General features: G+C 35.7%; 16 protein-coding genes across 31 annotated transcripts; 9 read left to right on the top strand and 7 right to left on the bottom strand.

Annotated features, from left to right (window-relative positions):
• Positions 1-6392: 6392 nt before the first annotated feature.
• Positions 6393-23855, bottom strand: LOC129246093 (C3 and PZP-like alpha-2-macroglobulin domain-containing protein 8). Its single transcript, XM_054884628.1, has 3 exons — positions 23721-23855; positions 7171-7572; positions 6393-7103 (listed from the first exon to the last, which is right to left on the bottom strand). Exons 1-3 carry the CDS (start codon positions 23725-23727, stop codon positions 6622-6624), a joined length of 891 nt encoding a protein of 296 aa, XP_054740603.1. The 5' UTR covers positions 23728-23855; the 3' UTR covers positions 6393-6621.
• Positions 23856-31442: 7587 nt separating this feature from the next.
• Positions 31443-110260, top strand: LOC129246095 (trehalase). Of its 7 annotated transcripts, none has more exons than XM_054884636.1 (9): positions 31443-31625; positions 50200-50357; positions 85045-85065; positions 101294-101477; positions 101603-102481; positions 103661-104059; positions 104179-104323; positions 109923-110006; positions 110080-110260. In XM_054884636.1, exons 2-8 carry the CDS (start codon positions 50344-50346, stop codon positions 110003-110005), a joined length of 1725 nt encoding a protein of 574 aa, XP_054740611.1. In that variant the 5' UTR covers positions 31443-31625; positions 50200-50343; the 3' UTR covers position 110006; positions 110080-110260. The 7 variants fall into 7 exon arrangements, with proteins under 7 accessions (XP_054740611.1, XP_054740610.1, XP_054740607.1 ...); XM_054884635.1 differs by lacking the exon at positions 31443-31625 and adding an exon at positions 49938-50103; XM_054884632.1 differs by lacking the exons at positions 31443-31625; positions 50200-50357; positions 85045-85065 and adding exons at positions 75068-75089; positions 90358-90763.
• On the bottom strand, positions 110214-116060 carry LOC129246094 (early endosome antigen 1). The gene is made up of 7 exons (XM_054884629.1): positions 115920-116060; positions 115580-115849; positions 115242-115513; positions 114357-115177; positions 113783-113918; positions 113587-113703; positions 110214-111001 (listed from the first exon to the last, which is right to left on the bottom strand). The coding sequence occupies exons 1-7, from the start codon at positions 115978-115980 to the stop codon at positions 110726-110728; spliced, it is 1953 nt and encodes a 650-aa protein (XP_054740604.1). The 5' UTR covers positions 115981-116060; the 3' UTR covers positions 110214-110725.
• Positions 116061-116669: 609 nt separating this feature from the next.
• On the top strand, positions 116670-118445 carry LOC129246097 (protein LTV1 homolog). Its single transcript, XM_054884637.1, has 2 exons — positions 116670-116791; positions 116847-118445. The coding sequence occupies exons 1-2, from the start codon at positions 116789-116791 to the stop codon at positions 118374-118376; spliced, it is 1533 nt and encodes a 510-aa protein (XP_054740612.1). The 5' UTR covers positions 116670-116788; the 3' UTR covers positions 118377-118445.
• An 873-nt stretch (positions 118446-119318) lies between these two features.
• Positions 119319-135097, top strand: LOC129246098 (polycomb protein Asx). 4 transcript variants are annotated; one of them, XM_054884639.1, is made up of 11 exons: positions 119319-119785; positions 119843-120286; positions 121905-122219; positions 122350-123571; positions 123692-124613; positions 124723-124806; positions 126679-127472; positions 127533-129092; positions 129217-129531; positions 129606-129786; positions 131038-135097. In XM_054884639.1, the coding sequence occupies exons 3-11, from the start codon at positions 121966-121968 to the stop codon at positions 131367-131369; spliced, it is 5664 nt and encodes a 1887-aa protein (XP_054740614.1). In that variant the 5' UTR covers positions 119319-119785; positions 119843-120286; positions 121905-121965; the 3' UTR covers positions 131370-135097. The 4 variants fall into 4 exon arrangements, with proteins under 4 accessions (XP_054740614.1, XP_054740615.1, XP_054740616.1 ...); XM_054884640.1 differs by having other exon boundaries at positions 119319-119779; XM_054884641.1 differs by having other exon boundaries at positions 119319-119442.
• A 1319-nt stretch (positions 135098-136416) lies between these two features.
• Positions 136417-137976, bottom strand: LOC129246019 (GDP-fucose protein O-fucosyltransferase 1). Its single transcript, XM_054884511.1, has 2 exons — positions 137818-137976; positions 136417-137738 (listed from the first exon to the last, which is right to left on the bottom strand). Exons 1-2 carry the CDS (start codon positions 137966-137968, stop codon positions 136654-136656), a joined length of 1236 nt encoding a protein of 411 aa, XP_054740486.1. The 5' UTR covers positions 137969-137976; the 3' UTR covers positions 136417-136653.
• Positions 137977-138266: 290 nt separating this feature from the next.
• LOC129246048 (cytochrome c oxidase assembly protein COX19) lies at positions 138267-138606 on the top strand. Its single transcript, XM_054884557.1, has one exon. The coding sequence runs from the start codon at positions 138346-138348 to the stop codon at positions 138604-138606; it is 261 nt and encodes an 86-aa protein (XP_054740532.1). The 5' UTR covers positions 138267-138345.
• A 70-nt stretch (positions 138607-138676) lies between these two features.
• Positions 138677-139620, top strand: LOC129246047 (phosphopantothenoylcysteine decarboxylase). The gene is made up of 3 exons (XM_054884556.1): positions 138677-138787; positions 138852-139055; positions 139147-139620. Exons 1-3 carry the CDS (start codon positions 138677-138679, stop codon positions 139402-139404), a joined length of 573 nt encoding a protein of 190 aa, XP_054740531.1. The 3' UTR covers positions 139405-139620.
• Positions 139621-140070: 450 nt separating this feature from the next.
• LOC129245568 (eukaryotic translation initiation factor 3 subunit M) lies at positions 140071-141626 on the bottom strand. The gene is made up of 3 exons (XM_054883822.1): positions 141482-141626; positions 141166-141345; positions 140071-141106 (listed from the first exon to the last, which is right to left on the bottom strand). Exons 1-3 carry the CDS (start codon positions 141524-141526, stop codon positions 140168-140170), a joined length of 1164 nt encoding a protein of 387 aa, XP_054739797.1. The 5' UTR covers positions 141527-141626; the 3' UTR covers positions 140071-140167.
• A 1650-nt stretch (positions 141627-143276) lies between these two features.
• LOC129244612 (alpha N-terminal protein methyltransferase 1) lies at positions 143277-144346 on the bottom strand. The gene has a single exon (XM_054882337.1). The coding sequence runs from the start codon at positions 144234-144236 to the stop codon at positions 143529-143531; it is 708 nt and encodes a 235-aa protein (XP_054738312.1). The 5' UTR covers positions 144237-144346; the 3' UTR covers positions 143277-143528.
• A 300-nt stretch (positions 144347-144646) lies between these two features.
• On the top strand, positions 144647-162144 carry LOC129243479 (uncharacterized). 2 transcript variants are annotated; one of them, XM_054880523.1, is made up of 13 exons: positions 144647-144801; positions 145560-145755; positions 149575-149700; positions 149864-150040; positions 150916-151323; positions 151395-152250; positions 156538-156937; positions 157040-157217; positions 157868-157976; positions 158052-160495; positions 160563-160680; positions 160733-161167; positions 161253-162144. In XM_054880523.1, exons 2-13 carry the CDS (start codon positions 145573-145575, stop codon positions 162101-162103), a joined length of 6285 nt encoding a protein of 2094 aa, XP_054736498.1. In that variant the 5' UTR covers positions 144647-144801; positions 145560-145572; the 3' UTR covers positions 162104-162144. The 2 variants fall into 2 exon arrangements, with proteins under 2 accessions (XP_054736498.1, XP_054736499.1); XM_054880524.1 differs by having other exon boundaries at positions 156550-156937.
• A 2056-nt stretch (positions 162145-164200) lies between these two features.
• On the top strand, positions 164201-165371 carry LOC129243481 (nucleoporin Nup37). Its single transcript, XM_054880527.1, has 3 exons — positions 164201-164408; positions 164466-164664; positions 164722-165371. Exons 1-3 carry the CDS (start codon positions 164265-164267, stop codon positions 165330-165332), a joined length of 954 nt encoding a protein of 317 aa, XP_054736502.1. The 5' UTR covers positions 164201-164264; the 3' UTR covers positions 165333-165371.
• On the bottom strand, positions 165330-168189 carry LOC129243480 (cysteine--tRNA ligase, cytoplasmic). 2 transcript variants are annotated; one of them, XM_054880525.1, is made up of 7 exons: positions 168089-168189; positions 167820-168028; positions 167241-167730; positions 166499-167185; positions 166292-166436; positions 165633-166219; positions 165330-165558 (listed from the first exon to the last, which is right to left on the bottom strand). In XM_054880525.1, the coding sequence occupies exons 2-7, from the start codon at positions 167996-167998 to the stop codon at positions 165430-165432; spliced, it is 2217 nt and encodes a 738-aa protein (XP_054736500.1). In that variant the 5' UTR covers positions 167999-168028; positions 168089-168189; the 3' UTR covers positions 165330-165429. The 2 variants fall into 2 exon arrangements, with proteins under 2 accessions (XP_054736500.1, XP_054736501.1); XM_054880526.1 differs by having other exon boundaries at positions 168097-168183.
• Positions 168190-170233: 2044 nt separating this feature from the next.
• On the top strand, positions 170234-173068 carry LOC129243482 (uncharacterized). The gene is made up of 4 exons (XM_054880528.1): positions 170234-170577; positions 170753-170838; positions 172144-172294; positions 172674-173068. Exons 1-4 carry the CDS (start codon positions 170388-170390, stop codon positions 172793-172795), a joined length of 549 nt encoding a protein of 182 aa, XP_054736503.1. The 5' UTR covers positions 170234-170387; the 3' UTR covers positions 172796-173068.
• Positions 173069-175002: 1934 nt separating this feature from the next.
• Positions 175003-178799, top strand: LOC129243483 (periodic tryptophan protein 2 homolog). Its single transcript, XM_054880531.1, has 11 exons — positions 175003-175097; positions 175157-175269; positions 175346-176370; positions 176445-176697; positions 176770-177109; positions 177230-177375; positions 177436-177583; positions 177647-177881; positions 177948-178109; positions 178181-178397; positions 178466-178799. The coding sequence occupies exons 1-11, from the start codon at positions 175080-175082 to the stop codon at positions 178695-178697; spliced, it is 2889 nt and encodes a 962-aa protein (XP_054736506.1). The 5' UTR covers positions 175003-175079; the 3' UTR covers positions 178698-178799.
• Positions 178800-187155: 8356 nt separating this feature from the next.
• LOC129244563 (glycine receptor subunit alpha-2) lies at positions 187156-209999 on the bottom strand. Of its 5 annotated transcripts, none has more exons than XM_054882263.1 (10): positions 209862-209999; positions 209305-209456; positions 205846-205922; positions 205684-205783; positions 202874-203028; positions 193079-193234; positions 192643-193013; positions 192447-192575; positions 187949-188053; positions 187156-187880 (listed from the first exon to the last, which is right to left on the bottom strand). In XM_054882263.1, the coding sequence occupies exons 2-10, from the start codon at positions 209361-209363 to the stop codon at positions 187680-187682; spliced, it is 1353 nt and encodes a 450-aa protein (XP_054738238.1). In that variant the 5' UTR covers positions 209364-209456; positions 209862-209999; the 3' UTR covers positions 187156-187679. The 5 variants fall into 5 exon arrangements, with proteins under 5 accessions (XP_054738238.1, XP_054738237.1, XP_054738236.1 ...); XM_054882262.1 differs by having other exon boundaries at positions 209856-209999; XM_054882261.1 differs by having other exon boundaries at positions 209816-209999.
• Between the last annotated feature and the right edge of the window lie 33734 nt (positions 210000-243733).

The following is a 243733-nucleotide window of genomic DNA, read 5'->3' on the forward strand; positions in this document are numbered from 1 at the left end:
CACGCAGTTTTGCAGAGTTTTGCCAAAGCAAATTAAATCGAATTAACATTTTGTTAACTGTTTCTACTGTTAAGCAATAAATTGCTGCACGCAAGAATCCTTTTGGACAAAAATTTAACAAAAATATAAATTTTTTTATGGAAAATCATTTTAATTTTTTTATGGTTTTTGCTATAATTTTTTGTTTAGTAAAATAATAAATTGAAAAAAATGTTCAGTGAAAGATCATGATTTATTAATCTAAAAGCAGCTAAAGTTAAACAAATTGTTTTATAAAAATTTTATAGCATTTTTTACTTGCAGTTATGCGAATTTATTTGCTGGCGCAAAATTAATCAGCCAGTTTTTTTTTTAAATAAATTTTTTACCAAATAAAAATTATTATTTGAAGTTGTGAAAATCTTTATTTTGATCTTTACGCACTCTTTTGTACGTTATACGTCATTTGCTAAAGTAATAAATTTTCCGATAGGGTGACTAATTTTGCGCCACCTTGTATATACAAATGTAAAAACGAATAAATCGAATAAAATTTTATTTTTCACAAAAAAGGGCTTGTTAAAATTTGAGAGAAATATTTGCTTTTTAAATAAGTTGTACTAGCATAAACATCTCCATACTTACATACGGTGGATGCTGCTGAAGCGACAGTCCTTGGCCGGATATAAATCTGGGTCGTTCCGGTAACGTAGAACCGACTATCGTGGGAACGTTAAATAAGTTGTCGTTTAATTCAGTTGAGACTCTTAAAACTAAGCAACATTTTTTTTATAGTTATATTACTTTTTAAGTTAAAAATTTGACATGACTCATAATAATTATAAAAATTATTGTTACTTTACTGTGCAAACTATGCAAATTAAAAAATATATAAATTTTATTGGTCCAAGTGAAGTTTTAACAAAAACATAATCGCATAGACTAATTTAAACAAAGAGCAATGAAGCTGATAATGATATTTGCCTTGAATACTTAAAAAAAATTACAAAAAAATCAAATTATTTTTTCTTATTTACATATATTTATATTTACTTGCCTAAGATATGAGAAAAAAAAATTTTTTTTTTACATATATTTATAACTACTTGCCCAAGATTACTAATTTTTGCTTGTTACATTTAATAGTGAATAATTTATAGTAAAACAAATTAATTGCAAAATATTTTGTCTCTAAAACATTCGAAAACATTTTAAAAAATTAATAAAAAAAATGTTTCCAAATAATAATGTCCACCATTTACAACCAAAATTTGTTTGTAATTTAAAACATCTGCGCAGTTCTCAAACACACACACACACATACATACGTACACGCATGAGTATTATGTAGCTGCAAAGTCTACACAAGTCCAAAAGTGAACAATTTGTACTTAAAACCAAACAGAAATAAATAGGAAGAGTAAAGGGATGTGACGAGTTCAATATTACAATATTTTACGACATAAGATCGTTGAAAAAAAAAAAAATAATAAAAATAAAAAAGAACACTAAAGTTGAAATTTTTAAAAAATGTTATAACTACAAACAAACATACTTATTAAACACATACATAAATGATAATTACAACAAATACATACAAATAACGTGCATATGTACTTATACTTATATACATATATACAGTATATATAGCACACTAATCCAGTTTTACAAAATTAATAAAAATAAAATAATTAATAAATAAATACTGGCATAAATGCAAGGGATACATTTAAAAACTTTGCATTTTTAAGGGAGGGGCGGGTGAAGTTTTCTCTTTTTAGCGAAAAGCGAAGCAGGTGAGTTTAAGGTCATCCAAATTTTATTACATAGTAAAGGGTTTTCCAATAACAGGTGTTATTTTGAATAGCTCGCTATTTCGGTAGATGTCACTTTTGAAGCTGCAATTCTTTGATATTGGACAAGTAGAAACTACGCCACTAATAAAAATGGAACGATACACGCTTAAACAACGCATTGAAATTATTAAAATTCACTATAAAATTGGTGAAAATTTGGCAGAGACGGTTCGTAAAACTCGAACATTTTTGGGTTATCGTGAAGCACCTTGTCGGACCGCAATACAGAAATTGGTGAAAAAAATCGAACTGTTTGGACAAGTTAGTGATGTGAAGAATAAAACCCGTGCAGCCGAAAATATTCCTGTTGTACCCGAAAGTGTTGAATAACACCCAGGTTTGTCCATTACTCGTCGTTCTTTGGAATTAGGCATTCCGCAAACATCATTACATCGTATTTTGCATAAAGATTTGGGTCTGAAGGCCTTTAAAGTCCAGTTAGCGCAAGGATTCAAGCCGGCTGATCATCAACAACGTCGTGTCTTTGCTGATTGGGTCGTTGAAATGCATGAAAATTATCCGGAATTCCGTCGAAAAATCATCTTGAGTGATGGGGCCCATTTCCACCTCGGTGACTTCGTCAATAAGCAAAATTGTCGAATCTGGTGCTCAGAAAATCCAAGAGTTATTGTTGAAAAGCCTCTCTATCCTCAACGTGTGACTGTTTGGTGCGATTTATGGTCCGGCGGAGTCATTGGACATTACTTTTTCGAAAATGAAGCTGGAGCAACAGTTACGGTGAATGGATTGCGGTATCGAGAGATTATTAACGATTTTTTGTGGCCGAAATTGGATGGTATTAATCTGGACAACGTTTATTTGCAACAAGACAGCGCTACGTGCCACACCAGCAACGAAACCATTGATTTTTTATCAAAATAACACCTCTTATTGAAAAACCCTTTAGTACAAAAAAGCGACTAAAACTAAACTAAAAGAACTAAAGAACTTAAAGTCTCGATTTCTTCGCGAGTCAGAAAGCGGCAACCAGTTGGGCTCGCGAACGTAATAAAAGTACCGTACCATATAGGTATAAGTAAGTGGAATAAACTCGCATGCGATTTGATTAAATAAAAGGTTATCGGATTGGAGGTACTTTTTCCAATAATAAAGACAGATCACGCGAGACTACTATCAAACTAAATACATCATTTGTTTCAGTATTTATTGAAATTTTATTATGGAAAGACTTATGTCTCAACAACGCTTACCAATCGCACAATTGTATTACATAAATCGACGCTCTGGTTAATCGAAAGTGTTTTCATCACGCGCTCAACAACTTAAGGCGTTCAGCGAAGAGTCCCATTTTTGGCTTAATGGCTACTTTAATAAGCAAAATTGCTGTATTTGGAGCAACCCGAAGCCCGAAGTCATTCAAGAACAGCCATTACATACATTGAGAATAACCGTTTGGTGCGGCCTATGGGCTGGAGGAATCATCGACCCAAATTTCTTCCAAGACGAGGTTGGCGCCAATATAATAGTGAACGGCGACGCTATAGCGCCATGATAAACGACTGGGCATTGATTTTTAAAATGATTTATATATATATATATATAATATATATATATATAGTACAATAACATTATGGCATTAGTGTCATTGATATTTGAGAGACGCGGCACCTGATGTGCTGGTCATTGATTTTTATATTATATATATATACAGGGTGGCTGATGAATTTTCCTACATTAAGAAACTCAAAAAACTTTTTTTTTAGTGTATGGAATTCATTTATTTTTTTTTCAAGTTGAAGGTCATTAAATTTTATTCAATGTAACTTAACTAGTTTTAAAAATAATTGAATTTAAATGCCCCCCATGCTCGTTGACACAAGTGCGGCATCTTAGTAAAAAGTTGTTCATTGCTGCTTTGAGAGTTGCGACAGGAATAGCCGCAATTGTTGCCCGAATGGATTGTTTTAGTTCATCCAAATTTGTTGGCTTTGTTTTATAAACTTCTTGTTTACATAAACCCCACAAGAAAAAGTCAGGTGCAGTAAGGTCAGGCGACCTGGGGGGCCAACGAAATTCGGAGTTTCTTGAAATCAGTTTATTGGGAAATTTTCGTCGCAACTCTGTCATAACAGTCTGGGCTATATGAGACGTTGCCCCATCTTGTTGAAACCACACAGAGTTGAAAGGAATTCTCTTTCGGCGTAGTTCTGGATAGAAAAATTCTTTCAGCATTTTCAAATAACGGTCTCCAGTAACCGTAACGGTGTGACCATTTTCTTCAAAAAAATAAGGCCCGACAATACAGCGTGAAGAAACCGCACACCACACTGTCACACGAAGAGGATGCAATTCCGTCTCGTGGAGTATCTGTGGGTTAGAAGTACTCTATTGTATATTCGACAATTTTGTTTGTTCACATTGCCGTTTAAATCGAAATGGGCCTCATCAGACATGAAAAGGCAGTTTAACATGTTTTGGTCTTGTTCCACCATTTGCAGGATCTTCTGGCAAAATTCCAAGCGAATCGGCAAGTCTGCTGCATTCAGTTTGTTAACCATTTGAATTTTGTAGGGAAATAAGTCTAAATCTTTGTGCATTATTGTTTGCAAAGACTGTCGGCTGACACCAGGTTGAGCAGATAAGCTTCTTGTTGAGACCCTTGGATTGCTTTGTATAGCTGCAGCTACAGCAGCGATCGTTTCCTCCGTCCGAACTGGTGGGTTTCGATGATAAGGCCAGTCTCATTATGGTCCATCTGCTCGGGGGATCGCCGCCAAACATCCGCCTGTACTCTCTCTGTACCAAAACTACGGACTCCAGTGCGTGATAGCGGCGGACTATCCAAATTCTTGTTTGCGTGTCCCAGTTATCCATTTTAATAAATTTTAAAGATCAATCTGCAAATTAAAACAAAAATGGAACAGATAACTTAAAAAGAAAAAAAGTCATTCAATTTTGTTTTGGTAGCGGCCTTCATCAGCCACCCTGTATTAATTAATATTAATATATAATATATATAAATCGGTTGTTCTCAATGTATGTAATGGCTGTTCTTGAATGACTTCGGGCTTCGGGTTGCTCCAAATACAGCAATTTTGCAGCACATAAGGTGCCGCGTCTCTCAAATATTAATGACACTAATGCCATAATGTTACTCACCTAATTTAATACTATACAACTTTTTCATGCTCTCTAAATTCAAAATTAAAGAAAAAAAAACTATTTGTCGTAAAATAAAAAAATTTAAAAATAAAAAATATTATGCTCACTCTCGATTAACCCCTTGCCGTGCAATTTAGCTCGACGAAACTCGAGCCCAAGTGTTACGCGCAAATGCATGGTAAACAGTTCAGAATAATATAAACTACAGTAGGTTCTGTTTTTATGCGGTAGATACGTTCCGCAAGAAACAGCATAAAGAAAAAACAGCATAAAAAAAGCTACTAGTTCTATAGTAAAACTATAGATACGTTTCAAATGCTAAAACCGCATAAATCTGAAATAATCGCATAAAAAAGGGCACTAGTCCCATATTATTACTATAGATACGTTCCATAGACCGCATGAATCTGAAATAATTAAATAAAATCGCATAAACAAAATATTGTATCTTTGAAAATTATATCTTTATATATCTTCCATACTTGTAGGGTTAGCATTTCTGATGCAATCTGTGATGAGTTTTTGCTTAGCTGGTTTAGAATCTTGTTTATATGTACAATGCCCCATAGGTCGACATGCATTTTGTAATTAAAAAAAAAAACCGCACTATTTCAAAACCGCATAAAAAAAAGCCGCATAAAAACAGAACCTACTGTACTTTGTATCATCAATTATGAGACTCGTGACTAACTCTGGTGGCGTACAGATGGAAACTAATATAACATTCAATCACAACCCAGGCTCGTGATGTTTATGTTTGATCCGACTATCTATTCACGAGTCTGGTTCGTCATATTCATGTATGGGCCAAAATTTTCATCTCGAGTCAGACTCGTTAAAGCACGGTAAGGGGTTAAAGCGAGCAAAATTTGAAAGCTTTTGAAAAATATAATGGAGTCTTAAAATATATATGGTATGTTTTGATTACGAAAAATAATATTTTAAAGCAATAAAGTAAAAAAATTTAATTTAAAAATCTCGAAATTTTTTTTCAAAGAAATATACCATTACGTTTATCCATACAGTTATTATCATAAAAATAGCGAAATTACCTCATTCTACTGTAATTATCTTCGCCAATGAAAATAAGGCTTTTTGTTTTTTTTCATATTTTCAACAATTTATTTGCATTTTATTAATTAACTCTACATAAATTTCATTCGAGTGTGAAAATATCATTTAATTTTTCATTTTATTTTATACATAAATACATTTATAAAAATATAATAATAATTCTCGAAAATGTTAATGAAACTCAGTTGACAAAAAAAATAAATTTTTGTTTTGCAAGTAAATATGTAATTAATTTATGTTTTTAATCGATTAATAGCTTTAACAGTCTGAGAACAATGGAATAAAATATAATAATTGATCGTATAGCTTTCGTGCGGCTAATAAGGCCATTGAGATTCTTTATTTAAATATTTTTCTTACTACTTCTTCAAATACAATTCGACCAATCAACAAAGCCATGCACATATATTCGAGTTTCTTAATAATCATCAACCGCTTAATTGAGTGCAGTTTGTGCGCTTCTACATATGTACTTTACATATTGGATGCAGTTACTTTTTGCTTTCATCTTAATTATATTTTTATGCCTGATTTTTAAACGCGCGTGTTGCCATGGATATCCTAACCGTCGAAGTGTGGTTTACTCCATTTAGGCCGCAACGTAAATTTCAAATTCCTTGTAGGCCACTTCCTCACCGCCATACGGAATGTAGCAGCATCCATGCGTAGGTTGTACTTTGCCCACAGTAATGGTGCCGTCATGTGTGGCGCGGCCAATGAATAAGGGTTCGCCTCCGGCGGTTTCGCCACCAGGGAAGGCGTTTGGTGGAATGTTGCCATCATGTACGGGCACCCATTGGCCGCCACCCGAGCACAAAACTTCGTATTCGGCGTGTCCGTGTTCGCCGCCACCCCAGGCGACGTAACAAACACCATGTGAAGGATGCAATTTGCCGGGAATGAGGTCACCCTCGTGACGGGCGCGCCCAATGTACAATTGTTCGCTGCCATCGAAACCACCCTCCACCGCGCTGGGTGGAATGGTGCCATTGGCAGCTGGTACCCAACAGCCTGGACCGCTGCCGCATGGTGGAGCGAAACCCAAGACGGGAGCGCTGGCTTGTTGAACGTCTGCGGTGATTAAAAACGGTGTAAGTATTTTTTTGCAATAGTTAAAATAAGTAAAAATTCGTCTTACCATCAATCAGCCAAGTGCCACTGGCACCCCAACCGGTGCATACGCCCACGAAGTTGATGGGAAACAAATTTTGTGCATCGTACGACATGAAGGCTGCCGCCTCACCCTCACGACCCACAGTAATGACATTGTCGTACCAACGCACCCAGAAGCCGCGGAATTCACCAGCTTCCAAAATGCCAGGTGTATGCACTTCCACAACATCGGGCTTTTGGCGATCCTTTCTGATCACCGATTTGGTATTCTCCCAGCCACCAATGAACACCTCATACATGGGATCGGATTCCATGGGGGCGGCGGTCAACGCCAAATGGGCATCGTGCGCGGCACGCACCTTAAATGTGAACACACCGCCAGAGACCGGGTGGAATTGGTATTCCAATTTGTCGGGAGTGTTGATTTCTGTAAAGAGATAAATACACTAAAATAAATTAACAACTTAGTTGTATGCAAAAGAAATCTATGGATAACGAGCAGATAATTGGGTTGAAAAATCTTTAATTTTTCTTCATTTTCTAGTACTCGGTGCTAATTGGCGCTTTTTTTGACAGGTGATAATAGCTTGTGAGTACAAAATGGGCTACACACTTGTTGTTGTTGTTGTTGTTGGTATAGTAATATGCATACGTTTGTTAGTAATAAGAAAAGAATAAAAATGCGCTTAACTTTAAAATATTGGGGTCAATGTGTTATTCAACTCTCTCTTAGCTGATGTAGGTATGCAAGATCCGACACGAATTTCTTGTCAGCTGAAAACTGGAAATATTGATTTAAGTCTTGGCATACCATACACGTTGAAATGCATGTAAATTAGAGGCTACCATATTAAATATTATCGAGGTCTCTAGCAGAGATTTTAGTAACTGTATTCATATGAGACGCGATGATGCGCTAGCTGACTTGAAACCAACCTGCCAAGAGAGATTCTAACAACAGAACTGGCGTCTCAGTTCCGTTGATATGGGTTATGGAACAATCAGAATAAATTAAAGTAAATAAACCCTAACTGACTTATAAGACGCTACTAAGTATTGTTTTTAGTTCAATTAGAAGATTACTAAGAATTTAGATACGATAAACTTAGGCTTGAGTTATGTTGAACTGAGCACTTTTGAATGAGTCACGCAACCGAGCTTATCATTTAGCATTGAGCTGTTAAAGAAGATCGATATCTACCGCCGTATGCTTTACTTCACTCTAAGAACGCGATTTACTCTGATCATAGAAGTTCAATCTACAGGGTGGCTGATGAAAGCCGCTACCAAAAAAAATTGAATAACTTTTTTTCTTTTTAAGTTATCTGTTCCATTTTTGTTTTAATTTGCAGATTGATCTTTAAAATTTATTAAAATGGATAACTGGGACACGCAAACAAGAATTTGGATAGTCCGCCGCTATCACGCACTGGAGTCCGTAGTTTTGGTACAGAGAGAGTACAGGCGGATGTTTGGCGGCGATCCCCCGAGCAGATGGACCATAATGAGACTGGTGAATAATTTTGCTGAGCAAGGAACAGTCGCAAGAAGGCCTTATCATCGAAACCCACCAGTTCGGACGGAGGAAACGATCGCTGCTGTAGCTGCAGCTATACAAAGCAATCCAAAGATTTCAACAAGAAGCTTATCTGCTCAACTTGGTGTCAGCCGACACCAATTTGCAAACAATAATGCACAAAGATTTAGACTTATTTCCCTACAAAATTCAAATGATTAACAAACTGAATGCAGCAGACTTGCCGATTCGCTTGGAATTTTGCCAGAAGATCCTGCAAATGGTGGAAGAAGACCAAAACATGTTAAACTGCCTTTTCATGTCTGATGAGGCCCATTTCGATTTAAACGGCAATGTGAACAAACAAAATTGTCGAATATGGAGTACTTCTAACTCACAGATACTCCACGAGACGGAATTGCATCCTCTTCGCGTGACAGTGTGGTGTGCGGTTTCTTCACGCTGTATTGTCGGGCCTTATTTTTTTGAAGAAAATGGTCACACCGTTACGGTTACTGGAGACCGTTATTTGAAAATGCTGAAAGAATTTTTCTATCCAGAACTACGCCGAAAGAGAATTCCTTTCACATAGCCCAGACTGTTATGACAGAGTTGCGACGAAAATTTCCCAATAAACTGATTTCAAAAAACTCCGAATTTCGTTGGCCCCCCAGGTCGCCTGACCTTACTGCACCTGACTTTTTCTTGTGGGGTTTATGTAAACAAGAAGTTTATAAAACAAAGCCAACAAATTTGGATGAACTAAAACAATCCATTCGGGCAACAATTGCGGCTATTCCTGTCGCAACTCTCAAAGCAGCAATGAACAACTTTTTACTAAGATGCCGCACTTGTGTCAACGAGCATGGGGGGCATTTAAATTCAATTATTTTTAAAACTAGTTATAGTCCAGTCAAAAGAGGATTTAACTTCGTAATTTTAGGAGTATGCGAGTTTATGGTTTTATTATGTAAAGCCCATCACTGTGAACTTAAGTTTGAGTTTTCGGGGTCGGTGGTTGTGTCCCGCGGCCGCCATCTTGGAAATAAGGGTGCAACTGGTTTTTTGCGATTATCTCGTGAATTTCGAAAGTTACGAAAATTTTGTAAAATACTTTTTTGTAGATAATAATAATATCTACAACTTTCATTCAAAACTTTTTATTGTAAAATTAATAATAAAAAAGTTATAAACAAAATTACGCGAAAAATTAAGGGATGCATTGTTTTAAAGCGTAATAACTTTTTTTTTATTGATTTTATGGAAAATATACATCAGAGCTTTTTTATAGAGCATTCTTTTGTGAACATTTTTGTCTAAAAGTTTTTTCCGCTATCTTTATGTAGTCGTATGATTTTGAGCTGCTAAGCGGAGCAACCAATACATTAGCGAAGCGCGTACATGATTACACAGGCCGACAAAATGTAACCAACATTCAGACCCAGAAACCAGACTATATATTTCCAAAGGTTTATGATGCGCTAAATCCAAATCTGGCCTCAGAATTGCTCTATCAGCTCTGATTTTTGAGATATCCTAACCTAAAAGTGCAAAAAACACCATTTTTGCCCATATTTGAGGTTATGTAGCCTTGAAGATGTTTTCTAGTATGAATGGACTATCATAATATGTATATTGTTCGGGTCTTTGAATGAGGTATTTAGGCGCCTGATGTCTGTGTTACGTTGCCGCCGCCCTGCTTTATAGTTAATACTAAATTCTATGGATTAAGTGCAGTACTGTTTTTCCTCTAAGCTTTTGCCCCGCTATCGCTGCTAAATATATTAAACTTTGACTCATTTGTAAACAAAACTTTTTGCCGAAGAGCCATTTCATTTTCTTTATATGTTTTGGCGAACTACAAGCGAAGTTTACGGGATTTTTAGGAACCTAGAGGCTTTTTGTGTGATTTTATTGTTCAGAGCTTTTCGAATGGTTCTTAGGTGGATACACTTTTCCGCCTTTGGTTTATAACTGACACTGGCCACATTGGATGGCTCAGGGACCCGCAATATTCCAGCAGGCAGTCATCCATTACTACTTATAATATATTATAACTTAATATTCAAACTTAGTGAATAGTGTAACCAACCAATATTCAAACTTAGTCGTGTTTATACTAAAAAAATCCATATCACGAGTTTGGATGAGAAAAGCGCGCTTTCAGTTTACTACCTGTTTTTGTTAGCAGCTCATGACTTCGAACAATTGATATGAAAAAAAAAAATTGTTTTTGCAATCCAACGTTCGTATGTTTTCCAATGTTTATATATGTAAGTAAAAAATTCCAGCATCACCTAGAATATCTAATTAACAATGTTTTGTTGTCCGTCGAGCAGAAGCGCAATAAATTCGTAATGTAGAAAATATTTGTAGAATAGGTTTAAAAAGAAAATAAAACATGACATCATTTCCAACCGAAGCTTGAAACATACTTATATATGTACTTATGTATGTACATATGTATATAAAAAAATAAAAGAATTTGCTGTTTGGCTAGAATTTTCTAGGTGGTGTACGCTTATTGCGAGACTATTAAGTAGTACAGCGTTTTACTGTTGAAGCGTGATTTTTTCATTGCGATTTACCGTACGTATGTACATATGTATGTACAAACATACTTGTGTGTATGTTGGTAGCTACCGGCTGTGCTAATTGTGCGAATAGAGGGTGTAATAAACAAACTGAAAAATAAAAACAACGCATTTGCGCGAAACTTTGTAGCGGGTATTGTTTTTATTGGTGTACCACTTTTTGTTTGCTTTTAAGGGGTTATATACAGTTAGAAGGCTGAGAAAAAGAGAATTTTCCAGAATTTTTTCTTAGAAAACTTTTAAATTTATTAATCTAAAAATTTCTACACATATTAATATATGTTGTCTTTTAACTGTATTTTACGACTTAGTATTAGTAAAAATATTTATTTGGAAAGGAGTTACAGCTGAAAAGACGTTTTGCGGCGAACACTTTATCTCTGAACTGGATCCCCTGAAATTAAAAAACCGTTAAAGTAATATTAAACCTACTAATTGATCGAAGGAGTAAGGGAAATAAATTTTTTTGATAAAATGGCGGTTTCTCAAAAAAAAAAATCGATTTTTGACCAAAATTTCAGCCTTAAATTGTTTATAAAAAAAAACACATTTTTCAGCGAGAAAAAATCTTCGATTAATTACTACAAAATATATTTAAGAATCTCGTGTTAACCCATTACAGCATAACGTTCGATATATCGGGCATGAGTTAAATTAAATTTGTATCAAGCAAATGTGATGTGGAGGTGGCTTAAAGGTTGTAATCGAAAGAAAACTATTTCTTCAACAATGGCGACCCTTCATTTGTCGACCCATCGCAAAGAGTTCCCGTTATTTTAAATTTTTCAGTATGGCGGATTGCAAGCAGACTTTTTCGCGTAAAAGGTAAAATATTTCTTTATATTTTTTGGGTATATTTTTAGCAAACAATTTTAGTGACAAGTGTTTATTAGTGCATAAGTGTGTTAGTAAGCAAAACATAAAAAATTGTGAAGTTTGCTTCATTATCAAACATTTACTGTAGTATTTAGTTGTCGCGTCCGATATATCGAACCTTATGCATAGCAGGCTCTAAGTGGTTTGGTTTTTTGTGTTTTCCAGATTTACTGTAGATGAAATTTTGAGCCTTTTGGAGAGCGATGATGGAAATATTAACAATGAAAATATTATTTACGTAGAGCCACCAATCGAACTTGAAGGCCAAGCCACAGATGAGGACAGTGATAAATCGGATGAAGAGCACGATGCTAATTTGAACCATTTAGGACCTAAGTTATTGCGAACTAAGTGCGAACTCCGTCGTTTTCACACAAATAGGGGATCTAATCAAGATCAGTCTTTGTACGAGTCCTCTTCGAGTAGCGATAGCGAAGATGATGTACCACTTTCGACTTTAAAGAAAGGGTTACAACCAGCCAAGAACAGAAGAGTTGACTTATGGAAGAAACAAATCCCAAATTTTTCTTGCACAGAATTCAGCCAACAAATACCATCAGAAGAAGCTTTTAACTATAAGACTCCTACAGACTTTTTTAAATTGTTTTTCAATCAGGAATTGATCAAACAAATTGTGGACTAAAGTAATATTTACATTGGGCAGAAGAATAAACAGCTGATGGTTACTGAAGATGAAATTGATGTCATTTTGGGAGGAATAATACTTTCAGGATATGCTAAGTTACCAAATAAACGACTTTATTTTTCCAGAGACAACGATGTTCCAAAACTTCTTTCCGAAAATATAAGGTGTAACAGGTTTGAATCAGTACTCCAAAACTTGCACCTCAATGATAATAGCCAAATAGCTGCATATTCTGATAGACTGTATAAAATCGCCCGTTACTAGATAGTCTCGGGAATTCTTTCCAAAAGCACTACGGCATAGACGTACATTATAGTGTCGATGAAAGCATGATTCCATATTACGGAAAGCACTACGCTAAACAATTTATAAGGGGAAAGCCCATTAGGTTTGGATTTAAAAATTGGGCTTTGCGCGCAAGCACTGAATATATGGTTGCCTTTAGTTTATATACAGGAAAAAGTGCTGAGAAAAAAATCTTTGGGCTAGGTGGAGATGTAGTCCTCACGCTTTTAGACCTTGCAAAGTTACCATCTAATAATGGGATAAAAATGTATTTCGATAATTTCTTTACATCTTTAATTTTGTTGAAGCACCTCCGAGAAATAGGATTTTATGCAACAGGTACTTTACGAGCCAATCGCACAGAAAATTGTCCTCTGAAAGATGTAAAAATGTTTAAGAGTGAAGACCGAGGTTACACCGATTTCAGGATGGCCGACGAAGTATTTTTGTGTCGCTGGAAAGATAACAATAAACATGACAATGACAACTGCCACGCGGTGGTCACACGTGAATAAAGCAAAAATTGCACTCCCCCAACCGTCTTTAATTTCTAACTATAATAAGTATACGGGTGGAGTGGATAAATGCGATCAGGCGTTTGCAAATTTGCGTGCAAGGATGCGGATAAGGAAATGGTGGTGGCCATTTTTTGCCTATTTCGTTGATGTTTCAATTGTAAATGGATGCTTACTTGCGGTTACTTGGCTGTAATAAGGATACTGAGTCCTTGTTTGCATTTAGGAGGCATGTGGCTCGAACTCTGCTTGTAATACAGGGAACACCCCCACATCAAGGACGAAAACCAGCTACACCATTGTCTACTACACGGTTTGATTGCCTCAACCATTGGATTGTTCCAATAAATTCCGAACGCCGTTGTGCAAATAAGTGTGGTGGGAAATCAAAATACAAATGCCAAAAATGTGAAGTAGGCCTCCATCCTAAGTGTTTCATGGAGGATCATGTAGAGCCCAATACTTAAATATGTTTTATATATAATTAATTTACTTGTATTTCTTCATTTTCAGTAATATTTTAAATAAATTTTGCTAGAAGCATTCGGTTGTTTTTATTTCTCATGAGATAGCTTGAGGTGCCGGTATGCATAACGTTCGATTAATCGGACGGCTTGTTTACAACAAACTACAGACAAATGTGTAACTTTTCTTTCACCACTCGATTTATGTGATCTCCATAACCCGAAATTTTCACAGAAATTCAATATAAGTATAAGGACAAACTTTATGCAGTAATGGGTTAAAATTTGAGACTAATCAGTTTAGCCGTTTTCGAGTAATGTTGATCAGCGACTTTGAAAACACCATTTTGAGAAAAACGAGCTGCCGTTCCGGCCTTGTACTTTCAATCACTCTGAAACGCCTTTTCAAATTTGCGTGTTACTTCGAAAATATTCACTGGAACGATATTAAATTTTCTGTGTGTATTCTTAAATATGTATACATATATGTACATTAAGAAACAAAAAAAAAAAAAAAAAATCAATTTTTTGAAAATTCAAACAGTATATAACCCCTTAAATCAATCAAAGAGCTAATATTTTGACTTCCTTAGCTTCCAGACTTTATTTTACAGACACACATTTTTAGTGTTTATAAATAATTCAGTGCATATGGGCCTGTGTCTGAATGAGGACGCAATTTTGCAGCACTCTTTCTAGCACAACTGGCAACCTTTTATAGCTAATAGATACTCGTACCAGGACAAATGTTGGTACTTCCGTGATGCCAATCGATGCTGGTTTATTAGCATGAAAAAGTGACTTGATTGTCAAAAGACAATCTGGCCGCTGGAAAAAAAGTTAGACCCGCCACAGTGTAGTTTTTTTTAATGTTGAAATATAGCCAATGGATGTTATGTTAGATATTAAATAAATAAATAAAATACTTAAATTTTTACCACTTTGTTTCGGTAGCTATGGAGTGTAGGAAACCGCGCTATGTGCTGCACTTAAAATAGCCATACCTCAAAAACTATTTAATTCTCTACAATTTTCTGTTTTTTAAGGACAGGAGAAATTTAAAAAAATAATATATATTAAATTATTGAAAAACTTAGCCAAATCTGTTAAGGTTTTCGTTTCTTTTCAGCCCTAACTTTCCATACTACAGTCTGATTTCCACCCGAAAAGCATACCTTTTTTTCAAAAGTCCGTCATTTTGTTATTTTTCTAAAAACAAAAAAAAAAAATCCCATTGTAGCACCTGCCAGAATGCAAGCCTACAGACTAATAATCAGTTTAACTTTTTCGTTTCGGATGTACTGAAGAGCCAAAATCCTGTTGACAAGCCACCTATCTTTTTTTTTAAGACGCTTACTTTGGTGCCACACTACTACAAAAAAATATGTAAAAAAAAAAATAAAAAAATGTTTGTGTTACTATTTGATACCAATAATAGCATACTATAAAATCAAAACGATCGCATTTTATTTTCTTAAAAAAAATTCCTAAAAAATATCTATAAAAAATGAGTATTTGACCAAACTACTACCTTAAATGTTAAATCGAAAAATGCGTTTGGTATTTTTTAAACAAAGCTTAAATTTTTTTCGTAATAATATTATATTTATTTTATTAAAATCCGTTCGACTACTTAGAAGCTATTAAATTTTGAAAAAAAAAAAAAACACTACCCTGACTTTCAACATGCCACAGTTAGCGCCAATTTGAAAATGTTTTAAAATCCTCTTGGATTTCAAAATTCCTCATATACAGGTATGACTGTTAATTCCCAAAGTCTCAAAAAAATCTAAGCACTAGTTGCACTTATTTTAATTTGTAATATCTTTTTTTCTAAGTTAATCGGTGGAGTAAGCAAAAATTATAATAGAGTGGAAAATATTCGCGATGCCCTCACCCGCCCTACGAAGTGGCCTGAGTAATACTACAGAAAGTAGTTCAGAGAATTCAAATCCAAGAATCTAAGCAGCCTATCTATTAGTACACTTCTTCATATGACTTAGCCCCCAAAATGGCGTAATTGTTGTTGTGATTGTAGCAGCATAAAGGAGTCCGCATAATTTATCCGCGTTTTTTCGGTACTGTCGGACTGTCTTGTCTTGTGGGAATTATTTGGTACCTCGACGATAGGCGTTGGTTAGTGGAACCTAAACGTTCCAAGTCATTTGCTTGCAGTACTCACTGTTAGCGATCACATCGGCTCCATATTTACTTTTGAAAAAGTGTGATCAGCTGTTGCCCGATTCGGCGCGCAAATCACATACTAAAGACAATTTTTTTAGATGCATCACTAGTTGATAGGTTACTTTTATATTAATGATCCTCTAAGGGCGACAATTTCGCTTATTCGCAATGCCACTGAGTCAGATAGGAGATTTGATCATTTTAATAATTTTTTACAGAACATTGATTTTATCAATAAATTTCCAAAATGTTTAAAGGTGTTTAGGTGTAGTCTTTGCTTGCATGATAGTTTACCATAATATCACAATCAATGTTGACTTGGACAGATAGGTAAGCCTTCCAAAAGTTCTATATGCCTAAAAAGTACCCGTTATGTGTTTCTACGCAGTTTTCTTTACATTTAATTTGGACATGAATATATAAATTTTGTGGTTTTTATTACTTTTTTTTGCTTTGCCACAACAGTTATCGTGAATTTGTTTCACATAGTTTGGTTTTGCATAGAAATTTGCCCGCATAAGTTTGAGAATCGAACGCACTCAACATAGGGCGCCGCTAGCCACCTACCTTGCAATATATTTGTATGATATTCGAGTTAGCTTTTGAGGTCAAGTTTGTGCATAGTTTTTGTGCTTGACGAATGTTGTGATGTCATTATTATTTTTAAGCATTCCGCGCATACTTAGCAACCACATAAAAATAGTATACATACAGACATACATTTGTAATCGGTATAAAATAGTTATGACTGCTTTAATGCTTTGAAATGACGTTATCATTTGAAACTCCTGAGTAGATGCATGCTTTGCTCAATAACCATAAAGTGATGCATTACGTATTCATTATGAAGTGATTCATTAGAATGTAAACACAAGCAAAAGAAAATGCAAATTTAATGGAGATTATCACTAATGGATCTCTCCATGTAAAAAATACTTCTGTGTAAAAAAATACCGCCAAAAAGTGGCTGACAAGATTTCTGAATTCTAACCAGTTAAGATGTGCCGGATGCAAAGCTGACACAATACATTTGTAGGCGTATGAAAATCTCACGTACGAGTGATTGAGGATCAAAAATTGTTTACAAATTATTTAATACTAGGGCCCTTTCGCCAGCCTGCGCCATTTAGTGACACCTTTCCTTATTGTTAAAAATGGAGGAAGTAAAAAAATAGTAAAAAGATTTAAAAATATATAAAAAAAAAGTAAAATCCTAGTTCAAATTCCTATTTTCTCCATCACCGATAGCAAAGTAGAAAAACAAGTGGCAGTGCTGGCAAAAAGAATTACGAATGCGCTTTGGAAACTGGGTGATTCGTGAATTATTTAGAGGCCGAATGATGTGCCGTGTAAACATAGCACTGTTCTGTAAAGGCTTAACATTTGTTCGATAATCGAGATTAGCTTGAAGTCCAACGCAAAAGGCGCCCTTCTTGATATGCGTACATATTTTTCTTTGTCTCTCAGCGCACTTAGCCCGACAACAGCGATAGGAGATGAATAATGCTTAAAACTTTTTTTTTACAGATAAGTTGTTTATACAACTTTCTTAATCATATACATATGTACATATATGCAAATGTTTTTTATACATATGCAATGCAATTAAAGAAAATAATTAAAATAGCATTAAGCCAACTGTTATCTTTGGAAGTTGAGTAAAATAATACATAAACCAGTTCATAGTAGACATTCTGGTTATTAGTTTTTGATTATGAAAATAGCTACTTTAAGTTTTAAAATGGGCAAGCCTGGGCTGTGCTGTGATTTCGCAATTTTTTGTTAGAATCGAAATGAAATTATACCCATTTTCCCGATTCTGTAAAAATTATTCAATGCGTTTTAACACAATTTAAAAGGCTAAAAACTGTATAATTTTGCTTTTCAAACAGAATCGGGATGCAGAACGGACATGAATATACATATGTATACATATTTTTAAATTTAATTTAGCTCCAGAACTTCACGAAATCTCAAAAATATTTTACATTTCTTTATGAAAGTCTTATCTGTTGCTCTAGAAAAGAAATATTTCAATGAAAAATATTTGATTACGTCAAAAGTTAGCTGTACATAAAAAACGCTCTACACGGACTGGTAGTAAAAAAATTACGATATTATTCCACATACCTACATATGTACATACATAAATTATTTTCATTTTCTACTAAAACATTTATTACCACAATTGGCGCGGTGGCACTGTGTTTTCACTTTTCACACCCTTTCCTGGGGGTCCCCTGTGAATTCTATACTAACTGTATTCCTCAGTTGAACCATTTTATTCGAGAATTTTCAATATATTTTATTTTGAATTATTGAAAGTATACGCTGAGGCTTATAAGAAATAGAAAATAAAAATGAGCGGAAATATCCGATTTTTTTTAAATCAACACACTCAATCGTATTCATCAAATTCGCCGAATTTGATTGACAGCAATGAAGGGGAAAGAGTCACAGGAGTAAAATTGGCCCAGCGATAGTTTGATGGAATTTGATTGACAGCAATGAAGGGGAAAGAGTCTCCAGAATAAAATTGGTCAACCTACAATTCTTCGTGCATCATTATAAAGGGTGTTTTTTTTAGAGGTTAGGTTTTCAAGATGAAATAAAACACATATAATTTAATGTTATGGCCAAGAATTTAGCTTTATTATAAAGATAAGGGTTTACCATTATGTTTTAAAAATGATTTCGGGCAAGTGGCCGCCGCGACTGGCTCGAATAAATTCCAGCCGAGAGGCCCAATTTTCGACCACTTTTTGCAGCAATTGGGGCCGTATGTCAGCAATAACGCGCCGAATATTCTCTTCCAAGACGTCAATCGTCTCGGGCTTATCTGCGTAGATAAGCGACTTCACTTAGCCCCACAAGAAATGGTCCAGCGGTGTTATATCGCACGATCTTGGAGGCCACGCCACAGGTCCACGGCGCGAGATAACGCGCTCACCAAAAGTTTCCTTCAATAAATCGATTGTTGCGTTGGAACCAAAGGTCGTCCACATCAACATCGTCCAATTCAGGCACGTAAAAGTCATTAATCATGGCTCTATAGCGCTCTCCATTGACTGTAACATTATGGCCGGCTTCATTTTTAAAGAAATATGTACCAATGATTCCCTCTGCCCATAGAGCACACCAAACAGTGACTTTTTGAGGATGTAACGGCGTCTCAGCAATGGCTTGTGGATTATGTTCACTCCAAATGCGACAATTTTGCTTATTGACATACCCATTCAACCAAAAGTGAGCTTCATCGCTGAACAAAATTTTCTTCGATGCGTCGCGCGAACCGGACCATTATTTTCGTAATAAATTTGCACGATTTGCAAACGTTGTTCAGGTGTAAGTCTATTCATTATGAAATGGCAAACCAAACTGAGCATAAATCAAGTGACAGCTGTCAAAAAGACCATCTACGAAAAAAGTAGTGCCAACTTGAAAACCTAACCTCTAAAAAAAACAACCTTTACAACTCTTTGAATTCTGTTTAAAAACACTCATTTTTTATGCAAAACAATGGAAATATATAAGTACATCCATACGTGTAATATTATTAATTAATTTTGGCTCGCTTTCTTTATCACTTGATGATGGGCTGGCTGATATTCTGCACATTAAGTCGGCTACACAAACCAATGTCGATGAATTTTTTGTTTTTTCTTTTCATAAATTGTTCCGTCTTGGTTTATTCTCTCTCATTGCTTCTTAATAGATCTTTGGAAAGGGGTGTGTTTATCGATGCTTGGAAAGCTACCTTCAGTACACATATCTATTTTCAAAAAAATTATTATGATTGACATAACTAACTACCACCACATTTCTAAAAAACGAGTATTTCAATACATAGTCAATCAGAAAGTGTATTTTTTGGTCAAGCGCCTAATCTCTAACAACCAGCATGGCTTCAAGACTGGTAACTCCACTGTCACTAAACTTGCTGCTTCGTGCTGAGTTTTGTACGTTTGCCCATGAGGATAATTTACAAGTTGACACCATCTATACCGACTTTTCTAAGGCAATTGATACTATATAAGTTAGTCACTGACACTTTGTGGCAAACTAACTAGTCTGGCTTTTCATTCAATTTTTGTATCTTTATCACTCATTTCGTAACTGTGTAATCGATAATATTTCTCCTTAAAAGATTTATAGCTTCATCTGGTGTTTCCAATTTAATATTTACGCCCCTTATTTGTTATTTTCATTAATGACATTTGTTGAAATTACTTTTTATATGGGGACGAGTTACAAATATAGTAGTCGATTGCCATAGGAAAGACTTCACATCCAAAAAGCATTTTTTCGCTTCGCTCTACATACGATCTCTGAACCTCAAATCCTTAAACTGCAGAGAACTTTTCTCCCTCTCTCATTTTTCTTAGATAATATTAATGGGAGAATTGATTGTCGCTTTCTTCAAGAACGCATACATTTTCACATCCCTTAACGCTATCTTTGCGGAAATGGCGTGTTTCTTGAAAAAACCAGAAGTAGTTATGCTATCAATAACTTTTTTTTATAAATCTAAATTTATAATATTCTTAAACGGATTTTTCAGTAAACTTGAACCAGATGCATTCCATCTGTAAAAATACATTTATTTATTCACAAAATTGTGAAAGAATAATTTTAGTGTTACATGAATTCTCGAAGCTTAAGCCTAGAATTGCCAATAGGCTGTCAGTCAACAATTCTTACATAAGGCTTGAGAGGCAAAATATTCAAAACTTCAATGCAAAAAGTGCGCCCCTTCGAGGGTGACAGATGTCTTATTTTTTGGCCATACAACAAATCTATGGGCAGCATTAAGAAAAAAAGTTTTTTTTTTGGTTCCTCCTAATGTGCATACTTACATACATACATAAATACGAATTTTATAGAGGAAAAATTGTTTGAAACTATAATTTTATTAGGTTATCCAAGCCTATTCTAATTTTTATAAATTGAAAGTATTTTAAAATTGGAGCACAGCGTCTGTACGCAAAAAGGTTAAATTTTAAATTCAAGTAGCTTGATTTTAATATAACGAGTTTTAGTAATATTTTGAATTTAAAAAACGCACACACATTTTATAAACAGAACAAAGCTTCATTTTTTTAATTTGCTATTTGTTGCATATATTTAGGAGAATAAGCTTCGAAAAATGATTATAATTTCAAGAGCTAGTTTTTCAATGCGCGTCTTCAGCTAAGCTAGGATAAGTTTTAAACTTACATATGCTGTTTCTTTTTCTCGAAAAAATGTCACCTTTCGAAAATGTTGCATATTTCACATGAGAAAAGAACGAGAAAAATTTAACTCGTACTCCAATTATTTATGTACGTATTAAAATACATATACAAGGTGACGCAAAATTAATCATCCAATTTTGTTTTGGAATAACCTCTTTAATAAAGGAAAAATTATTTTAAGTGGTGGAAATCTTTATTTCGACAAGAAAAGAAAACTCTTCGTTTCAAAATTATTCATGGTTTATTGATGTAAAATCAGCTAAATGAGTTGTTTTATAAAAATTTTATAGATTTACCATATTTTACTAATAGTTAAGTCAATTTATTTGGTGGCACAAATCATCAAATTCGATTTTTGAATAACTTTTTTCAAAAACAAAAAAAAAAAAATTATTTTAAGTGATGTAAATGTTTATTTTGACAAGAAAAGAAAACTACTAGTTTCAAAACGTCACACAATTAACCCTTAAATGACCATTTTCTTCTTTTATTACGAAAAACTGTACATGTTCCGGTGGAGCTTTTCATGTCTTAAGCTTATTTTTGCCACAAGCGGTCAGGATTTTAAATTTTCCCTTTCTTATAAAATCATCAAAATGGGAATTATGCGAAGATTTCTATTCAAAATATATTCACTGTTTATTAATGTAAAAGCAGCTAAGGCAAATAAGTTGTTCTGTACAAATTTCATAGAATTTTTTTACTTATACTTAAGCCAATTTATTTGGTGGCGCATAATCATCCAATTTTGTTTTTGAATAAGATTTACTATTTAAATTTGCACTAAAAAAATGATAAGTGATGGAAATTTTTATTTTGAGCTGTACCTGCTTGTATGTTTGTATACTGCAGCTGTCTCGTACACAAGTGTCAAATATGATTGACTTACGACGCCATTTCCAAAAACTATAAATCTTTGGATAGAGTTAGTAATTTTGCGCCACCTTGTATTGTGCATGTATGCATGTAGTTCGACACTTGCGTGGTGGCTATATATCTAATTTATTTTCCATCATTATTGCTATGAAATTATATAGCAGTTGTGTGTATGTTTTTATTTCAATTTACTACTTTTTACTTGTTTTTTAAGCTTGTTTTGTTTTCATAAGCTTATGTATTTCAAAAACAAAAAAATTACACCTGGGGCCTTTCTGCTGTTGTTCTTGCTTTGTTTGTGTTTGTGTCTTGCTGTGTTTCTTGTTTGACTTGATAATTAAATTTTTATTCTAACTTCGCTCAACAAATAAATTTTCGATATACATACATACATATGCACTATATAGTATATGTTAATGTTCATATACATATATACATATGCATCTAATTATACTTGTATGCGTGTATATAGAGGCGCTGCTTCAAAAAATGCACCCACTTAGAATATCATTAAGAATTTAAAAAACAAGGAGAAAGCAGCTGGCCCATATTTTTGTGTGTACTTATATATGCATTGTTATTTTTGGAGCTACGGCATATACAATGTACGTATGTGCATATGTACGTGTATTACTTGGATTTCGTTATAATTTCATTTAATTCTCAACGCTGGCAGCAGCAACGAACAACGCGACGCTATTTTATTGAAAGCTGGGCGGCAGCTGTTTTTGATTTTTGTTTTTTGTTTTCGTATTGACCGGCAGAAGGAAAACAAGTCTCAAACATTTTGTGTAGAAATATGCTAAACATGCACACATACATATACGTTTGCATACATATATGTATTCATATTTACATTCTTCCCAAGTTTGCCTTTGCTAACAATACTTTTTTACTTGGGAATGACATAATGCTCTAAAATTTGCATAAAGCAAATCAATGCTAATTTAGATCGCTTTTATTTAGGCACACATATATATGTATGTACTTATATATGTATGTATATGTAAATCATCTTAGAATATTCCAGCCTGAATTAATTGAATAAAGTGATTGACCCAAGTTCAGTTCCACAACTAATAGAAGGTACAGTCAAATATTATTTGTACATTTCTAAATGCGTAAATATTAATTTGAATTCAAACGCATCAACGTCATCAGCAACAATTTAATGATCATTGGTGAATTTGCGAAAATCTAAATGACGATCAAGAACGTTTAAAGAATTTATATATTTTATAGGCCAACTAGTGCTTTTATTTCTCACCCCCAACAATTTTGGGGTTACTTTTCAAGCATATATGTATGTACATATGTACTCTCTTCTCGTGTTTTTTTTTTTCATACACATTGTACACATTTTAGTTACTAAATTCATCACTTACCAGGCATTTTTTTGTTTTCTTTTCTGTTATTACACTAATAATACAATTGAAATTTTAGTTCAAATATTTGCTTTCTTAGTGCCTCTATAATTCACTTGCGCACTCAACGAGATTCAAGCTAAAACTGAAGCTAACAATTGTTTGGGAGCTTCCAAGTGCTTATTCGCCGATCGTCGTATTCGCATACTCGTAAGCTCGTAAGAAAATTTCATTCGTTGTAGTGGCATAGAATGACTAATGTGTCAAATGGGCACTGGCCATAACAAGATGTTCTGGTATGTTGTTACTGTAAAAATACAATAATATAGGTTTGCCGATTCTGAGGTCGTTGCCGATGCGCGACAAGTATTGGTGTCAATGTTGGAGACGTTGTACATCCAAATGTACGTACATATGTGTGCATGTATGTATGTTGATTAATGCCGGTGGTGTTTGCGGCGGTGTTGTTGCCGGCGATGTTGCTGTTGGTATTACTGTTCCGCTGCCGGTGTTGGTGCTGCTGTTGTTGTTGATGTGGCATATAATTTATTTCATTGTAAGCTTCGTGTACCTATAACGAGTACGAAGGCAAAGTATTGTAGGTAGATAGGTAGGTAGCTCGGTATGAATGCAGAGAAGTTGTTTATGAAAAGCACAACTGATGTCACCGCGTAAGACGACGTTGTTATAGTTTTTTCTCGACACGAGGTATAATGATTTGTCTTTTTCTAACTTTTAATTTCTAAGTAGCTTTGTTTCACAGCAATACTAAGATTTGATCTGGTAACTCTGATAAATAAAAGTACAGTTGGATAAATGGTGGAGAGAAGAGGTTGAGTTTTGAATAGAAAAAATTAACATCCATACAAACAGTGACGAGTTACTATTTTTAAAGTCGACGTATTTTTTTGTTTGAAAAAAAAGAAGGTAAATCTGAGTCATTTTGTGCTCTAAATAAGTACATTGAGTGCCACCCTTGTCAACAAGTGCCGTTTTTAACTAGGTTTTAATATTTGACAACATACGATCGAACGACTTTTGAAGTGTTTGGTGAGAGAAGGGTTATAAGATACATAGTATATTTATGGATCTTTGCGCTTCAGGGAAACGAATGCAATTAAGAAATTTGAGCTTCATGAGATACATTTATGGGTGTTAAGCTAAAAAAAGATTAAATTAGAATATTTTCTTGTTATCAAAACACAACGAAAATATTGGTATATGCCTTGCGAAATTGCTGTGTATGACATTTGAGAATAGAACAAGGAAAATGCAACATTTTCACAAGTTCAATATATTATATAATATAAGCAAATATATGTATATACATGTATGTATATTGAATATAATAAAATAGAATGATTTACACCTATTTTTGTATCTGACGCTCTACTAACACAGATAAATTTAAATTATTTGGTAGCGCTTACCCTAACTTGATGTTTTAGCGTAGAATATCAGAGATTAATTTTGAGAAAAGAACACGCCATTGATTTCTAAAAATGCGATGAGATAATGCCTGGGAATTAATCCGATTTTCCAAACTATTACTGTCATATGTATGTATGCGTATATAGCGAAATGTTTACGAGCCTCGTCATATGAAGCTTCCAAAAGTGATATGGTTTTTGAGTAAAGAAATGAGTTTGTGGGATTTTCATTGGAACATGAAATTGTGTGCATTTTTTCCATAAAAAGCTGCTCATAAAAAACCATGTACGCTTCGAAGGCGGCGGCATAAAAGTGCAGGCCCCTCCATTTGTGTAAAAAACATCAAGACGTAGACCACACATTTGAGGAGGAACCAGACCAAACACCCAATAAAGGGTGTAAGCGCCATTTCCACATACAGCCATGGACAGATAAATAGCACATATGTTAAGTTATGCTTTGATCAAATAAATTTGTTTGTTTACATTTATTACCGTTATTAAGCTTACATTTATGCGAGGAATTTACCGTTTTTTTCGATGGAATTTTTTGCGTTCTATTTTATTTATGCTTATTGCTGTTTTGAAGTGGACACAAAAATAGCACATTTTAATTTGTACAGTAAATTTCATTTTCAGCGATTTTTAGGGTAAATTTTGTTTCTTAAATAAAATGTTAAAGTAATTACTAAAAATGGGACGTGAAAAACATTGCACGCCGGAAAAAATAGCGCTTATATACCTTATAAGTCAAAACGGAAAAATCTATGCAGAACTAGCTGAAATGATGATGTGCTCTCGGAAAATGCTTTATTAAATGCTCTTAATTTATGATAGTTAAGAAAGATTCATCCTATCTAAGCAAAAAAACGCAAAGAAAACCAAAGCCGCGAAAAACTGATGTTAATGTGGATAGAGCTATAATAGGCAAGAGCAAAGCAGATCCCTTTAAGTCGGCACGACAAATGATGCTTGAAATAAACCAATAATCTGGTCTACAGGTGTCCAGAAAGCTTGTAGGAAGGCGACTTAACGAAGCCCAGCTGTTTGGCCGCATAAGCAGAAAAAAATCACTCGTCTCAAAAAGACATATCAAACACCGACTTGCCTTTGCAAAAGCCCACAAAGACAAATCTATTCAGTTTTGGAAAAACGTACTTTGGACCGACGAAACCAAACGGTTAAACATGGCGTTGGAAGCATCATGGTTTGGGGAGCTTTTTCCTGGCATGGTGTTGGGCCGATTGTTCGCGTGATTGGTAAAATGGATAGATTTCAGTATCTGAATATACTCCATAATAAAATGAAGCCATTTGTGTTTGAGTTTATGCCATTAAATTGGACATTTATTTATGCAGGGCAATGATCCAAAGCATACTGCAAAGACAGTGAATCAATGGCTCAGAAGAGAAACAATTAAAGTATTGGATTGGCCGGCGCAGAGCCCTGATCTCAATCCAATAGAAAATTTGTGGAATGAAATTAAGGTCAAAATCGCTAACAAAAATTTTGATGATTTGTGGGCCGCAGTTGAGGAGGCTTGGTACTGGATTCCAAAGGAAAGATGCCACAAGCTTGTAGCAAGGATAAAGCGACGGCTTGAAGAAGTAATCAAAAACGGTAGGTATAGTACAAAATACTAATCTGGTAAAACAATATTATTACTTATCAACGTTCTCGTAAATTAAATCAGAACTGAAATTATTTTTGACCACTTTTTTGTTTCAAAGTGGAGGTAATACGGTTTTTATGTTGCTTTTTTCCCAATAAAAAATAATTATTTAAAAACATATTCAACTCTTTGCTTTCAAAGTCTAAATGTGTTATTTATATGACCATGGCTGTATGTATAAGTAGGTAAGTGTAAGTAGAGTTGGGTATTTCCCGAGAAAATCCCAATCTCGAGAATCGGGATTTCCCGAAATAACGAAAATTTCAATTCTCGAGATGCGGGATTTCCCGAAAATAATATTTGAGATTTCTCGAGAATTCTCGAAAATTCGGGAAAAATTCCAAAAAATTAAAAAAAAAAAATCTAAAACCAGTGTAAGAGCAATGAATTTCATAAAATATTATTTTTATTTATTTTTATTAAAGTATAAATTACAATACATAAAAAAATATTTTCAAATATTACTATTTCAATTATTGCAAACAAAAATAATTACAAAAAAATTCAAAACAAAAATAATTACAAAAAAATTCAAAACAAAAATAATTCAAGATTATACTTATTAAAATAGGGGAAAAAAGTGATTGTAAACATTATTTCCCAAAATGGTGTTTTAAAAAACACAGACTGTCAATGGCTTCGTCTGACAATCGCGTACGCTTTTTGGACACAAACTTACCCGCTGTAGAAAAATTCCTCTCATTTTGAGTCGATGTTGGCTTAACAGTGTTAAAAGCCCCGATCTTGAAAGACTGTCATTTTGTGTTTTCTCTCCAGTTTTTTCATATACAATAGTTTTAGCTCGTTTCTAAGCGACGAAAACATCTGGTTCACCGCATGTTTTGAGCATTGCTGAACGTATTTTTCAAGCTGTTTCGCCATATCTTCTTCATCGACGTTGTTGGTTGCAAATACGTCATCATCGTCAGAACTAGACACTGCTTGGTCTTCTTGAATGCTCGTAGAAAATAGACGAACCAAGTAGTTTTCGGCTTCTTTTATCAATTCTGTTTTAGAACAGCTGTGGAAAAATTCAGATTTGTCACTAGAGCTGTTAACTGGATCGTGTAAATATTTAAAGGCCGATAACAAACGGCTAGATCTACGAGCTGTTAAGTTTTTTTTTAGGCTGGATAAGAATTCATTGCCCAATTCGGTGTGCTGATTCTCCAATTTTGTGAACAAAAATTTGGGAATACAAGTAAGTTCACATTTTGGCGACTAAGTGATTCTACAGCAACACGTATAGGTCTAAGAGCATTTATGATATCCTCGCAATACTTTTCTTCTGCGTCAGTAGTGGCCATAAAATTTAAATTAAGAGTGTCGAGCGCCTTACGAACATGCTTGCTGATGCAAATGTATCTGGCCAGCATAGTTTCCAGGCTATTCCAACGTGTTTTGCAATCCAACATCAAGAAAAGCTCTTTCTTCTCGACCTCTTTAACATAATTCTGCAAGATGGCATTCCGTACAGGCGAGTTCTTGAATTTCAAAACTATCTTGCGAACCTTTTTTACGATTTCAAATGCAGACTTTATAGTGACCGTCTTGTCAGCAACAAATACGATATTGTCGTCCTCGTCATGGCTGCATTGTTTTCATTTTCATCGGAGCCTCTATCATCCGAATCGTCTCCATCGCTTACGTCACTATCGTATATCCTGTTTGCGACTTTTCGTTTCTAGTACATTACCTCCATGACCGCCAAATGTATGCCGTGATTGTAGCAACTCTGTTGATGCGCTGGTGATAGTCTCCCAACTTTGATCATGACACTGGCACCATCACTTGTAATAGCCACGATGTCGGACTGTAGTTTTATATTGAAGTCTGAAAGCTTTGCATTTACGAGCTCATATACTTTTTCAGCGGGACATGATTCCTGAATGCGAACCAGGCCAAGGTTGTCAGATTGTCCATCGTCATAATATATATGGATGTTCATGTAACGTCGGTTTCGCACGCTTGTCCACTCGTCGATGCTCAAGCTGAACTTACGCTGTGCAGATTTAAAATTTTCAATTTTGATCTTCAAATCGCTTTTTATTTTCGTGCAGTACCTCATAACCAAACCCAGAACAGCTTTGTGACACTTTGGAAGATGAAATCCTAAGCGGCTGATACTATTACGAATGAACTCACTTTTTGTTATCGCGTTTATTGGAATTCCATCTTTTGCAGCCAATTTTGCAACAATTTGTTCAAGCGATTCAGGCGAGGAAGAAGTATTGAAAAAGTTGTGATGAGTTCGGGTCTTCTTGGCTGGTGGCTGTTCTTTTGGAGCCTCATGTTCCCTTCGCTTCATGTTGTGTATCCTCTCCATGTGACGGTGAAGTCCAGATGTTGACGATGACTTGCATTTAATGATTTTATTGCATTTCAAACATGTTGCTTCGTCGTCAAATCGCTTGAAAAGCTGCCACACTTTGTCGTATTTGTATTCTGAACTCATGATTTTTAATGCTAAAAATTCAAAATTTGTTTTAAATTTTGTTTTTTAAAGGAAGTACTCACAGTCAACGATACGTCGATTCAAAACTTAAAAATAAGTAATATTTGGACCACAAAATATTTTATAATACGGTGTATAATTTATACTTAAGGGGTTAGGCCACTCTAGGATTTTCAAAATATCGAAATTTTTTTTTTTTGCTTAAAAGATGCTTTAAACTCTTTAGAATATAAAACAAAAAGTCCTATGCGTGAAAAAAATGTTTATCTCTAATATTTCGCACTTTTGCGCGAGCGCCTCTGACGTCTCTGAACCGACTATTCAAATTTAAAGCGTGTTTATCTCAAAACGTGATTTTTCAAAACGGCAAGCAGCATAACACAAACAATTTTTAATATTTTCACTTGTAATTGTACAAGGATCTTTAGAACATTATTCCGCACTGAAATACGTACGGATTTTTTTATTAATTAATTAGAAAAATTTTTATAAACAATTAACGGTTCCATTTTAGACGAAAAATTCTACTTTTGACTTCAAACATCTGCAAAATACACAAATTTCAATATTTCTAAAATCCCGTACGTATTTCTACAGCTATACTCACGTCGATTGAGAAGAATGTTTTTAATTTGGTTTAGGTGGACATTTACGTCAGTTGTACTGCTTGCCGTGAAGTGCCTTTTTCGCAGGGCGCGTTCAGAGATTCACTCCAAAGGCGCCATTTTGTAATATTTTTCAATAAAAATATTTGTAATTACACTTAAATACATGCTTAATAATATACTTAAAAAGTTTTTTCCTGGCACCTTTCTTTCAATGTAAAAAAATCCTTAAAAAACTGCTTTTTTACAGTAGCTAGAGTGGCGTAACCCCTTAATCAGGTACCACAAAATGAAATGCACCCGCTCACCACAAAATATAAATTTACAAACGTCGTCTGTGCAGTCTGCGAACAAATTGAAATTGCTTGACTATTTTAAAAGCATTTCTAATTGCTTAACTGCTGCTACATATAAGAAACACATATATTAAAACTAAACTTCATTAGCTTGATGTTACAGTGCTTTCCCTCGACATAGCATAGCAACGCATCTAGCATTTACTCTGTAGTCACCCTAAAACAAAAAAAAAAAAAAACAAACAAAGGGAACAGTTATACTGTTGTGGTTTTTCGCATAGCAATTGAAACTGTGGTGTGAATTGTATGTGATTCTGCGAAACAGTATGTAGTGTGCGATTCTTTGTAACATAATGGCCGTTACAGTTTGGTGTTTCCAGGTATTAATCATATCGCACTTGTTACGTTAAAGCGTAACAACTCAAAATCTGAACATTTTCAGTAGAGACGAAAAACTGTTTCCGTAAATATTAATAATATATGTAGGTATTACAAGGGAAAAAATATGTAATTGCACGAAAATATCATTAAAAACAATATAACGGTTGTTTCATTCTTATTTGTTTAGTAGTTGCGCTAAAATAATAATAATTTTTGAGTGGTTACTCTTTTCCTTTTCTTTTTGAGTTGTTACGCTTTAACGTAACAAGTGCGATATGTATGTGTATTCTTTTACTTTTGAAAGCATTGTTTTTTCTCTTAATATTTGACAACAAAAATTTAAAAAAAAATGGATTTCTCGAGAAATCTTGAAACATTCTCGAGATTCGGGATTTCCCGAAATGCTAAAAATTTCAATTCTCGAGATTCGGGATGGAAAAATATCGAGAATTTCTCGAGAATTCCCGTCGGGAAATTCCCGAAACCCAACTCTAAGTGTAAGCACATCTATAGTTTCCCTTAATCTCTTAAACCCTCTTCAAGTTAAATTAAATTTAAAATTTTCTGCAAAACACTGCCCAATTCTGATGGTAACTTTAATTCTTAACCCTTCCTTACAAATTCTCCACTCTGACGTTGAAATTGGCGCCTATCAGTACCATACAAATTGTAAACATAAACAATGCATCCTAATATGCGCGCGCACCTACACATACACACAAATGCTGTCATTGCCGAGTGGTGCCAATTTCATGCGAGCCAACAACAAGGACTGCCATTATTCATTGAACTACCACAGCCACGCAATGCATTTGCCACAATCATTCAGTTGTTCTTCTGTTGCAGTTTCGGCTGCAGCAAATTTTTGTGAGCAACTTATTGCGGCGGAATTCAACAGTCACTGTTCAATAAAGTTTATATTAAAACACCTTACTTACAATTAGTGCCCTCCCAAATATGTGTTAATTTCAGTTCAGTGTGTGCTGTGCAAATTTCTACAGTATTTTTTGTTACTTTGCAGTCGCTATTGTCTAAACGGAAGTAAGAAATGCTGGTTTTCTAAGTATTTATTCTCGGCTAATACCACGTAAGTATTGCAATCACCCCACTCGTGTATTTACTCAAATGCATTTTCACTAATTAGCTAAGTGTGATAATTTCCGGTAGTTTAATTAATTAAATATATTTTGTACGAGCAATCAGGCGTCGCCGGCATGTGACAGAGTCGAGTTGCTTTGTGTTGGTATAAAAATTAATGCAAACTCTTGAAAAAAGAGGAAGAGCTTTACTAGTAAGCTTCTTTGTAAAAATAACACAGGGTGACACGAAAGCTTTTGGCGGACTTTAAATGATATGCGGTGGGATACTCATACTTGTAAATACATACATACATACATACATGCATACATATGTGCTTCATTATGACTACATTGAGAGAAAAATTTTGGTTGAGAGTGGAAGACATGTATTTGTGTGTGTTCGTTGGGGGTAAAAGCAGATAGCAGATACCAAAACTGGAAGTTGATTAAATAAAATTATAATTAAAATTTGAGTAAATATGCAAACATAAAAGCGGCGGCCGTAGCCGAATGCGTTGGCGCGTGGCTAGTTAACGGTCTGCTGTAGACCATACCTCTGTATTCTGCACATCGTAGCTTGGACGATTATAACATTAAATGAGGCGCCCTTTAAGTGTTTGAGAGAAAGATTCTGCGGCAGATTTTTGGACATTGCACGTTGGCGACGGCGAGTGTCGGAAGCGATGGAACAATGAGTTGTATGAGATTTACGGCGACATGAAAACAGAGAAGCGAATAAATGCAAAGTGCTCCGGCTCTGAAAGTATTCGATGCGGTACCAGCTGATGGTAGTAGAGTAAGAGGAAGGGCCTTCGCTTGTTAAACTTGGCCAAAATCGCTTAAGCAGTTACGCGCTATTCAAAAAGAAGAAGAATGATTTTTTTCACTAGCATTAGGATTGGAAGTCGGTTCCGATTTTTTTTTGTAAAAAAGAACGACTGTGCTATTATGACCTGCTGAAATCAGGTGAAACTATAAATTGAGATACATATGTACGTATGTAGGTATTTACTGCAACTGGGGCGCTTGAATCGGGCAATTATAGAAGAATTGAAAAAAACCGAAACAAGACACGAATGAGTGATTTCCTAGCATGGCAATGCTGTTACAAATATTGTCAATTTATCTATTGGAAAGCACTTAAATGGACCAACTTTCTTGGCCCGAAGCCCATTCTGCCACTCCCTTCTGCAGCCATCAAAATCACCACGGTTAGCAAATGGGTTACTCTAACCCACAAGCGAGCGTGACAGGCTGAGAGAAGCTGCAGATGGACTAAACTGATGTTACCTGTCATGTAAGCACAAGGGGCTGCAGACAGCTGGTTTGACTGATGACAGGCCTCTCTCTGTGGGCGAAGCACGTGGAAAAGATAGGCATCTCAGACAGTGTACTCTGCCCAGTTTGTGAAGAGGAGGATAACACGGCGGACCACTTCCTGTGCGTCTGCCCCGCTTTCGCTCGAATCAGGCCTGAGGTCTTTGGTACTGATGTGTTAAGAAGCGACCACCTTCAGATTTCTTGGGAGGTCGGGTAGACTTAAAGAAAATTAAAAAGGGAATCCTAGTGCAGTACAATGGACTTAATTGTGTCTTAGTGCTGTACTTGCAAGTCTGTTGCGACAAAAAATCACATTGGACCTCCCGAAATCATTGACACCAGAAATCATTAAGTTTAATTAAGCGTGAAATTCCTCATACCATAGCCCACTCATAGGAAGTTAAAGATGCGATCTCGCACCTCCTATGCCATTGTCCTGCTCCATGCAGACATAGATTTACCATTTTAGGTCGACAATTTTTTAATGAGTTGGAAAATCTCAGTACTGTGAAGATAAGGGACCTTCTAAAAATTTTGAAAGAACACACTGGTTCTGGGAGAGACTAGGACAAGCTCCGCACGTCGCATCACAATGGTGTTTCCCATAGTGGACAACCGCCTCAACCTAACCTAACCTATGAAAAGCGGTCGGGAAAGTAAGTGCCGAATCCGTTAACAATTGAACAAAATCTTAATCGGAAACAAATTTCTCAGCGAAATTTGATGAAATGTAATTGAGTAGATTTTTGTTTAATTAATACTCAAAATAAAAGAATGCGCCTTTTGTGCGCATGTTGTAATAAATATTAATATTAATAATAATAACCTTAAACCCTCCATAAATGAATAATCGCATATCTATGGGCTTATAAAAAGAATTGATAGAGAGAATTATATTTATTTCATACGGCGTAAAATTTGTTTACCAGCTTTAAAAATGTACGAAGTGTCGCATGGCGCACATTTTCTACTGTAAGCACATATTTCTTTGCTTGCTATACGAATACGTACAAAAAAGGTATTACAAATACACATGTCAGATGTTTCGGTATTAGTATATACATGGGAGAGACGAGCCCCCATCTTTGATGATAAGTGTATACATGTGTGTGTGTACACGTCTCCGATTGGAGGTGTGAATGCGTGTATGGTGAGCACACGTGCGCGTGCTTCGTAAGCCCAAAGAGAGATGTTAGTATAATAATTATTCAAATACAAATAAGAGTAATAAGAAATATAATAATAACGTGTAAAAAAAAACAAGAAAACAATAATTGCGGTTATTTTATTGATTTAGCTGTTTCTTGATGCTGAAAAATAAAGTCGCTCACAAACAAATTATTATATGGATATACATAAATATTTATAAAGCAAGCGTATATGCGTAAATGTATATTAGGGCGGGTCAATTTGTTCTTAAAAAATAGGAACGACTTTCTTTCGATGACTGAAGGGTTCTATTGACAATTATAAACAAAAAAGAACATGTAAGCATAGCTGTAAAATGGATTTCGAGCAACATTTGTATTACTAATTTAGTTTTTAATCCCTAATATTTTTTGAAGTGAAACTTCTTTTGCGGCGGTCTGATATTTGCGCGAGAATGGAGAGTGAATTGGAAAAAATGTAACGTTTAGAGATTTCGTTACGCGAGAGAGAAAAAAAGATACAACGTAGAGAGAAGGAGAAAGAGAGCTATACATTTTCTATACCTAAGACATAGGCTTCGTTGTAAGACAGAGTATACAGATATATAATATAACATAGAGAGAAAGAGAAGGAGAGCTATACATCATATACATTTTTACATTTACCATTAGTTCGTGTTTGTGCGACGACCATTCACAAGTCTCAGGGAAGCACGTATTCTGAAGTTGTTTACGAATATGATAAAAAACATTCGCAATCATTAGTTTACGTTGCTTTATCACGAGTCACTTGTATTGAAGGCTTGTGGATTATAACGAACGGAAATGATTTAAGATTCTACCATGGTCGACGAGCATCAGTCAGTATGTCTCATTTACAAGATGAATTCCGGAGACTATCGTTAAATAGACTGGAAACTGTGGATAAACAAATAATCGATTTCATGACTCAGAGAAGAGGGCTATCTGTATATACAGTAGATTCTGTTTTTATGCGGTAGATACGTTCCGCAAGAAACAGCATAAAAAAAACAGCATAAAAAAAGCTAAGCACCGCATAAATCTGAAATAATGTAATAAAATCGCATAAAAAAGGGCACTAGTCCCATATTATTACTATAGATACGTTCCATAGACCGCATGAATCTGAAATAATTAAATTTTGTATTTTTGAAAATTATATCTTTATTTAAGAAACGTCAGAATCGAAAAATAAATTTACGTCAGAAATAGAATCAGACAATACCCACATGTTGCGCATTCGTTTAGGATTTGGCGTAAAATCACTTTCGTCACTTGAGGAAATGTACACGTCTGATCTAGATGGTTATGCAGGCGGTTCCATACTTGTAGGGTTAGCATTTCTGATTTAATCTGTGATGAGTTTTTGCTTAGCTGGTTTAGAATCTTATTTATATGTACAATTCCCGATAGGTCGGCATGCATTTTTTAATTAAAAAAAAACCGCACTATTTCAAAACCACAAAAAAAAAAGCCGCATAAAAACAGAACCGACTGTACTCTTAATTGTCAGAGCCTACGAGCACATTCAGCAGATTTAACAGACTCTGTCATCCGCAAATCGAGTATAGTACTTTTGTCCGAAACTTGGTTAAACGATAACGAGGATATTATTATACCAAATTTCAATTGCGTCATCAAATATAAGCGACTAAATGTTAGAGCTGGCGGTGTGGCAATCTACCACAATCAAGATGATAGCGTAAATCTCGTCACACCGAACATGGAAATGACTGCAAGGCAGTCTCAGTCATATTCATCAACAGTCACACCAGTTGGCGATGTTTGCATTGCAGAATGTCAAACGCTGAATGGAAAAACTATTGTCATAGCCGCCATCTATATCTCACCGAACCAAAATCTTGATGACATAATATATGTATTTCATTCACCGCTCACTACTGGTTTACAGCCACGCAGGTGCAAATGCACTTGGAAGAGGCGAAGACAAAATTCCATTGATTCTCGGGGGAGATTTCAACGTAAATTTCGGATCCAATGATTCTTTGCCGTTGATTCAATTTCTTCGAGAAACATTCGGTTTGCAGATAAACAATAACCCTAAAGAACCAACAACAAAATCGGGATCTACACTAGATGCAATTTTCACACGTTATCTAGAAAATATTGAATCACGTACATATATTTCATATTTCAGCTATCACAAATCAATTATATCAGTATTACCAATTGAACCACCAACAGATGATAGCATAATGCATATATAGTTAATAAAATCGAATTTTGGTTACACAAATTTTATACTGTTGTATTTCTTTTGAAATTATCCCTGTCTCCTTCTCTTCCTCTCTCGCTCTTTCTCTCTCTCTCTCTCTCTCTCTTATTCTCACTCATTCACACACAGAAGTTTCACTTCTACAACGTGTACGATGCTGCACATGTTTTGTTTTTTGCTAAATTTATTTTTCCGGGAAAATATTTGTATTGGGTTTTTTGGGTGCGGGACATACAATTTTTGATTTTTTCATTTGCGTTTGCTCAGAATCCACCTATTGATTATTTTTTAAGGAAGAAACCCGATGTTTTTTACCTTTATTGTAAATATTTTATTAAAATTGCTATACCGCCAAGGGGGTGTGCTATCTCCATTGCTCTGGTGCATGGTAATCGATCCTCTACTCACCACCTTAAATGATGCTGGAGTCTACACACAAGCATATGCGGACGACGTTGCCTGTCTGATAACGGGCCCTTCGCTTATGAACATCTGTAGAAAAGTGCAGAAAACTCTGAATATGATTGACTCTTGGTGCTGTGCGAATGCGCTATCGGCAAACCCCACCAAAACTGGTATTGTCCTCTTTACCAGAAAGAGGAAGCTTGATGGACTCGTTCTGCCTAAGCTAAAAGGAGTCACAATCCAGCTATCCAAAGAAATCAAATATCTTGGAGTAATCCTCGATAGTAAACTTCTTTGGAAGACACACGTCGAAACAAAAACATCCAAAGCACTGACAGCTTTCTGGCAGTGCAAAGGTGTCTTTGTGAAAACGTGGGGTTTTTCTCCTAGCAAGGTCCTATGATGGATTTACACGGCTATGATAAGACCTATTATCACCTATGCATGGATGAGTAGACTCTCTCTCGTGGGAGTCAGGAGGACCTTAACGAGACTACAACGCACTGTGGCCGTCTGTTGCACCGGAGCTTTTCCGACTACTTCAGGCCCGGCATTAGATGCTCTGATTGGTTTACCATCACTTGATGCTTTCATCCAAGGAGAGGCCTTGAAGGCCATCAGCAGGCTAAAACACAATGGGAACTGGTACGGCCCCTGTCCGACATTGGAAAACAGAGACGGCATGGACTTCGATCCAACGATTCTCTCCATGCCCCTTGACTCCATGCCATCAAGAATCGTACTTGAAAGAGAAACAGTGTAGAGCACTGTTTTCGCATTTTCACGGATGGCTCCAAGATCGGGCATGGCTCCGGCTCTGGGGTCTACGTAGAATCCAGCAGGACAAAACTGCACTTTGCTCTTGGAGTGCATGCATCTGTGTTTCAAGCGGAGGTGTATGCAGTTCAAGAAGAGATGAACTTTGTTGTGGAAAACAGATGGAGAGGCAGATCTATATGTGTCTGCAGCGACAGCCCAGCTGCGTTCATGTCCTTAGACAGCCCCCCAACCACATCAGGGGTAGTCGAGTCCTGCAAATCCAGGCTGAACTACGTCGGTAGACATAATAGTCTGATGTTAACATGGTTCTCGGACACGTGGGTATCGTGGGTAACGAGACCTCTGACTCAGAGCCCGTTTTGTCACTCCCTTCTGTAGCCATCAAAGCCACGGTTAACAAATGGGTTACCCACAAGCGAGCTTGGCAGGCTGAGAGAGGCTGCAGATGGACTAACCTCTTGTTACATGTCATGTCCGATCGACTGTCGCAAACCCTCCTATCATTAAGCAGAAGGGAGTGCAGAGAGCTGGTTGGACTGATGATGGGCCACTTTCTGTGGGCGAAGCACATGGAAAGGGTGGGCATCTCAAACAGTGTACTCTGCCCAGCTTGTGAAGAGGAGGATGAGACGGCGGACCACTTTCTGTGCGTCTGTCTGTCCCGCCTTCGCTCGAATCAGGTTTGAGGTATTTGGCACTGATGTGTTAAGAAGCGACCACATTGGCTCCTTGGCACCACAAGATCTACTCAGATTTCTTTGGAGGTCGGGTAGATTTAAAGAAAATTAAAAGGGAATCCAAGTGCAGTACAATGTACTCAATTAATGTCTGAGTGCTGCACTTGCTAGTTGTCCCGACAACAACAAAAATTTAAATTACTAAATTTAATTTAAATTACTAAAAAATATACCATATATAAAAAATATATAAAAGTATTTGGTAATAAAAAAACACTAGCAGCAGAAAGTTTCGGAAAGATTTCTGTTCATTGTAATTCACTTTAATATTACACTGTGTAATAAAAAAAATATTTTTATGCATACTTTTCTTGTATATCATACTTTTTTATTTACTTATTTTCAAACTTAGGCAAATAGAAAAAACAGCATACTCCGAATTTCGAATTATTATTCAATTGCTATTTATAATCTGTGATTTTATCGACATTTCCTTTAACATCAAAAACGCCTGAACGGATTCGAACAAACTAAAATTGCGCAGAATTAGCTGTTACAGGATCGGCACCATAAACACCATTCACAATTTCAGCGGTCTGGCTTGCAATTTCGTCTTTATCAAATAAAAACTGTACAATGTTCCGAATTTTCTCTTTGTTGGCTTCCATTGTTAACACCCTGTAACTCACTAAACTGAATGGAACAAACAAAAAATTGCAAAAGAATTTTTTTTAGTGTGAAGTGTCACCTTGACAACGATTTATTTTTATCGATAAATTTTTTATTTTTTGATCGATACTTTACGAGATATCGATCACTACAGCCCTCTACCGAGAAAATAATGGATTTCTTTTTCCCCCAAACTAATATATCTGGTGAAAATTTTTGTATGACATTCAGATATTGACGAATGTCGAAGACTAATGGCAAAATATAAGACACATTTGAAATTTATGTGTATCTTTTTATTTTGAATAGCGTTTTGAATTAATGCTTTGTTTAACAGTACGACAATACTTTTTTTCTGTTTTCAACCAAAATGAGTTTCTTATACTCAAAAACCATATACTATACATACATATGTTTTCATCCAAGAAATTTAACAAAATAAAAAAAATTATTATGAATTAAAAACCAAAATTTAAAATGAGGAGAATCGAAGTCCAGTTTAGAGCTATGTGTTCATGGATCTTTTTTGTGCCAATAGAATACTGCAGCCGCCGAAACAAAGTGACGGTTGATTTTTTAGCTATTATCTTTTTCAACAGTTGGTTTAAACAGCTGACGCACGTTTCGTGTTTTGTTTCACTGTCAAACATCTTCAGTTTGGTCCATAATTTAACCATGAATCGTCTTACAAACGATCAACGCTTGCAAATCATTGAATTTTATTATAAAAATGCGTGTTCTGTTAAGAAAGTTTATCGCGCGCTTCTTCCATTTTATGGTCAGTTTCAGGGTCGTAGAGAGCATATCCGGGCCCCGGGGGAAAATTGCAAATGCGGGACCTTTCCAATAATGTCTAATTCATATAAATACGTATAATCTCGAGTCCGGGCCCCTCTGAGAACTCCGGGCCCGAGGGAAAAAGTACCCGATCCCCCCCCTCTCGTCGGGCCTGGTCAGTTTAATCGACCCACTGAAGCGGCTATTCGAGCTATTGTGAACCAAATTTACATTATTGGACATCAAACCACCAACACGCTTACGTAGAGTGCGAACTGAAGAAAATATCGCATCTGTATCGGCCAGTGTTAATGATGACCATCAATTATCAATTCGTCGCCGTTCGCAGCAATTGGGCTTCTGTTACTCAACAACGTAGAAAATTTTTCGAAAGGATTTAGGCGTGAAGCCTTTCATAATACAGCTGGTGCAAGAATTGAAGCCGAACGACCTACCGCAACGCAGAATTTTTGGTGAATGGGCTCTTGGAAAGTTGGCCGAAGATCCACTTTTTTATCGAAAAATTGTGGTCAGCGACGAAGCTCATTTTTGGATCAATGGGTACGTAAATAAGCAGAATTTTCGATTTTGGAGTGAAGATCAGCCAGAAGAATTGCAAGAGCTACCAATGTATCCAGAAAAGGTCACAGTTTGGTGCGGTTTATGGGCTGGAGGTATCATTGGACCGTACTTCTTCAAATATGCTGCGAATCGTAACGTAACTGTGAATGGCGAGCGCTACCGTGAAATGATATCCAACTTTTTTTCCCAAAATGCAAGAGCTCGTCCTCCATGACATGTGGTTTCTGCAAGACGGTGCCACATGCCACACAGCACACGTAACAATGGACTTGTTGAGAGGCGAGTTCGGTGAACATTTTATTTCACGTTCAGGACCTGTCAATTGGCCACCCAGATCGTGCGATATAACACCTTTAGATTATTTTTTGTGCGGCTATGTTAAAGCTCATGTCTATTCCGACAAGCCTGCTTCAATTAACGCATTGGAAGACAACATTAAAGCATTTATATGTGAGATACCGGGTGAAACATTGGAAAGAGTATGCCAAAATTGGACTAAGCGGATGGACCATTTGAAGGGCAGTCGCGGTCAACATTTGCATGAAATAATCTTTAAAAATTAAATTATATGGACTATACTATCGATAAATAAAAAAGAATGAATTTTTCTGGATTTTACGTGTGTCTTTTTGAAAAACTTTGCTATAGCTCTTAAAAAATCAGAGATAAAAGCTGTAGCCCGTCCTAATATACAACTTATGCCAATAGTAATATTTTGCTGAAGTAGCATAAAGTTATTTTGACGTTTCGTTTTTTGTTTTTTATCGGGCAACAAATTCATCCTGCCGCTGTTTTGATGCCTTTGAGCTGGCTGAGTACTCACAAAAAGAGGCCACACACCGGGTATACGGCGTTCTTTTTGGTTTTTTTTTTTTGTCTATTTTTCCTCCAATGCGACGTCAAGTTTGCGCGAATAGAAAAGCGATTGTTTATAGGCATCACATGACGTACACAACACAAATCTATATGTAAACATACCTACGATATACGAGTATACAAGGTGGGTACGAGTATATTGTTGATGTGTGCGTATATATGTATATGTATGTATTCATATTTATGAGCATATGTTTATGCGTATTCGAGATAGTGATTAAAGGCACATGCATGCTCATAAATACACAACCACACACACACATCCATATATACACATTTTTGAATTGGGTTCACTTTGTGCCAACATGAGACAACATTTTTGCTTGGATACAGGTTTTTTAAAGGCCAAGCCCGTTTTTTGCTGAATAGTCACTTCGAATCTACTTACATATACATATACAGCTACGCATCTCCAATCTGTTGGCTTGACTTACACTCAAATCCGGTCAAAAATTCGCCGGCATTAAAGCATTACGAATAAATTACAATTTCCGCCAAATATTTACGCGCTTCCATTAACCGCAACACCAGACGTGGAAGTGACAGTTTTATCTCGGCTTAATTTGCGTCAATTTAGATGATTTTATTAAATTAAGTTGTGCGTTTTTTGTGTTTGAAATTTGCATGCTCTAAATACGTACTTGGCAGAGTTCAAGCAGTAACACACACACACATGCATAGAAACATATATGTACACCTGTGTACATAATAACAGCAGCACAACATGCTGAAATGTTTTGAATATTTGTTCCTTTTTTATTTATTTTTTGTTTATAAAAATACAGTTCATACTACAACAAAAACCATACAATTTAAAGTTTGAAGCTTAAAAAATAAAAATTCAACAAATTTTTACTAAAATTTCCAACTTTTTAGCCAGAATATTTAGAAAAAAGAGGTTGTCTGTAAAGTCGGTTTACTGACGATAGTTTAACGTGATAACGTCATAAGAAAATACTGATTGAATGGTTGCATTTTTCAAAAGAAAATTTTAATTTTATTTGTTTGATAGATATTTTGTATGGATATAGAGAATGAGTTAACATTAACATAACATAATATACTTTAACATAACATAACATAACATAACATAACATAACATAACATAACATAACATAACATAACATAACATAACATAACATAACATAACATAACATAACATAACATAACATAACATAACATAACATAACATAACATAACATAACATAATATAACATAACATAAGATAACATGCTGTTCAACGATGCATGAGCAAGATAACGACGCATTTTTTGGTGAGTGCAGCCGGCTACATAGAATTATAAGACGTTATCACGTCAAAAAATAATAATAACATTAAAACAACAGGTATTATTAACAAACTTGGTTTTATTTTAAATTCTTCAAGTAAATCAAATTAATAATAATCAATAAGAAGGCATATGCAAGTACAAATACGTTAATTTATATATGTACATATGCGCATATACAGGGTTGGCCATCTTAAACTGACCCATGTGATTATTAAAAAAATATGGAAAAAGAAACATTTTTTTGTGTTTCATTGTGAAAAACATTTAATTTAGTTCAAGGAGATTCGTTTACATCACTTTTTGAATATGATATCGCGCAAGTGGTCGCCCTTAGCTTGTATAGCGTAATGTGCCCGTTTTTCGGCGTTTTCCATAGTTTTGGCCAGCGTCTCGGCCGATATGGCGGCTATTTCCCGTCGGATATTACCCTTAAGTGTGCCTAGTGTCTTTGGCTTGTTGACGTAAACCTTAGATTTCAAATTACAGTAAAAAGTTATAGGGTTACTCAATGGGTCAGTTTAATATGGCCAACCCTGTACATACATATATACGCTCACTTATATACGCTTTGTCGTCCGTTCCGCGCTTTCGCTTGCAGTTCATTCAAGGTAACGGCAATGAGCAAGGTAACGACAAATGAGCAAGGTAACACTAATGAGCAAGGTAACGACACATTTTTTCGTGCGTGCAGCCTGTTAAATCGAATTATAAGACGTTATCACGTCAAAATTCCGGGTTAGCAGTTTTGTAGCTCTCAAATTTTGGTTTATTATTGATGATATTGTGGCTATCATTCGTTGTTGCCCAGGTCGCAACCCATTGTGAGCATAAAACACCGAATTCTAGAAAGGGGCTTTTCTGATGGCACTCGCCCCTCGGCAGACAATGACAAACCTCCGAGCGGGTTTTTGCCTTGAAAAATCTCCTCATAAAAAACCATTTGCTGTTCTGAGGCGGCGTAGAGCTGTCCCTCAATTTGTAGAAAAACATCAAGACGCACAGCACAAATCGGAGGAGAAGATCGGCGAAGCACCCAAAAAGGGTGTAAGCGGCAATTATAACACATGAGCTGAAAAGTCCCGAGTCTAACAACAACAACAGGTTTTTTTTTTTGTTCAAAATTAGCTTTATTCATCAAAGTAATTTCTATCAAGGCGGCCGCTGTAGCCGAATGGGTTGGTGCGTGACTACCATCGCAATTCACAGAGAGAATCTCGGTGAAACACCAAAAATTAGGAAAAACATTTTTCTAATAGCGGTCGCCCCTCGGCAGGCAATGGCAAACCTCCGAGTGTATTTCTGCCATGAAAAAGCTCCTCATAAAAATATCTGCCGTTCGGAGTCGGCTTGAAACTGTAGGTCCCTCCATTTGTGGAACAACACCAAGACGCACACCACAAATAGGAGGAGGAGCTCGGCCAAACACCTAACAGAAGTGTACGCGCCAATTATTTATTTTTTTTATTTTTATATATATAATTTCTATCAAGAAAAACGCAATCATTCCAGCGCCGCTGGATATCTCAATACCACTTTTGTAAAACGATTTATCTTTTGCCTCGAAATAGGCCTCAGTTTCAGCGAGCAAAATTTCTTACCGGTTAGCATTTTTTTAGATCTGCAACAGCCAGTAGTCGCTGGGAGCCAAATCTGGCGAATACAGTGGATGTGGGAACAGTTCAAAGTTCAATTCATTTACTGACTTGTGTCTCGGTGCGTTGTCTTGAAAGTGAGCAAACGCGGCACCCATTTTGAAAAGAGCTTTCTCATAGTCAAATGCTTATGCAATATATAGCCGACTCGGTCTTTTGATATCTCTACGATGTCAGCTAACTTACGCATCTTCACTTTTCGATTAATCAAAACGATTTTGTGGATTTTTTTGATGTTTTCTGGTGTTACCGGCTCATTTGGACGTCCACTCCTTGTGCATCATCGATGTCTCTGCGATCGCGTTTGAACTCGGCAAACCATCGTTTCACTGTTGTTTCTGATGGAGTGGAGTTCCATAACACTTTTCAAGCCATTGCCTCGCTTGATCGGTATTTTTTCTCATCAAGAAACAGTGTAAAATCAAAACACGAAATTTTTTTTTATCCATTGTTTTGAAAATAACAAAAGTAGTGTCGCTCTTAGCACAATAACTCACGAACTAATGAATAGAATATCATGAAATTTTAACAGCTTAAGGTTGGTATTAACTAAAAAAGAGGTGAATACAATAATACTAGTGTCATCTGTATGTTAGACCCGGGACTTTTCAGCCCATTTCTTATATATATTTTTTTTAATTTTAGTCATCAGCTTGAAGTGACGTTTTCTTAACTTGTTGAAATAAATAAATAAAAAATAATTATATAACGAATGCACGAAATTTTGTTTATGGAGAAAATGCACAAGACTGCCGCAAAAAAAAAAAATTAACTTAAACAATCAGCGCAATTTTTGAGCCACTTAAAACTAGCACTTTATTACATCAAAATTCAATGAGTTATGTACATAAATGCATACACGAAAGTTTTCAAAAAATTTTATTTGAATTTATTGACTATTTTAAAATTTTGTGCAAAGTTTGAAACTTAAAGCTATATAGTTTTTGTTGTAGAACAAAACTATATTTTTATAAAAAAAATATGAATGTAATAATACAAAAAATTAAATATAAATTAAAGAAATATGTATTCAAGACTTTGCTATATGTCGCGCTGTGAAAGCAGGTGTGCATACATTTATACTTATATACATATCTACTGCTGTATAAAGACTTAGTAATTGTTTTAGCTGCGCACTTTCCTTTAGTAAACTACTTAAAGTAAGCCTAACTAAGGCGTAAGTATCTACATACATGCATATGTATAGGCCCATATTTATATGGTATATACGTAGTACCTACATACATAAGTTCTCTTCTCAAAAACAATGACACTTTTCCTTTAACTTGTCAATAGAACTTTTGTTTTTGTCATGGCATCGTTAACAATTTTTCGTTGTTTATGAGGTCCATGCCATTTGCGACATAAATATGTGAATGAGATTTAATAGAACTTTTTAGACGCTGTTTGCAAATTCACTATTTTGCCATCATGCTAAGTGATGTGGCGTGTATCTATGCAGCTACTTTTACTAATGTACATACATGAATGTAGATGTGTATTCTCATATGTATGTGCTACACTCAAACTGTATTCATTAACATGAGCCTGAGCGTGTTGAGGGGCCACATGTTGACGTGTCCTCTTATTACGCTCTCTTTTTCTTGATATTCACTGGCGTTGTGATGTGTCCCCGACAGGAACATTTATAATTAATACCTACTTTTTGAGGGAAATATGTATCTATATATGCCATACAGTCAGTTGCAAAATTAAAAGGTTGGCACATATTGATGAGTTTTAACTGTTTATATAATTATTTTTTATTGTATTTTCAATTATTTTTTTTGCTGGAATATAGGCCGCTTTATAACAAAGGCTATATTAAACCAAGTTTTAAATCTTGCACAAGATTCATAAAAATTCGAAAAATTTTCAGCAAAATTTCAAGCTTTTCGAACAGAATTAAAAATTAAACAATGACTTTTGAATAAAAATAAAAGGAATATTTTTTAATAAAATTCAGATGAATATTTTTATATAAAAATAAAATGAATATTTTTGAATAAGAATAAAGTGAATATTTTTAAATAAAAACAAGATTCATATTTTTGAATACAAATAAATTAATAACAAATTTTTAATAAATAAAACAAGTTCTAAAAAAATTTAAATGAATATTTTGAATAAAAATAACAAACTAACAACAACAAAACTAAAATTTTTTTAATAAATATAAAATGAGTATATTTGCATATAAATAAAATGAGTATAAATATACATAAAATGAATATTTTTGAATATAAATAAAATGCATATTTTTGAATAAAAATAAAATGAATATTTTTGAATAAAAATAAAATGATTTTTTTGAATAAATATTAAATAAATTTTTGAATAAATATTAAAAAAATTTTTGAATAAAAATAAAATAATAACGAATAAAAGAAAGTTCTAAACAATTTAAATTAATTTTTTTAAATAAAGAAAACATTGTTATCTTTAAATAAATCTTAAATAAATATAAAATGAATAAAACTAAAATGAATATTTTTGAATATAAATAAAATGAATATTTTTGAATAAATATAAAATGAAATTTCTGAATAAAAATAAAGTAAAAACAAATTTTTAACAAATAAAAAAAAAGTTCTAAAAATATTGAAATGATTATTTTTAAATAAAAATAAAATTAATATCTTTGAATAAAACTAAACTGTTTTTTTTTTTAATAAATATTAAATGAATATTTTTGAATAAAAATAAAATGAACATTTTTAAATAAAATAAAAAGAATGTTTTGAATAAAACTAAATTGATTTTTTTTTTAATAAATATAAAATGAAATTTTTGAATAAAAATAAAATAATACCAAATTTTTAACGAATAAAAAAAGTTCTAAAAAATTTTAATTCAGTTTTTTGAATAAAAAAAATTTGTATTTTTGAGAAATTTAAATTAATTAAAAAAATTGTATTTTTAAATAAAATTAAAATAAATAAGAAATGATTATTTTTGAGTATAAATAAAATGAATATAAATCAAATGAATATTTTTGAATTAAAATAAAATGAATATTTTTAAATAAAAATAATGTTTTTGAATAAAGCTAAAATGATTTTTTTAATGAATATAAAATGAAATTTTTGAACAAAAATGAAATAATAACAAATTTTTAACGAATAAAAAAAGTTCTAAGAAATTTAAATTAGTTTTCAAATCTTATTTAAATAAAAATAAAATAAATTTAAATAAAACTAAAATAAAATTTTATTTTTAAATAAAACTTAAATATGTTTTTAATAAAAATAAGAAGAACATTTTTGAATAAAAATAAAATTAATTTTGTTCAATAAAACTAAAGTAATAATAACAATTTTTCAATAAATAAAAAGAATTATTTTCGAAAAATTCTGAATCAAAAGTGTGAAATTTAGATGCAATTTGGAAGTATATTCGAAAGTTTCGCAAAATTTTAAAATTAAATTTATGTGGCTTTGGTTTGTTTGATGAAGCCAATTTTTATAAATATTTATATAGACTAATCAAAATTAATTAAAAAATATAATCAAAACTAATAAATAAATGTGTATTTTGTAAAAGAATGAAATACAATATATTTTAATAAAAAATAATTTTAATTAAATTGAAAAAAATATATATGTATATAGTCAAAACTGTATTTTATTTTTAAGTTTGAAACTTGGAGTCAAAGTTAATTTTCAAGTTTGGTGTATGAGGTCACGCGCCAGGGTTTTTTTAAACAAAAACTTTTATTAAACATTAAAAAAATTACTTGGAAGAAAAATGCTCAAGAAAGTCAAAAATTATGCTCCAAAAGAGCGCACCTCATGCGCCAGGTTTTTTTTAAATAAAAACTTTTATAAAAAATAATTTAAATTAATTAAAAAAAAAGTCGAAAATTATGCCACTTTCTTAGGATGTCCCAAAAGAGCGCACTTTGAGTTTGAAATTTGGAGTCAAAAGTTCATCTTCAACTTTGAAGCATGGCGTCGCACGTCAAGTTCTTCAACTAAAGTCACTGTAGTATCAAGTGTTCACAAATACTTCTATAAACATATGCATGTAAAATATTAAATTAGTTTCAATACATTTGTACAATAATTAATTTAAAATTTAAAATATTTTGCAAATTTGTTCGCATTTTATCAAGTCTGTGAAGATTCATCCCTTGGCCTTCCAACGACGCTCCAGTGATTAATTTTTAAAAATGTCTTCTATAACTACGATATAATTTCAAAATTAGATTTTTACTCATTTCGAAACGATTCAGAGAGAAAAATTGGAGAAAGAAGGGCGCTATAAAGTCATAACTCATAAAAATGAAGTGTACAGTTCGGGGACATCATTGCAACTCTTCTACATTTAGAATAAAAAACCTTATTTCTTTGAAATAAACGGTGATAATTTGTCATAAGCTAAATTATGTATGTTTTTCAAAGGCTTTGCTGCTTGCATGCATACATATCGGTAGAATTTTTCAGTTCATACTTAAATAAGTAACAGTTTGCCGAAGAACTCCACTTCAATGCTAAATTGGATAAAACCTATTAAAATATCAGTTGTTCGGGTTTGAGACCAGCATCTGGAAGAATTAAAGATTAATTTAAACATGATTAAATTAACTCTTCATTGAGGCGAAATGAACATTACGCGTTATTGAAAAATACTGCCTCTGGGTAATCCCAATTTTCAATCGATTCAGTCGTCACTCGGTATTGAAAAACCCACACAAAGAGCAGGAGAAAATGTATCGTTCGGCTTTTTTTTTTAATTATTTTTAAACAAAGTATGTGGAAAATACAACGCTTAATGTGAAATAATAAGTACAAGCAGCTATGCACTTTCTCTATTTGTAGGACAACATCAAGGCTCACACCACAGATTGGAGAACAAGCTCCACCAAGCACCTAACAAAGAATGTATGTATTGTAGGGGTGGCGCAAAATATTAATCACTCTATTGGAAGATTTATAATTTTTGAAAATGGTGTCGTACGTGTATTTTATGTTTTTTTTAGGTAACCGCCCTCGAAGTCAATATAATTTTTCCAAAGCTGCTCTACAGTATTTCACAGTATTTAAAATATATCTCATTTCTCGCAATAACTTCTTGAATTGAGCTGAATTCCTCGGAACCAAGTTTTGATGTTAGGTAATAGAAGAGAGTCTCAGATAACCAGGTCGGGCGAGTGCTATAACTCAAAATCGTTTTTTTATTTCGTAAATAAATTCTCAAATAAAAACGGGATGATAATTTTGTGCCACTTTCTATATACATACATATATATAATATTTTCATGCCTAATTATATATAATATTGTATATATTTATTTTCATGTCAAAAATACTATATTTACTATAACTGTTGCTAATACAGTCGATAGTGAACCCAGAGCTGGCATGTCATGCACAACCGCACACGGATATGACATGAGCGCGGGAATAATCTACTCTTATTGTTTTTTTAATAATTTTTCAAACCATTAAAGAAATTCTTTTAAACTCACCTGTTCCTACTGGTGCTCCACAAAAATATATGTACATGTGTATGTATATGTACGTATGTATATTTACGAATGTATGTGAAAATCAACTTGGTGAGGCATTTCTGACTGACTGAAACAACGATAAAAATATTAAATACTCGATACAGGGATTTACTCACCAACACAAACGCACCTGTTGCTGTTGAACACATGCAATTAACCAACCTTCGCTGTTGCTCTCTGGCAATGCGTGCGGCCGAGTATATGGTATTCGCCAGTTGGTGAGAATGGATATAAAACAATATTGGTGCAGATGCATGTGTGTTCGTAAACGTGAAAGAGTTGATAAAGGCTAGCTAAAGACGCGTGTATAAATATATGTTTGTTGCACTTAGATTGTGGCGATCATATTGGATCTACCAGTGGTCAGTTAGTTAAGCAAAGAAGCTACGGAACAACGCGTTTTATCGTTTTAAGAAATTCATTGTGCAAAATTTATTATCTTTGCAAACAAGTAGACGTCACGCTGCTTTTAGCATTATTTGTCCGTTTTTGAATTTGCCAAAAAACAAACGGGAGTGCTTAATATCGTGCAAGGAAAGGTATTGGAGTAAAATTTTTTTTAATGTGCGATATTCATTGGAAGAATTGGGTTTAACTAAAATACGGTCGTTTCTGTTTTTTGCATGGTTTTGCAGTTGGAAAAACTGGTGGGTGCGTGCTTGATTTACAACAAATCAGCGACACCATTTCGTATTTCCCATCTTTGGTGCAAAAGTGGAGTGAACAGCTACTCAAGCTACAGCCGCAAACGTAACCACAACAAGACAACTCGATTGATAATGAAGAACGAAAGGTAAGTGTCATAAGTAGTGTACTTGTAATATTAATTACGAATACGTGCATACAAACAGTGCCACGAATTGTGTTACGGTGCTAAAAGATTAGTAAAAAATTGCATAATTGAAGTATATATTAATCTGTTGCATTAATGAGCTTAGCAATTTGCTTTGTGTAGACAGACATATATAACACATGCCAGTTCGTACAAGTTAGCAACAATTTGCTAAAGCGTTTTTTATGAGAGGTTTTAAAACGTCTGATTTTTTGCAAAAATTGTAAATTGCAATACTTATTAACCTCAAAGTGAAAAGAGACGATGTAAAAGTGTAAAAAGAATGGGATGGGGAAATACGAAAAATATACGAGCAGGCATTATACATACAGACATTTGCACGATTGTACTTGCAAACATACATACATATGTAGATATATAGGTATGTATACAGGTGTGTGTAAAAATGCGCACGTTCACTTGAAAACCAATAACACCGATCAATGCAACAGCTGATGTGTGATATCTCACGCTCTCGCGGCCGATACAAACGAGTTCTTTCGCCTTTTGGCTCTGGGGAATTTTTGTTGTAATTTCTTCTTCTTAGCATGGGAATGCCGCATTGATAGTGTGCACAAGTACAATGCTATGAATCAAACAAACAACTAACTACAACTACAACAACAACCACACAAGGTTCCACTTTCGTTAACACACCTCCAAAATGAGTGGCGAAAACGTAGTACAGTAGGTGCTCGTGTTGATTTTATTGCGAACGCGAATGCCGCTAGACAACAAATATGCATTTCACAATTGAGTAGCAACATTGTGATAGGCTAACATATACATACACGCATACATTTCCATACATATATCTATATGTCGCCACGTTTATTTGTACATATGTATGTATGTATAAAATGTCTTTGATTTTTTTGCTAATGATGACGCATTCGTTGTTTGGCTTTAATGGTGGTAGGGGTCGCTGGTGAGCGAATATGCATTCTCACTCGCACACCGGTACAAAGATCACCTTGGAAGGTCAATACTTGTAGGAAAAATCAGTTGGTTTAGTGGCAATACTAGATTAAGATAAAACAAAATGAAAAATAAAAAAATTTAAAAATAAGTACATAAATATAAGCGGATGTACAAACAGATGAAGCAAGTCATTAATAATGCGTGAACATACATATAATATAAGAAAGTAATTTCTTGAAGTCCTAAAATTGTTTTGCGGTACATTCTATATTATTTGTTGATATTTTTAAATTTATGTATTAAGTCAGTTGTTTACAAGTTCGCAAAATAATAGAATACCAAGAATTAGTGAATAGATTGAGACATAACAAGGTGGAGTAGGAATTTGGTTGAAGTGACACTTAGGGGCGTAGAGTATTGTTAGGTAAGCTGTGTAAACTTGACACGTGCATACATACATACAGATGTATGTATCTAATCACATATTCCAAGTGCCTATTAAACTGGATTTAATAGTGAATGTTAACATATTCGAGAAGCTTTTTCGAGGCTAATGCAAAGTAAACATTCTTTTTAAAAGTAGTGATTTTGCGATAATAACTGTGCCATGAAGGGCACGTTGAAATTGACGAATATGAAGAATTGTGCTGCATACAGTTTTTTTTTTTACTATTAACCTTGAGAGTCTGAATTTGGTATATATGTATGTATGTACAGTATAACCTGGCTCAACGCAACTTTTCGATTATTGAATATCTTACATTGTTGACTTATTAAACACACCTTAAGTAATTGATCTAATTCACGCTGACTTTTGTTCCATATGTTACTGAGATATCTTACAATTAAATCAGTTTACACGTACATTGACTTTGTGCTTATTCAATTTAAATGAATTTAGTTGCGTCCGGTCACTTTCGATGTGGTACAAAATTTCAGTTGCTACAAAATTTGTAAAACTGACTAAAAAAAAAAATGCAAAATTCTCGAAAAAAATTATAAAAAAAAGTCTATTAAATCGATATGTCAAGAATACAAAGTCCAAAAATCCATAATACCATATCTAAAATTAAAAACAAAGAGAAAAATCAATATTAAGAACATTTACTGCGTATGCAGAGTCACGACCAGGATATCGTGTAGCGATAAGAGATTGTAAATCATTAGAAGAAATCGAAAGCGTAGACGAAAATTTGTTGGAAACACTCTGCCTGTGGCGAAAATTATGACTCGAAAAATTGTGTTTCCTTCCAAAAATACAATTTAGTCGGAAATAATATAGCATATCACAAAAGGAGGCTCTAGCATACGTATAATTTAGCATTAAGTTGAAAAGCTTGAATTCTGTAAGCAAAAGCTCTATGCCTGAGAGTATAAAAACAGCGCTCTCGAGCGAAAATACTCGAGAGGTTTTTCATTTTTTGTACTCACTACAAAATATTCCACTAAATACAACCAGAGATTCTTTTGGAAACTTTGAAATTCACCTTTTTTTTTTGGGATTAAACCCCCGTATAAGTCAAAAATTTCTGATTTCTTTGAAAAAAAATTTGTTTGATCAAATTCAAACTAAATTGTCTTTCATTGTTGTTGTTGTAACAGCAAAAGGATTCCGTATAACTAATTGGGGAATGCTGCTGGAGTGACAGCCCTTGGCCGGATATAAATCCGGGACGTTCCGGTAAGGTAGAACCGACTATTTTTTTTTTCCTTGTTCACTCCACTGGGGAGCATAGGGCCTCGACAAGGCTCAGTCTTGCGTTGGTTTTGTTAATCTATTTTGCTCTCTGGCAGGATAGGTGATTAGCCTGCGGGCACCAGTCCTAAATAGTGGGAATGCCCACTTGTCGTTGCTTAGGAACAACACCTTTTAACTGTTTAGCATGCCATCTGTGTTTCACATTTTTCTGTCAGAAGGATGGCACAGATGGTTGAGGACTTCGCTAAATTTTGGTATGTCTGCGCTAGTACCGCGATTGCCCGCTTCCTCTTCCTGGCGGCACTGATGCAATGTGTAACTGTGCCTTTTTCTTTGCTTTTTGCTTGTTTAGCAACCACAATGCAAGTAATGCGCTGACTTTTGTGCGGGAGTAAGGATTAGAAGGATAAGGTTTGAGGAATGAAATTTTTGTACTTTTGTTTTTAGAAACTAGAAACTAGGAAAGTAGGTAAGTTTGGAAAAGTGCGAAGACCGTGCTTTACGTGGGATTCGAATCCACAACCTTTGGGATGGCAGGCTAGTGCACTTACGCTAGACTACCGAGGCCGAGGCCATACTAAATTGTCAATAAAATTTCAAATAAAAGTAATTGATTTCTTTCAATTAAATTATTTAATAAATGCCATGCATTTTTGTTCAAAAACATGCAATTAATTTCTTGACTTGGTTTTAGTAACAACCTCAGCTATTGTAACTGCCCGAATTTCGGTCAGTTAAGTGGGGGTCATACTATATACATATACAAAAATATGGATGTTTAAAGTTATTCAGGAGAATATTTTTTTTCTTCCTTGTTCACTCCTCTCGGGAGCATAGGGCCTCGACAAGACTTGTCTTGCGTAGGTTTCGTTAATCCATTTGACTTCTGACAGGGTAGGTGATTAGCCTGCCGCTATTTAATTATTTAAAAATAATTTTATTAATTTAATTTTTGTTATTGTAATTTTTTATTTAAAAACCACCCATTATTATTATTATTATTGCTACTGCGTACAGCGACCAAAAGAGATATGTTGTTCAAAGCCTGCAACCCTGCCCTATATTTTAATGTTTTTTAAAAATTTTAGCACATTCTGGAGTTCATTATTCCATAATTCGTATGAATGCACGGCAATAACACCAAAGTGGTGTAACCTTTTTCTGCCTAGTGCAGGATATTCACAAAAAATGTGTCCTAAATTTGCGTGTCTATTTCACAGAATCACGGCTGATGGTCTCAGAGAGACCAATTTTGTTGAAGTGATTCTCAGGCACCAGTTGCCTGTAAAGTAACCAGTTAGAAGTCTTAAATCTTCTCTGCCGAGCGAAAGTAGCTTATCAGAAATTCCTCTGTCCGTTGTTAAGAGTTGTTTTGCTGGTATTCCCCAGTGTTCAACGAATTTCTTCTCCTGCCACTTTCTGAAACATTCGTTGCTGTAACCTTTTGTAAGTCTACAGATTGGCTCAGGAGCAATTAGAGGGATGCCCTTTTTTAGCCAGATGATCAGCCCAACCTAATAACAGATTAAGTAAGTTCCGGCAGGCATATAACATTTTTGAGGTGATAACAGTTGATAGAATGGCTTTGAAAGTCGCGATGACCTAGCAAGAACAACTGGTGTGTTTCTGACACCCAATAACCTAGTTCCACAAATGCTTGAGTCGAATGGAAAATGGAGGCCGGTACAATTTTTTGCAACACGAATTTTCGTGGAACTTCGCAACCTTGATTGGAGGCGAAGGAATGCTGCGAGACGCACGCGGCGGCAACAACAACTGTCACATTGATAAAGCAAGGCGAACAGTAGACGAATATAACTGACGATTGAGCTTATTGCTCACGACGGCCTCCAGACGCAATTACCAAAATGGTATCCCTGGAGGACTTGAGGTGCTTTTAGTGGCTTTAAAGTTCCACATTGGCTAAAAAAAACGTCGCTTGACTATCTGAAAGTTATTAAATGTGAGCTCCTCTCATTTTCCACGGAGACATTCCTTTACACATATCTCGATTGCATGCATTTCTACATCGAAGATTGTTGTGTACAAATACATTGGAATCGTTATATAGTTTATAGTTAAACTTTATTCAAAAAATGCTTCGAGAAAATTCTTACAATAATATTTTCGCAAAACAATAAAGCGCAATTAGAAATAGTTAGGTCACTTGATAAGTAATAAATGGAACGTTTGTTTTATGTTTAAATACATATTTTAACGGAGAACCCCATTGCACAACACTCTACTCTACTACACAATTAAACTAATTGCTCTTAATATTTGTATGTACATATAAAGAAAGATTAACGAAGTATGCAACTTAACAGAAAAAAATCTGAATGAATTAAAATAAGGTCCCCAGAAGAAAATAAATTTAAAAAAGTGGTATTACTTTCTTCTTAGTTGGATTCGGTGGTTACAGATGTTTTGAGCAAATGATTACCAAAACTATATCCATGAATTAAGGACAAAAAATATATTCAAGTTTAAAGCTTTGTTTTTTTTGTTAAGTTTTTCTAACAAGGAAATACCTTTTTTGGACTGTTTGAGAGTATTTTAAAATAACAGAGCAGCACTCCGTGGCAGGAATAGGATAAGCAAGTAAGTCAGTTGTCTTGTTCATGAACCAAAAATATTTAATTTAATAAGAAATCTGATACATATTCATATAAAATGTCAATATCTATAAATAACACATACAGTAATACTCCCCTTAACTAAGTATTATGAGGAAATTTATCAGGCCAATATAGAGCGAAATATTTTCGTCAGCTTCAATTAAAGCAAAAACCACGAAATTAACTAAAATAGTTACTATTCTGATTCTGATTCTGCGAACACGAGCAATTATTGTAAACAGAAACCATATTAGTACCGCAAATACATACATACATATATATATACACATACATATGTAAATATTTATTTTCTTTGAATTGTGCACACATACATATGTACCTCTTTTCATAAATCACTATCTATCATCATACTTCCTACTTACATATGAAAATACATACATACATACGTACATACATTCATACTATAGGTATATGACCAGACATGCATAGCTTTCACACTTAACCGATAAATTTTTGCAAAAAAAACCAGCGAACGCTGTCATCCATGTGGGCAGATAACACGCGATCGTTCTATGTGCTTATGCATATAAGTATGTGTGTGGGTTGACAGAAAAGGTATTCTGTGTGTGTATGCGATTTTGCACAAGGCACATTGTAAGTTGGTATATGTTTTAATTTTTTGCAAGCCTAAAATTATGCAACGTTTGTTCAACGATTCGCTACACTTGCACAATTTATTGATATATCGCTCTTGCAGTTAGAGCTACTAGTTCCGAACTACTTACTACTTAATCACCTTACTTTCAGTTTGCTTTGCAGGTGAAGCGCAATTCCCTTTTTAAGTGTTTTCAATGCTTGCAACTGTCATTTTTAACGTGACGAAATTTCAATGCTAATTTCAAGCTATGCATCAGTGCTATGCAAGTTTGTGAATGAACAAAACACAAAAAAACATATGATTGACTCCATCCACATTTATATCCGTTTATTTCTCATTTCGCGCATCCTTAACTTTTGAAGTATTCTTATTTCTCGTACTAGAAGAATATTTGATTTGCATACCCCTCTTTTGCAATTGAAACAATTTTCGTCATTCCCGAACTAGTAAGGCTTCTTCCACCAAATTTCATGCACTCTGATTTTTGCCAATTAGTGGGGCTTTTCACTGCAAGGTTGTGGCTATAGTTCATTGATTGTGTTTGTATGCAGTTATAGGCAACGTAAGATTACTTAAATGTGTAAATTTGGCAAAATTAACTAACTAAAGAAGGAATGACTGCTAAGCTTGCATTGAAAGCGCCACGGGTGTCTATAGAATTTGCATTAAAAAAAATTTTAATAAAACACATTTTTTACATACTTTCGTACTCAGAAATAATTTTTCCCCCCCCTAATTCACTTCTCGCGATAGCATGTGGCCTCGACAAGACTTTTGTCATGCGTTGGCTTCGTTAATCTATTTGATTTCTGGCAGGGTAGATGATTAGCCTGCCGCTACCAGTCCTAAATGGTGGAAATGCCCACCTGTCGTTGCTTAGGAACAACGCCTTCTTACTGCTTGGAGCGCCATCTGTGTTTCACATTTTTCTGGCAGAAGGTGCGCACAGTGGGTTGAGAACTTCGCTAAATTTTGGTGTGTCTGCGCTATTACCGCGATTGCCCCCTTCCTTTTGCTGGCGCCACTGATGCAATGTGTAACTGTGTGTTTTTCTTCATTTTTTGCTTGTTTCAGCAGCCACAGTGCAAGTAATGCGCTGACTATTGTGCGGGAGTAAGGATGGAAAGGATGCGTTTTTGGGTTTGAGAAATGAGATTTTTTTTTAGAAATAGGGAAAATAGGTAAATTTGGAAAAGTGCGAGTACTGCTTTACGTGGGATTTGAACCCACAACCTCTGGCAGGCTAGTGCACTTACGCTAGACTACCGATGCCGTACTCAGAAATAATAAGCTATTATAAAACTCCAGCTTTTATGACAAAAAAGTTTGCTTCTAGCTAAAGAAAATTTAAAGAATATTAAAAAAAACTCCAACAATTAAATCAATACCGTTAAGTGCTCATTACAGTAATTCATTAACAACTGAGATCACCAGACCAAAATTACGTTGTTATTATATGTTTTCCTTCATATGAAACTGATTGTTTTTTTGTGAAAAATGATGAAACTCTGACGCCATCTTCGGTATTTAATTTCACCCTGCAATGTAATATTTAATATTGTACAAGGTGGCGCAAAATTTTGAAAATTTATTTACTTTAGAATTTCTCCTCTCTTCTTCTGAATATTATCTGAAAAAAAATTCGAATACTTATTAATTATAAAAATGAGCAAAATAATCAATGTATTATTTTTGCATTAAATTTTAACACAAATGATTTAAAACTGTTTAATGATCGACCTTTAGCACCTGGGCTACGGTAAGTCTACTAACATGCCGGTCAGCCCCATTTATTTCTGTGATTTTATCGACATTTTCGACTTTATCGCCATTTTATTTAAAATCAAAAACGCCTGAACGGAATCCCATTTTATTTAAAATCAAAAACGCCTGAACGGAATCGAAGAAACCAAAATTGCGCGAAATCAGCTGTTACAGGATCGGCACTTAAGCAAAATTCACAATTTCAGCGGCCTGGCTTGCAATTTCGTCTTTATAAAAAAAATTTAAAATGTAAAATGTTCCGAATTTTCTCTTTGTTGACTTCCATTGTTAACACCCTGTGCCTCAAAACTGAATGAAACAAACAAAAACAGCAAAGGAACGTTTTTTTAGTGTGAAACTTTAAATTGTGCGATTAATACTTTACGAGATATCGATCACTACAGACATCTCCCCAAGCTAATATGAAGAAGGTTCTTTAGTCCGGCGGATATGCTGGTTTGGTATCGTTTGCAGGGCCGACGCATGTAGCGCAAAATTAATCAATAGTTTGTTTTTGAATAACTTTTTTACTAAATAAAAAACAAGAAAATGTTTTGAGTGACAGAAATCTTTATTTTGATCTTTACGCGCTCCATTGCTTGCCTGTTTGAATACTGCAGCTGTCTAGTTCAAAAGTGTCAAATATGATAGGATGATGATTAATTTTGCGCCACTTGTATTTCAATACATTTTTATATATCTACACAAGTCTTCAAAATAATAGCTGTGCAATATATTGGGGCGTTTTGACAATTTATTTAATTTTTAATATTTTTTATAAATATAAAATTTAAAAAACTACAAAAAAATTTTATCAAAATAAAAATTAAAAAAAAAGAAAAAAAAAAATGTTTGTGGACATTAGTAGGTCACTATATGCAGTTTTATATAGCCCATTTATTTTTAGTATTTTTTGTAGACTTTTGAAAGTCACTTTCTTCGCATTACGAATGCAGGAAACCTTTTTACCATCTGAATATGCCTCAAGTTGAGCTGAAGTTGAGTCAAAAAATTGTTTCTAACTTTGATGCTCTACTACAACATTAAACTAATTTTTGAGTCATTCGTGCATAGCATACAGAAATATCCCAAAGTTACAAGCCTGGTAATTTGCTACACACAATTCCCATGGAAGCTGCACTGCTCATTTTACAGCTTTTTGATGACTTTGATCGCCAATTGCCAATACTCAGCCTAAACTTTTAATGTGTTTTTCTAGCTGGCAACCTACACGAAGTGCTTCATTGTCGTTCACGCACGTACGACACCATTACAAAACTTATAAATCTTCGTTAGGGTGATTAATTTTGCGCCACCTTGTACATTTTTTGTTATTATCAACCACTGTGATATGAGTCTCCACCGTTGCTTGGCAAAATCACCCAAAAATTGCCATTTGCAAAAATTATAGATGTCCCGATAGGGTGATTAATTTTGCGCCACCTTGTAAATTATTATTATCAGCCATTGTGAATGAACCTCCAACGCTACTTAGCAAAATCACCCAAAAATCGCCAATTGCAAAAATTATAGATGTACCGATAGTGTGATTAATTTTGCGCCACCTTGTATATTATATTATTATTATCAATTCACCACTGTGATATGAATTCCCACCGTTGCTTGGCAAAATCACCCAAATAATAGATAAAAACGAAGTATTCTAAAATATCACTTTATTAAAACTCATAAGTAGATAAAACATTAATGGCATTATTACAAAAAATACCGATCTAAATATACATAAGTAAAAAATAATAAGTGTACATTTACCTATAAACATTTGTACGTATAAAGTGAATATAATAAATCTTGCATACGTATATACATACATATGTACGTGCACTTTTTTTTATTTTATACTATTTCCCCTATTCTATGTTATTTGCTCCAACAAAAAGTCCCCCAGCTGCACACAACAGTTCACTTCTTTGAAATCAAATAGAACGCAAGTTCATTTGAAACGAGCCCCCTTTCTATTATGGCTGTATAGTAAGTATGTGGCTGTGAAGCGTTGTTTGAATAATGAATAATTAAAGTAGAATGTGCATGTGTATGTCTGCTTATAGAATATGTATGTAGTCATGCATGTATATAAGTACACATAAATCTATGCAAATAACCAAGTAGTTTTTTGCAAGTTCAAAAACGTGTTTGTATGAATATTTATTTATAGTTACATATGCGCATACATACGCGTATTAATTTTAATTCCGTTATTATTGCTAAACAGTGTTTAAATTCAAGTTAAAATTAATTGAAAGAAGTCGTTACTTGTACATTCAAATGTGCATAGTTTAAATATACTTTGCGCGCACAAACATGCATACATACGCCTGGTATATTTATGTAGCATATGTATGTATGTATAATACTTATACACATTTATGTAAATGCATTGGGGTGTTTGAATGAGCTTTGAACTCAAAATTTATTTATTTAATTAATTTATTGCAAAAATTTCCCCTTTTACGAATTTATATTACATCAATAATTTTATTATATTAAAAAATATAATTAATTAAAAGAAATTAAACACATAGCAGCCGCTTCCATGCACCTTCGCAGCTTTATTTGCTATTTCCATATCATACCATGAGGCTTAACATACAAGAGAGCACGTTTTTGTGTAGGGAAATTAGTGACGAAAATACATGGCAACCCTATTTAAAACGCATTTTATTTAAAATCTGGCTAAAAGGGCTTTGGCAACCACATTTCAAAATTTTTTGTTTTTAAATCTTGCATAAATACAAGGTGGCTCAAAATTAAAGTTAATCAAAAACACAAGTGGATGATTAATTTTGCGCCAACTCATATGAGCTCATCCAGCCGTTCAGATTATCTCGCTCACACAAAACATCTCTCTAACCTAAATGAGGAATTAAATGAGGTTTAATTGCTTTGAACTAATTACTACGGTAGACGTCGCAATGAAGTCAATTACCCTACTTCGTCCTTGTGGCAAATTCAGTTCCCAAAAATGAGACTTGAAAATGTATGACAAAGTTCATAAACCCTCACTGTGAGCGTATAAAAACATTAAAACAAAAATAGGTGTGGCTCCGTAACTGCATTTGTTTCTTATTAAATAAGTAGACGTCAACGCCCATATGGATTTTTAAAGGTAAATGTATAAATGGGTGTGTGTATATACTCATATGGTTGCATGCACGTTAAAAGCGTTTCAACACAAAACTTGTCTTTTTTTCGCAATAAATTTTATAGAAAAAGTACAAAAAAGTAGTACGCGAAAGTACAAAATTGAAGTTCAAATTTTGTTACGAGCCGAGGTGCTTCCCAAAAAGTAATTTTTTTTTTTTTACCACCCTAATGTTCACTGATGTACATATGCGCCTACATACTTTGGGTTAGAAGCGCGTACATACATATCACCGTGTTTAATAATTCATAAAATGCCAACCATTGACTTCAAAGCTCAGCTCCAGCTCAAGGTTGTGTGACCATTCTCGCTGTTTATCCTTTGTTGTTGCTATTGTTGTTGATGTGATAAAAGAATACATGTCATTTCGTTTTGAAGTTGTTGATTAATAAAAAGATATAAAAATGCATTTGAAGAACGCGATTATGAGCGACAACACGAGACTTAATTCTATGCAAAATTTTATGTAAACACACACATTCACACACACGCATTAACAGCTATTCACAACATTTCGCGCAGTAAAATAATAAGGCAATCGCACACGTGAGTGCATCTGTATGTAGATGTGTGTGTGGGTGTGTGTGAATTGTAAAACAAGTAGACAAGTGGCAAATAATAGTAATTAGTTAGTGCTAAAAAGTGTCCGGTAGGAAAAACAGATACAACTTTAATATGGAAATGAGGAGTGAGGTTATGTTAATTTTTTTGTATGTAAAAGTATTGAGGGCTTCGTAAATATGTATATTTTCTAGATTTCTCTAAATTATCCTGACCACCTAGCAAAACGTAATGCTTATAATTTAAACGCCCTACGCTTGAAACGGAGTTAAGGGAAATTATATTATAAATAATCATCAACTTCACGCCACTTCCAGCAAGTCACACTTCATTAATAACCATAGATAATTTAATAATAGAGGTGAGGAAAAAATATAGTATGACGCTAAAAGATTTTGAAACGTTTCAGTCCAGCTTCTACTTCAATTTGTGGTGTACGAAGGGTGGCTATTAATCAACGAGACTGGCGTTGCGACACGGTCCAGCACGCGAGGTGTAACCAATTAAAAAGGCCATAAATTTAGTTTGAAAAGTTACTTTTTTTCAATTCAAAGTAAAAAATATGTGAAAATAATATAAAATTAAAAATCCATTTACTTTTGCTCGATACGACCACCTTTTGCCTTGACTATGGCCTTGAGATGGTCCAGAAACGAATCGCAAGCTGCCCGAATGTCATTTGCAGGTATTTTTCCCCACTCGCGGACAATGGCTATTTTCAACGTCACGAGACTGGTGAATCTTTTAGTTCGGACTTTGCTTTCCAAAATGGCTCAAAGAGAATAATCCATCGGATTCGCGTCTGGTGAATTTGAGAGCCATTGTGTGGATGTTATGAAGTTCGGAACGTTGTTTTTTAGCCATTCTTGATTCAAGAAAACTTTGTGAGACGGTGCCGTGCCTTTTGAAACGTCCATGGCCTGCCACCAAAATGTTTATCTGCTCACGGCTTCAAAGCCACCTCCAGAATACTTTTCCGATAATATTTCGCATTTACCTTGACGTCAGGCTCGGTGAAAACGATTGAAGAGCGCCCATCTGCGGTTACAGCGGTCCAAACCATTACCTAAGACGGGTGCAGCCACCTGGTGGCCAATCGATGACTCAAATTATGACTCAAATTATGAAGTATGAATGGTCGGTCAAATAAACCCTATCGTTTTGGGAGTTTACAAATTGCTCAATTTGAAAAATATTCTCGTGAAAAAACACAATGTTCGGAAATTTACCACTTTCACCCAAGCAATGCAACTCCTTCGCTCTCTCAAGTCTGACTTGTTGCTGCTTTGGTATGAAATCATGCGCCATTTGGATCTTATAAGACTTGACTTTGAGATAATTTTACAGTATGCGGCGGAAGCTACGGTCAGATATTTTCAGTTCTTTCGCCATTTGATTGGCACTTCGTCGTGGATTTCGCTTAAGTCGCTTGCACTGAAGAAGAAATGAGCGTAACGTTGACGTGAGGTGTATGAGATTATTAAGAAGAGAATGTCAAACTTAGGAAGATTTACACGATGTACAGAAGCTAAAGGTGGCGCCTTCCGAAAAACGTTACTTTACTTTTCGCGATTTTGACAACCGGCTGGCGTCAAATAAACAAAAGGAAGAGAAATGATCTGTTTATAATATTAAGTGATTACTTGCATATTGTGATTTTAAGATTTAAATCAAACTAACTAATGAAATAAATTGTGACAGCACGAATTATAAAAATACTCCCTGATTAAGTTTTATGCCGATGTAATTTCTTGTGTTTTGCAGTTCCTGTTACTTTCACAAAGAGGTAATTTTCCTTCCTTTTGCTTGTGTATTCTTAAACGATGACCTCGCAGCGAATCCGGAAGACGCAATCTTGTATTTTATCATTCGTGGGGGATTTGTGATTAAAATCGTAAAATTAGGTTAGGTTAATATTTATATCTTAGAATAGAAGAATAAAAAGAGAGACAAAAAATAAATAATTGGCGCGTGCACTTCTGTTAGATGTTTGGCCGGGATCCTCCTCAAATTTGTGCGTCTTGCTGTTGTTCCGCAAATATGGAACAAAAAAGAGAGATAAAGAGAGTAAACAGAAAAAAGTTATTTGTAAAAAAAATATGTAAATAAAAATCTAGAATTATTTCAGCTCAACACATGATACTGTCAAATATGGCTGAGAGCCGAGTAACGATCCCAAGATATGCGCAGAGAGTAGTGAAATTTCGCTAGTAACTTATCTAATGACTTGATAACAGACAGCTATTAAGGGATTATATACATACAGTTAGACGGCCGAAAAAAGCGAAGTTTCCAGAATTTTTTCTGAGAAAACTTTTAAATTTATTGATCTTAAAATTTTTACACTTATTATGTTATCTTTTAACTGTATTTTAAGACTTGAGAAAAACGCTTTTAAAGTGGGAAAAGCACTCTGAAAAGCCTTTTCAAATTTGCGTGGAACTTCGAAAATATTCACTGGAAAGGTGTTACATTTCCTGTGTGTATTCTTAAATATATGTACATTAAGAAACAAAAAAATAAAAATAAAAAAATTAAATAAATCGATTTTTTGAAAATTCTAACTACATACCTATATAACCCCTTAAAACAAAATCTCCCATATGCGGTGAATAAGCACACGTGGCTACGGTTACTGCCATTAGTATTATTTTTACGCAAATTAGTTGCATTTCAAATTTTCACAATTCTCACATACGAACACATTTTCCTCATGACTTTTCATATTATTGATTTATATAACATTAAGTACTTATTGTCCTGTTCATTGTGTCTTAATAGCGACACATGCAATTAGTGGAAAAAACGAAAAATTAATAATAATGACGATAATTTAAAACAAAGAGGAAAATATGTGTGTTCAAACCAAACTAAACCACATTCATTTCGTGCATAGCGTGATTGTTGTATTTGCGTTCTATATACATAGGTATGTCGTGACGTTGTAACCAGAAATGTTAGATGCAAAACGGCGATAGCACTTTTTATCCAGCTGCAAAGAAATATGGAGACCTTGAATTAGTATGTGAAACTCTGACAGTTTTGCAGTTTGTTGATTGTCATTGCATTTGTAATTACTTATTCACACACACACACATACACACACCCACATAGATTCCATTCCATTGTATCAATATTGAATTGCGGGCTTCCCAGTATTTTAAGATACGAAATTTCTTTCTCATAATAACTCAAATTAGCACTGAATTGCTATCTCTCTTGTAGTGAAAAAATAGTGTTTTTTCAAGTATTCATGGAGAGTCTTACAGTTATAGGCTGTCTCTAAATGGTAGATGGCTTTTATGAGAAATCTGCTCTGAGCATTTGTAAATACACTTAAATTGCCTGCCGAGAGCGAGACAAAAGCCTACTTCACTCAATCAAGTTTAGTATGCCGTAAAGCTTCTACAGCCCATCATTAGATCTATTATCAACCTGCAAGTTCCAAAAGGCTTTCGCTGAACGCTCGATTCTCTTATACGTTTTGTCCCTTCGCATTATTTTCACTGCTTTATATAAATTAGAAAAAGCGGACAAGTGTTCCATCGCTTGTATACTGCAGATGTCTAGTTCACAAATGTGAAATATGATTGACGTACGACGCCATTTGCAAAAATTATAAATCTTCTGATATGGTGATTAATTTTGCGCCACCTTGTATTCCCTATACATTTCTGGCGAATTCTGCTGAAATTACAGTCCTTAGCAGGATTTAAGAACGGATCGCCCTGGTGACTTGGAGCTGTCTGTTGCTGAAAAGTTAGGTCTCCGTGATTGCCGGCTGCATATATCGGTATTAGGTCTGTTCATGAAGCAAACAATTTGTCACAACTGTTACAAACCATCGAGTTTTGGTGTTGCAAAGTAGGGGAATGTGAGAGCGCAAATGACATTTCGTTTTGAGCGGAAGTTGCAAGTTTTTACTGGGTAAATTCTTACTTGTAAGAATTTGCAATTGAGAAAAACAGCTGATCGCAAAGTAAAAATGAACGTGAATTAAAATTTGAATTGAGTCACAGTTCTAAGTTTAGATAAAAATGGTAAGTATATATATTTTAGATCAAATTTGAAAAGTTTATTTGATATATATTAAATAGAAATCGGCCAAGGATATAGAGATATGTACTTCTGCCTCCAGCCTCCAGTCAGCGTTGCTGCAGTTTCCGAAATACAAATCGAAAGCATTGAAAGTATCTTTTGTGTTTTATGAAGTTATCTTCTGAGTTGTGTACTTCTACTTCTTGGTTATTGTCTAATTTGGGAACATATACTTACATACATACATTCATGCATAGACGGCGGCAAGGAAAATATGAAGCAAGCTGTGATTGCCACAACATTACAATTGCTAATGGAATATTCTTCATCTGAAGCAATGATGAAATGGAACAAATTATTTTGGACAATTTCGTTATTTTGCATTTTATTTGCTCAACTAAAATTTTTTTTAATTTTTGTGATTTTTCCGGCCAACAATTTAATCAGTAAAACTTGCAAATTGTTACTGGTTTTGCGTTCATGTGCTTTTTGACGTGATAACGTCTTATAATTCGATTTAACAGGCTGCACGCACGAAAAAATGTGTCGTTACCTTGCTCATTAGTGTTACCTTGCTCATTGCCGTTACCTTGCTCATTGCCGTTACCTTGAATGAACTGCAAGCGAAAGCGCGGAGCGAACGACAAAGCAAACAAAGCAAACGAACGGCAACATTCGACATCTTGCTCTCTCCTACTTAAGTGAGCGTATATGTGTATGTATATGCGCATATGTACATATATAAATTCACGTATTTGTATTTGCATATGCCTTCTTATGATTATTATTAATTTGATTTACTTGAAGAATTTAAAATAAGTTTGTTAATAATACCTGTTGTTTTAATGTTATTATTATTTTTTGACATGATAACGTCTTATAATTCTATGTAGCCGGCTGGACGCACCAAAAAATGCGTCGTTATCTTGCTCATGCTCGTTACCTTGCTTGAGCAGCATGTTATGTTATGTTATGTTGTGTTATGTTATGTTATGTTATGTTATGTTATGTTATGTTATGTTATGTTATGTTATGTTATGTTATGTTATGTTATGTTATGTTATGTTATGTTATGTTATGTTATGTTATGTTATGTTATGTTATGTTATGTTATGTTATGTTATGTTATGTTATGTTATGTTATGTTATGTTATGTTATGTTATGTTATGTTATGTTATGTTATGTTATGTTATGTTATGTTATGTTATGTTATGTTATGTTATGTTATGTTATGTTAAAGTTAACTCATTCTCTATATCCATACAAAATATCTATCAAACAAATAAAATTAAAATTTTCTTTTGAAAAATGCAACCATTCAATCAGTATTTTCTTATGACGTTATCACGTTAAACTATCGTCAGTAAACCGACTTTACAGACAACCTCTTTTTTTATGATATTTTTCCCTTTGAGAGCGAATTCTCAGAAATTAAGTTACTAGACAATTTGTAAATGAACAGATCTATTCTTAGATGGATCCATAAATGGATTATGCATTGCGAGATAGCTTATAATTGCAGCCACTGAAGTCCGGACACTTGTATAGCAGTCCATTACAATTGAATTTCGGCGGAATCTATTAGGCTTACATTTTTTTGATTGATAAGTCGTGGAACAAGTGGAAAGTTAACGAAAACTGCAGACTTCATGTACTAAAATCAAACCATAAAAATGAGCGTTATGATAAAGCTAACATTTTAATTTGCATCACGAATACTACGATATTCGAGTACTAAAGCCGAACCATAAAAAATGAGCTTTAATTGGCATCACGAAAACTGAAGACTTCGTGAACTAAAGATGTACTGAAATACATACAATAAAAATTGTTTGGTTTTTTGGGTGTTCGAGTTTCAGTGTCCGCTACTGTATATATAAGTTTATAATTTCAGGCTCTTCTTCGTCCCTGCAGCTTTCACAGAAGTCATTGTAGAAAACTCTGAGCCCTGCCGTGTATCTCTCAATCTTAAAGAAGCTAGTTAACTAATGGCATGAGTAGCTTCTGAGATCTTCTTATATTCCATTTTATCAGATGAAGGAAATGCTAAACTGCACGAAAACCTCTTCAAGGATAGTGAAAAAATTAGCTGTCGCAATTGAATTTTGAACACAAGCCATTTTAAAGGTAAACTGAGAAATTTTAAAATTGGATCTGGACATCGAAATATGTTTATTAAACAGGAAAGTCTGAACTTCTGCCAGGCCAAATATAGCAACAACTCTTTACCGTAGCCGAGTGAGTTTGTGCGTGACTATATCTTAGTTGATCACATTTTCGAGACCCTCTGCGGGCATGAAACATCAAATGATAGAAAACGTTTTTTTCTGACAGCGATCGCTCCACAATAGACAATGGCGAAGCTCCAAGTGTATTATTTTTGCAACGAAAATGGTTTTCACAAAACTGTATGCCATTTGGATGCGTATAAAAAACAGTTCCTCTATTTGGAGGAGGAGGTTAATTAGAGCAGCACCTTGGCCAAAGAGACACAAGGTTTAGAGCCGTCAAAGAGAGGTTTTGTGTCAATCACTTCATTTCTCAAGTATTCTTCAAAATTTGTCGCAAAATATTGTATTGAGCATTGAGTTTTTGGCAAATATTTGTTCAGTTTTCTTTGTTCTTTATTGCATATGATATTTCTGGAAAAAATACTAATACTTTCTTCTTATACTTTTTTATACTACGTTTGTGTACCGAGAAAACAACAAAAAAAGGTAAACAAAACCAAAAAACAAAAAAAAACAATAAGCAATGATAATATACACAAAAAATACATATTTTCATATGTTTGTATGCCGGTATGTAATATTTACGAATTCGAAAAGTCAAAAACAATTCCTTTGGTTCGTGGCAAATAAATATTACATAATTTGCATGATCAACCGTTGTGTGAAAAACAAATCCCATTAATTCCACTAAAGAATTTTCTCATCATTAAAACAAGACACTATGTAGCTGAGGCGGCCGCCGTAGCCGAATGGGTTGGTGCGTGATTACCATTCGCAATTCACAGAGAGAACGTCGGTTCGAATCTCGGTGAAACACCGAAATTAAGAAAAACATTTTTCTAATAGCGGGCGCCCCTCGGCAGGCAATGGCAAACCTCCGAGTGTATTTCTGCCATGGAAAAGCTCCTCATAAAAATATCTGCCGTTCGGAGTCGGCTTAAAACTGTAGGTCCCTCCATTTGTGGAACAACACCAAGACGCACACCACAAATAGTAGGAGGAGCTCGGCCAAACACCCAAAAAGGGTGTACGCGCCAATTATATATATATAATATACTAGCAAACCCGGCCCCCTTCGCTGGGCATACTAAAATAGAATAGATATGGTTTAGAACAGAAAATATATGGTTTTCATATTATTTATTTCTTTATTCTTTATTCAAGCGCTTTGGCATAAACAATATTTTTTGTTTTTCTATTTGTTTTTGAGTAAATATATAATATAAATTGAAAATCAGGAAAAAAGAAGATTGTTTTTAAATTTCAAATCAACGCATATGAATAAACAATCGTCTTTTTTCCTGATCATCCATGAATTTTTCGTTTCAATTTATATGTTTTATTAAACATTGGAGCTTTTTTAACCATTATCCATTTATATTTTTCAAAAAAAAAAACGAAAAAAATTGTTTTTTCCACGAACACATAATTTCATTCGGATTTCACATTAAATTCTCAAATTTCGTAAGAAATTATTCACTGTTCCAAAATCCACTCCAAAAAAATTCACAAACAATTTTTACATGTTGCACTTACGTTTTTTCCTTATGGCATCCAAATCAGAAAGAAATACTGACACATTGTTTGTTGTAAGTTTGGTTTAATTCGGTGCAAAGACACGGCGGATCCACGTTTTGGCATATATTTCGAGACCCTAGTCATCAATAGGTATGAAAATTACCCCGTATTAAAGCACTTATCAACAGCTTTCATTTGATATCCATATTGTACAAACACATTCTAGGGTCCACGTTTTGGTCTCTATCTCGAGACCCTCGTCACGGAGCGGATGGAAATACTCTGAACTAAAGCATTCACCAACAGCTTCCATTTGATACCCATATTGTACATATACATCCGAAGGTTAGCCGGGTCCACGTTTTGACCTATATCTCGAGACCCCAGTCACGTAGCGGCATGAAAAATACTCTGTACTAAGGCATTCACCAACAGCTTCAATTTGATATCCATATTGTACAAACACATTCTAGGCTCCACGTTTTGGTCTCTATCTCGAGACCCTAATCACGGAGCGGCATGAAAAATACTCTGAACTAAAGCATTCACCAACAGCTTCCATTTGATACCCATATTGTACATACACAACCAAAGGTTACCCGGGTCCACGTTTTGACCTATATCTCGAGACCCCAGTCACGTAGCGGCATGAAAAATACTCTGTACTAAGGCATTCACCAACAGCTTCAATTTGATATCCATATTGTACAAACACATTCTAGGCTCCACGTTTTGGTCTCTATCTCGAGACCCTAGTCACGGAGCGGCATGAAAAATACTCTGAACTAAAGCATTCACCAACAGCTTCCATTTGATACCCATATTGTACATACACGTCCGAAGGTTACCCGGGTCCACGTTTTGACCTATATCTCGAGACCCTATCTACCAATAGGTATTCAAACTGTACGGAAATCATCTTCAATACCTACTTAACAATGTGTGTAAGTTTGGTTTAATTCGGTGCAAAGACACGGCGGGTCCACGTTTTGGCATATATTTCGAGACCCTAGTCATCAATAGGTATGAAAATTACCCCGTATTAAAGCACTTATCAACAGCTTTCATTTGATATCCATATTGTACAAACACATTCTAGGGTCCACGTTTTGGTCTCTATCTCGAGACCCTCGTCACGGAGCGGATGGAAATACTCTGAACTAAAGCATTCACCAACAGCTTCCATTTGATACCCATATTGTACATATACATCCGAAGGTTACCCGGGTCCACGTTTTGACCTATATCTCGAGACCCTATCTACCAATAGGTATCCATACTATACGGAAACCATCTTCAATACCTCCTTAACAATGTGTGTAAGTTTGGTTTAATTCGGTGCAAAGACACGGCGGGTCCACGTTTTGGCATATATTTCCAGACCCTAGTCATCAATAGGTATGAAAATTACCCCGTATTAAAGCACTTATCAACAGCTTTCATTTGATATCCATATTGTACATACACAACCAAAGGTTACCCGGGTCCACGTTTTGAACTATATCTCGAGACCCCAGTCACGGAGCGGCATGAAAAATACTCTGTACTAAAGCATTCACCAACAGCTTCAATTTGATACCCATATTGTACATACACATCCGAAGGTTACCCGGGTCCACGTTTTGACCTATATCTCGAGCCCTATCCACCAATAGGTATCCAAACTATACGGAAACCATCTTCAATACCTTCTTAACAATGTGTGTAAGTTTGGTTTAATTCGGTGCAGACACGGCCGGTTAGCGAACACACACAAAAAGTTGACTTTATTTTATATATAAGATTTTTTTCAGTTTGTGTCCGAAAAATCCAAATATCTTACGGAACCCTATTTTTTTCCAAAATAAAATGTAATCCATGTTACTCGTGGATAATGTAGTTTTCGAATGGTGAAAGAATTTTTAAAATCGGTCCAGTAGTTTTTGAGCCTATTCGTTACAAACAAACAAACAAACAAACAAACAAAGTTTTCCTCTTTATAATATTAGTATAGATATATATGTAGCTGCGAATAGGGAAAATTCACATTAGCACAAAAGCTTACACATAAAAAGCTTAGGAAAATTAAAAACGAGAGTCTGGAAAAAACTTCAGGTACATTTGTTTGTATAGGAGAGGGAGTTGTAAGGGAGAGGAGTAAGGTATTTAAAATTTTGGCTTGCATTTTTTCAATACTCTTTTTTTTTAATAAATGCAAAATTATTGTGTCAAAATATCAAGTCAATTGGAGCCGAATTGACAAACTTGTGAGTATTTGAGCGTCCGTTGCTCCGGATCGGGTTTACGTACTTGGTCGGCAGCTGTGTGTTTTTCTGAAGCTTGCTAATTTTGTTTTTGTCCGTGTATGCCATCAGCTAAAATCTACTGCATCAATCGTTGAAATTTTGCTCAGTACTACTTCACATTATTCATCAATTATCCCTAGGAACTACCTCCTAGCCTCCCAGAGATTCCGCGAGAAACATTTTCTTTGGCAAATGCACGCGAATTTTTTTGTTTAGAAGATTCAGTTGCGATTTATGATGTACGCTACAAAATATCATTCGAGGAAACTCCTGAGATTCACTGCCACTCGCTCGAGTTTCAATATTTAAAAAAAAATACTGGGGAATATATTATTCAATATAGAAATTGTCTAAGTAAAGTAGCACTTTCTGTATCGCCAAAAAAACTCTTAAAAGCGCGCCTTTTTTTCTAAATTAACCTTAGCTCAGACATATGTTGCCATTATTGGCCATTTTGCTTTTAGCATTTTTAGTTTTTTTTTTTTTTTGACAGATTTAAAGATTAGATGTTTTTGACAAAATTTTGATCAAAAAACCCGTCACATGAGCATAACTCAAGAGTTTTTGAATGCCGTAAAGGAAAATACTAACTTTGTGATACGGAAATCAAGTCTCAACTTTCCAAATGAAGGTGGCCAGAAGAGCCAAGACCAAAAAATCGGACCAAAATTCATTCAAATGCGACAATTTCGCTCATATTTTCTTGGACTATAATGGTCTGATGCGTTATGAATTTTTGCTATAAGGTAGTACGATGAATGAGTCCTGACACATTTGTGCTAAACAATACGATACGCTCGGAATTCTGGCACAATCAGTGATGAAAATTGCGCCAACTCACATGCCAGTGCTTGTTGATGCATTTGTTTTTTTTTTTTTGTGCAAAAACATATAACATAATCATACCACAGCTACCGTATTCACCGGATTTGGAACGTTTTTCGTGTTCTCAATACAAAAAAGACTCATGAAATGACAGATATTTGCCATAAGAGCTGGACATACCTAGCGCTTGCACAAGTGTAGTGTATCTAAGAGAGAAAGGAATTACTTTGAAAAGGGACAAAATACATAAATATTTATGAATAAGCAAATATTTTTTAAGAAAAGTAAATAATCGCCTTGTTTTTTTTTAATCAAACGTTAATTCTCTATAATCATATAGAAATGGTTGCATTTTAGGAAAGCGAAGGTGCTGCATAAATACGCTCTCTGGAACAGTAAACGAATCACCGTTACAATACAATTCCTTCAATCTCATATATTGTTTTGTTTTTTAATTTGAGAATATTAAAAAATGATTGGTTCACTTTTTTCGCTTTGCTATTATAACAGCCATTTTTAATACATATATGGCGCTCACAGTTTTCCCCTCAATTGAGCTCATTTGAGATTTTGTAAGAATACCGTTGTTGTATCAGTTAAGAGCAAAATTTCAATTGTGACAGAGGGGTATTTTGTGGTTTTGTTAGAACAGAGCGCATTCGTACTCGTATATGTATATTGTGGACATATATTTTGATTTTATTAACTATATCCGTAAATATTCTTCTCTAAAATCTTTCTCCTCTTGGCCTGAAAAAAAAGTTGAAACTTGATGGCCTTCTACAAATAATATCATTTACAAATCTGCATTTTTACTACCATTGTCTTGCTTAAGCTTTTTGGCAGGCCACCACTCAAGTCACTTCCACTCATTGCAGCAAATTGTTAAAAGTGTTGGCTTTTCATTATCTTTTTATTATGTGGTTCTAATGTAACTAGTATTGGAAAAACAATAACTAACTAACTACAATGATGTCATACAATTGACAATTAAACATTTTTATGGATATATCATTAAGTATTTGGATGGAAAAGTAAACGGTGTTAGGTAAACAAATGCTCAGCTCTAATTGAATTACAATTACAATAAGTATTAATAATGAAATAATAAAATCATTTTTGCAATATTCCATAATTTTTCATCCAACTTTGGAAATTGTTCATCGAGCTTCTCCAACAATTCGTGGTCCACATTTTGATTTATTCCTGCTATCTCCGACTGGCAACTACTTAAAAAAAGGGGATTTTCAAGATAGAAATATAGTCTGAGATTTACCGAGTGAGGCTTGGAAACAAAAAATTCCAGAGTATACCTGACTAAAGTGACCAGATTTTCAAGTTCCATTTTAATACAGGAAACGATGTAGAGTTTTGGTTTATCACGAAGTTTACTACATCGACGCTTCACTATTTATATAGCAATAATATAAACTAGGCATACAATACAATAAAATTTTATTTAATGGATGGTTCCAAACCATTTGCGCACAAGTACAAAGTTTGTATAAAAGGCATCGGAAAAAGTTTTGTTTAAATATATTTATTTCAAATGTTGCTACAAACGCTTAAAATTGTTCAAATAATATGGCCCGAAGGCTCGGCTCCCTGTTAGACAGATTCCAGAACATCCTTAAGGGTACGCATGCAAACTTTTTTAACGGTACTAGTATTCCATTGTGACATCTTTGAGAGGGGGAATTTCAGAAAATTTCCAGGAATAGGAGAACAGTCTGCTGTGCCTAGAAGCCTGCGTTAGGTGATCAGCCACAAATTGCCGCTGTCCAATCACTCGCTGCATTTTGAGCTTGCGCCGAGTCTCTCGATAGCTTGCTGCGTCGTACAGCCACGTAACGTTTTTATGCAAACCCTGTAAATTTCAATATGCAGTCACGTCAAACATTTCACATAGTATCTGGAGTGTAAAACGTACCTACGTACGTATGTACTCGAACTTGGACAACACACTTGAGTATTTTCCACTCTCCAAAGTAACTTGAATTGTTTTTAAGTTATCTCAAATTGTCGCGAAAACCCTTAAAATGAAGGCCACCTATAGCAAATATAAAACTAAAAAACATTCACAAGGAAAAAAAATATGAGAAGATAAGATTGAGAGTGTTAAAACAAAAGCAGAGAGCACGTTAATTCACTATCAGAATCTTCGGAGAGTTTTTCAAAACGTACGAAATATTATATGTGTATATGTATGTATGTCCATATGTAAAATGCAGAAACAAATGTTAACAGCTATGGAGCGAATATTTTCAATTTTATGAAATGTAAACAAATATAAGTACTTGCATACACACATACGTACAATATTCCACAAGCGGTCCGATCGGCCGAGCAACATTTGCATTGTATTTTAAAAATGTATACGGTAACTTTCGATCAGTTCGACATTTGATTTCGACCGGTAAACAACAGAGACACAGACAGATTGACACGAAGTGAAAAAATGTCTTATAATAAAAACAATAATTATTCTTGCACATTGTTTTCAATTTATTTACTGATAATTACAATTTTCACAATGAAAATATCGCAATTAAGCATATACATGCATATATTTATATATATCAAAATATTGAATACTCAATTGGCGTAATGCGTGCAATAAATTTTATTCGCGAATCACGGAAAGCAAAAACACAAAATAACGAGATAAAATAAAACAAAGAATTCACGGTGATCGCAAATTTACTCACTATAATTTGTCATTTGATGATCTGAAATTACTCGTGAAAAAGTGATAATCATAGCCGGCATAATTGGGTGACAAGTGAAGCAGCGCAAAAATTTATTAATGAATTTATTAATTATATGTGAACCATCAATTGCATGAAAGGCTCATTGACTACGCGACTTTGAACAAAACAAAACCGTTGGTGGTGTCCTTGAATATCTCTAATGGGCTTTGGTGTGCGCTCAAACCGCAGCTAATCGTTGTTGGGCTCGTTTTTTTTTTCTGATTTAAATAGGGGGTTTTCTCGGCACGCTTTAATTGATTTTTTTCTTAGAAATATTCATTTTATTTTTATCTGCATACATACATACATATCTGTGTACAGAGAATTTTATATGGATCCATATATACATACGTACATACATATATGCGTGTATACATACAAATCCAAATGTACACCCACACTTGCGTAAGTTCGTGGGAACTAGTGCAAAGCATACGCTTTTATGTTGAAAGCTATGGCAAGAAATACGAGAAATACCATACTGCACTCAGTACTCAATTGGAGAGAGAGAGTTATATGAGATGCATCCTTCCAATGCACTCAAGAGTAGGCTTTTCAATACTTTGATTATGAATTTCAATACTTGCAATGAACTAGAGAAACAATGAAGAAATCGAAAGAGGAAAAGCGAAATTCGATAGTTCGTTAAATTCTCGAAATATTAAATTTCGAAAAAAGGAACAAGTTAAGAGTATGCAACGTTTCGCTGAAATAAAATACGAAAAGAGATTTAATAATACTTGCTGATTATAACGGTACTAAAGCTTTTTGCTCTAATTAAAAATTACGGAGATATCGAAGGTCAAAGCTCACTTTTACGTATTTTAAAAACGTGTTTTTCTGCAAAACTACTGCACCGTTTGCAAAACCTCCTTCCCATTTAAATACTTTCTAAGATTTTGAGTGAGTTTTCTGAAAAATTTATTTTTTTTTAAATACGAAAAAAATTACATAAAACGATTTTTATTTCGAAAAATGGCATATTAACATAATGTAAATATATTTTCTCACAGCGATCGCTCCTTATCAGGCAATGGGGAGATTCCGAGTGTATTTCGGCCGCCGTAGCCGAATGGGTTGGTGCGTGATTACCATTCGGAATTCACAGAGAGAACGTTGGTTCGAATTTCGGTGAAATACCAAAAATTAAGAAAAACATTTTTCTGACCGCTATTAGGCAGGCAATGGCAACCTCTGAGTGTATTTCTGCCATGAAAAAACTTCTCATAAAAATATCTGCCGTTCGGAGTCGGCTTGAAACTGTAGGTCCCTCCATTTGTGGAACAACATCAAGACGCACACCACAAATAGGAGAAGGAGCTCGGCCAAACACCCAAATTATACTTAGGTATATATATTTATATGTGCCATTTATACTTATGTATGTATATATATTTCTGCAATGAAAAACCTCCTCTTACAAAATAAAACTGAAACCATTTGCCGTTCACAGGTGAGACACACACCACAAATAGGAGAAGAAGCTCAGACAAGCCCCCAAAAGGACATAAGCGTCAATTGTATATAAATATATATAATATATGTAATTTCATTAAAAAGTATTTTAAATTATATTTCATTTGAAATATAATACCATACGCACATTTTGCTTTCGACCGCTCCAATTAGCACAAACAACTTTTAGTACCGTTATAACCAACATAAAAAGTCCTATCGAACCTAACTTTTTGTTTGGTTTCGAGCGAGGCGATGCGTATTCTTTACTTACGCCAAACAAAATTTCCTAAATATCTCAATTTCATCCCTTTTTTATATATTTTTCAGCAAACACAAGTCGATACGGCAAAACAATAATTAGTATTTATTTTTTATATACATATTTTTCTAGTAACCGCATTATCGACATTCGAAAAAATCAATTGTTCCACTATTTTTAATATATAGTAATAAAAACTAAGTGTCTAGCTCTTATAGAATTCATGTAAAATGGAGAAGTTGCAAGAAATTTTTTCGTTATTCCGCTTAAATTGCAAGTTACTGAAATTAAAATTTGTTTTACTGCTTTTTCGGAAATACGTAAATTTGGAATACGTGCATTCCAATAGAATTCGACGAGGCGAAACAGAAAATGGATTTTAACTACTCCTACTGAAATTTGAAAATTCTTTTATAAGATTTTATACTGCAGCAACTCAATTTGCCTGTTCCCTGAAGCAACTCAATTAGAGAAAGTTTGCTAATGCGTGTAGAACTCAATAATATATATGATATTTGTAATAATTTATTTAGTTAATAATATTTTGCATATTTTGAACTTCAGATTCTGCTAAAATTTTAGGTCTCTGCATTGAGTATAAAACCGTAATCCGTAAAATTCTATTAAAGTATAGATCGCAGCCATTCTCTTCCTTTATGGACGCTAAGTGTTTTCTTTTAAAGGTATACGTAATATTTCATGTATTCAGATATTTTCCATTGCAAATTAAGATGTGTATATGTATACGTATATACATATTTATTTATGTACATACACTAATACCTCTCAGATGCTATGGGCAAATGAGGAAGTATGAAAGTTACATGCCATTTACATTTATCCCAGAGTCTTTGCAAATAAATGCATATGTATGTATATAGCAGAACGCGGAATGTTTGGTAAAACAATTAGGGGAAAATTACAATGTTAACATACATTAACTATACATACTTATGCACATACAAGTAATACGCGCCCAGGTGTTATTGGCCTTACGAATTATAAGTCTCTTATCATCCCTGTACTATTGTACAGCGCAAAATTATGCACGATAACATTCAGCTAGAGAAAGATTCTAGGAAACATTTTTCACTATTTTATTTTTATCAATGCACTTTTCTTGAAGCAAGTACTTCTGCCAGAGAGAAAAATGTACCAACTACATTTTCTAAGCTGTTTCTTGGGACTATTTACCTTTTATCTTATTTATATTTCAAGGTTTGCGTTCGTCCTTATTTATTGTTTAATTAATGAAGGCTTTAAGGTATTGCATAGTGTTAAACCACAGCAGTCAGTGACCCACAGTGCGTATACGTAATTTTTCCTACCTTCTTTTATCTTCGTGGTGAGTGACTTCTTGAATTTTTCGCACTCTTCAAATACGCTTGTGATGCTCAGCGTACTGTGGAGAGCAATGCTTCTACAATAAATTGTTTTTTAGGAACAAGTTTTTAGAATAACCTCAAGCGTTTTGTTTGCCCGATTCTAGTGATACCTTTACAAGCCAGCTCTTTTAGAGATTTTTTAATGCAACTGCATAGATTTGTTTTCGTGCAAGAAGTATGCAGCGTTTATCAAAACGGATTTAATAAGAGATTGATTCACACTCTTTGTTGACTTACCTATTAGACCCACATTTTCTCCCATTAGTTTTCGGTCAGCCCACATGAATGCTCGGATGCTTTGAATAATAGTTATATCCAAATGAATAATCCATGTCGGCTATTCGTAAAGAGAGAGACTCAGATATTTTAGTTGCTTGGAAAAATGTAATTTTTCTTTAAGTAGAACAGCCGTTATTATTTGAAAATTAGCCTATCATCAATGAAACAACTAACAAAAATAATGAAAAGCAAATGAAGCTTACGAACCCTAAGAAGGTTCTTGGTAAAAGTTGAAATAGAATACATATAAATTTTGGCTATGAAAAAATGACTTTTGCGGCCTAAACCCAAAAGCTAACATAAATTGCTTAGCCCAAACTCGACAGATATGCACATATGTATGTACATATATTGAAGTCATAAAAACAAAACGTCGAAAAAATTACTCTCTCAAGTATAGAATTTTCACAATTATAATTTTTAATTAACTAGATGCATAACAGAAGTGAATTGATCGCATATTTGAACTGACACCTCCAATCGCTGCATTCAATTAAATGTGCACAAGTATTCAATCAAATGTGCACAAGTATTCGTACATATTCATATCAAATTATAAACAGGTTTCTGTTATAAATTTCACTTTAGTTAATCTCCATTACAAACTTGTTTTAAACATTTATATGAATTAATACTAAGGCTTGTGAAATTTCTATTGTCATTATATTTACGCCCCTTATTGTAGTTCGAAAGGCATTAATAAATATGCAGGTATGCATAGAATGCCCCTCTATGTCCGCCTATTAAGAGTGTTTATTTCAAAAATTATGATGTTTTTATTGTAATAACGGGAGTAAACATGGACATAACTCGGAATCTGATACACACTTGACTTCTTTCGACAACATTTTTGATAACTTTTTGACAAAGCCTCATTCATTCCCAGTATACAAGACTCGCTGTGTTCCCTGTTGAGAAAAAGACTAAGCAGCTGCTAATAGCAGAGAGAATCCAGAGTATGGCGGGCGCTTTGGTCAACACACAATGAATGAGAAACACAGAATGTTCTGAGGCTCTACAAAACGAATAAACCCCGCTTCTCGAACCGCCAAAAGAACGGAACTTGCAAAGATAAGACTGAGGAAATATTTACAGAGCACTGCAATAAGCCTCTGTGACTACGTACTGAATATCTTTTCTTGTTAAGCTTACATCGCCTTGACAAAGTGTTAGCTCAGTTTCGTCAATGGCACATCGAATATTATCTCTCAGTTCAGGAATGTTTGTGGTATATATGTATGTACCTTTTCTCTCAAAAACCGACAAAAAAAAAGTTAATAGCGCTAAACCGCATAGTCTTGGTGACCAATTCCTGAGACATAAAAAATTTTCGAATTGGTCTGCTAAGCTCTTACTATTATGGTTGTGGATTTTAAAAATTTCTTCATGACTAAAACTTATTATAATATTCACCGTTGGCTATCAAACCGCAACGCTGTACGACCGATACAAAAGCTTGCCACTAAATTTAAAATATGTCTTAATGGGGCATTCATATAAGAGCATTTGTATTTTTTAATGCCACATTAATTATAATTTGCAGTAGTTAGTTAACTTGCTTTCAGGAAGGAATTATTTATAATTGTAGGATGCATCTACATAGTTGCTTTTAAATTACGAGGCTGGCGCTGCTATAAAAGAAGCATGCGCTAAAATTGAGCTCTGAAATCTTCTCTTTCGAATGCAGTACATCGCGCTTCTGTAGACAATTCTGTAAAGTCAGATCAATCGTTCTTTTCCTGTTAAAGAAACAGTAACAGTAACAGTAGAGCAATGGAAGCTATTAACCTGTTATCCAACTGTTAATCAGCATGACTATCTTAACATTCTTCTGTAAAGTGAGATCAATCGTTCTTTTCCTGTTAAAGAAGCAGTAACAGCAGAGTAATGAAATCCAATGGAAGCTATGGACCTGTTATCAAACTGTTAATCAGCATGACTTTCTTAACATTCGTGCGGAAAGAATAAGGAAAAACGAATCGAATTGTGGAAGTACAAATTATAGATTCTCTACCAAGACAAAGTGTCTTTCTTTTATTTATTCCACTAAAAAATTATAATTTTTGTAAATTAAAAAAAAAATTATTTTCTTTGAATACTGTAAAGACAGGTTTGCAAAAATTATAATATAAATCTTCACATAGGGTGATTAATTTTGCATTAACTTGTACATAGTTAGGCATAGTTCTCTAGCGATTTTCAATTTGAATGGAAGTAAGATTGAACTTAGCAAAGACGGGACTTGAAAGCGACCATTGGATATATAGTAAGTTTTAAGAAAAAAATTAAGAATTAAATTTTGTCATTGATTGACTAACTTTTTTCTTAATATTTTGCCTTAACCAACACGCATCCGTTATCTTAATGTGCTATAATAGATCAGCTGTAATTACCTTCAATTTGTTGTCAATGAAATTAAAAAAAATACCTTTGTACATTCGCACTTTGTACTATATATTTACATACATATCAACATTTGTAGGACTTAAGAACATTTTCTAATTAATTTATTATCAACAAGATCTGAGAATAGGAGGTTGTTCAAAACAATTAAGCTCAAAATTTGTGCAAGTAAATTACTTTCAACACCTTTTAAAAAGTCATAAAAATAATTAAGTTTAGTGAGCAACGTTTGGCTCTTCAACAAGTCATACTTCTGTATATGCACTCATACATACATACATGCATAGCTTTGCGCTCGCAAGCCTTTCTGTACAATATTTTTGAACTATGCAGCAGGAGATACGTTATCAGTTTCAGTAAATAAACTCAATTGCTATTTTCATTAAAGAAAATAAGCACTTAAAAGCTTATTATAGCGTCAATGCTTTTATTGGACATGCTTTAAAATGTTTATTTCCTTCAATAACAAAAAAGAAAAAAAAAAGTTTACTTCAATTTAAAAGTTAGTTGTAGGGATTTCAAATCTAGTATTTTTAATGACGTTATCAACTCTCTAATGGAAAAACAACTGAAGTACTGCCACTTACTGTCGAAATAATATTCACTAAGTTTGCCTAGATATATGCAACGAAGGCTATATTCCATAGAGGACAGTCGTATATTGGGTGTTTAAGACATACGAGGTGTGGCTATTCAATAATGAGACTCTGGTGCTCTACAACATTTTATGTGATTTCCACAATTTTACTGCATGTGCTTCCGCCAGTACTGGACATTTTTTCCCCTTAGTTCCGATGCTAGTGTGCCTCTTTCACTTACCGGTCCACTCCAAGTTTGTTTCTTTCAATGCAGATTGCACCTGTATGAAACAGATAGAAGTCGCACGGCACCAAATACGCCGAATAAATCGAATAGTCTAAAATTGGGATTCTGTATTTAGATAGCAACCTTTTAACAGACAATACGTAATAAGCCGATGTGCGTTTTGGTGAAGAGCCCATAATTAATCTTTTAGCAAATCGGGTCGTTTCGGCCTTATCCACTTATCACTAAGTTCGGCAAATACGTAAACGTAGTATTGTATTTTGAAAGTTTTTGGCCTCTTCGTTATTGTCATCTATATCTGATGTGGAAAAGCAACACTGTACTATATTTTTCAAGTATGTTGCTAGAAGCCTAAGGACTATTGTAAAATTCGATAGCAAATTTGAATTAAAAATCAGTTAGAATAGGCTAGATGAGTGCTTGGAAGATAATAATATAAGAAATACAACCTTCACGGCTTTGTTAACGTTACTCAGGTAAAAGATTTTGAAGAAAATTTGGAGCCGGTTTGTCCTTGACTAGGTGCCTTTACAAACAACAAAACTGTATGAGCTACCGAATTTTCGAAGATGCATTTCTCTGTAAATATAATGTAATGAGGCATTTTTCTTAGTCTCGCTTTCATGAGCCACACGATATGTTAACTCTTGATCTTGAAATATAATCTTTCAATATCAACCAATTGTTCCTTATGCGTTCGATAACACTATTAGAAATATTATCAAGTTATTTAACGCTATTAAAGATATTATATTGACATTTTAACGAAAATTTTGATTGAAATCTGATATATTAAGTATTTGAAATTCGGGAGGTTGTTTTAATCTTTTAGTTTGCTGCTGACCATAAAATTTGAACACTTTAGAAATAAATGGCCTTCCAATAAAGAGCTTACAGCAAATCCCCTGTGGTAAAAAATAAATATATAACAATAAATTTGAACACTTCAACAATAAATAGCCTCGCTGATGGTCTCGATAAGCCGTTATCATCAAATCCCCTGCAGGCGTGTGAAGTGTTAGGAATGATAACGATTTTATGGCTGCCAATTTATTTTCCGCAGCAGATTTATTAGCGGCGCATGCTGAATTTGCTTTACACAGGATGTCTGTAAATTTTCGGGTATTTTTATGTTGGAAATAATTGAAAAATATATGCATATAACACAATATATATTATATAAAATATTAATCTCATAATAAATAAAATATAAAATATAAAATAAAATATAAATAATACATAAAACATAAAACAAAATATAAAAATTATAATTAAAAAATTTATTGCAAGTTTCAAATTCCAATTTCATAATAAAGTCTTAAGTTGCAAGCAAACACTTGTATCAAACTGTATTATTTAATTTATAAAGACATTTTTTTAATATTTTTTATCTCGTTCCGTTTTATAAACAAATTTGGGTACCAGAACATTACAACGCTAAAAATAAAAATAAATAATATATTCCCTGAAATACACTCCATGGAATCTTATCAATATTTGCCACACCCCTGTTCTGTTTGTTTGCTTCTTTGCATCATATTTATTGGCATCATATTTTGTGCTTTCTTGTCATGCCATATACATACAAGTTTCTTTCAATTACAAGCAAAAACGGATTAGGCATTAAAATCTAAACAAAACCAGTGCCCGTTCCTAATTAATGTAAAAACTTATGGAGGTACGCCCATGCGCAAACCAGTCTTTAGTCTGCTTTCTCTGCGCAAGTATTTAATTAAGATATTTTATTCCGTGAACTTGCTTTAAAATCAAGAAAGGTCAACTTGATCAATAATGGGATATATTTGGTTATACATATGGGCATACAAAACACAAAATGCAGTCATTTGCAACGCAAAAATTTTTGAATTATTTAATTCACTGCCGCCTCCGAACGGCACATGCTATCAACCAATTGCAATCCATGCACTAATTTCCAACAAATGTAATATGAGACAGCGGACAATATCCTATTTCCGTCGAGCCTTAATGGCATTTACATAAATGCCAAAATTCTCATGCAGTTGTTGTTATATCATAGCTCGCGTACTCTCTTTCAGAACAGAGGGAAATCAAACTTGCTGGCTCAGCACAAAATGTTATGTTAACAGCGATAACTGTATTACGACTGCGAATATACCTGTATTTTACAACATGCTCTCAGGCGCTGTTACTATGCAAACAAAAGTGAGATCGTAAAGTTAATTTTCATTCAGAAAAATACTTCTTATATTTTTAACGTAAATATAAAGTTATATGCATATACTTTCTGTAATAAAGTAAATAGGTAATCCCACTATTCAGAAATACACAAAACAAACCAAAACACGAAACAGATGGTTCTCTTTACCTCGAAATACAACGAATCTTAACTTAACAGAGCTCTTAGCTGCAGTGCAGTTGCTAGAGAATTTGAATGAAGTTCACTCGGAAGTAAATTACACACACACAACCTGCGTGATAATCTTTTGTGAAAAATGCTTGAAGGGAAGATCTCAACTTACACAACTCAGCCAGATTTACTTTGATTGCATTTATTTAGAGCGTCTCGAAAGCAAAACAATATGTACAAGTACATTGATAAACAAACCATGCCGTTTGTTAAATTAGCCTGTTTAATAAAATTATCTGAATAAATACAATTTTTATTATTGCAAATATTTTTTTTTTTATTGTGCCTCTAAACGAGTTAAGCAATTTAAAATTAGCAAACATGTAGCTTTGCATGTATTAAACTTAATGAAGTTATATATGTACATATGCATGTATGTATGTATTTATGTACATATATACAATCGCACATTAATTCATATCTGCGTCTGGATGTTCTGGATTATTAACACAATTTGAGGCAATAATTAATGACGTAAGATCCTTCAAAAATTGTAACTGACTTGTACGAGTGGTATTTTAGGAAGATGAAAAAATACAGCATCGAAACAAAAATAACAAAAGTGTGCACTGTTAATCATATTAATCATACAAAAGGTTAACCGTTTAATTGATGAAAATTTTTCGTTTCTCTGTTTTTCATTTATTTCATACACAGCTCCGTTGATGATGCCCAATAGTAAGTACAAAAATAAAATATTTCAACAATAGGCAATAATTTTATATGAAAAGCGTCGATAAGGTGAACGAATTCGCTGCAGCTGTGGGTAGCAAAAAAGAATCACATTTTAAAGTCAAAAGAAAGGAATTTTATAAGTGTAAACTGCAAATTTATGCGCTGAAATGTATTATCACTTATTTACAGTTAGCTGTTGCCAGCGCCCTGATTACGAATTCCCTGAAACTTAAGTACAACTAAAGACCCGAGCGTTTCATTACCAATTTAAGGCAGAATGGTGTTGTCAAAACGATTTAATGGTGTCAAGTGTTTAGAAATCACAGATAGCACCGTTTTAAAAAACATACATACATACATATGTAATATAAATGTATCTGCTTAGATATGTATGTATGAGGTACTAGTACCCTTATACAAAGAACTTCACCGATCAACGCCTAGCACAGCTGATAAATCAAACCCCCCCTTTTGCATATGTATGTATGCATCCATACATATCTATATGGTATAAACGGCCACCCCGTGCGCGCAAAAAACTTACACATACATACATACAATGTATAAATAAATAAATCGCGCGAATTTATCAAAAAAAGTACCGTTTTCAAGTACATGTACATAACTACTTACACGTGCAAGCCATTTATACATGCACACTGTTTGAAAAAAGTTTTCGTCTAAAGTTGATGTCGAAATTTTTTGAAATTAATGTGCAGTGTGAATAACGGAGATATGTTCTGAGTATTTTCTTAATTTTTTTTTTGTTCTCTTGCTCTAACTACTCGAAATGTTTCATGTGAATTTGTCCACTTTTCCACCCTTTTTTGGTAAATTCATGCTTATTATTGATAAGCACATTTTTATTCTTGCCCTTTTTTAAATTTAATTTTTAAGGAATATTAAAATTAAAAGCAAATTTTTAAAATTTTTATTTAACAAAATATTTACTAAACTGCAAAAAAATTTATTTAAATAAAAAATTTAAATTTTTGAAGTTATTTTGAATTTTAAAATTATATTAAATTATAATATATAAATCCGCCCTCATATTTGATTTCAATTTCAAATGGTTGATAATAAGCTGCAAAGAGTTATTACGCATATCAATTTGTAAAACTTGCCTCTGGTAAAAGTTTATCTAAAATGATTACACATATTCTTACTAGGAACTGCGCAGTGCAGTCTAGCATGCCTTTTTTATTGGGTTTGAACCCTAGTGAAAGTAACTTTACCAAATACCTCTAAAAATATTTCTCTAATCTTAACTTGTTGAACCCATTCATGTACATTCTGTTTAAAAAACGATCCGGATTAAAAAAAAAATATTTCCAAAAAAAAGTTAAGTAATAGCATAAGTCCATTTGAAGTAACTTTGAGAAAAGACAATTGAAAGAAATGTTACCGATTTCCCCCATTCTTCCATCCATCTTTTCCATCTGATACATATTTTCTATCGATTCTTCGCCATAAACGAATCGTCACCAAAAAGTAATTTAAGATTACACTTCTACTGACTCATGTTAACATTGTAGTTTCAACGAAATTTTGACTTATACCTTTTTCCACCGTTGGTATTCAAATATTGAATATTGTGCTTCTCAGTCAATAAATCTTTTTATTAACAAATTTGTTTCATATTTTTTTATTTTTACAAAAAAAAATCAAGTTTTTAATATTTTTGCCAACATTCTATTTTTTGTTTGAAACATTTTTTTTTTATGAAATTGACATTTTTGATTTCAAAGATGGCTTTTGATGTAGTTTTTAGAAAGCAAGTTTTTTTCCAAATTTTTACGCTGAAAGCATATAATTATGTATATCAAAAAAAAGAGTGTTTGCTTATATTTACAATTTTTTTTGTATCGTTAAACAATTTTAAAAAGAAGTTTTCTTAATTTTTCGAAGATCTGATGGTTGGAGCCTAATAGCACCGGTAATTTAATTTAGAGCAAAAAGATGATATGCTATGTAAATAGGTGGAATAAGCGGATCACGACCAATACTTTTATGCTGTTAGTTATTTACACATATTAATTTTAAACAATTTTTTACTAAAGGTCCTATTTCGAACTTCGCAGGCCCATATCTCGATTTCGGAGGCTAACTTCAAAAATCGGAGAAATTACTTTTTACTTTTTACCGAAGCTCTTAAAAATATTACCCAGAATAAAAGTTGTTTCTGTCGTATAGTGGTATTTATTAATCCACAGAAAAAAATTATGTAGATAGCTTAAAGTTGCAAAGTTTTAAAAAACTCAAACAATTTTTTTAATCCAAAATTCAAAATTTCAAACCTTCATCAGAATTTTTAGAGAAATTTTGTGTATGAAAATTTGTTGTCCATTTAATTTTCATAACAAAAAAAATTTCGGTGCTATCTATGCATTTACTTCTCTATAAAAAACTAATGCTTGATTTATTTTATAATAAAAATTTAAATTTTATTTAATTAAAATCATGAACTAAACATTATCTCTTCATTGATTTTCCTTTTTTGATTTTTCTAACACTGATTTTTTTTGTTGTTTTTTTTTTTTTGCATGGGTGCTATGCATTTTCTTCCACATAACTATTGCTTGCTTATAACAAAAACTTAATTAAAATTATAAACTAAATATTATCTCTTCATTGTACGAAGAGTTTTGCTGACTAGTGTACCTACAGACAAACTACCGTGTGCATTTCACCCAACGCTCTGTCATGATCCCGACGCATTGCATAACTACTAATACTCTAAATAAAAACAAGAGCCGTGTGCCTGCGCGCCATTGACAATATTCAAATACCGTTCACTGTTTTATAGTTGTAGTTAAACGAAAATAGTCACCACAATTACTTCCTGAGCCCAAGTAAAATTAAATGTAGTGCCACATATCAGTACAAATATAAAGCAAAGGTATGCACATACATACATATGCATATAAGTATGTGTAAAAATGCACATCTGTCCCATGCTATGCGAAACACTTGTATGACGATTTACGGTACTTTCGCAATTACCGATTAAATTCGCTAGTGATCAGTTTAAAAATAGAAAGAAAAAGTCGAGCCCACCGAGCACAGCTTGCAAACAGGCACAAGCAAACATACATATAGATCGTTTGTACATAAATACTGTATATAGAGCGTATTCTTGATGCATTAGTATCTACTTACATTTGTGCGACAATATACTCGTATGCCCTGCAGGGAAAACGGGAACTAGGGATTTCAATATCTAATCCAAAACGAGAGATATTTCGGCAATTGGGGTCTTTAGCTTAATATTGGTTCAATTATCAAATACCTGTTAATGTGACAATACACATAATAGGCCTCTTCTATTCGCCTCTTCTCCGGTCGACTAACTTGACGAAAAATTTGCTAGTGAAAGCAGCAATAAAGTTATCGAGTAAGAAAGGGATTTACGATACGTTGGTGAGTGTGAGCATCATTAATATAATATAGTTTGCTTATCCTGCGAGGAAAATCCTTAACTAATGATTAAAATATTATTTTTTGAAATATTGCTGTAAAAGAACTGGCATAATGTTGACTAGACTTTTACTAGTGCAAAAGGGATCAGGGTTAGCATTTTACCATTTTTATAAATAATTCCATAATATGTCAAAATATCTAGTTCAAAACTATTTCTCTTTTGATAGTCTTCAATGAAGACTAGTCTGATGTTGACTAGATTTTTACTAGCGGAATGGGGACCAGATTGGATTACATTAACTAAATAGTTTCTTTGTGATAACTAGAAACTAGCATGCGACTGTCAAAAAAAATGAGTAGTGGCACTAGTTATAATATTTTGAAATCAGCACTTCGTCGTGTGGTCTGGGAGAAGCAATGCCGCACCAACCACGATGTACAGAATGCAGAAGTGGGATCAACATTAGACCTTTAATCGGCAAGAATGATAGAGAAAGAGGTTGCGCCTTCCGAATACGCTGTGCCGTAAGAGTCCATGAATAAACAAACAAAAGGAAGGGGAATTACTTATGTGGGAAGAAGAAGAGTAGGCGAAAGCTATGAGAAAAACCAAACATAAAAAATTATACGCGCACGCACAAACTTTCTAGCCAGGGCGTCATCCGCATAAAAACGCAAACAAACTGCATTTGGAGGCTTTATATTAATTTGTGATTTCACGATTTAACAGACGGCACTTCTTTTTCATAGTTTGTTTAGTTCAAATCTCACAAATCACAATATAACCAAGCTATTCACTGAATTTTTGCAAGCATATAATTTCAACTCTTTTTGTTTCTTTTGTTCGTTTATTTTGTACTGGGAAGGGGGCTGACGTCAGACTTGTCAAAATCGCGAAAAATAAAGTAACTGTTTTGTTATGGCGTCACCTAAGGTACTCAACGACGGGCCACTTTCTATGGGCTAAGCACGTGCAAAAGGTGCCCTCTGCCGCTCTAATCAGGTTTGAGGACTTTGGCACTGATGTGTTAAGAAGCGACCACCTTGGCTCCTTGGCACCACAAGCCTTCTTCTGAGGTCGGTTCGATTTAAAGAAAATTAAAAAGGGTATCCGAGTGCAATACAATGGACTTAATTGTGTCTGAGTGCTGTACTTGCTAGTTTGTCCCGACAAAAAAAGAAAAAAGTGCCCAATTCGACTTAAATAATCGGCTTTTAGCGAAGGGATCAGCTGATTCGCTGACGTAACCGGAGTTGCGGGCAGCACTCTGCCATTCTCACAATTTTGCTTCGGATGGCCAAACCTGGTAATCTATCATTCTTGTGAACTAACTATTGTAGTAAGCCCGTGTTTTTACCTGCAGGGTAGCTAATAAGTAGCCTTAACTTTCGGAACGCTTAATCGTAGTCTTCAATTTTCGCACAAATACACGCCCGTTTGTATGTATGTGTGTCCTATATATGATATACAACACGTCAACACGCCAACGCGCCACTCTACTAATATGAGACACTTACGTACACATAGACGAGTATTGCCTTAATCCACAAATAAATAGTTCAGAAACGCTTTAGAATGGTTCATTCACAAGCTGGCCATTACTTCCGACATTTGCGGCGCGTCCAGTAGAAGTCTCCGGCTTTTCGCAAAAAAGTCTCGTTACGCACACGTATTACACGCACAATATCCGCGTCTGCCATCTGGCATACTAAACGTTTACAACAAAAAATATGCATACGCGAAAGTGAAAAAATGTAAATGAAATTGAAATTGTAAAATAAAGGAAATATGTGCCTTAAATATTTTAAAGTGATTTAAGGAAACGATTTCTCATTTGTTTCTACGAAAAATAAACTTGTTTTCCACTTCCTTAGTAACAGTATTTCTCAAGGTCAATTCGACAAACCGAAATCGAAATCAAAACCAGCGATCTTACTTATACAAATACAAAACAAAAACTTCAACAAATTTTGCCAAAAGTATTATTTTCATGTAAATTTAAATGAACAACGTTTACACAAAGCCAAGTCAATAGCTACGCACTTAGGTACATACATACATATTTATGTATGTGCATTTATTAAAATAAAATTTTACGAAAATTAAATAAAAAGTAAAAATAGTGATGAAGTCAATTTTAAGTTCGCGCTTCCTTCCATTTGGGGCGTTTGTCGTTCTGAACCTTTGCGTTCGCTCCAACATGGCGCGCACCATTTTCAGCACCGGCAATGCGATACAAAGTAATCTGTACGAGTACAATTATTCAGAGCCTGTAACCTGGTAAGTGGAAAAAATAAGAAAAGAAAACGACAACACAGAAAATACCTATATTATATCTATAGGCATTTTAATGACCCAAAACAAAAAACAAATCTCTTTTGCTGTCGCCGAATTTTTTCTAATGCCAAAAATATGATGCACCTATTTTTATATTGTATATTTTTTTAATTTTTAGTTTAATATATATCCTTTTTTGGACATTTGTGAAGAGAAATTAAAAGAAAATATTAAATATTATCAATCTCTAAGCATTTTATAACTCGGCCAAAATAGCGTAAGCGGTTATCGCGCCAATCAAGAAGAAGAAACATTTTATACCAAATTTACGGAAAAGCGCATTTTTACTATGTCATTTCAATTCAAAGCATTGGCGTTACGAGTAAATATTAATAAAAAATAAGAAAATTTTTAAATTGATGTCAAAAAAAATTTAACCAAATGTAGTTAGTAGCACCAAAAAATACTAAATATATATTTTTTCTTGCGATTATCCTAATACACGGTGGCGCAAAATTAATCATCCCACCGGAAGATTTATTAATTTTCGAAATGCAGGCATACAAGTAGACAAGCAATGGAGCGGGAGTATATGTGAGCATACAAACTCACAATACATACAACGATACAAGTATGGGGTGCAAATTTAACGCACCGTTGGACACCTTTTTAAAACCTTCGGTTGGGCACCGGGTCTGGCCTTTTTTTTCGTCCTATTCAAGGATCCTTTTTAAAATGTTATATCCATTAATCGATAGAAAATTAAATTTTAGGATGCTACCTGAAAGCTCAAGTCGTTAGCTGTAATGGAAATATGTTAAATGCACAGCCAAAGTCGAAAACAATTAACGTCCAAAACCTGGCCCGACCTGGATGACCAACGGAGGGTTATTCACCCTGTCGGAAGAGCGTAAAGGTCAAAATAAAGATTTCCACCACTTAAAATGATTTTTTTTTGTTTTTCGTATTTAGTAAAAACATTTTAAAAATAAACTGGATGCTAAATTTTGCGCCACCTTGTATATGTACATATAAGGCTCTTAAATTGGAATAGGTACGAGGGGTGCCTTTTATATGTCGGGATTAGAGAACAAAAACAAATTTTAATCATCGAAAATCACTTTATTGTTTTTCAAAATATTCTTCATGAAGATCTATACACTTTTGCATGCGTTTGAACCAATTGTCGAAGCACTTTTGCCACTCTGAATGAGGTACCTCCAAAACATGCATTCTGAATGCCGCAACCGCTTCTTCAGGTGTCGAAAAACGTTGACCTCTCAATTTGTTTTTTACGTACGGGAATAAAAAGAAGTCATTCGGTGCCAAGCCAGGACTATATAGCGGATGACCCATTAATTCGATGATATGGGTGCTCAAAAATGCAGTTGTTTGAGCCGATGTGTGAGAGCTCGCATTGTCCTGGTGAAAAGTGATCCGTCTTTGGCGATTGGTTTTCCTAATTTCTTGGAAGACAACTGGAAAACAAATGGTTGTGTACCACTCAGAATTTACTGTTCTGCGTTGTTCTAGTGATACGGTTGCGACTTGTCCAGTTTTTCCGAAAAAACAGGCGACCATTTGCTTGGAAGTGCTTGGTGCGCGAACAACTTTTGTTGGATTTGGCTCATCTTGAAACACCCATACAGTCGACTGCTGTTTACTTTCGGGCTCATACGCGTAAATCCATGATTCATCACCTGTCACGATGTCATAGACGTGTTTCGAAGCCCCGCGATCGTATTTTTTGAGCATTTCCTTCGACCAATCGACACGAGCCTTTTTTTGAGCGATTGACAAATTGTGTGGGATCCAACGCGAACAATTTTTTTTGACAGTCAAATGTTTATGCAATATTGAATGTATGCTGGTCCCACTAATGCCTAAGATTGTCTCAATCTCACGATAGGTCACATGACGATCTTGCAATATCAGTTCGCGCACAGCATCAATGGTTTTCGGAACAACAACTCATTTTGGGCGACCTTCACGAAATTCATCTTGGAGTGAAGTACGACCACGATTGAATTCACCATACCATCGATAAACACTGGTCCTTGGTGGGGCTTCATCGCCAAAAAATGAATTAGTTCATCCATGCAATGTTGCTGAGTTAATCCATGTCGCAAGTTGTAAAAAATAATCGCACGAAAATGTTCACGATTTAATTCCATTTTTGGACCAAGATGAATCTTTTAAGTTACTGTAAACAACACAAATATCGCTGGTATTTCAAAACGTTCTGAGTACGTAAAAGCCAAAAAATGTAAAACTTTGCGATACAGCTGTCAGTTGCCAGATTGCAACACCAGAGTTGCCGAATCCCGACATATAAAAGGCACCCCTCGTATAACGATTTTATATTCGAACACAAACATTTAATTTTTTTTTTTTCATGGAGAAAGTAATGTTTTGAAAAATTACTACCAAAATTCTAAGTTGATGACAGCAACTTTAAGAGCGCTTATTTTAATTTTTTGGTCGTAATAATCGTTCCACCAGACAGGCACTGCGTGATATAGTGGATAAAATGAGTTAACATATCGATGGCTTTCGAGAAAAGCGACACAACTCAAAATTAACTCAAAATTCGGAGATTTGCCGTTAAAAGCAAAAATCAACTACAGAGTTTATTTATTTTTATCTGGAAAAGCGTCATAAGCGAATCTTGAAGCAATTCCGAGAGATGGCGTTAGTGTCGTTTTGTCAGGTGATCGAATTGGCGCGTCACTTATGTATCTAGAAAACTAACCCAACTCAGTATTTTGTATTTTTGAATTATGTCACTTTTCTCGAAAACCATCGATATTCGCAATTAAATGCTATTGTGTTAGTGAGCCAACGCACCGGTCGGAGTATCGTAATTATGGCAGCTTTAAGGGACTCGCTTCGAAATCACGACGATTCCATGACATTCACAGGAAATCACTCAACCGACATTGTAGCGAATTTTGTGGAAGCATCTTAACCTACATCGTTCTACAATTTAACTAATTCAGGGAGTGAAGTTTCTGGGTTATTTGCAGCACTGTAACATCTCCGATTAGGCTTTCCAAAAGTTATAGTATGTCTTTTTGGGAAATCTCTTTACAAAAGAGTAGAGAATACATCTGTCAAGTCATCAAGTCTGCATTTTTAACGTTTCCATTGTTCTTGTTGTTATTGTAATAGCAAATTTTTAAGAACGCTGCTGATGTGACAGTACTTGACTAGATTTAAAAGCGTGTTGCTCCAGTAACATACAATCAAAAAAAGCGACTATCGTGGAAACGAAGACTTTTTAAAACCAACTGCACTTGTAACGCATAGTACAGGGTGGCTGATGAATTTTGCTACATTAAGAAACTCAAATAACTTTTTTTTTAGTGTATGGAATTCATTTATTTTTTTTTCAAGTTGAAGGTCATTAAATTTTATTAAATGTAGCTTAACTAGTTTTAAAAATAATTGAATTTAAATGCCCCCCACGCTCGTTGACACAAGTGCGGCATCTTAGTAAAAAGTTGTTCATTGCTGCTTTGAGAATTGCGACAGGAATAGCCGCAATTGTTGCCCGAATGGATTGTTTTAGTTCATCCAAATTTGTTGGCTTTGTTTTATAAACTTTTTGTTTACATAAACCCCACAAGAAAAAGTCAGGTGCAGTAAGGTCAGGCGACCTGGGGGGCCAACGAAATTCGGAGTTTCTTGAAATCAGTTTATTGGGAAATTTTCGTCGCAACTCTGTCATAACAGTCTGGGCTATGTGAGACGTTGCCCCATCTTGTTGAAACCACACAGAGGTGAAAGGAATTCTCTTTCGGCGTAGTTCTGGATAGAAAAATTCTTTCAGCATTTTCAAATAACGGTCTCCAGTAACCGTAACGGTGTGACCATTATCTTCAAAAAAATAAGGCCTGACAATACAGCGTGAAGAAACCGCACACCACACTGTCATGCGAAGAGGATGCAATTCCGTCTCGTGGAGTATCTGTGGGTTAGAAGTACTCCATATTCGACAATTTTGTTTGCTCACATTGCCGTTTAAATCGAAATAAACCTTCTGGCAAAATTCCAAGCGAATCGGCAAGTCTGCTGCATTCAGTTTGTTAACCATTTGAATTTTGTAGGGAAATAAGTCTAAATCTTTGTGCATTATTGTTTGCAAAGACTGTCGGCTGACACCAAGTTGAGCAGATAAGCTTCTTGTTGAAACCCTTGGATTGCTTTGTATAGCTGCAGCTACAACAGCGATCGTTTCCTCCGTCCGAACTGGTGGGTTTCGATGATAAGGCCTTCTTGCGACTGTTCCTTGCTCAGCAAAATTATTCACCAGTCTCATTATGGTCCATCTGCTCGGGGGATCGCCGCCAAACATCCGCCTGTACTCTCTCTGTACCAAAACTACGGACTCCAGTGCGTGATAGCGGCGGACTATCCAAATTCTTGTTTGCGTGTCCCAGTTATCCATTTTAATAAATTTTAAAGATCAATCTGCAAATTAAAACAAAAATGGAACAGATAACTTAAAAAGAAAAAAAGTTATTAAATTTTTTTTTGGTAGCGGCTTTCATCAGCCACCCTGTACTTAGTGCGAGTTTGGTTTTCGAAGCATAATAATAAATACATATGCATCTATCATATGTAGATAGGCAATCGAGTGTAGCAGAAGCAACGCGACAGTGCGGCCTAAAAAAGTTTTTGTATCCCCTTAAACACAGAAACATAACCCCTTACTGCTTACGAAATCATGAAAACGTTCGCTGTCTCATTGAATGCTAAAATATCATTCGTTCACGAATTTCCTACGCTTGGAGTTTCTACTGAATAGGAGTTAAAGTGTCTTAGACAGACAGATCCAAGCATTCAGTCGATTTTGAGCGATTAGGTAACCAAGAATCAATGTATTGTCAGCCATGTCTATCGACTTTAGACCGTTTTTTTTAACTAACCTCTGTAATTTTAGTTGCTTAGAATTAAACCGTTTTCATACTATTAAATTCATGATCGACATGCCGATAAAGTGAGACTTTCTTCCGGACACCATCTAATTTCATTGCGCCATAATCTCGTTCGAAAATTTCACTTCCAGAACCAATTTTGAACTAATTTGGTTATGGTCAACGTGCAATGGTTTTATATTTTAACAATATTAGTACACCCTGCAAAAGAATTGAAAATGATCAAAAATATTTCGCTTGAATGCAAGCTGATAAAGCCGCTTTAAAATTAAATAACAACACTTTCTCTATTTGGCTTTCTACTTGAATTTTATGAAATTATATTTTTTTTAAAGTACTGTCAGATAGGCAGTAAAAGTGCTCAGAACAACCAAATAAGTTTCATCAGACTACTGGACTATGGAATCAAGGAATCTTTAGGAACTTGCTTTTTCTCTTTGAGTTAAGCCAGGGAATGACAAATTGAGTCTCCTTTTATCTTCACTGAATACCCAAAAGAGGATCAGATTTAAGCAAATAACTCCAGTATATCTCTACTTTTTCTCAGGAATAGTTAGAACACAGTTTTTAGGGCTCACCCCGAACTCTTCTTATTCTAGGATTAATCGCAGCTCAGGTTAAAGGAGGTTGGCCTCTGGAGGCAATCTCTCAAGGGACATGGTAGCAGTTAACACCGCATTTCGCCGGACTTCGAACAGATCTCTCTAAAGTTTGAGGGTCGTGCTAGGGCAATCTTTCCAAATAGGCAGGATTGGATCGAGGGGAAAAAACTTGCACCTCTGTCTTCACTGACGATTCCAAGATGGAATCGGGAGTCGGAGCAGGGGTTTTCTCTAAATCAGCCAATTTATCTATCTCCTTTAAACTGCCGATATAAAACTGTACGCCTCTCCATTTGTAGGGCCAAGACGTACGCCACAAATCAGAGAAGCGGCTCAGTTAAACATCTAAAAACGGTGCCGCGAGCGAAATCTTAATAAAATACAATAGTTAAAAAAATTAAATCCGGTTTCTGGTTTCTAATAAACTGCAACCGCTTCCTTTTTGCCGTAAACTCGGTTTCTAGTCCACCCCAATAGTTTAGTAGGAAGACCACGAGTGTCAATTCTTTATTCCCTCAACAACTCTATTACCCAGTATAGAAATGCCGAAAGGAGTTGCTTCTGTACGTAATTTAAACTCCCTATGAAGGTAAAAATGTACGTGAATAGTCGTCACAAAAGCAAAATTTTAATTTTGTGCTGTGAGGCACGCGCATTCTATTTTATCGCAATTTTGTAAGTATCCAGAAATTCAATGCATTTCTAGGTGATATTTCAAAATTGAACATTTAAAAGAAATTGCAAATTATTTCTCGTTGTTCTCGTCGACAGTTTCAAATTAACGAGCATTGAATTGTATGCGAAGTGCAAATGAGAATTGCAATAAAAATGAGTTACGTTTTTCTCGAAAAGAATGTACGGGGAAAAATGTCATAAAAATGGCTTTTTATTTGTTGTTAGCTGTTGGAGGAGCCATTAAATTACTTAAATAATTAGTAGTGTACTTGCACACCTGTGCATACATACACACACACACACACATACATATGTATAAGTATACAAATATTAGCACTCACTCGCATTGTCGATGGAATGTAATTAGATTAGATGACAGGAAGCGTTCAGCAAATAATGCGCTTTTAACGCAAAACTTTCAAGATGTGACGCTTAATTAGAAAATGGAAAACTTACTGGAAAATATACTTTATTTCCTCTATAAGACGACACTTCATTTTCATCTTCTTGGCACTGTAATCTAACTACTAACCGACTTCCCTGTCCACGTCGGCGTAGAAAGTTGCCAAGCGCATTTTTTTTTTGGTACTTCGTACCGATTTTCATACTTTTCTTAATATTCCAAGATTTGAACGAAGCTGAAATTTTATCGCCCATGACTTCCAGCCGATGCGGATCAGACCAGTACTTCTCAAATCTGCTCTGAATCTCCATACAACTAGAAAGCACGATTGATTTCATTTTAATTTAATACTTAATGTGCATTCTATCAGACAGCCAAGCTGCCCTACGGGCCCTGTATGCATTTCAAATAACATCAAGGAGTGTCTTACGTTGTCGCCAATCTCTTAATGAGATGGCCAAACTATATCGTATTGTCTTTTGCTGGGTGCCAGGACTCAGAGTTATTTCAGGGAACTGTAGGGCTGACCAACTTACAAGAGAAGGTACCTCATGCCAAACGTAAGTAATTTTATGGGAGTACCTCTCGCAACTTGCAAGCTTCTTATTAAGGACGCACTAATCAGTTCTGTAAATCAAAAATGGATTAGTGTAAATACCTAGAAAATTGCTAGGAAAACATGGCCAAGGTTAAATCTACGTCTGTTCAAGAATATTATAAAATTGAGTAGTCTTCAAATTAAGACCTTAGTAGGGGCCCTCACAGGATATTGTCTCATAAGAAATCGTGCAGGGAGATTAGGTGTTTACATGCATGATTTCTGTCGTAGCTGCAGAAATGAGGAGGAGGTGGAAACAATTCAACATCCTTTTTGCGCAAGCCCGGCTTTAGCCAGAAGCAGGAACCGATATTTAAGATCCTACTTCTTAATGAATATATGTATGTAGATAATCTATACACTTTAGGTATCAACTACCTTTTACGCTTTGTCAAAAGCTCAGGATGGTTCAATATGGAAAGGGAAATATAGCCCAGCCCCTGCGGCTCACAACGGACCCATTTCGCGGTCTAAGTGGCAGCGCTGTGTCTATGTGCGATGCGGCTATCAAACCTAACCTAATCCTTTTACCCCCACAAAGAGTTTCTAAGGACTCCTACACCTAACCTAATCCTTTTACCCCCATAAACAGAGTCTAAAGATTCTTACACCTCTTCGACCGCGGACTCTTTATAGATCCACCGATCCACCCTCTTTATAGATCTTCAGTGCGATGGGCAATACTGTCTGAGTGCTTAGAAGATTTTTGGCCATCTACAATTCCCTTACATTCCAATCCTACCCACTTATGTAAATGATTACATATAGAAGATTCAATGGCCTTAGAAACTATCATTGAATCAATCAATCCTCTATGTATTAGAGGAGGTATTGGTAAATCAGCTAGGTTAGGTTAGGTTGAAGCGGTTGTCTTGTGGGACACACTCAGGCTCATAGCCCATTGTGATGCCGCGTGGGGGAGCTTTCCCTATTTCTCCTAAAACCATTGTGCGCTTTTCAAAAATTTTAGAAGATCTCCTATTTCTGTGGAACTGCGATCTTCCAATTCGTTAAAAAATTGTTTGCCTAGAATAGTAAATTTCCGTCTGGATAGAGCAGGACATTGGCACAGAAGGTGCAGGATTGTCTCCTCCTCTTCCTCATCAAGACAACTTCTACAGAAGTCGTGTGCTTGCACACCCATCCTTTGGGTGTGCCTACCTATTAGACAATGTCCCGTTATGACTGAAATCAGTGTGCTAAGATTGTGTTTATTTTGGCTTAGCAAAGATTCTGTGCGTTTAGCACTAAGAGTCGGCCACAGTTGATGGGCGATTTTGCAGGTGGCATCATTGCGCCATCTTGCGTTTGCTTTCCTTACGATTTCTTCAAGGATAAGTAGCTTACATGTTTGTAAGGGAATGCCTATGTCGTTGTCTATGCACTCATCGGTCAACTTGGTGCCGAGTCTCGCTATTTCATCGGCTCTGCAGTTACCCTCAATGTCGCGATGGCCAGGAACCCATATTATCCTTAGGCGAAATGACTCAGCCATCTCGTTAAGAGATGTGCGGCATTTCATGGCTACCTTGGAGGTTGTCGACTGTTTTGTGAGGGATTTTATCGCCGCCTGGCTGTCAGTGAAAATGTAGATGTCATTTCCGGATATCGCATCACACTGTACCAGTGTCGCGGCTTTCGTTATTGCCATCAGTTCGGCCTGAAAGACACTACAGTAGTCGGGGAGACGAAAACTGAAGGAGATCCCCAGATGCTCGGAGTATACACCTCCGCTCACCCTTCCCTCGAGCTTTGAGCCATCTGTGTATACATGGATAGACTCGCCCTGTCTTACATCGTCCCGTTCCCACTCTTCCCTTGAGGGTAGGAGGGTCGTGAACGATGTAGTGGTAAGTGTGGGCGGGAGTGCATAGTCCACCAATCCGGGAATCTCCGAAGTGCCAGCCAGGATTTTGCCGTGACCGTAGCTCTTATTTGACCACTTGCTTAGAGTAATCAGCCTTATTGCCGTGCTGCGCGCGATATATTTTGCCTGCAAATCTACTGGCAGGAAGTTTAATGTCGCATATAATGCTTTCGATGGTGTGGTTGACATCGCGCCAGTTATGAGAACAGACGCTAGTCTCTGAACCTTGTCAAGTTTTTTGATGTTCACCCCCTTCTCAAGGGCATTCCACCATATTACAATGCCATAGTAGAGAATAGGCCTAACCACTGCTGTGTACAGCCAGTGTACCATTTTGGGTTCCAATCCCCATCTCTTTCCAATTAGCCTTCCGCAGGAGTACAGCGCCATCATAGATTTGCGTACTCTATCTGCGACTGTGAGCCCCCAATTTAGCTTCCTATCCAGTATAAGTCCTAGATATTTCGCCTTTTCTGTTACTCTAAGTGGTTTCCCTCCTAGGAATATGTGTTTAAGAGCAGGTGTTTATGTTTTCTGCTAAATAGTACCAGATCCGTTTTTTCCGAATTTACTTCAAATCCTCGACTTTACACCAGAGTGATAGTCTATTGAGGGATCTTTGTTGAAGATCGCATAAAGTTGGAAGGTGCTTCCCCGAGATTGCTATAACAATATCATCGGCATATGAGATTATTTTCCCTCCCATTTTTTCAAGTTCTTGAAGAAGATTATTGACAGTTAAGTTCCACAGAAGTGGAGATATTACCCCACCTTGGGGTGTACCCCTGATCGGGAATTTCTTGGTGGATGTGTCACCCAAATTTGCGATTATTGTTCGCCCAGTTAGCATTCGTTCTATAAACGAGACTAGTGCCCTGTTTACACCCATTTCCGTTAGCGAACTTGTAATAGCCTCCGGATAAATATTATTGAAGGCACCCTCGATGTCTAGAAAGGCAGCGAGGGTGTATTCCTTATAGTGAAGTGATTTCTCAGCCGTGTCAACTAGCGCGTGGAGCGCTGTTTCCACTGATTTGCCTTTGCTGTAGCTAATTTGTTTTTTTTTTTTTCTTTCGCTGTGTCCATGTGACTGTCATCGCAGAATAAAACAAGGCCCATTAATTTTTTGTTTTCTACTTTCTTTTCCAATACTTTGCCGTGGCAATCAAACGTACAAAACATTGTTGTTGGTCTAGTGCCACCACCTTTAATAAATGCGCCTTGGCAGCAATCAAGTAATACACAAATTTTGAATTTATCATTGAACTCGAGCTAAAATTTTTGCGATTCGTCGTGCCTAAACAGAAATACATTTTTATTGAAATTTCCCTTTGTGCATACCCTGGCTGCATACCAATTATAGTTTTTGAGAGGAATGTCACACAATTTTGGTTGATCGTTTATTCTCGGCTAAAATGGTTAATGTATTTGTTTTTGTTTCTCACCAGTCAAATCTATTGCCATGGACCGCTGCTGCATACTGTACAAATGGCACATCTTTACAAGGACTCCAAAACTTTTGTCGACATGAAGCTGAAGAATCTGCCGAATAAAACATTGGAGGAATTCGATGCATTTATGCTTGCCAAGAATAATACACCTACCGAAACGGATATACGTGATTTCGTTGATGTATGTTGAGCTCAGAATTCTTTTCACTGCTACTCATTTTGTCGTACTCGACTAATTAATTTTTCTTCAATTACCTCTTCCTCTTTTTCTCTTTTAATCTTTTACTTTTTCGTTTGAACTTACAGACACATTTCGAAGAGCGCGGTAAAGAATTCGAGGCATGGATACCGAACGATTGGAAGGAACATCCGGAATTTTTAGATGCCATCAACGATCCTGATCTCAAGCAATGGGGCTCCGATTTGAATACAATTTGGAAGGATTTGGGCCGCAAAATGATTGAAGATGTACACAAAAATCCGGAATACTATTCCATAATACCAGTCGATAATCCCGTTATCGTGCCAGGTGGTCGCTTCATTGAATTCTACTATTGGGACTCTTATTGGATCATACGCGGTTTGCTCTATTCGGAGATGTACGAAACAGCACGTGGCATGATCGAAAACTTTTTGTCCATTGTACTAAGATTTGGTTTCATACCCAACGGTGGTCGCATATACTATTCACATCGTTCACAACCGCCCCTATTGATAGCTATGGTTAAGGCTTATGTCGAATTCACCAAAGATTACAGTTTCGCCTTGGACTCTTTGGATGTTTTGGAACATGAATTTGAGTATTGGATGAATAACCATACCGTGCAAGTGAAAGGCTTTGACGTTGCCATTTATCGTGATAACTCCACCGGTCCACGACCAGAATCCTATCGTGAAGATATCGAGACTTCGCAAGCTTTTACCACCGACGAAGAGAAGGAACAACACTACTCCGAGCTAAAGGCTGGTGCAGAATCTGGCATGGATTTCAGTTCTCGTTGGTTTATCAACGAAAATGGCACAAACGATGGTAATCTAACAAATTTGAAGACACGCTCCACTGTACCGGTTGACCTAAATGCGATACTCTATTGGAATGCGCAAATCATTTCGGAATTCCACGAAAAGGCAGGCAATGCAGAAAAAAGTGCTGAATATAAAATCAAGGCTGCCAAGATTTTTGAGGTAAGAACTTAGGTGTATACCTAATATTATCAAAATTGTATTACTAAGACGAAGTGAGCAAAGAAAAAGGTTGGACAAACTTCTTTCGCTCCAAAATTGTCTAGCGAACCCATTTCGATACTTTGCCGAATTCATTTCAACTAGAAAGTATCCGCATAGTGCGAGTATGCAATTTTTCAATAAAAAAGGGCGTAACAAAACAAGTTTTTCAAATTTTCAAAAATAATTTCCTCCGAGATATTTTAACTTTCTTGCATTATCTCACAAAAAACCGTTATATGTATGTTACTTCAGACAGCATAAATTATATGTACTTTAGAATAGTCAGTTGTGTATCAGAAAGTGTTAGAATTGTCAATACTCGTAGCATTTCTGAAAGCGTCAAATGTGCTTCGGGTTACCTGAGGTGTATTTTAGAAAAATTTTAAATCTACTTCCGAATAGGCACTAGTACTACGAATTCATTAGATATACTCCAGTAAGTGTCAAGTCTACATCAATATTCTAAATTGCTCGAGATATTTTTTGAAGTAAATTTTAGGCTCCTCAATATGACTGATTCCATTCTGTTTTTGAATAACTTTTTTACTACATAAAAAATGATTTACAATAATGGAGCTCATTATTTTGCAGCCGTCTAGTCACAATTGTCAAATATAATTGACGTAGGATGGCAAAATTGTCATTTTCAAAAATTGTAAATCTTCCGATGGGGTGATTAATTTTGCGCCACCTTGTATTTATTACCGCAAGGGATATGACATTGATTGAGTTTAAATTTCAAGCAGAAATGCGCCTTTAAAATAATTTATTCATAAAGAAACCTATACTTGGACCACCCTGTATATGACTTTTAAGCCCACTTGGTTCAGCATTCAGCTAATCTACTTTTTTTGTGTTATCTTCAAGGCTATCCAAGTAGAAGAATCCACTAGAATAAAACTTACATTTGGACCACCCTGTACTCGTATATGCCTTTCAAACTCACTTGGTTCAGTATTCAGCTTATCCACTTTTTATTTCTGTTTTTTGTTGTCTTCCAGGCTATCCAAGCTCTTTACTAGAATGAAACTTATATTTGGGCCACCCTATCTACATACATATATACATACTTATGCATGTTTAGCTCACTTGCTGATCATTTGTATTTTTGTTATTTTTTTCATTTTTATTTTCTAGGCTATCCAAGCTGTTCACTGGAACGAGGAAGCTGGTGTTTGGTTGGACTATGATTTGATTAACCAGAAACCACGCAATTACTTTGTACCCACCAATTTGGCACCACTCTGGACAGGTGCATTCAATGCCGCGAATTCACAACAAATTTCGGCATCTGTTCTGAAGTACATTGAGAAATTGAAATTGGACAGTTATCCTGGCGGCGTACCGAATACACTCGAAAATTCAGGCGAACAATGGGACTTTCCAAATGTTTGGCCACCAATGCAGTATCTGCTCGTTAAGGGCTTGGAGAATTTGGGCACCGCTGAAGCAAAGAATCTCTCAGAGAAATGGGCCCAGCGATGGGTTAAATCAAATTTCGAGGCCTACAAACAAACACAGACAATGTTTGAAAAGGTTTGTAATGAACCAAAGTGCTGACTACGAACAATTCTGCATTATTATTATTTTTTTTTACATTTCTTTATTTTTTTATTTGTTTCTTTTTGTTTTTGCTTTTGCTTTCTCATACACAGTATGATGCAACACGTTTCGGCGGTCATGGTGGCGGTGGTGAATATGAGGTGCAAAAAGGCTTTGGTTGGAGCAATGGTGTTATTATAGAGTTCCTGGCGAAATATGGCGGAGAGCTGTCACTTTCAAATAGTGCGACACAAACAGGTGACGATGCGCTTTGAAGCAATAAAAAGCAAAAAAACTACACTTAAAATATCAAAAAATTCGACTCATAACAGTTCATTTGTCCTTTGTCGTTGTTATCGTCTCACAGCATATTGTTCAAAAATATGCTATTTAATTTTAAAATATTCATCTAAGAATACATTGTTTATGTATAATAAATAAATTTGAAAAAAAAAAAAACAATTCATTAAAAAATATATTAAATAAAATTTCAAAATTGTTTCATTAATAAGTTGAGGGACGCACATGAATGTAAATATGTAAAAAGCAGCATACATACCTATGTATATATCTATTACATTATATATTTTTTAAATGTGAGTGTGTATATAATAACATGTAAATATTCATAACACAAATATTTCCACGAAATTACGCATTCCCACAAAGCACAAAACTAAATACTAGAAAATATGTCCAAGAGCTCGAAAAAGCTTAAGGATTCATACTCATATTCTGATTTCATTTAATTCTATACAACAATGAACATAACCACAAACTCCATACATGCACACATGTCACTTAATTTAACAAATTAAAGATATGTGAGACAAATTAATTGTGTAGTGTGAAAAAAGCTAAAAGTCTCTACATTTTCTACTACAAAATAATTATTAGATAAGGCTCTTAGAGATTTTTTTTTCAAAAAACTCAAAAGTAAACAGTTTCTCAAAAAACAAACGTGGTGAGTATCACAAAATACTAAATAAAAAATATAAATTGTTTTTTTTTTAATTTTGAAATTTTTTTTTATCCCAGCTTAGATATTTTAAAACTACCTGTAAAACTGAGCTTAAATACCTAATTTTGCAGACTTAAATTCAATTTAATATATTCACCACCGCTAAAATAACACTGAAAACTGAACCTTAGGTTAGGTTAGGTTAGCCAGGTTGTTTGTCTAAGACAAGACACTCGGTGGCCCTAAGGCCCATTGTGATACCTGCATTTGTTTTCCTTTCCCTAACTAAGTTACCGCCGTCGGCCGCCGTAGCCGAATGGGTTGGTGCGTGACTACCATTCGGAATTCACAGAGAGAACGTTGGTTCGAATGTCGGTGAAACACCAAAATTAAGAAAAACATTTTTCTAATAGCAGGCGCCCCTCGGCAGGCAATGGCAAACCTCCGAGTGTATTTCTGCCATGAAAAAGCTCCTCATAAAAATATCTGCCGTTCGGAGTCAGCTTGAAACTGTAGGTCCCTCCATTTCTGGAACATCAAGACGCACACCACAAATATGTAGAAGGAGGAGCTCGGCCAAACACCCAAAACGAGTGTACGCGCCAATTATATATATATATATATATATATATATATAACTAAGTTTCTTAAGCCACTTAGATCTTTTTAAGAAAGTAATTAGCCCCTCCAGTGAGACATTTTGCAAATTTCCTAGGCGTTCAAAGAAAAAATCGTCACAATATTTGCCACGGTTTCTTTGAAGTGCAGGGCATTCCCAGAGGAGGTGTCGTACCGACTCAATTTCTTCTTCATCTTCACAACTCCTGCATATGACATTGTGAGGTACACCCATTCTACGGGTTGCTGAACTGGCTCTTAGTATGTATTAGTAGTATTTAGTATGCAGACAATTTTTCTGTTATTACCACGAATTTGACATAGTTTTAAAATTGCAAAGTTATTCACCCTACTGGAAGATTTGTAATTTTTGCATATGGGGTCGTACGTCAATCATATTTGACACTTGTGAACTAGGCAGCTGCAGTATGCAAACACACATGCAATGGACGCCCTCCAAAGGTCGAAATATTCCATTATTCAATATCAATTTTTGTTTTGTATAGGTCTTTCCAAACAGAGGTATTATTTTGATATTCAAAGAAAAATGCTATTTTTTATTATAAATAATCGGATGTTTATTTCATTATAAAGAGGAAGGTATGCCGTTAATAGTGGAAAATAACATCAGGCAAATGACCAGCACGACCACGCTTACAGGACAATATACTTTTCATGAAATTTTCCATAATCGAATTGCAAAGTGGCTGCCCTATGTCCTCGATATCCTCACGAATTTCATATTTGATGTCTTGATTTGATCCTGGGCTGTTGGCGTAGATCTTCTCTTTCACGTGGCCCCAAAGAAAAAAGTCACAAGTTGTTAAATCACAAGATCTCGGTTACCAATTGTGATCACCTCTACGAGAGATATCACGGTCCGGAAACTTTTCCCGTAAAAGATCAATGGTTTCGTTGCTTGTGTGGCACATAGCGCCGTCGTGTTCAAAATAAACGTTGTCCAGATCAATACCATCCAATTCCGGCCATAAAAAATCGTTAATCATCTCTCGATAGCGCAATTTATTCACCAATAGCACCTGTTATTGGAAAACCCTTAATTTAGTAAAAAAAAGTTATTCAAAAACAAAATTGGATGATTAATTTTATGCCATCAAACAAGTGATAGAAAAAAAATTCTTCAAAATGCATATTTTTTTCACCCGTTAGATGAAGACTTATTTATATAAAATATTTGGCGTTCGAAAGTTCAACGCGTCTAGGCGTCTAAATTAATAAAAACAACATTTTCAAAATTAGCAAGAATACACCCAGTTAAAAAAAAAAAAACAATGCCAAATTACAAATTTTAAAGACTCACTCAATGCATCAAAAATTAGCACGCTTAAGGAGTTACATACATAGGTACGTCCAACGGCGCCAAAAAATGCGCTAAAAGAAAATCTGTTTTAGAAGGGACAACAATAGAAATAAATATAAAAAAATGTATACATTGTTTATTAGTACTTAAACTTTATAAAAAAAATTTACTTTAATTTTTCTTTACAAAAATTAGTATATAAAAAATCACGTGACCCACAGTACAAAGAAAAAAAGTTGCTCCACGGTCTGCATCATTTCTCCTTGAAATGTTGATGGATCTGTAATATGTAAAAAAAAATCTTGTAAAATAAAGTTGTAGTTATAGTCTAACGAGCCCGATTTTTGAATTTCGAAAAATTTTGCAATTTACAACATTTTAAACAAGTATGCGTTTTACGTCAATAATGTCACATGTACAGGTATATTATGTTTATAAAAATTTTTAATAAAAACATCAAAAATCCGGCTTACAGACTATAAAGAAAACACACACTCATTGTTTAATAGGCAGTCACGCTAGAAGGTTAGGACTCCCGTACTTCGATTTCCATAGAAGCTGTCTTAATACAGAAGAAGAGGAAACAGTCAAACACCTTTTATGTGAGTGTGAAAGCTTAGCTATGAGGAGGCTGCGCACTCTTGATACCACATATTTAACTGTTGTAGCGGACATATCGCATCTAAAACTAACGAAACTTGCTCGTTTACAAGAGCTACCGGATGGTAGGGTAATGATAAGCTCCAGTGGTATCACAATGGGCCTGCGAAAGGTCTAAGTATGTCTTTGCGACAGCCACCCTACCTACCTACCTACCTGTCACGCATTTTCGCTGCCTCAAACGGAGGACAGCTACCTTTGCTACCATAACTTTCTGTTTATGGGGAATTTTTACAATCGACTTCCACAGAAATACGCCTCAAACTATAAAGAATAATAATCTGTAAGAAAAGATCAATTTTTTGAAAATTATGGACGTATGTAACCGCTTAATAAAAAAATATACATTTTCAAAATTATGATGAAGATAGTGAGAAATTTTATTAAATTACTTTTTTTTGCAATTTTTTGTTAATTAGTATTAGTTAAACAAATATTAAGCCACTACTATCACTCAGTAGACGTAGCTAAAGATTTTCATAAAAGTATTGAAACTGCTCAAAACAAATTTTTATTTTAAGTAAATCGCTAAAAATTCGAAACCAGTGTTCGCACTATATTTTACTCAATTATTAATCAGTTCGGAGCGGCAGGCTAATCACCTACCCTGTCAGTAATCAAAATAGATTAACGAAACCAACCAGGAGTGAAGAAGAAAAAAAATAATATTCAGTTCATTAATACTTTGTTAATTTGTACTATTTTTTTTTTTTTTTTGCAGAAAGCTACTGCTGTAGATTTATGGATTTTGTGAAACTTTCATGCGAAAAATTTAAAGAAATGCCAAATTATGAAAGGAGTGTTGGATGAGTATGTTTAAATTATTGTTTTTGTTGTTGTAACAGCGTAAAACACTCCCATACAGTTTTGGAGAATACTGATAAAAATAAAAGCCGATTTTTTGGCCGATTTTAAATCCGGGTCATTCCGATAACGTAGAACCGACTGCCATGGCTCCCTGTTGTTTAAATCATAGCCACTGTTTTATTGAATAACTTTAAAATTTAAGACGATTCGGGTTTAGCGCTAAAAAAAAACACTTTTTTTTTAATTTTTTACAGAAATATGGCTTAAGATACTTTAATAAAATCAGTTGCATGTTATTGTACATCTTTTCAATAAGTTTTTAAAAAATATTAATAATAAAATATTGACAAATAAGCCCATGACAGAGTTTTTTTGGAGATATGTTTTTCGAGAGGTGCTCTGCGGTGCCAATCGGCATTCGTCGTAGAATCATCTGAAACTAAAAAAGTCGAATTTTTCAGTTAAAGTATGACGTAATGCTCCCCCCTACATTAATAAAATTTTTTTTTTTCATTTTTGTAGTTTTGGTGGCAAAAAAACGTAAAACGAGTATTTTTGGCGAAAAATTTCGCCATATTTGTAAGTGAAAAACAACCTTAAAAAAAAAATAAAAAAAAAAACAGTGTAGGGGGGAGGTATTTTTGATTTAGAAAACGTGTGCCAAATTTGAAAAGAATCGGTTGAATAGTTTCGGAGTTGTGATTGGCACCGACTTTTAAGAAGTCGTTTCGGGAAAAACGCGTTTGAAAAAATGACTCTGAAAAATTATCTATGCTCCGCATTCGAGGTAGAGTGCCTACAAAGGCTATAACTTTGAGAGTTCTGCTCCGATCCACTTAAAATTTTGACACAACATTCTTGAAAGATGAGTAAAGAAAAACAATTTCGATTTTGTGACCCTACCCCCCTCTTAAACTCCTGCCTATCCAGAATTGACCCCGACATACTAAACATATGTCCGGCATGTGAAGGCACCCCGCACGACACTAACCACCTGTCACATGCCCCATCAAACCCACTCATCTAACACCCCTCTCCCTCTGGGCCCAACCTGTCGAAACAGCAAGCTTGCTGGACCTACTGTTAGATGAGCTAAACGAAGACGACCGATGATTTACACTACACTGACAAGGCAAATTTACCGCTGCAACAACAACAACTAAAATTTAACGATGTGTTAACGAAAGGCTATATTTTTGAAAACCTAAAAAATAAATAGATGTACAACATCGATTTTCCGGAAATTTCAGACCGCTCTTTCCTCTCAATGTGGTTTCAAATTATTTTTAATTTTTATGGCCAACTATTTTGTTATTTTCAGACGATTTGTGCAACGCTTGTAAATATTCCATTAATTATGCATTCGCACCCATTGCTTTCCAAATGTTTCTTGTTTTATGTAAACTCCTTATTTTCAGTTAAAACTGTATACAAGTATTTTGTATTAAACACCGCTTGATTATCGCAACCATAACCATTTTATTTTACAGTATCGCTTAGTACAATTTTTAGTTTAACTGTTGCGTTGGCGATCTCGCTGTTTGGCACATTGCTGGGCCAATCACTGTGGTAAGGTGGGTCGCAAAGCACTTTCAAATTAGATGGATTTGTATGACGTCATTTAATTTTGTTTAAATCTATTTGCAGAAATGTAATTGGACGGACAAACGAGATTGCATCTAGGACCATGACTTGCTGCGTTACTTACACATACACTTACATGTTTACATTTGCAGTACGATATGTGCTGCATTCCAGCGACATGCATTAATTTATATATGTAGAGTTTAAACATATTTTAAGTTTTATTTCAACACGCACTTTATGCTAATTATGCTTATAATTTTGTTTTGTTTTTAATATAATAAAATATATATATATGTATAATGTTGGCAATAGTTTATTAGCAATGCTAGAATTTTCTTTTCATAAAACAAAAATAAAACCAAGTTGTTTCTCTTTCAATGAATGGAGCTGCTACAGGATATGACTGCTTCCTTTTTTGTTTTTTTTTTTTTATATAATATATATATTTACCATACGATTTACGCACACAGACTAATTTTAAAACATGATTCATTGAACAATTTTTACAAATTTTTAACAAACAATATTTACCAACGTGAAACAAAAACTATTTCGATATTTCGATTCTTGTATTTTAAATTATCTTTTCTCTAAGTAATAGTAAACGATACATTTTTGAGACATTAAATTGTCAGACTATCTAAATAATTTGCAATTCAGTATCAAGTACTTAAAAGTAAATATAAACGAATTAGAATGTTGTTGCCTAGTTAGTGGGTAGCGGCTCCTGACTAAAGTAGGGCGCTGTGTTTGGTTTTAGCAGTGTATGGCAAATATCACAGACACGTACAATTTTTTTGCGTGGGCCTGACGGCACGGTCTTCGTCAGACATTTGTCACAGTAGATGTGTCCGCAATGGCGGCAATGAATTTTGCGTACTGTTACTGTGAAGCAGGTGTTGCATGTGGGACAATTGTCTACATCTTCGTCCTCTTGCCAGCGCACTTCGGTATCAGATTTGCGTAGTTTTTCCAATGACATCTAGAGAAATGTAAGCCATTAATTGAATTAATAAAATGCAATTAAATATAAAAAAAATTGTACGTATGTATATGAGAATATTAAAGAACACCAATGTAATGAGACCCTAATTGAGAATTCGAACACTGAAAGCATCGAAAGCAGCTACAACTAACATTCCCATGGCAGCCGGTTCTACATTACCGGAATGACTTGGGTTTTTCCCGACCAAGGGCTGCCGCGCCAGTAAACTAGCCATGTACAGTGAACCGTTTATCAAAGCAGCTACAAAAGCATAGCTCATGGGCAATTTTTACTGATGCGTCGTAATCGAATGGGCTTATGCATGACTAACATTCGGTTGATCCAATTATAGAAAATTTGATCAAGAAACTGATTCTGTCGAGCGTAGAAAACGGACGGGCAGACTAAACGGATTTTACCTGTAAACGTGGTGGACATTTAAATGATGCCATTTTTCACATATAATTGTTAAGACCAGTGTTTTGAATAAAAATAATGAAAGCTGAAAGAATCTAAATTTTTACATATTTTTTTTTAACAAAATCTACGCGCGTCTTTTGAAGGACCCTTTATATACGTTTGTATTCACATAACTAAGTCACTTTATCTTTTTATAATAATCTTAATATTTTTTATGCAAAATTTTTATCATTAATTTTTTATAAATATCTTATTAATTAAAGTTCCATGCTTTAGCTTTGTACAAAATTCACAAACTCTTTAATCACAATTTTTATAAAATTTTTGGGCATGCATCGCGCTAATTTTTGAGAGATGAGAGTTTTCTTCCAATTTTTAAACTAATATTATATTTAATTTTTTTTCATAAGCTTCGTTTAAATTGAAAAATTGTGAATTTGTATATTTTTTCCTCTAATATTTTCTTGTGTGCGTAAATGGTAAAATATACCGATTTCAGTATTTGGATATACTCCAAACCTAAATAGGGCTCTTTATATAACGGGTGATCAATTAAGAGGAGTTTTTTTCATTTGCGTTTTTTTTACAGATCGCGCGCGAGTTGTGGCAAACTGTCATCGTGGATTTATTGAACAGCGTTTGGCATTTCATCATGGAAAGACTCACACCGCAACAACGTCTACAAATTGTTCAACTGTATTATGAAAATCAGCGTTCTGTGACAAATGTTTTTCGTGCGCTTAGACCGCATTATGGTCAACATAATCGGCCTGCCTTAAACACTATTCGACATACCATCAACAAATTTGAGTCCGAATATTCATTGGTGGATAATTCTCGACCGAATAGACCACGTCCAGCAAGAAGCATTGAGAATATAGCGGCAGTAGCAGAGAGTGTACGTGAAAACCGCGATGAATCGATTCGGCACCGTTCTCAGCAACTTGGACTGTCGTATGGAACAACTTGGTCAATTTTACGGAAGGATCTTCATTTAAAAGCATACAAAATACAGCTCGTACAAGAACTAAAGCCAAATGACCTTCCTGCACGTCACCGTTTTGCTGATTGGGCTCTTGAAAAGATTGAAGAAGATCCGCTGTTTTCGAGCAAAATTTTGTTCAGCGATGAGGCGCATTTCTGGCTCAATGGTTACGTCAATAAGCAAAATTGCCGTATTTGGGATGAAGAGCAACCAGAACAGGTTCAAGAGCTACCTTTACACCCAGAGAAAACAACGGTCTGGTGTGGTTTATGGGCTGGTGGAATCATCGGTCCATATTTTTTCAAAAATGATGATGGCCGCAACGTAACTGTGAATGGTGCTCGCTACCGTACCATAATATCGGACTTTTTGCTACCTGAAATTGAATCTAATGATCATTTCGGAGAGCAGCTAATTTCACGTTTAGGACCTGTGAGTTGGCCACCAAGATCTTGTGATATCACACCTTTGGACTTTTTTCTTTGGGGATTCGTGAAGTCCAAGGTCTATGCTGATAAACCAGCTACGATTGAAGCTCTGGAAGCCAACATTACGCGTGTTATTCACGACATACCAGTCGAAATGCTCGAACGAGTGAATGAAAATTGGACCTTCAGAATGGACCACCTTAAGCGTAGTTGAGGCCAACATTTGAATGAAGTCATATTCAAAAAGTAAATGTCAAAGAATGTCCTTTCAAATGATAAATAAAGGTTTTGAACATAATTCACATTTTTGTTTTTTTTTTAACTATTGAAAAAAGCACCTCATGATTGATCACCCGTTATCAGTCTATACTATAAAATTGAACATTTATGCAGGAAGATGTTCCGAAGAATACCCCGCAGGAGAAAAAATTATGGAGCGGACTACGCAGAGTCTCCACCTCAATCCATAAAAAAAAGTTATAGAATGTTGCCAAAATAAAAATGCAAAGTAACATTTTTAAAAAGTTTGATTTGTGGGAAGGAATTCTGACACCATGGTACCCTATCCCTGCCTCTTTTGTAGGGCATGACACGCAGATGTGGGAAAGGGATTAAAAACGGTAGATGTACCACAAAATATCAACATCGTAAAGCAATTTTTTCTTTGTGATTTACTATAAATTTAAATTGAATAACCCAAAAAACGTGAAAAAGAGCCATCAGAAATCAAGCAAAAAAGCATACCGCACCTGTAAATTTTGGGACAGTCTTACAAAATCCTTCTGCACGTGCTCACTTGTGGCTAATTCTTCTTGCAAAATTTTGACTTTTGTCTTATAATCCGCATTCGCTTTGGTTAACTTTTCCTGCGAAATTCACATCAAAATATCAGCATTATTATCAAATAATAAAACAATCACTACAACGCTACAAATTTATTCTTACAACGGTGTCCTGCAATTCGATTGCTTCAACGCGAAATTTCGATAACTGTCTATTCAACTCAGCTTCCTTTCTTTCTAGTGTCGCCTTTGCTGTTTCATACGTTTGAATAGTCAGCAAATGTTCGGTCAAGCGATCCCTGAAAGAAATATGGGAGAATTTTGTAAAAATTAAACAAAATTCAAGGGGCAAATATTAATAAAAAAATATATTTAGTAAAAAATATATTTAATAAAAAAAAAAAATTATTTAGAAAAAAGCATATATTTATTAAAACAAATTTAATAAAAAAAAATTAATAAAAAATAAATTTAATTAAAAAAATATATATGTATTTAATAAAAAAATGTATTTAATAAAAAAAATATATTTAATTGAAAAAATACATTTAATAATAAAATCTACAAAATAAAATTCTGATCGTACTTAATACTTTATACACAAATACTCATACAAACACACTTCATTTACTGTACATACATATACATATGTATTTTTTACAATTCATTATAGCAAATAAATTTCTAGCTATAAATAACCGTTAATGCTTGTTCTACCTAGTTTTATATTCACTTACTCCCACGATTTGTTGTCTACTTGCATCTTTTTCTTGAAAGACAGTCGCTCATTATTGCTTTTTTCCAACTGATCACGCAAAATTTGTATCTCATCCAGGGAAGTAACGCATTTTTTACGCTCAAACTCGCTGCTCACGCGCGCTTGTATGAGATCGTTTTGTTGTTGCAATATCAATTCCTGTAACTCCTCAACGGTGTTGGGCAAATTAATTACTTGACTTTCAATTTCCTCCGACGAGGCCAAGTAACGACCCGAAAGAAAGTCATTATCTGCCTGCAAGGTTTCCAATTGCTTGTTGACGATTTCACGATCGTCTGTGACGCGCTGTAACTGTCTCATTACCTCTTCCTTTGTATCAAGAAATTTTTGTTGCAATTCCAGTAATTGCTCTTCGTTCGATTTCACTTGCTCGCGCAATTTTTGTACTTCTGTTTTGTGAGCTTCACGTCTCTCTTGCCATTGATCTTCCAAGTCTTTACGCAATGCCGCTTCCTTTTGTAAATCTTCTCGCGACATTGAAACAGCCTTTTGCATTGCACTAATGGTAGCTTGATCCTCAGTGCTCTTTGCATGTAGCTCTTGTATTTTTTTCTCATATTGTAAGCAAGCATCACAGGTAATAGCATTGATATCTATGGAAGTTGATTTATTAATAGATGTATCGTCCTTCGGCGTTTCATCTTCTTTCGGCATGACATTTGCAGCTGCATTAGAATTTCGTAGTTCTTCATCTGCTTCGCGAATTTTCTCTTTCAATACAGCCATTTCTTCTTGCAATTGCACAACAATTGAACGTAAAACTTCAGCATCCTCTTGTGCCTTAATTTACGAAAAAGTATTATTATTTTGTCTCCATTCAAAATGACGGGCTTTATGTACTTACATAGTCTCTTTTACTAGTTCTGAGTTTGTTGTCATCAAAGCTATCTTGCTGGGTGAAACTATTGGACAGCACATTTCCAGCAGATTCGCCACCGAATTTCCGCAAAGTCTTTTTCACTTGACTTAACATTTGCTGCGGCGCCAACCCAGTGGGTTCCGTTTGCTGTTGCTGTACATTATCCCGCAATTCCCGATTTTCCTGCCAAAGCCGATTGCTTTCTTCCTTTAACCGTTCTAACTCAGCCTTTAAAATTGTAGACTCTTCAATTGTATCTAAACATGGAACAATATTGCGTTAACTTCGTATTGGGTATACCTGACTCTTTCACATAAACTAACCTTGGACTAATTGCTGCAATGAAGAAATTTCCTCTTGCGCTTTCATCTCTTTCAAATGCAACTCATTTTCAGACTTCAAATCGGCAACCACAAATTGACTCTTCAGCTCGTCTAACTCGCGCTGCAAGTTATTACGATCGGCTTGACATTTTGTCAGCTCCGTCTCCTTCTGTAAGTAGAGATCTTTCATTTTCGCCCGTTGTGCATTAAATTCCTTTTGCATTTTTCTTTGCTCCTCCCGCAGAGTTTCGACAAGCTCTTGCAAATTTTCTGAGCGGAAACATTACAACCAATAATTAATATGAATAAAAATAGACATAATTAAGAACTAAATATTCACCCCCCTCTCTCAACGCCGGCCCTTCCATAGGAGCGGATGTATTACTTTCTTTTCCTTCCATTTTAAGCCGAATTTTGCATTATTATTTCGTAAAATGAACTTTCCCAAGAATTATAAACTTTATTCTTCTTTCTCTAGTACCATTCAGAATAATCCACACACGTAATGCATAATATCAACGCAAGCAAATAGTTGCGCAACGCAATTTTTTTTACATGCGCTAACAATCAGAGGATGAAAAATTTTAAAATAAAATTATAATTAGCTCCTATTCCTTTGTTAGATGTGGTGTGGGGCCTACAGTTTGAATTTGTTAGAATTTGTACTATAGGGATTCAATAGAAAAAGCAATATACAAAAATACAATATTCGCTTAAAATTAGCTGATTGTATTTATCAATTTTGCAGGTATCGTTTTACAATTAAAAGGTTTTTAAAACCTTTGCTTTAAAAAGTACGTTCTTAGAGTTGAATAATTTTTTTTACAATATTTATTATAATTATATACAATTTTTTTATTGGTTTTCTCATTTGTTTCTCCCATAATTTCATTAATAGTAAATATTACTACATTACTACATCGGTTTCCATATGTGTTATCGCCGGTATATTGGTATCTCTTCGTACAAACAATGAGCGAAATGAAGCTGCCAAAGAAATTAAATTCAAAGCTGAATGCCTAGTTGATTAGTGTAGGCCTTGCTTTATTATGCTCTGTTTGTTTTATTGCTCCAGCTGATGGGTCACAATGGGAACGTTTGTTTTTTCTGTTTCTTTCACTCCACGATTTTCACTGTGCACATGTGTTTCGCTTCTAATTCGTAATAAAATTAGTTTTTTCGCACTGAAAAGTAAAAACGTACTAGAAAATGGTAAGAATTCCATAATTTTTATTTTAAATGCCATTAAGCTATTAATTATTTTCAGGGAAAGGGCAAAAAAGTTTTCATCGACCGCAAAAATGCTGTGACGTTTCATTTAGTACATAGAAGTCAACATGATCCTTTAGTGACCGATGACACCGCACCCCAACATGTACTGGTTGAAGCTTTGCCACAAAGCATATCAAACACAGAATCAGTTAATGCGGCTAAACGTTACGAAGAACAAAAGAAGTTTGGTATATTCTTTGACGATGATTATGATTATTTACAACATTTGAAGAAGCCAGAGCAGGAAGTTGTTTGGGAGTATGTTGAAAACCCCAACCAAGTACGTAAAAGACTTGAAGAAGGTCGCACAACGACCGCTCCAAAATTGGCATTGCCAAGTTCAGTATTCGCGTCTGAGTATGAAGAAGATGAGGGTATGTTAAATAGAGCGGCTCCGGTTCCTGGCCCACGGCCTGATTGGGATCCAGATGTAGTAGCAGCGTTGGATGAAGACTTCGATTTTGATAATGAAGACAACTTGCTAGAAGACGACTTCGTTCTGAAGGCGATGGCTGAAGGTGATGATGATGAGCAAGAAAATAGTGATGCTGACTATAGCGATGAGGATGACAAAGATGCTTTATCTGATGTAGAAGAAGATAACGAAAGAGACTTTGATTCAGATAATCTGAACGAAAGTGATGATGAAGAGGATGAGCAGGAACTAATGGATCGCCTCGGTCCACTGCTACGCAAACACAGTTTCAATGATGAAGAAACAAAGTCCCGTTTTACCGAGTACTCAATGTCTTCAAGTGTTATAAGACGTAATGATCAACTGACACTGCTAGATGACCGTTTTGAACGTTTCTATGCAACCTATGATGACCCTGAATTGGGTGATTTAGCATGTGAAGAAATCGAAGGTGACTGGGATCAGAAACACCGAGTTTTGATGGCATGTTACAGAGAACACAAACGTGGCAAAAAGGTCGAACCATACAAGAAAGAATGGGATCGCGAGCGCGTCGAAAAATATCGTGATATCATCGAAGGCGAAGATCCAAATGATGAATTAATCGAAATGGAAATAGCTGATGACGAACAAAAGAAATGGGATTGCAAATCTGTGCTTTCAACCTATTCAAATATTTATAATCATCCAAAACTCATTGAAGAGCCAACTCGTAGAAGTCGTAGGAGTAGTAAGGCTGAATCAAATGCTGGTGTAAGTAAAATAGAAATTGATCCAAAAACAGGCCTGCCTACTAATGTTTTGCGAAATGGTGAAAACAATCAACTCACTGAAAAATCGTTAGCAAAACTTGACGCGCCAATTTCATCGACCGGTCCAAAATCACTATGTAATAAATCGTTGATATCCACATTAAGTGTGTTATCCATAAGGCCTAAAGATGAAACGCCTGAAGAGAAACGAGAGCGTAAACGCTTGCTAAAAGAATATCGGCTTGAACGACGCATCGAGAAGAAGGCTAACGCGGAGGCATTCAAAGAGGAAAAAAAGCGACAAACGCATGTTAAAATAAATCAAAAATGTAACCAACAGGGTACAAAAATCATCTAATATGACTTGTATTGAATTAATATTAATTGGTGCACATTTGTTAAATAAAAAATTTTAAATGTAAAAATACCAATATTTGATGAAAATTTACACAATACTGGTGCTATCACAATTAATGCCTTAAGTTTAACAAAAAAAGCAATAGTTTAGTTAGATTATAATTTACAATCGTATGATAAAACATAATCATTATATGTACTTCTTAAGTGACTAGTTATCCAAGTTACATAGTCACAATCTCCGTTTCCCACTCCCTTCGTATTGACATTATTTAATGGCAACACCATTCCATTTTCATCAAGGTCTGTTTAGCTGACGTTATTGTAACCATTGTGAATTTTTTGTTAAAAATCGTGGTGAATACACCAAAATTTAATTCAAATGAATTTTTTACATTGGTTATCTTGGTCATTTGTGTGTTTTATTTGCTTTTCTAACAAGGTAATTTTATAATAATATAAGATAAAACAAGAAATTGGATACCAAATTTCTTGAGCGCTGAAAAAACCTTATTGCTACATATATCTCGAAGAGCCATAATAATATATTTGTAAAGTAGTTATTAATTGCGCGGCTTGCAGTTTCTAAACTTGTTCCACAAAAATTATGCATTATCGTAAAAATCTTCTATCATGAAGAAAGTAAATTATCTTTAAATTCTCCCTTATTCAAAAAACATCGCAAGCTTTTAAGATAATAGCAAAATAAATTTTATTTTATCTAGCAGAACTTAAGAGAAAAATGTTTCCTATCCAGACATTAATAAATCACTTGCTTAGCATTTAGCTTTTATTTTCTGATTATGCACCCACCTAATTAGACATGGATACAATGGCCCTAAATGGTGTATTGTTTTCCATCACTGTATTGAAGTAGAGAAGCGTAAGAAGTCAGATAGTTTGTCCTACAGCAACCCTGTCAGAAAGTATTGAATCGAGCAGAACATGGGCACATAAAATTTAAGTCCATACAAATGAAGCTATATTAATCTAAAACTATCGTATAATTAGCATTTCAGTTTCGGAAATAGTGGATATACAATCGAATAATGAATTTCTTATATAATGTGCGACTTAATAAAAATAATATCTAAGCAGTTAATTGTAGATCGAAAAAAGTGAAAAGATATGCAAAAGAAAAACTTGAATTGCAATAACTGTGCCATTGCATTGGTGTTAGAGAAAGATAGCTAGACTCGGAGAGTGATGCAAGTGTGGCGAATAAGTGCGAGAAAAAAGGAGTTGGTTCTATGATTGTCAGCTGTGTCTGTCAAAAACGAACGAAAACAGGAAAATTTGCTTTTGTTTGTTAGTTTGTCTTCATTCTTCCGCTGTCTACTTTATGCAAATTCGATGAAAAACTGAATTAATAATCGCAAAAGGAGCTATCGAAAACGAATTGAAGTAAATGTAAACTACTTTGGAGTAGGAGGATCTGATATAGTCGAAAAAATCATTAAATTACAGGCAATGAGAAGATGAATATTCGAAAAAAATAGTTGCAAAGACATTCCAGCAATTGAAAAAAGAATAGTTGAAAAGGTAGTTCTGATAAATAAGGGGAGGAAGTGGGAAGAAGAGAAACGCAATGAAAAGAAATCTGATGAAAATGATTTGAATAAATGGAATGAATGGATACAAAGGAAAAACGAAATCAAAAAACGGGAACGAATAAACGACGCACGACTTTATCCATCCACCACTATACACGGGTAGGAAGAAAAGTGATGCGATAAATCTGAGATCTATAGAAGAAATGTGCTTCAGAGGCTATAGAAAAATTGCAGAAAAAACGCAACGCAACAATTTTGGATATAAAGCCGAGTCAGTCTCGACAGCAGAAAAATTGCAATCCTCATTTTTGTAACCTGAAGTTGGCTTTTCCAGGGTCAAAATGAGTCCACAGGTCAAGTAAGTCTAAATTTTAAAAAGAGTATGTAAGTATATATTGCGCACCCGTATATTAGGGCTGATTGAACTATATATATGTATATATATGTCGTTAAAATATTTATTCGCTAATCGCACTATACCGAGTGTAAAACACTTGAGGTCTAGTTCAAAACTTTGTAAACAGAGGCTTGTAGTTCTGATTGATACAGAAGAAAGAAAGCCCAAGCCAAGCATTTCCTTTTGTATGGTAAATAAATAAAACAAAACAAACTTGGAGTGTAAAAAATGTGCATCACTATTTTATAGTTATTGTTCACCGGAGACAACATATTCGAATGAAATTAACTAAATATATTCGTGTAAAAAGTTAAGAAAGAAGGTTAGGGCGTTAATTTATGTATGCATGTATGTGCATATATAGTTAGACGAGATTGGTTTTCTAAAACTCAAGGCATTAAACCAATTTGATATGCTAGTGTACTAGGTAAATATATATGCAACTATATTTGAATGTGCTATAGGTCTACATTTCGTTATATAAAGTACGTTAAATTATGACATATTTTGATAAATAAATCTAAGAGTTTTAAGTGCACATATGTACATCGGCATAAACCTATTTCCAAAAATAATAATATAACAATGTGTGCCCACTTTGTAAAATTTACTCATGTCATAATGACTTGTCTAATAGTTCATCAAACAAAATAAACGATGTTTTTGCTGTACTAAAAGTAAATATCAGATATTGCACATTTGAATTAATTATAAAACATTTTAGAACAGGCTTTCTCATCGATTATTTTTATAATAGCAGTCCTTTTCGCAAAAAATTTGAACAGCTGACTAACCTTAATGAGCTACTAAAATAAGAAGTGCGTGTTTTTTCGATAATCAATTGTTTTTCAAGGGATGTTTTCTGGCTTTCTGAGAAAAATCCTTGTCGCTTATGAGTTATTAGCAAATATTGTTGTTGAAGCATAAACATTCTCCATACACATAAGGGGAATGCTGCTGGAGCGACAGTCCTTAGCCGTATACAAATCCGGGTCGTTCCGGTAACGTAGAACCGACTGTGGAACAAATCTTAGCTAATAGATTGTTACATAGATGGCTTTAAGAAGTCAATTAGTGAAATGACAACTATATCCAACTAATTTTCTACGCCATTAATCTATCTGCAGAGATAGATCAATATAATCCTAGAATCTACAGAGAATTCTACCCCAGCTTGCGTAAAAAACCTCAAGGAATAAACAATGTAACAGAGATATTGGTACGCAAGCTATTCGAGTGCTGTATGTAAATTGGAAGAAGATGCACACGAATTATTTTCAGGAGTGCGTACGTCGACCAGTATCTGATTTTCTAATAAGTAAAAATATCATTCAATTAATATTACTTGTATTTACCATTACCTAAAAATCAAAACAATTTGCCATTATATAGGCTTACATCAAACAAACCATTAGAATTGAAAAAAAAATTCAGATAAGACTGGAAAATTTGAAAGCTAAATTTTCTCGTATTAGTGCAATATTTGACTGTAGTTCAAAGTAGGTAGTTTTTGATATTTTATATCTGAAGTTTTTGTATATTTAATTTTTATTAATCCTAATGTTTAATTTTCTATTAGATTTCGTTGTTCCAAAGAAATAATCGGATAGAAACTTGATCCGCAATTATTTGCTAAGAGTATGAGAACGACCTTACTGGGTACATCAATATTTTATCGCCCAAAAACATCCCAACAAGACTCACTGAAAATGGAATCCCATTCGCCTTCGGTGCGACAGAAAATAAATGTTGATCCTATTGCAGAAAAAACTGAACAAGTAAATCTCTTGAGTGAAGAAGAGGAGAAGGACCCGTTAGCATTAGATACAGCGATCGAACAACATAGCTCGCGAAGTAAACTTTCAAATAGCGCTAAGCACAGCCACAGTTTACGGTATGTTCCCTATTTTGTTTCCACATAAGTTCTTTACAATAAATATAATTATTATTAATTGTCTACATGAAATTTTTTAAGTTATTTATTATTGTACATGTAATATTAAATATTTAATTTGAACTTTTAGGCGTCATGTTCCTCGTATCATCGTTAAACCTATACCACCCGAGAAAAAGGTTGCAGCTACGGCGACAGCAACGTTGAGTAGCAACGCTGCAACGTCAACTGCTACTGCCAATACTGTGATTAATGCCACCAGTGGAAAGAACGCAACACCGAGCCCTTCAAGCCGTGCCAGCAGTAGTCGACGTGCACAACAACAAGCCAAAGCTGCGGCTGCCGCTACAGGATTGACTGGAGCCGCATCTATGACTACGCCCATTACAGCAATCACTCAAGCGTCCACAATGCGTGAAGTGCTGGCATCTATACCAGGGTTTAGTTTTAAACCTCGTAGACGTTCTTCCAAGAAAATTTCCACTGCTGCTCAAATTGAGCAGACAAAGGATGGAAAAATAGACCTCGAAACACCGGACTCAATATTAGCTTCAACCAATTTGAGAGCCTTACTCAACAAACAAACCTTTTCTATGCTGCCTCCACTATATCAGTATAACCTCATTCAATTGCTACCAAGCGTAGATCGCGAAGCCATCGAAGTTGAACGCAAGAACACTTCTGAATCCACCGTTACAATGGAAGCTATAAAATTGGGTCCATCCAGTCTAAACAATGAGTTCTTTGCACGTGCCTGCTTGGAGTGGCGTGAACGGCTGGCGGAAGGTGAATTCACGCCCGAAAATCAAATGAAGATGAAAACCGAAGCCGAAAGGGAAAAGAACAAATTAGATCCATGGAAATTGAAACATTTTGAACCAATATGGGGAGAAAAATCCTATAATCGCGCCAGTAGTACTAGTAGCAGTAGCAGCAATATAAGTTATAGTAGTGGCAAAAGCAGTGATAGTTATACTAATTTAATGGATGAGCGTCTGGAATTCAAATTGGAGAGTAAAGGCGGTCTGGTTGCTACAATTGTGAAGACATCTACGAAAACACCAGCAGCTTCAACGACTACATCGTTAACGGCCACCGCAACCGCAACCCAAGCAATGATGGTAACAGCGACATCAGCAGCAAGTACTGAAAGTACTGAAAACACCACATCGTCGTCTTCTGTAGATATTAAAGAAGAGGAAGAAGAATTTGTTGATGAATCTGTTAAAAGCATCAATGCGAATGCAATTAAAAGCGAGCAAGAAATAAAATTAGAAGAGCTGCGTCAGCAAGAACAAACTGAATCTTCCACAACCGATTATGAAAAACAGACTGACACGATTTGCGATCTGGTAAGTGAATCATGTAATGATAATTTCTATAACAGTAATATATATTCATTACCATTCTAAAGTTATTGTATTTCCCTTGGAGTGCCCACATATGACTTAAAGCTATTTTTTTTTTTTAAGGAAAATATTGGTTGCACGGACTCATCCTCAACATTTGATTTATTGCGCTCAGAATGCAGTGGCGTTCAAGCAGAAACGTTTGCTAAAGAATCCAAAATAACCTTAACGTTAAACTCTTTGGAACATGAGAGGCAATATGAGTGCGGGAGCAGCGGCAATATACGCAAACGTTCGGAGTCTGATTTTATCTATGAAAATCGAACGCAAAGCAAACAAATGAAAATAGACACACCAATAATGCAGGAACATCAACAGCAACAGCAACACCAACATGAATACGATATAACCGACGCAGCAAACAGCATAGAACCAGAAGTAAGCCATGGTGTTGGCGACGAACTTAAAGAAACGCTCTCCCCATCAGTATCTTCAGCTACTTCAAGTTCTCAAGAGTTGAGTGGCAGCAATAGTTTAACAACAAATTCATTCACAACAAAGGCGCCCACAACGGACAGTTTCATGTATAACACCAATCTCTACGATGCAAAATTCGAGCAGCAATCTAATGCTGAACTGCTACTGAAGGAAACGATCTCTTCAGCTAGTAGTGAAGAAGGCGTCACTGGTAATACTATATCCGATATGTCTTTGAAAACGTCAAATTTCCTCCAAAACCAAGAGACTTCGTTTGCAGCAATATCGACGGTGGGAAATAGTACCTGTAACAGTATTGAAACACTTCTGCCATCAACTTCTTCATATATGAACGTTAATTCGATATTACCAGCTTCGTCATCACCTAGACCAAGCGGCGGTATAACACTGCAGTCCTTCCCAACGCAAGGGAAGCAATTGAATGCTTGTTCGATAATTTCACTTGAAGACGGGGAGGATGATGACGATGAGCTTATCGAACAAAAGTTTGCTGACGCACACAATTACGTATTGGAATCCGGTGAAGTTAGTACCGACAGTAGCGCAGGTAAGAATTTAAACTACGATATCGGATTTAGAAAATTAAAATCTAAACTTTTTAGTTTATTCTTATAATCTCTTTTTCATTTTCTCATTTAATAAATTTCCATTTTCAGGTACAAATAGCGCTTTACTAACACCTGTCGACGGGGGTAACGTAAAGGAGAAGAAATTTATTTTCTGTGATTCAGTAGATCAAGGTAATTATTCAAAAGTATTTACAAAAAATACGTCGATCACTTTTAATATATGAAAAAAAATCGCATAAATGCAAGCGTAAAATATGTATTGTCTTGTTTCAACAGCTTAAACATATTTTGGCTATTCGAAAAATGTGTTGACCAGATAGAAAGATAGAAATTCCGTGTGGTTCCAAAAGGCAAAAAACGTTCCTCGCTTTATCCTTTATCCTCAAATACTTAGAAAAATGAGAAAAAATGTTGTTGGCAACTTTCAATGCTATAGATCGCCCACTTAAATCGCCCTAACGTAAATCTATCATATTAATTATTTTAAGCCGAGTCCGAGGGGCAAATGGTTTTTTATGAGGAACTTTTTCTTGGCAAAAATCCACTCGGAAGTTTGCCATTGCCTGCCGAGTGGAGACCGCTATTACAAAAAACTTTCTATTGTTTGGTGTTTCATGCAGGGAGAGACGAACCTGCACACTTACGATCGCGCGCCAACCCATTCAGCTATGACCGGGAGATGAGGTCATTATATTGGATTAATTATAAATAGAAAAGTCTTTCAGTTTAGCTTTAAGTACATACTTAGTGTGGGTTACACAAGAGTGGGTTAGTGGTACTACAACCTATATAGCAGAGAAAGGCGGTCAATTCTTCCAGTGGCCAAGTCAGATATAAAAGATATGGTCAAGAAAGTCCTTCTACTATGTAATGAAGAAGTACTGAACAAGCGGCAGCGTGACTCATCTGACTGAATAGGGTAGAGAAATTCATTTAGAGCATATAGAACGAACTGAACTCTTTCCAACTTATTTTTATGAATTGTAAAGTACGGTCTCCAAATAAGCGCTGCTTATTCCAATATAGACTCAGAGGCCGAAAACAGCTCGAAAAGCGTACATGGGTCTGAGAAATTAGAAGTGTTTTCTCTTAAAGATACAAATGTAGCAAGCGAGTTAGTTATTGTAAAATCAATATGTATAGCGAGGTGAAATTAGTATCCAAATACAACCCCAACTTTAAAAATTCGCTAACAAAATCAAGCGTAAAGTTAGCATTGTGGTATGAGGTGTTCGAGGAATTAAGCAAGTTATGCATATGTATGTATGATGCATGTATGTGCGATAGGCACACACAGAACGTCCCACAACACCAGCCTTCCTTTTATATATGTCCAATATGTGAAAAAGGTCGCATGTCACTAATCACTTCTTCATATGACCACTCAAACCAAATAATGTAACACTCCCTTTCCCATGGTCCGCTTCTGTAAAAACAACTCATTTAACATTTTACAGGGGCTTAAACTACTATATATATACTTGGCGCTTGTATTCTTTTGGGATGTTTGGCCGTGTTCCTCCTATTTGTGGTGTGCGTCTTGATGTTATTCCATAAATGGAGGGACCTACAGATATTTTGTATGAGGTTTTTTTCATGACAGAAATACACTCGGAGGCTTGCCATTGCCTGCCGAGGTACAACCGCTATTAGAAAAATCTTTCTTTCATTTGGGTGTTTCATGCACAGATATTCGAACCTGCGCCCTTCCTAAGGTGGCCACAGGAATGTATTATACTGCTGCAGAAACCATAAAAAGATGTTAATTTTAAGATACAAAGGGTGGTAACGTCCAAAGTTCGAGCCCGATACTCAAAAAATTTTAAAAATTACATTGAAGCCAGTTGCCGATTTGTAGTTAGTTTAAAGTTAAGAACATATACATCTATTCATATATCAGCGTCGTTTCGAGATTATGTAAACGTAACTGTCATGGAAAAAAACCAAAATTCTTCAAAGATAATTACAGCGTTAAGAGTAGCCCAAATCTCTTAAGGTGGCATGGACGTAATATTATTATTTTGTGTTTTGTGTCTTGTACAGGTACAACATCTCATGCTTGTGACAATCTCTTCGAAAATAAACAAGAACTTGGCAGTTGTATTTCGTCAGTGGCCATATCCTCTGCCTCCTCGTCCTCCTCATCTTCAATGACCTCAGCACCGACGATCAGTGGAGACATGATGTATTCCACAACGGCCCAACTGCCAGTTCCTGCACGATTATCGCCCGAACAAAAGCAGCAGCAGCAGCAACAACAGCAGCAGATTATATTGTCTATGGCTGAGAAGAGCGAGGATTTGTTCCATCATGTACAGCATGATTGGAATTTCGGCAGTATAAAATTACAACAGCCAACGGAAGCATCATCTTGTAGTTTTAACGGTGTGATTCAAACGCATCAAGGCGTTATAAAAGTGAAAAATTTAAATACGATTTCAGTTGGAGATGTAGATATGCCAAGCGTGGAAGCAGCTCAAGCTGAAGAAGTCGTAGATTGTATCGGTGTAGAAGGTGCTGATGATGCGGCGGCGCTTGTTAATTGCAGAAATATGGGTGTCAGTGTTGGTGAAGGCGCGGATAATGGTGATATCGGAGCGGAGGCTGATGAAGATGACGATGACGAGGCGGATGAGGAGGATGAAGAAGATGATGACGACAATGATGCTGTACGTGATATAGTTGACGAATTACAACAACAGCACCGGCAACTACTCAAAGAACAACAACAACAACAGTTACAACATCAACAGCAACTCGAAGAGCAACAGGACTTGCGTGGACCGGAAAACCAAGAGCACCGTAGCCACTTAAATTATGAGCAAACTGACTATGAGGTATACAGGACAGCAATTGAATGCTGAATGGTTTGTAATTAATTCGTTTATATTTTGCAGTTGGGCTCTGATATGATATGTGATGTCCAAATGGCGGCTAACGAAATGGAAGTGTCCAGCACTGTAATAACTAATAGCAATTCGGACGACAGCGTGAACGAAATAAATATGGGCTGTAGCAGTAGTCGTCTTGATGGAGGTGCTGGTGGTGCCAGTGTAGGTAATGTCACCATACAATTGAGCGCACCATCACCGGCGGCTATCGATCATTTGCATCAACAGCAAGCTCAACAGTCGCAGCAGCAGCAAACACCGCCGGAGCGACAAAACACACCACAGCGACAAATACTCGTAGATACAAATGGTCAAATCATAGGAAATTTCCTTGTACAACATCAGCAACAGCAACAACAACAGCAGCAGCAACAACAACAACAACACATAGACCACCAACAGCAACTTTTACACCATGCAGCACAGCAATTTACGTTTCAGGCAGCACAACCACAACCCCAACAACAGCAAACTCAAACCATAGCGCTTTCGGCACAACAGCATTTGCAGCAACAGCAGCAACAACATTCACAAAAGTCGCATCAAACTCTGTCGACAATACGTAAGGCTATTGAATTGAGCACCAACGGTCAGCACTACCTAACCCCTGGCGGTCTAACGGCTCAGCAACACATTGGACAGCAATTGGTTCTGCAGCAACAGGCGCCACAGCAAAGGCACTTTTTGACGCAACCACAGGTTCCTACAGTATCCGCGGCAGCTAATTGCAATATGGTTTCTGCTAGTCCAACACAGCAGCATCAAATTCAAGTGCAACAACAGCTTCAGCGCTTTCAACAGCAACAACAACAACAACAACAACATATGCCCGCCTTTCAATCATTAGCCACACAAGCGCAGTCTAATGCGACAAAATATATTTCAAAGCAAATGAATCTTATTACAATGTCTCGTGGTACGGCAGCAGGAACAGTTGCGGGTACAACCGCGAACATCGCTTCTGTAACTATACCACCTGGCGCAGCTGTGAATACCTACCCGCCTTTTAGTAGCGCTAGCGCTAAATCAGCGCGTTCAGCTGAGCTTGTTGTGAACGCTGCACCGAACATCAGTAATGTTAACACAACGAATGTCAATGTTGCCAGTGCCATGAAAGGTTTAACACAAGCCGGCATCCCAACCACAATTGCCCAGCAACGGCCAACGAGTAAATTAGCTACGGGTAAAGGTCGTAAAACAGTAAATAAACTGCCTCCCGGTGCTGTCAATTTGGAACGTAGCTATCAAATATGCCAAGCAGTTATCCAAAACAGTCCAAATCGTGAAAATTTGAAGGCACAACTACGACCACCTTCGGCTATATTAAATCAGCAACAACACCAACATCCACAGCAGCAGCAACAGCTATCACAGAGTAACATAGCAACTACTCTGACATTGCCCAGTACAGGAGCAGCAGCACCACCTCCTACTTGCCCCATATCTGTAGCAACCTCGGCTCCATCTGCATCAAGCGCTTCATCATCACAAAATTTTATCAAACAAGAGGACTTAACAAGCATTCCTACAAATATAATGGGTGTTGGACGTCCTGGTGTATATAAGGTAATTGGTAATTACATTGCACAATGTTTGCACAATCAAATTGAAGCAGTGTTGTGGAAAGTTTCATCATATTTTAACTAAGTTCGTTTCATATGAGTACTGAATCGAATGCATTGACTTTTAGGTAATTGGTCCACGAATGGGATTCCCACGTAAGAAATATGTTCAGCGAAAACCCTCACCTACACTTATAAGGCATCTATTCACACCGCAAGCGGCCAGCGCTATTCACACCAACGTCGCAGCCAATCCACGGTTGCAACAGCAATTGACGGCAGCAGCAGCGGCAGTTGCACAACAGCAACAACAACAACATGATCTACATCAAAACGGGAATGGTGGTGGACAATATGTGTTGGTGCATCGGGCGAACGTAGGCGCAGCTGATAATCAGGCACCAAGAGCTTCTAGCGCTCCTCCGGTACCACAAACGACACAGGTTCGTGAGTGTATAAACGTGTGTTTATTGCCACATACATATATTTAAAGTAGATACCTTATTGTTTCTTATAGAGTCAACTGCACAATATAAATGGAATACCGATAACAGGACGCGGGCGTCCTGCCTCCGTCGATATTGATTCTTCTAATGCAATGCTTGACCACAGTGCGCAACAACATCACCATCTTCATCAAATAAATGCTATGAAAACGAATGCAACGGCTAGCATGATGCGACGCAATTTTACTACCGGTACGTGAATTCAAGACATTGAGATATGAATGTGTTGCTGTTTGATAGAAATGGTTTTCTAGTTGGTTTGATTTCATTATAAATAGTGAATTGTTTTTTCACTTGACACTTTCAACATAACCCTAAAACACTTTGTCGAAAAACTGGAAATTATTTAAAATATTATATTATAAATTATTTTTCACATTTTTTATACTTCTTAAATGATTTTATGCATTTTCAAGCCAAACGCTTATAGATTCAGAAATCTCACAACAGTATAAAGCGTTACCTTCAATCAATTTCCTAAAAGCACTGTTTTTGTTGAAAGTTCTACTTAATAAGGAAAAGTCGGCGGCCAATATATTTTCAATTTCTCACAAAGTGGTAGGTTAAAGCTTAAGGGCGAAGACTGAAAAAAGTAAATGAAAGGAATGCATCTCAATGGACGACAAGCGTAGACACTTGCTTCACATTGGCAAAAGGACAAGTCAACCCTTTGCCTGTCACTCTGTAGCAATACCATCCCTTGCACCTGACGAACTACAGACAGACAAAAGACCAAAGATAATCAACCTCTTTAGAGATTATTGTTTTGTAAATGCCATTATGGGAGACCCATCACAAACGAAGATGTTACGTTGGCCCGGAAGAACCCGGGTTAAACACCGTTATTTTTCTCCTATTGAATACGAATCTTTTGTACAGTACAAGCAGATCACAACTTCCGATTTTAGTTGAGATTCCCTTGAGCTAAAATGAAGCCTCATTGGTGGATTGAACCCGCAAGGGTTATTGTTGTTGTGCAGTATAAACATTCACCATACATGTTCGGCGAATGCTGCTGGAGCGACAGTCCTTGACCGAATATAAATCCGGGTCGTTCCGGTAACGTAGAACCGATTGTGATGGGAACGAGCTTTGAACATAAGCTCACCAGGTTTTGCAGATGTGTTTGATAGTACGAGAGGTTGCAAATGTGTCGGGGTGTAGTTTTGACGTGCTTCTTTTTCGATGCAGCAAAGATATCCAAAATACCCTAAATGGCTTAATTTAAAGCCCACATGATATCAATTACTTCTTTAAAAGCGCACCTTAATACCATTTTACAAGTTTGCCGCGCCGAGATCGCACTACAATTAGATAATCATAATATTAACAATTGGCAATTCTATTGATTCTAATACTACTGCTAATAATGTCAATAAACGCTACTAAAATGTCAATACTTAAACATATTTTCCTTTATCAATTCTGTTTTTCTTTTTACAGGCAATATAACGTATATAGATAATCTAAGTGGAGCAGCAACTATGGCCGACGGTAATTATATAGTGACTGCAACCAATGCCGGAGCGCTGGATGCCGAACAATTGGTAAGCAAGGCCGTTGCCGCTGCCGCTGCCGCCGCTGCAGCTGGCGGCGGAGGTGTCGCTGGAAGTGGTGGTGTAGGTGGTGGCAGTGGAAGCATCACCCGAACACCAGAAGCGGACAATTGTGCCTGTTCGTTAAATGCAATGGTTATTTGTCAACAATGTGGCGCATTCTGTCATGACGATTGTATGAGTACATCGAAGGTGTGTGTCTCTTGTGTGATCAGATGAGAGGATGAAGTCTCTGTAATAACCTTTTAGGCCTTGCGCACATGTAGTAGAAGTAATTGTGGTTCTGCACTAAAAAAAATACAACAATAGATATACATATATATATACAGATATATAGAATATACACAGATATATTTACACCGATATATCAACTTAAACACGAATTCTGAATTCTGCAAAACAAAAAATAAACACAGCAAGAAGCATAGCATAAAAAACAACAATTACCAGCTGACAAATGCATAAATATGTAACTAAATACAAAAACAAAAAAAGTTCGTTATACTAAAAAAATGCTTCATGCTAATTCATGCCGAACTACGAGTATTGCTGCCGTTCATTTCCATCACATGATGCGATGCGAGCTCTTGTATGCTATCTATTATATCAGGAAGTAGTTTATTTCAGAAATACAAAATATAACTGACTCGTGTGACAACTGTTTAAGGGAATAATCATTCTAGATGAAACTTTGTCATGCCTTTTATAAACAAGAAAGGTGGAAGGAATGGATATGTATTCTATAACGGAGCAAAGCTCCTCATAAAAAAGTCATTTGCCGTTCGGAGTCGGCTTAAAGCTGCAGGTCCCTCCATTTGTGGAACAACATCAAGACGAACGCCGCAAATAGGAGGAGCTCGGCCAAACACCTAACAGAAGTGTTCGTCCCAATTATTTATTTGTTTTATTTTATAACGGAGCAATGCTACGTTTAGATAAATATTATATTAAAAGTTGAACTTCAAGAACAATTTTAAAAAGAAGAAGAATGCAAAGTAATGGAGGTTAGGCTTTTGGATTTGGATTTCTGTTTTTTTTTTTTCTTTGTGATACTATAATAATCCTAACGGTAGCTCAGCATATTGGTGTTTTTATTTTGACAATCAATTGTTGTGTACTTAAAACATGTTTTGTGACATTGTTTTGCTGGAGTGATAGTTCTTAGCCGGATGAAAATCCGGGTCGTTCGGGTAACGAAGAACCAAGTAGTAGTTGTAATGGCTCCCAATGACGATAACTTAAATGGTAAATATTTTTATTTTCTTTTTTTATTCCGGAAGTATTTTTGTTTTAATTGCAAGACCAATTTTAATTGTAGCCTTACGACGAGTATTCCAAAAGAGCTTTGACCCAAAGAGTTATTGTTCAGTGTATAACGATAGCTGTTTAATTGTTAGACTTGGTCCTAGAATTGAGCTGGGTTGAACTGAGCGTGTGTCCTTTTCTTCTAGTAATACCAGGTCAATATGTCTACTCTTTCTCGCTATGGCTCCCTATATTGTAGTCGCAAAAACCATAGGTGACGGTGAATCACATTCCGAGCCTGTGCAGATGGCTGTGTAAGTGTACATACAAAGCTGTTATCTCAATATTAAAGTACGACATCTCTTTGCAACTTTATTCCGTGCTTATTAGTAGCGATATTATATCTTTAATGAAGTCGTTCATATTCAGCTAATTCCACTAATTTCGTGTAACCACTGCTTCATGATTTCGAAACGGAAAATAAATGACGATTTCTATTTGTGTCACATGCCAAACCGTTGCGATTTAAAATTGAGCGGAAAACTTTTTCGGTGTCAACTTCATGCGAAAACGAATTGTAGCACATGCCTGTATATTGAATAGATATCGTTTATTACATACTATTATGGAGCCATAATGCACACCCACCTCTGATCAAGTCTATTGGGCGTGTTGTTCGGTACTAACTTTACTTATTTTGTCCACCATCTCAATTGCGCAATAGAAAATTTTATATATTACGATTGTTTTGCTATTGATGAACAACAGATTGGCAACATTTTGTTGATAGAACTATGATGTCGCCAATTTTTACAGAAAAGTTACTTTCGAACTCATAAAAAGTAATACAGGCGGAATTATTAAAGCTCGAGCACACCCTTGGCCATGCTATCCAACAAAACCAAACTCAAACGCTCAATTGTATACGATTAGACTTAGTTAAGAATTCATAACAATTAAATTTGCATTGAAACACTGTTACTCAATTTTGTTTACACCTTCCAATCTATGCGTTTGATTTTCTGTGAATTTATCTATAATATACAAGAACTAGCATCGCATTCAAGTAGGGCCTTTTGAAGCTGAAATGATAATTAATTATTAATTATCTTTAATCTTTTTATGTTGGTATATGTTAAAGGCGTATTTCACAAACACACTTGCAAACTGATTAACATGCTAACAAAAAAAAAAAAAATAATAGTAATACATAAATACAAAATTTAACATAATCTTCAACTGTACAAATTACAAGACGTGTTAAATGAAAAAATAGTGTTGTCCATTGCATACATTGTTGTGGTTTACTACAAAACCGTATTAAGTTGCAATTCAAAGACAAACAAATTAAAAAAAAATAATGAACAGCAATGAATGATGATTAACATGAGACTTAATATCATTCATTCTAATGAACAACTTTTGTGAACGTTTTTGCATAATTTGATTGTGAGATCCTTGGAAAGACTTCAAGTTATATATATAACATATATATATATATACAAATATAAATATATAAATAAATTAATATAGTACTACTATTTTTTTATTGCATACCATACATTTTTTAATGAAGAGCCCAGTTTCATTCAACACTTATTTTAGGTATATTTAATTAGTTTCATATACTAATAGTACAGAAAATGAGAACTAAAAGGTGGAGTTATAAAAATTTCAAGCGTTTACAATGATAAAAAACAACAAAGCAAGAGAACAAGGCATACAATGTTAATAACAGTAAGAAATTATAGAATTTTCTATCACGCACTTGCCCAAAGCGAGATTCTTTCTCTGCACCTATTTATTCTCATTTTAATACTTGAACATAATAGACATTTACACACATACATACGTACATAAATTTTATTTAAATATTTTGAAACTGCACCTCCTGGAAATTGTTTGATTTTAGTTTTAGTTTTTTTCGTTATACATAGTTTGTATTACTTATTACCATTGTACGAAATCATGTACCATATAAGTATATTGTGTATGTATATTTTCCAATAAACATGCATAAGCAAATGATGAATAATAATGTAATGTAATAAATATTTTGTATATATTTATTGAAATTCGAATATTTTATGTTCGTTATTATCTATTAATTATAATATAAGCTATATAAATAAATAGAAATACAAACATACATACATACATACTATGTAGAGAGCGTAAAAAAGTAAATGATGATTACATACGGTTCCAGCTGTCACCATAAAACATAAATACATACATACATACATGAATACATAATTACATTAATATATTAACAAAAATTTATAAATCAAAAACTTAAATGAATTTGTGTGAGTTCCAGCCTCCTCGATCGTACGCGCATAAGAAAACACAAGCGATTTAATTTTCGATTTCGGTGGTTAAGTCGCGATAGACAAGACAGACGGAATGGAACCGTGTAAGCAACATACTTTGTATATAATATCATATAAGTCGCCTAATGCGTACACCTTACATTCATACATACACACACACACACACACACGAAACATACATAAATACACGCATACACTACTCGTACTGTATTTTAAATTAAAACAAATAAAAAATAAAAAAATGAATAAATAATGAATCGTTGATACAGAAAATAGAATTAAAACCTACATACATAAATAAATACATCATTTTGCTCCTAGACGCACGTATCGCAAAATATCCAATAAATATTATATAAAAACAAATAAGTTTAAAGCGGCGTTTGTTGTTTGTTGGCGGATTATTCCGAGTTGAAGTTTAAAATAAGTATGTATTATTTGCAGGTTCAATTCTCAGATGACCAACAACCTAAGGATGTGCTGAAGTGCAATGCAAACATTTCAATAATAAGTACGCAGGGAGGTTAGGTTTGGTTGTTAGCCTGATTGGCATTAAGCCTCTCATAAACCTTTTGGTCCCTAGCGATACCAGATGAAGACCGACCTCTATTAATACTGAAAGTAGACATCATGTAGGATGTCAACGCTTTTGGCGAATCTAAGCCTAGCTGGGAGATCCGCTTTTTAGACGTCCTCCAGACCTTCAAACAGTGGTGCTCCCAGGCATTTTAAACGCGTTTTTAATAATGCCGGACAAACGTACAGAAGGTGTTCTAAAGTTTCCTCAACATCCTCTCTACACTTTCTGCATTTGTCGTTGCTAGCAATCCCTATCTTGTACGCATGTGCCGCCAATAGATTATGACCTGTCAGCATACCTGTGATAGTTCTGCAGTCTATTCGCGAGGGCGTAAGTACGAGTTGAGTTAGTCTTTTATCGTTACTTCTACACATAACTTTTGCTGTTTTGCATGTGGTCAGATTAGTCCACCTAGCTTCCACTCGTTTTTTCATGTAGCCATCCATTTCGTTTTATACTGTATTTAACGGGTTTTTGTAAGTCGTTCTCTTGTTCAAGTGGTAGTCTAACAGCACTACTATTTTGTTTCTCATAATGCCTTTATGACCAGGTACCCAATAGATATGCAGCCTTCTGTTCGCAACTAGCCTTTCTATTGAACATTTTTGGACTTAATACAATATGAGCTTATTGTTTTTATAGCTGCTTGACTGTCCATGTATATATTAATTGTTGAGTTGTTTCTTGTTTTTGTGTAGGCTAGCTCCGCGTCTTTACCCACAGCAAAAACTTCCGCTTGGAAAATACTGCTCTGGTGTGGCCGCTTGATAGGCTGCAACAGCAAATAAATCTATGAAATACGTGGAAATGACTAAGCCGGCGTAGCCCAATTTTCTGCTTGTGAAATATCGGTTAATAATCTAAAAGTTCTATCTATTATACCTACACGTATGTATGTATCCACAAGTAATCAACTGCGTGATCCTTCAATGCAGTGCACAGATGTCGCATTTTCGTGATAACTATGCTTGTTTAGTTAAAGTCAAATATTTTAGTCGATTACCGTGCACGTCACGCCTTAGAGAAGCTTGAGCCGAGTCTGTCTAAAGTTGTATGCACCCCAATGATATTAAGATCAAAAAGTTCGAGGTCCAATAATGTGAAATAGTTAAGTTTAGTTTGAGTTTTATTAAATATTAAAAGTACATTGCTTTAAAAATATGTTTTGAAGTAAAATGCTTTAAATTCATTTAGGAATGTATGTATTCCTAGTGATGTATAAATGTATGTACTTGTATATGAGAATTATTACTAGTAGTTCGAATGCGATGAATGTTGGGTAAATAACTTTTAATCAGCGTTAAACACTTGATATCTTGTCTGGTCGTAAAGCGCAACGCATTTTCTATAGCTCTTCATGTGTCCTTGCATGCTGGCGCTCCTTCTCTTTAGGATATGCCCAAAAATAGGACGGTAATCCTTTAACGTCCCGTTCTCTTTTAACAAATGCACTGAACGATGAAATGCAGTTACCAATAAAATGATTGGACATTCCCAATATGGCCAGATCCAGGTGTGGGTCATCATTGCTCAATTTATGGGCGGTAACATTCATGCGCGATAAAGCTGTGTTCAATTCCGAGAGCATGTGATTAGCATCTGCTGCCACAAATACTGAACGTATTTCGTTCTGCGGATTGCTTTGCTTAACGCTCTTAATCAAACGTTTAATTTGTCTGATAATTAGCTCTTTAGATGGTAAGCACAGCTCAAAATATAGCGATCCACGTTCATTGTTATAACCTAAACATTGAGGTGAAGCGAATAGTTGTTGACTATCCCGCACATGTTCGCAGGCGCGCACCCAATCAATGCCATTGCGAAGATGAACACCAATAAAGGCGCCTCGCGGTAATTTATGTTTAATAAATGTCCGCTTCATGTCTTCATATGTACTTGACCAACGCATGTAGCGGTGCAGTTTTCGATTCTCCAATTGCACGGGGAAGCTAGCAGGCGCACCAGTGAATGGTATAATAGGCCATTCGGTAGCAGGAAATTTCTCCTGCCATTTCGTAGCCATATTACTATGGTGCACATCAAAATTAAGTGGACTATAGAATTTAGAGCCCACAAACGAAATGTTGTAGGTATCCCAAAATGGTCCAAAAGGATTTCCATCCTTTGCATGGCAGTCTGGCTTATTGGTCTTGCTGGGACTTAAGCTCTTTCTTTCCATGTAGCAAAAGGAAATACGTTTGTCTTCAGGCCAAATTTTTGGTGCTAATTGTTGCATAAAATCAGACAATAAAATAACACGATGGTACTCCTGCAATGCCTCCACTTGGAAATAAGTATCGAAAGGTACTTGCGTGGACCGTATTTCACCCTTTTTATATTCAACCCATGGCGGCAAAATTAGTGTACGATTTAGAGCTTTCGCAAAAGCTAGTGCTCCTAAGAAATGATCAGCTTGATTACCAAAGCGACCTAAACAACGCAAGTAAAAGGGATATGGATCATTAAAAACAATTGGGGGCGCATAAAAACATTGCTTATTCGTACTCACCCATGCAGGGGCAGTAAGTTAAATAGCCATTGACGTCAACTTCAGTGGCGTTGTTAAACGAAACCAGTAAGATAAATAAAAATATTCTCAGGAATATGTGCATTCTACCGGCTTCTTTTTCGATCAATCGTAGAATAGTGTATGCAGACATAGAGAGATCAATAAACAAAACATAAGCCAGTGCTGTAAAATGAAGCAGCAGGAAAGAGGTAATAAAATAAAATCAAGTGTTGCAAAATGAGTCCGTAACAATTGAAAATTTAAAAAAATTTCAGTATTTTTAATTGTTCTTAATAATTGTGAATTCATATGAATAATAATTCTGTTCAAAATATGTTTTGAACGGTATTATTAAAAATAGAATAGACTGCGTTTGTATTATGTATAATCTTCGAAATTCCAATTTACAACATTTTTCTTCCTACAGATGTCGCTGCTGTTTATTTTGCTTCACGTGAATTTGTGTAATCGGGCATAGGTAACTTGTAAACCCGTTCCCAGGTAGCTATCGCATTATTACTTTGTCAAATGAATTCAAATACGCTCAATCAGAAGTCATTCATACCAACACCACCGGAGAAGGGAAGCTTTCCACTTGATCACGAAAATATTTGCAAAAAATACTATCTGCTGTACATGAGCTGTTTGCGTCGGAACAACGATAACAACTCACAGTGTCGACAGGAAGCTAAAGAGTATCTGGGTTGTCGTATGCAAAACAATTTGATGGAGCAGACCCAGTGGTCCAAGCTGGGTTTCGAAGAAGAGAAAAACAAGGAAAATAAATAATACAAAATAAGTGCAATATCAAAACTAAGTAAAAAACAAACACAAAATACTAAAGAACCAAACAGAAGCTATGAAACCACAAAAAAACATATTAATTGGTGTTACGGGCAGTGTGGCGACTATTAAACTGCCATTGCTAATCGAAAAGATACAAGAGTTTGAACAAGATTACACTATAAATGTGAGTATATACTAAACAGAAGGTTATGTTTTTATATTAAAACATATATTGGTATGAATTGCAGATTAAAATAGTGCCCACGCAGCATGCTAGACATTTCTTCGAGAGCACACTTTTGCCTGCAAAAGTAAAGATATTAATTGACGCCGCGGAATGGTCAATGTGGCAAATGAGGGGTGATCCTGTATTACATATAGATTTGGGTAAATGGGCTGATATTTTACTTATTGCACCACTCAGCGCAAACACCCTGGCTAAAATAGCAACGGTATGATTGTGTCTTATCACGCAGTAAATGCATTGGTGTATGGTTTACCTCGTGTAGTATTAATATCTTTATATCAATTATTTTGCTTCAGGGTATATGCGATAATCTGCTAACGTGTGTGGTGCGCGCTTGGGATCTGCACAAGCCATTGCTCTTTTGTCCAGCAATGAACACCCGTATGTACGACCACCCCCTGACGGATGAACAAATTAGTAAACTCAAATCGTGGGGCTACACTGAAATACCTTGCATTTCAAAGACATTAATGTGTGGTGACACCGGCAAAGGCGCAATGGCTGAAGTCTCTTCAATCGTAGAGCGATTAAAACCATTTTTGGAAAAATTATAACTACCAATTTTTGTACTCATGTACATATTTAGATAAAAGTTACAGTGCATGCGTACTGCAAAATGACGTCATCCACAAACTGCAAAGAATTTTCTACAAAAGCAATATTTTCTAAAAGATATTTTTGTTTTAGAAATATACTACCAACCAAATTCAAAACAATACTAATTTCGAACGAAATGTTTTACAAATTGCAAAACATTTCAGCCATATCAATTTGAATGTATGTATATGTGTGTCGGACTTATTGTATTTAGTGAACAGGTTGCCTTGAACGTAATAAATAGAATAAATTTTAAAAATCAAACAAACAAAAATTCTCCAGCTTCTTTCGATATATGGATCACCCCCCAAGTTGTTGTAGCGGCATAAACATTCCTCATACGTGTACGGGGGATGCCGCTGGAGAGACATACCATGCCCGGATATAAATCCGGGTCGTTCCTGTAACGTAGAGCCGACTGTCGTGGGAACTGTTCGACTGTTCAGCTCTATTAATCAATACTAAATCAATAACAAAGTATACCGATCAAGACTTTAGCACAATTAATCGGTTGATGTTATGTGTTAAAATACCTTAACTTCAGGCACAAACTAAAAATCGTTTACAAAGTTCTCTCTGTTGCCCTCATGAAAATGATCAATAATGATAAAATCAATTATAACTTGGGTTTCTTACGTCGAATTAAATTTATTTAAATCATTTTTAAATATAAATACCAAAATGTTGTGGTATGTTGCTGTTGGATAATGATGGCATTAGTTAGTGTACTAATTTTTGACTGCGTGCCAAATCGAGTTGTGCGGCCGAAACACTTGCTAAGCCTTCACGCACTGTACTCAAATTTTCCTTCCATGCATACAAAAGATCGCGCAGCTGTTGCCACTGGGAAGCGCCAAACGTGCGATGCATTGTTGACGAGATGTGAACCTTGCGGTTAGCTTGGTCTAGACGAGCACGCACCAATTTTGTTTTCAATACCTCTATAACGAATGGTTCTACTTCATCTTCGGCAATTTGTAGTTCCTTTGTAAGCGTTTCAAATGACATTTCTGGATTACTTTCAGCAAGTTGCATGAAAGTGAGTAAACGCATTTTTTTCATATTTTGTTCATGATTTAAACCTTGAGAAGTGACGAATTCTTTATGATCCTCGTAGAACTGGATATATGAAGGTAATTTATCGGATACAAATATTGACAACAAGTCATGTATTAAATCGCCTTCCAAGAATCGTACTGGTTTAAGTGCTAACAAGGGATCCAGCAAAAAAGTGTTTGGATCAGCAAGTGCTGTTACAATGCATTTCATTGCGTCCTCTCGCGCTACACAGGCATTATCAGCGGTATAAGTCCCCAACAGTTCAATCATGACTTTGGCTGACAATTCCAGGTTTGTATCCTTTGTTACATCATGTAACAAGCGATATAATTTTTGCATTTGTTCACTGGATGGTGGGCAGTTAGCGAACTGCGATTTTAGCTGATCAACGCCGGTAAATACTTCCAGAACCTGGTCACTTTGTTTAGCCACTTGTACAAGATGATAGTAAACATGATAGCGCAAAGGAGATGATGTATCCAAGTTGTTGAACAAACGCCACAACGACTCCAAGCAAACTTTTGCCAAGGGTACATTTGGGGCCTTCGTCATTTTTTCACAGTAAGCCAAAACAATGTTTTCACCGCGATCAAGTGGGATCTGTGTCAAAGAAATTTGAAATTTATAAACGTGTTCAATATGACTAAAGTATTTCTTACCGTAATCATGATAGAGACAATGCTATTGAGGATGCCATCAATCTGTGCGGGTTCACCGTCTTTGAAGCATACGTCGCAAACACCAATGATTTTGTGCAGATCATCTTCAACGCCTTTATTGGATTTTTCGGAAGAGATCTCGGCTCCTAGTTTTTTGAAGAACTTTCTTAGCTCTTGGACCTGAAAAATTATAACCAGAGTTAAGACCGTAGCAATAAAATACCTCGCTGCATCATATACAGAAAACATAACCTCAAATAGAGGAAGTTTCACTGCACAATTGCAAATATATGTTTTTCAGAAATTGGCAATTTACCTGTTCATCCAAAGACAAGTCAATAAATACCGGCGGTGAGTTCATACTTATTTGAGCTCTAAAAGAGATTCACAAATTAACTTTTTAACCGAATAATTTTACACTCGCAACTCCTATGCGCTACACGTAGCAAAAAGAAACAACAAAAAGGAATGCTTCTTCTTATTATTTTCGTTAATCTTACCAAATAAGAGAAGCTAAATTCACAATAGTTGTGTCATTTCAAATTATATAGAAGGTTTTGATCAAAACGTGAACTTTGAAAATTCAAATCAAAAATAACATTTATCATAATATTCTTAAAAATAAAACGTAATCCTTTTTTTTTTAATTCATTGTGATTGTAATTCATTACTTTTCCAATTTTCAAATAAAAAAAAAAAAAAACGTAATCCAAATTTTAGTATTTTGTCACATACAGAAAATTTTTTATCAAAGGGATGGATACCTGATTGTTCATAAAACATCTGACAAAAAAATATCTCAATTCATGGACCATGATTTTTTTCAAATCTGCCAGCATTATAAGCCTTTCACTCAAGGCGCATTCATTAAAGATGGCAGCACCTTACACTAACAACAATATTTTGTTCGTTTTATTGTCAAAGCAAAGTATTGAAAAAGTAGAAAACAAAAAATTCATTATGGGCTGACAGCCACATGGACACGGCGAAAAATAATAAATCAGATGATTTGCCCATACCAACTTTAATAGATTCGCCTTGCTTTTACTAAAAGGTAAGCAAGTGTCATGCTTTTTTAATTTTTATTTAAGATTGGTTTTAAGTTTATGTGCATATGGTTGGTTTTAATTTTATATGCAAATAGTAATAATAAAATTGCCTATAGTTATAAGGGTGAAGAATTCGGTATGTAATAAAAAGTATAATAATCGCCCCATAAAATGTTCAAGCAATTGGTTTTATTTACAAAAAGATACTCAATATTCTTTATGTATAATACATAAACAGATAAATTTTAAATTAAGTGCACAGAAGGGAAGTCGTGACCAAAGAATTTGGCGGCTCTTGTATATGTGCACAGAAGTGCATAGAAACTTTATTGCCTTTATTCGATACTGGTTAGTACCTACAATCACCGATGTAAACGTATGTTACATGTGAGCAAGTTTGTCTCATCAGACTTAGGAGACTGTCATGTATTGCGAGAAATTTTGACTTTTCCCGTGAGGCCGTGTCAGTTGATATTTCTCTCATCAGTGTTGTTGGTGTTCACTTTTATTGCAGAAATTAAATTTGTATAAAAATGGAAAAAAAATGAAGTGGCACGTGTTAAATTGTGAAAGTACGATTTATAAAAATATTTGCAAAGGCAGCTTTTTCCGATGACGCCGTGGCAAGAAAGTGTGCGCGTGTATATATAATTTCTTGTGTTCGGCAGTTTCTATTGTTTTCGCATAATTTTCCTCTTCCAAAAAAAACAATTTCTCTTTCTTTTGTTTTGTATTATTTCAACTGATGACGTCAGCTTGTCGAAGTACCGAAAAAGGAAGTACCGGTTTTCGGAGCTGCCACCTTCAGTTTCGGTACATCGTGATCCGAACCGGCAGGGTACAAGTGCCCACACTCAGCAACGTAGCAGCTAACACGATTAAACTGATACTAAACTGAATTTAACTGTACGTTTACGCTGGTGTTCACCACCATATGTATTTCAAATGAATTAATTCAGACCATCTTTGACACCTTCGTAAAAATATTGAAAAAATTATAATTCCATTTTTGAACTTGTATATGCATTTATTTTAAACAATTTCCAACTTATTTAAATTACTAAAATTTTATAAGAGACCTTTTCGTAAGGTTTTAGGTGACTATAAATAATTTAAATTCTAAAGTAATTAAAACTACTTCATTTTTTTAATTTTTTTTTTAACAATTTATTATTATTTATAGGGGATATATACAATATAACCCTAACTAAATTATTACACTGGCTACTAGGGCCTTCGGTGATATCATTTTAATTTCGACGATTCCATTAATCCAATTTTGTGCCTCTTTTTTTTTTAATAGACTCGTATATGTCATTCCGTAGGGCGACAAGCTATCATGTAAACTGGATATAAACCTTTGGGGAAGCTCGGCTGGCGCCAAGTTTTAACAATCCGAAATCCACCTTTTCTTATTACGGTCTCGTAAGCTTTTAGGGGGCGTGTTACCGAAGAGTCCTGCTTATCTTCTTCGACCTTGTTGGAAGAGCTGACGTTTTCTTTAACTATCAAATAGCCATTATTTGATAATCCACTACGCATACGACGGAAGAAGTTTAGCAAGTCAATTTCGGTAAGGTGTCCCAATACCCATTGACACCATATCACGTCATATTTACCGGCAGCGGGTGTAAACTCTTGTAGACCCATCGTGTATATCTGGCCTAGACGACCGAGCCGCGCATCACTTTCACCACAATATTCACGTGCTTTTTCTGTGAAGCTGGCATCCTGTTCAACAATGTCTGTTGTATTAAACCGTGGCATTAATAAATTTTTTGTTATACGTCCAATACCGGCACCACAGTCTAGAGCGGTATTTCGACCCAAATCTTTTAAGTCACGTAAGAACATATTAGAACCTTGGATATCTATCCTATTCAAATATCCTAAGCCACCAAGCATGCCGTTCACTGTGGCAGGAACTTCGGACCAGTATTTCTGTGCCTTTCCGTAGAAATCATTTTCAGTCTGTTGTTCCGCGCGAGTATTTGTTACAGAATCTTCGCTTTCCAGTGACATTTCTTCCCAATATCAGTTAACTATTTTTTTAGACGAAGAACGAATTAATTTTATAGATGAACACTTATTTATACAATATACATTTTATTTTGACAACTTTTACACAAATGTCAAAATTTCTTCACAACTCGCTTCTTCTTAACAAAGTGCAAAGTCAAAACTATTGGCTGCCAAATATGTCGAGGAATTGATAGGAGGAGCCAATAATAACACAACAAAATGCAAAAAACGGTGTGAAACAAAGAAGGGTACTAGTAAGCTTTGTAAATATTATAGAAAATTATTTAAAAGAATTAAAGAAATGAGTAAATTATGATTAAATGATTGCAGGATGAAAAAAATTGTAAGACTGTGGCAGCACTACATTCAGCATATTGTGAGCATACTCAGCGACAATCGGTCGCCATTTTGGCAATGTCATTTTTTCATAGAAATCGTGAAGTTAGGGAACGTCGTAGTTGCAGTGTTACGTGAAAATAAGTGGTTTAAAATATATATAACTCTTAATTTATAACCAGAAAAAAGTGTTAATTGCATAATTAAGTGAGTTTAATTTTAATTGGAGGTAAGTTTTGATATATTTAGCTTTTCTCTAACTATGTAAAACGTGACGCACATATTTCTGTGTACATTCACATACACATTTTTTTTTCGTGCAAATTATTGAAAATACTGCTTCCATAGGATAATTGATTGAATATTCCTGGAATTGTTGATTTAAATACAGTGAAAATGTTTAAAAGAAAGACAAAAAGTGGAATTGTTATAGTTTCGTCTTGAAAATTGAGTAAATCGTGAAATACACATAAAATATGTGTATATGTATACATATTTGCGAGGCCCCGTAGCCGCGATCGCAAACCACGTATCGTGGCGTAAATTTTTGAAACAGTTGTGTGCGTATCGTATGCATACGTATGTATACATAAGTTCATATATTTATGTTACATTAAAGTTGGAGAAATTATAGCAATAAATGTTGTAACATGTGACAATTAGTAGTAACTTTATATTCTGTATTATTTATCTGGTATTAACAATCTTTTGTTTTGTTTATTATTATATGCACAAATGTGTTATTCCATTCAAAGGCATTGTTGCTAAGACTACAATTGTTTACATATTGCTTAAAATATGATCCAATTAATTTTATTTTTCTGTAACAATATTTGAAAGTGGAAAAAAACATTAACAAAAACGTATTTCAAAAACCGGTTTACTTGTGTAATGTGTGTATGCTCAGATGTATTGGCGCGATAAATTGCATGATTTAAAGAGTTATGTGAAATTTAAGATGAATAACAGATATCCTTAATTTTTTAGGCATTCACGTAAAATGGATGTTTCTGTAAAAACGCAAGATGAAAATGAAGCGCGTGTAGCAGAGGAATACCTTTCCAGCCTGTCCGATCTCACTTGTAATAGTAAACCATTGATAAATATGCTAACTATGCTAGCAGAGGAAAACATCGCATGTGCACCAGTTATAGTTAAAGTGGTTGAACAACACATCGCTAAGGTTAACACATTTTTTCTGAATTTAAAATAAGTTACAAAAAAAAAAAAAAAATGCCATGTCTCAAAGTGGGCGTAGGATATTTATTTGCGTGTTTAAAACGTCTGCACTTCTTATAAATGGATATCAGATGTTATGCATTGTATACCGGGCACTTTATACATAGATATCTTGCGTTAGGAAGAAGGTTTTTTTTTTATCAAAGACTCGGCTTTAAACGAAATTATTGATGCATCTACACAAAATTTTTAAGCTCGCATAAAATGTTTATTTATTTATTCTTAAAGTCAAACGTACAGCCATGGGTTATTTTTACGATAATTTTTTGAAGAAAAAATTGTAAAATTCGTTTATAATCAAATGGTGCTAATAATGCAAAAAACCTAGGCATAAATTAATCATATTAGATATAGGAAAGTTTAGGAGTTATATGTTTTTACAACAGGTAAGTTAATGAAATCAGTTGAATAATTGTTGTAAAGGCAATAGTCCCATTTGTTAGTGGTTCGGTAAAATTGAAGTTAGAGAAATCAGGAAATGCCTACGCGACGCATCCCGCCGGCGCTGTTATTCATGTTCTTCGCCCACAGACGGCAACGTTTACATCTTTTCGCTCTATCGGAAGCGATTGCAGGTTATATAAAACGAAATTTTTTCATAAGGCTAGTCGTTTATGGCTTCTCATCTCATAGGTACCGTCTTATAAAGTACCATTGGTGGTACACGCCGTCCCATGAAGCAATCTTGTGCGGGCCACCGCTGGTACACGCCGCCTCATGAAGCAATCTTGTGCGAGCCTCCGGTGGTACGAGCCGCCCCATGAAGCAGACTTGTGCGAGCCACCGGTGGTACGCGCCGGCGTGAACGTGTTAAACTATGTGCGCCGCCACTATCGTATTAGTTTAATTCCCTAAACCGTGCTCTCATGTGCTGTTAATTGTTCGATGTATTCCAAAATAAACGGCTAGCCCTCTGAATTTTCTCGCATGTTTGCAACATTACATTTACTGCGATTGCCTTCCTTGCAGTGGAGAAAGCTCCAGACTTGATAGAACATTGCACTAAGGACTATGACTTGGTGTCTCCTCGTGCTACCTGAACCTAGCCTTCATAGCTAACATAGATAACTATGACAACTAAAAGCTGAGCCGATCTCTAGATACTGTAAGTGTTATTCAACAGGTCACCAACCCGTGAACTTTGTAGCAAGTCAGGTACTATTCAAACATTTTTTTTCCTATGACTGACTTCCTAATCATTACTTGCGCCGCATAAACAATGTCAAATTTTCCTAAACAATAAATGTCGATGACGCGTAATCAGATCAAGTTATTGATACGTATCACGGTAGCCAACAAATGACCGTTAACCGGCTCTTAACGATTTTAAAGAAATCAGCTCATTTGCTGACATAACAGGGGATGTGACAGCGGTTTGTTTATCGCAAAACTGATATAAGAAAAATCAACGCAGAGGTTGCTCAATTGGTGTTTACAAGGGACAGTTTTGCAAATGCAACAGCAATACATTCACACATTTTAAATAACACATTCACAATTCTCTCATTGTATTTGTCAATGTTCGAAGATGGTACATTTTCGAAAACAGTAAACGAAAAAATTGATGTGAGAGCAAGTAATTTGGCTTTAAAGTAAATTTTCCTTTTAACTGCCTGAACGCATAGGTTACGTAAACTCTGTTTTCCTTTTTGACAGCTAATACACGTATTTTCAATTGCCCTTAGAGCAACTGTCTTTTAAGCATAAGTGTCATTCGCCTTATGTTATAGCATAGACAGATCGTGGCATTAATAGGGATGAACGATTTAATTCGAAACTATCTCAGAGATGAAGAGCAATTAATCCGGGCCGACCATTAGACTGTATTCCCATAATTTAAGCGGAAAAGCAGTAATTAAAAAACCCAAACTTTTAAAAAGAAGAACAAGAAAAATTAGATTCAATGCTAGTTTGCACCGAGAAGTTCGAAATTACATTAATTGTTTTGATTTTACGGGTGAGTTTGAGAAAGATTTTTTCCAATAAATATTTTTTTTTTTTTGGTATTAGGGCAACTAATTCCCGTATTTATTGTCTGCTATCTAACTTTTACTTACAAAACTATGAAAAAACTAATGAGATGTTCACTAATCCGCGTAACAACCGTCTGTCACACTACAATTTTAATCAGATTAACTGTCTCGGTAATCCGGATTCACGGAGCTGTCTGTCAATACATTAGATGATCAAGACGACAGCACTTAAAGGTTTAACAGATTTAATCAAGCAAAGGTGAAGCAGTAATGACCTCCGAACTTTTTTTTTTAATTTTAAAAACAAAAATTCGTCTTAAAATCTTAAATAATCCTATTAGGAAAATGAGGTTTTTCCGACTATTTCTGTAGAAATCGGTTAAAAATATGAGAATAATTTTTATTTATTTCAGTTAAATAATTTATTTCAAATATACATACATATACAAAATACATAATATACATAGACACAGCTACAATTTTAAACAAACTTATCGTAAATATAATAAATAATCATCATTTCTCTTGGTTTGTTAAATATCTAACAATTATTTTTATTGGGCTACAGAAATACCAATTCTTACAGCTAAATATAACAAAAAGAAAGTAAATTTACATTAATTATATCTTATAAAAAAACTTAACATATAATTTCGTTTATGCGTGGAAAAATTTAGATGCGAAGTCTGAGAGTTACATAGGTGAATGGTTCTAGAAACAGGTTCATTGTGTGCGCTCATAGTTGTTCTATTGTTGACTTACTAAAAGCATATGACTACGTAATTTTAGCGTTGGCATACAGACTTTAAATCAATTGAGAATTTCATGGCATTTTATGGACGCTGAGAGAATGTTGTAAGCAAACACATCTCAACTGGATCTCAAGGCTAACTCAACATAAGGCATTGCTACATGTTAAGTAGATATTTTATACAATCAAATATACATCGCTCTGAAGCTGTAGATGTTAATCTGTTATAGTAGATCGTACTAAATTAATAAACAAATTTGAGGTATATAGTGTTTTTTTTTATTTAAAAGAGTGTGAAATGATACAATATGTCGGACATGTGCAAATTTACTTAAGGTAGTTTGTAATAAATCTTTCAATATTGCATGCTTATACCTTGGAATTGTTTCCGGGAAAGTTTTAAAAAATTATTTCCAGCTCCAACGATTCGTCTTCCCCACCGGATGTGGCTGAAAGAAAAAAAGGGATAATGCACAATATCTTCCTTAAAAAAAATTAAAATAATAATAACAAAATTTAATAAACTTGTTTTTCAAAGAGCAGTTGTTTTTGATTGTCTTTTATTTCGTCACGCTAATACTATTTTTTTACCAATACTATAGCCAGACAAATTAAACTGACTGTGCAGGAAAAATCTTAATTGGTGTACTCTAAATTTATACGGTGTCAAATAGGTTTTTTTTAAACAAGTGTTTTCTATCTAACTAGTTTTTCAATTTTAAATGAACAATTGGGTTGAAATGGTACAAATATTTCATATTTATCAATAGTCACTCTAATAGAGAAAAGTAAAATATGTTTAACCAATATTTCTATAATGAAAATGATCACATTCAAATGGGAATTAGAAGTTGGCATTGTAAACAATTTTTCAAAAATTTCCGTTGTAATTTCGCTGCCCGTTTTTTAAGCTTTGACCGTACTGCTGTTTCAGGTATGTCGGTCGGCCGGTCTGGTCTCTGAATCAATTAGGCGTCAATTTATTGCAGTTTGTTTTAAATTTATTCTTTCGTTTATTCCCATTGTTCCAATTCTACAGGTACCGCCAGATATAAAGTTGCCTTTGCTATATTTAATAGATTCTATCGTGAAAAATGTAAAAAGCACATATATTCATCTCTTCAGTCAATGTATTGTGAACATATTTTGCGATGTCTTCGAAAAGGTAAGCATTCACGACGAACGAACGCATTTGAGTAAATCACAGCTGTTTTTAACTAAATGGGAACAATTGGAAATAAGTTATTAACTTTTAGTTGTCAATGGCTGTTTTTGAACTCAACTGTTTTACGATTTGATAATTCTTAAAAAATTGTTTAATTGCTAAGGTAAACGAAAAAATTCGTGAACGAATGTATGCATTAAGGCTCACTTGGAATGAAGTCTTTCCGTCTCAAAAACTCTACGCATTGGACGTTAAGGTGAAGCGCATAGACAATAATTGGCCAATTACAGCAAAGCAAGCGCAACCGTCTATCCACGTGAATCCGAATTTCTTGAAATCTGTGAGTATAACTGTTTTGGGCTCGATTTGCATTGAAAGCATCATACGGACTGTTCAATTTGTATGATTATAGCTGCTTATAAATATCGAAACTCAAATTAAATTTTCCTGATATATAGCTTGGTTTTTTTATTAGTAATAGAGAGAAGTTGTAGGTAGCTGTTATTAAAACCACCTAATTTTGGAAGATTTATGTTTTTAATTTAAAAATAAAGGGTGGCAAAATATATATCAAAAATCGAATAAGATTTTTTTTAACATTTTTTAATTAATTTAATATTTAACATTTTTGCGGACTACCCAAATGCATAAAAATACAAATGTGCATACACTTATGCTCACATAATTAAGTTACTTTATCTTTTTACAGTATTCGAAATATTTTTCAAGCCAAATATTATTCTTCACTCTTCCATAAAAATATAGTTCATTGTATAACAAAAATCTTATTAATCAAAGTTCCGAACTTTTTGCGAAATTCATAAAAACTTAACAAATTCCAAAAATTATCATGAAAACTCAACTTTTTCATCAGAATCTTAAGAAACTTTTTATGTATGCGACTTTGTAGCTCATGCAAATCTTGGTCCAGAAAAATGTAAGTCTGAAGTCGCTCAAAAATCAAGTTTTTCACAATTTTTTTTGCATACTATGTTTAGAATTTTTTTCCAAAAAGTCAGGAACTATAATTTACAAGGTTTTTGTTTTGAAATGAACTATATTTGTTATACAAATGTTCTTTAAAAATGTATCATAAAGTAACTTTATTAAGCGAGCTCAAGTGTACATATATGATGCTTTCATCATATAATATTTTTCGCAATGGCGTTGGTACGAGTGCATAGGTATATATTTATATGAATAAAATTATTTCAGGTGGGCAATGTACAAGCCGGCGATGTTGAGGAAATCTTGCAAGCTAAAACTCGTGAATTGTTGGAATTGAAAAAGCGTAAACTCGAGTTGGAATTAGAGGCGACAAAAAAGAGTTTGGAAGAACAAGACAAACAGTTGTCAAAGGTGGCAAATGGTATCTTGCCACCAGAAGCAAACACAATGTCTAGCATGCGTGTGCCTGTAGTACCCACGCAAATAATGCCACCTGGCATAATGGCGCCCAATATGATGCCACAACACCACATGCATCCCCGTGCACAACATCCGGTGATTGTAGGTGGCGGCGGAGTGCCGCCAGCAGCAATGTTTCATCCAAACTTTCATCACCCTAGACCGCAACAACCACAACAACACATGCCAGTCGGTATGATATCTATGCCGCCACAGGTATGCAAATTTGCGCGCAACAATCTTGCAGTATACCTATTCTATTAATACGTTATTTTATTTGAATGTAGAATTTTCCACCTGCCAACAGTGGCAACAAACCGAAAGTACATCCTGTTAATCCCGCATTGTTAAACACCATAAGACATCGAGATCCGCGTTTGGCGCGCCAACAGCAAATACAGGAAATCACGCCGTCAATGCGTGGAACATCAAAATCTTCTTCGCGCGATGGCGATGATTCGCATAAGTCGGATAGTAAGTCGTCTTTATCGACGGCATACCGCAATGGTAGCAGCAGTAAAAGTAGCCGTAGTGATGGTTCCAGTAATGCCAGTGGCAGTGTGAGCTCGGTGGGCAGACATTCTTCAACGAGTGAGCGTCAGCGGAAAGGCAGCTCGTCACGCGACAAGGAGAAGGATAAAGATCGTAAACGTAGCGAATCAAAAAGTTCAACTTCATCCGGCGGTTCGAGTTCCTCGGAGCGACAGAAAAGCTCTACATCTAGTTCTGCAGCTGCATCTTCCAGCAGCAGGAGCAGTAAAAAGTCGACAACTAGCAAATGTGATAAAGACGCCTTTGAGATCGCACCACTTTCAACTACTTTCAAGCGTAAGACATCGACTACATCGCTGTCTGGCAGTGAATCATCGTCTTCACGTAAAAAAGATATGAAACGCAAAACACACACTACCCATTCATCACCGACACTAAAGCATCGTTCCCGTAGTCGCTCGCCAATTGAGTCAAGTGTTGGCAAGAGTGCAACTATCGGCACTAGCGGAAGCAGTTTGTCGGATCGCGATGATAGGCGTGCAATGCCAACATTTTCGCCTAAGAAGCAGCCCAAAAATCACACAACCGATTCGGAACACGAGGAGGACCTGTGTAACAACAAAAACAGCGCTCTGAAAGTAGAAAACAAAAGTAAGAAACGCTTCCACTTTCTCATTATTTTTCAGCTTTTACGAGAAATACGTATTGTTAATATGCGAAAGAAAGAGAGAAGAGAGAGCGCGTGTGGACTTTGGGTAGTATTGTACAAATATTTACTATAGAGTTGCAATGCAATGTTTGTGGGAGCAAGCTAATTCGCTTAGTTTTGAATAATGCATTTCGTCTGCAACATTTGGCAATTATCCTATTCGAAACTATTTATCCTGTTGAAATTATATTGTTTCTTGACTTCTTAGTCGCCGAGGTTTTTTACAAGCCTTTTTCACTGTGTTAACTCAAATTGTTTTGCTTAGGTGTGCCCTTTGCCTGTGGTCGTTTTCCCTGTTCTGTCTAGTTTATTTTTTTTAATTTTTTTTTATTTCTACTGCTAAAATATTGAATCCAAAGAAAATTTAACAAATAGATTAAGTAGTCTTTTGAATGTGATAAAATAAACATTTTTACAAAAAATACGCTCAACCAAAGTTGTTTTACTCGTTTAATACTCGTATTTTTATTCGTTCAGTATTTTACTCTTCTCCAAAACTTATTCGCTCTATTTCCAAGATTGCGATATTTTGATCGAATATACGTATTTTAAATTGCCAATACGAGGTTATTATGAGCACGCTTTGAAAGGGATCACGTCCACCACACGTCCTATCTCTCTTTGGAATTAAAATAATTTCTTGTAAGAGTGAACAATTTTGTACAATAATTGATAAGAAAAACAAGAAATTTTGAGAAACCAGTAGCTAAAAAGTAGTTGTGATAACATAAACTATTTAGAATAATAATGATAGTACTAAACAAACAATTGCAACTGTATCAACATTAAAAAAGAAAATATTTAAAAACAAAATAAAGACTCGTATAATAAGATAAAACCAAGTTCATTGCTTGTATCAAGCTTCAAGCAAAATCAGATGCAGTAAGCCGAAAATTAACACCACTCGCCACAAATTGACTTAGTATGTATTTAGTACTCTGATACTTATGCTTCCTGACTGTCCTTATTCACTTTCAGAGGTATTGTATGTAATTTGTAGCCACCACCACAATAGTATAGAGGGGTGCCCGATATTTATATATCTATATATATACATATAGAGATATATATAAATTTTTTTTGTTATGGTTTACTCGATTCAGATTTTTCATATGGCAAACTTTAGTAGGGGATGCTCTGAGAGAGCCTTAACCTACGACCTTTTCAAAACGAATGTAGGTATATTGTTTTTAATATTTAGATTCTAGAAAGCTTCTTTTTTTAATTTATGTATTTAATACCAGTTTTAGAAACAAAAGAAATATGTATATATTCAAAATTCAGTTACGGTTTCTTCCAAGGAATTGAAAGTCGCGAAAAAATGCTTCTGGAATGTCATTATATGCATATCCGACTTGTTGCATGTAACAAAGGTATCTGATGGAGAAAAAAATTCAGAAGGTGTGTCCAGGATCAGACCGTTAACCGCCTCTCAGCGAATTTGAAAGAATCAAATTATTGGCTGACATCACCTGGGTTATGACAGTTATTTGTTTACGAAAAAACTGCGATTGTGTTGGTGATATAAGAAAAAATCAACACAGTCTTCGCTCATATTGCTTTGTTGCCTTCTGAACAATGATGGGGCGAGTGTGTAAATACATGTGAAATGAGCGGGCAGAATTCTGCTGCCGAAGTTACTCGCTCAATTTCGTTTTCCTCCATAGCAGATTGGCCAAACCTGATAATTTATCATCATTGCATGGTATCGTACTAAGTGATGAGAGTGTGATAAGTAAGTGAGTGATAAGATAATAATAAGTGATTCGGAAGTGCACAAGTTCCAAACTTCGGGCACGAAACACGAATTGATAGAAAACGTATCATATTTTCCAATAGCGATCACGGCAGTTCGTCATAACAAACTATCTGGCATTCCGAAGCAGCGTAAAACTATAGGTCACTCCATGTGTGAGAAACATCAAGACGCACACCACAAATAGGAGGAGGAGCTCGGTCAAATACCCTAAAAGGGTGTAAGCGCCAATTATAAAATATAAATGATAAGTATATAAGTGTATTATATACATATATACGTATATAAGTAATATAAAATGCACTTATGTTTCTATACAAGTAATATAAAATCTTAACCGCTTCACACTACTGATGAAATTCATGAAGTGTGCGATATATGGACTTGCAATATCTGCAGGTGTAGAAAAAACGTGAGAGCCAAGATATCTGAATCTCAGCCCGGCGAGTCCAGGGCAGCTGAGGAGAAAGAGCAGAGATTATTCCACTGCATCGTCCAAACAGCGGCTTCTGATGTTAATGACAAATGAGCGTGCAAAAATTGATCTGTCCTCAAGTGTAGGAAAGCTAATTAATGGGCAACGGGAATAGTAAGAAGTAATTTTTTCAAAGATAATCGAACTTCACCCCTGGTGAAAGATGTGCCGTATTCGTATGAGTCATTTCGAAAAACATTTTTTCTTTGGATGATAGGTTGCAAGGAATAAAAGTTTCCAAAGTTATCGGAGAATAATTCTTCTACCATATAAGCGTTCCTCGAAGTTCGAAAATACTAACGGGGGAGTGTATTAAAAGATTTTAAAAAAATTCTCTGAAGTAAAAGCCATTATCCGAATAAAGTTTCAACGCTTTTAAAATAATTTATTATTTCCAAAACACACAGAACGCTTATTTGAGTGACTGTTAGTATCCGAAGCAGAATGAAATAAGTTAAGTTGAGTATATTAGAAAAAAAGATCGTGCAAAAACTCGATAGGAGGTTTTAGTGTGTACTTTAAGCCTCATGAACTCATGAACGGTTAATAAGAAATTTGCATAATTTTTGTTCTATGTCTATAATTCGCACTCATAGTTTATAAAAGTTAGAATTATTTCAGTTTAGGGGGGGAGTAGCCAACAATCGCTGGGAAAAAGATAAATTGAAATCCCATCCATTTTATTTATTTTTGGTTTTTGATGCATTTTTTTAGTATCAATAAAATATTTTTTTTTACCTACTAATAGCGTATAAGTGTACTTTTCAGAAAGTTAGTATTTCTTTGTTTGTTTGTTAACAGTAATAATTCCGGCATGTGAAGGCACCCCGCACGACACTAACCACCTTTTCACATGCCTCCTAAAACCGACTCATCTAACACCCCTCTCCGTCTGGACCCATCCCGTCGAAACAGTATGTTTCCTGGGCCTACCCCTAGATGAGCTAGACGAAGATGACAGGTGATATACCCGACACTGGCGGGGCTATTATTACTGTTAACAAACAAACAAACAAGTATTTTTTGTCGTTGATTTTTGTTTTTTAAAGGTAAAATTTAATTCATTAACCGTTTTATAGGGTTAAATAAATTTATTAAGATTTAAAGAATTTAAGGAAGGATTTACTAAGAATTTAGATTTCCATTAGATTTTTTTAACGCTCGAGTTAGATAAAAAGAATTATATAATTTCTTTACAATATTTTTTTGTTTATAGATAAAAAGAATTATATAATTTCTTTGCAATATTTTTTTATTTATAGATAAAAAAAATATATAATATCTTTGCATTATGTTTTTGTTTATACTAAATTGAAATTCTGAAAACTTATTCGAGTACCCTAATACGTATTGTGGTGTGTGTGTTTCGCTTAATAAAGCTTCGGATAATATAAAACTGGTTAAGACCTTCTTCTTCGTTTAGTTTTTATACTTCCTTCCTCGTTCACTTTAATATTTGTGGTGGTGATTGTAGTTTCCATAGTTCCTTCATTTAAATCATAATTTCTAAAAGACTTATCCGCTATTTTTAATTTTTTAAAATTGGTTTAAGTAAATGCATTATTTTGATATTTTTTATTTCTTTTTGACGTAATTGCTAGTTTTTGTTTACGATTATTCTTGTCAATTAATTTAACATTTTCCTTGTAAACTTGATTGTAAACTTTAATGTTTTGTAAAACGAAAAGCAAAACAAAAACCAATAAATAAGAAAAAAAAACAGTAAGCATGAAAACAAAATCCTATAAGCAAAAAAACGTAAGCATAAAAAACCAATTTTAGATATTAAAATAGTGACCGACGGATGTTTGGCAATCGCTGCGCAAACGGACATTGACTTAAGGCATTTCCCCCCAATTGCTGCGTTTGCGCCAAAATTAGATCAAATCATAGTAGCTTCTGAAGCGGAGAATGATCAAAATACCACAGTAGCCATAACTACAACAACAACATCACCAAAAGTGTCGTTTAAAATTCAGAAATTGTATAATAAATTAGACAAATCTACAGCGCAACCACCAGCAACGACTGTTGCTCTTGATAATGATGACGAAATGTCAACAACAATTTCAATGGCGTCAACATCAACAGCAGCGAAAGGAAGAGGAGTTGTCGGTGGAATATCGCTGATGAAAACTGAAACTGCAGCTGAAGATGAGGGTGGCAGTGGCGGTAGCGGTGGCGGTGTAGGTGGTAATGTTAGTGTTAAGCGTCACAGCAGCATAGAGGCGCCAGAACAGCAGCTGACCAAGCAAAAAATACCGCCGCTGTCACCAAGCGCGTTTGAGTCAATGCAGGTCGACGAGGTCAGTGGCGATGAAAAGAAACGTCTCTCCACGTCTAATTTGGATCCGGAAGAACCATTGGCCAAGAAGAGTAAATCAGCGAAATTTGATGCGTAAGTACTTTGTTTTGTTTTTTTTTTTTGTTTTTTTCGAAATGTTTATTTCCTTTTTCGGTTTATGATTTCACTCAATCGTGTTTTGGCTATTCACTTTAGATTATTCGGTGACGAAGATGTGGATCTACGTACGGGTATTCCGCCACAGATATTGGTCGCTCAACAACATCAACAGCTTCAACATAAGCCGCAGCGAAGTGATAGTAAATCACCGACACCACCGCCGCCACCATTTATAACAGATGACCAGAACGCGGAGAGTTGGAATAATTTGAAGGTGAGTGACTGAGGAAGTGTTTATATATTCGATATTATTGAGATCTGCAACCTATAAGTATTTAAATGCTCAAGCGTATGATACAAATTTTTAAGATATACGAATGAAGAAGGGGTCGGAAAGAGATGGTTGGTTTTAGGTTGGTTTACCCAATAGGACGTACCAAGTTTCAGTAAAATTCATTCTAGTTAGCTTTGAGACATCGCCGGATAAAAAAATTTACCGGTAAGAAAATATTAGCTGTGCAGAAAATTGTGTTTTGTGTCATGATTAAACTCTTCACTAAGATCGAATACTTCTTTCACTTCTTTCTTCTGCCATGAAAAAACTCCTTAAAAAAACCATCTGTCGTTCTTCTTTTGCATAACAATGGAACAATATCAGATTGTGCACTGGTCTTAAAGAAGATTATATTGATATGTTAATATAATTCCATATCTAATTTATATTATATATAAAAAAAATATTTTGCTGGATATGATTCGAGCCGTTGCGTAGCCGTAGATTGAATATCCACGGAGCCCGTTCAGCATCAAATAGAGAGAGTTAGAGGGGGGAAGCCATGCATTCAATGCATGAGTTGAGCCAATAAGTTTGAATTTATTAATCATTAACTTTTTGAAATCAATTTTTATTTAATTTTTTCTAAGACTGCAAAAACAACAAAAGCATCATCACCTTCGAAAAAATCTTCGAACCTAGATGACGTGCGTGCCAAACTGGCGAAGGCAACAAAATACAGCAAATTTAATAAAACCGGTGAGTTCTTTAGAGTCAGTGCGTCATTATCACTTTATAAATACTAAATGTTGCTTTCACATCTTCCATTCGTAGAAAAATCCAGCAAAGATTTTGCTCAACGTCTCAAACTTTCCGATGCGCAATTAAATGATGACTCCCAAGACGCCAATGATGAAAAAATTCGCACGATAGTTGCACAAGCACAAGAGCTGCTCGAAACCAAATCCATTAATCAGGATCAATACAAAAATCTTATGCAGAAAGTAATGTCCATAAATGAGACGAGCAAATTGAAGGAGGCAAAGAAACGGGAATCTCTTAGTGGCAGTGTACCGAGTTTAAAGCAAATTGACGATGATGAAGAAACCGCCGAAGCGCAACGCGCCGCAGCGGCACGTGAAGCTGTGCTGAAAAAACGTATTCCAAAGTTGATTAGAAATTCCGCTACCCCAAGTGAAAGCACCACCACTTCTTCTGCGGAGATAGCCAATAGCAACACCTCTAACAGATCGCCTATTTATGATGAACGCAGCAATGACAACAGCGACACTAGTGCACCACCGCGTTCAAAGCCGCAAAGGGAAAAGCGTGTAAAGCATTCGAAATGGGGCGAAAAAGTAGACAGCGCTGTTGGTACCGGTGCACCTGGTAACCCAAATTTGCCCAAGCCTTGGACAAAAGGTGGCATGATGAGGCAACATCCTGTGGTTGGCGGTTTCCGTGGTGGCCCATCACCTCCGAATATGCCCAATATACATCCACAAATGCCTTGGCAAATGCAAATGCCGCCCGGTATTGCACCAGGTCCGCCATTTGTAAATCCAGGGCCAATGGTACGTAGCAGTGTACCGCCGCCGCCGCAGGCACCAGTTCTGCCTAATATACCGCTGCCACCCAATATACCGAAACCCTGCAATTCCATCGACAATCCACAAGCCGATTTAGTGCGTACCATCACCATTGATGGCCTGTCAAAGGAAATACGCATCTATGATCAGGTGGCGATCGTTTTCATGGAATTGGACCAGCCACGCGAAATTGGTTTCCAGGCCGGTCAGCGTTCAATCATCATTGATGATGAGCCGCCAATAGCACTGCAATTCAATGACGATTACAAAAATTTCAATATTAACGGTCAACCGCATCGTTTACGTTTTGGATTTCCATCGCGTGAGCTGTACATTGACGAGCACTGGTATGAGATATACTTTGGCGGACCACCCGTGTCGATTCCCATACAAAATCGAATACATATTCTTAAAGCGGAAGGGCCACCGCCACAAGTGAACATCGGTGGTTTGCGTCGCGATTTGGTTGTCGGAAAAATTAATATGATTGTGGATGCACACATTGTTATACCATTGTTCCTAGATGCCAAGCCGCAGAGCTTCAAACTTGGCAAAATGGATCATACTGTACAGTTTGCGGATAATTTGTTGACAGTCTTGCTGGATGGTGAGCCAGCTAAAGTGGAGTATGGAGGGTTGCCGAAAAGCTATGTGCTTGGCGGTGTAAGCTACTTCATACGATTCGGTGCTTTGCCGCAAGGTTTGAAGGCGGGCCAAATCGAAATCAAAGATATGATTTATGTGAAAACGGAAAAGCCTGCTCCAGTGCCTATAGCACCCATTGCATCGCCGAAGCAAGAAGTAGTCGAACCTACTCCTGAAGGTGTAAAACCAGATGTAGATAATAAGACTGAACCAGTAAAGGTTGAAAACATTGATATGGACGCAACTGAGCCTAAATTGGAAGCCGCGGTTAAATCACCCGAAGCCGATCAACCAACGACTGAAAAGAGTGAACCACAAGTGGTCGGCACAGCCGGCACCGGCTATACTGCTATACCAATATTCTCTGCTACGGCTTTAAATGAGATCAATATCGATGAGCTATTCCAGAAATTAGTCTCATCAGGTATATTGGGCGGTGCTGGTAGTGTTGTAGCGTCAAGCAATAAGGATGCAGGTGTTCTGCCATCACCTGCCACACTTGAAGAGGAGCCACCACAACCGATTGCTATACGGCCAATTGACTTATCCAAATCAGAGACCATCAAAACGCGGCAGGCAGCGATTGTGGACACTCTCTTTTCGGGCATGCAGTGTAGTAGTTGTGGTGTGCGTTTTCCACCAGAGCAGACCATCAAGTATAGTCAGCATTTAGACTGGCATTTTCGCCAGAATCGGCGTGAAAGAGATCTATCGCGAAAGGCACATTCACGTAAATGGTTTTATGATCTTGCCGATTGGGTACAATATGAGGAAATTGAGGATTTAGACGAGCGAGAGAAGAACTTCTTCGAAGCGCAGCAAAATGATATTGAAACTTGTGACGAGACGTCAAATCAAAAGTGGCTCAATTCACCGGCGCCACTTAGTTGTCCGGCTTTAACGGAAGATGTCGATCGTGCTTGCGATATGTGTCAAGAGAAGTTTGAACAGTTCTATAATGAGGAAACTGAGGAGTGGCACTTGCGGAACGCCATACGGGTTGAGGACAAGATATATCATCCGTTATGCTACGAAGATTACAAGGTAATATATTTTTATGATTTACTGTCTTTTTTTGAATGTGACTAAAATGTAACCCTAACAATTTTAGGCTGCGCTAAATGCGAAAAATGAAGAAACAGACGATAAGGCGGAAGCCAAGCCCGCAGAAGATACAAATGCGGATGAGGTTGTGATAATTAAGATTGAAGGCGATGATCAAAGCGATGGTGAGTTATTCTTCACTGCCCAAATGTGTGTGTATTTATTGATTTTTCTCAGTTGAAGATAAAGCTGCGGATGCCACGGATATTACAATGGATGATGATGACGATGATGTTATCGTGTTGCCCAATGAAGAACCCTCAGTGACCGAAATTGACGACGATGATGAATATGTGCCCGAAAGTGTACCACCAGTCGCAGATAAAGATGCCATTGATATTGACGTTGAGGACAATGAGGATGCAACTAATGCTGACGCGGATGCCGCAGGATCAGATGTGGAAATACAGGAACCCCACATTCCATTCACAGACTTGGATACGTACGTGGAAAAGGAGCAACCAGATGCCGATGACACAACACAAATGTCTTTTATGAACGTTAAAATCAAGGAAGAACCAAAGGACGACGATGAGGATGAAGACGACGGTTTTGAGGATGTAGGCACCGTGCTAATGGTACCCGACGAGGAGATATCCATACAGAGTAGTGGTAAGTACAAAGAGATGAATGCGAAATATGTTTTTCATACAAGCTTGCCACATATTGCTAACAATAATTTTTCCATTCATTGCAGAAGAGACACAAACTCAAACGATTGCCTCATCAACGTCGGGCATGTCGCCTACAACCGATCGGCCACCTTCCTCGCAATCTCTTATGCAAATTGATGCCGCGGAGTTCGCAGAAGGTTCAGCTGTAGCGCCGATTGATTTAAATACCTCCATTGACGGCAATACCGGCACCGAAGACGAGCACAATTTGTCCACTGTTGGTCCATCACCTGCGATACCATTGGCTAGCTTAGTTAATAAAATTAAAATAAATATTGCTAAGAATAGTATATCAGCAAATAGTAGTAGTACTAGTAATAATAATAGTAATAGTAATAGCGTTAATAACTCAGTGATAGGCACAACTACAGCAACCACCAGCCATTCAATGGGTAGTCCTACCAAACAGTCAACGACATCTGACACGCATACAGGCGAAAATACTGACGGTATTGTTAGGGGTGAAAACACAGCGCAATATAGCAATGTATCAGCTATAGGTGTAGTGTCCACCATACCAGTCTTGTGCGGCGGCGGCACTACGAGTGCACGGACCACGACCGTAACTCCGGTGTCGACCAGTAGCAATGCAAAAAATATAGCTGCCAATGAAGAGTCCAATGTAAGTACGATATCTGTCATTGGCAGCTATGGCAGTACATCGTCAGCGCCTCGTTATTTCCCGCCATCTACGTCAAGCACGGTTGTGCCGGCTGTCGCGAAGCGACAACAAACTACAACGACATCGCCGCCGCCACCACAAGAGGAACCTTTGCCACACGAATTGAAAGAGGCATTGAAGAATGTCAAGCTGACAAAAACGAAAAAGGTGCAATGTGGCGTCGAAACATCTGGGCTATGCTCTATCATGTAAACAGTTCACGTAGAATCTAATAATAAAATAATTATATCATAGTTAACCGTTTAATAATTTCACATTGGAATGTGAATCAGAAATTTATGCTCTTTCATACGTGCATATGTGCATCGTACATGCCATGTGTGCACTGTGGAGGATAGGTGGATTGGTATTTTAGTATCAACATTTTAAAACAGCAACAAAAAAACATTGGCGTTTTTAGTTTAATTTTTTTTACCCTACTTTAGAACTTTAATGAACCACTTGATTTAACCGAATGGAGTATGTAAAAAAATATATATACATATTTTTTTGGATAGCGTACTTATGAGCGTGAGCATGCGTGCGCCTATAAGCATTTTACTTGAGATAGATGCAACTATACGTCAGTAAATGTGCGCGCCTTTGGAAATACATACTACTCCTCGAGCCAACCAAGAACTGCGCTCACTTCCGCTACTTTTGAAATATTTATACCAATAAACAGAAAAATAAAGAACACTTTGTTATTACTTACTTTTCCATTATTATTTGTAACAATTTCTTCAAGAATAATATAAATAAACTGCATTGCCTATTAATTGAATCAAAAATATTACATGGTGCTTTCATTCTATGATACAAATAGTGTATGTACATATATTATTTCATAAAATTTAGAAGTTTTTACTTAATAGTACCGTTAACTAAGTAGTACTTTAAATCACTTTGTCATGGGAATCTCCACCTAACAAATTCAGTCAAGCCGAAACGACCCAAGTTTATATCCAAAGCATATACAGACATGGCTTAACCGATTCCTCGCATACATGTTGATGCAGCTGTTAACAGATTCCTGCTTAGAGCGTTTGTGGTCATTGTCGTGAATATTATCCAACGCTAGGCCTAGGAAATGGGCAAGAAGGAGAAAAGTGTTAGTGTTAGAGTTGGTCTGCCTGTCCTGATGACAGAAACCATCACGTACCTAAATATACCAAATTTATATCAGTCCAAACACTGTATTTCTAATAACATTCCCAAAAGGTAAGGGATTATTTTGTGCCATTACAACAATAATAAATTGCTCCTTGGCGCCCCAAGCTGCAACGTTATTGTATAAGGACATTGAAAATTTGAAGGATATGTCTCAGTCTCATTTCAGTCAATTTCGACTGTTAATAACCTTAAACTACTGGGTGTCACCTTTAATTATTTATCTGATGATTCTTGTCGCACGCGGTATAACGGGAGTTAACCACCTTTACGCTTTGCCGTTGGCGTTGCTCAACTTTCAAGGATGATAGATTTCAAGGTTTGATTGATAGCTATGGTCAAGGTACATTCATTAAAGGTGGTGGCACTAGACCAACAACAATGTTCTGTACGTTTGATTGTCAAAGCAAAGTTTTAGGAAACTAGATCACAAATAATGGATTCGCCTTGTTTCATTCTGAGCTGGCAGCCACATGGACACGGCAAAAGAAAAATAAAACAATTGATTTACCAACATCACCTTTAATATATTCGCCTTGGCTATTGTGAAAAAAAAACTTTTGAGGGGAGCTTTGGCTTGTTAGTGATATACGCATGCCATGGCATGAGCATTGGCTGTGCTAATATTTCGATGTCAGCCTAAAAATCGTTTCACCATGCTCAACGTTGGCTATGTGAACGCCTTTATATGCATGTATGTATGTGTTAGTAGTCTGTTGTCGAAGCCCATGACAACGCATCGCTAAAATTGTATGTAGGCGAGCCTTAAGTATAGATGTGAAATGAGCGGGCTGAATCTGCTGCCGAATCCCCGATGACGTGCAGCCGAACTTACTATCACAATTTTGCTTCGGATGGCTAAAAATTAACTGGACTTTTTGAACTTGAGCACTGATGGCATTAAATAATATTAATAGCAGTAGTTATTTAAATAAAAAAAATTAAATATTTTGACTAATTTTTCTAGCGCTGCTATATTTCCCCAAAAATATTAAACAATTTCAATAAAACCTGAAATTATGGCTATAAAATCATTATTCTCTCGTTGAGAAACATTTGTTGTTTGAAAGACAGCCACTTTCAGCGCCCTTTATCGTTTGAGCTATCGCAACAATTATCGATATATCGATAGATGTGAGTAATCCTCGACGAAGCATTTGCGTCCATTTGTAAATAGAAGATTTATTTTGTATACTGTTAAATAATGCGGAATTTCACGGCAGCGACCCACACTTTGAGCTTCCCAGAGCAAATAGAGTGCTTTGAGTTTTGCGACAGTGATTTTGCCTGCAACTTGTTAGCGCTTGGCAGTAGTAAAAAAATAATATTAGGACTCATTAGTTTGCCGGTAAATATTACAATGGTTCTTTAGTATAGAATCTCTAGAACTTCTGCATTTCCACAGGAAGAATCTGGTTGTTTCGACTGGAAGCGTTTAAAAGACTTATATCATGAGAGCCGTTGTGTGTCGCTATGCTTTGCCCCAGAAACTTCGCTAGTGGTTGTACCAAAATCGGTAATATTTTGCGCGGCTGGCGCCGATTTTCGCCTGCGTATATTTCGTACTGATTTGCAGAATTCCGATACTGTTCAAATACTAAATGGTAGACATAAAATTTTATTGTAATGCACGTTTAATTAAATTATTTCATTCTATTTAGGTCACACTAACTACATAAATCAAGTCATATGGGACTGTAATGGCGAGTTTCTGGCATCTGTTGGTGACGATAATACTTGCCGAATTTGGGATACGAAAACTAATTTTGAAAATAGCGTGACATTTCATTTGCTATCGGCCGGTATGTCTGTAAAATGTCACCCAGAGGAGCCGCATAAAGTACTCGTGGCAGAAAAGAGGGGTGTCATCCACTTGTACAATATTCAGACGCAGGCCCCGCTTATATCTGTTGAAGCGCAAAAGTGTCCACTCCGTTCGGTGGATTGGTGCCCGCTTAATCGTATGTGCATTACAGCACTTGTAGCTGGAGATATAGTTACTTGGGATTTGCGACGTCCCTTACCTATCGATATAAAGCAAGTGCACGAGGACGGTGGGCATATCGTGCGCATAGCGCCCAATGCAGAGACAGTAGTAGCGAGTGTCGGTCGACCCGATGTTTCAGTTAAGGTTTTCACTGCCAAATCGAGAATACCTCTCGTTGACGCTACGCTCAAATTGTACGGCGGTATGTCGTGGCACCATCGCTTACCGTACATTGGAGTTGCTTCAGATCGTAAATTATATCTATGGAAATTGCAAATCAAATAAATTCAAGATTTTGTTTTATTACAAAAATTTCAAAGTTAATTTTTATGTGTACATATAAATGAGTAACCGGATTTTTAGAAAACAAAGTAAGATACAATTAATTTCCATTGGCAGTTGTAGAAAGATATTCTTTATATCGCGCTTCTTGTTGTTGTTGCAGCTTAGTTAATTTTTTCAACAAACCCTTACTCAGCTCTTTACCTTCGGCGTCATGCGTTGGCAAGCCCTGAAAGTATTACGAAAATAAAGTTGTTTTTTATTAAAAAAAAAAAAAATGAAAGTTATGTTCCATTCCCTTACGTTTTCATCAAATTGTGAATATTTATTTTTTTCACTAAGGAACATCTCTTGCGGGTTTATACGTTTTTGCGCTTCCTTGGCGGCCGATAGCTTGGCAGCGGCTTCCTGTTTGCGTTGCTTTTCAGCTAAACGTTCCACCTCGGCAGCTTTTTTCGCATCTCGCTCCTTAAGCAATACTTCCCGATCTACTAATTTCACAGCATATTTGCCGTTTTCCTTATCCTCCAGCCGTACACCCAAATTTGGTAGCACATCATCTCTCAGTTTATCGCACAATTGTAAAATAGCATTTGCTTTAATGGTTTTTGCTTCTTCGCGCACATCGTTCCGGAACTCGGCTACCGCGTCTACATATGGTAATAAGGTAGCTTCAATGTCCACACTACTATCAGCGCCACTCACTGGAAAGCCTATACCGCCACGTGGCCCTTGAATAGTGCCGAATATGTGCAAGATATCCGTTATATATGCAGCAATGCGTCGTAACAGAAGGCAGTTAATATGATCTTTATTGTCTCGTATATAGACATTTGAAACGGAAACCAACTCCCGTAACGCATCTAGAGCGCTGCGCGTGTCAATGTTATCTAAGAGATAAGTAACATATAAAGTATTATTATATACACATACCTATATATAGAATGTAGATCGTAACTTACCACATAATGCCTCATATACTGCATTTCGTGCTAGCTTGAGTTTCTCTTGCAGCGCAGCCTCTGCACTTGTCCATACGCCAAATTGCGAACTTGGTGAGCCATTTTGCATGTGTCGTGTTAAATCTTTCACATTTAAAAAGAATTCCTAAGATAAAAGTTAAGCATTGATCATTGGTATTTGTATGGCCAAAGTGATTCAGCACTTACATTCAAGAATCGCTCATATTGACATGCCATCTCCATTGTGTTGTTGGAGTAATCGAGAGTATCTTTCCATGAGTGCAGCAAAAATGCAAGTCGTAATTGACATGGGGTATTCTTCTTCAATGCTTCTTGTATTGTTACAAAATTTTTCAATGATTTCGACATTTTGCAACCAGCAATGGTTAGGTGACCCGTGTGCAGAAAGTATTTTACCCATTCGGATTGGTTGAATGCTGCCTCAGATTGCGCTAGTTCATTGTCATGATGTGGAAACTTTAAGTCCACACCACCGGTGTGTATATCAAACATTGGTCCAAATATATCAGAGGCCATGGCTGAACACTCGATGTGCCATCCAGGACGTCCCATACCCCAAGGACTTTCCCAAGACGGTTCACCTGCTTTGCTAGCCTTCCATAAAGCAAAATCGTTTGGTGAGCGTTTTTCGATGAGCCGATCTTCAGCTATGGACAAATCTCCCTCACCTTCTTGCAGCGATTTCGTATCACCATAGGCTTCAGGCACAAGTTTAGCATAGTGATGTTTGTCTCGCTTGTCAAAGGCGTTTACATCAAAGTAAACGGAACCGTTTGCTTCGTATGCAAGGCCATTATCGATGATGCGCTCAATGAATTTGATTATCTGGGGCACGTATTCGGACACACGTGTTAGTACGTCTGGAGGCAATATCTGCAAAATTTCTCAATGAGATAAAATGTTTCGCATATTTATTAAAATCACTTACGTTAAGGGCCTGCATATCCTTGTGGTATTCGTTTTCCCAGTAGCGTGGCAGTGTTTCAAATATTGCATTTTCTTTAACAGTTGAGCCGTCTTTGCGATCCAACCAGTCCGCTATGGGATCTTTTGCTTCTGTCAAATACATTGAGCGCGCTTCATCAATTTTTTCTGGATCGTTACTAGCGACTGCCATAATAAGGGTTTCCATTGCATCATTCATTTTTATTAGCATACGTTCAAACATAATTTTCTTGTCATGATCATTTGTTTCCCTGCAGATGACATTGAATTTCTCCAAAACCTCTTTTTGGTCCGCTAACAATTTATCCAGTGGTGTTGTTGCGGCTGCGCTAACATATGTTTCGTACAGATGGTTTTGCCGAGCACGTTTGATTATCTTATCGTCAATATCCGTAATGTTCATAACATAGAAAACATTATAACCAAAATAGTCGGAAAGTATGCGCCGCATAATATCAAAAGAAATGTATGACCTAAAGCACAATCATCGTGTATCAAATATCAATGATAAAACATTTCAATAGCGGAGCAGAGTGTACGTGGCAGTAAAGTTAAAGTTTACCTCGCATGCCCCATATGTGATGCATCGTATACTGTAGGACCGCAGCTATACCAAGTCACATTGTTACCGTCCAGCGGCACAAAATCCTCCTTTTGCCTTGTTAAACTGTTGAAGAGCTTCAATTTAGGTCGGTCTTTAATTGATGGTGGGTGCCAATCAGGTTGCGTTCGCTTCGACATGTTTCACAATACAACTTCCGAATTGATGTTCTACTTATATTAAAATTGACTTTAGTAGATTACTAAAATGCACAATAATATATTACTCACTAACTTACAACGTGTGACGAAAAATTGCACCAGCTAAAGATGGACTGATATGCCAATAGGAAATTTGTGCGATACACATGAAAAAGGTACCAGAAATAGAGAAATGCTTTTTTTAACATAGACAAAAAACAAAAACAATATGCCCAAAAATAAGTATGCCATTGTAAAAGATAATTAAATTGGAAAATGTTTAGTATAATGTCTATTGCTTTGAAAAAAAAAGATTAAAAGGGGCCGATAGAGGGGTGTATCCCCATCTTAAAACTAAAAACCGCACCCGCCGGAGGCTTATAGTTTTTAAGTAATTTAATGTTAAAGTTCTGTAATTTAGCGAAAAGTTGGTGTTGCCATACACATGAAATAAAAACGAAGTTCGTATGCAGAGATGTTCAGTGGAGGGTTGATTGTAAAATTGCAGTATTTTTTGCTTTTCGCGTGGGCGCCCTTCGGCCGTGCTTCAAAAAAACAGCCCTCATTAGTCCAACTACGGCTGCGCATTCCACAGTATTTTTGCGTGGAACTCCTTTTCGCGGGGGCAGCCTTCGCCGCGCTTCAAAAAAATAACCCTCATCAGTCCAACTACAGCTACGCAATCAACAGTATTTTTGCGTAGAACTCCTTTCCGTGTTTAAACCATTGAACCCAAAATTAAAACGTCATATGCGTGTATGTAAAAAGGAGGCGCAATAACCCTCTTCCCCATCACTAACACTAAACTGAAATACTTCATTTTTGTTCATATTTTTGTTTTCATTTACAGCCATCCGGCAGCACCATACTGTTGTCATTCCAATCTTCTTCTTATTCGCGTTTAAAATTGTAAAGTGCTTGTATGGACAAATTTAAATGAAAAGAATTCGAATATAAGGATAAAAATAAGTAAAAACACGCGTGGGAGTGTATATTTAGTGAATTTAAGTGAAGTGTAAAAAAATATATAGTGTAATGTGCCAAATTATAGTGAAGTTACGAAATTATAATTTCCCGAATAATTTGGAGTTATAAAGAGTGTTTCTTAATACCAAACTAACATCTCCACCAAGTTTCATTAATAAAGACATTATAAAAATAAATAGTTGGCGCGTACACTTCTGAGCTCCTCCTCCTATTTGTGGTGTGCGTCTTGATGTTTGTTCCACAAATGGAGGGACCTACAGTTTCAAGCCGACTTCGAACGGCAGATAGTTTTATGAGGAGCTTTTTCGTGGCAGAAATACACTCGGAGGTTTGCCATTGCCTGCCGAGAGGCGACCGCTATTAGAAAAAAACTTTTTCTTCAACGACCTCTCTGTGAATTCCGAATGGTAATCACGCACCAACCCATTCGGCTACGGCGGCCGCCATTATAGTTTGCCAAAAATTGCCCAATGGACATTATTGCGAATCCCAGCCATTAAATTAACTTTCTTTCCTGTATGTAAATATTTGATAGCTTTAGTTTCAAATTTGTGTTTTTTGTTATTAAGGGGTATTTATCGTGCGGAGCATGTTGTTTGCAAATATGGATCAAAATAACTTCCTTTTACTTGAACTTAATTTTGCACTAAAAACAATAAGTAAACAATATTAAACTTCAAAGTAGTATTTATTAAATAAAAACTTAAGTTTCCTATTCCATTCCAATTCCCACAGTGAAAACTTTTATATTGGGCTTGATTAGCTGGTGATGGCAATTAGGGCGTCAACATTTTGCTGACAGAACGGGTGCCGAGCCTTCCCTATGTTGCACTGTCGACAATCGTCACCAAGCAGTTTCTATACCTGTTTCACCCAACCTTTTAGAGTTGAGGTAATGCTCATAAAAAGCAGTTTAAGAGGCTGAGGTGTGGAATTTAGACGTCTCTTACGACTGGCATCCGTTATCGCGGGCAAATTCTAGCCCCCTCATCACCTGGGAGAGCTTTTCCTACGTTTACACAATATTTAATATCTGAATATTAAAAATTAATAAAGTTAATTACGAGCATCCAAAATCGCTTTGGCCTTTTATTTTATATTATAAAATATAACAAAAAATTTTGCATGCCTATTGCTGCAATAAGTCTTTGCAACCTTAGTAGTCGCTTCTTTCAGATTTTGAAAATTGCAAGCATCGATACGGAAGTCTTTCGATATATCGATACGTCGAAAGTCGATACATTGATTGTACTCCTACGTACGCCGTTAATAAGCATTATGAAATGCAAAACTAACTGCAGCAACTGGTTTTTTGTTTGGTGTTGTTATTGGACTGGATAGGAAAGTTTTGAAAATTTGGTGTAATTGTTAAATTCAGTAATTCTTTAAGGATTCCGTGAAAATGATGCAAAAATTCTTTTGCTTCCGTCTGGAGACAGCCGCTACGATTATCGGATGGCTAGGATCAGTTGGGTCCCTCATAGCAGTTGTGGTTTTGGGATTATGCTTGGGGTACATCGATGATATTGTTGAGAAAGTGATGGAATCAGCACCAGTAAATGAGAAGCTCGATCCTAACAGAATTCGTACAAGTTAGTTATAAATTGTATATAGTATATTTGCACGGTGTGCAATATCATTCTTGGTATATATTTATTCATGTATGAATATAAGTGTATATGTAGATATATGTACTTATATTTAGCTAATTACGCATCGCCGTGTTTCTCATGAGCTTTTGTTTATTGGATTCTTATCTTTTTTCAGTTCTGACTGTCGCATTCGTAGCCTTTTTGGTTTTAAACGCCATCAATATGTTTGCATCTGTCTGCTTAATATTGGGAACCATTAAGGTAAGTTTCAAACGGCTATGTAAAGAGTGTGTTGTTATTGCATATACATACATATTATGGATCGCAGTTTATTTTTACAAGAGTTACAAAAGCAATTAAGGAATTCTTAGGGTCAGACTTTCGGTGCCAATGAATTTGTGGGAAATTTTAAATTCTAGTTTATGCTTTCCAATTAAATATCTAACTATGCAGCTCAGTTTAAAAACTAATCCTAAAAACCGGCCGAAAGCGTGTAAAATTGACTTTAAAATGAGTTTAACTAAAAATCAATGCAATTAATTTATCATTTCTCGATACAAACGGAAATTTAAGGTGGAATATTATAACCATTACAACAAAAATATCCATTTCACCATTTGCCAATTGCTCTGCAGATTGGCAAATTCAGCACCTCGGAATTTAGGTGGAGGTTCTAACAAATTATATGAGAAATCTAGGGGGAGAGAATATAGAAATTGAAAAAAAATTTCCTTTTACAACTACGGAAGTAACAAATCTTATATGAATATATGTATATACATATGTACACATACAAAACATTTCCGGTGAGTCACGGACCGCAACTTAAAAATGCTTATGTATATTTTGCATTCCTCAAAGAATAGCATGATTATTTGATGATAATAACAGTGTGTATTTGATGACAATAAAAGCTATGTTTTTTTAAGCGCATACGTACATACATATGTATCTGCGCTGTTGTTTATATGCGCTTATGAAATGAGTTCTGATGGAATCGGTGTTTCCAAGTTTTGTTATGTACTTTTTGTCGGCCGTAAATATTAAACGAAATATGAACAGAGGAGATGTTGAGGTGTTAGATGAGTAGGTTTAAGGGGCCACGTGAATAGGTGGTTAGTGTCGTGCGGAGTACCTTCGACTAAGTAAGGTACGGGTACGGTAAGCTAACCGTCTAACTACAAGGTATATCAGGTAACATTCTTCGAATAAGTAAACGAATCCACTTATTAATGTACCGTGAAATAAATATTGAAATGTTTGAGGCGCTTGGATTTTAATTCCATAAATTTCATTTAACCTTTTTGGAAGACTTTCGCCTAAATTATTGAGTTTTGATGAATCATCAGGGTTCATACCAGCAAAATTTTTTCTGTGTTTAAAATAAAAGAGCTTTTATCTGTTATCTATATGCAGTGTTTATCTTTCCATTCCGGCCTTTCTACTTAACTACTTTAATCGAAGGAAGTTTTTTTGTACGAATAGAAAAAATAACAGGAATTGCAATTTCAACTGATGGTTTAATGTTATATAAATAATACTAAATTTTATTTTTATCAATTCCAGCAACGACATCTACTACTTTTGCCATGGCTGTTAAATACTGGCATATCGCTACTGTTTGCTGTAACATACTACGTTCTTCTAATAGTGGACGCAGTACAGATTTCATTTTCATCTAACATCGGCTTGATAATCTTCGTTTCCCTTAATTTGGGTAAGTTATTTAATAAAAATAACTGAACGCAATTAAGTTAAAATCTCGCTTTCTTAAAAGTAAGAGACAAAGATAAAGAATTTGACATCACGGATAAAGGCACCTAAGAAGTGTCCCTACTGAGTATGAACTACTCACTAAGTGATCCAATTGGTTATAGTTCACAACATGTCAGGAAAAAAAGAAAATTAAAACTTTGAAACTAACAACTTTTCGTAATTTAAACTAATGAAGGACTTAGAGTAAGAAGCTTGCTAACAAATTTAATAAAATTTGAATTTTCTGCGTTCACATGAACAAATATAATTCAGTATTCTATCATACTACGAATACATCTTTTATATTATGAGTGTTACTAATTTTTCATTTCTCTTTTCAGCATTAAACATTTATATTTGGTTGGCAGTATATTCGCACTTCAAAAATATCCGAAATAATTCCGAACAACGACAACAGCTCCTCCCTCCTCGCGATGCATATCCATCCTACACTAATATTTAATGCGTATAAAAATGTTATATGCATATTCGCCTTACGGCCATTATTTGACTATAATAAAAATATATTACATATATTTTATTTAACATGAAATTTTTGAAGTAAATACTAACACACATGTAACTACATACATATATATCATTAAAACTAACACCAACGTATACATAAATATGTAATAAACACATGTACGTAAATGTGATAGATAAAATATAACATTTCCTTCCTTGAAAGCAAATGTAAAGAATGGTATGTATAGGGAATAAAATTTTAACGTGACGCTTCATTTTTATTTAAGCCGGGTAAATGAGTCTACACATGTGCGAGTTTGTAACATCGTGTGAAAGTCCATTTTTTTTGCACTGTGTACATAGCGAGTTATATTTATATTTACAAGGATTACTGAACTATGTACCTCAAATTAAATTGTACCAGAAGCGTGAAAAATGGTATTCTACCGGTCTTAAGATGCTAAAAAACTTGAAACTTAAAAATAATATTCAGTTCTTTCTAAAGTGTGGAAATTTTTCTTAAAAATGCCAGTTTAAAATTTTGCTTTATTTGGTCTGCTGGTAAGTGCTCGTTTAACTTTAAACACAGTGGCCCCTATTATGAGTTAGATTCGATCTTCGATATTCGTTGGTTGTCGAAGATCGAAAATCGAATGTGAATTTGGTATTATGAGCGGTGCAACACTGTCGAAATTTTACATTTTTATTTTCCCTTGGCAGGTATGGGCTGAAATACGTAGAGGAACTGAAATACATATTTTTTTCGAATTACGAATAATTGAATAAAGAAAATTTATAACAAAAATAAAACAGAAACTGTGGCGTAAAGGTTTCTATTTAATACTTTTTGGATTTTTCTATAATATTCTAAGAATTTCATTTCTTATGTTTTCTGCTTCTCCGTTATTTGGCTCCACTTCAATATCTTCAGCATCATCGTTGAGGGTCTCATCGGATAACTCTTCATCCGGAAGTTGAACATTATAAAACAAGCAATAATAATTTGTGTTGCTTTTTTTGGAGAATAGTGAAGAGCTCTTGGCTCGGGTGCACTGCTGCAACTGGTTTTCTGTACTGGAGAGTAGGTTCATAAACGCCTGTTTAGAAAATCTAAAGTTCTTTAAAAAGCTGTAAAGAAATTTCTGTAATATTAAGTACGTCAACACATTTTGAAAATACTAAACTTACTCAGTGGAAGCCATTTCTAGGGGTTTGGATGCGCCCCTCAGCTGTTTTCTACACCTAGCTAGTTCCACTAATCTTTCATCGACCGATGAATCGTCGAACCACAACTCCGTTGTACTCATTTTCACAAAAAATACTTTTTTTAACTTTTAAAAATGTTGTTAGCAAAGAATTTCAACACAATCGATTTTTCTTTTATTTTGATTTGCTGTATCAGCTGAGAAAAAATTATCTATTGTAAATGCGTCAAGCGATCGAAATTCACAATGGTCCTATTCTTCAACGAATGAGCACCATAATACCAAATGAAAATTCGTTCGATCGGCACTTTCGACTATAGTCGAAGATCGAATGTTGCTCATAATAAGGGGCATTGTTTTCGTAACCGAATCACATTCAGCTCTAAATTTTAACGTGGCCGTAGAGAGTAGATACAATATGTCTGTGTGATTAAAAATCTATTAGTTTCGGTTTCAATGTCCACTGTGGTCATGAATAATAAATTTATACAAACTTGTTTTCTAATGGCGGTCCCCCTTGGCAGGCAATGAAAAACATCTGATTGCATTTCTGTCATGAAAAACATTCTTAACCTTTTTGCATCACCGCTCGCAAAGCGCGATGTACTTAAAATTCCTTGCGCCTATAATAAATTACGTCGGCAGGACGTTTACTGTTTGTTCTAATGAAAAATAATATTGCAGGGTTACCAAAATTATTTGTTTTCCTTAAAATTAAAAAAAAAAAAAAAATAATTTATTACTGATTATTTCCTTCTTTGTGATAAGAGAGAGTTTTTGTTCGCGGATTATTCCGTCGATGATGCAAAAGTGTTAAAAACTATATCAGGAGTTTCCCAGAATATTTAAACTGAACTTTAAAAAATTAATATATTAGTGTATTGAAAGTGGGTCTAATTTTTTGAAACGAAGGCCAGCACTGGCGTTTTCTTTACTAACGTTCCTTTCTCAACATATTCCATTCGTAAGCAACCTTGTTATGTCAAACACGTGTGATTTGTTTACGTTTGCGTCTGGCCGAGGCTGTTTAAAGTGTGATTTACTGTTCTTTCAAATTAATTTGTTTTTATTGGCATGAAGTTTTCATATAAGGTAATATGTTTGAACATTTCAAATCGGTGAAATGATTTACTTGTACTTTTGTTTTATAGTTTTCGAATTTGCTTGGTGCAATTTATCGCAATGGAAATCTACAATTCACACCCGACGGTAATAGCATTATCAGTCCGGTTGGTAACCGGATATCAATATACGATTTGAGAAAGTGAGTTATATTCCTTGTTGGATGAATTACAATTTGGTCCAAGTTTAATTACATGATGTGTCTTCTTTTGTAATAGTCACAAGTCACGCACGCTATCGCTTGAGTCTCGTTACAATTATGTGGCCATCGCTCTTTCACCAGATGGCAATCTGCTGATTGCTGTTAATGAAGTAGGCGAAGCACAGCTAATTAGCATGATATCTTGTGCTGTCATTCATCGCCATAAGCTCCATACAAAACCACAATGTGTAGTGTTCAGTCCAGATGGTGCATATTTCGCTGTGGCCATGGATAATCTGGTTTTGGTGTTTGCATCGCCCGGTGAATTAACTGGCGAATACAATCCATTTGTGCTAAAACGCCGCTTTCTGGGCGGATTCGATGATGTCACTTGGCTAGATTGGTCGTCAGATTCGCGTTTTCTAGCGGTCGGTTGTCGTGATGGCACCACCAAAATTGTTGGTTTACGCTTGTTGACAAATTTCCGTACTTTTATACTGCCAGGACATACGGATGCGATTATTGCTAGTTTCTTTGAGCGCAACAGTATGCATGTGAATACACTTAGTCGTAATGGACAGCTCTGCTTGTGGGAATGTAGTATAAGTCCATCCGACATTGAGGATGTAACACCGGAACAGAGAGAAGCTCTAAAATATATACCAAATAAGAAGAAGAAAACCGTTGCCAAAGATGAGGAAGAAGAGTCCGAGGATGATGTTGTAGAAAAGGAGAATGGAGAGGATAACAAGGAGACGAACTCAGATCCTCAAGATGAGAATGAAGTAAAGGATGAGGTTGTCAGAAAAACACATCCGTTTTCCTACAAAAAAATTAGCAGGCATTACTTGGCAGAAGAGCCACGCAAAACAAGCCGGAACGCAATTGTAACAGCGGCGCATTATAATAATCGTACCAAAATTTTAGTTATTGCCTTCAGCGTCGGTAGTTTCTATTTATACGAACTGCCTGACGTCAACATGATCCACTCACTAAGCATTTCTGATTATGCCATATCAGTAGCGCTTTTTAATGGCACCGGTGATTGGGTGGCGTTGGCATCACGCGAATTAGGACAGTTACTTGTATGGGAATGGCAAAGTAAGTGACAAACTTGGCCATTAAGTGAAAATTAATATTCTTATTTAACAAATAAAACCAATAATCCAACATAGGTGAGCAGTATATTATGAAGCAACAGGGGCATTGCAGTGAAATGACTTGCATAAGCTATTCACCAGATGGACAGTATATCGCCACAGGTGGCGAGGACTCTAAAGTAAAACTTTGGAATACACAAAGCGGTTTCTGCTTTGTTACATTCAGTGAACATAGTAGCGGTGTTACGGGCATCCAATTCAGTCGCAATAAAAATTTCTTGGTGAGTTGTTCGCTGGATGGAACAGTGCGAGCATTTGATGTCAACAGGTGAACTATTGGATATGATCAAAGAACTAATGCTTATTTGCTAATACTGTTGGACTTTTGTTTGCTTCTTAGGTATCGCAATTTTCGTACATTCAGCTCACCTGAACGTGTACAATTCTCTTGTGTGGCCATTGATCATTCTGGTGAATTTGTGGCCGCTGCTTGTCTGGATGTTTTCGAAATGTATCTATGGTCAGTAAAATTGGGTAAATTACTGGAAGTGATAAGTGGCCATGAAGGACCTGTAAGCTCGATAGCATTTTCACCAGTTGCCGCCATGACGACACTCGTATCAGGGTCATGGGACAAAACCATAAAAATTTGGAACTGTTTAGAAAATAACAGTGAACACGAAACGATTGATGTACTCACGGATGCGACGTGTGTAGTGTTCAGTCCGAGCGGTGAGCATGTAAGTATGAGAGTGTAGGGTAAAAAATGACTCCTAAATAAATTTATGCAAATAAGTGAAATTTAATTGTTCTCTTAGCCATTTACTAATATATAAAATAAATGAAATTCTTACTCTCAGGTCGCAGTCGCCACACTCAATGGTCATATAACAATTCTCGACGTTAAAACATCGACACAGATAAGTTGTATTGAAGGGCGCAACGATTTGGCTGGTGGTCGCTATGAGAATGACGTAATAACAGGCAAAAAGAACTTGGAGGGCAAGTATGTATTCGTATGCAAATAAATGTACACTAAGCAATTCAAATTTTTCAAAAATTTTAGATACTTTTCTTCCATTGAATATTCCGTTGATGGTGAATGTATTATAGCCGGTGGTAATTCACAGTTTATATGCATTTATCATGCACGCGAAGCGTTGCTTCTGAAGAAGTTCGAAATTACCCAGAATCATAGCTTAGATGGCTTGGATGTGAGCAGCCAAAATGTAACCAAAAGTGTGTGAATTTATTATTAATTTCAATTACAATTGCAGGAATATATAAATCGGCGCAATCTCACAGAATTTGGTAATATGGCGCTCGTTGAAACCCGTGAAGAACTAGAGGGTGGCAATGTAGCAATTCGTTTGCCCGGGGTGCAAAAGGGAGATATGGCAAGTAGAAGCTTAAAACCAAAAATAAAAGTTTTCTCTGTGCGTTTCATGCCGACCGGCCAAGCGTATGCGGTAGCTTGCACCGAAGGTCTGTGCTTGTTCTCATTGGATAAAGGTATTAAATGAATAACTATTAAACCAAATTAGGAAAAAGTGATATAAATTTTAAACTTGATTGCAGGTGTTGTTTTCGATCCTTTTCATTTATCTTTGGAGGTAACGCCGAAAGCTATTTGCGACTCGGCAGATAAAAATGATTTTTCGAAGGCACTTGTTATGTCACTAAAACTAAATGAGCCCCATCTCATATATATGGTTCTAGAGAAAATACCAAATAAAGATAGTAAGTTCGGATTGTTGTAATTTGCTTAAAAGATATTTTTCTAAATGAATTCCTATTTCTACTTTATGCAGTAAAACTGATTTGTTCGACGTTGCCTGATACCTTTGCGCACTCCTTGCTGCAAGTCATCGCTCGCGGCTTGCAGACTACTACACATCTGGAATTCTACTTGAATTGGTGTTGCAGTTTATTATCTACACATGGCAATAAAAGTGATTTGCTGCAACACCACGCATTACTATCGCTGCAGGAAAGCTTATCACAGAAATACGAATCGCTTAATCGCATGTAATACGAGTGTTTTCTTTTTTATATGACTTTCGTTTACTTGACTAATATTGCGAAAATTCTTTTAGATGCGATTTCAACAAATACTCCATGCGAGTTTTATTAAATGCTGCCAAAGAGCGTAGAAAACAACGTGAAGAGTTGCCCGGAACTGAGAAAAAATCAACCGAACAGCAAAATGATAGTGATATAGCTGAGGATGACGATGAAATGTTCTTAATTAAATCGAAGGAGAACGATAATGCAGTGGCAGAATTTGACAGCGAGGCGGAGATTGATAGTGAAAGCGATACTGAGTGACGATTCAAGATAATGTATAGTTTAGAAGTTTTAAATTTCGCTTAGTTTGTAATACAGTGATTTCAATATTTTGAAAATTAAATACATTTCATTTGTATTCGATATTTTTGTTTGTATGGAGTCTAACAGAAGTAATTTGCAGCATTGTTTTTTTTTTTTACTTTCACAGTTAAAATAACCTCCGCTTCTTTTAAGCTAGCACCTTTGCTGCGTAGTGTGTCATGATATAAAAAAGTATCATCATATCATGATATAAAAAAATAAGGTAGCTTCATTGTCAGTTTCGGGCGCCATATTGACTACCTTACAATTTAGCAGATTGTAACATTTCATGTTATTAAACCCACAAAATACTTGGTTTTTTTTTTGTTTTAATTTACTTTTTGGCAAAATATTTGCGATAACTGTTAATTTGCACATATTTATTTCGCAAATCTTTGGGTTATGCCAGAAGGTTCAATAAGTCAGTGATTTGCTTATTTTATACATTTTAGAATTATCAAATGTGGCGTTAATTTTAATATTCATCATATGTATGTATATTGCTCAAATGTGAATCAGACAGACTATACATTATTACCGAAACGACCCGGATTTATAGGGTTATCTATATCTTATAGGTTATCAAAGAAAAATGCTTTTTTTTAATATAAATGATAGGATGTTTATTTCATTATAAAGAGGAAGGTATGCCGTTAATAGTGGAAAATAACATCAGGCAAATGACCAGCACGACCACGCTTACAGGACAATATCCTTTTCATGAAATTTTCCATAATCGAATTGCAAAGTGGCTGCCCTATGTCCTCGATAGCCTCACGAATTTCATCTTTGAAGTCTTGAATCGACCCTGGGCTGAAAAGGTTTCCCGTAAAAGATCAATGGGTTCGTTGCTTGTGTGGTACGTAGCTTCGTCTTGTTGAAAATAAACGTTGTCCAGACCAATACCCTCCAATCGTTAACCATAAAAAATCGTTAATCATCTCTCCATAGCGCAATCCATTCACCTGTAACACCTGTTATTGGAAAACCCATTATATCCGGCCAAATACTGTCACTCCAGCAACATTACCCGTACAAGTATGTTTATGCCTCTACAACAAAAACAACGAATCATTGGCCCACAAGAATTTTATTTGTGCCTTACCCTTAGAAGTTCATAACCTTTGTACAAAACCTCCAATAAAAACACCCACAGTTTTAATATGTAAACCTACTCTTCAAAGGGGACCTATTTAAGCCAAATGTAGAGTTTTTGAAATTTTGAATGAAACTCATTTAATTTTTTACCAATATGAATATCCATTTGCTTAGTACTGCTCGAAATTACATGCAAAATTTGCTAATTACAGAGTCAAATAATAATAAAAAAAAAAACTTTTTAGAAAAGGTATCTACGGAAAAATAAAGGAATCCAAGTAAAATCAAGTAAAATCAAATAAAATCAAATAAACTCAAATAAAATGAACTAAAATACAGTAAAATCAAATAAAATCAACTAAAATCAAATAAAATCAAATAATCTCAAATAAAATCAACTAAAATACAGTAAAATCAACTAAAATCAACTAAAATCAACTACAATCAAATTAAATCAACTAAAATCAAATGGAATCAACTAAAATCAACTAAAATCAAGTAAAATCAACTAAAATCAAATAAAATCAACTAGAATCAAATAAAATCAACTAAAATAAAATAAAATCAACTAAAATCAAATAAAATCCAATAAAATCAACTATATACATATATATATAATTGGCGCGTACACCCTTTTTGGGTGTTTGGCCGAGCTCCTCCTCCTATTTGTGGTGTGCTTCTTGATGTTGTTCCACAAAAGGAGGGACGTACAGTTTCAAGCCGACTTCGAACGGCAGATATTTTTATGAGGAGCTTTTCATGGCAGAAATACACTCGGAGGTTTGCAATTGCCTGCCGAGTGCGACCGCTATTAGAAAAATGTCTTTCTTAATTTTGGTGTTTCACCGAGATTCGAACCAACGTTCTCTCTGTGAATTCCGAATGGTAATCACGCACCAATCCATAAAATCAAATAAAATCACCTTCTTTTTTGTATCGTGAAATATAATTTACTATCTTTTCTTCGGAATTCTTACTTTAAGTGTATTTGGAGCAAAGCAACAAATTCTACTAAGCGTCGGTTGGTACAGAAAACGGCGTCGGTACAGAAAACTGCCCGCATAAATTCTTAGGTTATTTACAATGGAAAACGTTTACGACTGTTATTTGATCAAAGAATTTAATCATGTAGAATGATATTTTAATAGAAATATGCAGAAACTTTTCCCATACGGGGTATTTTGATACGAGCCAACGTGGAAACGGAAATTTTAAGTGAACGGTTAGATGTCATTTGACAGTCGATTCTACGTTACCTGAACGACCTGGGTTAATATCCGGCTAAGGACTGTCATTTCAGCAGCATTCCACGTACATGTATGGAGAATGTTTATGTTTCTACAACAACAACCACATGCCATTTGCTGTTCAGCAGCAGCTCGCAGGGTTGAATAAAAGTTTAGTATAAATAATTGTGGCATGTAAATATTAAAAACCTATTCTAAAAATATTTATTACTACTCAAAAATTGGGAAGGAAGAAAAAGGCCAGTAACGCACTATATGCATGAAAAAGAATGTTGGGAGTTCCATGGAATCTATCTCCTTCAATAATGTATTGGAGCTACTCAGCTGTAGTAAAGAAAATATTACTCTATGGTGTTCTAGTGTGGTGGAATGCATTGAGGAAAACGGCCCACAAAGCACATATGGGAAGATTGAGATGAAGAGATTCCGAACAACAATAGAAGAAGAGGGCTGGAATAGAGGTATAAAACCTAGCCCCAATACACTTAATATATTTACTGACGGCTCGAAAATGATGGACGGAGTAGGTGCAGTGATTTATTGCGCAGAGCTGAACAACAGGCGGCCAATTAAACTTCCTCACCATTGCAGTATTTGTCAAGCACAAGTCTTTGAGATAGGAAAGGCTGCAGAAATAGCACTAGTAAGGACAACGAGCAACTCCAACATAAATATATACGTTGACAGTCAAGCGACAATATAGACAATAAACTCATATGTAGTTTTATCTAAAACGTTCTTAGGACCAGGGAAGCCACAGAGACACTAGCCGCAGACAGACGGTTACACATCTATTGGGTACCCGGACATAAGGGTAATGCAGGAAACGAAATTGTAGATGAGATTGCCAAAAGCGCTGTTTACAACAATTGGAACAAGAAACCAACATACTGATACCTTTAAATACGGTATACAATGACATCACTGCGGACATAAAAACACGGATAGACAGGAGGTGGAATAATCTAGCCACTTGTAAAACCGCGAAAATGTGTACACAGAATGCAGATAAATACGCCAGGTTCGTACTAGCCCTGTCTAGAAAGGAAGGCAGAACTGTCGTAGGTATACTGACAGGCCACAATTTGCTAGTGACACACGCATATAAGATGGGAATTGCAAACAATGATAGCTGCAGATTTTGCAATGAACTAGAGCAGACGGAAATACTTGAACACCTTCTATGTTCTTGCCCTGCATTAGCTAGAACCCAAATGACATGTTTAGGAGCTCTACAATATGAGAGGTTAGAATGTCTCTCGGGGTTAGAGCTTCAGAGCTTACTTAGATTCGCAAAAGACGGAGGCTTATTCCAAGGGAACGTAAGGGCCAAGCTCCATCTGGGGACCAATAGGTCGATGTGATGGCTTTCAGCCAGCCAGGTCAACCTAACTAACCTAATCTAACTCACAAAATTTTAAATAATAAAAAAGTTAAAACATTTTTTATTTTTTTTTGGAATGGAAAGTTTATTTAAAAAGAAAACGATGAGGAGGTTGCATTAGTGATTAAACAGTTCTTTTGCTTATAGTACTGGCGTCAGTTACAAACATCAAGTGAAGCCAAGTCCTGCTCCACGTGATGTCTTCCTTTTTAACACACTTTTATTAGGTCGGGTTGTATGTATGTATGTATGTAACGGAATCTTTGAGATTAATTTTCACTGGCTTCTAAAAATCTGATCGACTTGAAATTTTGCATACCTATCAAGGACCGATGACAATGCAATAATTTGATAAAAGTTTTCCATTATCCTTTTTAGGATTGCCAGGATTAATATTTTCTTTTTTTTACTGTGGGCAAAAAGTAAGGTGAATTTGGTTGTAAAATGAAAAATCTTTATTTATTCTTGTAAATCAGTTTCTCAGGCTCCCTCCACGAAATAAGTTCTTCATCCCGATTACTTCTTTATCACGGCCGATAACTGCATAGTTTTAGACTCACAGTCGATAAGAAAGGAATTAAATATAACACGAATATATCGAATCATTTATTCACTGACTGCAAAGATAACAATAATTTTCATTCATAATAAAAACAAATAGTTTAAAGAAACTAAAAAACACGCTTTTTTGCTAATCGAACTAAAAAGTATAATAGAAAATAAAAAATTGTTTAAAAAAACTAAAAAACACGCTTTTATTGCTAATCGAACTAAAAAGTAGAAAATAAATTTTAATGACAAAGGGGCCTATAATGAAGTAATAGCAAATCGAACCATCAGTCATAGTCAACTACCTCAGAACAGAATTATAACAAAAATTAAGATACAAATAGAGTAATTCAAATTAGAGTTAAAAGCGTGGGATGCATTTTGCTTCACTTTCATAACCCTCTGTACATAGGTAGTTGCCAATAGAATGATTGTAATATTTACTATATCAAACATCCCACGCTTTTAACCCTAATTTGAATTACTCTATTTGTATCTTAATTTTTGTTATAATTCTGTTCTGAGGTAGTTGACTATGACTGATCGTTCGATTTGCTATTACTTCATTATAGGCCCCTTTGTCATTAAAATTTATTTTCTACTTTTTAGTTCGATTAGCAATAAAAGCGTGTTTTTTAGTTTTTTTAAACTATTTTTTATTCTCTACTACCACCCGCAGGGAACGCATCGAATACTTTCTGGGCCGAAACGTTTATATTCATTTGTATGACCAGACTTAGCTATTGGTGCCGCTTCATTTATATTTCGCACGCTAAATGTCTTTGTGGAGCTCATCTGCGTTAATCGGCATCGCCAGTGCACAAAGGTCCACAAGGCCTGCGCAGAATCTTCCAAGCTTCCGAGTTTTCCAATAGGGCAAGTCCGACGAGAAACTTGTGAGAGTGTGGCTTTTGTTTACCAATATAGAAATTTACGTTGTAATTGCCTACTTAGTTCAAAGTAGCATTTGCTGGCAAGAGAAACTCTCCGTATTGCGAAATCGATAAGATTTATGTAAGAATAAAAACCAAACATCTATTTCGTTATTTTTCCTTTAATTATATGCCGAAAAAGAAAATTCATTCTGATAAAATGCCTGTTTTTTTATCTACAAATACTTAGGCGATTGGCCAAAGTAAACTATCAAACTATCTACATACGTTTATATTTCCACATTCTATTCATTTAAAAATAATAATTTTGTAAAATTTCGGTACAGCCGAAATAATGAATTATTTTTTACTTAAAAATATTACATACATATTCATACATATGTGTACTAAGAAGCTCAATCACATATTAACATTTTTGTATAATCACCGCGTTTAACAAGTGTTCGAAACTTTTTGAGCGCACTTAATTCGAATCATCTGCGTGGCTAAACTGAAGGTGCATTTACATTTGCTATGCATGTATTTATGTATAATATTATATATACCTATAGATAATTAGTAGCAAAATTATGTGTGCGTTTGTATATGCTAAAATTTTCTTTGGTTTTTTTGTTGCTGATTATTTATACGTACGATATTTTGCGAATAAACCTAGAATTGCATATATATTTATGCACTATATATGCAATTTTTATTATCATTTTGAAAGCACCAATTATTTTCAAAAAAGAATGATTGAAATTCTAGCTGCGAAAGCAACTTACATATTTCCCAAATATGGCAGATCGGTATATGTATATATATATATACGTACATATATTGAAAGTTTTATATTGAAGTATTGAAATTCTATATGCATATCTCCGTTAACGTTTATCAATTTTTTCCAAGCTATAAGTAACATTGCAAATTTCACCTCAAAAATAACTAATCATTCATCACTTTTTCACAAAAAGTTTTGTAGACAATTAATTATTGTATTTTTTCCAACACAGTTTTCCAACGAAACTTGGCACTAATCCTGCAAATAAGATGACATAGCAAAATAATCACGAATCAAGGAATATATTAGTTTGAAGAAAAATAAATTCATTATTTTCCCGGTAGATGGCTGTAGTGATCGATATCTCGTAAAGTTCGATCAAACAATTTAAAGTTTATGCTCGTCGTCAAGGTGACATTTCATACAAGGAAGATTCCAAAATAAACAATACTGGCGTGATAAAAATGTTTATGATAGCGCGATCTTTTTAATGGGTTAGTCCGTTGGAAATTACATCCCTGGCTGACTTCCAGGGAATGCTTGGTGACATTCAGTTCAGTGGAAGCAAAGTTATTGCAGCTAAAGTGTCAGTATATTTGTGTCATCGGTACAAAAATAAGTTTCGAAGAAAGAGCTAATAGTAAATTTTGTTTTAAAATCGGTAAAATGTTTACCGAAACATTTGAATTGATGAAAAAAATTTATGGCGTTGATCGTCTACCTCGTGCCAGAGTTCATGAGTGGTTTAGACGTTTCAGAGAAGGTTGTGCGGACATACATGGCAATGAACTTATGGGCCGCCCAAAATCAGTAATCACCGAAAACTCCATCGAAATTGTTCGTAATTTTATCAGAAATGAACCGAAATCCTCTTTGAAAATGATGAAATCAGAGTTGAATATCTCCAAAACATCGACTTATCGCATTTCAACTGATCATTTGGGCTTACGAAGGGTCTGCTCACGTTTCACTCCGCACAAGTTAACTGAGGACCAAAAACTGCTCAGAATTCAACATTCGAAAGACTTCATTAAAGAGGCGAGAAAAGACGAGAACATCCTTTACAACATTGTAACGGGTGATGAAGTGTGGTGTTTCCAACAAGAACCTGAAACTAAGCACCAAAGTGTCGAATGGAAGGCACCAGACGAGCCACCACCCAAAAAAAATCGCGTTTGGAGAAGTCAAAAATCAAGTGGATGCTCATTTGTTTTTGATGTTAAAGAAAATGTCCATAAAATCATATAAATAATCGAAGTTGACCTCCCTATTAGCAGTCGTAGCATCGCCCAGGAGCTAAAGATCGACCATAAAACAGTTTTAAGCCATTTGCGCAAAACAAAAAATAAAAATAATGAATCTCTTTTTCCCAACCTAATGTATACAGATGGCGCAAAATTAACCATGTAACTTTCATACTAAATAAAACAATGATTTTGCAAAAATGGGAAATCTTTCGATAGGGTGATTAATTTTGTGCCACTATCTACTATCTGGGAGTAAGTTTACCGCCTTTTCATCGCGAATATCAGCAAAGCTGTAGGAACACGATAGCGTAAGCAACTATCAATCATATTTGAGAAGAGGCCAAAAATTTCATAGAATTTTCGAATTGACGCAACAAGTTTGAAAATGCGGCAATTGATTCGCAATATGAACAGGTTCATAAGCAAATGGGGTCTATTTAGGTCCACATAGTACTATAAAGACTATAAACGTAGGCCTAGAAGTGACAGTAGGGAAACCGCCTCGACCTAACCTATAAATGAAAGGTCATATTTTAAAAATGTCATTTGAAATTTTGCAGCACGCTATTTTTAACTACATTTACATATAAAATTGGCGCATACACCCTTTTTTGGTTGTTCGGCCTCCTATTTGTGGTGGATGTCTTGATGTTGTTCCAGGGACCTACTGTTTTAAGCCGACTCCGAAGGGCAGTTGTTTTTTATGGGTAGCTTTTCATGACAGAAATACATTCTAAGGCTTGCCAATGTCTGCCGGACGATATTAAAAAACTCCTTTTCTATCATTAGATGTTTCATGCCCGTTATGAGTTTCGAACCCGGGGCAATCGAATGGTAGACACGCAGATGTTTTTTTATGAGTAGCTTTTCATGGCAGAAATATACTTGCAGGCTTGCCATTGTCAGTCGAGGCGCGACCGCTGTTAGAAAAAACTTTTCGATCTTTTGGTGTCTCATGCCCGGGTATTCGAGTCCCTAGACACTTCCGAATGATAGTATTTGAAACTATACATTTTTGAAAATATCGAAATTTTATGTTCGAAAAAAACGTTATTTGAAAATAGCTATGCTCGATAATATTGAAGTTTTAAATTTTGTAAATTATTCGAAATTTCCGAAATCGAAACCGAAATGTTATTGAAAATATTCATTCCTATCAGTAATACTTCGTTTTGGTACTTACTGCTGGTCACTTTGAAATGCGTTAATAAATATTTTTAAAACAAAAACAAGAATTTCCCAAAATATTTACGATTAACTCTTTAAAGCGCTATTTTTTAAATTTTTATCTAAACTCTTAAGTGTAATACAATTTCTTACTTCAGCATTCCTATGTACATATGTACGTACGTAAAAAAGACAGCTTGCGGCTACAATTAAGCAAAATATTTGTTCGATTTTAATTTGCTTTTCAATAGGCTTACTTTTAGGAGTACTAAAGGCGTTATTTTTATTCAATTTAAACGCCAAACTTTAGTTTTGTTCTTTGTGTTTTTTGTTTTTTTTTTTTAATTTAGATGAAAAGTAACCGTTTGGTTTTTTTACATTTTTCACATTCGTAGAATAAATCCTATTTAGCTACTTATTTTGGGTTTGCCAGTACGTTTTCCTCTTCTTCTTTTCTAAGTAAAAACATAAGTAGATACGTATGTACATATGTTATTTAGTTATGTGGGCACATCCAATACATTACAAGTTTACACAGACATATCTGGCTTTAGCGGAGTCCAGAATTTTGTATTCTGGAACTCCTTAAGTCCTAGGATGACTTCATCAGCAAAATCGGCCAATAGAGCAGCACGAATACGAAGAATAAAATGGGGAAAACGGCGCGAGATACTTTGTCGATTTCGCGCCACATTATTTTCTCTACACCGGTGTCTGTGTCGGTCCAGGCCACCGAGAGTAGACTTTGGCGACGCGCCGGCTTCGGTGGGCCTCCATTGCCCTGAAGCGACGTCTGTAAAAGGGTAGAGGATATTATTTAATAATAAATGATAAATGATAAATGCTCCCTGTATCTTTTACCTGCCCCGGTGTTGTTGGCGTTTGTGTTGATTTTCGTGAACGCACTGCACCGCCCTCCCAGCTGGCCACCGTTGGACATTGACCCTTTTCCATGTTGGTTATACGCTGAAACGAGAGATAGAGATCAGAAAAAACTATAGTTGTACAATATATGTAATAAATATTGCTCAAATTTTAAATTAGTGAAGGAAATTTTACTTTTCTATGGGTTGGTGCGTGATTACCATTCGGAATTCACAGAGAGGTCGTTGGTTCGAATCTCGGTGAAAGCAAAATTAATAAAAACATTTTTCTAATAGCGGTCGCCCCTCGGCAGGCAATGGCAAACCTCCGAGTGCATTTCTGCCATGAAAAAGCTCCTCATAAAAATATCTGCCGTTCGGAGTCGGCTTAAAACTGTAGGTCCCTCCATTTGTGGAACAACATCAAGACGCACACCACAAATAGGAGGAGGAGCTCGGCCAAATACCTAACAGAAGTATACGCGCCAATTATTTATTATTTATTATTTATATATACTTGGCGCGTACACCCTTTTTGGGTGTTTGGACGAGCCCCTCCTTCTATTTGTGGCGTGCGTCTTGCTGTTGCTCCACAATTGGAGGGACCTACATATAGTTTCAAGCCGACTCCGAATGACAGATATTTTATATGAGGTGCTGTTTCATGGCAGAAATACACTCGAAGGCCTGCCGAGGGGCGACCGCTATTAGAAAAAACTTTTTCAACGTTCTCTCTGAATTCCGAATGGTAGTCACGCACCAACCCATTCGGTTACGGCAACCTCCTTAACTCTTAACCCTCCAACATCAGGTTAAAGAAGTCACACGACAGCGAGTCACCCTGTCTGAAACCTCGTTTGGTATCAAACGGCTCGGAGAGGTCCTTCCCAATTCTGACGGCGCTACTGGTGTTGAGCAACGTCATCTTACATAGCCGTATTAGTTTTGCGGGGATACCAAATTCAGACATAGCGGCATACAGGTAACTCCTTTCCGTACTGTCGAATGCAGCTTTGAAGTCGACGAAAAGGTGGTGTGTGTCGATTCTCCTTTCATGGGTCTTTTCCAAGATTTGGCGTATTGAGAATATTTGGTCGATGGTAGACTTTCCAGGTCTGAAGCCACACTGATAAGGTCCAATCAGTTGGTTGACGGTGGGCTTCAGCCTTTCACACAATACGCTCGCTAGAACCTTATAGGCGATATTTAGAAGACTAATCCCGCGGTAATTGGCACAAATTGCAGGATCGCCCTTCTTATGGATTGGGCAGAGCACACTTAAATTCCAATCGGCAGGCATGCTTTCATCCGACCATATTCTGCATAGGAGCTGATGCATGCACCTTACCAGCTCCTCGCCGCCATGTTTGAATAGCTCACCCGGTAGTCCGTCGGCGCCCGCGGCTTTGTTGTTTTTTAGCCGCATTATCGCTATTCTCACCTCGTCATGATCGGGTAGCGGAACGACAATTCCGTCGTCAACGATTGAGGTATCGGGATCTTCACTTTCTCGGTGACATGCGCAGCTGTCACTGTTCAATAGGTTCGAGAAGTGTTCCCTCCATAATTTAAGATTGCTCTGTACGTCAGTCACCAGTTCGCCGTCTTTGTTCTTACAGGAAAACGCCCCGGTCTTGAAACCTTCTGTAAGCCGCCGAACTTTCTGGTAGAATTTTCGGGCGTTGTTCCTGTTGGCCAGCATCTCAAGCTCTTCGTACTCACGTATTTCGGCCTCTCGTTTCTTCTTTCGGATAATACGTCTCTCTTCCTTTTTCAGCTCTCTGTAGCGATCCCACATGGCTCGCGTTGCGCCCGATCGCAGCGTGGCTCTATAGGCGGCATCCTTTCTTTCTGCGGTAGCATGACATTCCTCGTCGTACCAATTGTTTTTTCGGGCTCGCCGGAATCCGATTTCTTCTTCGGCGGCGGTACGTAGAGAACGAGAAATGTTGCTCCATTGTTCGTGGATGCCGGTTTGTTGGGCAGTGCTCTCCGAGAGCAGGAGTGAGAGTCGAGTGGCGAATCTTCTGGCTGTCTGTTGTGATTGCAGCTTTTCGATGTCGAACATTCTTTGCGTAGGTAGATGCACGTTTTTTGCTGCACAGAGGCGGGTGCGTAGTTTGGCTGCAACAAGGTAGTGATCCGAGTCAATGTTGGGTCCTCGGATCGTACGTACATCTAATACACTAGAAGCGTGTCTTCCATCTATCACAACATGATCGATCTGGTTTCGTGTTTTTCGATCAGGAGACAGCCAGGTGGCTTGGTGAATCTTCTTATGCTGGAATCTGGTGCTGTAGACTACCATGTTTCGGGCCCCGGCGAAGTCGATCAGCCTCTGTCCGTTACCGGATGTTTCGTTGTGCAGGCTGAATTTTCCGACTGTGGGACCAAAAATTCCCTCCTTGCCCACCCTGGCGTTGAAGTCGCCAAGCACGATTTTTATGTCGTGGCGGGGGCAGCGCTCATAGGAACGTTCCAGGCGCTCATAGAAAGAATCTTTGGTCGCATCGTCCTTCTCTTCCGTCGGGGCGGTGGCGCAAATTAGCGATATGTTAAAAAAACGTGCTTTGATGCGGATTGTTGCGAGACGCTCGTCCACCGGAGTGAACGACAGTACTTGGCGACGAAGTCTCTCTCCCACAACAAATCCGACACCGAATTTGCGCTCCTTTACATGGCAGCTGTAGTAGACGTCGCAAGGTCCTATGGTTTTCTTTCCTTGCCCCGTCCATCGCATCTCTTGGATGGCAGTGATGTCAGCCTTTACTCTCACGAGGACATCAACCAGCCGGGCAGAGGCACCTTCCCCATTAAGGGACCGGACATTCCAGGTGCATGCCCTCAAATCATAGTCCTTAGTTCGTTTGCAGGGGTCGTCATCAGTATAGGGAGGTCTCTTCCGAGGCTTTTTTAAAGTTTTCATTGGGGGGGATTTTTAAGTGGCGGGTCCCAAACCCAACGCACAACCAGCTATCCTGGAATGTTTCGCCTTCTCACTTTAGCTCACTCCCGAACGGGTGTTCGGAGGCTACCCAGAGGATACGTGGGCTAATCCCGGCCGTTGTGAGCTGCTTGAACCATATGCAGAAGAATCGTCCTGGCCATTCCCAAGTGAATGGCGATCAGTAACTTTCCCCACTTGCGTGGACTTCTACACATGGAACCATCCTCCAACTCTTAACCCTATTGTGCCAAATTTAAGCAAACTCGGAAATGTCCAGGAAGCTCTAAAGTCTTGGAAGGCTATAGAGAACAATCCCACAAACAGCTTGTGTTTTGATAAATCAGATCAAATACGTGGAGGTCTACTTCTATCAGCTTCCCTACAGCTGACTACATTTTTGTTTCTTTTAAAGTAAATTTTTCTAGGTACGGGTGAGCAGAATTGGATGAAAGCCTCATGGATTTTATACACCCCACCAGAACTGAAAGAAAAAATTCCTAAAAATAAGTGGGCGAGTGATTGTTTCTGAAGTGAAAGACCACAAGACTATTACTTGATGAAATCTAGCATTCTAACCGCTACAGCATTGGTGTGTTTGATGGAGCCGACTGTCAGGAGAGAGACAAAGTTGTCGCATTCGTAATTGAAGAGCCGTCATTTAAAATTTCACGATTGTAGAATCTGGCATCATTGTGGTGCACGACACCACACTGGTACTTTTTTTTTCGTTTTTTTTCCTTGTTCACTCCTCTCGGGAGCATATGACCTCGGCAAGACTTTTCCATCGTACAAGGTTCTGTGCTGTTGCTTTTGCACCGTGTGTAATGAGATGTCGGCATCTGCTAGTTCGCGCCACATCGAGCTTCTCCAAGTGTTTTTTGGTCGTCCGCGACCTCTGCTCCCATGCGGGTCCAGTCCAGTGCCATTCTCGTGATACACTAGTACTTAATTGGACATAATGCCTGGGAGCTGAACGACACCATAAAGACCCACCCACAACAAACACGTTAATGATCTGGAAACCAAAACTGGTTAACAATTTTTGCAAGTTCGACAAGGGCGGTCTCATACGAAATGGAATTGGTTATGTTAGAATTATTATTATTGATATGGAGAGTTCCACAATACTGAAGCTAAAGAGCAGCATGAGGAGATGACTTGCCCATCCAACAGTTTGAATCGTTTTTTTCGTATACTTTCAAGGAGTTGAGGAAGAACATGAGTGTTAACTAATACTCGTAATTCACGCTAGGTATAGTATACAACTATTTATTATGCTTTTGCTCTATACTTCATTTTTAAAGGGAAGGCTTCACCGATAACTGGCGTTTGGCGTACCCAGCCCACTTCCCTAACAAGCCGCACTTTTTAGCAGTGTCGGTATCATTATTTAAAAGCCACACCTCGTATCAATCTGTCCATGCCACTCGTTGGGGATGTCGGTAGGTACCCTATTCTACAGGAGTTCCAATTTGCGGGTTTTATTGAATTTATACTTTTTTGAGTTTATACTTAAAAATAAAAATCATAATTATGCGATATTACCTACCATAGGCAATACTTTGGGTATTTTGTTGACTTGATATTGATATTGCACATCTAGTACTTTGACAACAACAAATTCCGCCAACGCCGCGAATACAGATACCATGCAACCGGCCATCCACAGATCAAGAGCCTTAAGTTAGCAAAAAATTTAATAAGACGTAATTTATTTTAACTAATATTTACTATCTGAAACTTACCTTCACATAGGCCACTGGCGGAATATCTGCCCTTAGGCCAGTAAACATGGTAACCAAAGTTAGCATGCATGTGACCAACAACGTCACACGCCCAGGAATCGCATCGAGTCCTAACCAAAAACTAAACCATGACAACATCACCACAAGCGATGACGGCGCAAACGTCTGGATAAGATGATGACCGATTTGCCGTTCAAATCGAAAATACACCGTCAACCGAGAAAAATTTCCAACCTTCTCGGGCATATAACCATCACTCTCCTCCAACTCGAGCGGCTGGCCTAGATTGTATTGCAATAATTTGAGTTCGGGATTCAAAGTGACGCCAGAATCTGACCAACGTAATTTCACTTTTTTATTATTCGAGGAGACTGTAGGCATGTGAGTAGAAGGAATTATTAGGATGTAATAATTTGAATATTTGCGAGGTACTTACAACTTTCTATGTAAATGGGGCACACCTGTATATCCATCGGATAGAGTTGAAATTCCATTTGACAGGCAATAATCGCATGCATACGCGCCGCATAACGAACCGTTTTGTTTTTGTACAATGTCACCGAAGTGAATTTGTGCGTTAATGTTGCTATCTCTGCAATGAGAAGTTACAGAAAGAGAGAAAACCAAAGTGTGGTGCAAATATTTTCAGTTAATTGGTACATATATATATGTATGTATGCATATTTTAAAATCAATTTGTGAGGAGGTGGGGGCAGGCGGGGGTGAGTGCGTGATATGAGTAGGCGTGCCGCTATAGCAATCGGATATGGGCGGGACAAGGAAGAGTGCGTCTTGAAGAGTCAAACAAGAGTTGAATGACGAGGTTTTCTCTGTATATTAAATATTACAAAAGGGTTACCAGAGGAAATTTGAGAGGGGAGCAAAGAAAAAAAGAAAAACAAATACACAAAAATAAACAAATACTCGTAAAAATATTGAAATTACATATAAAAATAGAGATATATATATATATATATTTTGTATATAAATAATATAAAAATTATTTATGAATAAATTTCTGCCTTAATTTAAAATATAAAAGCGTTAAAATTTAGTAAAAAGCCCATAGCAGTACTACAAAAGCTGGTGTTGTGCGTGGTCAAATTAAGGGAGACTGAGCACAAGGCAGCATAAAAAATATATATTTTTTAAAGCTTACATGTTTTTCTACAAAAAGTTACCGACGAAGAAAAATTTATTAACGAATTTATTAATGCTTAAAAAAATTAAAATATTTTTAATAATATTTATTTGGTACTCTATTAATACTAATTATAAATTGTGCCGAAAAAATAAACCAAAAAATGAAGCGAATGAATAAATAATCTATAGCTACATACGCAAGGTGATGTAAAATTAATCATCCAATTTTGTTCTGAATAACTGTTTTACTAAACAAAAAAAAAAGGTTTTGCGTGATGGAAGGCTTTATTTTGCTCTTTACCACAGCTGTTTAGTTAAAAAGCGTCAAATAAAGGGTGTTTCAAAAGACGCGCTGAGATGTAGAAAAATAAGCATCAAATAAAGGGTGTTTCAAAAGACGCGCCGAGATATAGTCTAAAAATAAGCATCAAATAAAGGGTCTTTCAAAATACGCTCCGAGATGTAGTTTAAGAATCAAATATGTAAAAATGTAGCTTCTAACAGGTTTCACTATTTGTTTTCAAAATACGGCTTTTAAGAATTATATGTGAAAAATTACATCATTTAAATGCCCACAACGTCTACTGCAAACAGTCGATTCATAAATGCCTAATTGTTGTTCCGCAAAATTTTGCGCTACAGCGGCAATATTCTCAATAGAACATGCAGTTCGACTGCCGGTCTGCCAGTCCTTTTTCCATCCTCGACAGAACCAGTTTCTTGAAATTTTTTCACCAACCTTTGAATTGTCGACTCAAAAAATTACAAATTTTGCGATATTTGGTTCTTAAAGATCGATCATTTTCATAATAAGTTTAAAAAATTTCAAAGCGTTGTCTACTTGACAAATGTCAAAGATCACATAAAAAAGTTACCGCCTAAGAATTATGCACTACTTTTGAAAGACCTTTTATGATTTACGTACGACGCCATTTGCAAAAATTATAAATACTATGATAAGATGATTATAAATACTATAACTATTCGGCCGCCGTGGCCGAATGAGTTGGTGCGTGACTACCATTTGGAACTCAGAGAGAGAACGTCGGTTCGAATTTCGGTGAAAGATCAAAATTAAGAAAAAGTTTTTTCTAATAGCGGCCGTACCTCGGCAGGCATGGGATACCTCCGAGTGTATTTCTGCCACGAAAAAGCTCCTCATAAAAAATATCTGCGTTCGGAGTCGGTTTGAAACTGTAGGTCCCTCCATTCGTGGAACAACATCAAGACGCACAGCACAAATAGGAGTAGGAGCTCAGCCAAGCACCCAAAAGAGGGTGTACGCGCCAATTGTATATATATATATATATGAAAGGTGATTAATTTTGCGCCACATGAAAAAACTCCTCATAATAAATGCCATTCGGAGTCGGAAATATTCTCTTTTTCAGCGAATCAGTTCCCAGAACCTTCATAGTTGCGAGTTTGAGAAATTGTGTGACTCTAAAAATACAAGAGCAACACACTGGCGTCAGCCTCACCCATTCAGATGTACTCTTCGATACACGTTATGGCCGAAAAAGTTATCGACCTATATTTCTTCGCGAATTAGTTGGAACGCCAGGCACGATTTCCGGGGCTACTTTAAAAACACTAATCGACAGCTTTTTGCGGCCAACGGCGGATCAAAATCCTAATTTACGGTTACAATAAGTTGGAATGGCTGTGTACACTACAAGCTAAACTATGTTCTGCTGCGTGAAATATTTGACGAATGTTTGATTTAAAAAAAAACAAATCTCTTTTTGTCACCTCGTTCACCATATTTCGAAAAATAAATAGTAAGTTTTGGACCGTTTTCACATACAACCAATAAATTGAACTTTACTAATCGGCCCGAAAAACTAGTGTTGAGTATAAAGTGTCACTTAACTCTTTCCGTTTCCCCGATTGCTTGCCAATGACAAAGTTATTAGTCTTGTTCTAGTTTTCTATCAGTCCCAATTGCATTTCCTCGGTGTTCATTTTCAAGAGTACAGAACTTGGAAGTTCTTTTGAAGTGCATTCCGAAGGAACAATATGATGATTCAATCTACGGGGGTCCTTTGAAAAGTCCGTGTAAAGTCAGAGAGAAGGCATTACTAGCGCTTATCAAGGTTATGTTTAGTTAGTAGCATCTCTTGGAAGAACATACACGAAGTTTCAGCCAGATCGGTCTATTTATTTCTGTTTGGCATTCGTTCGAATCGAGGAAGTCGACTGATTTTCTTTTTGCATCACAACAACGCACCACCTCACGCCTCAACGGCTGTGGTCGCAAAATTAATGGGAATAGGGTTCCAACTTGTTTCATAGCCCAGTATTCTCCAGACTTGTCTTTATTGGATCCCTCGGATCCCTACTATGGGGGCTTACTATTACTAGGGGGCTTACCTATTCTAAAACTTGGATCTGGTGCGAAAAATATTTTATTCAAACGAGGAGCTGACTGCAGAAAAGAATGGCTATTTTTCAGAATCGGACAAATTATATTATTGGAAGGGATCAACAAACTAGAAGTGCGTTGGACGAAGTGTATAAGCCTTAAAGGAGAGTCGAAAAATAAAAACGGTTTATCCCAAACAATTAAGCATTTTTTTATTTTTCCACTGACTTTTAAAACGACCCTCGTACAATTCCCGATATTGGACATATAGTAATCAGCTATTGCAGTTGCTTATAAAAGTGGGTGCCTGCAGTTCGGCGTATGGCTTTTTTCTTTAAGTATTACTCTAGAATTACTTTGTACCTTAGGGTGCCTCACCAATAAAAAAATTGCAGTTTTTCTACCGGAATTGTAAAATTTAATATACTTTAAGACTTTTACCAAAATATTTCGTATTAGGTAAGTAGGTGGAAGTGGCTGTTGGTCTCTAAACCAACTCGCTTAGACCGTTACCGACCCATTGTGATACCACAGTAGCAGTTTACTTGCTACTCCTCGTGAAACTATTTCGTTTTAAGAGCAAACCCATTGATCTAACTGGCAGTTATATTGCTAAGGTCATCGGTATCATTCAAGAACGATGAGCCAAAGTATCTACAGGGTCTGGCACTCGAAGTCAGAAAGCTCGCGCAGCTGATGCTGCATTTGGTTTTTGTTTATCGCATCATTACTCGTTACAAAGATACTGGAAGCATCGCGAAACCTCATGGAGGTGGTCGTCAAAAGACTGCAACATCACGTAAAATGGTTCAAAAAATGAAGAAGCGATTTGAGCTTAAGCCCCAACAAAGTGCTAATCAAATGGCGAAATATCTGAAAATATCTGACCGTAGCATCCGCCGCATTCATACGAGAATTTGAGTCATCGATTGGCCACCAGGAGGCTGCACCCACCACAGATAATGGTTTGGCCCACTGTAACCGCAGATGGGCGCTCTAAAATCGTTCTCATCGAGTTTGGCGTCAAGGTAAATGCGAAATATTATCGGGAAAATATCCTCTAGGTTAGTTTGAAGCCTTGGGCAGGCAAACATTTCGGTGGCAGGCCATGGACATTTGAACAGGACTCGGCACTGTCTCACAAAGCACGAGGGAACCAAGAATCACTAAAAAACGACGTTCCGAATTTCACAACCTCCACACAATGGCTCTCAAATTTACCAGACGGGAATCCCATGGATTATTCTCTTCGGGCCATTTTAGAAGCCAAAGATTCACCAGTCTCGAGACGCTGAAAAAAGCCATTGTCCAATTCCTGCAAGTCACATTCGGGCAGCTTGCGACTCGTTTCTGGACATAGCCAAGGCAAAAGGTGGTCATATCGAGCAAAAGAAAATTGATTCATTATTTTGTATTATTTTCACACATTTTTCACTTTGAATTGAATTTGAATTAATTTTCCAAACTAAATTTAAGGCCTTTTTAATTGGTTACACTTTGAGTGCCGAACTCTGTATGTAAACCTACTGACATGCCACGCAATGCAGTGACAAAGAAGACGTCTGACACTCTTGAACCGTCTACAATAGTCGAAATGAGCATGTCGACTCAGAGTTTTAAGTGAGCTGTAGATTTGAAAATACTTCCAAAACATTTTTTTAGATAAATAAAACTGTGGTAAAGATGGTGGGTGAGTTTAAGCTTAAAAAGTTTGCATATAAATGTGAAAAAATTTTATTAACGGAGGCAAACTATTGACGTTGTGGGGGTAGGTACTTTCAAACTGAAAATATTGTGGCGGAAATATTAAAATATGACGAAATTCAAACCAGTTTAGAAAGTCAAAAGGCGAATATATCAATGAAGTGCATAAAACGTGCTATGACAGAACAAAATAATCAGCAAAGGAACTGTGACATAAAAAGTAGGCGTGACTTAAAGAAATTTCGAAAAGAAGGTAGCAAAAGTTTTTGTTTTTAACTTTCTTCAACAAATTCAGTCGTTTAACTCTACAAAAGTATATATTCTAATGGCTAAATAATGCGAAGATGCGTTGTCCGCCCTATACTCGGTCTGAGCTCCCCTTTATTTGAGGACAGTACGTTTGTGCTGCTTACTGCAGTTATGTATCTATGTATGTAAATATATATATGTATGCATGTAGGTGGGTGTGTGCTTGCAGTTTAAATCACACAAAAAAAAAATCGTAATTTGATTTCAGTTTGTATACTTAATGTTTTATTGATATGAAAGTTTTTCGTCTCTCTTTGATCCTTGTCGCGCAGTAGAGAGCCTGAAGTAATATAAGGGCTTCCGAATCCTAGAGGGTACAAGCACGAAGAGTACGAAGTTGACGAAATACGAGTAATAGAGATTTCGAAAATTTTTATTATTAGATAACTAAGAAGAAAAAAAGTGGACAATTTATAAATAAAGGACTTTCCAATAAACGCTGTAGATCAATAACATTTGCGCTTATTTATGTATGTATGTATGCATTTTGCATCTATTTGTATGTACTGATAGCGTCAAAAGAAAGTACACACCACATATTGGTAATTTTTGACTAATCATTTATTTACTTTGTGATTCAAATCATTTTTTATAAAAATATAGTTCAAAACCATTTAGTGTTTTCCAATAAGAGGTGTTATTTTGATATTCAAAGAAAAATGCTATCGCTTGTGGGGCACATAGCGGCGTCTTGTTGAAAATAAACGTTGTCCAGATCAATACCATTCAATTCCGGCCATGAAAAATCGTTAATCATCTCTCGATAGCGCAATCCATTCACCGTTAACTGTTGCTCCAGCTTCATTTTCGAAAAAGTAAGGTCCAATCACTCCGCCGGACCATAAACCACACCAAACAGTCACACGTTGAGGATAGAGAAGCTTTTCAACAATAACTCTAGGATTTTCTGATCCGACAATTTTGCTTGTTGACGAAGCCACCGAGGTGGAAGTGGACCTCATCACTCAAGATGATTTTTCAATGGAGTTCTGGATAATTTTTATGCATTTCAACGACCCAATCAGCAAAGACACGAAGTTGTTGATGATCGGCCGGCTTGAGTTCTTGTGTTAACTGGACTTTATAAGCCTTAAGACCCAAATCTTTATGCAAAATACGGTTTAATGACGTTTGTGGAATGCCTAATTCCAAAGAACGACGAGGAATGGACAACACTTTCACTTTCTTCAACACTTTCGGCTACAACAACAATATTTTCGACTGTTCTTGAGCGACATGCACGGGTTTTATTCTTCACATCACTAACTTGTCCCAACAGCTCGAATTTTTTCACCAATTTCTGTATTGAGGTCCGACAAGGTGTTTCACGATGACCCAAAAATGTTCGAGTTTTACGAACCGTCTCTGCCAAATTTTCACCATATTTATAGTGAATTTGAATAATTTCAATGCGTTGTGTAAGCGTGTTTCGTTTTATTTTTATTAACTCGTAGTTTCTACTTGCGAAATATCAAAAAATGACAGCTTCAAAAGTGACCTCTACCGATGCTATTCCCGCTATGGCTATTCAAAATTACACCTGTTACTGGAAAACCCTTTACAACAAGGACGATACAAAGCAAAATTTCGAACTTTGAATAAAATTTGTGAAAATTCGTCAAATTTGCATCAAAGTTTCAAGCTTTTGACTCCGAATTTTTAGAAAATTTTCAGGTATTCAGTCTTATAGATCATTGAATTTTAGTATAAGACGTTTAATATTCAAGTGGTTTAAAAATTCTGTTGATTTGTGACAAGTTTGTCCGGTGACGGTATTGGGTGTTTTCTTCCATATACAAAAATGTGAAGTCGGCGTTAAATGGAGAAAAAGCACAAGACCGCGACCGAAAAAAATTCTCAAAAATCAGTGTAATATTTGACCTACTTGAAACTTGCACTTTGCCAAAATTTAATGAGCCATAAAACTGCATGATTTAAAATTTATTTTTATAAAAGAATAATTCAAATTCAAAAGTGAATAAATAAAAAGTCTAAACTTCTCAGCTTATGTTGTAGGCCTTCTTTTGACGTTGATTGTATGCAAGTATTTTCAAAACTAAACATCAATGTTTTTTAAATGCCACACAAAAATAATGTAAAATGCAAATAACGAGATCTACTGCGCATACTCGAAAACCATTCAGAAGCGGCGATTTCATGGATGATTGGCTCGCGTACCAAGGCAACGTGAATGACGTGAAAACGCTGATGATTATGCAATTACCAATACAAACAAACAATAAATAACAGCACATGTACGGCCATAAAAACGAAATGGATTGAACTTGAAGTGAACTTAACCTGAAAACGCCCACCCACCCACGTGAGACTATCACAGTAACAACAACACTAGTATGTCAAACAAACAAAGAGCAATGAAAAAAGGAAAGGAATCAAAAAAGAAACAAAAAAAAACACGTGCACCCATAACACACACATCAAATTTAACATACATATACACACACGCATACAAGCACACGAAATAAAACTTAAATATATACACATGTAACTACATACGAGTAAATCCAAATACCAGTACAGGGTGTCCGGTGGTAGAAATTAATTTAATTTAAAATTTAAAGTTTCTTCCTAACCGCTGAGCGTATGAAAACGAACGGGACCGAGTCAGCCTCGTTATTCGTGCTGTTTATAGGGCTGTCACAATAGGTCCGTTGCGCAACGCATTTGACTGACGTGACGTGGAAAAAACACAGTGGCGCCACAATGAAAGTATTGTCGCATATAAACAAAAGAAAAAACAGGTGTTCTTGTGGTGGAAGCAAATAAACAGTTTTTTTTTTGGTTGTGAAATAAAATAAAATGAATGCTTTCTGCGAACGCGGGTTATAATAGAATTTATGGCAGTCGTAGAAGGTGGGTGCGACCATAACTTCGAGATTGGTAGGACGCACACCTATTTTTCAGGATCAATTTGTTAAGCCTTGCCTTTTCTCTACTCTTTCACGCTTTTATCAAAAATATAAGGGTGCATTTGAATTAGTTAAATTAATTTGAATTCCATTTATTTTCTGTATTTATGTTAGATTAGGTTAGCCTGGTTGGCATTAAGCCACGCATAGATCTTTTGTTTCCTAGCGATACCAGATGGAGACCGGCCTCTATGAATACTGAAAGCAGACATCAATTAGCATGTCAACGTTTTTGGCGAATCTGAGCATAGCTGAAAGATCCGCTTTTGAGACGTACTCCAGACCCTCAAACAGTGGGGTTTCCAGGCATTTTAAACTTTGCATTTTCTGCCTTTACTTTGATATAATAAAAACATCATCGATAAAAATTTGGGCGATACAAAATTGTTCTTCCTTAAACATTTGTCATTTTCATATGGCAGAAAGTAGAAAGTTGCCAGTTTTTGTGCATTCCGGCATAGTGTACGGCACGTATGAGGCGCCTCCGAATTCCAAGTCCATTGATTCCTGTGCAACTAACTGGTCGTCGTAGATTTTGTTCACACAATATTTGCAATATTTAACGTTTATATGATCTTTTAAGCGAATATTTGATTCATTCATGGGTGCGAAGGTTCCGGGTAACAAATTTGGTGGCAAACAGCCCACGGCCGCCGCCGAGCCGGACATCGAGAACAAATGAAAATATTGAGATCGCCGCTACAAGTTTACACAAAAATCCGCGTCAGTCCGTGCGCGAGAGAGTGGCTGTACTGGGACTTCCTAAAAACTGTTGTGCAGGAAATATCGAGGAAGAATCTAAGACTTCACACCTTCAAAATGAAAATCGAAGCCTAACTATTTGCGTATACAAATTTTTTCGAGACAATGTTGGAGCGATTTCGTACGGTAAAAGCTATCTTTTGGAGTACTGATGCCGATTTTCATTTAAATGTGAGTGAAAAATTGCTGTTATTGGACACGTAAAGGACAGAACTCACTATTAAAATAGCAACAGCCACATGCAGCCCCAAACTGTGCATTGTCAAGCAGTGAATTAAATGGACTATATTTTGTTGAAATCGTCGAGGACAAGCAGTTGCTATGGACGGTGTTGCGTATCGGCGTATGCTGAATGCTAATTTTCTGCCTATAATAAGCGAAAATCCTTTCTTCAGAAAGCACATATGATTTCAGCAAGATTGCGCCCGGTCGCGCACGTCCAGAGAGACCAGAGCGACACTGCGTGATTTCTTCCCTAACAATCTGACAAGCCGTTTCGGTTCCATATTTTGTCTACCAAGGTCGCCCGATCTTACCGCTATGGACTTTTTTCTATGGGGATTCCTCGAAAGGAAAGTCTGTGAAACAAACCCAGCGATCATCTCAGCACTAAAAGAAAATATCGTTCGCGAGGTTAATGGGGTCCCGAGATCACTTCTCTGGCGAGTGGCGTGTAGTAGGGAGGCCAGATTCCAAGAGTGTATACAACGTAACGATCATCATTTAGAGGAAATGATAAAAAAAATAATAATATATTAATATAATCCGTACTTGTCTTCTTTGTAAATAAACTTTTATCTTCAGTAATTATTTGTTAATTTAACTTGTAATTCCTAATTCTGAAAACGGACACCCTGTATATATGTATGTATGCATATTTTTCAGTATGTGTTAGTAATGAAATTCTTGCCGTTTTGTTACTTCTACATACAGCCGCGTGTTGCGAAAAAGAACACACGCACACACACGCAAGTAATAAAGTGGGCGTGGAAATGCTATGCAGTACACGTGCACTTACCGGCAATTTTTGAGTTTAAAAAATACGGATCCGGTTGCCAGAGATTGTCGAAGAATTCTGGAAGTAGTGTTACGTAATCATCGCCTTCTTCAAATATATCATCGGACACCTCGAGTCTTGATTCAAGCCAACGCTGATGTATAAACATGTCTACCCTGCAAAATAAAACAAATTTTAACTTTTTCATTGACCCAGAAAGTCACATACACATTTATGCAGCCAATTTGCAAATTAGTAGGAAATACCATATGTGGGAGCGTTTTTAAGTTCAGGGGAAAAAGCTCAATGGTAGTACTTTGAGGGTGACCAGATATTTCCAAGCATATCATTCATGACCACCTCGGCTTAGCTGGCCGTGCTTCAAAAGGTTGGTCCCAGTTTTTGATTACTAGACTCAAGATGGACGGCATTATTCTGGCAATATTGCCTTGAATGTTAGTCCCGAGCACTACTAAAAGTATTTGACTTCTTAGCGTCGATTAAGGACTTGATGTAGCCTTAGAGAAAATAATCGTTAGGTGTCAAGTCGTATTACCGCTAAACGTTCGCCGTGAGATGACTCAGGCATCAAATTACTCCATCCCAATTTCGGGCGTTACGCCGCTTTTATGGCGTTGTAACCACAACCCGAATATATCGATGTTGTGTAACTCTCGTTACAGAAAGTCCGTTCACATCGCTCTATACCGATACTATTGACGGTAACGGTGTCTCCTCTCTTAGTCCGAAAGAAATAAGACCAGACCAATAAGAAAAATTTGACCGCACCAAGCAGTCAATATTTGTGGAAATATAAATGATTGGTCGAATACTTGTGGATTGTGTTCACAAGGCCGCTGTGTACAAAACGGGCCTTGTCCGAGAAGGCTAATATACAAATATGATAGCTTCTCAGTTAGCGTAGATAAGAAGAGAGAACTAAATGTGCGAATCTTGGCCTTCTTAAGGGGTAACACCACTGTAGAAATTTCAAAAAATTGTTTTTTTTTTATAAGCTTAAAAATTTCTTTGAACCTTTTAAAATACAGATCAAAAAGTTTTATACGTTACCGAAGTTTATTTCATAAATATTTGAAGCTTTTAACCAAGCGTTAGTGACTGCTACCTAACGACTTCTCCAAATTTGCAAACTTTAAACGCGTTTTTCTCAAAACACGTTTTCTGAAATTGACACGCAGCATAACTCAAACAATTTTAAATATTTTTAATCAGGTTTTTCACTACGTCTGTATAATAACCTTCTTAAGAGAAGAGCGTAGGGGATTTTCGATAGATTAATTTAAACGATTGTTATAATTATTTAAGTGCAGTTTTTTTAGTCCAAAATAGAGTGTTTTCCTTCAAATGCTTGTTAATTCCACAAAAATAAATATTTTTTAAATCCCCTACGTGTTTCTCTAGCTATTCTTATCTAGATTAAGAAAAAAAATGTTTCTTTGTTCCAGATTAAAATTTGCACCCTCTGTCCTGCGTGCCGCGGAGCTCCTTCAAGAGAAACCACATTACAAAAATGTCTCCAATGCCTCCATTTTGTAAAATTTTTCGATCAAACTTTGTAGTTTTGTATTTTAGTATATAAGTAATAACTTCCCAAATCAGAGTGATTGTTTTACCTTCCCTTCTATACAAAAAAATTCTTTAAAAATCGTGTTTATTTTACGCGTGTACAGTGGTGTTACCCCTTAAAGCAGAACAGCTGGGCGTATCGCTTCTCGTCACCCTCGGGATAGCTACCGTAGCTCTTTTGAGTTTCATGTCAGGTATATTAAGCGGCCTTGTCCATTAAAGACATCTACCTTTAACAAGTGTTTGCGGCTCTGATGACCTTACCATAGGAGCTTTTATGACTACCTTTGACTCATCCGTAATCAAAAAGCCTTAGTGCTTGCTGAGATGTCTTGAGTCAAAGTCCACAAATAGTCACACCCTCTCTTTGCGCGGAAATACTAGTTCGAGCTTACTCCATCCAGTTAGCTCAATAATCAAAATTTGGTTTGGAATACTTCTGCAACTTGATATCTATATGAGTCCGATGAAGAAGTATTCAGATGAATCCGAAAGTAGAGTTGGGAATTTGCGGGTTAGTTTCGAGCAACGAGATTAGAACCTTGATGGTCATTTTACTATTACAAGTAGAATAACTATCTAACTCTTTAAAGAGTATTACAGTGGTTAGCCACCAATTGATTGCTTCTTTGATAGCGACTACGTTAGCGTGGAAGGCATTGAAATACTTATTAGCAAATTGGGGTACTCTTTTCTCGAATCCTTCTATCTAAATTCGGAGGTGTATTAGTAGTTTATCGAGTAGCCAGAAGTCAAACGAAGCTAAAGTAGGCGAATATGCTGGTTGTGGAAGTAGGTAGTAAGTAGAGTTTACCACCTTAAGAGCGTCGTTGGCGCGCATTCTTCAGAATGAAGAATCCTTGAGTAACTAACCTTGTTGATGTCTTCCATAGTTTTTTTTACGCAAGATTTTCGTTAGATAGATAGATTTCTTCGAGGTTTGCACTTCGGCCACATGGACTTTGTGCCCTTTGATTATCGCAGTACCTCATCCAGGCCAAGTTCCCTTATTAAAATCAGGATAGAACTGGGTTGGATTAAGTGTATGCGACTTTATTCTGGTTGCAGTTGGTCGAGATGTCTCAACCTTGTCGCCGCTTTAGCGTTAAGCGAAGACATCTCAAACATAGTTGTGTATTTTATAAGTAATTAAGAAACCGGTAATGACTTGAAATTTTAATAGCGTACAATTCCAGTATTTGGTGTTCCTAAAATCTTATAAATATTTCGTAATAGTGACTTACCTAAAGTCCATATCCTCTACATTGATTGAGTTAATATCTACAACAAATATGCTAAAGTCTACTATCACTGGAGAGCCTTTCTTTGAAGGTGGTCTCATTTCTGCAAAGTAAAGATACAAGAAAATGCACAACATTAGTGAATAGTTAATTTCAAGTACTTACCCTTGACATAATTAGGTGGAAGGACTACTCGAGGTTTTGCCGTGTAGTTCATTAAGGCATCCGTTGAATCAGTCAGCCTATGCAAGAAATGTAATATATTTTAATTAATTTTTTCACAGCGCGAAAGGTACATTGAACATTAGAAGAAAAGGCTCACAAAGTTAAATATTGACTTTCATGGCGATTTCTATGAGAAATACAGAGTTTTGCTGTCACAAATAAAAATATTATTATATGTTACGGAAGACTTTCGAGTTCTATCAATTGGATAAATTTGTCTCTAAAACCGTGTGCTGAATTTGAGTTCTATAAAGTGAATATGATTGCCACCCATTTGCTGTCCTAAGACTAAATTGTTACAAAAATTGGTCTCACTACTACATATTTTTGATAATCAACACCTACCAAGCAAAACGGACTGCTTGCTTATCAGAGTGCTTAAGAGATGGAAGGGGTACTGCTGTAGCTCCTTTCCATATAAATATTTGTACTAATACTAAAATACTTAAAATACAGTTAAAAGATAACATAATAAGTGTACAAATTTTTAGATCAATAAATTTGAAAGTTTTCTCAGAAAAAATTCTGGAAAATTCGTTGTTTTTGCCTTCTAACTGTGTATAACCCCTTAAGTGACTCAGAAATAGTGGTATATTCTTCCAATCTGCTTTATCTTTGATATCATCAGTGGTGTAATTGACTGTACTCTTCTTCATTTATTTTCATAATCCACTACAAAAAAAAGAACCGGTAAAGTAATGATTTACTCTTTCTGGAGCGGGTTAGAACCGTGAAGCAATCTAATAATAATAAGCCGTTAGCTTTTGATTTCTCGCCCTCTAAGAAAATTTTTAAACCACGACTGAGTGAATTATAAGTATATAGAAAAGTACCAACTTGTTAAGTATTTTTGTTGTAGTCCGTCTTTCTGGATTTACTAAGAAGAAATAAATTTGTGTTCTCGTTCACTCCACTCGGGAGCATAGGGCCTCGGACAAGACTCAGTCTTGCGTTAGTTTCGTTAATCGATTTTGATTTCTGACAGGGTAGGTGATTAGCCTGCCGCTACCAGTCCTAAATAGTGGGAATGCCCACCTGTCGTGTGCTGTTCTTCCTTCTAGCTGTTTAGAGCGCCATCTGTGTTTCACATTTTTCTGCCGAAGTTGAGGACTTCGTTAAATTTGGTGTGCCTGCACTATTACCGCGGTTGCCCGCTTCCTCTTTATTTTTTGCTTGTTTTAGCAGCCACAATGCAATACGCTGACCATTGTGCGAGAGTAAGGATTAAAGGATAAGGTTTTGGGGTTGAGGAATGATTTTTGTTTTTTTTTTAGAAACTGGGAATGTAGGTAAATTTAGAAAAGTGCGAGGACCGTGCTTTACGTGGGATTCGAACTCATAACCTCTGTTATGACAGGCTAGTGCACTTACGCTAGACAACCGAGGCTGCTATGAGGTCGAGAAGAAATAAATAAAAAATAAAAATAATTGAATCTGAGCTAACCTAACTTAATCAACTCAAATGCAGCACTTGAATCAAATGCTCCTCCAATCTCCACTCCTCTACATTATACATATAAACAATACCAGTATTACCACCTTTTTCAATTCCTCTAAGAATAATTTCGTTTATTATAAAGGTTGGCAAAAAAGTATTTTCCGCAAGCTTGTCTTTGCAAGCGCATAGTTCTAGTTGTATTCGTCGCATCGGTTCACGCTAGAGCTTTTTGGAAAGCTCTTTTCACGTGCTAACACGTGTTTGATTAATTGTTGTTTGCTTTTAGTCGTTCGTGAGTTATAGCGTCGCAAACATGGAGCAAAATAAAGAGAAAATGCGGCATATTTTACAGTATTACTACGATAAAGGCAAAAATGCATCTCATACTGCCTATAAAATTTGTGCAGTTTATGGACCCGATACAGTTTCCATTTCCACCGCACAACGATGGTTTCAACGTTTTCGTTCTGGTGCAGAGGTGATCGAAGATGCGCCACGGTCCGGAAGGCCTGTCGTCGAAAATTGCGATAAAATCGCTGAATTGATCGAAAGAGACCGGCATAGTAGCAGCCGTAGCATCGGCCAAGAGCTGGGCATGAGTCATCAAACCGTTATAAACCATTTGAAGAAGCTTGGATTCAAAAAGAAGCTCGATGTATGGGTGCCACACGACTTGACGCAAAAAAACATTTTTGCCCGTATGGATGGATGCATGCGAATCGCTTCTGAATCGCAACAAAATCGACCCGTTTTTGAAGCGGATGGTGACTGGCGATGAAAAATGGGTCACTTACGACAACGTGAAGCGCAAACGGTCGTGGTCGAAAAGCGGTGAAGCTGCCCAGACGGTGGCCAAGCCTGGATTGACGGCCAGGAAGGTTCTTCTGTGTGTTTGGTGGGATTGGCAGGGAATCATCCACTATGAGCTGCTCCACTATGGCCAAACGCTCAATTCGGACCTGTACTGCCAACAACTGGACCGCTTGAATGCAGCACTCATGCAGAAGAGGCCATCTTTGATCAACAGAGGCCGAATTGTCTTCCATCAGGACAACGCCAGGCCACATACATCTTTGGTGACGCGCCAGAAGCTCCGGGAGCTCTGATGGGAGGTTCTTTTGCATCCACCGCATAGTCCGGATCTCGCACCAAGTGATTACCACCTATTTCTGTCCATGGCGAACGAGCTTGGTAGTCAGAAGTTGTCCACAAGAGAGTCCTGCGAGCTTCTATAAGAGGGGCATTATGAAGTTGGCATCTCGTTGGGAACTCGTCATCGAACAAAACGGCGCATATTTGACTTAAATCGCATTATTATAACCAATTTTATGAACAATTGAAAATTCAATAAAAATACCGCAAGACTTTTTTGCCAACCTTTATTTTAGTTGGCATTCGGTATTGTGGTAAAGTATGATCCCCTTTTTTAAGTAATTTGTTTTTTATTAGTCAGTTAAATTACTTTTACTTTTTTCCAAATGATTATTATTTTTTAGCTTCCATGTGATAATAGAAAATATTAGTAAATATATTTTCAAATATACATATGTTGTTTCTTTTCAGCAAAAAAATTCAAAATTGATTGTTGAAATAGCTGATTACAGTGTAACCGGCACCATAAAAACTTCCAAGCCTGCCAACCCATTAAGCAGGTAAAAAACAGTTTTACAAAAACCAAACTAACGGAACAAAAAAACTACTGAATAGCAGGCAATAGCTTCGTTGTGAATATGCCTGGTTATTGTAAAATTACTTTTGCAAAAGTAATATAAGTCATTTTTATAATAAATATATAAAACAATAATAATATCATAATAATAAAAAGCAAAAATAAAATACCCGGTAAGCCGGTAAAAAACAGTTTGCAAAACCAAACTCTTGGGCTAAAAAACTACTAAGTAACGAGCAACCACTTCGGTATGAATACCCGTACTCATTATAAAATTACTTAGTGCACTCACCAAATCCATATCAATCCCAGACTGCATGGCAATAGTAGATTCATGTATTTATCCAGCATTATGTTAATCACAGTGGATAATAAAAAAAAAACTATTTCAACTCATCTCACTTTGAATTGCTGTGAGATTGTCATAGTTTGCTTGAGATTGCACTGAAAAAGATGTTAACCATAAATTAGGACGATTATTCAGCAATCTTAGCTGGCATATTTTTATAAAGTCTGAGGCGAACAATTTTTGAGTTTTTTAGTTCACAATTTTATTAGTATTTATTTTGTAATTAAACTATTAAAAATGTTAGATATTACAGAAAATCTATTTCCGTACGATTTTCACTTAGAAACTGAGTAAAAGAATTTCGTTTTTAAGCACGCCACAGTTATCTCTATGATACGACGCAAGGATAATTTTATGTATTTCGGCACATATTTTTGATTTGCTCATTGACTTGATATTTTTCTTTATTTTCACTACTCATTACGATTTTAAGGATATTTAAGTGCATACATACACTCGCATATATGTATATATATGTGTTCATGTACTCGTACATTTACCGACGTGTTTGAAATCGTTTAATGTCCGGCGGCGCTACGTCCTTTTCATATATGTATAAAGTAAGTAGTAGTTCGTATTAGCCACACAGACCGATCTGTCAACCAGCTAGACTTAAGATCAATTACAGAATAAACGCGATTTACTAACTCTCAGACATACGAGCGCCCTGTCAAGCGGCTTAACATGATGATGAGCAGTGACACTGAACAAGCGTCTATGGAATTACTTGTTGCTGCTAGGTGTGTATGTGTGCATATATCTTCCAACTGTCATCAACGCTTTCCACACACACATAGACACACATATACACACGGAAAATATGCTTACATATTTCATAAAGCACAGATCGCTCATTTGCTGGAAGATTGTCTTAATCCAAGAAAATTTTTTTTACATAAATATGCCAAATTTACTGCCAGCTCATCTTGTAAGCTATGTTAAAAATCCAAAGTGGCCAACTCCTGAGCAGAAACTGTCCATATTTTTAATTAAGGCGCAATATTGATAGGAAAACTTTAAAGCTGGTTGTTTCCAATATTTTAGTTTTTTTGTATTACAACACTTTTCCAGCAAACGCGTGATAAATACATCTAACTTAGTAGGAAAGCAGTCTAGTTTGATACTAATATGCCGCGAAAAGTCTAGAGAGTGAGGAGGCTGTGCGCTTATAGCGTGTCGCGTGCCACTTAAATTTAAACCACCGATAGCTCAGTAGATGTATTTTTTTCGGTATGGAGGCAATGAAATATAATTTTAAAAATGTATGTGTGAAAATATATTTATATTAAAACATATATAAATTCATTTGCGAATGACTAACCAACAGCTGGCCTTAAGCCATTTATAAGACCATTAAAGGAGGTGCCATTCACCTGCCAATAACATCTCCAAATCTAAAATTCACGCCTTAAATTGTTTTTTTTTTTATTAACTACACCAATTTTTCAAGTCACATTTCTTTTTCTTTCTTTCCTCTTTTACTATCATTTTTTAGGTTTTCTTAGTTAATTATATGCAAGAGCTTGTATATAAAGGCTTGTGCATGCATATGACTTATAACCGTTGGGCGTTTTGTCGGTCACTCATTTTAGCCATACATAAATTGAACTTGGAGGTAATTAGCGGTATTTCTTTGTTATATTACACATTTCCTGTGACGATTATGCTAAGTAAATATCACCAGTTACTAAGTTCATAGGCATGTGTGTATGCAAGTAGGAATACACATTAGAGTGGGGCGAATATATTTTGGCATATACAAAATCAAAACTATAGATCATTTTGCTCAAAAACGCTAAGAAAAATGCCCAAGAAAAATAATCTCATGATCAAGATTACAAAATCAAAAAAAAAAAGACGAAAATAGTAATATTTCAATGTTACATATTTTTAAAAAACAAGGAAAAAACAAGCTTAGAATAGTCTGATTTCGGACGTAACTGAATTTTAAAAACCAACACACATTTAACTTCATATAAACCCTATTTCTATATTTATTTATTTATTTCAAATTTACTACCCTCTTTTCAACTTTTGTTGTACTCGAATTTTGTACACCCGGCGCACTTTTTAACTTCAAATAAACTGTTTTACTTTAAATTTTTTTTTACTTGAAAGTAGGCGTATCCTTGCCTATTTTCTTTTTTGCGCTACACCCTTTATTGGGGGTTTGGCCGTGCTCCTTTTCGTATTAGTGGTATGCGCCTTCATATTTTTTCACAAATTGAGGAACCTATAGTTTTATCATCATCATCAAGGTTTCAGTTGTAGAATTATTTTCATATAAACATAAATTCTCCGAATCAGACGTGCATGCTGCCATTGTTTTGTTTTTTTTTGGTGATGGGTTTTCTCTGCGGGCATCACTTGGAGACTGAATTCCTCGCGGATTTAAATTTATGTTTTCATATCTGTAGCTCGAAAAACGTGGCGTACACCACTAAAAGGAGGATAAGCACGGCCAAACACCCAAGACACATTTTGATACTGGAAATTGAAGCCCGTGATCTCCACAACATTTGGTTCCAACAATACAGCGCTACTTCTCATACAGCCTGTGAAGCAACGGATTTAGTGTGTCGTCGTATCGGTGAGCAATTTATCTGTCGTCTCGTCTCTCCACCAGTGAATTGGCCACAAAGATCGTGTGATCTCACACCCTCGGACTTTTATTTGTGGGGGTATGCAAAGTTTGAAAGAGATTATCTTTGAAAAATAAATGTCATGAATGGTTCTACACAAAAATAATAAAGATTGCCCAATCAGTTTGAATTTTCGTTGGTTTACTTCAATTTAAAATCCGATACCTCTAAATTGATCACCCTTTCTAAGTATATAGAGGAATAGTGAGTTCATAAGACTCCAACACCGTATAATAAACTGTATCAAATGGATGACCTGAGACCATCTCTGGTCAAAAGGCCAATAAAGTGCAAGAGGGGTGTGTGCATGCATATTTTTAGATTGCCGTAGATGTAAGCTCACAGCCCACCGTAGCGTATTAGTAACATTGGATGGACGTTGAATGTTAAAAGTCTATATTTTGTATTTGAATTGAACATTGGAACTCATTTTTTGCACTGAATTGTTTGTATTAGCTCGGCAAATAGGGCACACTCTAATGTGCTTAAACATCCGCATGCATGCTTCCCCTGTCCATATAGAATTAGATAAAGGCGTTATAGGAAATTTAATGGCAAAACTCAATTGATTGCAAAACATCCGATATTGATTATATATGAGTGTACATGCATATGGTCGCATTGTTAAGTTGACTTACTTCCATGTAAAATTATTCTATATGAATTTCTATAGACATGGAAGTATATACCTAAGTTCAAGTGGAATTATGTAGATATATGGCATTCCATTTACAATATACCTAATAAAAATGTTCAGCAGCAGTTATGTATGAGAATATAATTTCTTGAAAACTTTCCATTGGATCTCAGCGCTTCATACTAGGTGGCACAAAATTAATCATCCACTTTAATTTTTGAATAATAATTTTAGTCTTGCTTTTTAAATAAAAAAAATATTTTGAGTGATGGAAATCTTTATTTTGACCTTTACGCGCTTCGTTGCTGGTCTGTTTGTATATTGCAGCTGTTTATGGCTTCCGATAGGGTGTTTCAATTTGCGCCACCTTGTATGTATTATAAAATGGTTATTATATAAAATCATCAATTTGATCAATAAACTAATTATGCACTCATAAGTAAAGGAAATGTATGTAACTATATTTAGTACAAACTAGTTTTGTAATGCGCTGCCTTCTATGTGTAGCTGTATGAGCTTTCGTTCAAGAAATTATTTGTTTTTAATTCACTACAATGCCCATTTATGCCGCTCACTCTTCATTACTTTACTTTGTTCATTGACTGCGCAGTTATTTTTAGCATCTAAAATGATATTTTTCGACAACCAAAACGAGGCATTTCATTAAAAAAATTGGCCAAGAAAAAATTTCTAAAAAGTCAATATAAGCCTGTACTTTTTCTTTATATGATTTGTGCATACATTAATAATTGAAGATTAAGTTTATTTTTTAAGCGTGGTAGGGGCGATTCCATAGCAAAAGGGTTTCCCGATTTAAATTCAAAAGTTACTAAAATAAAGAGCAAAGCGTAGATACAATTAAGAAAATCATGAAAAGGCGATTTAGAGAGATACCGACAGATTATATGTATATACCTACATATTAATCGAGCATCAAAACAGAGTCAAAAAATGTGGATTCGGGGCCACGCTGGCACGCATACACCTTTGATTGTATGGTGAACAACTTCATCTACGGACTAATTAATAATTTTTTTGAAGTGGAAAGAACTGCGGTTTTAATACAACAGGCTTTCAACCCAACTATCGCGCCATATGCCGTACCGAGCACCTGACTGTCTTCTTCCGGCTTCGCATTGGACACACAATCGGTAAACACTCGAGCATTTTAAATGGTGAGAGGCCACCTCGCTGCAGGTACTGCACCCTGTCAACATTAAGAGTTAAGCTACTTTTGGACGGCTGCATGCATTTTATGAATCTCAGGTAAATATCGAAAATACTAAAGACTCCTTCTCAGGAAAACAATGTACAAATGACAGATTACTTGATCAGAGCGGATCTAAGAAAATTGATTAAAACCAGTCCTCTTAATTAAATCACACATGGGCTGAAAAGTCCCGGGCCTAACATATAGATGGCACAAGTATTATTGCGTTCACCTCTTTTTTAGTTAGTACCTTTAAAAGGCAGCTGTTAAAATTTCATGATATTCTACTCATAAGTTCGTGAGTTATTTTCCTAAGAATGACGCTTTCTTTTTTATTTTTAAAACAATGGATCAAAAAAATTTCCTGTTTTAGTTTTCCACTGCAACATCAGAAAACTTCAAAACAATATACAAAATCGTTTTGAATAATCGATTGAGTGAATCAGTGTGATTTAGCTGACATCCTAAAGATATCAAAAGAACGTTTTGGCTTTATATTGCATGAGCATTTGACTATGAGAAAGCTCTGTTCAAAGTGAGTGCGCATTTGCTCATCATTTTGTTTCATCAAGACGACGCACCGTGCCACAAGTCAATCCGAACAATGGCAAAACTATATGAACTGAATTTCGAATTGTTCCCATATCTACCGTAATCAACACATTTGGTTCCGGCGACTACTGGCTGTTCGCAGATCTAAAAAAAATGCTAGCCGGTAAGAAATTTTGCTCGAATGAAGTGGTTATCGCTGAAACTGAGGTCTATTTTTAGGCGAAAAATAAATTCTTCTGAATCGATAGATGGATGAATATTTCCTTATCAAGCTAGTATTATTACCAAGGCAGGGAGAATTCACAAAAAACTGTAGGGCTGATGGCAGGCCTCTCTTAAAATAGTCTCTACGTGGGTAAGAGGATAAGAGCGCCTGAACGAATACAGAATGCATAGATGTGGCCAATATTAGATTCTTAATCGGCTTTCAGCCATCTTAAAGGAATCAGCTGATTTGCTGACGTAACCGGGGTTATACACGGGTTTGTTTAAGAAAAAAACTCAGATTGTGTTGCGCAAATAATAAACGCAGCCTTTGTCCATGTTACTTCGTTGCCGTCTAAACAAGCTGGATAGCCGTCAGGGTGAAAAATGATCAAAAATCAATAAGAGCATTGAGTCACTTTAAACTTGGACTTTATTATATCAAAATTGAGAAGGGTATGAAACTGCATACTGGATTTTTTTTGTAAATCTGGTTAAAAAGTTTGAAATTTTTATGAAAAGGCATCGATTTTTTATAAATTTTGTATAAACCATGAAATTTATATTAATATGGTATTTGTTATGGAGTGAACTATGTTTTTATAAAAAAATAATTTCAATTAAAAAATAAATATCCAAAACCTGTAGTACTTTAGTATAGTGAGGCTCTATTTTTTTAATTTTGTTCGAGAAATGGTAAATAAAAAGTCTAATAAGTAGTCATAAAAAGCTCAATGCTCTAATTTTCTAACTGCACATAAGCACTCATACTTTTGCTTTTACTAAATGCTGACTAAAAGCATTTCATGGCCGTGACATTGCCCATATGTTTTGCCAATAATCCTGTATAATTCTCTATTAGAGTTGCACACATACATACATGTGAATGTACAATAAAGGTAATGGTATTGGAAAACAAATTGGCTGCTCAGAATTATGAATTTGACACGTAATCGGACATTTTACATCAACGAAGTTATGTTTTATTCGCAGTAAGAAGCGTATAAATGAGTCATTTGAACAAATTTGGCTGTGGCATATGATTTGATATATAATTTTGTCAGGATATTTCACTGTTGACAGGCTTACGATTTGGTTATGAGTACTATGAATAATTATTATACTTATGCACCCACACTAACCCCTAAATGTGCAATGAAAATTTAATAAGCAAGTAAGTGCGCCTTCTTAACATTTTTGTGGCAAGCTTTCAAAGCGGTTGCTAATGTAAATAAATGCAAACACACGTACATTTAAATATAGTATTATTAATGACAACTGCTTTGACTTGGATTTGCATAGCTTTTCACACACACACACACGCTAGTATATGTATGTATGTGTGTACCTATATGTCAGATCTCCCATTCTCACTTCAGAAATAATGAGCGGGAAAATGCAGATTCATGTTGATTGCAATAATTGATATGCATACATACATACATATGCGTGTGTGACTATGATTGGGTTAAATATTTTTGCAGGGATTTTCCATTGTCATTTGACTCCATCGCATACCCTCAAATATCCACATTCATACCCATACATACTCGCATGCATATATCCACTCCGACCGCTGATATCTCCTTTCATTTGAACATTCATTCACTCAAGTAAGCAAATGCTGTATATCGTATGTCGAATTATGCCGCCTCGCATTTCACCTCTCTGTGGGGAATAGTATGGTATGATACTGCATGGTGGTCGGATAACATATTCAAACTTATACTCAAATGCAAATGATGGTTGCACACATACATACGCACATTTTTACTTGCCTAATGCTCGCTTGAAAACCACAGCGCGGAAGAATTAATATACCATACATACATAGATACGTAAAGCTAGAACAAAACAAAATAAAAAAAGACAAAAAACCGCACAGAAAAACACAGTAATTATAAAAAATATGAATTACTGCTGTGTAGCGGATCCAGTGGCATAAAGTGACCGGCATATGTGGTGATAGGTAATATATAAATTTTTTTTGTTTTTGTTTGCTTCTGATGCCAGCAGGCACAAACGCAACGTGTGGCAATACAATTGCTATAGATCAACGAGCATTGTTGTTGTTGAACGACGACAGTCGGCGTACGACACTGACAATGACACTTTGGATATCTCACGCTCACATCAAAAATGTTTTATCAATTCCAATTTACTTGAAGGAATGGTGGAAAAAAGTGGACATCGCGCATATTTAACTGCATCCGGCCTAAGTATTGAATTTTGTTAGAGTGTGTGTGTGTTGTTATACTGTGTATACAGAGCGAACTAGTGAGCATCTTTTGTTGTTGTTCAAGCTGTACAGTTTTAATAAATAAAAGCCCGACCGCCTAAAACGTTAGATATCGTGCAGAGACAAACACCTTGATGAGTGTCAACATATCCACGAGGGTGTGCCAACAATTACTGAAAATTTAAACAGACGGCATTGGCATCTCAAATCCAAGAAGATTTTTTTAAAAGATTACAACCTAATTTTTTGACTAGTCTGCACAAGAGTTTTGCTGTAATGGCCAAAATCTTCGAGTATTTTCGTAAAAATTGGAAAAAGTAGATTTCTTGTATGCAATAAGCATTATTTTTTTAACGAAAACGCTTCACGCGAACCCAAAACAAAGCTTGAAAAGTATTAAGAAACACTTCATTTTTTATTAGAACCATCCAGCCCAATTGGGTTCACCCAATTTTTGTGGCGCTGATCTAGCATAAGGTACGCGGATATTTCTGGTTGCGCAGTTGAACTCACCCCACCAAAAATGGTCGATAAAATCCATGGTACGATATTAAGAGCTTAGCGAGTGAGGGTGCACAAACTTCGAGAGGCCACGACCATATCACGTAGATCAGCAATTTCTGTTTTGCATAAATATTTGGATATGCAAATAAGATCGCATTTGCTAACAATTGACAGCAAACGCAATCGCTTGAGTTAGTTAGATTCGCACATTTTTGGCTTAGTCACGAAAATTTCTTGGGTGATTTATCATCGTAAGTTCATTAATTTTTTTTATTCAATTTCATTTTTATCGTTACCTTTCTCTCTATCTTTATCTCTATCTCTATCTCTATCTCTACCGCTATATCTATCTCTATCTCTATCTCTATCTCTATCTCTATCTCTATCTCTATCTCTATCTCTATCTCTATCTCTATCTCTATCTCTATCTCTATCTCTATCTCTATCTCTATCTCTATCTCTATCTCTATCTCTATCTCTATCTCTATCTCTATCTCTATCTCTATCTCTATCTCTATCTCTATCTCTATCTCTATCTCTATTTCATTCTCTATCTCTATCGGCTAGTTTTATAAACATTACTTCTAAAAAATTATTGAGTAAAAAAGATTTACCCAAAATTTGCTTACACACTTAAATATATACTTACTCTAAGCTGAGGCAAAAGCCAATTTTTAATTACCAAAATATTTATACTAAGCAATCAAAACCTCAGATTTGCTTCTGCGCGCATAAACTCATGAGTTGTATATAAATTAATTTCAAGGTCATTGAGAATATACTAAATCATGCGCTTGTCCATTAATAAATTTTGAACGCAGCGCGTTGCTTTTTATTAAGTTTGACAAATTATAGTATTTCATTTAGATAATTGCGCTCGAATACAATTAAGAACTATAAAACAAACATGTACGAGGGTTGCTGCTGATATTTTGAAACTGGGAAACTTCAGTGCTGCCAAGGGAAATTTTACAGCAGTTAAGATCGAATAGCGGTCGCCCTAGTCGAATGGGTTGATGAAGTAGAATAGAAAACGTTTTTTTTGGCGGTCGGTCCTCGGCAGACTATGGCAAACATCAAGATGCACACCACAAATAGGGGAGGAGAAGTGGGTATAGTAGGCATTAAGATATATAAGTAAGATACCAATAATAATTGTCTTGAGTGATCTATAATTTAAACTGTTTTAATGGCCTTTAAACGGCCCTTTGCTTCACTATGGAGCGGTAGGTATAAATATATACTTATATTATATATAAATATTCAGTTTTCGTATTTTTAACTTTTGAGCTCAAGGCCGATGTAATAATAAACCAACAAATTCTATTACTTTCTTTATTTATTTGTCGATACTTGGAAATCAACTAGAACTAGCAAAGGCTTATCAAGCAAAGCTGGAGCTTCGTTGGCCTCTAAAATAGTTACTGGTGATTTATGCAGTTGTAGCGAATTGCAGCAGCTGTATGACAGCAAGAGAAGTAGACAATTCTCGCTTAAGGTTTAAGTTCAGAAACTTGGGTACTCCTTTTCTCAGAGTCTACGGGAGATAGGTTAACAAGACAAACTTTATCAAATTTAAAAGAGCAGTGAGGGTCTTTCTCGTCTGTACTTTTTGTTTTTATTTATATATTGAATACTAAAAGTATTTATACATGAATATATAAAGGATGTGAATCATAACACGCTGATTGCTTTCAGAGGTCCTAAACTCCTTCCCAGTCAGTTTCTTAGTCGTTACTATTTTTCCTACAATATATTATTTGAGCCCAAAGTCCGTTTATGGATAGGAATGTTCGGTTCCATAATGGATAATGTCTCTTTTTCCGATTAGTCGATGCTCTTGTTAAGGCAAACACTGCCATCACCATCACTAAAATTCGGTGCCCGGATTTGCGTTATGAACGTCGCCAAGCACTTACGTTCACCCCAGTGGACGAGTATCCTGCCACAATTTGTATTGAAGCGAGATTCTTCAACATTTCGTTCATTTGTAACCATACTTCGGTGGCAGAGACAGACTAAAAGAACAAAGATCACTTCTATGAGGGCTCAGAGCGTACTTATGAACGCGCCCCCATCCCGATATAAAATCTGTATTGATGACTTAAAATCAGGCTGGGCGGGTAAGGGATATTCCATCCCATAGTTGGAAAATTCCACCTACGCAGCGAAAGCTCTGGATTCTGCTCAAGAAGTTCTAAACCAAATCGATTATTAAGCTTTGAGCCCAAGATACGATCCGAGGTAAAGACAAGACCGGCAAAGATACTCCTCAATGCAGCAAAAATCGTGGTTTTAAAATGACACGATAGCCTCGACATTGAGCACTTGCTATCTCAAGAGACAATCAGCAGGTCTTTCAGCTGATCAGAGAGCTTTGATCTGCAAAAAGACTCGTAGTAAGTAACTTTTACGAAGAGACATAGCATACGCTGCCGAGAGCGCTATATCCTGGCTGTGTAAATGTCGATGCAGAAAATCCCTAGCTCAATAAGAATTGGGAAAGTTTGCTCAGAGTCATTTGAAAACGAGTGAAGTTTGAGGTAGGATGACTCTCTTTTTCTTATTTATTTAATCTGATGCTCGTAAAGATTGTTTGAGTTGCGACCTCATAGACCCAGTGCAGTGAATAAAGTTTTAGTTCTTCGCTGACTCAGTCATGTCGTAATGTATACAAAGAATTAACCATGGAAGTTTTCGATGAGAAGCGACCTAGCTGTGGCAGGGGAAAAGGAAGGCATGCTCGGGGTTAAAAATATCAAGTGGAAAAAATATTTTGCCTCGCTTTTTGTTTCTAAGTGGCGCCAATTAGTATGGGGAAGAAAAGTTGTCTGGTATGCTCTGTTGAACTCGGCCCAAATCCCTTAGACGCTTACTGTGCCTCTAGAGGAACAATAAGACGAGGATACCTCAGAGCAGCTTTTGGTTCTATAATACTTTTTGCTTGCTGTACATGGAAAGTGACTAAATCCATCACTACAAGCCTTCAGGTTTTTTTTAAATCGCTGCCTGAGGAACATCTTCCGCATTTTTTCGGCCCAAATAATCTCGAACTCAGATCTACTGAAAAAAGGCGCAAATGGCGCCAGTTGAAATGCTCATAAAATGCCAAAAATGGGGACGGATTGGCCACATCCCACGCAAAAATGATGCATGATTGCACGAAAGGCATTGTAGTGGAACCCTCTCACGAATATTGGTCGCAAGCCTGGTAGACCAAGGGAAACTTGGAGGCGAACAGTTGAAAGGGAAGCATAGGAAAGAGCTGGAACCAATTAAAGTACATTGTCAAAAATCGCACAAGGTGGCGCGCAGGCGTGGTTGATGCCTTATTTCCTATGAGGGATTAAGGACCTGAAGAAGAGGACGTCGGAAGACTTTTTTGTAGTAAATACGACTTTTATTATTTCTGCAACTTTCGTATTTTCATGAACTTTTTATCTTTCTTCTATCGTGATCGTATAATATGAATCTAACATTATTAAGTTTAATATCATATCGAGTCTTAACCAACTAGGCTGACCATTTCATATGAAAAATGCTATTGGTATATTAGAAAATAAAGTTTTTAAATTAGTTTCTTAGAAATCACCTTCACTTCACAAGTCCATCATTTTCAGCTTCAAATAAAAGTCCGTTAAATCACTCACAAAATCACGACATTTCTTCAATGCATTCTTACTAAACAGACATTATTAGCATAGATATTTATCGTTGGCATGCAAAATTTTTGTGGCAATTTTTTCTACGACTATCTCACATACCATTCTTGGCAAAAAAATATACAACATTTTCCTTGGTACTATTTAGCCTCACTTTTTTATTATTATTATGTTATGTTTTTGTTGCTTTACCCACTGGCATAGTCGTCATTCCGATAGTTCCGCAACAACCTTCTACACATTATACAAAATCAATAGCACACTGCTATATTTAAAATTTTGCATCACGATACGGCACTGTTGGGGTTCTTCAATTTCCCTCTCTTTCGCTCTGTTTCGCCAATTACTTGCTGCCTATTGCAGCCCTGCAGCAAGGTCTAGAGTAGGCTGTTTTTGCAAGCCTTGCCGTTAGTTAAGTTGCTAACAGCAAGCAAAACAACGAGTATTCTAAGAAGGATTTGTGAAGCATGGCGGTGTATTTGGAACTCCACACTTAATTAGCATGGCCGAGTAGTAGTGAGTAAGGTCTAACGCACAAATCAATGCAATGCGGTAGTGAATGCGTCAAATGTCTTGGATGGACTGCAGGTGTACATATGTATGTATAGGCGATAGCATGAACAGCAGCAGCAGCATTGATGCCAATTGCTCAGCTAAGGCGGACTATCGTTTTGCGTTTAAAGCCTGTAGGGAAACTCGGCTTCGTTTGTTTTAAATATTGCGGTTAACCTAGTCTGATATGAGAGAGAATCTGGCACATTTTTTTAACATGAAAATTTTTTGTTGAAGAGACACTTTTATGAGCGTTGAAGATTTCCAGGTTTAAGCCGCCTGGAGGTAGCATATGCGAACTTTTCCTTGTGAAGAGTTTAACACTTACTTAGAAATTATTAATGAAGGTCCTGGGATTGAAAGATCAGTAAAAAATTGCTCATGTTGATAAGAGATATGCAAAAAAAACAAGGTACTGGCGCACAAAATGTCCAAGAAAATCATACTTGGAAGCCTTTAGGGAACAGTCCAGTCAAAGTTAGACCACTTCCTGAAACATAAGATCTTGACCGATCTATTGAAGAGATGTGCGTATATTTCTAGAAAACGATTTCAGAACACTACTTATGCAGAATAATTCCGGCTTGATCGCGTAACGATCAGCCAAAATACATAAAAGGAACTCTGAAACTAGAAACAGAATCAATACCAGAAAACCTCTTCAAAATATCTTCAGCTATCGGTTGTTTTGCTTGAAACTTCGATAAGTTCTAGAGCCGATGAAGCCAAAACCCGTACATTCACATGCATATGCATCTGAGCGTTGACCTATAAATGGAAGTTCCTATATTTTTAAGCCGGCAGATGTACGGTGCTGCGGTAGCCGAATGGATTTGTGCGGGTCTACCAGGTTCGAATCTCCGGGCATGAAACTGTAAATGATAGAAAAAGTTGTTTCGAATAGCGGTCGCCTCTTGGCAGGCAATGGCAAACCTCCCATGTAAATGCTCCTCATAAAAAACCATATGCCGTTCGGAGTCGGCTTGAAACTGTTGTTGAAAAACATCAAGACACACCACTACTTAGAGGAGGAGTTCAGCCAAACACTAAATAAAGTGTAAGCGTATATTGACGCCAACGCCGCGGACTGAGTTTGTGCGTGACTACAATTCGGTAGGACTCTGATTCGAAAACCGAAATAATAGAAAAGGTTTTTCCACCCATAGAGGTCATTCTTTGTAACATTTCCCTGTGGTTTCCGTTGCTTGATTCGATTGTAATTCTCCCCGTAATCTCTTTTGTTTCTTAAGCTCTTGTTTGATGGCTAGTATCATAGTTCCACTGTATATAAGCTCGTGGGGCCCCATTAGAGTTTTTTTTTGTTTTTTTCTTTTTGAGGGAAACTATGCCTTTATGGGCTGGAAGCGCGTGGATTTGGTTACCTAAAACAGGACTAATGAGGACTTTACTTCACATGAAGGATTGTGTTTTGAGTGCGGCCTGGATTGCACTTGATGATGACAGTTATTAATATCTACATATACATACACACATACATATGCTTGCACCTTTATTCATGGCATGCACTATCACCTCGAAAATATCTCGAAGCTCGGGGACATCCTTTATGTAAATGCACTTAATATTTCTTACATATGTACTTAATAAGAGTATATAGGAAGAGATTTCCGCATATATATATGTACATATGTGTGTATTCTTATGCAACAAAACAGCTATGATTTTCAGCTGTCCCAATTTGCATGTCCGCCAGTGTATGAAATCTAAAGTCGCGCACTGTAAACCCCGCACAGCCACCACAACTTTACGTTATTGCGCATACGCAAAGATTGAATTTCACCCACTGTTAGTATTGATAATAGTAATGATGATGACGTTTTCTGTTTTTCTTAAGTTTCGTATCGCGGCATATGTTTCGTAACGAGAGTATCTATACACAATATAGTTTTTTTTGTTACGCATATTATTTTCATTTATTACGGTTTGCTATAGTGTTTTTATTTATTTTATTACTATTATTTGATTTTTTAGGCGTATTCATATTCATAATAGTTTTTTTATTACACATTATTGCACGTATTGTACCTATTGTTGTTATTAAAATTTTATTTTTTTTATTTTTTGTTGCTATTAAAATTGTAATATTGTTGTTACGAGTATTAAAATTTTATTTTTTTTATTTTTTGTTATCCATATCACATTTAAATTTTTTAATATTGCTTTAATTTTTTTATTACTTTTTGTAATTAATATGTTTTTTTATTATATTTTCTTGTTATTTATATAATATTTGGTTATTTCTATAAATTGTTAAATTTTGTAAAATTGTTAAAATTATTATTATTATTTTCTATTTTTTGATGTTCATATTAATTTAATTTTTTTAACTTAATTAATTTTTAATTTTTGCTTATTCATCATTTTACTTCTTTATTTCTCGTTATTTATTTAATTTGTTTGTTTTGTTATAAATAATATTTTATTGACATATTTTTTTTTAAATGAAATTTGTTTATATTTAATTTTCTTACTATTTATATTAGAATTTTTATTCATATTTTTTATGTTTTTGTTGTTGTTATTACTTTATTTTTTGTTGTTCATATCATTCATATATTTGTAAATTTATTTTAAATAATTTTTTTCTGGGGCAGTACGCCAACCTAAATCCCATCAATCCTCTCCATTACATCAACAGCTCTGGCTGGCTGTAGATATCTGCCTATTAGAGGTCTTATATTGGTAACAAAATGGCGCTTTAGTGCTACTTGGGGAGTGCCAGAGTGGTACCTATTTTTTATTTCATTTGTTTTGGCTATAAATAATATTTATTAAGTTTTTCATTATTATTATTTTTTTAATTATTATTTTTCTTTTTATTTATTTATTTATTTTTATTGACAATTGTATTAACAATTAACTATAAAATACAATAAGCTTATAGCTATGGCTACTGTGGCCTTAAGCTAATACACTGGATGTGTATGTATGTGTATGTAGAGTGTTAGCTAAATTTCATTTAAGATATTACAATATTTTAAATAGTTTATAAGTTTAATGATGTTTTCTGTAGAATTGTTTAAGAGTAGATCAGTAGGTTTTGTGTTGTTTAGTGACTTTCTGTGGTTTGTAAAATGTGTACAATCATCTGGGATGTGTTTGATGTTTGGAGCTGAGGTATTGCAGTATTTGCAGATATTTACGTCTTTTTTTTATTAGATATTTGTGTGTTCAAGCCGTAGTCTAATTATTCTTGTTATTTCCCATCTAGTTATGTTAGTATTATGTGTAAATGTGTGTTCATTGATTGCTTGCTTCATAGGGCTAATAAATTTGTACCAGCTTATTTTTTTATTTATGTTTTTTTTATTTACTTCTTTTTATTTATTTAGTTTTTATTTATTTCTTTTTATTTATTTATTTTATTAGCAAAATGTAAGTTTCTCATATACATTTGTATTGTATTAATATTTTTGGTATTCATATAATTTGCTAAATTGTTTGTTGTTCTTGTTATCCTAATATTTTTTTTTTAATACCTTTTTAATGTTATGCATAATATTTTATTACATTTTATATTAATATATTATTATTTTTTTTAATAAATTTGTAATTCTTTTATTTGATTTTTTGTTGTTCATATGGTATACATATTTGTTTTTATTTGAATATTTCATTATGCTTTTTTAATCTTACTCTTTTGTTTTTTGTTATTTATTGTATACAATTTTGTGTTGTTATTATTTTATAGTTTGTGGTTTGTATTATTGTATGTAATATATATATAATGTGTTTTGTTTTTGTTTGATTAATTTTTCTATTTTTCACTTTTGTTTTATTTACTATACATACGTTTGCTGTTTTAATAATTGTTTTTCGTTTATTTTTAAATTACACTAGTTTACACCAAAAATGGTCCTCGACCAAAAGGCGTTTTTAAACTAATTTGAGGTCGCTGAAACCAAAAATGAATTTTATTTTTTTTTCAAAGAACGGTTTCCGAGATATTCCCAAAAAAATGTTTTTTGGGCAATAGCGCAGTTATTACCTGCTATCTCGAAAACAGTGCGCGCCATTTCTTTGAAGCTCATAAATTTCGAAAGGCACGCATATAACCTACATGACAATATATAAGTCGCGTCAATGGAAGTCGTAGTTCTCGCAAAACAGCTGGTGAAAGTAAAAAAGGCATTTTTGACGTTTTTTACTAAATTATCAAAGTTTATTAACTTTTTTCTGGAACAAAAAATTTGTTTATATCAACATAAGATAGGTTTTCTGAAAGACAATTTTCTCACCTACATTTTAAGCCTAAGTTTGTCTGAATCGACGAAAAATTGTAGAAGTTATGAACCATAAAGTCAACACGTGTGATTTTGCAGCTTTTGACTAGGCTATGTTTGAGGTCGAAAATACGCTTTTACTCTCAAACTTCTTCTTTTATGTTGCACGGAATCTTCACGAAGTTGCATCCAGCAGTAGTCGCTCATCATTCCTTGATCCGAAAAGCCCTCATAACGCTTTTCTATCGTAGCAATATCTTGATGAAATCGCTCGCCTCGTTCATCACTTTCAGCCCCCAAATTCGGAGGAAAAAAATCCACATGACTGTTACAAAAACCTGTTAACAAAAACAAAGTTAATTGTAAATTTTCCAATCAATTTATATGATAAATATATGTACATATGTCGTCGTGCACAAATTTATACTTGCAGAAATATGGCGCCACCGAAAAATATACACAGACGTACAATGGTCATACCTACAAGGTCATACCTCTTATTTAGCTGGAATTGGTACAATGGGCAAATAAGCCTATTCTGCGACATATATATATAATATAAATATATATATCTATTTATATGAAATAAATATTGTTTTTAATTATAGTGAGCCTAAGAACAGTTATTTTGCGTGACTCAATACGCAGGCTGGCATGATTTACTTTTGTTCGAAACCGTATTGTATACATCAAAAGGATATACGACAGACGATGAACTTGTCTTCATTCACATAATATGTTATAACTTCTACAATTTTTCGTCGATTCAGACAAACTTAGGCTTAAAATTTAGGTGAGAAAATTGTCTTTCAGAAAACCTACCTTATGTCGATATAAAAAAATTTTTTGGTCCAGAAAAAAGTTAATAAACTTTGATAATTTAGTAAAAAACGTCAAAAATGCCTTTTTTTAACTTTCAACAGCTGTTTTGCGAAAACTACGACTTCCATTGACACGACTTATATATTGTCATGTAGGTTATATGTGTGCCTCTCGAAATTTATGCGCTTCAAAGAAATGGCGCGCACTGTTTTCGAGATTGCAGGTAATAACTGCACTATTGCCCAAAAAACAGGTTTTTTGGGAATATCTCGGAAACCGTTCTTTAAAAAAAAAAATAAAATTCATTTTTGGTTTCAGCGACCTCAAATTAGTTTAAAAATCGGTTTTTGGTCGAGGACCATTTTTGAAAGTGAAAAATTGTAAACTAGTGTTATTTTTATGCATTTTTCATTTATATTACTTTTTAATTTTTTATATTTTTTATTTTTTCAAATAAATTTGTATTACTAATTTTTTAATTTGATTGCGTTCGTATTATCATTTTTGCTGATCTTATAATTTTTTAATTTTTTTGTTTTTGTATTATTATTATTTTGTTTGTTTTATTATTATTATTTGTTATTGAAATAATTTTTAGTTCTTCTTTGATTAATCATAATGGTTTTTATAATCAGTTTGTTTTATTTATCTTATTTTTACATATATTTTGTGGGTTATTATTTTGTTTGTATTATTTACTTTATTTTGCCATTTATATTTTTTTGGTTTTAGTTTTTGGGTCAAGCTCCATCTGGTACCACTAAGGACTAATAGGTCTATGTGATGGCTTTCAGCCAGCCAGGTCAACCTAACCTAACCGTTGATTCATTTTAAATTGTTTTTGTTATTCGAAGTATTTTTACTTTTACTCCTATTATTTTTATTACTATAATTTTTTCTTTTTTTATTCATACCATGTTTTTTTTTTATTTAGGTTTTTAATGATATATCATTAATTTCCATTGCCTGTGTTCTTTGTTAACAATTTTTAAATTACTTTATTTTTTCTTTCTTTTCTAATTTGAAATTTTTTTATTGGTTCTCATGTCTGAGCACTGCGTTTTCGTTTCAAAGTTTTTTATTGGTACTGGGATTTGCGAACTGTCAAAAACTGTCCGGAAACAATAATTACGGTTATAATTTCGCAAGACTCGCACATTATAGGTAGCACGCGAAAAACACATTACATACATAGTTACCAATTTGTTTGAGTCTTTTTGTTCTTGTTTTGAGTAAATTTAATACCATTTTTTTTCTTATTTCGTGTACCAGTAGTAAATGTTGTTTTTCGCATTCCGCATAAATTTAATTAATTTTTTTTAATTTTAATTTATTAATTGCGTTTTAATGCACGTCCCTACAAGTGGACTTAGGAACTTTCGTTCCTTAGCTTGAAATACAATTTCTCCACCATACTAAATTAAATTTTATTACATTGTATTATAATTCTTGGATTATTGTAATTACGTCAATTGAATTCACCGATCAAATTACTGCTTAGAGAGAGACTGCAGCAGTAGTTAGACGACGTCACACACCAGCACCACCGCTAGCCTACACTGCACCCCTTCATACACTGCTAGGCTGCGAGTATTCTAGTATGCTGACTATACAAGTAGCTACATTTAGCTTAAGCGCTTTCCAGACTTCTTCACTGACTTTACGACTATGCGTTTTACTAACGAACGCACAACCAACTGCGCACCGATGACTCGCACTCGCACTCGCACTCGCACTCCAATATTCGCCACGCTTTTTTTCGTATTTGCTTAATTTTTATGTGGAAGGACTTTGAGCGCGTCAAAGTCGTTTCGCCGCCATCAAAGGACTGAATGAACTGGCGAGTGAGCGATTGTTTTTTCCAAGCATCAAACAAAATCAACCATAGCACCGCTAGCACGAGGGCTAAACTTCATAAGCGTGTTTGCGGTATGGTGCGGTGCCGTGCGGTGGCGTGCGCCTTGCGCCTTGAGTTGTAACTGTAGCTATGTATGGCAGGAATTGAGCTGTGCGATTGTGCCGCCGAGACCGTTGGAGTCGCGGAGTATGCCCAAGTAGCGCCGCTGCCGTCACCGCAATCTCTTTGCGCTCATGCAGTCTGGTGGCGCGGTGTCTGTTACTATAGACTTATTGTTAATCTATACTAAGTAGCATATTCACTTATCGTGTGTGTGTGTTTAAGTTCAAAGTAGATGCAATTCCTTGGAGTATGAGTTGGAGAGCGTGGACCTTCCTGCCAACCTTCCGTTCCAGCAGCTGCCATGTATTTTGCTTTCACTTTTGCTGTGAACTAGAATAATATTATACTTGTCGCGCATATCGCGTGTCAGGCTGCATATGGAGGTTTTTCTCGAAACAAAAAACAAAAAAAAAAACAAGAAACAAATACAAGCAAAAAATATGGAACTCACATATCGTGATTTAATTCCGATCGAATTAACGAATGCTAGAGAGTCGCGCGAAGACTGGTAAGGAATTCTGTCTGTTTTGCATAGTTTAGGAGTATAAGTGCTTCCATTTGATTTGTCATTGCTTGTTGAAGGCAAAGCAATGAAGATTTTGGGTATAATTGCGGAAACATGTAAATTTCATAAATTTGGCGCATTCAATTTGAAATTGTGTTAAGGTTTGGCGTTCTATTAAATGCTGTGACCTGTAGGCTTGTATTCATTGACTGCCTCACATGCCTCTGAAGAACAACTCGCATTTGCCATAGCTCACTCTAGTCCAGAACAGCTCTACGATTTAACGTTTGAACGAGTAGGATGTGGAATAGTTCGCGCTGCACATCGTTTATGTTCATTTTTATTTTTTTATTTGAAGAGGTAAAGAAAACATGTTTTCAAACGGACTACTGAAATGAGAGAATAGTGAAGTTATATCCACAACTAAATTACAGACTTACATCCAACTAAACTAAAAGATAGAGTTCAAAGCACAGAAAATTCTTTCTTTGAAACTGAGAAATCTAGCAAATTAGAATTTCAGATCTCTTTAAATTCACGAAGTGTTTGTTCAATCGGAGCATTGCGAACATAATTTGTATTGAACTTATTTAAATAGAAAGTAAGAGCGTTACGTAGATTTCTGCGAGGTGTAAGAAAATTAATACTTTGAAGCAGAAATGTCACTCTCAATAACACTGATAACAAATGAGGGAGAAAAAATCGATCTTCCACCTTCTAAAGACTTCAAGCTGATCAATTTCATTAATTATTTTTTCTTTTTTTTAATCCGAAGGGGGAATCTTACATAGATACCGTCAACATAGACGGCATGTACGTTTCATACTGATCGCTAAAGGTGCAACTCATTCGGGACCACGCACAGTCAGTATTACTACTAAACTGGACTTGCGAAATAGTACACCTACATACGTACTAAACCCTAACTCTGGCCTGTCTTTAGTTTGCCATGCGGTACCGCTGTTTAAGCATTGCATCGAGGGTCAAGCTGGCCAGTATGGCTCTCATAAGCCAATCAATAGCAAACGTGATGTGTGTGTGTGTAAGATGGGATAAGATGAGACAATTTTACTCATCTTGGTACACATTTCAGAGACAACTCTGATCCTGTCAATTAAAAATGTATGGTATGACCTCCAAATAAAGGTAACAGTAAGAGTAAGGGTAACAGCAATTTCAGGGTATGAGGGTCCGTAAAATTTGAGTATTCCGTCGTACAAGGCCTAAGACAGAATATGATTTTGATAAGATGAAATTAATGTGACTATTAAATGAAAAACGACTGTCATTTATATATGTATACATATAATTGGTGCGCGTACACGCTTTTTGGGTGTTTGGTCGAGCTCCTCCTGGCATGCGTCTTGATGTTTTTTCACAAATGGAGGGGCTTTTTCATAACAGAAATACATTCGGGAGTTTGCCATTGCCTGCCGAGGGGCGACCTCTATTAAAATTAAAAAACTTTATCTTAATTTTGGTGTTTCCCCGAGATTCTAACCTACGTTTTCTCTGAATTCCAAATGGTAGTCACGCCACAATCCATTCGGTTACGACTGTCATTTATAATTTATATAATTTAATTATTCAGCTCTGGCATCGTCTCGGGCTTATTGGCATACATCATACTTTTCACGTTGCCCCAGAAAAAGAAGTTCAAAGGAGGGAAATCGCAAGATTTGGGTGGTAATTTGATATCATTGTTTCGTGGAGTAAAGCATCCTTGGAAATTCCATATCAATAGAGTCATCGTTTCAAACCCTGTGTAGTAAGTGGCAGCGCCGTGTTGAAATCAAATGTTTTCCTAGCCTATGCCATCTAAAGTAGTAAAGTCCCATCTTACCATTTTCATAAAACTTTTGACGTGATAAAGTCTTATAATTCGATTTAACAGGCTGCATGCACGAAAAAATGTGTCGTTACCTTGCTCATTAGTGTTACCTTGCTCATTGCCGTTACCTTGCTCATTTGTCGTTACCTTGCTCATTGCCGTTACCTTGAATGAACTGCAAGCGAAAGCGCGGAACGAACGACAAAGCAAACGAACGGCAACGTTCGACATCTTACTCTCTCCTACTTAAGTGAGCGTATATGTGTATGTATATGCGCATATGTACATATATAAATTCACGTATTTGTATTTGCATATGCCTTCTTATTGATTATATTAATTTGATTTACTTGAAGAATTTAAAATAAAACCAAGTTTGTTAATAATACCTGTTGTTTTAATGTTATTGTTATTTTTTGACGTGATAACGTCTTATAATTCTATGTAGCCGGCTGCACGCACCTAAAAATGCGTCGTTATCTTGCTCATGCGTCGTTACCTTGCTTGAACAGCATGTTATGTTATGTTATGTTATGTTATGTTATGTTATGTTATGTTATGTTATGTTATGTTATGTTATGTTATGTTATGTTATGTTATGTTATGTTATGTTATGTTATGTTATGTTATGTTATGTTATGTTATGTTATGTTATGTTATGTTACGTTATGTTAAAGTATATTATGTTATGTTAATATTAACTCATTCTCTATATCCATACAAAATATCTATCAAACAAATAAAATTAAAATTTTCTTTTGAAAAATGCAACCATTCAATCAGTATTTTCTTATGACGTTATCACGTTAAACTATCGTCAGTAAACCGACTTTACAGACAACCTTTTTTTTGATCGCGTTTACCGGTTGGTCAATTGCGTATCGCTAAGCTGACTAAGCTTGCCAAGGTCTGTAGTACCAACTGCACCGAAGAAAAAATACTGCTGCCAGAGATATGCATCACCCTATACCCATATTTTTCTCATAATCCTATAAGTCCATGCGTCATAGGGAATTTGACAACTCCATTCAATTGAAACGATCATTTGTACCTCGTTTTATTTAAGAACTTCAGTTCCAAAAATGCGAAATATAATAAAGCAAATTCGATATACCAACGAACCACAAAATCTACAAATGAGTTCATTGCTTCTATCTACCATGCCAAACGCCTTCTTAACAGTGATATAGAATATTTACAATTTTTTTAGATACCAGATCAACAAAAAAAAAAAAACTTGAGGAGTCAATTTGAAGTTTTCGTATCACCATAAAATTTAAATCTTACCTCGAAAATATACAAAACTAGCTTTAACCCGCGGCACCGCTCGCGTAGGAGTAGTTTTGAGGGATTTAGGATATGTATATAAAATAGCAAAATAATTTTTTATTAATAACCATAGTATTACAATACCCGGCATCCGTTGCTATGCCTCGTTGAATAAAATCAAAACAACCAATCAGAAAAATATCAAGCAAAATTATTTTTATTAATTTTCTATCTCAAACCGATTTTGAACTTTGCATTTGGGTCATAGTTGAACAGCTTATGCGGATTATGAAATCTAGAGTGTGCTATAAATAGTGGGAAATAGGAAAAACTAAGATTTTTTAGATTAAATTTAAGCAAATATTCGATTATTAGTGACGAATGAGAGTGGTGGCGCGGCCTGGGGGCTGTGTGAAGAGAGTTCCATCATAAAAAAATGCCTATAACCTTCATTGGGTGAAAATAGGAATGTATAAAATTGTTTACGTCATTTGGTGTGGTCGTTTCGTAGTGATGCGCGGACAACGTACAGACATTCACCTTTATAGTATAGATAATTATGCTACACTGCTGGGGAATTTAAAAATTTTAAAAATTGCATTTTCGGTTTAGAAAAAAAAAAAATAATAATAATAATGAGCTCCGAAATTAAAAAAAAGATTATTAACAAAATTAAGAAAACCGGTTATTAGAAACACCTATCGAGATTCCAGTACTATACGAACACGCGTACAGTGCGTATAAGTAACTAAAAGCGAAACGAAAGCTAAAATTTATCAGTACTAGTTATCAGTGGTAGTGGCAGACTAATCACCTACCCTGCCAGAAAGCAAAAAAAAAAAAATTGATTAACGAAACCAACGCAAGACTGAGTTTTGTCGAGGCCCTATGCTCCCGAGTGGAGTGAGCAATGAAAACAAAGAATTATCAGTGATTTTCTATCCTTATCACTTTTTAATTCTTTGTTACTTTTCGGTTTTTATTACTAGCCATTAGTCAATTGTTATTAAAATTTGATTGAGACAATTAAACGAAGAATGCGCATCATAAACTATTGGGGTTTTATTGAAAATTCTTATATTTCAAAGAAAATTTTTATAAGCACTGGCTTTTTTTAAATTAAAAACTTAGCTGTTTTCAGTTGCTTCATGTTCAGTGACAGGTGTTTGACTGGTATGAAAGGTGTTTAGCTTGACATTTCTATCAATTTCTCAACCACAGAACAATTGACCCATCACAACAATGCAAGAAATATTTATGTGCAATTTATTTATGTGCAAGTTTGAAGTAAATATATGTATATATAACTTGTATGAACAGTATGTGGCCATTGAATTATGACCGTTTTAGTTACTTTGCTTAAATTCTAAATTTTTACTTTAAGATTAGCACTAACTTCACAATGAGAAGAAACGTCAAATTTATGATCATCGACCCAGAAGCAATTGGCAAATTTTGGATGGAAAAGTGTTTTTTATACATATATTTCTCCAAAAAAATATAAAAAAATGTACTTACACTCTTGGCGAAGACGTTTCGCTTAAAAATACCATATCTTCGAAGTAATCGAACTCAGACACTTCAGGTAGTAGTCTGGTCAAATACTCATTTTTTTATAAAGGGTGATTTTTTAAGAGCTATAGGCAAGTTTTTCAAAAAACACACGTAAAATTCAGAAAAATGCATTAAATTTTTATTTTTTTATTTAAATCGATAGTACAGTCCATATAATTTAATGTTTGAAGATTATTTCATGCAAATGTTGACCGCGACTGCGCTTCAAATGGTCCATCCGCTTAGTTCAATTTTGGCATACTCTTTCCAATGTTTCGGCCCGTATCTCACATATAAATGCTTTAATGTTGTCTTCCAATGTGTTAATTGAAGCGGGCTTGTCTGAATAGACATGAGCTTTAACATAGCCCCACAAAAAATAATCTAAAGGCGTTATATCGCACGATCTGGGTGGCCAATTGACAGGTCCCGAACGTGAAATAAAATGTTCACCGAACTGTGTGGCATGTGGCACCGTCTTGCAGAAACCACATGTCATGCAAGACAAGCTCTTGCATTTTGGGCAAAGAAAAGTTGGATATCATTTCACGGTAGCGCTCGCCATTCACAGTTACGTTACGATTCGCAGCATCTTTGAAGAAGTACGGTCCAATGATACCTCCAGTCAATAAACCGCACCAAACTGTGACCTTTTCTGGATACATTGGTGGCTCTTGCAATTCTTCTGGCTGATTTTCACTCCAAAATCGATAATTCTGCTTATTTACGTACCCATTGATCCAAAAATGATCTTCGTCGTTGAACACAATTTTTCGATAAAAAAGTGGATCTTCGGCCAACTTTCCAAGAGCCCATTCACCAAAAATTCTGCGTTGCGGTAGGTCGTTCGGCTTCAATTCTTGCACCAGCTGCATTTTGAAAGGCTTCACACCTAAATACTTTCGCAAAATTTTCCACGTTGTTAAGTAACAGAGGCCCAATTGCTGCGAACGGCGACGAATCTATAATTGATGGTCATCATTAAGACTGGCCGATGCAGCTGTGATATTTTCTTCAGTTCGCACTCTACGTAAGCGTGTTGGTGGTTTGATGTCCAATAATGTAAATTTGGTTCTAAATTTAGTCACAATATCTCGAATAGCCGCTTCAGTGGGTCGATTAAACTGACCATAAAATGGAAGAAGCGGGCGATAAACTTTCTTAACAGAACACGCATTTTTATAATAAAATTCAATGATTTGCAAGCGTTGTTCATTTGTAAGACGATTCATGGTTAAATTGTGAACCAAACTGAAGATGTTTGACAGTGAAACAAAACACGAAACATGCGTCAGCTGTTTAAACCAATTGTATAAAAGATAATAGCTAAAAAATCACCCGTTAGATATTTTTGGGTTTATAGTATGTTATTATTGACATCAAATAGTATACAAAAACAATTTTTTCTTTTGACAAATGTATTTATTTGTAGTAATGTGGCACCAAAGGAAGCGTCTTAAAAAAAAGATAGGTGCTTTGTCAACATGAGTTTGGCTCTTCAGGACGAAAAAGTTAAGTTGATTATTATTCTGTAGGCTTGTCATTCTGGTAGGTGCTGCAATGGGAAATTTTTTTTGGAAACTAGCAAAATAGCGGACTTTTGAAAAAAAGGTATGTTTTTCGGGTGGAAATCAGACGTAGTATGCAAAGTTAGGGCTGAAAAGAAACAAAAGTAGCTCTTGCCAGAATGACAAGCCTACAGAATAATAATTATAATAATAACTATAACACCTAACATACTATAAAATCAAAACGATCACATTTTATTTTCTAAAAAAATAAAATTCCTAAAAAATATCTATAAAAAATTAGTACAGGGTGGCTGATGAAAGCCGCTACCAAAAAAAATTGAATAACTTTTTTTTTTTAAGTTATCTGTTCCATTTTTGTTTTAATTTGCAGATTGATCTTTAGAATTTATTAAAATGGATAACTGGGACACGCAAACAAGAATTTGGATAGTCCGCCGCTATCACGCACTGGAGTCCGTACTTTTGGTACAGAGAGAGTACAGGCGGATGTTTGGCGGCGATCCCCCGAGCAGATGGACCATAATGAGACTGGTGAATAATTTTGCTGAGCAAGGAACAGTCGCAAGAAGGCCTTATCATCGAAACCCACCAGTTCGGACGGAGGAAACGATCGCTGCTGTAGCTGCAGCTATACAAAGCAATCCAAGGGTTTCAACAAGAAGCTTATCTGCTCAACTTGGTGTCAGCCGACAGTCTTTGCAAACAATAATGCACAAAGATTTAGACTTATTTCCCTACAAAATTCAAATGGTTAACAAACTGAGTGCAGCAGACTTGCCGATTCGCTTGGAATTTTGCCAGAAGATCCTGCAAATGGTGGAAGAAGGCCAAAACATGTTAAACTGCCTTTTCATGTCTGATGAGGCCCATTTCGATTTAAACGGCAATGTGAACAAACAAAATTGTCGAATATGGAGTAATTCTAACCCACAGATACTCCACGAGACGGAATTGCATCCTCTTCGCGTGACAGTGTGGTGTGCGGTTTCTTCACGCTTATTGTCGGGCCTTATTTTTTTGAAGAAAATGGTCACACCGTTACGGTTACTGGAGACCGTTATTTGAAAATGCTGAAAGAATTTTTCTATCCAGAACTACGCCGAAAGAGAATTCCTTTCAACTCTGTGTGGTTTCAACAAGATGGGGCAACGTCTCACATAGCCCAGACTGTTATGACAGAGTTGCGACGAAAATTTCCCAATAAACTGATTTCAAGAAACTCCGAATTTCGTTGGCCCCCCAGGTCGCCTGACCTTACTGCACCTGACTTTTTCTTGTGGGGCTTATGTAAACAAGAAGTTTATAAAACAAAACCAACAAATTTGGATGAACTAAAACAATCCATTCGGGCAACAATTGCGGCTATTCCTGTCGAAACTTTCAAAGCAGCAATGAACAACTTTTTACTAAGATGCCGCACTTGTGTCAACGAGCATGGGGGGCATTTAAATTCAATTATTTTTAAAACTAGTTAAGCTACATTTAATAAAATTTAATGACCTTCAAATTGAAAAAAAAAATCAATTCCATACACTAAAAAAAAAGTTATTTGAGTTTCTTAATGTAGCAAAATTCATCAGCCACCCTGTATTTGACCAGACTACTACCTGCACTCGGAAACTGACAGTCCGTTTTCGCTCAATTTTTAATGATATGAGCATTTTAAACAGACTTAAAGAAATGTTGCTAGCATGATGTGGCTCGCATGTTGCGCGGTGTTTTCACGGCGTGAACAGAGTACTGCTTTGTCATGAGATACATATATACGAAATTTCACTCATATTTCACGGCAATGCTAATTGTATAGATTCTGACAGTCATTTCACGTGATACGCGAGCTTATTACTATGCTTTAGCGGCAAAAACGCACTATAATAGCGTGTTTACACATATCAGGAAACCTATGAAACCAGAATTTAGACATAGATGCCGCTAGCTAGGAATGTATGAATTTTCAAACTTTACTAGTCGCGTGTTTTTAAGGTTTTGACCTCTGCTAACAACATCCAGGTCACAGAATAACATGTAAACAGCGCACGCAGCTTCTTCGGTGATAATTTAAAAGGGGACTCTGAACTACTACGAGTATTGGCATGCCTAACAAGTTACTCGGTGAAAATATGGAGTCGGCCATCAATAAAGGACTGACAACCTACTCCAGTTCCCCAAGTGGACGGCAATGGTCTGTGGCATTGCTCCTGCCTCTAGGATTCAACGACTGTTTCTGGTAATACTGTAGACTCATGCGGTCCATATACTCGTAGGTATACGAGTAGGTGAAATAAATAGATAAAATTCACTGTCAAAGGCTTGAAAGAAAATATTTGTGAGTATATTTAAATACACATGTAAATACTTACATATCTTAGCCTACCAAATTTATTGTTAAATATAATTACACTTGTCGGTTGAGGAGGAAGTAGATGGTCTAACTACACATATACATGCGCATTTACATATACATACATATAGTATAATATAAATAAAGTACACGTTTATATGGCTAAAGGCAATGACACTCATACAGCGCTTCCATATGTTCCACAAGCGAACACATACACACACACACGCATATTTATAGAAATATCTAAAATAGTGCAATAAAACTAAAATAAAATAGTGTCGTTAAAGAGTGGCGAGAAAAAGAAGAGGTGGCACCTCAAAAGACACCATGTGTATGTGTGTATAAATATGTACATAGAAAAATGTGTACTCCAATCCACATCAATGCATGCAGGCATTTAATGAATGTCCTAACATTTGAAGTGTGACCACCCGACCAACTTCAATTGTATGTAATAATCAGACAAGCTATTTATTATTAACCAGTTCATAGTATACATACAGTGACCAATGAAAATAATCGCGTTTCTGATGTACAATATTCACTTTTCTACAAATACAGGGTGGACCACATAGCGTTTGCTTTTTGAACTACCTATTTTTTTGAGAATGGTAACACAAATGACATGAGGCGGCCGCCGTAGCCGAATGGGTTGGTGCGTGATTACCATTCGGAATTCACAGAGAGGTTGTTGGTTCGAATCTCGGTGAAAGCAAAATTAATAAAAACATTTTTCTAATAGCGGTCGCCCCTCGGCAGGCAATGGCAAACCTGCGAGTGTATTTCTGCCAAGAAAAAGCTCCTCATAAAAATATCTGCCGTTCGGAGTCGGCTTGAAACTATCGGTCCCTCCATTTGTGAAACAACATCAAGACGCACACCACAAATAGGAGGAGGAGCTCGGCCAAACACCTAACAGAAGTGTACGCGCCAATTATTTATTTTTTTTTTAGGACAAATGACATGTCATACATGTTCATAATTTACTTAAAGGTTTGACATTTACGAAATGGGACGCTATACGCTTGAACAAAATTGGGAGCTGTCTCGGAGCTGTGATTTAAACCCGTTGGACTATTTTTTGTGTGGAGCCATTAAGGACAAATGCTATGCGAACCATCCAGAGACGATTGATGCTTTAAAACACGAAATAGAAGTTGCCATTCATGAAGTTGGAGCCCAAACAAACGAAAATGTGCTTAAAAATTGGGTTGATCGAATGGCCTACTATAAAACCAGTCGTGGCAGTCATTTGAACGATATTATTTGTCATTCATAAATGACAATGTTCAATCTTCAAAACGGAGTTTGAAAAAATATTGATTAGTTTTTTTTTTATAGCCGATTCAAAAAGCAAATTTTACATGGCCCACCCCATATATACATTTACATATATTAGATACATATATTTTTTATTTTATTTATTTAACAAAGATGAAATTACATTTTCTTTTCGATTTCTAAGAATTAGTGTATACAAAAAAAATCTCATACTCCTGCGCACTACCAATTTTTTGCGAATTTTCGTTCTTGACAGACGGTGGCAATGATTCGTGATCCATATGTAGTACTTCAACATGATAAGTCTATTCACAGCGGTCGCAAAATTCCATTGCGCTGCTTAGTAGAGCTTGATCCCAGATCTATGACTACATGTCTGTCAACCATTCTGGTCTTCTGACGCATCCAATCAGCGCTCCAGTGTGGCATATAATTTCCCCGGAAGTGTAAAACTTTACATCTTCTTCATTCTTACAGCTCTTACACAAATCGTTACGCAACGCTGCAAATCAAGCGCCATATGACCTTATTAGTATCCCAGTGAAATGCTGTATTTATATATTAGAGAGCCTCAGTAAGTTATGTGTTCTTTGTTCATCGAGTGTTGACCAAAGTGAACGTAATACACTGCAGGTGTTTCGCTTTCTCTCTTCTGTCACGGGACCAGCGACGATTGATGAAGGGAGCTTCGGCATTATTGAGCACATTTTAAGCTTGCCGTTACCGATAAAAACCTTGATCATAGCTTGACTATCTAAAAAGAAGATGAGTTTTGAAAAAAAGGGAGCCGTCATGCCTACCATCTTTGCCGTTTTGTTGTTTGCATAGATTCTGGCTTGAAAAACGCTACAGTAATTTAAGGCTTTAGCCGAATGGGTTGGTGCCTTCATAAAAAATAGAACTTGAAACTTGAACTCCATTTGTGGAACAACATCAAGACGCACACCACAAATAGGAGAAGGAGCTCGGTCAAACACCCAAAAAGGGTGTACGCACCAATTATATATTATATATATATATTTATATATCTATATATATATATTTATATATCTATATATATAAAAAGAAGTTACATTTCTTTGGTAATCTTATAACTCAAGAACCGCCAAACCGATTGACACAAAAATTTTAGAGTTCTTTTCTATCTTTGAGGAGGTGGTTTGTGTGAAGTTTGATTGAAATCGGTGCAGCCGTTCCTGAGTTATGACATTTTGTGTGAGTTTCGGTTTCCTCTCATACGAAATGCCTGTATGGGAAAAACAACAACAAATACACAGCCGCTTATGAGCGTTTCTGTTGTACGGTTGTGGTTGTAAGTGTATTATGTTAATATTAATTTTGGACGAAAATATAATAAAAACTGGAGCATTCGAGAAACTGGAAAAACATTTTTAACTTTATTTATTTTAGCATAATTTATTTAGCGCAAAAAATTGAAATGGAAATTAAAGAATCAAAGTTTAATTACAAGTTTTTATCGGCTCTTTCACCTTACCTGTATATAGGTGACCACCACAATCAAATTTTAAAAAAGTACAGAAAAGGCTATTGTGACATCTTTAGAAAGTATGTTGAATGAAAAAAATCAACTAATTCAACTGTTTAAACATTTTACGAGTTCTATAAAGAAAACTTAATATGAAAATTTTCTTGCGATATAAAAAAACATTTTATGTATGGTGGTGCGAAGCCCACTGGGAAGTGCTAGTAATATATATATATATAACTTAAAGCTCTAAGCTTCTGAGAGTTGCTGGGAGAAGACACCAGATAATATTTCAACGTAAAAAAAGTCACAGGAAAGAAAACGGTAGAAATGAAAATGTTGAGATGGTAAGCCTTGGTCACAATGCTGGAAAAAGCTCCCAATCGATTCATTCGTGGAAGTCTAAAAATCTGGCCGATTGAGCAACACATACAAGAAAGTCGCCTTTGCTGGTATGGGTATGTCCAGAGGAAGCCTGAATCAGATATGACAAAACACGTGCTAAACATCGCCACGATGCCGAGGAAGCCAGGCCGACCACGACATACATGGACGAAGCAAATAGAAATTGATATTAAACGTGCGGACTTAAACACCGAGACGAGGGAGGATCGCAGAATATGGAGATTACTTACTAGGAGAGCAGATCCCAAGTTAAATGGGATAAAAGCAAAGAAGAAGAAGTCAAATTCGTGATCTTATCGTATGATCGATATGATAACCAAAGGCGTCAGAACGGAATAAAGGATTCACGAAAATATTATTACAGCAGAGTATAGAAGATGATAATTTTTGAAAATGGAGCAGTACGTCCATTATATTTGACTATTGTGAACCAGAGAGCTTTGGTATACAAACGGATAAGCAATGTAGTGTTATATTCCGTATGAGCGTGGAATAATTGTGCCGATTTTTTTGATCAGTAGTCAGTTGGCACTGGATGGGAACCCGCAATTTGGCAGAAGCCAGCCAAAGATCACTTGGCGTTGGTCGATGTTGCGCGAACGAGCAGATGCCGACATCGCATGGGACGGCGCAAAAACAACAGCCCAGAATCGTGTACGACGTAAGAGTCTTGGCGAGGCCTAATGCACCCGAGCGGGGTGAACAAGGATATACAAAAAAATCAGTCGGTCTACTATTTCAGACTTCTTTCTTTGGGGCTTCTTGAAGTCGAAGGTTTATGCCAATAAGTCTCAGACAAACGCAGTCCTTAAGAAGAATATGCGACAGGAATGCGGTTCCACGACTGTCGGTTCTACGTAACCGGAACGACCAGGATTTATATCCGCCCAAAGACTGTCACTTCAGCAGCATTCCTCGTATATGCAAGGGGAATGTTTATGCTGCTACAACAACAACAACAACAGGGATACGAACATTTATAACGAAAATGACAACAAATGTCTATCAACACTGGGGGCAGCCACTTGACGGATATTCTCTCTTCCGCTTAACAGAAAAAATTGCAAAGGTCCAAATAAAGATTTTCATCACTCAAAATATTTTTTTTTATCTAGTAGAAAAGTTATTGAAGAACAAAATTTGAGGATTAACTTTTTATTATCCAGATTTCAATTACTTTCAGCGCCTATGCGGGCAGCATGTGTACAAAAACTTACCTGTAAACGACGGCATTAAAAAAAAGTACTCTTATCATTACGCCTGAAAATTGTGAAAGGGGATCATTTTTACAAGTAACTGTATTTATATTTATGTGTATTTTTTTACTTTATAGTTACATACATACATATAAAGACCAAACTCGAACGTCAGCAGTAAATGTATATATGCACATACGAATATGAAATGGAGCTCGCCTTTTATGGCGCCGAATGACATTGTTGTGTACAACCTACAACAACAAACAAAGCAACAGAAAGAGAAAAATTAAATAAATGAAAAAGAAACGGGTTAAAAAAATTATTGTCCACTATATTTATGTACATACACAAGTAGGTAGTGTTGCAAAGAAGCAGCACGCAGCAGACATGTCTGTAATTTGGCGGTATTCAACTATTATAAAAATGGCAGACACGCATGCGAATGTACAAGCGGACATATGTACATATGCGCAGATAAACACTAATACATATATGTACATATAAAGCTGTGCATGGATGGATATACACGTAAATGTGTGGGTGTGCATGTGTTGGTAAAGTGGCGAATTCACTTTCACTATGGCACATGCGGCATTTCCGCCACGTGGTCGCTATGCATGTGTATGCGTATAAGCATATGTATGTATATGTGTGTAAACATATACAAGTACATACGTACACAAGTAAGTACGTGGATGTGTTTGCTAAGTTTTTATTTATTATAAATATAATTTTCTTATTTTATTTCAATACTTCAAAAATAAACCCATGTCATTCGCGGTGTCTCAGAATACGAGTATACTTGTATGTGCGTGTTTATACTGCATATAATTCTAAAGGATCGTGATGAAAAAATTACCCTTTTGTTGGCTAGAAAGTGTCGAATTTCTCTCGTTGCCTATTTTCTAGAATAAAGATATTTCCGCAGTGAAGCATCAAGTCTGTAAATTTGATTCGATATTGGAATATATTCAGTGAGAAGTTCTAGCCATAAAAGAAGTGGCTCCGTATCTAAATACGCATGGTGTAACAAAAAACAAGACTGGCGTCATAAACACGTTTTTGATGGCGCCATCTTTTTAATGAGTAGGTGCGTTGGAGGTTACATCCCTAGCTAAGTTACAGTGAAAGCTTGGTGACATTCGGTTCAGTTGAACCAAAGTTATTGCGTCTAAAGTGTCAGAATATTTGTGTCATCGGTACAAAAATAAGTTTCGAAGAAAGAGCTAATAGTAAATTTTGTTTTAAAATAGGTAAAACGTTAACCGAAACATTTGAATTGAGGAAAAAAGTTTATGGCGATGATTGTCTATCTCGTGCCAGAGTTCAAAAGTGGTTTACACGTTTCAGAGATGGTTGTGAGGAAATAAATGACAATCAACATAAGGGCCGCCGAAAATCAGAAATCATCGAAAACTCCATCGAAATTGTTCGTAAATTTATTAAAAATGAACCGAAATCATCATTGAAATTCATACAATCAGAGTCGAATATCTCGGAAGCATCCATTTTAACTTATCATGACAGTGTAACAAGTTAACTGAGGACCAAAAACTGCTCAGAATTCGACATTCGAAAGACCTTGTTAAAGAGGCGAGAACTTCCTTTACAACATTGTAACGGGTGATGAAACGTGAATTTGAAATAAAGCGCCAACGTGCCGAACGGAAGGCCCCAGACGAGTCACCACCCAAAAAATCGCGTTTGGGGAAGTCAAAAATCAAATCGATGCTCATTT

The sequence above is a fragment of the Anastrepha obliqua genome, chromosome 4 (genome assembly GCF_027943255.1).
Source record: "Anastrepha obliqua isolate idAnaObli1 chromosome 4, idAnaObli1_1.0, whole genome shotgun sequence".
Taxonomy (NCBI): domain Eukaryota; kingdom Metazoa; phylum Arthropoda; class Insecta; order Diptera; family Tephritidae; genus Anastrepha; species Anastrepha obliqua.

Excerpts from the sequence above, each read along its gene's own strand:
- LOC129246047 (XM_054884556.1), top strand. The coding sequence starts at position 138,677 with ATGAAACCACAAAAAAACATATTAATTGGTGTTACGGGCAGTGTGGCG. Across the intron at positions 138,788-138,851 it reads AACAAGATTACACTATAAAT|ATTAAAATAGTGCCCACGCA; the intron begins GTGAGTATATAC and ends TATGAATTGCAG. Across the intron at positions 139,056-139,146 it reads CCCTGGCTAAAATAGCAACG|GGTATATGCGATAATCTGCT; the intron begins GTATGATTGTGT and ends ATTTTGCTTCAG.
- LOC129243481 (XM_054880527.1), top strand. The coding sequence starts at position 164,265 with ATGCGGAATTTCACGGCAGCGACCCACACTTTGAGCTTCCCAGAGCAA. Across the intron at positions 164,409-164,465 it reads TAGGACTCATTAGTTTGCCG|GAAGAATCTGGTTGTTTCGA; the intron begins GTAAATATTACA and ends GCATTTCCACAG. Across the intron at positions 164,665-164,721 it reads TACTGTTCAAATACTAAATG|GTCACACTAACTACATAAAT; the intron begins GTAGACATAAAA and ends CATTCTATTTAG.
- LOC129246094 (XM_054884629.1), bottom strand. The coding sequence starts at position 115,980 with ATGGAAGGAAAAGAAAGTAATACATCCGCTCCTATGGAAGGGCCGGCG. Across the intron at positions 115,850-115,919 it reads GCCGGCGTTGAGAGAGGGGG|AAAATTTGCAAGAGCTTGTC; the intron begins GTGAATATTTAG and ends GTTTCCGCTCAG. Across the intron at positions 115,178-115,241 it reads GAACTAGTAAAAGAGACTAT|GCACAAGAGGATGCTGAAGT; the intron begins GTAAGTACATAA and ends TCGTAAATTAAG.
- LOC129246093 (XM_054884628.1), bottom strand. Across the intron at positions 7,104-7,170 it reads TGGCACTTGGCTGATTGATG|ACGTTCAACAAGCCAGCGCT; the intron begins GTAAGACGAATT and ends TAATCACCGCAG.
- LOC129244612 (XM_054882337.1), bottom strand. The coding sequence starts at position 144,236 with ATGTCACTGGAAAGCGAAGATTCTGTAACAAATACTCGCGCGGAACAA.
- LOC129243483 (XM_054880531.1), top strand. Across the intron at positions 178,110-178,180 it reads GAAAATACCAAATAAAGATA|TAAAACTGATTTGTTCGACG; the intron begins GTAAGTTCGGAT and ends TACTTTATGCAG. Across the intron at positions 178,398-178,465 it reads TACGAATCGCTTAATCGCAT|ATGCGATTTCAACAAATACT; the intron begins GTAATACGAGTG and ends AAATTCTTTTAG.
- LOC129245568 (XM_054883822.1), bottom strand. The coding sequence starts at position 141,526 with ATGAACTCACCGCCGGTATTTATTGACTTGTCTTTGGATGAACAG. Across the intron at positions 141,346-141,481 it reads ACTTGTCTTTGGATGAACAG|GTCCAAGAGCTAAGAAAGTT; the intron begins GTAAATTGCCAA and ends ATAATTTTTCAG. Across the intron at positions 141,107-141,165 it reads TTGTCTCTATCATGATTACG|ATCCCACTTGATCGCGGTGA; the intron begins GTAAGAAATACT and ends TCTTTGACACAG.
- LOC129244563 (XM_054882263.1), bottom strand. The coding sequence starts at position 209,363 with ATGCTGGATAAATACATGAATCTACTATTGCCATGCAGTCTGGGATTG. Across the intron at positions 188,054-192,446 it reads TACCCAAAGTATTGCCTATG|CGTATAACCAACATGGAAAA; the intron begins GTAGGTAATATC and ends CTCTCGTTTCAG. Across the intron at positions 187,881-187,948 it reads CGCCAACAACACCGGGGCAG|ACGTCGCTTCAGGGCAATGG; the intron begins GTAAAAGATACA and ends ACCCTTTTACAG.
- LOC129243482 (XM_054880528.1), top strand. The coding sequence starts at position 170,388 with ATGATGCAAAAATTCTTTTGCTTCCGTCTGGAGACAGCCGCTACGATT. Across the intron at positions 170,578-170,752 it reads TCCTAACAGAATTCGTACAA|TTCTGACTGTCGCATTCGTA; the intron begins GTTAGTTATAAA and ends ATCTTTTTTCAG. Across the intron at positions 172,295-172,673 it reads CTTCGTTTCCCTTAATTTGG|CATTAAACATTTATATTTGG; the intron begins GTAAGTTATTTA and ends TTCTCTTTTCAG.
- LOC129243480 (XM_054880525.1), bottom strand. The coding sequence starts at position 167,998 with ATGTCGAAGCGAACGCAACCTGATTGGCACCCACCATCAATTAAAGAC. Across the intron at positions 166,437-166,498 it reads AATATGAGCGATTCTTGAAT|GAATTCTTTTTAAATGTGAA; the intron begins GTAAGTGCTGAA and ends CTTTTATCTTAG. Across the intron at positions 166,220-166,291 it reads AGTATATGAGGCATTATGTG|ATAACATTGACACGCGCAGC; the intron begins GTAAGTTACGAT and ends CTTATCTCTTAG.
- LOC129246019 (XM_054884511.1), bottom strand. The coding sequence starts at position 137,968 with ATGTCTGCATACACTATTCTACGATTGATCGAAAAAGAAGCCGGTAGA. Across the intron at positions 137,739-137,817 it reads AACTTACTGCCCCTGCATGG|GTCGCTTTGGTAATCAAGCT; the intron begins GTGAGTACGAAT and ends TGCGTTGTTTAG.
- LOC129246098 (XM_054884639.1), top strand. The coding sequence starts at position 121,966 with ATGAGAACGACCTTACTGGGTACATCAATATTTTATCGCCCAAAAACA. Across the intron at positions 123,572-123,691 it reads CTGACACGATTTGCGATCTG|GAAAATATTGGTTGCACGGA; the intron begins GTAAGTGAATCA and ends TTTTTTTTTAAG. Across the intron at positions 129,093-129,216 it reads GACGTCCTGGTGTATATAAG|GTAATTGGTCCACGAATGGG; the intron begins GTAATTGGTAAT and ends ATTGACTTTTAG.
- LOC129243479 (XM_054880523.1), top strand. The coding sequence starts at position 145,573 with ATGGATGTTTCTGTAAAAACGCAAGATGAAAATGAAGCGCGTGTAGCA. Across the intron at positions 160,496-160,562 it reads TATGCTACGAAGATTACAAG|GCTGCGCTAAATGCGAAAAA; the intron begins GTAATATATTTT and ends TAACAATTTTAG. Across the intron at positions 161,168-161,252 it reads GATATCCATACAGAGTAGTG|AAGAGACACAAACTCAAACG; the intron begins GTAAGTACAAAG and ends CATTCATTGCAG.
- LOC129246048 (XM_054884557.1), top strand. The coding sequence starts at position 138,346 with ATGAATTCAAATACGCTCAATCAGAAGTCATTCATACCAACACCACCG.
- LOC129246095 (XM_054884632.1), top strand. The coding sequence starts at position 90,609 with ATGAAGTCAATTTTAAGTTCGCGCTTCCTTCCATTTGGGGCGTTTGTC. Across the intron at positions 102,482-103,660 it reads AGGCTGCCAAGATTTTTGAG|GCTATCCAAGCTGTTCACTG; the intron begins GTAAGAACTTAG and ends TTTATTTTCTAG. Across the intron at positions 104,060-104,178 it reads CACAGACAATGTTTGAAAAG|TATGATGCAACACGTTTCGG; the intron begins GTTTGTAATGAA and ends TCTCATACACAG.